The sequence below is a fragment of the Dendropsophus ebraccatus genome, chromosome 10 (genome assembly GCF_027789765.1).
Source record: "Dendropsophus ebraccatus isolate aDenEbr1 chromosome 10, aDenEbr1.pat, whole genome shotgun sequence".
NCBI lineage: Eukaryota > Metazoa > Chordata > Amphibia > Anura > Hylidae > Dendropsophus > Dendropsophus ebraccatus.
In genome coordinates, this window is record NC_091463.1 from 77,402,629 (window position 1) to 77,690,986 (window position 288,358).

General features: G+C 44.3%; 5 protein-coding genes and 1 long non-coding RNA gene across 12 annotated transcripts; 3 read left to right on the plus strand and 3 right to left on the minus strand.

Moving 5' to 3' along the window:
- Nucleotides 1-4,045: 4,045 nt before the first annotated feature.
- Nucleotides 4,046-59,124, minus strand: ITPKC (inositol-trisphosphate 3-kinase C). The gene is made up of 9 exons (XM_069943476.1): nt 58,972-59,124; nt 58,771-58,868; nt 30,133-31,920; nt 8,729-8,828; nt 8,163-8,376; nt 7,343-7,547; nt 7,085-7,186; nt 6,147-6,218; nt 4,046-5,342 (listed from the first exon to the last, which is right to left on the minus strand). Exons 3-9 carry the CDS (start codon nt 31,645-31,647, stop codon nt 5,145-5,147), a joined length of 2,406 nt encoding a protein of 801 aa, XP_069799577.1. The 5' UTR covers nt 31,648-31,920; nt 58,771-58,868; nt 58,972-59,124; the 3' UTR covers nt 4,046-5,144.
- Nucleotides 59,125-62,838: 3,714 nt separating this feature from the next.
- On the plus strand, nt 62,839-105,601 carry COQ8B (coenzyme Q8B). The gene is made up of 16 exons (XM_069943477.1): nt 62,839-63,097; nt 64,114-64,158; nt 65,308-65,491; nt 66,977-67,249; nt 75,533-75,599; nt 75,695-75,772; nt 82,128-82,247; nt 82,669-82,754; nt 82,833-82,973; nt 84,279-84,360; nt 86,034-86,127; nt 88,619-88,760; nt 92,305-92,412; nt 94,425-94,490; nt 95,003-95,089; nt 104,159-105,601. The coding sequence occupies exons 1-16, from the start codon at nt 62,964-62,966 to the stop codon at nt 104,447-104,449; spliced, it is 1,998 nt and encodes a 665-aa protein (XP_069799578.1). The 5' UTR covers nt 62,839-62,963; the 3' UTR covers nt 104,450-105,601.
- Nucleotides 105,602-117,706: 12,105 nt separating this feature from the next.
- On the plus strand, nt 117,707-172,456 carry NUMBL (NUMB like endocytic adaptor protein). Of its 4 annotated transcripts, XM_069943481.1 has the most exons (11): nt 117,707-117,772; nt 151,580-151,723; nt 159,772-159,807; nt 160,268-160,409; nt 161,621-161,695; nt 163,229-163,303; nt 163,599-163,739; nt 164,839-165,043; nt 165,133-165,432; nt 166,635-166,784; nt 167,306-169,488. In XM_069943481.1, exons 4-11 carry the CDS (start codon nt 160,284-160,286, stop codon nt 168,010-168,012), a joined length of 1,779 nt encoding a protein of 592 aa, XP_069799582.1. In that variant the 5' UTR covers nt 117,707-117,772; nt 151,580-151,723; nt 159,772-159,807; nt 160,268-160,283; the 3' UTR covers nt 168,013-169,488. The 4 variants fall into 4 exon arrangements, 3 of the variants coding, with proteins under 3 accessions (XP_069799582.1, XP_069799580.1, XP_069799581.1); XR_011358680.1 differs by lacking the exons at nt 117,707-117,772; nt 159,772-159,807 and adding an exon at nt 169,505-172,456 and having other exon boundaries at nt 151,642-151,723; nt 167,306-168,143; XM_069943479.1 differs by lacking the exons at nt 117,707-117,772; nt 159,772-159,807 and having other exon boundaries at nt 151,642-151,723.
- Nucleotides 172,457-174,537: 2,081 nt separating this feature from the next.
- Nucleotides 174,538-212,930, minus strand: PRX (periaxin). Its single transcript, XM_069943482.1, has 7 exons — nt 212,848-212,930; nt 190,616-190,671; nt 190,119-190,214; nt 187,796-187,909; nt 186,967-187,126; nt 185,035-185,228; nt 174,538-182,653 (listed from the first exon to the last, which is right to left on the minus strand). Exons 4-7 carry the CDS (start codon nt 187,820-187,822, stop codon nt 176,522-176,524), a joined length of 6,513 nt encoding a protein of 2,170 aa, XP_069799583.1. The 5' UTR covers nt 187,823-187,909; nt 190,119-190,214; nt 190,616-190,671; nt 212,848-212,930; the 3' UTR covers nt 174,538-176,521.
- Nucleotides 212,931-237,917: 24,987 nt separating this feature from the next.
- Nucleotides 237,918-244,947, minus strand: LOC138803053 (uncharacterized). Of its 4 annotated transcripts, none has more exons than XR_011364849.1 (5): nt 244,795-244,947; nt 243,058-243,122; nt 239,851-239,965; nt 239,436-239,538; nt 237,918-238,207 (listed from the first exon to the last, which is right to left on the minus strand). It is a non-coding gene; the product is annotated as an uncharacterized lncRNA (long non-coding RNA). The 4 variants fall into 4 exon arrangements; XR_011364850.1 differs by lacking the exon at nt 244,795-244,947 and adding an exon at nt 244,043-244,111; XR_011364851.1 differs by lacking the exon at nt 244,795-244,947 and adding an exon at nt 244,021-244,105.
- A 6,900-nt stretch (nt 244,948-251,847) lies between these two features.
- On the plus strand, nt 251,848-277,671 carry LOC138765756 (uncharacterized). The gene is made up of 6 exons (XM_069942803.1): nt 251,848-252,218; nt 258,396-258,535; nt 265,587-265,717; nt 269,733-269,859; nt 276,674-276,787; nt 277,521-277,671. The coding sequence occupies exons 1-6, from the start codon at nt 251,927-251,929 to the stop codon at nt 277,656-277,658; spliced, it is 942 nt and encodes a 313-aa protein (XP_069798904.1). The 5' UTR covers nt 251,848-251,926; the 3' UTR covers nt 277,659-277,671.
- The last annotated feature ends 10,687 nt before the right edge of the window (nt 277,672-288,358 follow it).

Genomic DNA, 288,358 nt, shown 5'->3' on the forward strand with positions numbered 1-288,358 from the left:
CGGAGCAGCAGATAACCATGGCAAACAAGCACAGGGAGTCTGTAATAGGCTTAATGCAGTACTTGGGAATACTTTAACTATTAAATAATGGAGAAATCCATGAAAAACATTGGCTAAATGGGCACTGTCATAAAATAAGACTTACATCTTGGAGAAAGTGTAAACTCTGATAAATAAGACACAGGAGGAGGCCTCCTTCTGCCCTGCCACATCGTCCCACTTGCCACCAGTCTTTTCCCGAGCACTGGGAGCAGGCCCTCCGCCCCCCAGTATCACGATACCCCTTCCCCTTGGTGATCCGGCTTCATTGATTCTGCTGGAGCTATATCACAGATGGGAGGGGGGTTTGGTCACACTGGGGGGCGGCGGGCCTGCTCTAAGTGCTCCGAGCCAATGCTCGGAGAAAGACGGACACCAAAAGCAGAAACCATGTGGCATTTCAAAAAAAAGAAAGGACTGTGCCACCTGCATCCCCGCGATGGCGCTGATCAATTGAGATGAAAAAAAAAAAAGATGTTATGTACCTGTGTAAAAGTGGCAAGTCCCTCTGAAACATCAGCCAAGAGTAAGTTTTTTTATTCTAGATGCAATAAATGGCTGGAAAGGTGGACGTAGCTTTTAAATGACATGAGACCTTTTGCCTAGATTTGTAACACTATAGTTTTTCCTAATGTTACAAGAATTTCCATTGTTGTCGCATGATGAGCCGTGAAGGAATGCTGTTAGCGGTCGATGCAGATAATTTGCACTAGAGCATCTCGTGTCTCAGAAATCACCTTGATACATGATTTACAGCACACTTTAAACCATTTAAGTGATCATCTCTGACAGATGAGAAGATGAGCTGATAGATCCATTCTCAGGAGCTGCTGTCAGACATAATTACAGCCCGTAGAGGTCCTGTCTGGCCAGGTGCAGTCATTGCTGAGCTCACCTCTCAGGTTGGGTCCTGTGTGACCAGTTTTAGCACCCCACAGGCCACACAGTTTAGTAATGACAGTAAATGATAGCACCATTCAGATAAATTAATGAGATCATTTTTTTTTTTTAAATCAACCGGTGTCAGAAATTTACATAGATTTGTAATATACTTGTATTTAAAAAAAATAAATTTAAATGGGCTATCCTGGTAACAAAAACAATATTCTAAATGATCCCCCTTCCCAATACCACCCTATGTCTGATATACATGTATAATCTATCTTCCACCCTTTCTCTGTTTTTTTCCCCTCATGTTTATCTCTGGATGTCTAAAATCATCTCTTCTGTGCCCACTCTGACAAAACACTGCTCCCTCTTCCCCCCTCCCTTTGTAGACAAACGACATGTGATCTCCTCTCTGGGGTCGGGTTAGCTGTTGACTTGGTAACCCAACACCCAGGAGACATCTGGACAGTTCCCTACATGGACAGAGGTGGTAGAAGAGAGTACTGTGTCAGACTGGAAAGAAGACACCACTTCCTGCAGGACATGGTACTGGAAGATTTGAGATTTTCAAGTAGAAGTAAATTACAAATCTATATAACTTTCCGACACCAGTTGATTTGGGGCATACGTTTGGGATAATCCCCTAAAGCATTAAAGGGGTTAGCCGGTGCTACAAAAACATGGCCACTTTTCCCCCCTCTCTTGTCTCCAGTTTGGGTGGGGTTTTGAAACTCAGTTCCATTGAAGTAAATGGAGCTTAATTGCAAACCGCACCTGAACTGGAGACAACAGCAGGGGGAAAAGTGGCCATGTTTGTAGCGCTGGATAACCCCTTTAAAGGGGTTATCCAGCGCTACAAAAACATGGCCACTTTTGCCCCACTCTTGTTTCCAGGTCAGGTGTGGTTTGAACGGAGTTTCAAACCCCACCCTATCTGGAGACAAGAGAGGGGGGAAAAGTGGCCATGTTTTTGTAGCGGTGGATAACTCCTTTAAGGCATGGGTGTCCAAACTGAGGCCCTCCAGCTGTTGCAATACTACATTTCCCATCATACCTGGATAGCCAAGACTTTGTGACATGCATATACATATTTTCTAGGGAGAGATCTAGGCTAGTGAGGTAACAGGGTGACTGCAGTCAGAGAGTCAACTGGATCAGAGTTGTTGAATTGTGGAATTATACAAATGTTGGCAATAAACGGCCCTTTGCATTTATTATACGCTCTGCTCACAGTTTCCAAGCACTAAGAGGACACGGTGTCAGGGGAAGCTATTTTGGATTGTACTTTTCACTTCCTGTTTAGCTTCCTATGTGCCGCCACATCTCTGGTTCTGCTCGGAGTTCCAGCTGCCTGTAAGAGAACATTCATCACAGGTGACATCATCAGTAAACCAGATCCACTTCCTTTTTAAAGATCTTGTTTATTATAAAAAACCACATTCCAAATATTGTACAGGAATAGTGTAAAAATAAGTCATTTGGCCTAAAAAGGAACAAAAAAAATTGTTTCTACTAGTCAAGCTGGGAGCTTTCACTGTGCATCAATGTTATTGCTTTGTAAGGATGCTATGGATATTGCGATTCCTCATTCTACATATGTAATACTAAGATATGTGGGAGGTTTATCAAACATGGTGTAAAGTGAAACTGGCTCAGTTGCCCCTAGCAACCTATCAGATTCCACCTTTCATTTTCCCAAGAGTCTGTGAGGAATGAAAGGTGGAATCTGATTGGTTGCTAGGGGCAACTGAGCCAGTTTCACTTTACACCATGTTTGATAAATTTCCCCCTATGAGTACAGTATAAGCTTGTAGTCACCAACAAGTTGGTGGGAAACTGCAAGAGGCAAAAGCCTGTATTGGACCATACATCAGGACCATAGACTGGCATCAGCTAGAATAACTTGTAGCTAAATAAAGTGGTCCATAGATGGGAATGTGTCTCCCTGACTGGCGCTGCCCACCCATCCGGCCATGCTAAAAGCTAACGGTTAGAGATGAGCGAACCAGGTTCGAGTCGATCCGAACCCGAACGTTCGGCATTTGATTAGCAGGGCTGCTGAAGTTGGATAAAGCTCTAAGGTTGTCTGGAAAACATGGATACAGCCAATGACTATATCCATGATTTCGACATGCCTTAGGGCTTTATCCAAGTTCAGCAGCCACCGCTAATCAAATACTGAAAGTTCGGGTTCGGATCAAATCCAGCATGCTCGAGGTTCGCTCATCTCTACTAACGGGATCTCCTATGTGCCATAACTGAGGTGTGAGGGACCCAGAGAAAACCCTTTACTCCTCTTACCCCATGTGATCAATAATAAAAAAACAGGAACAGATTCCATTAGCAAAACAGTAGAACAATTCCCAAATTTGCGGAAGATGTGCATCATATACAGCCCACTGCAATCCTTTACATTAGTAAAGACTAGACCAGAGTTCCCCAACCAGTGGATCTCCAGCTGGTATAAAACTACAACTCCCATCATACCCTGGTAGTTCAGTGTTTTGTTGAGGAAGTTTGGTGTAGACATAGAAACAAGACATGCCTACTCTCCAGGTGGCATCTATCACTATTACTATCTTCTGGGGAACCTTAAAGGGTTCATCCAGCGCTACATAAACATGGCCACTTTTCCCCCTCTTGTCTCCAGATTGGGTGGGGTTTGGAACTCAGCTCCATTAAAGTAAATGGAGCTTAATTGCAAACCACACCTGAACTGGAGACAAGAGAGGGGGAAAAGTGGCCATGTTTTTGTAGCCCTGGATAACCCCTTTACAGGAATGCCAGCAGCTGAATTGGAATAATCCAGTCTCAGGTATTGGAATACTCACTACCCATGCTAAATTGAGGACACGCAGGAAACGGCCTCCATCAGCTTCAATGGCAGGGTTGTCCTTTTCAGCACATCTCAGTTCAGTAGCTAATTTCAAAGGCAAAGCTGCTCTTCCTGGACACTGCACAAATTAGTGACTATGTAAGAATACTGGCACATGAAAGGATCTCCCCTCTATAATATATGGCAAACCTTTTTTATGAATACTAGATCCTTTTAAATAGATCCCAAAGTATACCTATATAAGCACCCAAAGGAACCACAAGTCAATTTTTTAATGTTTAAAAAAAAAAAAAAAAAAAAGTTATTTCCTACCACCTGCTGTAGGGAAGTGCAGCACAGCTCCACTCAGGTGAGTAAGGCCAGCTGCACTTCCCTGCCTTGCCAGGGGGTCCTCTGTAAAGGGGGAGTCATATTAAAAGGGTACTCCAGCAGGGGAAAAACATATTCTCAAATCAACTGGTGTCAGAAATTTATAGAAATTTGTAAATCACTTCTATTAAAAAATATCGAGTCTTCCATTACTTATCAGCTGCTGTATGTCCTACATATCAGTGGTGTCCGATATGGTGCTCTCTGGTGGCACCATATCAGACTAGAGAAAGAAAAAAAACAAACAGTTCCTTCGGGACATTCAGCAGCTGATATGTACTGGAAGTATTTAGATTTTTTAATAGAAACTTACAAAATCTGTAAAACTTTCTGACACCAGTTGATCTGAACATATTTTTTCTCCTGCTGGGGTACCCCTTTAAATAATACAAAAAAGTAAAGGTCCCTTTGTTCTTGGTAGTCCTAGAGTTTGAACCCCTACTCATCATCAAGTGATGGCTTATCCTATCTTTACGAGATAAGAATACCTCTAGTGGGTTGTCAGGAATGACGAAAAAAGGGTCTATTTTTTTTCTTCCAGAAACAGCATCCCCCCTTCCCTCCACAGGCCATGTCTGGTACTGCAACTCAGATCCATTCAAGTAAATCTTAAGACAACAAAGCGGAGAGTGCAACTACAACATGCGGTTATAGTGAATTTGGCCCATGTATACTATGACTGCCGACCTGTTTCAGAAACCATGATGCTCCCGCTAAAGTGAACGGTTTAAAAAAATAATAAAATATAGAATAAAATCAGTTTGTAAAGTAGTAATAAAATATACATATATATACAAATTATAAAAGAAAGGAGCTAAACACTTCTCCCAGCTTTATACTGTACAGTTTCCAGTGTTCTGTTTCTATGAGGCTACAAAAAGCATAAATAAAATTATAATACATCATAAAATACAATAGACTGAAGTAGATACAGCTGTTTAGAGATGAGGGATCCAACGTTTCTTTTTTTGCACTATGAGAGTCCAGATTGTGCCGTTCTCAAGTTTTAGTCCTACACCATGTCAGAGAAAATGTTTATGAGGTTGTCAAGCCCCCACAGGTAACCATCCTCCCGGTTTCCCTCCACCCAAGGCACCCGGTGATTTAGTGTCTGCTTGTTCGCCAGCCGAACGGTTTTTCCAAAGTCTATCATCCAAACCTTGGCCAGTTCCGAGGAGTCGTGGACAAAAAGCAAGGAGCTGCCAACCACCTGAGGGGAGACAATCAGGAGGATGAGTTAGGTCACGGGTCCTGTTCATTTTTAATGCCACACTAAGCTATGGAAATCAGAGCAAAACTAAGCTGTATACATGACTAGTGCTCCCATCTAGCCAGAATCCTGCTCCACACTGATGAGGGGCAACACCCCAAAACAGCTGTATGTGGATGGATACCTGGCCTTGGTTTTTCCCTTGTCATTACATTGACTTATTTGGCCACTTAATATGGTGGTTTTGGTGGTTTCCTTACAGGAGCCACCCCTTGGCTGGGTCCTTCCTGGAGGGATATCTGGCTAGTCCTGTGTTTTGAGACTCTTCAATGAGGCTCCACAGGCTCTTTTTTGCATAGTGTGTATGGAAGCTGCCCAGACTGTTCATTTAAAACTATAGGGGTATTGTAAACCAAGGTATATTGTATAACATCATTCTACTATGTATAATCTTATGATCTGATTTTGTCACATTGACACTAAAATTAAAAGTAACATGTCTACCCCTTCAAGAGTAGAAGTATCTAGTTGAACACATTCGTGGCTCTCCTGCTGTTGCCAAACTACAATTCCCATCACGCCTGGACAGCCAAAGCTAAAGCTTTGGCTATTCAGGCATGATGGGAATTGTAGTTTGGCAACAACTGGAGGTCTACAAGTTTGCTATGTTCTACTAGAGGGGTGTCAATGGCTAGTGGACCCAGTGCACACTTTGGAAGGAGTGCAGACCTTTGTTGTATATTAACTTTCATGTGTGTACAGTGTTAAGTCTGGATAATGTGTGCAGGATACATAGGTAGATACCTCGTGTTGCTTGAAAAACTCGGACTTTTCCAGTTCTATGCGGAGCTCTTTCAATCTTGTTAAGTAATTTCTCTGCAAATAAAAATTGAGAAGAAAAAGCATGAAGTATCTCTCCTGACCTCTACTGACAGTAATATTGGCCAAATCAGGCAGATAATCAGTCCGTGTAATGGAGCCTTCAGAAAGCTGCTTAGACACTGTGTTTAATAGGACCAGCAATTAGCTGACTAATGGGCAAGCACTCACTCATCGTCTGGTCACTTGATTCTGATAGGTTTAAAGGGGTTGTCCAGCGAAAATCTTTCTTTCAAATCAACTGATACCAGAAAGTTATATAGATTTGTAATTTACTTCTATTAAAAAATCTCCCATGCTGTATGTACTGCAGGAAATGTTGTTTTACTTCAGTCTGACAGTGCTCTCTGCTGCCATCTCTGGCCGAGACAGGAACTGTACAGAGCAGGAGAGGTTTTCTATGGGGATTCATATGAAACCGAGACAGAGTTCCTGTCCCAGCCAGAGATGTCAGCAGAGAGCACTGTGTTAGACTGAAAATAAACCAACATTTCCTGCATGACATATAGTAGCTAATAAGTATGGGAAGACTTGAGATTTTTTTAATACAAGTAAATTACAAATGTATATGACTTTCTGATATCAGTTGATTTAAATAAAAAAATAAAAAAACTTTTTGCGCTGGACAACCCCTTTAAAAATTATCGACTGTCAGCTTCACATCTTTCCTTACAATAGGGGATTTACAGCTGACAGCTGATTACAGCAAAGGGCCACATGACCATTGAGTCGGGTAATGCACTGTACATTTAGAAAATCTGCGCTAATTTACAGTGTGGCTTGGACCATATAGTATGCCATCGAAACATAAATCATGACAAAAACCTAAGGTCCACAGTGACAGTACATCTTGCTCCACTTACCAAAATGTTTTTATTGCCATCAACAAAGTCTTCCAGCGCTCTCATCACCTGCTCCCGGTGTTTGGTCTTCTTGAAGTTTGTGTCACATGTTCCGTCAGCTCTCTGGAATAAGAAATTAACACCTGACATCAATTTATTGGTACTATCAAGTGGAAAACAAACAGGCATGTATGTGTGTCTGTGTGTGTTTAAAAAGCAGTAATGCCTGCTCAAGATCAAGGCTTGTAAGCTGAAAGAGACATATTTGGTTTTGCTCACCTTAATGCCCTCTATTCTAAAGCCAAAGGTTGCGGTTGAACTAAGGGTCTCCCGCCATTGCATATATCTTGGCTTCAGGACTGCTCCTTGTCTGTGTTCCTCTTCAGTAGGTGCCTCGGGGTCCACGGCGACCATTTTATCATACATGTCCTTTCTGAGCTTGGGCTTCTCCCGAGCCTTGACCAGCTCCTCCTCTAGATATGTCCTGAGGAAGGAAAATGCAAGTTAGATGGTGACATGTGCAGTACAGCTCATCCCCATTTACTTCAATGGAGCCTAGCTTGCAATACCCTGAACTACCTGTGGATGAACGTGGCACTGTTTCTAGACAAAAGCAGCTATGTTTGTCTAAATCTAGACAACCCTTATAAGTACATGATCCATCTGCCTTCTTGTACTATAGCAAAGTTACTTATAAGTAACCCCGCATAATATTAAAGGGGTATTCTGAGTTAAGAAAACTTATCCTCTATTCACAGGATAAGGAGTGTGTTAGATCATGGGGGATCCAACCACTGGGACTTCACAATCTCAAGAACAGGCCCCAAGTCCTTTGGTTTGAATGGAGAAGTGACTCACGCATGTCCACCAGTGCTCCATTCATTGTCAATGAAGCTGCCAGAGATAGAGTACCCAACTTAGCGAACTTCGGCAGCTCCAAAGACAACACATGGAGCGACAACGGGCATGTCAAAACAAAGGAGTTCCCCATTCTCAAAATGATGGTGGATCCAACCAAACAATTCTCTCCACAACTGCACAATTTCTTCAGTAGTCGATGCTCAAGAATGTAATCCAAAGCGTTCTTTACATCACTCACCGAACACCCATTTTACAGTCCATGATGGAAGGAGAATCGAACTCCGATAGAAGGTCTTCCATCTGGTTGTAGGTCTCTCCTTCCTTTTCAACCACTCCGTAATATCCAGGGACAAAAGGCCGTAAGGAGTCTCGGTTCAACCACTCTAAACATTGCTGTTCACACTGACAAAACTTCTTTAGGATTTTCCCATATTCTCCAGCTTTGAAGTTGCCTTCAAGAAAAAATAACAGTGAATTACTACTCTTCACCATCCCCCAATGCAGTGATGGTTATTTCATAAATGTTACTACTGACTATGGACTATGTACAGATCCTATTTTACTGCCCACCAGGTGTGTTTGTATAGCTGCACCTAATCTACACTGCAACTTCTTTATAGTTTATAGAGGAAGAAAATCTGAGTAAAACAAACGCCTCTTGGAATCCCATGGTAAAATATTATAGAGAAGGAAGTCGAGAGGGATTGATGATCTATAGCGTACACTATCTAGGAGCTATTAGAAACCTGATTTAAAAAATGTCTTAAGGAAATGAATGTACCCCAAAATGCCACGTTCTCTTACCTGCGTGCCCAGCCAGCTGGACCCATGGATAGTGCTTCTTGAAGGACACCACAAAGGGTGACCAGTGGACCATGTTCTTCAGCTTCCTCCAGGATGTACTCTGCAAAAGAAGAACCGAGACGACAGTGAGATGCAAGCCCCGAGACATTCTTATAGGAACGGTCATAAGTAACCACAAGTTTATCTTGGAAAGAAGAAGCACTCAAGAGTATTTTGTGAATCCGTCACCACCCAGCAATCTGGTTACAGTTCCGGAAAGGTCAACCTGACACCTGTGGGAGATTCTGGTTCAGCAACAAATAAGAGAGTTGACAGAGAAAACATTTCTGACCTCTAAAATGTTACAGACTCCACAGTGACCTTAGTGCATTGATAAGGAGGAACGAGCTCACGACACGTAGCAGGACTAGACCTTGGGTGTTGGATGGTGTTGTGGCTGACAACCTAGAAGTCATCTAATGAGTTTGTGACCTGCGGCTCTGCAACGATTGGCAGGAGAGGAAATGGTTGCAAGTTGCTATTATACAGATCTGCAAATATATTACAGTCCTGGACGGACTCCAAGTTGAAGAGAAACAATAGTGTGTTTGGCCGGTCCTCGAGCTCTCGCTGGAGGTAGGATCATGCTGGGCCAGGCATCTGCGGTTTGTTGACACTTAAAGCAAAGCAGGTGGTAGCCATCCACTCCATATCCTAGGGTGAATGCAGCCATAAGGACAGCAGAGCCAAACATCCCCTCAAAAGAACAGAAAATGGGCACACATTGCTCCAGGAGGGATGGTGACAACTAAAAATCCAAGGGGGTAAATACATGATGCTGAAGATGCACTGCTGAAGAAGGTTCATCTATGAGGGTGCATTACTAATGAAGGTCCATCTAGGAGGATGCATTACTAATGAAGGTCCATCTATGACTGTGCATTACTAAAGAAGGTCCATCTATGAGGGTGCATTACTAAAGAAGGTTCATCGATAAAGGGGGCAATACAGAAGGTTGATCTATGGTGCACTACTGAAGATTTATCTATGAGGGTGCACTACTAAAGAGGGTTCCTCTATGAGGCCATGTTTACAAAACGTATATTTTCGCAAAAGTACTGCAGTTTTTGCAGATTGCAACAACGGCCGCGATTGATACGAAAATGTACGTTACCTTGTTGTCTATGGAATCCTGTCTGGAGCGTATACACATAGTATACGCTCTGTACGGGATCTCTAGTGGCGCCGCAAACAACTGACATGTCAGTTTTCTGCGGCAGCTATTCATTGAATAACGGCCACAAAGAACCTGTCAGTGCACACAGTGGACTGAGCGGCTACCGCCGCGTGCTCCATTGTGTGCAGTTGAGAGTTCTGATGCAGTAGTGCACGGATGCGCCCGCATCAGAACTCAGCGGCGCTAAAGAACATCCAGCCAGTACTGCAGTACCGGCCGGAATGATCTTTAATGAGAGCGGCCGTTCTGTAACCCGGCCGGGTCACGGAACAGCCGGTGTCATACAGCGTGTGAACATAGCCTGAGGGTGCACTATTGAAAAATGTTCATCTATGCAGATGCATTATAAAGATGGTTCATCTATGAGGGTGCACTACTGAGGAAGGTTCATCTATGAGGGTGCCTAACTGAGAAGGGTTCATCTATGAGGGTGCACTACTAAAGAAGGTTCATCTATGAGGGTGCACTACTGAGGAAGGTTCATCTATGAGAGTGCACTACTGAGGAAGGTTCATCTATGAGGGTGCACTACTAAAGAAGGTTCATCTATGAGGGTGCACTACTGAGGAAGGTTCATCTATGAGGGTGCACTACTAAAGAAGGTTCATCTATGAGGGTGCACTACTGAGGAAGGTTCATCTATGAGGGTGCACTACTAAAGAAGGTTCATCTATGAGGGTGCACTACTGAGGAAGGTTCATCTATGAGGGTGCACTACTGAAGAAGGTTCATATATGAGGGTGCACTACTAAAAAAGGTTCATCTATGAGGGTGCACTACTGAGGAAGGTTCATCTATGAGGGTGCACTACTGAGGAAGGTTCATCTATGAGGGTGCACTACTGAGGAAGGTTCATCTATGAGGGTGCACTACTGAGGAAGGTTCATCTATGAGGGTGCACTACTGAGGAAGGTTCATCTATATGGTGCATCACTCAAGAAATTTTATATACAAGCATACATTACTAAAGAGGTTCATATACAAGGATGCATTAGTGAAGATGATACAGAAGTGACTTGCAACTCCAAAGCCATTATATGGCAATGAAAGTAGACAGAACTACATATGACATACTGTAAAAGCTGGACATGTTCATGGGGTGTTAGGACCGAATTACAGGGACAAGCCCTTTAAATGGTTGATAGAGGATAACCCAAGGATGAGCTATAGAAATGGCTTACAAAGAGATTCCCGTGAGCAGTGAACCCATAAACTGACATATTACATTCCCCCCCGAAGACTAACTCTGACACCAACCAGGATAGCGTTACCTCATCACAAGACAGGTCCATCGGCAGGGCACCCACATAGGTCCAGAACACCAGTCAGGGAGCACACGTCACAACTGGACACAGTGAGTGTGTATATGTGTGACAGCTATACTGGAAGCGTGAATTCTCCAAGTGTTACACAGCATGGGGCAAAGTCCTAACTCCAGGATCGGGCCTGCTGGATGTGCGAGGGGCAGATCCCTGGACTCACATCAGACCCAATATACAAGTCATATAAGTCATGAATAGGTGTAAAAATACACAAAAACACAGTACAAAAAAACAACACAAACGTGTTCATATAAGTAATCGTAAATATGGATGTCAGCAGCAAAGCAGGACTGTTGTACAGATTCCTAGAGATCAGTCATGTGACCACACGTCGCCTCTCTACAATAATAGACAGCTCAAGTGAGTGACTGTGCAAAGTCCAACGCTCCTGACGTAGAGCGGCAGATCACAAACCAGGAACCCTCCCCGGAGAGGTAACGTAAAACACATGGGCCCTACTGCACAATCTGTCCCATTGAGCCTGTAATGGCTGATAACAGAGAACAATGGATAACATTCAACTGCACATCACAAGGGTTTCCTCCAGTTTTATCGGATTGCCTTAATCGCATTGTATTATATTGGCCTCTTTTATGTATTGTATGAACACTACACACCATGGTACACCTAAGATTCCATCAAAAGGAATAAGAATAGTGGAAACTGACTGACGGTACATAGCAAATATCTGGTGGAAAATGACTCCGACAGATGGCCACTCCACACATATGCTATCAAGGTGCATGATTGTTTTTCCAGCGTGGGCAGCGGCCATTGGAAAGATATTACCTCTCCGGAGATTAGAGACGACCCAAAATAAAGTACAACTTAGAGGAATTGTAAAAAATGCTGCCATATCCTCGGTTTTGAGGGTCCTCCCACACATAACGAAGAGTAGATTGGCTTAGGCCAGGGATGGGGAACCTTCAGTCCTCCAGCTGTGGCAAAACTACAATTCCCATCATGCCTGGACAGCCAAAGCTAAAGCTTTGGCTGTCCAGGTATGATGGGAATTGTAGTTTTGTAGGATCCCCATCCCTGTCTTGGGCTACGTTTACTTGCATTTTCATTACTTTAGAGAAGGTAATCAAAAACTTTAAAAAAAAGAAAAACCTGTCTGTTGCCCATAGCAACCAATGAGAGCTAAGCTTTCATTTACATTATACTCTTGAAAAATAAAGGCCAAGCTCTGATTGGCACGCTAAGTCACTGACCAAACAGCTGAGAAAGTCGCAACCAAAGAGGGGGGGTGGGGCAGGCATGGCAGCCCAGGGCACTTCAGTCCCTAGGCCACTCCCCTTTGACCCTTCAGACTGGCAAACAAAAGCATTTTTTTTACATTCTTGCAAGCATGGACAAGCTAGCTACGGGTATCATTACTGTCACTGCTACTAGTGCTATATAACCATGACAATGGTTACATAGACGTTTTCTAGCTGATAGTTTCCCTTTAATGTAGCCCCTGTAACTTTTCCTGTCCATGTGATGTCATACATAGGTTTTATTGTATGGTGTGTACAGCCAGAATCTGTCCCGAAATTCCGCTCACAACCCTCGCCCACGGACTCCACGCGGAATCCCGCCTGCTGTCTCTTTCAATGGAAGGCCTCCCATCCCATAGAAAGAGATAGCTGGTGGGATTTGGTACAGAGTCCGTGGACAGGAGTGTCAAGCGGAAATTTTGGCGCCAATTCCATAGTGTGAACAGGCTCTAATACGGTGTATAAAAAGTACAATAAAAAATTAATATAAAAAACACCACTGGGGCAACGTTAAAGTATCCAAAACAAAGAAAGTGCACAGGTCCCACCATGGGCTTGTGCGAGGAGGAGTAAGCACATCGCTCCAGGAATCTTGGAATTAATCTTGTGTATAATTCTGCGGACAATCGCATGAGGAGAGGCTCCAGCCAAGTCCATTGCTGACTTCCTGAGTGTATCCGGAGTCCAGAGGCCAACGGCGTGACAAATGGCTGCTTACAGAAGGGCTTCGGAGTCTAAGAATTGTACTTTTCCTGTCAGGATGACTTAATTTGTATAAAAGAAAAATATATAGCTATATGGCGGCTGAGTTTGGACGCGGCTGTTTACATGAACTGGGCTCGGTGAAGGGTGCAGCTGTTGGGATAGAAGCTTCATTTACACAAACAGTGGAAACCAGAAATTGTAAAATGTAAATTCCTAACAATCTGTCATGCAAATGTGGCGAGAGGCCTGTAAATTGGAGCCGGGAAACAGATTTCGACGATAAAAGCCTCACACGCTAAGTAGAGAAAGCGGCAACGAACATTGCGGGTGATCAAACAACCGCCACATGTGCACAGTGACCCTGTGAGGGCGAACCTGGCTGTGGTGACCCTACTGCGTCCTGACGCTATTCAGAAACTATGCGGAAATCTGAGACCTAAACAGTCACAAAACCAGAAATTCTTTTCAGCGCTGATACTAGTTTCCCGTAAGCAGGTACCTGCGTACATGAAACGACTCGTCTACCACCCTTGTTTTCACTGCTGGGGAAAAACCAGCAGTATTTCTATGTGTAAAGCCCAGGAATTCAAGTCTTTCCCCCATAGGATCCATAAGCCGTACTTTCCCACTGTATGAAAGAGAGTCTTCTGTTACCAGAAATCACACCGCCAGCTACTCCAGCATAATACAATGCAGTTATTTTCATCCCTCTGTGAACCAGGGGATTTTCCTTGCACGCCCAAATTATTTCATAAATCAAGTATTTATGAGACGCCTTGTTGGCAAATGGCGGCATTTTCCATAAGGGACATTTAAAAGGAGAAAATTGTAAGGATGACGTGGAGGAAGTGTATGCGGCAGTGTGTAGGACGAGCACAATGAAAAAATCACTCCGAAATTAAAGCGGTTGGATGGCGCACATAAATAAGTGAGCGAGGTCGTCTGAACCCACTTGGAGCCACTCAGCTTTCTTCAGTTTACATCTTTGCATTACTTCATATTGACAAAGGGGCAAGACTTTGGTAAAAGGGTAGGTGTATGCTGTCTATCTCAGGTAGCATAAACTAGTGACAGAGAAGCTGAACAGGCTGCTGTATCACTTACATTGTTCTGTGCCGCTGTTCCAGAGATCTCCTCCTGAATAACATAGACAATAAGTAGTCCTCTCCATTATGTGCATGTGCTCAGTAGTCCTCAATATTCATGAGAAGCAGAAAGCTCCTCCCACCAGCTGCTGAATGGCAGTTATCTATTTATGCTGTGTATAGGCAATCAGCAGCTGTAGGGCGGGGAGGGGTGTGGCAAGAATCCTATTCTCCTGCATATTAGAAGAATGGCTGAACAGAATGATGTAAGTAATACACTGATCTGTTCAGAATTTCTGTCACTAGTTTATGCTGCCATCATTTAAAGAGGAATAAACCTAGTGACAGATTCCCTTTAAGTGCCGTGGGATTTCAGATATCCATGGCAAGGTTGTTAAATTTTTGAGCACTCCACTCAATAGGTGACATAGTAATAAACAAAGCAAAAAGTGCATCCAACTCCTACATCATGTGACAATGTGATAAAGTTGGGATAAGGTAAAAAAAAAGATTGCGAATGAAAAATCTTCCCTTGACTAGTCGTGACCTTACACAACCTAAACCCACCCAGAGGGAACGTTTAGGGAACTATTAAAAGCGATCTGATTTTGTCAAAAACTGGATTCCTTCTTGGTTCAGACCTCCCCGCCATGACTCAACCACTTCAGCTCTATCTAAACACAGGGTTTTCTTTGTTCTGCACAGGTCAGCTCTCGGCTGTCACACAGTCACACAAGCATGAACATTGTTGGAGAGGAAAGATACACAAAAGTATGGTATAAAAAAAAATCCGCGAGTAAACAAGACTACAGAAATAGCCGGACCGCTGCGCCGTCCCCTGTTTGTTCTTTAGGAGAAGTATTTACCCAGAACTCAATACAAAGGAGAGCAGCTTCTGTGTGCGAGTCCAAGATACAGACAACGGTCAAAGGAGACCATAGATCAGCCAGGCCGCTATGTAACGGGAGCCGGGACTATTACACACTGGGACTTTTTATAGCATCTTTTTATGATTCTTTATCACGTGTTGGCAGGAAGTAGTCACAGACCTCATTTTCTATCCTAAAGATATAGAGATGATCGAACAGCACTGATGTTCAGGTTCGTACGAACTCGAACCATCGGTATGTGACTCTCGCTTCCTGTTCCGTGGGGAAGGTGGAGACAGCCCGAATCCCGCATGGAAAACAGTAATACAGCCTAGGTAATGGGTTGTATTCCTGTTTTCCAGGCGGGACTCGGGCAGTATCCACCTTCCCCACGGAACAGGAAGCGAGAGTCAAATACTAATGGTTCGAGTTCATACGAACCTGAACATCAGTGCTGTTCGATCATCTCTAATCCCTAGTCTTGATTGGTGGGGATCCCAGCAATCAGACCCCCCAACCCCACCATCAGTTATACCCTTCTCTATGGATGTAGGATAACTTGGGAACTTCAAAGGGAATCCTCCTGCTTCCTGGTGATGTCATCTTCAGGCCGTTGCTGGCACGGGCAGCGCGCGTCCACTTGCCGGTTTGCACCTGCGCCCTGAATCTGTGCGGTCTGCGCAGCATTAACACGCATGCGTCGTAGTGCAGAGGAGCCTGAAGCCAATGCCCTCAGTTGATACGCTCAGTGTGTCTGCACCGCACTACGGCGCATGCGCATTAATGCCGACAGGAGCGTGCAGACCGCACAGACCACAATGGGCACGCTTGCCCCGTGCCAGCAACGGCACATGCGCGCATGAAGATAAGGTCACCAGGAAGCAGGACACCGGGCCACGATGAATATGCATGCCAAACAGGGAGGAGGTAGTAGTGGTGAGGCGTGCCGAAGTGCTACCAATATAACGGGCCATATTGTGGGCAAACTACAGCACTGAGGGCAAAAAGAAAGGTAGGCCACGCAATGGGGCACACACATCTGCACTACACTGTCAGCACCTCGGGACCGACCCAGGTGCTGACAGATTCTCTTTAAGGCTTAATAAACAATCAGAAAAGCATCCCCTCCATCGACTTGATGTTTAGTGAAAATAACACGGAACATTCCTCAGTTCATTATATATGAAGAATTGAACACAAATCCATTAGTAATACTTTGCCTCGACTTGTAGCGCCAAGACTTTGGCCTCTATAGCCCTCGTGTCTGTGGTAATTTCATAGATTCTGGAGCGTCACATGGCCGGATGGGCGCGCTCACTGACTCATTAACCCGCTGGGCCGAACCCCACACTATTTATAGCTGATGGTTAATGGGTTTAATTGATGCGAAGACTAAACAAACAGGCTCCCGGCAGACTCATTTTCTCACACATAAAGGGAGTATTGTTTGGGCCTGGGGGTTTAGGTCTTTGTCTTGTTTTACTAGATTATCCTGATGGCATACACAGTTTACAAAATGCCCCATTGAGAAACCTATCTAGAATGTTTACTACGTGGCGGCCATACTACTATGTGGATATAGGTCCATACCTGAGGCAGACACCAAAGTAGTGGGGGATGGGGGTCAGAGAACATAAATGGTGACCACACTTGGGAAGGGAGGAAACATTACGGTTTCTGGATAATTTACCCTCTTGGTAACAGATTGGACAGCTTTGCCCCATATAGTCCCATTTGCAATGCCCCATACACCACAAGTACAACCATACACAATAACTATGCGCCATATTGCAGCATCTTTGGGTTGGAATTTTTAGGAAACATTTCTCCAGAAATGTTATTACGCCATGTTTTTGTAACCCTGGATAATCCCTTTAAGACTGGTCAGATTATTACATCTGCAGGTGTCCACAAATGCAGACAGACATTCTCAGGCGTCTAGGACCTTGGGACATTGGAACAATAGTCTGGAGCGGGTAATCTCTGACCTGTCTCAAGCAATTTCACAGTCATAATTGCAAAGTAAGAAAACCCTTTTTTTCCCCCCTTTGGATGCATGTTTACGGATTGTCCCCCCCCCCAAAAAAAAACACACAACAACAATAAATGTTTCAAACTCAGATCATGTGTCACAGAACGGAATCCCTAGCATGTATGCACAAACATCCCCACCAAATTGGGAAATTTTTGCAACAGCCGGTGGGCCACAGGTTGGGGAACCTCACCTTAAATTGTAGTAACTCCAGGATGCTCGAGTCCGATCGTTCCTTCAGCGAAGAAAAAACGATCGCAATTACGATCATAAGTAACAATTATCGTTCCATGGAAATGAGTGAACGTTTTCAGGTCTTTCGCAATAGCGGTCGTTTGAGATCGTTAATCGTTAACGATTATGCAAACGATAATCGTCCAGTGGAATAGGGCCCTAAGGGTGGAGTGCCGGTATACAGACTTTATTTACTACATGTATCCATGTTTTCCCGAACTCGCAAGGGCTACATCCAACTTCTTTAGTTGACGGTATTTAAATGGCGAATGATCGGACTGAGTTGCGCTTATCTCTAGTAGCTACATGGAAAAAAAAAAATCCTTTGCTTTGGAAAGAAGGACACCACCACACCCTAGTTTGCTCTGATGTCTCTTGGTACACTCCCTGATGGGCACCTTGCCACCTTGCAGTGTAACTTGAGCCAAATCTGTCTCACCAAAAAGCAGCCATACAGGAGAAGTTTCAACTTCATGTTGACATAACAAACCATAGGAAACAGCTGTTACAAAAAAAAAAGTAAGCATTCATTGGTAGGTTCTTCTGGCTCCTGGTATTGTGGCCAAACAAGGTAACCAATCTCCCCCCCCCCCCCCCCCCCCCCCCCAAGCACATGATGGCCTGTAATGTCTCTCCGGTCACTTGTCCAGTTTCCCCCATCTGGTCATCGAACAAAAACAAGTGGTTTGCTCAAGTAGCAAATAAACTAGAGATGATGATCTCATACACCAACAATGTCACCTTCATTCATGAACGTGTCAAAGATCTGGCACCGGAGAGGAAAGGAGCACATCCCGCCACAAAGAGCAGATCCACGTTATATAACAATGCTGCGTCTTATCTTACGGCATGCATGCTTCAGCAAATGTTGACAAACAGACGGACGTGTTTGCTGACTGATAGAAGGAAAAAGAGAAATCTGACGCCAGGGTTTCAATGACTGTTTGGATACAAATTCAATATTTGCAGGTTACGTCGATAAGAAAAGATGGTGACGGGTGAGACAAGTAGTCTATGGGTGAGACAAGTAGTCTAGGAGGGGTGATAGAGTCTTGTCCTGCATTATGAAGCTGGAGAAGCCATAGTTGAGCGGTATGACCTGATGTCCTAATCAATTTAATCTATACTTTCTAATGGTTTGACCATAGCAAGCGAAAGGTAAACCGTTAAGGCCTTGTCTACCAAGACAAAGTAACTCAGGGATAGCAAGAACGTAACCCTAAGGTGACCATGCCCAGACGTGCTGCACTAACACTGTACAAGCCAATTACCGTCTTGTATCTGTAAAATAATACATAGCCCGAGGAACACCTACCTCCACCCCACCCATGTGAACCCTTATACTTCGTTTTAGCCTGATTCCAACATTCCTAATGTGGAGGATTACCTCTCGATTCACGGAGGTGCACAGACTTGTTGGAAAGCTCAGTGTTTCTAGGCCTCCACCCATCTCCTGTTTCAGCTTCTTAGAATCCATTCATGGCCGTCCAAGTTCAGAGCTTGGTCAACTTTTGTCTACGAGTGCCTTCCATCCGTAGCTCTCAAAAAAAAGAGAGCCGATTCCATACATTGTCCCTGTGAGGCTGGCCCCGGAGCATAGACAAGCACCACGTCAAGTCTCAGCCTGCCTGCAATAGCGAGCCCACGAGTTGCACAATGGTCGGAGTGTCAGATTTTGTAATTTTTTTGCATTTAACGTGAGGCATAAATAATCTCTACTAATATAGCACTGCATGTAAATTCAGGGCACACAAACAATTCATGACGGATCCAATAACCTGCAGAGACAGGCGAATCAGCTCCTCCTCCCTTCTGAACATCACTTACATCTTATGACAGATTGTTTCCATTGCGGCCTGCTTGTGGTTAGAGGTTAGCGAGATGATCAGAGGCGTCAATGTAGCGTGATGTACACAGGATCCCAGTGCAACTCTGCAGAACTTGTCTATAGCACGAAGAAGTAACGCATCCACGATACAAGTGTGTGCAATGTATAAAAAGTGCCGCCTAATGCCCACATGTACTATACATACACGATAAGACGTGAATGAGCAGACATCTCCGCAAGGTCCCCAGGGTCCTGTGGTTACAGCACGTCTCGAGGAAACCTGTACTTTGCATGTTATGCTCCAATGAACTTAGTACAAGTAAAGCTCAGTTCATATCCCAGTTTTGCTCCTGGCAAATGTGCCCACAGGCCACCATGTACCCAGCGCATGCCAAAAGGCAGTCCTATACACTGGGCCGGGGTGCCTTGGCATGGCTTTTTTCCCCACAGTATCAGGAAGATTGTTTTTGGAGTCAATAAGAGAGCGGGTACACCAGAAATTTATAGGAGGGCAAGGAGGATGTAATAAAATAAATCCACAAACCCAGCGCCAATGTTATTCAGATGGTGCTTCCCGCTGCTGGCACCAGACACTTGGCACTAACGCTTTCCAATAAAAACTTGTTGGGCTTCTTTCTTAAAGGAGCTGGTAGGTTAAATCGATACTGTCATTTAAAAAATAAAAAATAAAAAGACATGTCAGATGTTTTTATCAGTCAGGGTTGCAGTGTCGAGACCTCCACCAATTTCTAGATATAGCCAGTGTAACTCCTCGACGCAGAAGATGGGCTCCAATATAAGTCTATAGAGCCCATATCCTACAATGAGGTGGATCACCTACAGCTGTATCTAGAGATTGGTGGAGGTCTCAGTACCAAGAACTTAAAAGTATGTTCACACTGAGTAAAATCGGTGGAATTGACATGGCAATTCTTTGTGCTGAGAGCGGTAGGAGCTGAGGCGCGCGAGCATTCCTGTGGACACACTGTGGGACTATGGGTGGTATTACACGAAACGATTATCGTTGGAAAAATCGTGATCGTTTAATAGGATCCGGACCTATTTTTATAGTTTGATCATTCGCACATTGTTCGCACATCGTTCGGTGGAATAAGAATTCACAGCTGAAACGTACGCAATAGCGACGACTAAACGACCACAAGAATGATCATAAATAACGATCATCGTTTTGTGTACTTGGGCGAACGATTTCGGGTCGTTTGCCTTAGCGGTAGTTTAAGATCGTTTATCGTTAGTCGTCGGAAAATTTCTTGGAGTAATGGTACCCTAAGGCAGGTGGGATTCCGCAGCAGAGGGTTCCGCTGCGGAATTCCACCGATTTTACTCAGTGTTAACATACCCTAACTGATCAAAACTTTTGATATGTCGGCATCATGTGCCAAGAGTGACACTTTAAAGGGGTTGTCTAACCTTAGAAACACATGGCTGCTTTCTTCCAGAAACAGCACCACTCTCGTCCTCAGTTTGGGTGTGGGGTTTTGCAGCTCATTTCCAGTGAAGTGAATGGAGCCAAATTGTAGTACCACACACCCAACCTGAGGACAGGGGTGGTGCTGTTTTTGCAAGAAAGTAGCTGTGTGTTTTCTTATCGTTGATAACCCCTTTAACATGAGGGAAAGAAAAGCCATTCATATATGCAATAGCTCGATTACATCTGGATACCATCTGCAATACCCAATCTAAGGGCATCCAACACCACCCAAAAACAAGGGTTCACACCTTGTACATCAGGGAAGCTTCTGACGTCTCAATCAGGAAAATCAGCCAATAGTGCTTTGCCGGCCAAGTATATATAAGTTTAGTGGTAACAGAAAGTATGGAATAGACTACGCTATTCCCACAGATAAGATCATGTAATACGGATACCACATTAGGCTACTGTTATCGGACGCCAACATATGGTCATAGGAGAACACATCTTCTCTAACACTTCAGTCTATAGTGATCACATGAATACATGCCAACCTGGAGCAGGCACTGGAGGTGGGTATATGGGTACATAATGCATCACTATACATACAGGCCACAGGACAACAAGGCCATACACAATCTACCACATAGGCCCAAAACACTACAAAAAAAAAAAACAACTCAAAATGGCTCTGCTACCTTACCAGGAGACGACCAACGCTGCCAGCTACGGGGATACCCACATCATACAGCACCCTGGGGCTCCCCAGCTGTCGTGAGGATACAACTGCCGGTCAGTCAGGGAATGCTGGGTGTTGTGGTGTCACACAGGTAGCAGGTATGACTCACTATAAGAAGACGTGAAGGAAGCGTTTAGCTGGTGAAGGCTGCAGGAGGGCGCAGGGAGTCTTCATTACCAGGACATACCCCGCTCTCACACCGGGCTCAGCTACAGCGTGCTCTCTAAAAACACAATCATCGCTGGCACAGGGGAGGGGTTGCTGCTGACGTTGGAAAGTTGCTCAGTAACTGCAACCCCCAGGAGAATTTTTCCATGACAGAGGAGAAAAATAGTGTGTAACCGGTTAACCCCTGACCTCCCGACTCAGGTAAATGACCTGTGGACCTGCAGGCACTGAGGAGAAAGGGGGTCAATGGACAAGCTGAATGCTCAGACTCCTTATATCCATATACTACACGGTGGTGCACCTGTCTCCTGATGGAAGGGGGTGCGCCAAATCCTTATTGTGTAAGGAGAATCTGATATAAGACTTATGGCGTGTTTACACAGAGATTTATCTGACAGATTTTTTAAGCCAAAGCCAGGAATGGATTTGTAAAGAGTATAGATCCCAATCTTTCCTTTATGACCTGTTCCCTGTTTATAGTCTGTTCCTGGCTTTGGCTTCAAAGATCTGTCAGATAAATCTCTCTGTGTAAACGCACCATTATCCAAGGAAAGAGGAGTCACACTTACCTACAGGCAACAGGAGCAACTAACCCCCGCCCCCCCCCCCCCCCAAAGTTTGAATTCTAAAATTTTTGTGAACAAAATCAGGTTCTCCAGCTGTCAGGGCATGATGGGAGTTATAGTTGTGCAACAGCTGGAGAACTGCATGTTGGGGAAAGATGCCAAAACCAGGGATGGGGAACCTTCGGCCCTCCTGCTATTGTAAAACTACAATTCCCATCATGCCTGGATAGTTTGAACTGTCTATTCCTGGATTAAACAATAGGCATGTTCTTATTTCAGCCACTTAGAGGGCCCTTTAAATCCTACAAGGTCTGACGCCAAAGTAACGCAGCAAAATTTCCCATCTGCAAAGTATAAAGCAATACCTGTAACCAGTCAGTGCTGGCCGATGCAGTCCACGTCCACAGGAGCGGGCAGATTAAGTCCTCGCAGGGAGACAGATAATGCTTTGCATAAGGCAGCTTAACATCTGCATCTCTGGGAGGCATCTAGGGACAAAGCTGGATTATACAGGAGGCAATGAGAGCTGCGTCTACAGGAGGATACACAACACCACCATCTCACCACCACAGATTACAGCTGTCCACATGAGGGAAACCACTACTCCCAGCTGACCAAGCATACTGGGGGTTGTAGTTCCACAACACCTGGAGCTGGAAAACACCATGGGAGAGATTTATCAAACATGGTGTAAAGTGAAACCGGCTCAGTTGCCCCTAGCAACCAATCAGATTCCACCTCTCATTTTCCAAAGAGTCTGTGAGGAATGAAAGGTGGAATCTGATTGGTTGCTAGGGGCAACTGAGCCAGTTTCACTTTACACCATGTTTGATAAATCTCCCCGCATAAGTCTACTTTACCTTTAAATCCTATGTTGAGCACTGAACAAGTTTAATCTACAACATTATCTCTCCTCTTCCCGACCCCTGGGCATAAAATCCAAAACCATTTTGGAGGCTTCAGAGCTGAAATCTCCCCAAACTCTTTGTGCATACTGCTTTGCATTCTGTAAACGATTCTCTATTCAGGCCGTATACAGGAAGCACAGCTAGGCCCATACTCAGCACTGATATAGGTTAGAATATACGTATATATTGTTCTGTACCTACAGCGTGGCCTTGAGCTGTAGTAAACCAAACACGGTCCACCAGCTAGTGACAACAGACGCAGGCGCCTCCGGCCACACGGCCATATACAATGGAATACGTTTGGCGGATGCCGTAAACATGACGCACATGGGGCCTTAGGCTGGGTCTAATGGCAAGCTTGTTGACAGTATCCAGTGGTGACCAGAAGTGTGGATGCAGCTCCGGATTATAAGATCCCCCCAAAATAAAAGGCAGCTTTTGATCTTTTTTTATTCTGACAATTTTTATAAAATGGGAGGGGCTTCGCATAAAGGGGTGTGGCCTCATGCACTAAAACTTCAAACCATGTACCCAAAATCTAACTGAGCTTCTAGCTGGTGCACTCGGCAGTCATGAGAGACGCAAATCTCTTAAAGTGGTTATCCAAGATTAGAAGAATATAGCAGCTTTCTTCTACAAACAGCGCCACCCTTATACACAGTATGCATGTGGTAGTGCAGGTGAATAGAGAGGAGATATAATATCACACACAATCTATTCCACTCATCTGAATTTTACAGAACTCACAAAGATTTCTAAATGGAACAAACCTGAAGAGTTTATCTGTGTATTAATGGAATATTCCCAGTATGAGAGTATAGGCCTGACAGATGAGGGTCCCCCTGATCCACTGACTAGGTGTAGAGGACCAGGACCACCGGCAGGTAGTGGGTTAATCCGGACCTGGTGAAGCAGCTGGATCAGTCGCCTCCCCTGAAGGTGCGGAGATCACACCCTGCTGTTTGTTCAGTGAGACAGGAATTTCTGACACAGAACTTAGGAATTCCTGCCAAGTCCATTCACCATACAGGAGAACGGTATACCCCTCCTGGTGTCAGATCTATATTCTGCTGCAACTCCAGCCTATGTAGCCGCCATGAGGCCGGTATCATATACATGTGCACCCCCAGCCGTCACCTCCTATCATCAGGAATATGGTCAGGCTGGGACATGCAGGCGTTACAGGAATGCACTATACTAGTGTGAACACGACCTTATATCAAACACAGGGAGGGGGAGATATACAAGTACATACCGTATGTGCATCCGACCTGCCTCTGCAAGCATTTACCTTTATTCACATCAATGATTATTACATAAATGATGGGACTGGGGTTTCATGCAATACCTAAAAACATGAAGAGCATTTCCAATGGTCATTCAGCTTTTCCTGGCTCCAGAACTGAGGAGACATTATATATAGAAGTTGTAGTACCAGGCAGGTTTAGAAAAGCAGGTGGCAGCTCCTGTAGGACACTTAAAGGGGAAGTCCTAAGATTAAAAGTACAGCCCCTAACTACGGGAGAGAGGATAAATAGCTGAATAGTGGGGGGTCTGACTATTGGGACCTCTACTGATCACAAGACAATTGCTGCGTGAATGGATTGGTGGCTGAGCATGTTCGTGCTGATCTATTCACTTGGGGGACATTTGGCCTCTGTACCCAAGATCAGTGGAGGGTTCTTGCTGTTAGAAGCCCACCAATAAGCTGAGTATCACCTATCCTGTAGATAGGTGGATCACTTTAATTTTGGCATAGCCCCTTTAATTAGGCTATAGTGGTTGTCACCCAGCTTTCCTAGAAGCCTGAGCGATATCCTGAACTTAAAGGAACTGTAGAACATCCACTTTGCAGAAACAGCGCCACTTCTCTCCACAGGTTGTGTCCGATACTGCACCTCATCCACATTTAAGTGAACTAGGGGCTTAGCTGCAATACCTGAAACATTCCAGAGAGAAAAGTGGCGCTATTTCCATCAAAATACGGGACTATTTTTTGCCTTATTCTAGACAATGCCTTTAGATTGTGGCATTCCACCTAAAATCAGTAACTATGTCGAAGACAAGTCTCCATGTACACAAGATGCCTTTAGTCTATCTTATTGAATTCAAGGACAGATCCAGACAAAACTATTCCACTATGACACATACACAGAGAAATAAAAAAAGATAATTTGCAGAAGGGACGTAATAGACAAAACAAATTGCAGTCACCTAATAACTGAGGGGAAGCGGGGCTGATTCTGGACTACAGGTCCATTCAAGTGAATGGTGGCTAGTGTTGTGGCCCCCTCTTTCTCACATATCTAATGCTGCGTTTACACGGAACGATTATCACTCGAATTTTCGCAATAACGATCGCATATGAGCGATAATTGTTCCGTGTAAACACAGCAAGCGATGAGCGAAAAATCGTTCATTTTGATCTTTCAACATGTTCTCTTATCGTCGTTCATCGTTCGCTAAAAATTCGCTGATCGCTTCGTGTAAAGTCTTTCAAAGATTCACCCTATGTAAAAGATGTGCTTAAGCGATCTTAAAAACGATCGCAATAACGATTTTTCTTACTAATCTTGTAACGATTTTTCTCCATCTAAACGCTGATCTTTATAAAAACCAAATCGTTGCTTCAAAATCGTTAATCGTTCGATTGGGCGAATGCTGCGTTTACACGTAACGATTATCGTGCGAATTTGCGCGATAACGGTCGAATTCAAACGATAATTGTACGTGTAAACGCAGCGAACGATCGAACGACGCACGATAAATCGTACATTTTGATCTTTCATCAGGTCATCAAATCGTCGTTCATCGTACGCAAAAAATTCGCAAATCGTTCCGTGTGAACAGTCGTTCGCCGATTTAACCAATGTGTGAGATAGGCTTAAATGATTGCAGTGCGAATTTTTGTACGATATATCGTACCATCTAAACGCTGATCGTTATAAAAAAAAAAATCGTAAATCCGACATCACTAATCGTACGATCGGACCAATAATCGTTACGTGTAAACGCAGCATAAAGTGATTATGTATCCTATCAATATGACGGTGGCAATCACCTGATCACCTCAGGTCAGACTCCCAAGACCCCCCTGAAGATGTCATGATCTGCCACCCTCTTTATCTATATAGAGTATGTAGGGGTTGTTTTGGTGGGACAGTATTTTTATGTATACTTTAAAATTACCATCGGGCCATATTGGGAGAACCGATCCCAGTCAATTCCCAGCAATCACGGGACGGGCCACTTGGAAATAACAGCACAGTAACAAAACAACACGACGAAACAACAAGCGGAAAAAAAAAGAAAAGAAAAGAAAAATACATGCGAGCAGAATGTGACAGGAAACAGGGGAAAGTGACAAGACGAGCGCACGTGTAGGTAGAAGTGACTGAGTAGTACGCCCGGCTCGGAGTTTACTGCTCAAAGTTCCCAAGACTTCTGGAAACTGTGGGCAAGTAACAAGTAGGTTCTATCAGAAATACTGTAGGAGAGTTTAGATTACAGGCCCATACCATTGTCTATAGGACCCCCTGATGATGCCGCAGGTGAAAGGGCTCGGGCATGTCGATACAGCTGTGGTCCCTGATCATAGACCTTACATATACAAACTTACCTACACTGATACATTGTTACAGACTCATTGGTGACAGCGTCAGTGAAAATGTGGAGTTCTGTAACACAATGGATGTATTGACTATTCATATACAAATGTCACCCAGATCAATGGGTGGAGAATTCCTTTAAATCCCTCTAATGTTCCTGAATCCTTGTGGGTGGAATTACTCCCGTGTAAGTAAGACGTGTCAGAGGATTAGGGTGCCATGACGGGATTAGCTGATTCACACTTGCTCACCCTGGGTCTTAAGAACAGGTTTTTCCAAGTAATTCTGAAAATAGCGTCCAAGGTGAGGGATGGGCACGTATCCGGGGGTTATTTATAGCAGCATGTAAATAACTGCAGAAGACAATATATCCCAGCCTCGGATATCTATTCTTATCAGACAAAAACACACTGTGCTCAGCCCAATGCTACCCACACCCAGCACATGTGAGGAGCATGCGGCCGATGCACGGGTCTGCTGACATCTGGGGACCTGCTGGACCAGCCGCTCTCCAGGTGTAATCACTATGGAGGACATGGAGCGGCGGCTCTCCAGGTGTAATCACTATGGAGGACATGGAGCGGCGGCTCTCCAGGTGTAATCACTATGGAGGACATGGAGCGGCGGCTCTCCAGGTGTAATCACTATGGAGGACATGGAGCGGCGGCTCTCCAGGTGTAATCACTATGGAGGACATGGAGCGGCGGCTCTCCAGGTGTAATCACTATGGAGGACATGGAGCGGCGGCTCTCCAGGTGTAATCACTATGGAGGACATGGAGCGGCCGCTCTCCAGGTGTAATCACTATGGCGGACATGGAGCGGCGGCTCTCCAGGTGTAATCACTATGGAGGACATGGAGCGGCGGCTCTCCAGGTGTAATCACTATGGAGGACATGGACCGGCCGCTCTCCAGGTGTAATCACTATGGAGGACATGGACCGGCCGCTCTCCAGGTGTAATCACTATGGTGGACATGGAGCGGCGGCTCTCCAGGTGTAATCACTATGGAGGACATGGAGCGGCCGCTCTCCAGGTGTAATCACTATGGCGGACATGGACCGGCGGCTCTCCAGGTGTAATCACTATGGCTGACATGGACCGGCGGCTCTCCAGGTGTAATCACTATGGCAGATGGTGTAATCACTATGGCAGACATGGAGCGGCGGCTCTGCAGGGTGTAATCACTATGGTGGACATGGACCGGCGGCTCTCCAGGTGTAATCACTATGGAGGACATGGACCGGCCGCTCTCCAGGTGTAATCACTATGGCAGACGGTGTAATCACTATGGCGGATATGGAGCGGCGTCTCCCCAGGTGTAATCACTATGGCGGACATGGAGCGGCGGCTCCCCAGGTGTAATCACCATGGCGAACATGGACCTGAAGCTTCACAGTGGGTTGTGCTTATATATTAGGGTCTGCAAGACACTACAGGGATTGTCCCAACAGGGTAACCCGTGTACCCTGTCCTATTGGGGTGTATGGATGTAAACAAGGGGGCTCCTATTAGCCACAACAGAAAACAAACGGCGGCCCGCAAGGGCCAGGATGTGAAGCTGATGGACACAATGTATACCACATCTGCCCCACGACTGCTGTTTAATAGAAGGGGGTCCAGTCATCTGCTTCAAGTTGGTCATACACTTCAGATAGACAAATCAAATCCACCACTTCAGCAGGACCAGCCGACCATTTAACATGTATTGGGATATCGGAGCCTTCTACTGATATGCTACTGACAGAAAGACAGACTGGCCATGTTGGTTTTCAATGTGCCCCATCCCTCTGTTCTTAGGGGACATATGCCACCACGGGCTTACTCCCCTCCTCCCATTTAATTTGGCCATATACATTAAATTAAAGGCAATATTGGTGAGTAACTAACATGCGCCAGCCCTCCTACAACATTAGGCACATTGAATTTTCTCAGGCCCAAACCTCTTGGTTCTCAGCGAGCAAAGTGTATAAACATTCTCCTTTCTCCCTATTCAGAACACATGTACGCTTAGCCTGCTAGTCAGGGCCTTCTCCCAACCCTCTGTAGTAATCAGTGCGGATCCACTTCAATCCAACTGTCTGCAGAGTAGAGTGGATTAGCACATGACTGCAGGGGTCAGACTACACACAAGGTTTGTTTGTAGTCTGTCACCATGGCAACACATGGCTCTGCATAGGAGATGCACTTGACTTGGGAAGTTCTGCTTCTTATTCTTAGAAGTCTTGGAGCAATAATAATAATAATAATAATTATAATAATAATAATGTACTTTAACAAGACGTAACCTCCTGTGACTGTGATGCACCCTGTGCACTGCGGAGGAAGTGGGAGGCAGGCTGCTTACACTGCAATGACCTAATTTATTATAACATGCTTACAGATAGTAACATACATGTGACTACTGCATATCATTGCAAAATTGGGGAACCTGTGGCCCTCCAGTTGTTGCAAAACTACAATTCCCAGTATATAGTTCTGCAACAGCCGGAGAGCTGCAGAATCCCTGTCCCTTACCTACAGTCTATCAAGGGAACACACCTGGGGATATTAGGTTGTCATCGGCGGGCTCAGACCACCAAAGAGGGGGTGATATTAAGGAAATATGCAGAAAAGCACTACAGTAGTGAACCCCACCAACACCATCTACCAAGAGGTCAGTCCAAAAATAGCAATTTGCACACAATGCCGATTTTCCTTAAAGGGGTTGTTGACTCAAATTTGTTTTCTTTCAAATCAACTGGTGCCAGAGATTTGTAGTTTACTTCTATTAATAAATATCAAGTCTTCCAGTACTTATCAGCTGCTGCATGTTCTGCATGAATTAGTGTATTCTCTCCAGTCTGACACAGTGCTCTCTGCTGCCCTCTCTGTCCATGTCAGGAACTGTCCAGAGCAGCAGAAAATCCCCATAGAAAACCTCTCCTGCTCTCCAGACTGGAAAGAATACACCACTTCCTGCAGGACATACAGCAGCTGATAGGTACTGAAAGACTTGATATTTTTAAATAGCAGTAAACTACAAATCTGTGGCACCAGTTGATTTGAAAGAAAAAAAAAAAATTTGGAGGACAACCCGTTTAAGAAATTGTGAAACTTCTGGTCCCAGAAAAATTATGGGCTACAGAGACCACCAAGTTTGTCTATTGGGGGGGAATAGAAAGTCATGTGATAGTCTGAAAGTCTGAAGTCATGCAATTATCATCACACAAAACTTTTCTCCCCATGGGGAAACTTTGAAAAAGTTTGACAGTTGCCATGGAAACTTTAGGGAACACCATTCCAATCACAGCAATGTCAGTTTTGTGAACTGGGGTTCTCCAGCTGCTGGGATACTACAACTCCCAGCATGCCTTGGCAGTTTCCCAGCGGCTGGAGAGCCACAGACAGCAGACCATTGCAATAAAGGTTGGCTACATCGCTGTACTTACAGATGCTCCTGGCTCATCAGGACTGCAGACCATTAACCCACTAGGCTCCAGATCACTGCTGATGAAGTCATCTTCAGACTCCTCAAAGGATGAAGCAGACGAGAGGCCGGAGGAGCTGGACAACTTGCGTAGGAAGAGGGAAGGCACAGGGGATCCTCCGCAGCCGCTATCCGCGCAGGGCGACTCTGCATCGCCCGAGAGGGGAACGTCAAGGCTGAAACCCGATTCATGGAACTGAGGGGACAGAGAAGGGGGGAGGCAGCGCTTGGGACTGACATCCCGGGTGACGATGAGTCGGGGGATTGCATAGGTGTGGTTATCGGAGTTCATAAGGAAAGGGGGTCCCCTTCGGTTCAACAGGGACTCTCTGGGGTGGTCACCGCTTTGCGTGGTTTTGGGGGCACAGTCTGTATCTGGCGGAGTGATGGTTAATTTAAGGCCACCAATTCCGGAGTCACTAGTCCACAGTTCCTCTATGGGACAATGGGGGTGATTGTTGGATCCCATTTTGGGATCGGTCCCTGAGATGGTTAGAGACCCCGATACTTCTTTACACCTCTCATATGTCTTAGACGTTTGTCCTCCGGCACAGCTGACCATAGTGCGGTGGGTCACCGGCAGATAAAGTCTCTTCTCGCCTCTCCAGTCACCACCAGTGTGCTCCAAAGTCTCCGAACCATCCACCTGCCCAGCACCCTCCACAGCGGGCTCCGAGCCCCCCAAAAACTTCCTGGGTGACCCCAAGATCTTTTTGCCCCCGTCTTCTTGCCAAACTCTTTCCTTCCCGGTGGTCAGACCCGGCTTGGCGGCATCGCACTTGGACATATCCCTTCTGAGCCGCCCACCCTGCCCATCCAGTCTCATGTCAGGAGCCGCAGCAGTCTGGGTACTCAGCACTGTACCGGCAGGTGATGGATGATCTTCCCCTCCTAATTCCGGGGATCCGTCCCCCACTCCAGTATCTTCTCTAGGTCTTGGATCTGCCAATGTATTCTGTGCTGTGCAGGACGGGGTCTGCTGCAAGGAACCTACATCTAATGAGCGCTGTATACTCTGCACTGTGCTATCACTACTATAGGGCTGCTGTATACTCTGCACTGTACTATCACTATTATAAGTCTGCTGTATACTCTGCACTGTGCTATCACTACTATAGGGCTGCTGTATACTCTGCACTGTGCTATCACTACTATAGGGCTGCTGTATACTCTGCACTGTGCTATCACTACTATAGGGCTGCTGTATACCCTGCACTATACTACAGTCAGCATCAGTCCTGCGATCACTGTGCCCTCTCTCCCGTATGAAGCTGCTCTCTGCTCCAGCCTGCCCTATACTCAGCGCTGCCCTCCTAGCAGGAGGCTGTCCTCTGCCCTTTTCCGTCTTCTGCTCCTCAGCCGGCCTTTTGTCTTCTCTTCTCCGCCTCCTCCGGACTCGGAGGCGCTTCTTCCACTCTCCGGCACTGGAGAAGCTTACAGCAGCCTTGGCTGCGCTATCAGAATAGTTTTGTCCCATTACAACCACCGTAATTCAGTGATTCCCTGCCCCTGTTGATAACGTCACCGTCTAACCGTCCAATCAGAGAACAGAGGGCGCTGTCCGGCACCAGGCAACGCATTCAGGGCAGCGTATCACTGCGCATCGAGAAGTTTAGTTTCTAAGTAAAAAAAAAAAAAAAGTATTCCTCCGCATTGCATTTAAAGATGTAGTCCGTGAGGATTCAGTGTGATGTCTCCATAATAAGTGTCACTTCCTTATTTCAGAGGAGTGTGACGTCAGTAGTCTTATCTGTGGAGATACAAACATAACACATATGTAAGGAGTGTGAACCAGGACATAGTAATGGAACAATTCATGACAGACACACAATGCTTCTATATTTATTATTATATATATATATATATATATATATATATATATATATATATATATATATATATATATATATATATATATATACATATACCCCGTGAGTTAAAAGGTCCACTGGGTGGTCCTAGATAGTGTTTGACATCCTGCACTGTACCAGTGTGTATGCAGATACAGCTGCCAATCACTAGACAGGACAACCCACCAGACTCTAATTGCTGCGTTTACACGGAACGATTATCGTTCGAATTTTTGCAATAACGATCGCATTTGAGCGATAATCGTTCTGTGTAAACACAGCAAACGATCAAGCGATGAGCGAAAACTCGTTCATTTTGATCTTTCAACATGTTCTCAAATCGTCGTTCATCGTTCGCTAAAAATTCGCAGATCGTTTCGTGTAAAAAGTCTTTTAAAGATTCACCCTATGTAAAAGATGGGCTTAAGCGATCTTAAAAACGATCGCATTAACGATTTTTCTAACGATTTATTCGTCTAAACGCTGATCGTTATAAAAACCAAATTGTTGCTTCAAAATCGTTAAACGATCGATTGGGCGAATTATCGCTCCGTGTAAACGTTGCATTATGGTGGTTTTACACGGAGCGATAATTCGCCCGATCGCACGATTAACGATTTTGAATGAACGATTTTTTTTAATAACGATCAGCGTTTAGACGGAACGATACATCGTACAGAAAAATCGTTTTGCGATCGTTTAAGCCTATCTCACACATAGGTGAAATCGCTGAAAGAATGTTTACAGTGAACGATCTGCGAATTTTTTGCGAACGACCAACGATGATTTGAGAACATGTTGAAAGATCAAAATGAATGATTTTTTTGCTCGTCGTTTGATCGTTCGCTGCGTTTACATGTACGATTATCGTTCGAATTCGACCGTTATCGTGCAAAAACGAACAATCGTTCCGTGTAAAAGGACCATAACTTAGAAATCCAAAAATTACAGTCCCCCCCACCCCACCCCCATTAAACTCTATATAAACCTGCTCAGCGCCTCGTGTTGTAGAACATAATGTCCACAGGGTTAATAGCAGGTTTGTCATGGCAGGTTCACTTTAAGGGGTAGAGTAACGGCTCTGTACAGTATAATAACTAAAACAGGTTCTACAAGTAGCCATACAATGTAATAGCTGCTTTAGATATGGACACAATTCTCCAGACTGTAGGACAAGTTCGACCAAGTTCAAGAGGCGCCTGTTGGTGTGTCAATAAATCATTAGTATGTAACCACCAAGAAAGTCAGGTTCCAGTAGATTTCCATGTTCTTTTGCTGCTGGAGGCAAATAGCCCCCAGACATGGCGTAGACTAGAGATGAGCGAACCCGAATGCTCGGCATAGGACTGCCGCTGGCTGAAGAAGTTGGACGCAGCCCTGAGGTACAGGCTGTTTTCCAGGACTCCCTAGGGCTGCACCCAACTTCTTCCACCACTGGTAATCATATGCAGAGCTCAGACGGACCGGAGCGGGCCTGAAGTTCTCTCATCTCTAACAAAGGGCATTGTTTGGGATAGACATAAACAATGTAAAGACGCAAAGGGCAAAAGGGTGTCTGATGAATGGGTGGGTGGGTATCTGATGGACCCTATTGACCTTTTACAACACAATGGGGGAGATTTATCAAACATGGTGTAAAGAGAAACTGGCTCAGTTGCCCCTAGCAACCAATCAGATTCCACCTTTCATTTTGAGTGGAATATGTGATGGAGACTAGTGCAAGTGTGAACTCTTTGATCATCAGGTTTTGGCAGGTGTGGCCAACTTTTAAGAACTAATGCTGCGTTTACACGGAACGATTATCGTTCGCATAAACGATCGCATATGATCGATAATCGTACCATGTAAACACAGCAAACGATCAAACGACAAGCGAGAAATCGTTCATTTTGATCTTTCAACATGTTCTTAAATCGCCCGTTCGCTGAAATTTCGCAGATCGCTTTGTGTAAACAGTCTTTCACCGATTTACCCTATGTAAAAGATGGGCTTAAGGGATCTTAAAAACGTTCGCAATAACGATTTTTCTTACGACTTTTTTCTAACGATTTAGTCGTCTAAACACTAATTGTTATAAAAAACAAATCGTTGCTTCAAAATCGTTAAACGATCGATTGGGCGAATTATCGCTCCGTGTAAACGCAGCATAAAGAACATATTACACCACCCAACTACCACTGTGAATGGGATAGGCCCTTTGCCTTAAAGGGGTAGTGCGGTGCTCGACATTTATTCACTAAATAACACACATTACAAAGTAACTTTGCAACTTTGTAATGTGTGTTATTTAAGTGAATGGCCCCCGTTCCCTGTGTTCCCCCCACCCCGGAAGTGTGGTGCATTATACTCATTGCATTACTGTCGACCCCGGCCGCCATCTTGGCACAATGACATAATCTTCAGGAGGCCGGCTGGACCGCTCCTGCCGTCCCTCAGGCTGGCCCCCCTCCCTCAGCTGCTTAGCCGCGATTGACTGAGCATAACTATGCGAAAATCTTTTTTTTTTTTTTTTTTTTTTAATTAACTTGTTTCAGAAAGTTATATAAATTTGTAATTTACTTCTATTTAAAAATCTCAAGTCTTCCAGTACTTCTCAGCTGCTGTATGTTCTGAAGGAACTTTTCATTTATACACAGTGCTCTCTGCTGCCACCTCTGTCCGACACAGGAACTGTCCAGAGCAGGAAAGGTTTTCTATAGGGATTTGCTACTACTCTGGGCACTTCCTGTCTGGAACAGAGATGGCAGCAGAGAGCACTGTGTCAGACTGAATAAAAAAAACATTTCCTGCAGCACTACAGCAGCTGATAAGTATGGGAAGACATGAGATTTCTAAATAGAAGTGAATTACAAATAAATATAATATATAAATATGTACAAATATATAACTTTCTGAAACAAGAAACTTTATACCAGGACGTCAGCTGATCCTTCCAGCTTAGGGTGCGTTTACACAGAGAGGTTTTTCTGACAGATTTTTGAAGCCAAAGCCAGGAATGGATTGCAAAAGAGGACAAATCTAATGGTGCGTTTACGCAGACAGATTTATCCGATAGATCTTTGAAGCCAAAACCAGGAACAGAATATAAACAGGGATCAGGTCATAAAGGAAAGACTGGGATCTATCCTTTTTTCCATTCCTGTCTTTGGCTTCCAAAATCTGTCAGATAAATCTTTCTGTGTAAACGCACCCTTAGTCATTCCTTTATGAGCTGTTCACTGGTTATAGTCTGTACCTGGCTTTGGCTTTACTAATCTGTCTGTGTAAACGCACCATAACCCAATCATCTCCCCTGCAGAAGCAATGGGATATTATGTGACGGTCATTCAGATAAATGGTCATCCATGTAATAACTGGATGGCCCAAACCAAAGAGGGCGCCGCTGATACAATATGGAAGTCATTCTTATTCACAAAAGTTTCAGCGAATTCATGCTAGAGTAGAAGAACTGGTTCTAGTCCTGACTCATTTCTAGCTCTTACACACCATATAATGGACACCCTGGGGTGGCAGGTCACCCATACATATAGCAACGTCATTGTGTTCTGGCAAGATTTCTACATCCAGGAAAAATTCCACTCAAATAAAACCAACCATATAATAATAAGGCGTGGCGGCCATTAATTGTCTACTATTTTTGGTTATGGATATATTGGAACTTTACCGGCCCGGTTTGGCAGACGTTTTGTGACGGCAAAGTGATCAGGAAGTGCAGCCATATTGATTGCCACATTGATCAGCTCACTTTGTCAGCCAGTCAGTCAGTGATTTTTCTGGGCCGCAAAACCTCCCGCTATTTTTTCTCCATGAACCATGGAAAATCATCCGTATTTGCCTCTGTAATTGCATCTGTTTCCATATCCGCATCCGTAAAATGTGAATAGTACTAATTTTCTCAGATTTGATTCAATTTTTTTTTTACAGGCGTCACGGATACTACATATGGATCCCATAGACTTCTATTGGTAATAGACTTCTATTGGTACCGCAATCACAATCCGCACTAGCACATGTCCTTTTTTCTTTTACGGAACGGATTATGGATCAAAATTAACACAGACTGTGAACGGCCCAATATAAATCAATGTGCTCTAAGCTGAACCGTGATTACAGATCCGCAATTATGGACAACTTTATGGGACGTGTGCATAAGGCCTTTAGGCTGGGTTCACACTGTATTTTTGCTGTCCGTTTAATGGATCAGTTTAATGGGGGGAAAAAAACAGATGTATTTGTGTGCATCCGATTCTCCACTAACTTCCATTATAAAAAAACTGAAAAAAATATTGATTAAAAAACATCTGTTTTTAAGCTTACACAAAAACGCTGTCAACCACATTTTTGTGTACGCTAAAAGAGAAAAAAAAAAAAACAGATGCGTTTTGATCTATTTTTTAGATAATGGAAGTTAATGGAAAAACAGATTAAAAAGGATACACACAAATGCAACCGTCTTTTCATTAAACGGACAGCAAAATTGCAGTGTGAACCCAGTCTTACAAAGTTTTACAAACATCCATTAGTGCCTTTCTGAAGCAACTGAGAAAGGCACTAATGGATGTTTGTGCCGAAACGCGTCGCTACTACAAGTAAACTTCTCTTTTTTGTACTTAGTTTGAAGTGGCTATATTTATATTGCAACTGCTATTGCGGTTTTACAGCGATAGTCCACTTCAGGTGTTTGTACTACCTGTGCTCCGCACTTTTGAGCGGAGAGCAGCAGAGAGTGGAGGCGCGTAAGGTTTATACTTTGGGCGGACAGTGGAATCTGCCTGTGCATAGACTGGACTCTATGGCACAGACGGAGATGCGAGCACAGGGGCAAGCTGCGGAATCCGAGGCGGGTAAACCGCTTGGTTTTCCGTAGTGTCCACATAATCTAAAAGTCAGTTCACACTGAGCAAGATCGCTCAGTGTGCTGCTGTAAGTGAATGGAGAGGGCGCGCGCTCGTCCGCTGCCGCCGCTCTCCGCTCGGAGAACTGATATGTTCATTCTTTGAGCGGAGTTCTCCCATTCACTCAAAGCAGGACACTGAGCGCGGCGGGATTCCGCAGCGGAGAGCTCCGCCGCGGAATTACTCCATGTTTCCTCAGGGTACAAACACACACACCGTATACGCAGCGTATTTACTGCTGCGATACACAGCAGATTAGATCTAAATAACTGAACACAGCATCAAATCTGCTGCAGATCTGCTGCGTATTTGCTGCGTATACGCCGTGTGTGTTTATACCCTTAGGGTGGAAATCCTTTGTACAAAAAGAAGGACAATGGCTTCCTGTTGGCAAAGCGAGAAGCACTAGGAGATAGTGTGCTGTTTGCCACAAGTGATAAGGTAAACCTCCGGGCTTAAAATATTCCATGATGGGAACACAGCTTCCTATTGTGCGGACAATAGCAGACTGGCGGAGTGCTCACAATAAAGCACAGACATGACTTCTCCACTTCATACAATGCACTGTGTACTAACTTGTCCCAGTGACACAATCCCAGCTGGGCAGCTATGGTGGCCGCACTGATGTGACTGATGTGTGATTCCGGCATGACTTTCATGCTTGTCAGCAGCTTATTTGTGACTCACACACATATGTGCGGCTGCCAGGAATAGGCCTGACTGGTGCATTGTATCACTGCTATCCCTGGGGCAGATACTAAAGTACCAGTCATGCCTGATACCTAAACACTGTACAACAGGATGTCCGAGCCCCATATGATGTGCTGGGGAACAGGACGCAATCACTACGCCATTAGCTTACTAAGTAGGATCTTGTTGTTGAAGTTGGATTCACACCTTTGTTGGCATTTCTGTTTTTTTTTCTTTTGTCATAGACAATGATCCGTCACACTAATAGTGCCCAGTGTTGCTGACTGTATAGGTGGTTTTACATAGTCAGTAGGGAAATATAAATCACACTACAAACATTGCTTTTCTCTCTGTAGTGATTTTTTTTGTTTTTGGGAGGGCGGGGGGGGGGGTTGTTGTTTTCCAAATGCAACAGGTTTTTGTGTGTGTTTTTACATATTAGTAGTATCTATGTGATTTAAAGGGGTGCTCCAGTGAAACTCTTTTTATTTCAAATCAACTGGTTTAGAAAGTTATTATAGATTTGTCATTTACTTCTATTTAAAAATCTCAAGTTTTCCAGTACTTATCAGCTGCTGTATGTCCTGCAAGAGAGTGGTGTATTCTTTTCAGTCTGACACAGTGCTCTCCGCTGCCACCACTGTACAAGACAGGAACTGTCCAGAGCAGGAAATGTTTCATATGTGGATGTGGATTACAGAGGTGGCAGCAGAGAGCACTGTGTCAAAATGGAAAGAATAAACCGATTCCTGCAAGACATACAGCAGCTGATAAGTACTGGAAGACTGGAGATTTTTAAATAGAAGTAAATTACAAATCTATATAATTTTCTTAAACCAATTGATTTGCTGCGGTGTGGCAGCGCACTGATTGGCTGAGCAGGATGTCGGGACGCTGGGAGCCACGGAATAAGCCGGATCGTGGACCAGGTAATCTATGCACCGGGCCAAAGGGGGTTAAGGGGGCTGCCACTTACACACTTGCAGCAAGCTGACAATTCCGCTGCGAGTATGTAATCCACAGTGAATTTCGTAAACCACAATGGATTTCGCTGTAAAATCGTAGCGAGAAATCCGTTGCGATTCTGTTACGTGTGAAGCCACCCTTAAAGAGGATCAAACAATCTATAAAACACATCCGGCAAAATGCCAAATGAATCGCTGGCACTGTACTAGATATTTCAACAAACGCATTACCATCTTACCACTCAATGTTGTCTCTGTGTGTCTTTATTTCCATGAAAATGTCCTTATATATAGCCGGTTAAAATGTCAAAGAGGCGGGGTCTAAAGTCTTCTGTACCTTTGGTGAATGCCGCCCTCTCGCAGCATGACAATTGAGAATCTCTATTGGTGCGAGTGCGTTGATTGTGAGAAGCACATGGCTGAGTGATTCACCACTTGATCTATCTCACTGCAGAAGACAGGCCCCATAGACTTATAATGGGACCAATGTGTTACAAGGGGCAAGCCAGGGAGTGAAGCACTCAGCCACATGCTTCTCCTGGCTATAACTAGAAATCGGTGATCGACTGATCAAAACTTTTTACCTGTCTGTGGGACACATCATGCTTTCACATAGCTATTCTGATCAATAACTGGAGATGTTATACAGGAAATTCCCTGAAAAACAAGCAAAGGGAACTCAGCGTGTCTATACAATGCCGTCTGCAAGAGCCTTAGGGCCCTAATCCACTGGACGATTATCGTTCAGATTATCGTTAAATCGTTCAAATCTAAACAGTAATCGTTCGTTTGAATAGCAGTTACCGACTAATGACCGAACGAGAAATAGTTGATCGTTCAATAAGACCTGGACCTATTTTTATCGTTGCTCGTTCGCAAAACGTTCGCATTGAATAAGACATCGTTCGCAGTAGTGACGAACGCAAATAGCGACGACAAGACGACCGCAAGAACGATCATAAGTAACGATGATCTTTCCATGTAAATGGGTGAACGATTTTAGGACTTTCGTAATAGCGGTCGTTTGGATCGTTTATCATTAACGATTACGCGAATGATAATCGTCCCATGGAATAGGGCCCTTATTGACCCAAAACTCCCCAGAATATAGAGAGAATGGTCAGGTTACTATCACACTGCTGACTGTATCAGTATGTGAAACATATAAACCACAAGCAGTGTATGAGATACCTTCTCAAAAACCCATGGAAAAACCTAAAGATTTGAATAGACGCTTGTACAATGCACATCCGAAAGCAGCGAGAACTCTCTGTTACACACACATGACTTCCTGATAACACGGAGTGAGCTCAGACGCTTACACAAACACACACATTTACATGAATTAAGACGGACTCTTACGTGTGTATGTGACAGGAAGGAAAGACGAGATTACCATAATACGCTGTGTACTCTGAAAAGGTTCATATATTACATAATAGTGTTTATTAGAGAAGTGAATGAGCCCCCTAGCAAGGATCATCAAGTTCCAGTACTATATGTCAAGTACCTTTAAAACATGGCGACGTCCCCTCTATATGTCAGAGGAGAAGGTTGTATGAGATTAGGAGACAGGCTGCAGTTTCAGAAACAGTGCCACATTTGTCTTGGGCTGTGTCTGGTATTGCAGCATGACCCTGTACATGTAAACAGCTAGGCGGGATACAACGTATGGAAAGGCGTGAAATTCATTGACACAGAACGGGAGGGGGAGCAGACACATTTTTCTCTGACCCAATGAAAGCACCTACAAATCCACTGCATGAGGGAAATTGTAGTTTTGCAACAGCTGAAGGGCCGCATGTTCCCCCATCCATGATGTAAATACCCTCTGACTGGCACTGTTTATAGAGGCACTCTACTTAGGGCCCTATTCCACCGGAAGATTATCATTCAGATTATCGTTAAATCGTTCGAATCTAAACGATAATCCTTCAGTTGAAATACAGTTAACGATTAACGACCGAACGAGAAATCGTTGATCGCTTTATAAGACCTGGACCTATTTTTATCGTTGCTCGTTCGCAAAACGATCGCATTGAATAAAGAGGTCGTTCGGTCGTTCGCAGTAGATACGAACACAATAGCGAAGAAAAAACAATCGCAAATATGATCATTAGTAACGATTATCGTTCCATGGAAATGAGTGAACGTTTTCAGGTCTTTCGCAATAGCAGTCATTTGAGATTGTTAATCGTTAACGATTATGCGAACGATAATCGTCCGGTGGAATAGGGCCCTTAGTGTTTATAGAGGCACTCTCTGTCTGGTTCTCTTAATGGAGGCATTTTCCGGCATATACTGTTTATAGAAACACTCTAACTGATACTGTTTATGGAAGCACTCTCCGGCGTATACTGTTTATGAAGGCATTCTCTAAGCGGTACTGTTTATGGAGGCACTCTACTTATTGGTTATAGAGGCTGTCTGGTACTTTTAATGGAGGCAGTCTTCGGCGTCTGTTTATGGAGGCATTCTCTAACTGGTAAAGTTTATGGAGGCACTCTTACTGGTCCTGTTTATGGAGGCACTCTGGTGCTATTTATAGAGCGACACTTTGGTGGGTACTGTATACAGAGACACTCTACTCTTTGGCCACTGCTGGCTGGTATAGTTTATAGAGGCACTCTGTCTGGTACCGCTATGGAAGAAGTGTCTTACTGGGGCTTTGTGGTCAGTACTGTTTAAGGAGGCACTCTCTGTCTGGCACTGTTATGGAAGCACTGTCCCGCTAGTACTGTAGAGTATAAGGAAAGATTCAGTGGTCAATGCTGTTTATAAAGAGACTCCGTGGTCAGTGCTGTTTATGGAGGCACGCTCTGTCTGGTACTGTTATGGAAGCACTGTCCCGCTAGTACTGTAGAGTATAAGGAAAGATTCAGTGGTCAATGCTGTTTATAAAGAGACTCCGTGGTCAGTGCTGTTTATGGAGGCACGCTCTGTCTGGTACTGTTATGGAAGCACTGTCCTGCTAGTACTGTATATGAAGAAACTCTATGGTCAGTGCTGTTTATGGAAAGACTCCGTGGTCAGTGCTGTTTATGGAGAGACTCCGTGGTCAGTGCTGTTTATGGAGAGACTCCGTGGTCAGTGCTGTTTATGGAGAGACTCCGTGGTCAGTGCTGTTTATGGAGAGACTCCGCAGTCAGTCCTAGTAGAGGAACCTTATGTGCACATTTTTTCCACAACAAACTTTGCATAACACATTTACCAAAAAGTAAGGCTTCCAAGTTGCCAGCTATGTTCTGCCATTGACTGTTTATACAATACAGCATATAAACAAGCTGCTAATAAGAGTCCACGAATGGAAATGTGTCTGCACCTTCTGAGGACGTGTGTTTAATAGGGAAAACATCTTTTTGGACTTCCTTTAAGCAGTCACTGAGAACAACAACAAGCTTCTTCCCAGAAATGGCTGATGTCAGAGAACAATAGAGTATACACATAGCAGTATATCAGTATAGCCTATTTTCCCTAAAATAGTGGACTCTCACATCTTGGAAGCCATGCGCTTGTCACTGAAATTGAATTAATTTCTAGTCTCGGTAATTTCATCTACGTGATTCTACCCTCAAGGGGATTAGTCATTTAAAGGGGCTGTAAACGCTGAGGGAAGCATTGACTGCATTGACTAGCTGTTCATTTACTGTGCTGCAATGAAACATGACACAGCGCCCATTAAAATCAATGGCCCATCTGTGTGATGTGTGGATAAAAGCAGACGGCTAGAGAGGAAACCACTCTCATCATCTCAGTAATTTATACTGTTCGGAAACGAGGATTTTCTGGGAAGACTAACTAAACATAGTCTAAGATGGTGTCGTTCGCCCCCAACCTGTGGCCCTCCTACAGCTGTCAGGGCATGCTGGGAGAACACAAGACAGCACACACATGCTCTTAGATGTCCAGGCATATCCTCTGTAGCAGGGGTAGGGAACCTTCGCTCTCCAGCTGTTGCAAAACTACAACTCCCATCATGCCTGGACAGCCAAAGCTAAAGCATGATGGGAGTTATAGTTTTGCAACAGCTGGAGAGCCAAGGTTCCCTTGCCCTGCTCTTTTCTATTTTTGCCCTACTAGTTACCCCGATGAAAACCTCCCTTTAAATGGTGCATGTAAGGACACCCAAGCACAAGCCTCCATACATGTGTCCTGATATATGATATATAGAGGTGTGAATGGGCGAAGCTGGCACACCTCCAGGGAGTCAATGTACTGATGGTAATCTGGTGCTGTACACCGAGTGCCTATACCTGGATATAGCTTGTCCTCTCTATAATTTTGGACTGGTTGTTACTATAGGGCGAGTTCACACGAGGCACACGTTTCTGCAACTCACAATCTGTTCTGCTTCTAGATCTGCCACTCTTACATATGTACAAGTTGTTAAGGTTACAAACCCACTTGGCGGGTCTGCAGCGAGTCTCCATGCTGCGTTTTTGCAGCGAGACTCGCTGCAGATCCCGGCCCTATGCTTTTAATGGCAGACAAACGCGAGTTTGTCTGCAGCCCACCCCATTAACCCCCCGGCCGCCGGAGCTGATACTTCACCTGATCCCGGCTCCGGCGGTTCCCGATGTCTTCAGCAAGCCGGAGCGGGGACCAGGTGAAGTATATGCTCCAGCCAGACGCCCGCAGCCCCGGCCGCCCGATCGCCCCTCCGCAGCCCCGGCCGCCCGATCGCCCCCCCCCCCCCGAAGCAACGATCGCACGCCCTACCGCAGCAACGATCGCACGCCCCCCCCCCCCCCCCCCCCCGCAGCACCGATCGCTTACACGCCCCCCTGCAGCCCCGGCCGCTCGATCGGGGGGGCGTGCGATCGGTGCTGCGGGGGGGCGATCGGGGCTGCGGGCGGCTGGCTGGAGCATATACTTCACCTGGTCCCCGCTCCGGCTTGCTGAAGACATCGGGAACCGCCGGAGCCGGGATCAGGTGAAGTATCAGCTCCGGCGGCCGGGGGGTTAATGGGGTGGGCTGCAGACAAACTCGCAGCAGGGATGTACATCCCTGCTGCGTGTTTGTCTGCCATTAAAAGCATAGGGCCGGGATCTGCAGCGAGTCTCGCTGCAAAAACGCAGCATGGAGACTCGCTGCAGACCCGCCAAGTGGTTTTGTACCCTAAAGGGGTTATCCAGTGCTACAAAAACATGGCCACTTTTCCCCCTCTCTTGTCTCCAGATAGGGTGGGGTTTGGAACTCACTTCCATTGAAGTTAATGGAGCTTAATTGCAAAATAAACCTGAACTAGATACAACAGAGGGGGAAAAGTGGCCATGTTTTTGTAGCGCTGGATAACAGCTTTAGGGTATGTTCACACAACGTGAACGACCGGCCGTTCCGTGACCCCGGCCGTACTGCTGTACCAGCCGGATGATCTTTATGGCCGTAGTGTTTTGATGCGGGCGCATCAGCACGTGCCTGCATCAGAACTCCCCACAGGAGCCGGAGCCGCTCGCTTCATTGTGTGAACTGACAGGGTGTCCTACGGCCACAATTCACAGAATTGTCAGTTCTGTGACGTGTCAGTTCTTTGCGGCGCCGCACGGGATCCTGGCGTACAATGTGTATATGCTCTGTCCGGGATCCCATAGAACAATAGGCTATGTTACCCTCCGCACAAAGTACGGCCGTTGTTGCCGATGGCAACCAATCAGATTCCCCCTCATTTTCCAAAGCGTCTGTGAGGAATGAAAGGTGGAATCTGATTGGTTGCTAAGGGCAACTGAGCCAGTTTCACTTTACACCATGTTTAGTGTGGCCAGTGCCACATTCATTGTCTATGAGGCTTCTGGATATTGTTGAGCTCAGAGTTTTTCAAAAGCCCCATAAAAATTATTGGAGGGCTGGTCATACAAGCAGGCTGCCCTCCATTCCTTCTGGGGTACAGTATACCTCCGTAAAGGTAAACATGCTGAGATTGGGATACCCCTTTAACCTCTTTACGAGATCCCCCATCTATAATACAAATGAATAATAGAGATCCCATCAAAACAATATGCCACTAATAAAAGCTACAGATCACTGCGCACAAAAAAGCCCTAATACAGCCCCATAGTTGGATAAATAAAAAAAAAGTTACAGGAATAGAGGATAAGCTAGCTATTTCTGATAACTTACAGGGCAACTCCAGCAAAAAAAAAAAATGTAATCAACTGGTACCAGAGTTTTGTAATTTCCTCCTATTTAAAAAAAATCTCCAGTCTTCCAGTACTTATCAGCTGCTGAATGTCTTGCAGGAAGTGGTGTGTTCTTTCCAGTGCTCTCTGCTGCCATCTCTGTCCATGTCAGGAACTGTCCAGAGCAGTAGCAAATCCCCATAGAAAACCTCTCCTGCTCTACTGGAAAGAATACACCACTTCCTGCCAGACATCCAGCAGCTGATAAGTACTGGAAGAATTTTTTAATAGAAGTAAATTACAAATCTCTGGCACTTTCTAGCACCAGCTGATTTGAAAGAATTTTTTTTACGCTGGAGTACCCCTTTAAAGGCAAGTCAAAATAGTGTAGTAATGCAATGTAGTTATGCCACACCCCCACATCACCGGTGTGGTTGACATTCAGGAGTCTGGGAAAGCTGGGTGACGACCCCAGAGGCTTTATTTATATTGTGTCCAGTCAGAGCCAGATGTGAGATCTGCTGAGCTCCAGGATAAGGGTCAGTCACAAGCCTGCGCTGCTTTTGGGTAGGATGAGTCAGGAGTCAGCATTAAGTGCGTAAGCCTAGAGTTTGTCATTAACCCTGTTGAGCAATCACCAACAATAAACCTTCCTATAAATGCAGCAAATAGGTAAAAGCAGAGGAAGCGGGAACGTTCTGATGACGGAGCAGGGAGGGGGGGGTTATAACAGGCTGATGCCCCTGTAATAACAGGTCATCATAAACAATGCAGTATGATGTGCCGCCCACTCACACAGGAAATCATGAAGAAAGGGGGTTATAAATAAGAAAAATCTGTGCAGGCGGCCATTACGTCCTATGTTGCCTGCACCTAGCTGTAGGCACGGCTTACTGCAACCCCGGCTCTACCTGAAACCAGACGCGGGGATTTACAGTGACACAAGGATGAGACATAGCAGCAGCGCCAGGCTGTATACTGATACTACTACCTGCTACTATACACATTCCAGTGATGTCATAGAAGAAAGAACCCAGTCTCGTCTTACAGGGATCAATACAGACTAGTGAGAGAAGAGGAAGTGTATGAGGAGATTATGGCTGCCGATCCTGTGGGATCGGTCAGGTGACATCCACATTTCCAAGAATCAGAAGAGTCATATAAGATTTCCTTTCTTAGATATAGGTTTATCCCAGGCAGGTTTACATTCACTTACTGTAGATTTACCAACCACATCTGCTGGAAGTTTGTTCCAAGCATCTACTACTCTTTTAGTAATGTAATATTTTCTCATGTTGAGTCCCCCAATTAATTTCATATTGTGTCCCCTTGTTCAGGTTCTTATTAAAAACACTCTACTCCTGAGCGTTATTAAGCCCTTTTCACCTATGTAAAAGTTATAGTCATGCCCCCCCCCACACACACACACACACGCACACTCTTCTCTTCTTTCCTACGGTCTATACAGATAAAGGGAACCTGTCACCCTGGGCAGCCCCCAAACCCACCCCACCCATGGACAGGGCACTGCATACATACAGGGCCGTCTTACCCATTGGGCATGGTAGGCGGCTGCCCGGGGGCCCTTGCGTCCTAGGGGGCCCCTGCCCGCTGTCACAGCAGGCAGGGGCCCCCTAGGACGCAGGGGTCCCTGGGCAGCCGCCTCCCATGCCCAATGGGTAAGACGGCCCTGCACGCCCCCCTTCCCCTTCACTTTCTTGCTTGCGGTCGCAAGAGGAAATCCGGCCCCGGCTGATGCGTCGCTCCCCGGGGGATTCTCCGGGAGCACACGCATCAGGAACCTCAGTGAGCTTCCGGATGTGTGCGCTCCCAGAGAATACCCCAGGGAGCGACGCATCAGCCGGGGGCAGAAGAGGAGAGGAAGCAGCGACGGGGGAGCGCTGGTAGGTGAGTTGGGTGTTTGTTTTTTTTATCTGCTGTGCAGGGGGGAGCCATCTATAAGGGGGGAATACGGGGGAGCCATCTATAGGGGGGATACAGGGGGGAGCCATCTATAGGGGGGGATACAGGGGGGAGCCATCTATACGAGGGGGGGGGATACAAGGGGAGCCATCTATAGGGGGCATACAGGGGGGGGGATACAAGGGGAGCCATCTATAGGGGGCATACAGGGGGGAGCCATCTATACGAGAGGGGGGGGGGATACAGGGGGGAGCCATCTATAAGGGGGGATACAGGGGGGAGCCACCTATAGGGGGGGATACAGGGGGGAGCCACCTATAGGGGGGGATACAGGGGGGAGCCATCTATACGAGTGGGGGGTACAGGGGGAGCCATCTATACGAGAGGGGGGGGATACAGGGGGGAGCCATCTATACGAGAGGGGGGATACAGGGGGGAGCCATCTATACGAGGGGGGGATACAGGGGGGAGCCATCTATTAGGGGGGAATACGGGGGAGCCATCTGTAAGGGGGGAATACGGGGGAGCCATCTATACGGGGGGGGGATACAGGGGGGAGCCATCTATACGGGGGGGGGGATACAGGGGGGAGCCATCTATGAGGGGGTAATACAGGGGGAGCCATCTATAGCGGGTAATACAGGGGGAGCCACCTATACGGGGGGGGGGATACAGAGGGGGGCCATCTATAAGGGGGGGGATACAGGGGGAAGCCATCTATAAGGGGGTAATACAGGGGGAGCTATCTATAAGGGGCCAATACAGATGTGCAGTGTGTAGAGAGATGAGGATGGTGACAGAGTGTGGAGCCTAATATGTCTGTCTGGCAGATTCTGTGGATTCGTGGCTCGGAGAAGTTCTCATAACGGCACAGGGCAAATGGAAAAGAAGATGAAAAGGGAAGAACTCTGATCAGAGAAGACGTCCCATGGGAGTCCCTTGATGTATCTGCACTGTAATGTATATGGTGTACAGAACCTGTGTAGAGCTGGGTACCTCTATATGACTGGATGAGGTGATAGTGATCTGTGTACAGTGGATTAGTCAGTAGCAGCGGTGGTGTTAGTCAGTATGCGGTGGTAATATTTGTTGCTTGTTATCTGGCATATATATAGAGAAAGGCAAAACAACATGTCTCTTATAGACAGAGGAGCAACAACATGACTATTATATTATATATGAACCATGTTGTTTCCCTGTATTCTGTATACAGGGAAACAACATGGTTCATATATAATATAATAGTCATGTTGTTGCCCCTCTGTATATATAAGACATGTTGTTTTGCCCTTCTCTCTATATATAAGCCATGTTGTTTCCCTGTATATTGTATTATACAGTATACATACAGGGAGACAACATGGTTCTCATATATAATAGTCATGTTGTTGCCCCTCTGTATATATGAGACATGCTGCACTGGTGTGACAATAAACCCTGCAGATTGCTGTTGGAAGTGCTGTCTCCATTGCGTTTTTTGGATACTTTGAAGCCAACCTGGTCTGGTTTGGTTAAGGCGGCACGCACGGTTATTTTTTGTTTTTGCGCTGCTGAAAGACTGTGTTGTGAATTAAAGTTTATGTTAACAATAATTTGTATTTTTTATTGTACGTAATTGTACTGGCTAGGGGCGGCGTTGCAAAGATGGGGGGTTTTGATGGCGGCGGCCGCGGGGGGTGGGGCCCAATTCGCACCTCTGCCCAGGGGCCCATAATGCTGTTAAGACGGCCCTGCATACATATCCGCACCTGCGTGTCCTGGTGCCAGTCCCGACACGGAGATCAGACTGCTGGCTCAACTGCTCGCTCGATATGCAAATGAGCTGAGATAAGTCCGATGGCCATAGGAAATCACTGGAGCAGGGATTTCCTATGGCCATCAGACTCATCTCCGCTTATTTGCATATTGAGCGAGCAGATAAGCTGGCGGTCAGATCTCCATGGCGGACTGGCAACATGACACGCAGAAGCGGGTATGTATGTGGTACTCTGTCCAGGGGTGGAGAGGGCATGGGTTGCTGCCCAGGGTGACAGGTTCCCCTTAAAGTGTCACTGTTGGTATTAAAAAAACAACAAAAAAACAACAACACTTTAGACAGAGAAACATCAAGAAGAAAGTGATCCAGCAGCATCCAGTGGCGCGAAAATCAGTGGAATTTATTCAAGCGACGTACACAAGAACATCTTTTCGACTCAGTGAGATCTTTATCAAGCCTTGGGTCGAAACGTTGCCCTTGTGCATGTTGCTTGAATAAATCCCACTGATTTTCATGCCACTGGATGCTGCTGGATCACTTTCTTCTTGATATGACACAATCTCCTTCAGGGATTGGAGTCCAACTGACGTGCATCCGATCTCTTCTATACAATAAGGCATTTCTACGGATTTTTCAGGTTCTGTTGGATCCTTTTTTCATGGTATGTCAGAGAAACATGTCAAAAGTTTTGATCGGTCTTGAGTGTTCCGACCTTGACCCATAACAATGTCAATCATCATGAGTCCGACTCATCATGTGACACAGAGCCGGGAGAGAACTGAGTGTAGTCTTTTCCCGTCTCGTTCTCACGATCAGTCATGGTCTGAGCACTCAGATCCAGACTGATCAAAACTTTTGACATGTCTAAAGTTTTTTATACCCCTAAATCCTTCTCCTCTGAAGTCTTTGCTAACACAGATCCCCTAATACAATACTCAGATATTAGGATTTCCCATGTGCATTATTTTACATATAACAGTTTTAGGACTTAAAAAAAAAAATAAAAAAAATTCTTGAGTGTTTTTTCACTTTTCTTTAGAATATTTAGCTCTCATTCTATGGGAAATAATTACCATCAATACAAATCAGTGTTATATATTACCCATAAGGGAAACTCTTTGCAGTAGCTATGATACTCTATGACAGTAAAGATTAACTATCAAGGAGGAACATTTAGAAGCACGGGCCAAAAATTTTCTAATCAATGGAACAGATTTCTAACTGTCGGAAACATGGGTTAAGTCACCACAGATTCACCAATACCAATAATGAAGCCGTAGTCATCACTCATAGTAAATGACTAATGATATGCGTCTTTCATATCGTCATATAGCACAAAACAGTATATTAAAAACAATTATATTTAAAAATATATAGTTATCAATATAGATGCAGAGAACATTGTGAGTTTGATCGGTGATGGCTTATAGTGCCCTCTAGTGGTACTGCAAGTAAACTACACCACAGGAGAGAATATACTGTATCTTTAAATGATTCCACACATAAAGGGGGTTGTCCAGCGAAAATCTTATTCTTTCAAATCAACTGGTTTCAGGAAGTTATATAGATCTGTAATTTACTTCTACTTAAAAATCTCAAGTCTATCCTATACTTATCAGCTGCTGTATGTCCTGAAGGAAATGGCGTATGCTGCCACCTCTGTCCAGAAACTGTCCAGAGCAGAAGCAAATCCCCATAGAAAACCTCTCCTGTTTTGAGTTGTCAAGGTCTAAAAGCTACACACCTCCAGGCTGATGCACGTTAAGTGGGCAGAGGGAGCCCAACTAGCCTCACAAATATACAGCAGAATGAGTGGTGAATGATGCATACAGCATATGTGTCCCTGCTCCATCACCCCTCCAGGTTGCTTGACGTTTAGGGTTCAGCTCCCAGTCTCCAAATCCCAAGTTGAGCTCAAACATCAGTCAACCTGAAAAAGGAGGGGTGAGGGATCAAGGAGGCAAGTGATGTTATGGCACCCGAGGGGCTCGGACACACCTCCTGGGCACCTTCAGCCATAAGCCAGGATAAAATGATTTTATAAGGAATTTGTTGCAATATTCTGCAAAATGTGTATGTATAATTACATTTCCCGGAATCAGTCCAGCACTTTCTATCTTTCTAACTCATTATATGAAAGTGACCCGACTGACTCCCTTTCAGGCTGTGTTCACACAGATTTTCAGCACGTACGTTGGCGTGTATCACACTCTAAAATATTTTTTAAAATCTATATTAGAAATGCAGGAAGCAGACGTTTTCATTATAAATAAGGCCAAGCGCCATCCAAACTGCAGTCCAAAGTATCTAAATACTCTGCAGAAATTCTAAGGGTGGTTTAGAATTTTCGCAGTGTATTGTGCAGCTTATTTCTTCACAGTAGAACAGGCCAGAGGTTGTGATTAGGAAGTAAAAAAAACGAAACCCCAAGAAGCAGGCCTGCACTGACAATCTGGTGGATTGGGCAAGTGCCTGGGGGGCCACCTAGATTGGCACTGTCTGGGCCGCAAGAAGGTACCACAAGTACCAGAAGAGGCTTCGATGGGCTAATCATAAGGCTGCATTCACACGTTCTGGGAAGTTGTCCGTGCGCACAGACAATTTTACAGCCCATTGCTTTCTATTGGGCTATTCAGACGTTCTGTGATTTCACGGATCCGTGATCCATTCCGTTTAAAAATAGGACATGTCATAACTCGGAAAGGAAGCACGGATCTGATTTCCCTGATAGAAATCAATGAGATCCGTGTTTTTCACGGATGTACACAGATGTGACATCCGTGTTCATCCGTGAAAAATACGGATGTGATGTAATCAATGTAATTTAAAATGCTGTAAAACAGATTCCTGAAAAAAACGGACACGGATGCAAAACAGACTGTTCTGCACGGATCACGGAGGTAGCTCCCAGACCACAATCCCGGACCGGGAAAATCACTGAACGTGTGAATGCAACCTAAGGGTACTATTACATGGAACGATAATCTGCCGAATAGGGCCGATTCAGCCGATTATCATTCCGTGTAATAAAGACAACGATCAGCCGATGATTGTTGTCATCGATTGTTCATATAGGTTCTGAACTATAATTGATGGGCGCCGACCGCGCACCGCTACGTGTGACGGCGAGTGACGTTATACATTACCTATCCAGGTTTCAGGGCTCCTCTTTCTCTGTGCTTCTCCCCGGGTCCCGCGCTTTCAGCTTCAGAGTGGCCTGTCAGCTGACAAGCCGCTAAGCCAATCACTGGCCGGGACCGCCGTGCCCAGTGATTGGCTGAGTGGCCTATCAGCTGAGACAGGCCACTCTGAAGCTGGAGCGCGCAGGACCCGGGGAGAAGCACAGAGAAAGAGGAGCCCTGAAACCTGGACAGGTAATGTATAACGTTTAAACAAGGGCTGCAAGGACATGGGTAACGATGTCCCTGAAGACCTTGTTAAATGATTATCGGGCCGTGTAATAGGCCCAGTAAACATTTATTATCGGGCCTTCATGGGCCCGTCTAATAGTACCCTAAGGGCGATCAGGAACAAACCAGGTTCAGGAAGAAGTAAATGAAGATCAGACTAGGCCTGAAAAGGAAGAACCTAGATCACTGCTCCACTCATTTTCTATGGACATCAGATTCATCTTGTCTGCGCCGGGATCGGGTCCAGGAGGGAGACTTCCAGGAAGCTCCACCGGGTGACTGTGCGGGCTTTGCCCTGGCAGCCGGGTTGACAAGTCCTCTTTAAAAGCACAACAGCTGTTTAATTATTTCCATGGCCATCGCAAACAACAGCCATTTGAATACATTGAGTTAACGTCCGCTGTTTGCATTGACTTTAATGCAACACTTTATTTTACGATAAAAACTGCCGTTGTTTTCAATACAAAGAACGGCCGCTCTTGTCCTAAAAAAAACATGTTGCGTGAACATAGCCTAAAAGTAAACACTGAATGAGAGCAAGCAGAGATCTTGAAAACTTTAAGGAATCTATACAGAAATCATATTTGAAATGATGCAATGAACGAATTACCTGTATAAGATGAAAACTGGAATGCCCCTTTAAGTAGTCAACCCTCCTATCCCAGAATGGGGATTATGATGGCCTGAGGGTGGGGGCTCCATCTTATTTTGGTTTTCTTTGTGTACATGGCTTTCTCACATATATGCAGGGGGTTAAGAAATCATTTCTTCCAATGGCTGCTGCCCAGAACTAACTAAATATTATATATATACAGTGGTACCTTGGTTTAAGAGTAACTTGGTTTAAGAGCGTTTTGCAAGAAGAGCTCACAGTTTTTCAAAATTGTGACTTGGTTTAAGAGCATTGCTTTGGTTTAAGAGCTCCTGGTATTTGGTGGGAGCGTGCAGCACAGTACTCTGACCCAGGATGTCTCTCTCACCTTCCAATTTATAGCAGATCCACTTCAGGCTGGGGCTTGCATCAGGGGACAGGACTGTGGATGTAATCTCTTTATAGCTTTAACCCCTTTCTCCCCGGACAGAGAGTGCTGCTATACTGTGTCAACATCTGCCCTACTCATTCCTTCATGCTCCCTGCAGTCTCTATCAGTCCTTGTGTTTCCCATCCTCTCCATTCCTGCTATAATGTGCTTGCACTCACACTCAGCTATACACACTGCTGCTATAAATGTGCTTGCACTCACACTCAGCTATACACACTGCTGCTATAATGTGCTTGCGCTCACACTCAGCTATACACACTGCTGCTATAATGATTATAAAATGATTTTTGGGGTGTGGAACCAATTGTCTACATTTCAATGATTTCTTATGGGAACATTGGCTTTGGTATAAGAGTGGATTTGGATTACAAGCACGGTCCCGGAACGAATTATGCTCGTAATCCAAGGCACCACTGTATATATATATACATATACACACACACACACAGTGTATATAACATTTCCTGCACCTTGATTCATTGCTTCTACACTTTGCTACAGGAATGCCTGAGTGGATTATGCAGAATTAAACCAAGAATGAACTCCATTGTGATTAGGTTTAGCCGAAATTTGGGACAGGACATAAAAAGAACAAAAATACTTGGCATTGCCTGCATAGCTAGCCATATAAAAAGAAACACATAACAACTATAACAAAGTGCTGCCCGGAACCAAAATATCATTTACACCGCAATATAGCGCATACAAGTACTCCCGGCTGTATGTTATGTCACCAGACTCTGCTATTAACCCTTGCATCACAACAATTCCACCGCAGGCCGCAGAGAATTACTCGACAGATTAAAAATCATTACATGTTACAGGAGCTATAAGAAAGCTCTATGCATTGTTATGTGCATGGGGCGATACCTACATGGATGCAGCCGCGGGTCCTTGCCCTGGCAGGGTGGCACGGTCTGTGATCAGACAGCTCTGGTATACCCAACTATCCCTCATAGTTACCAGAGCCAATAGGAAAGCAGCCAAGATAGAGGCCGAGCCCATAGCTATTAATACATTCAATTAAATACAGCCCCCTGGGCAATGTAATACTAGAATACCACAGGAATGGCAGAAAAAGGGAAAGCTTAGAGTCCTAAAGTTATATTACTGATTGCAAAGTTATGTTGTGTTTCTATATTAAAACGTTTAAGGAGTACTCCGCTGAAATGTATTTTCTTTCAAACCATATGGTGTCAGAAAGTTATATAGTCTTCCAGTACTTATCAGCTGCTGCATGTCCTGCAGGAAGTGGTGTATTATTTCCAGTCTGACACAGTGCTCTCTGCTGCCACCTCTGTCCGTGTCAGGAACTGTGATTTCTGGACAGTTCCTGTTATGGACAGAGGTGGCAGCAGAGACCACTGTGTGAGACTAGAAAGAATACACCCCTTCCTGCAGGACATACAGTAGCTGATAAGTACTAAAAGATTTGAGATTTTCAAATAGAGATAAATTACAAATCTAAGACCTAAGATTTTCAAATGGAAGTCATTTACAAATCTATACAACTTTCTGACACCAATTGAACAATAAAAAGATTTAACCAGAGTGCCCCTTTAAGTTTTGAACATTTTAAAACATCCCATCATTAAAGGGGTTATCCAATGAAATGATCTATAGGCCCTATTGAAGCATATAGACATTAAGGGAAGAAGCCAGTGATCAAGAAATCTCAGTCACCCTGTATAGAGATTCACTGTAAAGAGCAGCTCCCACCCTGGAGGACTCAGTACGACCATGTATTATATAGTTGCCTATTTATTTATATAGGTAACTTGTAATACCACATTGCTCCTGTAGTGGCCACTGCAGAGATGATGTGTAGTAACAATACCAGCTGATTTCAGCCACTAGATAACTTTCTGAGATTCAAATCTAGTGCGGTCTAGTTGTGTAAGTAGTTTCCTTTATCTGCCTGGAACTGATTTTAATTAGATATTTTCTTCTCCATTCAGGTCCAAAGCTAAATTTAGAATTCTGTTTCATGAGAGCAGTGCATTGTGGGAGTGCAGATGACAGGCTGGTTTCACACATAGGCTTGCGGTCAGTATTTGGTTGGTATTTTGGTCAGGATTTTTAGCCAAAACCAGACATAGGTCTAAAAAGATATAATTTTTTTCAATGAGATTTTCTCTGTGTCAGCAAAGGACAACCCCTATTTTTCCACTATCTGATATAGGTCATTAATATCAAATCGGTGGGAGTGTAGCTCCCTGCTGGCTAAAATGATTAGCCAGGTAAAGGGGTACACCGGGGAAAATATTGTTAATAAATATAATTAACAATATTAATTTGTAATTTAAAAATCTAAAATCTTTTAGTACTTATCAGCTGCTGTATGTCCTGCAGAAAGTGGTGTATTCTCTCCAGTTTGACACAGTTCTTTCTGCTGCCACCTCTGTCCATGTCAGAAATTGTCCAGAGCAGCAGCAATTCCCCATAGAAAACATTTCCTGCTCTTAACAGTTCCTGTCTCGGACAGAGATGGCAGCAGAGAGCACTGTGTCAAACTGAAAAGGAAAACATTTCCTGTAGGACATACAGCAACTGATAAGTACTGATAAGTACTGAAAGACTGAAGAATGTTAAATGGAAGTAAATTATAAATCTATATAACTTTCTGAAACCAGTTGAAAGAAAAAGATTTTAACTGGAGTACCCCTTTAAGCTCCATAGAGAATGAATGGAAAATTGGTCACACATGTGCAGCGCAGTCCATTTTCTCCCCGTTTTGGAGACTGGAAGGCGTCCCAGTGGTCAGACCCCCACCGATCAGCTAATTATCCCCTATTCTATGGATGGAATTATGGGATAACCCCTTTAATAAAAAATTATTTGACACAGACAACCATTTTTTCGAATGATTTACGATTATGAACCTATGGGTACTGGACAAAACGTACACAAGCTGTAATGCCTGTGTAGGGCAGTTAAACATTTACCAGAATTCTCCAGTATAACAGATCCCTGTGGTCGGCCTATTAACCCCTTTAAAGGTACTGTATTGCAGCATTGGATGACCGAAGCCTACTCATCCCGGTGAGGACCAATAGCGCCACAATCTCACCACCACATTGCCACATAAACCCATCATTATGTGTGGGCATGCAATAATCGGGATATACACCAAGATGTGGATATACAGGGAGTGAACACCAATAATCAGGCGGCTATTACAGTAAGGGACTGGTACAAGGAGAGAGCACTCTATACCCCGGTACAGTAAGAGAAACAGATCGCTGATCTCAGGGATACCATCCAAACTACAACACTGCCGGCTGCTAATGAAAGCGCTCAAAGCAGTGAAATCCTAGGTGCATTGCCACCTGGGAAACATGAATATGCAAAAGAAAAGCCCGTGGAGCCTCATCAAAGAGTATCGAAACATAGGACTAGCCAGATATCCCTCCGGGAAGGACCCAGCCGAGGGGCAGCTCCTGTAAGGAAACTACCACAACCACCATATTAAGTGGCCCTATAAGTCAATGTAATGACAAGGGAAGAACCAAGGCCAGGTAACCATCCACATACAGCTGTTTCGGGGTGTTGCCCCTCATCAGTGTGGAGCAGGATTCTGGCTAGGTGGGATCAATGCCTAGTAGAGCCATAAGAGAAACAGATCGCTGATCTCAGGGAGAGTAAGGGACTGGTACAGGGAGAGAGCACCCTATATTCTGGTACAGTAAGGGACTGGTACAGGGAGAGAGCACCCTATATCCAGGTACAGTAAGGGACTGGTACAGGGAGAGAGCACCCTATATCCTTGTACAGTAAGGGACTGGTACAGGGAGAGAGCACCCTACACCCCGGTACAGTAAGGGACTGGTACAGGGAGAGAGCACCCTATTTCCTTGTACAGTAAGGGACTGGTACAGGGAGAGAGGACCCTATAATAAGAGCCATGTATCCCATACAATATGATAATTCTGCCATTGCCACTTGCCAGGTTTCCAGTGCCTCTGGCCTAAACAATACACACATAATTGTTCCCAATGTCTTGTTTTCCTGACTATCAAACCTTCTGCCCTGAATACTTTCTCTTCCTGTGGATTGTGAACATTTGCCAGTTCAGTCACAATCACAATGAAGTTATAATTCCCCAGCCTTATCCAGCTGGAGAGGAAATGGCGCTTTAGTATATGCCCTATACTTGGGCTTGATATGAACCAGACCGCAAAACACGTGCGCGATAGACCTACGCGCTTTATACGACTACTATCCGTCACTTCTACCGGCTGCCATTGTCTATTCTTTTCCTTATTTGGGAGGTTACCTGCATTTCCATGGATTCTGCCGCCATGGTACCATTATGACTGTGAACCTGTAACTCCATCCAGTCTGCAGCCATCTTGTTATAGAGCGGGGGAGCAGAGCAGACTAATATATAGTTTTGTGTAAAAGATCACATTTCCCTTACTGATTATCAATCCTGCTGATCTTGGCTTAGTAGTCCAGTGCGCACTTACTGGCAGCATTTCCTTTTTAATTGTGCATACAGAGATATCTGTCCATAGCTGATAAGGACCGCCCACTGGACTCCTATGCCGAGACATAATTAATTTACAAGTTATACTGAATATTTTTACACAACGCTATATATAATACGGCTCAGCTCCTATGCTCTATAACGTGCTGTTTGTACATAGAGTGACATAATTCAATGTGACAGGTTCTCTCTGACCCCCCTGATGACTCATGATGAAATAGTATGTCAGCTGCCAGTCCATTTTAGACATGCCACTCTAATCTGTGCACATGTGGGATCAGCCGTAGGAGCAGGGTTGTAGTACACAGTCTAGCATCTGCTGCAACGTCTGGGATCAGAGATAACTCTGATCTCTGCAGTTTTACTCCCTAGATGCCGCAGTCAATAGAAACTATGGCATCTAGGTAGTTAGAAGGGTGGATGTTATTAGGCCTTGACAGAGGGACACATTATTAATACTATGATTTCTCTGAAACACCACAGTGTTTTAGAGTAAATCATGGTGTATTGTAGAGAGGGGGCCCATGCTTGTTTCATGTTCACCATGGTTTGCTTTACATGGGTTATCCAGTGAAAATCTTTTTCTTTTAAATCAACTGGTTTCAGAACGTTATATAGATTTGTAATTTACTTCTATTATAAAATCTCCAGTCTTCCCATACTTATCAGCTGCTGTATGTCCTGCAGGAAACGTTTTTTTTTTCCAGTCTGACACAGTGCTCTCTGCTGCCACCTCTGTCCATGTCAGGAACTGTCCAGAGCTGCAGCAAATCCCCATAGAAAACCTCTCCTGCTCTGTACAGTTCCTGACTTGGGCAGCAGAGAACACGGTGTCAGACTAAAAAGAAAACAACATACAGCAGCTAATAAGTATGGGAAGACTTAATATTTTTTAAATAGAAGTAAATTACAAATCTATATAACTTTCTGAAATCAGTTGAAAAAGCAGTAAAAGATTACATTCAGTCGGGGTCTCTCTGTACTGGTCTCATAGAGGAAGGGTTCTGATTAGGGGACATCCCTCTTTGGCATCTATATAGGAAATTTGGAAGGGTACAGTCTATAAAAGCAGCACGTGTCATGTCCAGCTTCTTCTCTAGTGTACTCCCTGTTAGTACGGACAATGAAATAACATGTTACATGTACACAGACAGATCACTAGTCAAGCTTGGACAATCTGAATGGCTTTATATTTTGAAGCATTGTATACTAGGTTTTTTAATTACAAAAAAAAAAAATGTGCCCTTTAACCGTCAACCTCTGCCCTCATAAACACAAACACTGACTGGGCGATAGGAGAAGCTTTATCATCAGATATTTTCACATTGTTCTGTGTCCTGTCCCTGCGCTGTCACTACATACTTGTCTGCACCAGGAAGAAGCTGTGTTTGCACCAGAATCACCAGGATTGGCATCACTATCACCGCTATGAAGGGAAACAAGGGGTCTCTGTTGTACTTACCTGATTGTGTCAGTGACCATCTAACTCCGCAGCTCACAAGAGGGCATTACTGGCCTTTCACACGGACTGCTAGCTCACACTTCCTTTTGCTCACAATACTGATGACACAAGAGGCAACAGAAGGGAAGTGTTAGCCAATAACAAGATCACAGTGATAGCTATATAGCCAGACATCATAATATATGTCACAACTGAACTTACCTCCACTGCCTGACAGTCCCGGAGTCCTGCAGAATAGGCGGAGAACACCTGACAGAGTGGAAGTCTGCCCGTCAGCCATAGGCGGTAGATAAGTAGCCGTGTCCCAGCCCTGATGATTGTTCACTTCCTGACAGGAGCTGAAGGTGGCCCAGATAAAAGTGTGAGGAGGTCACTGCGGCTGGAGAAGAAGCACTGTCATGGGGATAGGGACAATGGCTGTGGTCGGCATGGTCAGGCCATCTTTTGTGCCAATGCATCTGCAGTATCAGGCAGGGACAGCTGCACGTTTTTGCGGGGCAGAGCCTCAGTGGGCCCCTCATCCATCCACTATGTACCCATAATACACACACTATGCACAATTACTTGAGACACCAGTAACATACACAAACACATTATTGATTGACACAGACACTGACTGACTGTCACTGACTGACACAGAGCACTTATAGCGCAGTCTTTGCCCTCTTCCTCTCTTTCAGGTGATCAGGTCCTTCAACCTTTTCTCTCTCTCTGCAGGTCCTGCTTCGTCTCTGGTGTTTTGTATGTTTGGCCCACTTACCCTGCACTACAGTGAGCGGGCTGAACATTAGAACACCGGGCCCCTTTCCCTCTCTGGGCCTTTAGAGGCGCTGTGGGCCCTGGTACTTGCCTGGGTAAGCCCTGTGCTGACGCCGGCCCTGGTATCATCCTTCTGTAATGGCTAACTTCAATCCAAGCTTTTTAACTTTGCCAGGATATTGTGGCCTTTCACCTTATTGGCACCTTCTCCTTTATGTTGATGGGTTACCATAATAGCAGAGAGGGGAAGAGCATTATAGCCCATCTGTCAGTATTACATCGACAGACATAATATACTATAGAGGTATTGTAATGTGTTATGGTGGCCATACACGTTCAGTAACTGTCAGACAACCAAAAGCTATCTCACCTGACCTCCCCATACACTTAAATGGCCAACATGGCCAAACATTCATGTGTTTCTTATGGGGAAGCTGCTCCTATACTGCTCTGGTGCAGGTATATCACTCCCAGAAAGATAGAACCAGGCAGTAACATGCCCGGCCCTTACAGATATGAGGGATATTGTAGCGGGAGCCATACACTCTGTGAGCTGTAAGGAACCTAGCCCTACTGAGCCTTTACATCAGTCCTGTGGTTGTTGCTATATGCGGTAGGTGTCGGCTGTATGTTACCACTGACACCTGCCTCCAACTACCGGGTGTGGATTTCAGTCCGATTCCAGCAGTTTAACCCTCTACATGCTGCAATAAATATTGATCGCAGCATACAGAGGGTGACCTGACAGGTGCGAGACCTGTCAAGAGTCCGATTAACACCCCAGCAACACAAAAACAGGGTGCCGATTGGTTGCTATGGCTGCCAGAGGCCTTTATTAGACCTTTGTAGCAGCCATAGTGTCACTGCTGATTAAAGGGGAACTCTGGGTAGGGAAACTTTTTTTCTGCATACACACAGAAAGATTATGGCTTAAATCTAATGTAGGTAGTTTTACCATATAGTGTAACGCCCTAAGGCTGGGTTCACATTGCATTTTTGCAGTCTGTTTAATGTCTCCATTTTTTAATTGTTACTTTTAGGGTATAAACCCACACACCGTATACACAGCGTATTTACTGCTGCGATACGCAGCGAATACGCAGCAAAAACGCAACAAATACGCAGCAAAAACGCAGCAGATAAGATCTAAATAACTGAACTCAGCATTAAATCTTCACCATCAAACTGCTGCGTATTTGCTGCGTATTTGTTGCGTATTTGCTGCGTATACGGTGTGTGGGTTTGTACCCTAAAAGTTTAAAAAAAGGAGAAAAAAAACACTTTTTTTCTTTTTTTTAAATGGAAGTCAGTGGAAAACCAGATCAAAACAGATGCGTATAAATGTAATTGCACATTGTTCATTGTTTTGCTGGGATCAAAAGGATTAAACGATCATAGTAACGATCGTAACTAACGATTATCGTTCTGTGTAATATGGTGAACGATTTCAGGTTAACGATAAACAATCTCGTTTATCGTGAGAAGTTAATCGTTAAAAATCGCTCCGTGTAATAGGACTCTAACCTATATCAACGATCAGCCGATGATCGTTGTCATCAGATGATCGCTGTATTTATTACACGGAGCGATAATCGGCCAAATTGGGCCGATTATCGTTCTGTGTAATATTACCCTTAGTCTGATCAGAGCACCAAACTTACTGTTCAATGATATGTAGTAGCATGGCGCTGATCAGTGTAATGGTTACAAGTTGTAGGACCCTGTGGGGGAAAAAAAGTATTAAAAAACCCCTTCCTTGAAAAAAGTTTAACTTTTCAAATAAAAAAACACCGAAATATAGTTGGTATCACCGAATCGCCTGAATTACTAAAATAAACCAATTATTGATCCAGCACGGTAATCCCCATAAACACAAACATAATGCTAAACGCCAGAATTGCTGATTTTTTTTTTTTATATCATATATCAGATGATATAGAATATAAAAAAAAAAAAACACAATCTAGCCTAATCTGGTACCAATAAAAACTACAGATCACAGCACTAAGAATAAACCACCATACTTCTAAATAGACAAAACAATGACAAGGTTATAAAGGTCAGAATATTAGAAAGTTACAAAGTGAGGAGTTACACAGGATCTTCTATCCATGACACCACGTGACCTGCACATATATAACACAATTACAGCCAACTTCCCCTTTCATAACTACGTCACTGTGACTTTCACCTGTCAATCATTCCTCGCCCTGCGTCACGTGGACGCCTGCCGTCTCTCCCTTCCTAACCTTCAAGCGGTCTTCGGCTGACAGCCAATCACATCGCTTCTTTCATTCGTCACCAGGTAGCAGACAGATTAGACGCCCGCTGCGATTGGTCGGTGTTACGTGCGCCTTGATTGGCTGAGAGGAGAACGTGCCTTTCATTGTAATTCCCGGTGTGTGAAGCAGTGTCGGTGATAACGTGTAGCACGCAGTACGGTCCCGAATACGTCCCGGGATCCGAGTGGCTTTGGAACTGCCGAGGTTTTGTTTAGCACCGTTGTTGCCCTCATCAAAGATGGCGGCGGATGATGCAGAGTGAGTGCCTGCTGGGAGACAGAGGTGAGTATGTGATATATAGCTATAGATACGGTATATAATGTGCCCTGTGTGTGGTGCTGTGCTGGGAGCTGCAGTCTGGTGAGGAGATAGTGGCCATTACTGTATGTGTTATATAACTATGGGATGTGTTACCTAATGGAGGGCAGACCCCCTGTCATTGCTTTATAGGGAGGATTATGGGGGAGATTTATCAAAGGGGTGTAAAGTAGAACTGGCTCAGTTGCCCCTAGCAACCAATCAGATTCCACATTTCTTTCCTCACAGACTCTTTGGAAAATGAAAGGTGGAATCTGATTGGTTGCTAGGGGCAACTGAGCCAGTTTCACTTTACACCATCTTTGATCTCCCCCAGCAATGTCTCTATAGGATATTATACTCACATGTGTTATATAATAGCCATATATATGAAGCTAATGATTATATAATAGAAAGTTATGACACCGCCCTTATACTTCATCTAGTTCTTTAATTTTTTTGAAAGGGGTGAGGGGTGTTTCCCTATAGTATATGAGCGGTTGGGGTCTGACCTCATATATTTGAGTGTGAAGGGGGTCACATTGCTGGATTAGTGTTTATCACCTAAGTTTTCCTAGAGGAGGTAAGGGGGTACTCCAGCACCGCACCACCACTCCACCCATTCTCTATAGGAGAGTTACTAGAGGGGCAGTGTGCATGCTCAACCCACTTACAGCATAGTCACATCTGACTGTATATTTATCGCCTGTCCTGTTGATGGAGGGTAATAGTTTCCGGGTGGAATACCCCAGATTGTCCAGGGTTAAAAACTCTTTTAAATATGTCTAGGAGTGGTGTAAAAATATAATACCTACCCCCACTCCATGCTGACACCCCCCTAGTCCTCATTTCTTCATGGTTCCTAGTGATACCTTTTCCCAGCGTGAACTGTCTGCTCAACCAATAAGGTGGGACTCCATTGCACTCAGTGATAACACAACATCAGGTCACCAGGAGCATCAGCACAGCAACTGCGGGAGACAGGGCAGGTGAGTATTGCTGCTTGTTTTACACCATCTCCAGGGATATACATATTTCTTTTAAAGAAGGGGAACTATCAGCAGGTAAGATGAATCTAATCTGCTGATAGCCCCTTATAGTATGTGTGTTACCTTCGTCCTTGGCGCCGGTCTTTGCTCCGGTTAGGAGCACTGTGGTGTCATCAGCCCGGTCCTTCTAATGATAATCAATGGAGGCAGGCCAGATGACGCTGCAGTGCTCCTAACCGTGCACCGGAGTAAAGTTTACTCCAACTAACAGCGCAGGGCTGAGGAGGAAGGTTACATGCATACCTTCCTCCTCACCGTCCCAGGCGCTATAAGGGGCTATCAGCAGGTTAGATTCATCTGCTGATAGTTTCCCTTTAATCTCTGGTCAATGACTTAGCGCAAAGGCAAAGTTTAGCACTTACCTATAGCAACCAGACCAACCTGGCTTAGAACTTGCCTCCTACCTGTTCTTGCAATCCTGCTAAATCAAAATGACATCAGTATAGAACATGCCAATGCACTAGACTGGTTTCAGTAGAACCACAAGGCCCCATTTTAAACAAGGCTTCGGGGTTTCATTGGCAGTGTACATCAGGATACCTTCAAAAAGGGTATTTAGGTGTTACCTGCACCAGAACCATAGACTTTAATGTGTCAAAAAAGTCACAGACGTGTCAAAAGTTTTGATCTGCTGGGGTCTGGGTGTTCTGACCCCCATTGATCACTGCTAGATATAGCTGCACTTCTGTCTGTATCTAGTGATCAGTATGGACACTTAGTCCGTGATTGATCATAACTTTAGACATTTAAAAACCTTTTTTTTTTTCGATTGATAGACATTTCAGTTGACCAAACCTAGACTACTAGTGAGCACAATTGTTCTGTTTTATGATTGTGCACAACTTGTTAGTGGGATCCACAACCATGCTGATTTCAAATGAGGATAAAGTGTGATTAAACTAATAAAGTAATCTTTTTTTTTTTCTTTTTTTTTTTTTTCCCTCGTTTTAAACCAGATTTACCCAGAATAAGAACTTTTGTAAACTTGGAAAGGAATACAGGTGAGATTCTTTAAACATGTACTGAGTTGTCCTTAAATTGTCCCTCTAATGTTTTATGGGAATTGACTAACGTACAGCACTGTCCATGATAGTTGTTTTATATATATATATATATATATATTTATTATTATTTTTTTTTTTAAATCACCTGCATTTTGATTTTGGAGCCAGGTTTGTTTTCTGGGTTCCCTCTCTCCCCACAGCATATAACTATGGACCCCAGGCTCCAATGTCAAATGCAAAACCTGATCTAATTCTACATGGCTGGGTATCTTGCTGGAGACGGGAGTTATGGAAAAAGGGTGGGAAGCTCTGCCTTATAACACAGTTATATGCGGAGGGGAGAATGGGCGCTCAAGAAGCTATTCTTGGTACTGTGACTACTGTGGTGGGATAGGGCTTGCTTGTGTAGTGGAGAAGTTATGTTGGAGGCTGCTGTACCAATTGTGGTGGGGTAAATTATTTTACTACTTGAGAGGAGGGTTTTGGGTGGTTTCTGACTTCTGACCTGCCTGTATGTGTAAGATATTGTAAGAATATGAATCCTAAAAACTAATTGGAAGGCAGATATATACAATATATATACAAGGTATGTAGACAACTTTTACAGGATAGAATGTGCCTCTAATTCATGCTTGTAAAATCTATACTTAAACCCATTTAGTGCGCTTTGAGGTTTACAAGGTCTTGGTAAAGGCTATAGACTTCTTTCCATTGAAACTTGTATATTTACTTTTCCTTCTTTTTGTAATATAAAAAAAACTGTCTAAAAAGTTCTCATTATGGGGATAATCAAGGTTTTAACAGTTAATGACTGAGCCATGCTTTTGCTGTCCAGGCATGATGGGAATTGTAGTTTTCCAACAGCAGGATGCCCAAAGGTTCCCCATCCCTGAGATAGACCCCTGGGAGTAGGCTATGTTTCTGATTTGGTTGGGTAACTTTCATGTGGCTAGTGACTATGTTCTGGTCTTTCGATGTGTGTATGGGTATGACCCTAAAACATAGATGCAATTTCAGATGTGTGATATCAGCACACTGTACTAGTAACTTACACCTACTGCAGGGATAGGCTTCCAAGTTGGCAATAGCCTCTATAACCTATCATGCGTTTCCACAATGTATAATTCTGCTGATTTTGTATTTCAGACACAGTATGTGGAGTGAGGTGGTCCTGGTGTTACAGGGAGCATCCCGTGTGGCGCAGACGGTGGTGAAGATGGGATGTGAGGAACTACGAATGGTGACCAATACATCCACCTTAGGCAGCGGCATTAAATGTCTGCAGTCTACAGCTGAGCGTTGTGTGAGCACGGCATTCACCAACATACAAGTAAGTCAGCGGTGGAGCCATTCCCTATCATGTTATATATGTATAAAAATAGTGGGCACCGCTATAAATAAGGAGTGCTAAACCAATGCATATAAATAACACATAACTCCCCAAGAAGAAAAAAGCATATGCACAAAAAGGTAGCACATCACAAAAAATACTTTATTTATAACATTATAGAAATATCATAACAAAGACTATGCAGGAGTAAAGCAATAAGGGAGACAAACCCCAAACATTACCCTACATTAAAACCACTTAAAATGTCAACATAAGACCTGCCGGCGTACCAGCCAGATCTATAAAACCACACTGACCTCGGACCATATGAATAATATTGGGATATAGCAAAACTGTCCAAGTAAGTCCCTATAGCAAGTCACATCACACACACTGTGGTTTAGGTATTGGACAGAGAAATAAAAACGATCACCATATGTAGTCCTACAATATAGAAAACGGGTCAGATAGGCAAGACTCTTGCATTAAAACCACTATACAGAACTTACAGAAGAAACTTTCCTTCATCCTCAGCTCCCTATGGATAAAAGGAACATATCAGCAGGTTAGATTAGTCTTAACTAGCGGATAGTTTCCCAGTAAAGATGTTATAAAATCACCTTAGAAATGAATACAGTTTTTGGACTTCTCAGTGGGTGTCGGGCTCATAGTAAATTTTGCTATGGGCCCCCTATGAATTCTTTGTGTATATACTTATTGACTAGTAGCTTTGCAGCAGTCTGAAAATCAATACTAAAGTGTACTTGTCATGAGCATGCCATTGTTAAACAACATTACTGAGGCCTTACGTGTTTAGTACAGGCATTGCTTGCATATGCTTGACACTTCTGCCTTGCGTGCCTGTAAATCTTAAAGCAAAGAGGCATGAAATTCACTATAAATCCTGCGTGCAGCCCTGATCTTGTGATGAGTAGGTGACACTTTGCATGGTAATACCTGGATGACAATGTGACACTCTCTGCTTCTGTTTGCTAACATGGAGGTCACACCTGCCGCTCTCCAGAGAGGCCATTGCTAAGAAGATTAGGAGCGTGACTGTACAGAGGACTCCTGTCTTGTAGTGGAGACAATCTGTATTCTATGACTTAGCAGATCTTATTGCTGTCATGTCTTTGGGTAACTTTGTTTTTAAGGAGCATTTAAGTGTAAATCTGTCACTTATTTAAAGGTTGCACAAAACAATTCTTGCAGAAAAAGAAAAACAAATTCTTGAGTGTGTCCTGTTCCTCACGTATACCATTACATTACAGCAGGAACCGTGGCCCCTTAGCTATTGCAAAACTACAATTCCCATTATCCTTGGACAGCCAAAGCTTTAGCTCCAGGCAAGATAGGGATTGTAGTTTTAGAACACCTAGAGAGAGCCATTACAGAGCATTACATGATGTGCAGGTATCTTCCCATCTGCACAATTCATCCACTTAAAGAGCCAGCATTGTAACTGTTTTTGTTTTGTTTTTGTAGGTCAATAAGAAAGACTCCAGAGAGCGCCCGCCACCTGATGATTTCAGTGCTGATTCTTGGAGCGTGATGTCTGAGTTACCCCCGGCTGAAGAGGTGCCACCTCCCCGGACCAACCCTACAGAATTTCAGAAGAAGGGCCCAAGCGTGACTGGAATAGGGCAAGTCCGAACATACAGCACCATTAGAGGGTTAACAGCTGATGAGATTCAGAGAGCAAGGGAGGCTAAAGTACAAGGTGGAGCAGAGGATCATGGGAGACCCAAGAGACAGAAGGTGGGGGAATACTTTAAATAAATATCGAGTTGCCAAATGTCTGCATTTATCACATGTCTTCAAAAGCGTCAATTTTGCAATGTCTTATTTCTTCTTCCTGTGTACTAGAGTTGATCGAGTACTTAGATACTTGAGTGCTCCCTAGGGCTTTTATTACAGAGCGATAATCTGCAGAATCGGCCTGATTTGCCAGGTTATCGCTCCAGGTAATAGAGCCCTTACAGAATTCAAGCATTTTTTTATGTCTTGAGTAACAAGCCCCATTGAAAACAATGGGAGACTGGTGACAGGGCCCCCCTCTGCTGCCACCATTGTTTGTGTCGGGAACTGCAGGGCTGTCTAAGCCACACAACACGTCACAGCCAAAGTTGCTGTGTAGTGGCAGTCTTAAGCCAAGGGTATATACGACGGCACATAACAACTAAGTTGCACAACTAAAACAGTTGTGACTTCATTACAGTTGTGATTTTGGTTGTAAGAAGAAAAAAAATATAGCCAAATCGCAGTAAATTTTGTACAGTCAGCTAGCAGAGTCGTATGTGACCTGTGATGAGGAATCCATCATATTTGGAAATTAACTAACTCTCATATCACAGTCACACTATGTTGTGTAATAATGTGATCACATTGACAATCATTACATGCAATGTCTTGTGACCAGAGTCACCTTGTAGCCTCACCAAGTCACCAAGACAATGCTGTCTAATCTATGGCCGCCATGTTAGGCCCAATTCACACTGAGCAAGAACGTCGTGCTCGGTGTCCTGCAGTGTCTGAATGAGAGGGCTTGCGTGCCTCCGCTTCCTCCCCTCATCGCTCAAAGAATTGACACGTCAATTTTTCCCTCTCGCCCTATGACGGCACCCATGGAGAGGTCCACCTCCTGCTCCTCTGGACAGGAAACAGTTCACTGGATCCATAAAAGAAGAGACCGCCCCTTCATCGCCAGTTCTGTTTCCTGTCCTTTGGAGCAGGAGGCAGGAGGTGGTTCTCCCACCTCTCCAAAGGATCCATCATAGGAAGAGGGGAATGGGGCAACCGGCTTACCTACCTTACTGCCGACATCCCCGGTGGCGTAAGTCTTCTAACGAAGCAGCTGCCAAGACTGGCTCTCTCCCCAGCACCTGTCAGATGGACGACCTCCGGATCCTCCCTGGCTCTCCGGTCAGCGGCCACGCGTCCTCCGGTAAGCAGGCGGTCCTAGCACTTCCGGGTTGCGGGACGCGCGCGTCGACGTGGTGACGTCACGTGCGTCTGACGTCCGGGGACGCTCTGACTGCTTCCGGGGAGGGGTTCCGGCGGGGCCGTGCTCTTCCGGGCCACAGGCTTGGGGCCTGTCAGGTGAGCCTATCCTGGCACGATCCGGAGAGGGTGTGCTGGCGCGCGGCGGAGGGGAGGAGCCAGCCATTCCTTGGCGCCGGATTTAAAAAGGGGAGCCCAGCAGTCATCGAGGTGGCGTCCACGCTGAGCAGGTATTTCAGCAGGCTTCTGGCTGTGCACTCTGCATTTTCAGCACGTTCCCGGCTGCCAATCTCTGCATTCAGCACGCTCCGTGCAAACTCTGCAGACACATCAACTTCCAATGGAAGAGCGCGCAGATAATCCTGAGACCCCTTCTGAGACTCAACCGGTATGACAAGGGCTAACTTGGTACCCTCACAATATTTATGATGCTTTGAGATATTTACACATAGTATGTATATTTTTTCTTATAGATGAAGACATCCCGTACTAAGTCCAGGGAATGTCCTGTGTGTGACAGAAAGCTGAGTAGTCACAATAAAACATTATGCAGCTCCTGTCGTAATAGGTTCCTGGAGGAAGAAACACCATCCTTCATGAGGGACATTAAGGAGCTTATTAAAGGGGAAATTAAATCATCCCTTCCCTCACAGACCCTAGTCCCCGTGGAGACTGGAGAATCCTCCAGCTCTGAACCTAGGCCTGGTCCCAGCACGGTGGCAGATGAGGAGGATCCTATGTCCGAGACAGAGGATTTTGGTGAGGAGATTGGTACCGAGTCTCACCAGTCGGAACCTTTAGAGTCCAACATAGAAGAGGTTGATCCGTTAGTCAGTGCAGTAAGACGCACTATGGAACTAGAGGACAGTCCTGTGTCCAAGACTGTACAGGACAGAATGTTTCAGGGCCTTACCCCAAAGAAGAGAAAGGTATTCCCTATCCACCATACTATTAAAGACCTGATTAAAAGAGAGTGGAACAACCCAGACAGAAAGTTCTTCGTGCCCAGGGCAATGAAGCGCAGGTATCCCTTTAATGAAGAGGAGACAGCTGTTTGGGATAGAGCCCCTAAAGTGGATGCACCTTTAGCGAAGATAGCTAAGAAAGGGGTCCTGCCTTTTGATGACTCTGCTACCCTAAAGGACCCTATGGACAAAAGAGCAGAGGTCTACCTTAAAAAAGGTTGGGAGGCAGCTGCTGCTTCTTTTAAGCCTCTTGTGGCGGCCACATCTGTAGCCAGATCTATGGACATTTGGATTGAGGAACTAACCGCAAAGATTAGGGACGATGCCCCTAAGGAAGAATTATTGGCTGCCCTCCCCAATATTAGCCAGGGAGCCAAGTTTCTATCGGAAGCCTCAGCAGATACCTTAAAACTAAATGCCAAATTTGCTGCCTTATCCAACTCTGCAAGGCGTACAGTTTGGCTAAGGGACTGGAAAGGGGACATTACTTCAAAGGCAAAACTATGTGCCGTACCCTGTGAGGGGGAATTTCTCTTTGGTTCCACCCTTGATGCAGTCCTTGAGAAAGCTTCAGATAGAAAGAAGGGTTTTCCAGTGGTACCCCAGCCTCCCAAAAGTAATTATAGGGGCAGAGGTAGGGGTGGTCAGCGGGGAGGCCCTTCAGGTAGAAGGGAATGGAGGACCTCTAGAAGGGGTAGAGGGCTGTTGTTCAATGCTGCTGAGTCTGCCAAAAAACCCAATCCCCAATGACGCCAGGCCCCGGTGGGTGGTCGCCTTTCGCTATATAGCCAGGAGTGGGATAAAATATCATCCAGTAAGAATATTTTGAACACAATAAAGGATGGTTTAAAAATTTCGTTTGTGTCCCCTCCAGGCAGTAGATTTGTCACCACTCAATTCCGGGATCCAGAGCGTCAACAGGCCATGGAACTTGAGGTGCAGTCTCTCCTGGATAAACAGGTATTGGTCGCTGTACCAGCGGAAGAGAGGGGAGCAGGCTTCTACTCCACTCTCTTCCTGGTCAGGAAGCCAAATGGTACCTTTCGTACCATAATTAATTTAAAGCCCCTTAACAAGTTCCTTACCTATGAAAGATTCAGAATGGAAACTATATCTTCAGCCATTCTGAATCTTTCTAGAGATTGCTCCATGGCGACCCTTGACCTCAGGGATGCGTACTATCACATTCCAGTTCACCCAGAACACCAGAGATTCCTCAGGGTTGCGGTGTGGTTCAAGGGCTCCTTCCTCCACTTACAATACAGGGCCATGCCTTTCGGTATTTCACAGGCCCCCAGAATATTCACAAAAGTTATGGCAGAGGTGATGGCACATGTAAGGGAACAAGATATCATCATTGTTCCATACTTAGATGATTTTCTCCTGGTGGCTGATTCTCCGGAGATCTTACAATCTCAGATCACACAGGCGGAAGTCATTTTTAAGAAATTAGGATGGGAAATAAATGAGGAGAAATCAGTCAAGACCCCTTCTCACACCTGCCAATTCTTAGGAATTCTCCTAGATTCCCGTGTTCAGAAATGTTTCCTACCTGCTAGTAAAGTGACCCAGTTACTGACTAAAATAGAACACCTCATGTACAGTCAGAGCACTACAGTCAGAGAGGCCATGTCAGTTCTAGGTCTAATGACCTCTTGCATTCCCGCAGTCCCCTGGGCCCAGTATCATTCCAGAACACTGCAGACACAGATCCTCTCTCAGTGGGATAGATCTACAGACTCCTTAGACTCTCTATGTGTTCTCTCTCCACAGACAGTACGTTCCCTAAGTTGGTGGACCCAGAGAAAAAATCTGGAAAAGGGGGTTCCCTGGGTACGCTCAGACGAAGTCATCCTAACTACCGATGCCAGCCCTCGGGGCTGGGGAGCCTACACAACAGACATCATGCTCCAGGGGTTATGGAAGCCAGAGGAAGCTGCCTTGTCTCAGAACGTCAGAGAGCTGAGGGCAGTCTTCATGTCCCTATCCCAGGCCCTACCCCTTCTAAGAGACAGACATGACAACTCATCGGTAGTAGCGTACATAAATCACCAGGGGGGCACAAGATCCAGAGAGCTAATGAGAGTCGCACACTTCATCTTCAGACTGGTAGAACCTCATCTCTCCTCCCTCACAGCATTACATCTAAAGGGGTCAGAGAATGTAAAAGCAGACTACCTGAGCAGACACCAGTTAAACCAGGGGGAGTGGAGCTTGTCAGTAGAAGTGTTTCAGCAGATCTGTGCCAAATGGGGTCTTCCAGTAATAGATCTCTTCGCCTCCAAAGCGAACAAAAAGGTAGAGAGGTTCTTCTCCCTGAGCCCATCAGACAACCCGATAGGGATAGATGCGCTAGCCCATCCTTGGAATCAGGGACTCCTGTATGCCTTCCCCCCGTTCAGGATGATCCCCAGAGTTCTCAGGAAGGTCAGGCAGGACAAAGCTCTGGTCATCATGATAGCGCCATTCTGGCCCAGGAGGGTGTGGTTCTCTTGGTTGAGGGTCATGTCAGTTACAGATCCCTGGGTTCTACCAGAGACTCCGGATCTTCTCAGTCAGGGTCCAATTTACCATCCGGAAGTCAAGAATCTCCACCTGACAGCATGGCTATTGAGAGGCAGATCCTCATAGACAGGGGGCTTTCAGAGCAGGTCATCACCACCCTCCTGGCCAGTAAAAAGAGAGTCACATCAGAGATATATCTTAGAACTTGGAGAGCATTTTGTAGGTTTGTAAACAAACCCATTAATGTATTAGTTCCACCAGATATCCCAGTAGTACTAGATTTCCTACAGGAAGGTCTAAATAAGAGATTAAGGCCTAGTACTATTAGGGTCCAGATTTCAGCTCTTAGTTCCCTCTTTGACTTTAAACTGGCGGAACATCCCTGGGTTAGGAGGTTCATGAGGGCAACAGATAGAATCTTCCCTTCCATCAAGCCCAAGCTCCCACCGTGGGATTTGAATCTAGTTCTCTCCCAGCTAACAGAACCTCCCTTTGAACCCTTAGCAGATCTCTCCATCAAGATTCTCTCTCAGAAGTTAGCCTTCCTTCTAGCTATTACCTCGGCCAGGAGAGTAGGAGAAATATCAGCTTTCTCCATTCAGCAACCCTATATGTCTATTAGAGAGGATAGGGTGATACTATCTCCAGACCCAGCCTTCCTTCCCAAAGTAGTGTCTGATTTCCACAGATCCCAAGAAGTGGTACTCCCCTCATTCTGCCCCAAACCCTCTAATGAGGGGGAGTCTCGTTTTCACTGTCTAGATGTCAGGAGATGTCTTATTCATTATCTACAGAATACAGAACAGTGGAGGCTTTCCAATAATATTTTAATACTCTTTCAGGGAAAGAATAGAGGGAAGGCTGCATCTGCCCAGGTGATAGCTAAGTGGATTAAGAACACCATTTCCTCTGCCTATATAACCGCAGGTATCGAAGTACCATCAGGGTTCGGAGCTCACTCTACCCGTTCAGTAGCCACATCCTGGGCAGAGAGAGCCTCAGTGTCTATTGAGCAAATATGCAGGGCTGCTACGTGGAGCTCCCCCCATACCTTTTTTAAGCATTATAGGCTCCAGTTATCCTCTCAAGAAGACTTAATCTTTGGGAGAAGGGTATTGCAGGCAGTGGTCCCACCCTAGGCGTAATTCCTATTCTAGTCTCCATGGGTGCCGTCATAGGGCGAGAGGGAAAACATGAATTACTAACCGGTAATTGCTTTTCCTCGAAGCCCATGACGGCACCCGCCTAATACCCTCCCTAATATTGTATATATTGACCTTACACTAGTAGTAAGACTTTGTATTGAGATAGTCATATAAGAAGTATTATATGATATTAAACTAGTAGAAGTTTTAAAAAAAAAAAAAAAAAAAAAAAAAAAAAAAGAAATGAAAATATATTGATTTTCCAAAGAAGATTTAGATATGCTCCTGAGTTTCCTTGGTAACGAACTGGCGATGAAGGGGCGGTCTCTTCTTTTATGGATCCAGTGAACTGTTTCCTGTCCAGAGGAGCGGGAGGTGGACCTCTCCATGGGTGCCGTCATGGGCTTCGAGGAAAAGCAATTACCGGTTAGTAATTCATGTTTTCCTGAGTGTGAACTGGGCCTTATAGAGCAGGAAGAACTGAGAAGATTACATCCCTGCTCATTCTGTATTAAGGAGTCCAGTTGACAGTGTCGCTCAATGCCTGTATCCACAGCCATATAAAGCTATTTTTGTCTGCATGTTTCATGCCTTTGGAATTTTTAAAAGAAGCAATTATTGTCTCCAATGACTGGCTAAAGTATAATAAATGAAATGTGACGGGAATTGTCTGGTCTCATTCATTGAGGAACCAAGCAACAGCAACCGGCTCACCTGGATGGTGCACGACCAGAAGACTTTCCAATCTTTAATAGAAACCAACTTGAGAGGTCAGCACGTCATATACAAAGTCCTGTATTTTAGCATTTAAAATCCATTTAAAAAATCCAAAAACAATACACGGAGCACACAAGCTGGCGCCCTCACGTGGCCAGAAATGCGTCAGCTTGTGTACTGTGTGTATGGTTTTTGGATTTTAAATGCTAAAATAAAGGACTTTTACATGGAAGTGCTGACCTCTCTAGTCTGATTCTCCTTCATTGAGTGTATAACCTATAGGACTATATAGTCCTTTATTGCAAACAGCTCCCCCTTGTGTTCATAAGGTTCACAGCAGTTTTTAGAATTGCTCCGAAGCATCAAATAAACTCCCACGGGGCAAGACACCATGACATATCCTTACTACTTGGCTACCTAATCTATGTTAGTAAGTTTTGTTCTCTGTTACCATGGAAACAGACCATTTACAAAATTGCTTCCTTTATCATTTTAGATAAAAGACCAGTTCCACACAAGCATATTATAGATGCGTTTTGCAATCGTGTTGAGGCCTGACCACGGGTCTCATGACCCTACCTGACAGCTGTCATGCTGAAATTTGCGGCTGTAATACAGATGCAAAAATGTGTTCATATTACGCATGTAAAACCAGCCTGTTAATGCAATTTCTGTGGGAGACGTATGAGTCTAGGAAGCTATATGTGTCTGTGTACAAATAGGGAGAGCTCTATTAACAAGGGGCACAGAGAGAAGCCGCTGGGACCACCATGATGTCTCTGAGCCTTGTTCTCCTGAAATGTTGGCGCCCCATATGTAATGGACCCCTTCCAGATACTCGTAGGATGTGTTCTTTGCCGGTCTGGCTAGTGATACAGAAGAACATTAGGAGGAAGCAGCGCCTCACTGGGGATTCTTTAGAGCTCGTCACCTCGGAGGTCTTGGTCCGTCTTACCCCCACACATGGAGTAACATCAAAGGAGGATTTAGGCTGTGACCACTTCAGGAAACGGCAATCCGTAACAAAGCTTTATTCACAGATGCAATGGTTTGGCTGTAACCTGTCATGCTTACACAGTGGAGGTTACATCTGTAAGGATTCCTGTTTCCTGAGCATTGTCGCAGAAGAGTAATCGCATTGTCCTATATGGCTCATCCACATTTTTCTTGCCTAGGGATACTTGGGGATTGCAGATACACAGTATGCCCATTCTGTTATGAATCAATTGTGGATTTTCACAGTGAATTTTGCTCTTTTTGTTGTCGTAGGGGTGACCTCTCTGGGATCTACAAGCATTTTTTTGGGTTGCAAATTTAATTCAGATTTGTTGGATGTAAATAACAAATTGGTAATTAAGTGATCCAGTCACAGCTGTGGAATCCACACTGAAATTCTGCCACATAAAATTGGCAAATGTATGACTATATCCGCCAAAAACATTTACAGAAACATGTCCCAGACCAGGGTCGTCAAACTTGTTACTTCCAGCTGTTGCAAAACTACAAATCCCATCGTGCCTGGAGAGCCAAAGCTTTAGCTTTGACTCTCCAGGCATGATGGGAATTGTAGTTTTTCAGCAACTGGAGGGCTGCAAATTTGACGCCTGTGTTTTAAGTCCCTGTTATAGAACTATATTGGCAAAGGTGGGCAAATTGCTTTGTACTATACATACGCATAATAAAAGCTAACACCTTCTGTTTGTCCACAGCTCAGTGAAAGGGCTAGAGAGAGGAAGGTGCCCGCGTCTCGTATCAGCCGCATGGCAAATTTTGGGGGTAATTTATTTTATTTTATTTATTGCCATGCATATTTGTTTTAAGCTTCCATAACATTGACTAATAGTCTCATCCTAAACCTTACCGCTCATTAGGATTGGCTGTTAGTCTCGGCATTGGGGCACTGACGGAGGTAGCTAAACAGTCTCTGAACAGGGAAAAGAAGTCCGGAGGTGAGTGATGGGCATGGTCTGCCACTGTCATAACAGATAGATATCTATCACCATATCTATAAGTATCCAGTTTCTTTAATGCAATACAAAATTATTTTGCACACCCTTCCTACTAGTTTCCATCCTCTCCTTCCTAAAACTAATGCTATCGTTGACTCCGCCCCTCCATGAGGTCATAGGCCCCGCCCCCTCGCCCACCATTGGAACAGGCTGACCTAAAGGTCTAGGCCCCACCCAATCTAGGTTGGCCCATGCCGATGACGTCATAGAGGGGCTAATGGTGGCGCTGTGGGCGTGAAGCCCCACCCACTTAGCACAATCTGCAGTTGATAAAAGATGACTTTTTACTTAAACAAGCACCATGACGTATGATATAAAATAAGGTATGAAAAACGCTAAATTTACCCATTACACCTGTGTAAAGTCAGAATGCAAAAAGGGGGTGACAGTGTCACTTTAACGATCGTACAGGTTGTTACTCGCTTGCTCCTGCTGATTGCTCTGTGTAATAGGGGCTTAAAGGGGTTATCCAGCAGTATAAAAACATGGCCACTTTCTTCCAGAGACAGCCTCACTCTTTTCTCCAGCTTGGGCGGGGTTTATCTGCTCAGTTCCATTGAAGTTAATGGAGCTTAATTGCAAACCGCACCTGAACTGGACACAAGAGTTGTGTTGTTTCTGAAAGAAAGTGGCCATGTTTTTGTAGCACTGGATAACCCTTTTTTTTTTTTTTTTTTTGTAATCAAAGTTTATTATAAAGATTTTTCAGATATCATAACAGGAAAAGAAGAAAGATTTAGAAATAGCAATGTCATGGTCGGGGAACAGTCCCCAGGAGGCACATGGTAAAAACTAATAAAACACCATAACCATATACATGCACATCCAAAGTATGTCTACACACGAGAAATGCAAAACTGAGACAAGTGGCCGGCTTGTCAATATGTATGACCTGGAATGTCGCATCACCGACCATCATACTCATACCCCATAACCTCTCCGGTCTAAGTCGGCAAACTATGCATTCTGACATCTGGGAGAGAAATATGCATTTGCACGCGAGTAGAAAAAAGAACAAGAGGGGTTTACAGTAGGCGGAGACGGAAATAGAAAAAGAAGGGGGAAGCACAGAGAGACAGGGGGATCAGAAGAGGGGGAGAGGTGGCAAAGAGAATCCAATAGGTAGGGACGAGAGCACCATGCCATCTCTAGGGCAAGAAGGGGAGAAGGCCTCTGTGAAAGCGTTCATACCAATCTTTGTGCAAAAAGTGGGCTTGCCTTATACAGAGTCCAGGGAAGCCACTGTTTCTCAATCTTAGAGCCCCGGGCCTGGTCTTCCACCATCAGAGACTCCATTCTGAACAGAAAATCCATTTCATGTACCCACTCAGTAATAGAGGGTGGATCTGTGTCTTTCCAATGGCGGGGAATGACTGTACGTGCTGCTGTCAAAAAATGATGCAACAGTCCTTTCCTCGCGGCAGAGACCGGACCGGGTATCAAAGATAGCAAGGCCAAGCTTGGCGAGGGTGTGATGGCTTTGTCCATGACCTGTGTGTAAATTTCAAAGACTGCCTGTCAGAATGGACGCAAGACTGAGCAGTCCCACCAAATATGCAACATGGTGCCGACCTCCGTGCCGCAACGCCAGCATAAGTCAGACACCCCGGGGTAGCAGCGATGGAGTAGCTGAGGGCACCTGTACCACCTCGTCAGAATTTTAAAATTTTTCTCCTGCGCCAGACATGCCGTGGGCATCTTGTGGGTCAGGGTGAAGATCTTAAGCTGGTCTGCTGCCGTTAGGGAGACCTCCAGTTCTTTTTCCCAAGCAGCAATATAAGAAAGATCTCTATCAGCCTCTCTTAAGGAGTTAATGACACGCGGCTGCGCGATCGCTGCAGCGTGTCATTACCGGGGAGGTCCCGGCTGCTCACTGCAGCCGGCCCCCACCTCCTATGAAGCGCGCTCCGCTCCGGAGCACGCTTCATAGCGGGAGAAACACCCAGGGCGTACATTTACGCCCTAGGTCGTCTGGGGACAGACTTCCATGGCGTAACTATACGCCCTGGGTCGTCTAGGGGTTAAAGAGATGGGACGATAATTGGCGCATAGGGCCACATCCTTCCCAGGTTTGGGGATTACTACAATCGTGGCCATGAGGGACTGCGCCGGGAGGGGACAAGTTGGAAAGATGGCGTTAAGAACCTTAACCAGAAAAGGTGACAATTGTTGGGAGAATAATTTGTAAAAGTGTGCCGTGAAGCCGTCCGGCCCCGGACTTTTCCCACTAGGGGTATCTTTAATGACTGCTGCCAATTCCATTGGTGAGAATGGGCTGTCTAATTCAGTCGCCACATCCGCCCCAAGGGATGTAAGTTTAGTGGAGGAAATATAGGACTCCACTCTCTCCTGAAAGAGGGCCGGCGGCATATCTGCCAACGGGCCTCGTAAGTTATACAGGGAGTAGTAGTAATCTCTAAAAGACTCTACTATGTCCATTGGAGAGTGACAGGTACCTCTAGTAGGCGTGGTGATCGTGGGGACGTATGTATTTAAGGCTCTAGGGTGCAGGAATTTTGCTAACGCCGAGACGCATTTGTTAGAAAATTTGTAGAAAACCCGGCGCATCCGCTCACGAAAGCGCGCATATGTTTTATCTAAAAGGTGTTGAAGTTGGGTCCTAAGCTCAATTAATTCTGCTAATACTTGGGGGACCCGCGTTTGTTTTTGGGCAGTTTCTGCTACGTGGATTTTAGTCAGGAGTAGTTTTATTTTGGCGGCGTGGTCTTTTTTCAGTTAAGCCCCATGTTGTATCAGAACTCCTCTAATCACACATTTGAGTGCTTCCCACTGCAAGGGAAGGGGGGTATCATCAGATGTGTGATCGATGAGAAAATTATCAATGGCTTTCTTAATGTCTGCCTGACAAGCTACATCTTTTAATAGGTTGGGTTTGAGGCGCCAGGACCATTCGCGTGGGGCAGCATTGGGCAGAGGCAGGACCAGCGTAACAGAGGCATGATGCGCCCAGATCATCTGATCAATGGACGCCCGAGGGTGCCAGGCCAGCAAGTGGTGGTCTATGAGAAAGAAGTCAATTCGACTATGTGAGTCATGGACCGCAGAGTAAAAGGTGTAGTCCTTCACTCTAGGGTGCAGGATCCTCCACACGTCGACCAGTCTAGAGTCAAATAGTAGTTTTCTAAATGAGCGTGACTGAGACGCTGACAATGCTGACCTACCCGAGGAGGAATCCAGTTCCCTGTCGAGAACCAGATTGAAGTCGCCTGCCGTGACCAGAAGTCCCTCCGCAAAGTCTTGTAGCTCTCCCAGGAACTTCCCAGGGAGGGGAAAAAAAGGGGGGGGGGGGAAAAAGGGGGGGGGAGGGGAAAAAAAGGGGGGGGGGGAGGGGAAAAAAGGGGAAGGGGGGGGGGGAGGGAAAAAAAGGGGAGATTTATAAAACATGGTGTAAAGTGAAACTGACCCAGTTGCCCCTAGCAACCAGTCAGATTCCACCTTTCATTCCTCACAGACTCTTTGGAAAATGAAAGGTGGAATCTGATTGGTTGCTAGGGGCAACTGAGCCAGTTTCCCTTTACATCATGTTTGATAAATCTCCCCCATATATGTATACATGTGTGTAGATCTCCACCAGTTTACGCAATGGATAATGCAATGAATGTATATAAACTAGTCCTTCTGTCACTTAGAATTTAGGGACTACATCCTACTGCTATATACTACATACCCCAGTGGGTGCCAGCTGTGACACAGAAGTGTACCCCCAAAATATGGCCCGAAAAGTCAGATGTTCTGTTTGGAGCTAGATAGTCTATAAAATTCTGGATGTGCCATTATTACATTACATACAGAAGTATGGCGGGCCCTTAGAATTATTTTCCCTGGTGGGCCTGAGCAGTTTGAAGCTCTCCCCCCTGTCTTCATGGTTCTCTATGGAGAGGGGAGGGATGGAGGGAGATGAGGCACCAAAACAGGACAACAAAGAGTTAATTTACAGCTACATCACCGGGCTATCTCCTCTGAAGTCAGCACTGACCTCTCTGATCTCTAAACACCGGCTTTCACACAGTTCCCACTGTGTAACCCTTTGTTCTCTGCTGGCGACTAATCTCCCTCCTCCCCCTCCCTTCTCCATAGGTTACACAAGGCTCAATTGATGTAAACAAGACGCAATTTCCTGATAATGAGCAGTGAATTAGAGAGAGAAGGGAGGGACCCGGGGAAAATCTTTTTGAATGCAGATAATGGCATATTTGCCTAATAACCCCAATTACAAAGTTTTTAAAATCGTCTGTACTATTGATTTCTGCAAAAAAAAAAAAAAAAAAATGACCGTGACCCTTTAAGCATTCTGATAACAGCCAGAGATGACCTTTGAAGCCTCTGTAAGGTTAGTATGACAGTCTGATGGCATTTGTTTACTTAGTATGACACATACTACTTATATTTGTTTGATGTATGGTTGATTGTATTTGTATTGCCCAGTAAGAGGTGCGCTGTTTCCTGATTTACAAGGCTGAGGCACCATCCTGGCACACTAGAGTCTGTATGACATTACCTAGGGGAAAGAAAGAGGTCCTAATATGTGGCAGATTTGGTTCCTTTAATCTAACAAAAAATGTATAATCCCCTTGCTTCCTCCACACAGTGATACTTGTGTTTTTGAGATGGGCCACGACGGGGAGAATCCTGAAGGCCCAGTAGTGAACAGAGAAAGTGTATACAAGAAACTCCCTCGGTTTACTGAGGGATCAGGCTACATGCTGCCTATGAAGAGGGGAGAAAGGGTAGTCTCTGGAGAGAAGTGCATTTACATCTCAGTGAGAGCCCAGAAGTAGTCGGTAGTTATAGATTGGATTAGGTGTCGTCCCAGTGCTGGATTCACAGGTTACACTGCCTATTACTTTAAAGGGACTCTCCTCCAACCCACCCTCCTTAAACTGAAGTCATATGTAAGTAGGATAAAGGATGCTGATTCCAAATCTGTGATTTGTAGCTTTCTACTCCCTTGTATCTCACTGCTGTCATCCTACAGACTGGGCATGTTGATGCATAGAGAGGACTACTTAGCTCAAGAATATCATGGAGAGGACTTCGCAGACTGCTTCATTTGTGGCTTATAGCAAAGGAATGCAAAAACATAGAAAGATAAAAATTGCAGATATAGAATCAGTGTGGTCTCCTCTACTTATGTATAATCGGCTGATAACTTAAAGGAGAAGTTCGGCGATTTATAAAAACTGGAAGCCAGCAGGGGGAAATTGACTACAAGTACTAACTTGCCTCTCCCCGTGCCCACTGTGAGCGGTGGGGCCGGGCTCCAGAATCTCTCCCACTGACACGCCATGACCCTGGCTGATGAACTTGCCGACTGGGGCAAGACGCTGCTCCAGTCACTGATTGGCTGAGCAGCCAGTCCATCAGCCGAAGACAGATCACAGTTGTGTGAGATCATCACAACTCTGGCGGAAAATGCTCTCCAGCGGGGGCCGCAAGCCCGGTCCCACCGCTCACCACGGGCACTGGGAGTAGTAAATTTCTACTTGTAATCAATTTCCCCCTTGCCCCTGCTGGATTTTATGAATGGCCGACCTCCTCCTTTAAAGGGGTACTCCAGTGGGGGGGGGCACTTTTTTGCTAGGACCGGGGAGGAGGTGGGTGAGGGAAAAGACGGGCACTCACCTCCCCGGTCTCAGTGGCGGGTCCCGCTTCGCGGCGCTCCTGTCCCGCTTCCCGGCCGCTTCCGGGTGTCTGATGCGGGCCCGAGACGTGACGTCTCAGGTCTGCTCAGCCACTCAGTGAAGGAGGCGGGATCTGAGCGGATTTGAAACGGATCCCGTCTCCTTCACTGAGTGGACCTGAGACGTCACGTCTCGGGCCCGCGTCAGACACCCGGAAGCGGCCGGGAACCGGGCACCGGAGCAAAAAAGTGTCCCCCCCCCCCCCCCCCCGCTGGAGTACCCCTTTAAGTTTAGCGGATGTTTTGGAGGTGATAGAGTCCCTTTAATGTCTTCCATACTGCTGCTTTTGATTATGTTCTATATAGATACAGGGGAGGTTTCTTCTTCTGTGTGTACAATATGACCTAGAAGACATTAGACAATGGGTGTAAAAAGTGTCTCTCATGTACCCACCACCGCTTGTGCTGACCAATTATCTGAAACATTGACCTAACGGCAGGGATGGAAATGTGGACGCTGTGTCCTTATCTGTCGGCAAACGCCTGTGATGTACAAGTCTTTTGTATTGTGTTTGGTTTGTCTCTGTAACTGCAGATGGTTTATTGCTTCGCTTTAATATACTTAGATTTTTTGTTTTCTACATTTTATTGCAGATCTCACTGTCCTAGAAGCAAACTCTTTCATGAGTGATGCCAATGCAGAAAGAATCGTGGACACCTTGTGTAAAGTTCGGGGGGCTGCACTAAAGATCGGGCAGATGCTGAGTATCCAAGGTGATTATGGGAGGATTATTGGAGAACGTTCATGCTTGTCTTGTTATGGTGGGCAAAATAGAACTATAATGCTGGCTGCCTAGCTCCCCTTACATTTTGAGACAACGTTAATGGTATACACCGGCATACAACATACCCATGGTGAACCCATAGAATTTAACAGAAAAATGTAGCATGCCATTACTAGATTTGGTCTGTTTCTTGTATGTTATTTTTTGCCTTTTTGCTGAAATGTAGATGTATACTAGCATCACTGCCCCATAATGTCATGTGAATGAAGCTAGCAAACATCATTTCTCATTGCCATGCTTTTTTTTTTATTATTTATTTTCAATATACAACGGATTTTATTCCTGGATTATAAAGTTCTTTTATATGTTATAGTATTGTTTTCTCATTGGTATCTCTGTCCCTATTACAGATAACAGCTTCCTTAGTCCGCAGCTGCAGAAGATCTTTGAGCGGGTGAGACAGAGCGCCGACTTTATGCCTTCCTGGCAGATGACAGTGAGTATAGTTGTCTGTCTTGTCTGTCTGTGTCATCTAGTGATGGACAGTGAAATTATAACTTTATATTATCCATAGAAAGTGCTGGAGGAGGAGCTGGGCTCTGCTTGGAGGGACAGGTTGTCATATTTTGAAGACAAGCCTTTTGCAGCCGCCTCTATTGGCCAGGTACATCTCGCCAGGCTGCTGGACGGTCGTGAAGTAGCTATGAAGATCCAGGTCAGTTTTTTATTTTGCTTGCTTTTCTTTCCTGTATTTATTGAGGTACCCATATAATTAAGGTAGCTATTAGAGTTGAGATTTATTACCAAGCCTAGTGTGATTTTTATGGTGAATTCAGGAGAAGCAGCTGTTGGCCAGTAGCTACTAGAGTTGAGCAGTCTCTGGTTCATCCAAACCTCAGCATTTAGCATTTGATTAGCAATGTCTGCTGAAGTTGGATGCAGCCCTAGGCAGTCTGGGAAACAAATATGCAGTCTATGGCCTATGGCTGTATCCATGTTTTCTTGGGCAGCCACTGCTAATCAAATGCCGCACGCTCTGGTTCAGACGGACCCGAATTTGCTCAATGCTAGTAGCTATTATCCAACAGCTGCTTCTCCTGAATTCACCATAAAAATGCCCTAGGCTTGGTAATAAAGCTATATGTACCACTGAAAAATTCAACTCGTATGACTGCATTGACAAACCTATAAGAAACGTGTGCCTCTGAATGCATCGCAGGAAGAACAGTACTATTCTTGTGGTCCCTAGAGGGTTTAGGTGGGTTTGCCACTTTGGCATCATTGCACCTTGAGGCTATGTTCACACAACGTATCTTTTCGTAAAAGTACGGCCGCTGTTGAAATCTGCAACAACGGCCATACTTTTTGCGAAAAGATACGTTTGCCTATTCTTCTGTGGGATCCCGGCCGGAGTGTATACACATCGCATACGCTCCAGCCAGGATCTCTCGCTGCACCGTAGACAACTGACATGTCAGTTTTCTGGGGCCCGCTATTTAGTGAATAGCTGCTGCAGAAAACCATGTCAGTGTTCACTTTGGAGGGAACGGCTCTGGCCACTCGCTCCATAGTGTGCAGTTGGGAGTTCTGATGCGGGCACGCACATATGCGCCCGCATCAGAACTATGAGGCGCCGAAGATCATCCGGCCGGTACTGCAGTAGCGGCCGGGATGACTTATCAGAGACCGGCTGTTCCGTGTCCCGGCTGGGTCACGGAAAGGCCAGTCTCATGCGCTATGTGAACATAGCCTGATTGTATGGGAGCAGTGTATAACCATGATGTCATTACTGCAGGGGCATTAAAGACTGGAGGGACCACCAGAGATTTGGCACTGGAGTGCTGTGGGCTTTAAAGGCAAACTGTCACTAGGTTTTTGCTACGTTAAAGCTTTAGCTTTGGCTGTCCAGGCATGATGGGTGTTGTAGTTTTGCAACAGCTGGAGAGCCAAGGTTCCCTACCCCTGCTTTAAGGAAATGAGACTGACCATTTGCAATACATTGTTTTGTTTTTCCATCCAGTATCCAGGAATTGCCCAGAGTATTAAGAGTGATGTTGAAAATCTGCTATCAATCCTGAAACTGAGCGTAGTCCTGCCAGATGGTAAGAAACTGTCTATTTATTTCTGCTTTATACATGTTTTCCACAGAGGATTTTAAAGCATTTTTTTTTTTTTTTTGGGGTGTGGGGGGGAGTGAAATAGTTTGCTAAGAAACTTAAGTTGATAGGATTTTTCATTTTGTTTTCTGCTTATTTTGAACAGTTTTTTTTTTAAGAGGGTGCCATAAACTGGCAGCAGGAAATGTTCTGAAATAAAATGTTCATCTGTAAAATCCTCTGTTACTCCAACATTGATATTCCAATAGTTCCCTTTGGTCTCTGTTCAGTTATCCTCATATACATCCACAGGACTGCTTCATCACATCACTGGCCTCGGCAGCCACGTGTGGTTGCATCACCAGTCACTGGCTAAAGGCATCACGTGATGTCATTTCTGCAGGGGCATTAAAGACTGGAGGGACCACCGGAGATTTGGCACTGGAGTGCTGTGGGCTTTAAAGGGAAACTGTCACTAGGTTTTTGCTATGTTAAATGATGGCAGCATTAAATGGTGACAGAAATGCTGAACAGAACAATATTATATTTACACCATTCTCTTCAGCTGTTCTCCTAATATGCAGGAGAATGAGCTCTGAGCTGTACTACTCCCTCCACCCACCGGCTGCTGATTGACAGCTGTCTGACTATATGCAACCTGTATAGATAACTGCAAATCAGCAACTGGTGGGTGGAGTGTGCTGGTGCTTATGAATATCCTTGACTACTGAGCACAAGCACTTAATGGTGAAGACTACTTATCCTCCATGTTATTCAGGAGTATATCCCCGAAACAGCTGCACAGAACAATGTAAGTGATACATCATTCTGTTCAGCTTCTCTGTCACTAGTTTATGCTACCCTGTGATAGGACAGTATACACCTACTGACAGTCTCTTTAACTAGTGAATTATGTTTGTTTTTCTTTTGTTTTGTCTCTATCTACAAAATATTTGTTGCAAGTATATAGAAAACAATAAATGTCTATATAAGATACAGGTGCCAGCACTACCACCTCCATGCGGCTTGGTTCATGCGTAAGAAGATAGGAGTATTGCTCCAGACAAACTTGCAACTATCGTGGTGCTCACTATGCGAATTGCAGTATAGCGTTCAAATATTCTTTATGGAAGAAATGGTGCAGGGGCACTCACCAATCACGTGCTGTTATCTTTATTATGATGAATTTTCTTAGTGCATGATAAAATTAGTTCTATTTTATCATGCTCTAAGAAAATTCATGATTGGTGAGTGCCCTTGCACCATTTCTTCCATAAAGACGAGAAAACAGTAAAGCAGCTATGCTTACCTTCCACACTCCCCCTGCGTCGTCCTATGGGTCTCCAGGTTCCCGGGTGAACGATCCCTCCTCCACGAGACAGACTCGTTTTGGCGGTGACCGCTCATCCAGGCAATCACTGGCCACAGTGCTGTCCTGTCTTAGTCATTGATTGTCTGAGTGGCCTGTCACCCCTGAAAAGTCGAGGAAGGGTCCTTCAACAGGGAGAGCACAGAGAGGTAGGCATAGCTTCTTTATTGTTTTCTATATACTTGCAACGATACATATAACGTTTTGCCTAACCGGATAACCCCTTTAAGTTCAGTTCAGTTCCCTAATTGGTTATGTAACCATTTATTTCTTCTCAAAAAACAAACAAACAAAAAAATGTTCTTTACAGGTTTGTTTCCTGAAAACAGCGTTCAAGTCCTACAGAAAGAACTGGCGTGGGAATGTGATTATATACGGGAAGCCAAATGTGCCAAAAATTTCAGGTAGGCTTGTAGACGTTGTGGTGTTTTCACAGAGAATCTGTCAAGCAAATTGACCATCAGTTTTGCAGTTATTGGACTTCTGATGGCTTATAAACAGAATTTTTATAATCCATCAGAAGCCCATTGACTGCACCACAAGGATTCATTTGCTTGCCCTGTCATGTATATAATCTCTGCAGCTAATATTTAATCATGAAATTTAGATGTCAGAGTACTTAATACTCCAGAGGATAGGTTAGAATGCCCTCCACTAAAGCTTAGATATACCCTTTAAATATGTTTCATAGGAAATGCTACAAGCCACCATTTTTTATCATGAGTTAAAGGGCCTTTAAAGGGGTTGTCCAGCAAAAATCTTTCTTTCAAATCAACTGGTGTTGGAAAGTTATATAGACTTTTAAAATTTAGTTCTATTAAAAAAAATCTCAAGTCTTCCCATACTTATCAGCTGTTGTATGTCCTGCAGAAAATGTTTTATTTTCAGTCTGACACTGTGCTCTCTGCTGACATCTCTGGTTGAGACAGGAACTCTGTCTCGGTTTTCTATGAATCCCCATAGAAAACCTCTCCTGCTCTGGACAGTTCCTGTCTCTGCCAGAGATGTCAGCAGAGAGCACTGTGTCAGACTGAAAATAAAACAACATTTTTTTGCATATAGCAGCTAATAAGTATGGGAAGACTTGAGATTTTTTAATGGAAGTAAATTACAAATCTATATAACTTTCTGATATCAGTTGATTTGAAAGAAAAAGATTTTCGCTGGACAACCCCTTTAATCTCCAGGCATACACAGAAGAGGTGAATTAGATACCCCTGTTCAACCTTTCTGGAAGAGATAATAGGTAGGGAGGCAGATATGAACCAAGACCTTCAGGGAGGCAAGAAAATCAGATGAACCCAGCTCTTGTTCTTGCCACAAACAGGAGCAATGGTGTAGCCCATGGCATAACTGGAACAAGGTCTTGCCCTGGTGTCAGTAGCTAACAAGAAATACTGGTAGCTGGGAATCTGGGTTTACTCTACAGCAGTGCTTCTCAAACTGTGAGGCGCCCCCTAGTTGTTGGTGAGGCCCAGCTGGGGAGCCAGTTTTTAAAAAAAGTAACTATCATCTCCACAGTCCTTTTGCTGTTTGCAAAAATCTCCATTTTAGCAACATTATTAACTTATTTTGTACTTGCTTTATTAGTATAGAGAGCTTGGGAGATGAGTGAAAGGTAGCTGTAGCATTATTTCCAGCTTTTCAATGGACTTTCACCACAGATAGTGAGGCCCAGGCATCCTCTTGGTCAGTCTGGTGAGGCGCAAGCATTGCCTTCGTCTGTTGGGTGAGGCTCCAGTAGAAAAAGTTTGAGAAGCGCTGCTCTACAGTATCCCTGGAGCATTCAAGGATATTTTCCCCCGAATGGGTTAAATGATTCTTGACAAGATGCGGCTGGGATATTTGGATCACAGTATAGAAGCACTCAAACCATGTGACCATGCATGCCATGCGCTAGCCACAGCCCTAATTTACAGCATATTGTTAAACGTTTGGTTCATCTCTTAGATCCTTTTTTTTTACCTTCATACATTACTTCTCGGATGGCTCATATTAGACCAATATTTTGCACCAAAGCTGTGGTGCAGGTAGTTAATAAACCGGATACATGTTAACACTCCTCCCAACCTATTTCAGACACTTCTCAAAACTATTGAGGTGCAAGGAGTAAAATTTGTAAATCTGTCCTGAAGTGTATGGGCCCTATTATACGGAACGATAATCTACTGAATCGACCCTATCCGGACGATTATCGTTCCGTGTAATAAGCACAACGTTCAGCCGATGACAATGTTCATCGGCTGATCGTTGATATAGCCTTAGCTGATTGATTATGTCTTAGCTGACAGGCCGCTCAGCTAATCACTGGCCGGGAGCGATGTGGCCAGTGATTGGCTGAGCGGCCTGTCAGCTAAGACAGGTCGCTCTGAAGCTGCAGCGCGTGGGACCCCGGGAGAAGCGGACTGCAAGTGGGACCCTGGACCATGGATAGGTAATGTGTGCAGTTTAAGCATGGGGCTGCAAGGACATTGGTAACGATGTCCATTCAGCCCTTGTTAAACGATTATCGGGTCGTGTAATAGGCCCAGTAAGCGAGTGCCGATCTAGCAGATAGGTGCTCGTTTACCGTTATCATCGGGCCATGTAATGGTACCCTATGTGTCAAGCTTTTGGCACAAGATAACATTTCTGCTAGTTGTTGTTATTAGAGAGCAGTGCATTGTGGGAGCTGACTTGAAGTGTCTCAGAAGATCAGCGGAGAGTCAGGAGGCTGCCAGCAGCAGGTCCATCCTACTTTAGTATAAGATCTATGGGCACCTCTGGTCTAAAGATCTTTCACCATATACTGTATATGTTCAATACTGGATGTGAATGATGATTTTACATTGGAGAGTTATATCATGTCTTCTGTAGGCTGTCAGCTTTGTCTTATGTTTTCCATGTAACCTGCAGGAATCTCCTGAGCGATGATCCTTTCTTCAGGGTTCCTGAAGTAATTGATGATCTCACGACTAAGAGAGTGTTAACTATGGAGCTAGTGTCTGGCGTTCCCCTAGACCAATGTGCAGAGATGGACCAGGAAACCCGTAACCAGGTTAGCTATAGCGATGGTATTGATCTTAGAGGGATTCCTACAACATCAGATGCGTGAACTTGCAGTAAGTTTGGCTTCATGCATCTTTACCAATATTACGTGGCCACACATCTGACCAGAGTAATAGACTGGCACCGCCACTCCTCCTCCAAGCTTTGGGTAGACTTGGAAATGGCGATGGCCCCACTGTCCTTGCTTGCAGCGCCTTGGCGGCCAGATTCTGCACGCCTTGTAGGCACCCACCCCACTATCGCCCCGACGCTCCGAGTCTGTCACAAACACCTTTCCTCTGGCTTCCTGGCCCCGCACCCCTCTCCCCTGTTTCCGATTCTGGGTAACCCCTCCTTCCGCCCCGGGATGGAAGACGCTGGCTTCCGTACCTGGTCACGGGCTGGATGCTTTCGAGCCCAATTCTTTCTCAGGGGCTCGGCGTGGCCCACACTCTCTGACCTCAGTGCCCTGTCGGACCCCTCTCCTCTTGGGTTCTGGAGAGCTCTCCAACTCCATCATTTCCTCCTTACTCTCCCGATGCCCTCCTGCTTTGCCCGTTCACCTACTCAATTTGAATCCCTCTGTTTGGGATCCGGCCCTTGCCGACACTCTCTCTCCATTTTGTACGCCATGTTGGGCTCCCCCCCGGACCAGTCGCCACCCCCCTTTCTCACAGCGTGGGAGGAAGATCTGGACACACCCCTCACCGCCACGCAGGTGGACCGTATACTCTCATGTACGCACTCTTCCTCGATCTCCTCCCGCATCCAGGAGGCGGGCTATAAGCTCCTTTCCCGTTGGTACCGGGTCCCCACCCGCCTTCATCGAATTTTCCCTGAAGTGTCCCCGTTGTGCTGGAGGAATTGTGGAGAGGAGGGATCTCTTCTGCATACATTCTGGAGCTGCCCCAAAATAGTGCACTTCTGGAGAGAGGTGTGGCGTATAGCCTCCACCTTTACGGATTACCCTCTTCCTTTCTCTCCTGCCCTTTTCCTCTTACATGTGTCCAACATCCCTCAAAGGAGTTACCGTTCCTCAGTCCTCCGACACTTGGTCAACGCCGCCCGGGCTTGTATTCCGGCCTTGTGGCGCCAACAGGATCCACCTAGCCTGGCGATGTGGATCCGGAAAGTGGAAGACATCAAACACATGGAAGACCTGACGGCGCAAATCCACGACAAAAATGCCCGGTTCTTTAAAACATGGTACTATTGGGACCAGTTTACCGAGTCCGCCGAATACAGATTGTTGCTGACTCAGTGAGGAACCGCATGCCATCCCTGTTCGCTTCCCTACCGTCCTGTCTCCTTGCCCGCTTGCCTTACCCTCTCTCTTTCCCCCCCTTTTCCCCCCAATCTGTTGTTCGGTTGAGCGCTAGCTCACTCCCTACCACACAACTGAGGTTCGTTATATATTATTATGACACTTTACGGGAGCCATGGTTGGTTGCTCTTTGTTGATTGTTTCCTATATGTGCCTTCACGTCCTGCGAGACACTGATAGCGCTTTTTTGTTACATAAAATGTGAAAACTTTAATAAAATTCAGAATTTAAAAAAAAAAAAAAAAAAAAGTTTGGCTTCATGCAAACAAATTGATGCAGCAAGATGAATGCAGGGCTACATCCATCTTCTGCAGTCTGCAAACTTACTATTATTTTGCTTTTTTTTTTTTTTTTACACGTACATACCTAAACTGATCAAATAGCGGCCGGTCTCTGGGAACCATTTTATCTTGAGTGTAAAGGGGCTGCAGAGCTGATTTTGTGTTGTATTCCCTTAAAGGGGCTATCCATTGGACAAACATGGCCACTTTCTTCCAGAGATAACACTATTCCTGTCTCCAGTTCAGGTGTGGTTTGCAATTAAGCTCCATTCACTTCAATGGAACTGAGTTACAAAACTTGCTCCCAAACTGAAGAAGCCTGTGCATAGGAACTGCAGCACCGCTCTATACAATAGCACAGCCAGGTGACCAGGAGTGCCACTGTACAAGAGATAAACAGGGAAGGGGCCACATAGCTAGACCATTGCTGCAGTCCTTTCTCTCTAAGGGTTAGAGGGGATATCAGAAGTTTAGCACATGCTGACTATGTAGGGATACACAATGACTTTATTAGAATCCCATTAACTACTTAAGTTGGCTATATATTTTCAATAATGGTCAGCTAACAGTTATCTCTCCCAGCCCTCCTGACAAAGCAAAATGGGGAGGGGAAGGTGCAACTGCTTTGACTTAAAGTGTCCCTGTCATTAGACCTTTCTAAATCAACAGTAGATTCCAGCCAGTACAGAGAGTCACGGCTCAATGTGTCCATCAGTCACATGACCGCCTTCTCTCTATGAGCGCTTAGATGGCCTGGGATACACAGGACTTCCTGTTTTCTGACTATTCCCTGTTTTCTAAGAAAAAAAAGTCAGAAAACAGGAAGTGCTGTGTTTTCTATGAGAACTACAAAAATACAAATGACTGTAAATTGCAAACTTGCTTTATATCACATCTACTGCTGATTTAGATTTTGAAAGTTGTAAAGACAGTGACTCATTTAGGGCCTCTTACACAGGCCGATTATTGGCCAGGAGCATTGCTAGAACTATGTAAAAGTGACAGCAATCAGTCGAGGAGCAGAAATAACGCCCCCGATCTTCGGCTGATCACATCTTTTTGACTCTGGGTATAATGTATTGCTGTTGGCCTCTCATTTTCCTGTGTAAACATGGACAGCCCAGATATGCCTATATCTGTGCTGCCAGTTTTCAGATTACACAAGCAGTGCATACATACCTTCTGCGCTGCCGTGTGATCTGACATCCCCTTCTCCTATTCTGCTCTCTGGCCACTGCCTTCTCCACATTGATTAACAGCCAGAGGGGGCATGGGTGGCAGGTAGAGGGCCAATCATTGTATCCTTCGTGCGGCCATGGAACATAACAGCACAGATATGCATGTATCCCTGTTGTCATTTTCCAGATCACACAAACAGTGCATACATACCATCAGTGCTGCTGTGTGATCTGGAAAATGACAGCAGGGATACAGGGATATCTGTGCTGTTATGTTCCATGGCCGCACAAAGGATAAAATTATTGTTTACATGGTCACTTGATTTATTGCACTTTGTAAAGGCACTGCAGACAAGCACCGATCTTATTGTCACTTGTTTGCTTCCTTGCATGGCCCTGAGTCGGCTCTTGTCAGAGGACTCTTATCCATCTGGGGACAAACTCTACTAAATGACTTTAGTATGAGGTGTATGGGCAAAGACCCTCCCAGTTGTTGTATGTCTGTTGCTCAGAGAGCTCAGGTTACGTTCACCATACATGATATATACCATATTTCTTCATATGTACCATTGTATTTAATCTTGTTGTAGTTCTAAATGAGTACAAATACAATATGTTCGTTTCATTATACTGTTTCAGCTTTTCTACGTTACTATGCAGCACACTGAATTGTCTTACAATTATATGTTGGGTTACTCTTTTTTTTGTTTTTCTTCAGTCTTCGCTCATTGTTGATAAGTGCACCACTCATAGAATCAATTTCTTTTTCAGATATCGTACAATATCCTACGGCTCTGCCTGCAGGAGGTTTTCCAGTTCCGCTTCATGCAGACTGATCCAAACTGGTCCAACTTTTTTTATGATGCTGATTTAGACAAGGTGAGAATAGCCACACATATATTCTGTAGTGTTAAGATACTTATAGCGGAGTGATGGTGCATATGTGAAGTTAAAGGGGTTGTCCAGGCTTAGAAAAACAGGGCCGCTTTCTTCCAGAAACAGCATCACTCCTTTCCTCAATTGGGGTGTGTGTTTTTTGCAGCCCCGTTCCATTGAAGTGAATGGAGCGGAATTGTAATAACAAACACAACCTGAGTACAGGGGTGGTGCTGTTTTTGTCATAAAATAACCATGCTTTTCCTAATCCTAGATATTATAAAAAATTGTGTTCCAGACACACATATATTGAGCATAGCTCTATATGTTTTAAAGCCTTGCTGGTTACTGCAGCTAAGCTTCTCTTCCCTCAGTAAAAGCATGGTCACTTAACAGTGTATGGGGTCTGCTTCTGGCTCTGTTCTCTATATATGCTGCTGATTTTCACAAAGCTCTGGGTCTTAAAGAGGATGTACCACCACTTTAACCTGAACCTACGGATCGATCGGCGCCGGCACGAGGAAGCCGATGCCGCGGTCTGGTTTTCGGACTGCCGCCCGGTTCCCGAGCACAGCGCCGTTCGATCCAGCGGTACCAGCCGGTGCTGAAGCACTGGAGGTCGGCCGGCCTGCCCCCAGTGGGAGGGAATTCAGGTTAGAGGATGTACCGGGTGGCACATCCTCTTTAACCCCACCGATGGCCTAGTCGGAAGATGGATCAGAATAATTTTAGCCTTGAAAACCTCATGAAGTGGGAGCACTTAGTTTAGTTTTCAAACTTTTTGTTCAGTGCTTCTTGGCTCTTTGGATTATTCCTTATTATTATTTAATGTACATGTATGGAGCAGGCTCAGGAGTAGTGTTGCTCAGACTTTAGAAAAGTGGTGGAACCTGCTTTTTGAAAGTTAAAAAGAAATGTGAAAGTAAAAAAAAAATCTCAAGCCCTCCCATACTTATGAGCTTCTGTATGTCCTACAGGAAGTGTTTTATTTTCAGTCTGACACAGTGCTCTCTGCTGACATCTCTGGCCGAGAGGGAAGGGAGGGAATTCCCTCCCCTGTATGACGCGGCTCGCTTAGAATGAATGGAGCCGCGTCATACAGGGGGCGGCCCGCCTCCTGTGCTTCAGCAGCGGCCGGTACCGCTGGATTAAACGGCGCTGTGCACGGGAACTGGGCGGCGGTCTGAAAAACAGACCGCGGCACCGGCTTCCCTGTGCCGCTGCCGATTGATCCGTGGGTTCAGGTTAAAGAGGATGTACCGGGTGGTACATCCTCTTTAACCCCACCGATGGCCTAGCCGGAAGATGGATCAGAATAATTTTAGCCTTGAAAACCTCATGAAGTGGGAGCACTTAGTTTAGTTTTCATTGGTCCAATATATATTAAAAAAATAATAAATCAGCCTTTAAAGCGACTCTGTACCCACAATCTGCTCCCACCCCCAAAACGCTTATACCGTCAGATAGCTGCTTTTAATCTAAGATCTGTCCTGGGTTCCGTTTGGCAGGTGATGCAGCCCTGTGTCCAGTTGGCTTGGCCTAGAGTTGTCTGTGCTCTAGACCTGCAAACGCCTCTCCGTCCTTCCCCTCCCCACCCTCCTCATCATTAGGAATGCCCCAGGCAGGATTTCTCCTAATCATCACTTGTCTGAACACACATGTGCCTTAAGGATCCACCACATTTACAGTGTTCATACAGGTGATGAATAGGGGAAATCCTGCCCTGGAGCATTCCTAATGATGAGGAGGGACAGAGAGGCGGTGCAGGCCTAGGGCTCAGACACTGTAGGCCACACCATTTTGACACAGGGCTGCAAGTTTAAAAGTTGTTTTTATGACAATAACTGCATCACCTGCTGATCGGACCCAAGGACAGATCTTGGATTAAAAGCAGCTATCCGACGGTACAAGTGGTTGGGGGGGGGGACAGATTGTGGGTACAGAGTCACTTTAAATTTAAAACTTTTCCATGTGGAAATAACTGGAATTATCTCCTCTTCCTACATGTCTCTTAGGTGATGCTGTTGGACTTCGGAGCCAGTCGAGGGTTTGATGTGAAGTTCACTGATGATTATATAGAGGTGAGGTGAAATAGCTGATGGTACCTTCAACCTCTGGGCTCTTTAGTGGTGGTAAACCACACTATTGCTTGTTTCTTAGGAGGTTCCAAAGAGTTAGATCTAAAGAAACCTGCTAAAACCATCTATTTTTATTTAGATTTTGTCCATTTTCTATAAAACAGTTCATGTTTATCCTAACATAGAGCTAGCATACAGGTCTTTTGCTGTCTTCTAATACAGACATCTTATCTTGTCCCACTTCTCATAGCTGTATACCAGCAGTGACTTTATAGGCCGTATTTCATAGCCCTAGCCAATCTATAAGCGATCACTGTCATCTATGATCGGTGTCCAACAGCCCTTTCCTGCAATCGCCCATTGCCCTGTTACACAGGGAGATATGCGGCTGACGGACCATGATTATTCAGCTTATAAATGCCTATTGTGTATTAGGGCCCTTACACACTTGGCATCCCTGGGGAGAGTTATATTACTGCTTCATGTCTTAGTAACTGTCTCTTCTTTTCTGTAAGGTTGTGAAAGCAGCGGCAGAAGGCGACAGAGGCAGAGTTCTAGAAAAGTCCAGAGACCTGAAATTTCTGACAGGATTTGAAACAAAGGTAAATTGTTTAACACAGGAGGACCCCATGGGTAGCAAGGGCATCTGCATGAATGGGATTTGTTTCACATTCTAGCAAATAAAATAGGTCTTACTTTTCTATTATCTTTTCTTGCCATGATACTCTATTAGGCCATATTCTTATTTTCAAACTTTTTGTTCAGTGCTTCTTGGCTCTTTGGATTATTCCTTATTATTATTTAATGTACATGTATGGAGCAGGCTCAGGAGTAGTGTTGCTCAGACTTTAGAAAAGTGGTGGAACCTGCTTTTTGAAAGTTAAAAAAAAATGTGAAAGTAAAAAAAAAAAATCTCAAGCCCTCCCATACTTATGAGCTTCTGTATGTCCTACAGGAAGTGTTTTATTTTCAGTCTGACACAGTGCTCTCTGCTGACATCTCTGGCCGAGACAGGAACTGTCCAGAGCAGAAGAGTTTTTTTATGGGGATTCATAGAAAACCAAGACAAAGTTCCTGTCTCGGCTAGAGATGTCAGCAGAGAGCACTGTGTCAGACTGAAAATAAAACACTTCCTGTAGGGCATACTGAAGCTCATAAGTATGGGAAGGCTTGAGATTTTTTTAATAGAAGTAAATTAAGAATCTATATAACTTTCTGACACCAGTTGATTTGAACGAAAAATATTTTCGCTGGAGTACCCCTTTAACGGTGACAACCACCTGAAATGTCCAGGATCAGGGAGAATTCTCTTGTCAGCCATTCTCCACAGCATTTTGGTGAGACGTTGCAACATGATCATGGAGTGCTGAGCAGTTGACATTGTTGCTAAGGGCTCCAGAACCAGGTTATAATATGATTGTGGTTGCAGCGCAATACAGATATGTGACCATTTTTTGTATTTGGGACTGCACCATGGTTTACTCCCTCAGTAGTGCTACACCTACAAAGTATATCTGTGCCCAAAATGATATATCACACATTTGCTACCAAAAGTTGAAAAATATGAAAATCTTTATTAAATACTATCATAACAAAACAACATAAAAACAAGACTTGGGGAGGCAGGAGGCCATGTTACAAATGGGACAAATCCTGACAATATAAAGTGCTAGTGCATCATTGCAGGTTTACAAATTCATTCCTATTGCATAAATGCATGTCGTGACTCCCTGGCGAAGCACGAGCGAAATGTCGTTGGAGTGTGAGGTGGGGGCAACTATTCTGGGACAACAGGTTTATATAGCACTACACTAGCTATCTATATAAACAATATGGTCTTTGATTTGTTCAGCATACTGATAGCAGGGTATTTTGTTGCACTTGCACTTTATGACATGCATTTAAGCTGTAGGAATGAATTTGTAAACCTGCAATGATGCACTAGCCCTTTATATTGTCAGGATTTGCCCCAGTAACATGGCCTCCTGCCTCTCTTAGGGCTGAACTACATGGGGCGACTGGAGGAGCAAACGAGCGCTCGTTCGCTCCTCATTCTCCACTCTCTGCCGCCGTGAATACACGCACGTTAGATTGTCCGGGCAGCCCATAGCCTATAGCAGTGGTCTGCTACTGTCGCTCCTATTCCGCAGAGAGACGGCAGCAGATCGTTGCTGTATGAGTCGTTTGTCTTTCAACATGTTGAAAGACTAATGACTACAACAATCAGCCAACATCGCTTATTGTTGCCTTCTATTACACGGGACAATTATCGTCCGATCTGTGCAGTGGGGCCTTTAGTGTTGTTTTGTTGTGATAGTATGTAATAAAGATTTTCATATTTTTCTACTTTTGGCAGCCAATTTGTCATTTCTTTTGTGCGCAGATATTCATTGTAGGCGTAGCATTTCACAAGGGAATATCTTGCATTTGATTCGTTGTATAAATGGTCATGGTTCTCAGGTGTATGGCCATATTCCCATTTTGAATAACTCTGGCTGCTCCGGGCCGGGTCACGGAATGTCCGGTGTCAGAAAAGATCATCCCGGCCGGTACTGCAGTACTGGCCGGATGAACTGTACCGCGCTGAATTTGGATGCGGGCACAGCTGTGTGTGACCGCATCCGAATTCCCTGCTGCTCACAATGGAGCGCGCGGCCAGAGCCGCATGCTCCATTGTGTGAACTGACAGGGTTTCTTGAACTGTCAGTTTCTTGCGGCGCCGCTAGGGAGTCTGATTGGAGTTTATACTATGGGGGAGATTTTTGAAAGGATGAAAATATACACCTGGTGTAAATTGCCCACAGCAACCAATCACAGCTCCTCTTTTATCCTACCAGAGCTAAAAGCTGAGCTGTGATTGGTCGCTGTAGGCAGTTTACTCCAGGTGTATATTTACACCCTTTTTTATAAATCTCCCCCTATGTGTATACACTCTGGCTGGGATTCCCTCAGCTTGCAGCACTACGTAGTGTAAACATAGCCTATAAGTGTTTATTTACAGCTGTCGGAACAGCAGCAGCGGGAGATTGGAGCAGGTAAGTTGTTTTTTTTGTTTTTTTTTCCTGCAACCGGAGTCCTTTCTAAAGAAGGAAAAATATTGACCCCGGACAATTTGCTTTTAGTTCCTCAATTTTAGGAAACCCTTGGAAAAACTCTTATCTGACCACGTGTAGCAAGAGGAAACTTGGCCACTTTAAAGGGGTTAGTAGAAAAGGCCTGGCACTCACCAGATGATACTTGCTAATTTATTGAGGTGCAAAAAGCATCAGGTACAGAGGGGACGCGTTTCGGCCAAGCATGGCCTTGTACACTCTAAGCTGATGAAAGCCATGCTTGGCCGAAACACGTCCTCTCTGTCCCTGATGCTTTTTGCGCCTCAATAAATTAGAAAGTATCATCTGGTGAGTGCCGGGTCTTTTGTACTATTTTACTTGGATACCCACTGCCTCGAGCACCACCACTACAGAAGTGCCATCCTCAACACATCCTTCCACTTTAAAGGGGTTGTCTGGCTTACAAAACCATCTGCAGTTTGAAAATCAAAAAGGTTATCCCAAAAATTAAGTGTTGTGGATAAGGAGTAGCTAGCTGATCGGTAGGGGTTCAAACGCTGGGACTTTTACCAGTCATGAGATAGGAGGTCAATCGTTTCCTGAGGGTATAGAGCAGCAGCGTTCATCCTCAGCCTTTTCATTGTGGAAAGCAGCTAAAGAGCTTCTCATCCTTTGCACATGTGTCCGTGTTACACAGGCGGCACGTGGTTTGCTTCAGGGGAACTGAACACATACTGGTTCTCACACACATCAATTGGTTTGGCTTTAGATACTAGCAGATGTGTGGTCAGCAGCGTGTTATAGGCATAGAGTATTGTGGCCGCAGAGGTTATTGGTTTAAGATCCTTCACGAGACGTCTAATAGATGCCCTGGATTGGAGACACGGCTCATTTCGGTGATCATTTGGCTCCCACATCAGATGTTTTATATTCTACATGTTATGGATGGGTATTATATATTATTACATCACTCTCGGTGACCCTATACATCTAATCTGAAATGGTTTCTCCTTTTGTCTTTCTCCTGTAATATTGATGCTTGAATGGAGCAGAACCAATTGTTTTCACACCACTTTAGTCAGACATCACGATGACTCCGGGATTCCACAGGGGAAGCAATTTACCCGTAGGAACCTGTCTGCTGGCACTGGTTACACAAGAAGACGCCAGACTATGCTTTATACATCTTATACTGCCTGCAGTTTTCCTGATTAAACAGAAATGGATTAGCGCTGTAATTCAGGCCGCCGTACATTAATTTCAATGTTCTTGGTTGAAATTGACAGTGATATACAATGGTAGCTTTTAGCAGTAATGACAGCCCAGACAGATGCGCTCAGATTTTCTAGGTCTCCCTGTTCTCATTAGATCTCTCTTTTATACCTGTTGTGCTCCGCTCTAATAATTATCTGTCGGGCTGAAAGCTATAGTTACTGGAATCTAAAATGAGACAGTCACGTCCTGGTGAAATGATAAAGCTTTATTACCGCAGAGCTGATTTCAGGGCTATCTAAGGATGGCACTGTACTCAGATTCCCTTTAAGTAGATTTGCGCATTTCTGTCACTAGGTTTATGCCACCTTAAATAAGGGCTGCATAAACTAGTGACAGAAATGCTGAACAGATCAGTGTATTACTTACTTCATTCTGCTCAGCTGTTCTCCTAATATGCAGGAGAATGGAATTCATGCCACACCCCTCCCCCGGCTGCTGATTGACAGTTGCTGCCTCCACACAGCATGGATAGATAACTGCCAATCAGCAGCTGGTGGGTGGAGTTTTCTCATGAATATTAAGGACTACTGAGCACATGCACATAATGGAGAGGACTACTTATTGTCCATGTTATTCAGGAGGATATCTCTGGATCAGCTGCACAGAACAATGTAAGTGACACATCATTCTGTTCGGCTTCTCTGTCACTAGTTTATGCTACCCTGAGATAGGACAGCCTAAACCTCCTGATAGAGTCTCTTTAATGTATACATCTCTTCTAGAGACCACTCTCACTCGGCTAGTTCTACATTCCTGGTAAAGAGGACCTGTCACTTCTCCCGATCTGTCCGTTTTGTTCTTCATAAATGAACAGCTCTGAGCCATTTTTCCTTACAACTCTGTTGTGCTGAATCTTATTGCCTTAGTGTGGTTTGTCAGCTCTTGGGGCAAAGCAAGTATTGTGTCAGCTTGCCAGATTTAAAGTGATTGATCACACATACATTGTATGCCTCGGGGGGAATAGAGCCACACCATAACTATATACACTGAACAATACACTGTACTGTAACCGAACAAATCACAGTATACCAAGACTAATGTCATCAATAATACGACTACACAAGGGACAAGTAATAACTCACCATGGCCTCATATAACCACCACATAATATTGCATAATAATACCTGCTTATTAGTGAATTAAAATCCACTATGCAAGAAAACATGTTGCCCCCATTCAGTGACCATGTAGTGGGAAATACAAGCCCTACACTTCTGCAGACAGTAAAAGTGATTACAATAAGATACCAGTGCTATATAGACACACTACAGACCATATAAACGACTGTGTACAGTCCTTCCCAGAACGCTATGATGACTTATTTCCGTCAATGAAGAGTCTCTGTCAGTAGGTTTATGGTGTTGTATCTCAGGGTAGCATAAACTAGTGACAGATAAGCTGAGATGTATCACTTACAATGTTCTGTGCAGCTGATCCAGAGATATCCTCCTGAATAACCTGGACAATAAGTAGTCCTCTCCATTGTGTGTGAGCCCAGTAGTCTTCAATATTTATGAGAAGCAGAAAGCTCCGCCCTCAGCTGCTGATTGGCTGTTAACTATTCATGCTGTGTATAGGTAGTCAGCTGTCAATCAGCAGCTGGGAGGAGGGGTGTGGCAAAAATCCTATTCTCCTGCATATTAGGAGAACGGCTGAACAAAACTATGTAAGTAATACACTGATCTGTTCAGCATTTCTGTCTCTAGTTTATGCTGCCCTCATTTCAGGCAGCATAAACCTAGTGACAGATTCCCTTTAATGACTACCTCAGTGCAGCACATAGTAAAAGTGGGTAGGTAAGTGGGTTGGGTGAAACAGGTAGGTAGTCACCCGACTTTCATTGGATAGGTAGTTTTTGCTACTTTATATTTAGGTCCCCTGTTGGGTCGGTAGTTTCCATCCATAAGTAAACAGACGCAGAGCTATGTAGGTAATTTTCCCCAGTAGGTAGGTACCCTCAGTAGCAGTCAATTCCCCTTATTAGGCCAGTGACCCCAATAGCTAGGTAATTTCCCCTAGTAGGTGAGTGCCCCCAGTAAACGGGTAGTCCCTTTGCAACTCACTGCTCATAGTGATCTAATGGCCAGCAATCAAAATTAAAAGCCCACCCCAATCTACCTGAACCACCAGGGACCATCCTCTATGGCAATTAACCTTGGAGGGAGGAGGGCATGGCCCGCATGACTAGAAGTCTCCTAGTCTACTTAGTGAACCCATGTGTCCTATGCCAATTCCTGCTATGTGTGGCGCCACATAGAACACATCTGTACAGCAATTATGGGCCACTAGGGGTCTTATAGGTTCCCTTTAAAATATTGCGTGCCCATGGCCCATGTGATTCCATCCCCCTCACCTTTCCGAGTGTGTCTGGCAGCCCCCCATACACATTAGATTGTTGGCAGATCCACAGGAATTTAATGTGTTTGGGGCTCAAGTGTGTTTTACTGAATGTCTTTCTGCTGATTTATGGTATTTTAAAGAGCTGAGGTTGCTGATTTAAAGGGCCACGTACCCTGTAATATTTGTGTTCCTGGCAGTATGTATGGACAGGATCAGGATCTCCTTGTTCCGCTTATTTAGCCGATTGCACATGGATTTATCAGATATTCTGTGGTTATACATTTCATACATTTCATTGTGACCTTTTAAGAATCCAGCCCTTGGCTGTGTACATGTTCAGCTTGCTGGCGGATATAGCGCAGAGAACATCCTTTAAGATAATGTTCTGACTGCGGGATGTCCACTTGCCCGTGCTGAATGGTCAGATGTATTGTCATGGGTTGTGACAGCTTGTATGTGGGTTGTACATTCAGTCCCTGCTTTTACTGCCACAAAGATCCGCGTCTGCGCCGCTCGGTACACGCCGTCCACGCAGCAGAGTGTTCAGACACCGTACGGGACATTGCTGTGTTATGTTTTCTTTGTTATACGTTCCGAGCTCCAAAACATTCAAGGCAGTCTCATCCATTTGAGTTGTGGGGATTTGAAAAGCAGAAAAGCCTGGAACATCTCTTTAAAGTGATGACCTGGTACATTGCAGATTATAGCACAACAGATACCTCCTATAACCAGCGCTAATGGATTCATTGTCATCATGACAAACGGTGCGGATCATCATCAGCGCGTCGTTCCCATCCAATCTGTTCTGTTTATTCAGCCATGGAAATGTCAGCCTTCAGGTCTCTCATCCCCTCGGAGCATTGTCCGGCTTTATTCCTGTTTGGTTATACATACGTCTGCCCCCAAATTAATAAAATAAATAAATATAAAGGATAATGGGGAGTGTTGTGGATGTTGTCTAAGCAACATAGGTCTGATGTAGGATATCCATCCACCTAGATACCGAAGGTGACCCTATGTACACACATTATATGGCCCGACTCCTTTCAGGAAATGACCACCGATATCATTTGCAGAGACTTTACATGGGCAAACAATCTCTGGATCACATTTGGAGCGCTTTGCTGTCATCCCTTTTTGGCCGTAGAGCCCCCTTTACATGGGAAGATGTTCTCCTAATGTTCTGAATGCTCTTCATTTGATCACGAACCTGAACCCTCAGCATTTGATCACAGATACCTGAAGAAGTTGGATTGAGCCCAAGGGAGTCCTGGAAAACATGGATACGGCCATAGGCTGTATCCATGTTTTCCAGGCAGCCTTAGGGCTGCATCCAACTTCAGCCACCGGTGATCAAATGCTGAGGGTACGGGTTTGGCTTGAGGCTCGCTCATCTCTAGTGGTAAACAAAGTGATTAAACAGCTCCACGTATCTCTTATTATCTATGCTTCCACTTCTTGTCTATCTACAGGATAGGTGATAAGTGTCTGTCTGCTGAGGGTCCCATGTTCTTTGTAAGAATAGAACAATAGTTTAGTGGTTCTCTAGTGGACACAGGGCCTGGGAGTCTTAATTCTGTGGTCAGTGGGACCCCCAGGCCCCCTCTTCCTGTCCTGGTGGTAAGTGCAGTGTATTGTTCTTGGGAATCCCCTTACTCCTATCATTTTTAGTATGGTGCGTGTGTTTTACCTGATGATGTGGGATCCAACCAGCTAGCGTTAAACATTTCCAGCACGTAATGCTTTATAGAGGTCTGGATTTCCAGTCAGAGATGTGGGATGCGTTGAAGCCATACAGACTGTATCCATGGTTTTACCTATATTACAGGAAGCCGTTCAGGACTCTTCAGTCAGACCGATTCAGTGGTTTTACAGCTTAATCGCTTCCTTTATAGCAGCATTTTCCATTTTCTTTTTGGCAATGTCTGTGCCTCAGAATGCCTCACTATTCTGGCTGGAAAAAAAATATTGTTCCAAAGCAGACCCCACCTTACACATCGACCTTCATTCCGATAAGTGACTTATTTGGTTAGTGAAGGAATTGTGTAACTCTTATTGTACAACCTCTTTATCTGTATCCTATATGTACACTGTGCCTTCCTATCCATATGTATATTACAGAATTAAGGCCTAAAAGTAACTATACACCTTCAGTAGCTGTTAACCAAAAGCTTTTCCTTCCATCCTCCTCACACTCGGCTGACTTCTGTCCTGTATTACCGTGATGGATGAGCAGCTCTCTGAGGGATCAAGTTACATGCCACCATTACAAGTCCGCCCAAGGGTGATGAGTTAGATGGGAAGGGGAGGGAGTTCCGAGAGCAGACACAGAGAAACCGCTAACTATTTCTAGTCCTAGACTTTGTTCACAGCTTAGACTACTCACTACTGTTCTATGTCTTCTATGATTCTACTTATGGAGTGTTATACGGCGATAGAAAAAAAGAATCTCCAATTCTGTGTGTTTGCTTTGCATAGGAGACGTTATAAAGGTTAAGAGATTTTTTTTTAAGAAGCCTAACGGAAAGGATTCTGCTACAGTCCATTTACGGGCTTCTCTTTTTCGGATGCCCCAGTTCCTCTATAACAGTGTCATCAATACTTTGGCTTTCCATTCCTCCTTCATACCTGAACAAGCTTCTCCTCCAATGTGTTCCTATGTTAATGACTTTCAACAGATAATGATTCTGGTGAAGTCTTTATATGAGTAGTTCTCTAGGAAAGATGGCAACAACACGAATCAACGATGAGCCGTCGAAGCAACGTCAAGATTTACTGGTCCCAATGTGAGGTCTATTGGTGAATCCCAGTGTTCTATTTGGTTTCCACTTTGAAGTGTGTGTATGGTGGTTCAGAAAATCCAATAGCAAACTTTTTTTTAGTTAGGGAATAAACATGGGGCTACTACGGATTGGCTTGGCATTGTTTTGTAGTAGCGTTGGTTACTTCCTCTGATTTTGTGTGCTGTTTTAATAAAGATTTTCTTTGTTTGTCTGTCCTCAGGTCTTTGAAGAGGCTCATGTAGATGCTGTGATGATTCTGGGAGAAGCTTTTGCCTCCAAAGAGCCATTTAATTTTAGCACCCAAAACACAACCAAAAGGATCCATGACCTGATCCCGGTCATGCTAAAACACAGACTTACACCTCCCCCTGAGGAGACCTACTCGCTACACCGGAAAATGGCAGGCTCTTTTCTCATCTGTGCCAAGCTAAAGGCAGTCATTCCTTGTAAAGAGCTCTTTGATAGTACATATAGTCAATACTGGGCACAACGAGGGCAAGAGGGGCACTAGTCAACCACTGCTTAAGCCACTCCATCATTTTTACTTGAAGTGAATGACACTGTTATAGTTATTTTTGTTGTTGTTTTTTAATCCTTTTATTTCCCAAAGAATTATCGATACAGTCCCACCACTGTGTGAGTCAACGTCTTTTCACTGGTCCAGCCTTTATGGTTTTGTTCCAAGATGTTAGCTCTTGTGCCAAGTGTATTCTTTCCAGCTACCGTTGGTCTAAAGTGGAATTTGTAAATTTAATAGGAGAGATTAAAGGTCCCATCCTTTTCAGCCAACCGAAAGGGTCCAACCTGCTTAGGGAGGCGCTCAATGAGCATCGTCTCGTCTGTAAATCAAAGCTTTTTCTGATCCGTATCTTAGCCGTGCCGGAAGGCTTGAGACGCTCGGTCTAAACAGTTCTTTTTATACATTTTTTTTTTTTATTCTTTGGCTTCTAATTGGTTTATTTCTATTCAGTGTAATTTCATCACGCTTTCTCGATGAAAAAATCCCAACTTTGTGGATTGACTTTCATTGACTTGTCATTGGGATGTTTTAATTAATCGCTTAATCCGCTATTCAGCCTCCTTTTGAAGCTGCCTCCTTGTTCGGGAAGATAGGATTCCCTGTGAAAATTTCCCTGTTGACAAGAAGACCCGGGAACAATGGAAAATAGGTCACCCAGGTTCCAGGCACTGATAGGTCTCCAGAAAACCCGATCAGAGCTTATATATTTTTTTAGCCAGAATATACAATGAAGATTATTGAAGTAAATGGATTGCACAGTGCACCTCCCAGTCAGCGTTCTGTGCCAAACTAGCGTATTGCAGACCTCTCCACCCATGATTGTTGCTGCTGCTCACAGGCCCACTCTTACCTTGGCATGGTGTAGGCTTTTTCTAGTGTCTTCAAAGAACCACTAATCCTTCCCTGCTTTTATACATGAAGAGAATCTGTCAGCTGAATATACTGCTTGGAGCTACAGACAGGGGCTGATAGGGAGATGAGATAGAACAGATCCTTTTTTAAGCCGATGGCTGTTTAAGTTATAAAAGCTCAAGTTTCAAATAGACTGGGCTGAGCTGCAGCATGCATGCTTCTACTCTCCTCCACCCCTCCCTGCCCTGCATGACTAATGGACATAATTGGCTGAGCCCAGTACGTTGCCGAGTCAAGGCAAGAAAAGGAGGGAGGAGACCTGCATGCTGCAGATGAGCATAGCCTCTATGGCACTTGAGCTTGGAAAGAAAACACAATGGGGGGAGATTTATCCACAAAGTTCCTGGCATAAACCATTGAAAAGGCTGCACCTTTTCCATGGCACAAGCCCTGCTTACCTGATTTGTGGGCGGAGGGGTGCGGCAAGGCAGGGAGGAGGCGTGGCCTCCTTACACACCTTATTTATCATGGTTTACAGGTTTACACCTTCAAACAGGTGTATACCATAGCAGAAATCTCCACCTGCTCCCCCCCCCCCAAATGGTATACAAATCCCCAATATACACTTATTACGGGAAATGCCCATAAAGCGCTTTTTTTCCTGCACTTACTACTGCATCAAGGCTTCACTTCCTGGATAAAATGGTGATGTCACTTCCTGGATAATATGGTGATGTCATGACCCAACTCCCAGAGCTGTGCGGGCTGTGGCTGCTGGAGAAGATGATGGCAGAGGGATGCTCAGTGCTCTGTGTCCCTCTGCCATCATCCTCATCAGCAGCCACAGCCCGCAGTCGTGATGTGACATCACCATTTTATCCCGGAAGTGACATCACCATGTTATCCAGGAAGTGACATCACCCTGTTATCCAGGAAGTGAAGCCTTGATGCAGTAGTAAGTGCAGGGGAAAAAAGCACTTTATAAGCATTTCCCATAATAAGTGTATATTGATGATTTGTATAACTGGAGGGCAATATGATTCATCAATAAAAATTTTCGCTGGAGTTCTCCTTTAAGGTAGCCATGGTTCTTCAAGAAAACCCACAACCAGAAATTGGGTAAGATGGGGAGAGTAAGGAGACCGTGTTGTTAGAAAATAACTAATCCCCATTGGATTTGTGAAAGCCTCAATACTGTTACAACGCCACCTATCAGTCCTTTTTTTACAAAAAAAAATTTTTTTCGTTCTCCAGAGCCCTGTGAGTTGGGGAACTTTTGTTAACCCTGTAAGTTGAGCGACATCTCATCAGGTTGATTTTACTTGTATTTTAAGTTTTTGGCTGTAGCTGCCGCCATTTTGGTTGGTCCAACCATATAACATCTGCCTTACGTGGAAATATAATTGTCTTCACCAGAGAGGAAAGCCACATGTTATATGCTATGTGAATGTACACTTATTAAATAATTTATACAAATAGTTATTCATCTTCTTATTCTCTTTACACCGAGATAAAGACTATGGATGAGCAGTCACTAAGGCCCTATGCACACGTTCCGTAATTTACGGATCCGTATTTCCGTATCCGAGTTAGTGCACATTGAAGTCTATTGGGCTATTCACACGATCAGTAGCAGAAATGGATGAAAATCAATCCGTAAAAAAAAAAGAACATGTCCTAGTGCGGACCATGTGCGGACCCTGATTTTTTTGATTTTTTTACGGATCCTCTCATTGAAATCAATTGCGTACGGATTGTTTACGGATTGAACCATGTTTGGCATCCGTATTTCCGCAAAAAAATCCGGATGAAGTGCATTGAAAAGCAATGAGTAGTAAAAAAAATGGAATTACGGAAATACGGATGGAATACGGATGGAATACGGATGTCCAATCCGCAATTTCTCACGGGTTGTTTCAGGACCAGAAAAAAATACTGAACGTGTGCATAAGGCCTTAGACTTCACAAAACCTCATTGAGGCTGTGTTACCACAACGTCCTTTTTTTGGCAGATGATTCCCTAAGGACTAGTACAACGCCCAGTGAGTTTCTTGCACATGTCCTATTCTGATGCCTGGAAATCGCTGGACATCATACTGAAATCCCAGCAATCGTACTTCCCAGAATGCAGTTGCATTTGTCTAGATAAGGCTGAATGGACATCTTTCAAGAGGACCTGTCGCCCACGTATAATATGCAGAACCAGGAGGCTTACCTAAATGCCACTACCACCTCCTCTTCAAAAGTTTTTTTTTTTTTAAAGGGAATCTGCTGTCAGCTGTAGTTCACATTCCAGCCTGCTGACACTTAGATAGCTGTAAGGATGAGGAGACACATGGTACCTTTCATATATGTCTGTGCTTCCAGAACATAGAAAATGCTTTTAATATATAGTATGAAGAGTCAAAGAGACTACCAAACTCCTGAAGTGTGGCACCTCCTTACTCCCCCGGCTTTACTGGCCCTTTTGCCGAGAGTGAGCTTGCGTGATCAGTGGTTTCGGACCTAGATCAAGACTTCAGAGCGGCATTCCCCAGTAGAAGAGGATGGTGCCGATGAGTCCTGCACTTGCCAGTCTGATCTTTTCACCCAACGTGGTCTCAGAAATAACCTTGAACACTCAGGGCAGCAAGCTTATAGGACAGTGTAAGAAGCAGAAGGATAGCTCTGCCTGTAGAGATTACCATGTGCACACACACACCTCTTGGCAAAACCTAATGGAGAGCATCTCGGATAAAGTAGCAGTGGACAATCTGCTTGAAGCTTATGAGATTCAGTCTTAGGGCGCTATTAGACAGAGTGATAATTGGCCCAATTCAGCCGGTTATCGCTCCGTGTGCTGCAGCTTCAGAGTGACCTGTCGGCTCAGCCAATCAGCCAGTGATTGGCTGAGCGGCCTGTCAGCTCTGACGGGCTGCTCTAAGGCTGCAACACGCCGGATTGGGGAGGAAACATGCAGGAGGAGACTGGAAACGTGGATAGGTAATGTAAGACTGCACGGACATCGCTAATGATGTCTGTGCAGCCCTTGTATCGGGCCGTGTAAGGGGCCATTTACACAGACAGATTATCTGCCAAAGATTTCGAGCCAAAGCCAGATACAGACTATAAACAGAGAACAGGTCATAAAGGAAAGCCTGAGATTTCTCCTCTTTTCAAATCCATTACTGGCTTTGACTGCAAATCTTCGGCAGAGAATCTTTCTGTGTAAATGAACCCTAATAGGCCCAGTAAACGAGCACCGTTCTAGCATATTGGTGCTCATTTACATCATTGATCAAGCCGCCATCGGCACTCTTAGGGTAGTTTCACACGTACCGACTCGCAGCGTTACTAACTGTGCGAGTCGGCTAGGTCCTGGCCGCTTAACCCTTTCAGCTGCCGCCCGGCTCCCGCTCTGTATACGGGGTCCTGGCGTACTGCTCTCCCGCCCGGCCAATCAGTGGCTGCGACAGGGCAACACACTGATTGGCTGGGCGAGAGAGCAGTACGCCGGGACCCCGTGCAGCGAGGACAGGTAATGTATACAGAGCGGGAGCTGAAGGGGTTAAATGGCCGCAGAATTACATACACGTAGCGGTCGTTCAGACCGCTGTGTGGATGTAGTGAAAGTGATCTGCCAGGACCTAGCCGACTTGGGGCGTTATTAACGCTGAAAGTCGGTACGTGTGAAGCTACCCTTATTCTGCGTTTACACGGAGCGATAATTCGCCCAATTGAAAGATTAATTTCAAAATAACAATGTTTTTTTATAATGATCAGCATTTAGACGGAATGATATATCGTTTGGAAAAGTTGTTATTGTGATCGTTTTAAGATCGCTTAAGTCCATCTCACACATAGGGTGACTTGGTGAAAGACTGCGAATTTTTAGCAAACGACCAACAACGATTTGAGAACATGTTGAAAGATCAAAATAAACGATTTCTCTCTCGTCGCTTGAACGTTCACTGTGTTTACAAGAGCCGATTATCGCTCAAATCGTTATCGCGAAAATTCGAACGATAATCGTTCCGTGTAAACGCACCATAAGATAGAGGGTCACTCCTTACAGAAGCGACTTCACAAGTATCACACAGTTTCCATGAAGATGGATAGAAATCTTGTACCATAGATCTGATGAATGTTGGATTTCAGGTTACCAGCCATCTTGGGACGGGCAGCGGTAGGAATCCAGCTGTAGCAGAGCAGGGCCAGAGCCCTTTCCTATAGATTCAGACCCGGCTATAGAAGTTGTTAGAGTTCTGGCTTCGTGCCTAGTTGTTTCCTTTCGGTTCCAGAACATTTTCTCTTACCTCTGGCCCTATGGACGTCAATGTGTGTTTCTGAAATCTAAACCTTCATGTATTATTTAGGTTTTTCGTAGTAATACAAGACAAGCCGGAGTCTTTAAAGGCCTTCCCTGTGTACGTCTCCCAGCAGTGGAGCAGAATGATGGAGGTTCTCAGACGCCTCGCTCTCTGGCAGGATTTAATGCTACACACAAAACCCTGCAGGGTAGTGAAGTTCATTTGGCGAGGGTCAATGACCAAGGCACAATGGATTTACTGTAACCGGATTCCCAGAAGCTAACTTTATGAAAAGGTTTGAAAACCTATTTAATTGTAAGAAAGAAAAAGAACTGACTGAGCAAGAGGGGAGTTTGGGGTCAGCATTGACTCACTGAGAAGAATCTGTGCTCATTTACTGAGCATGCTGCAGCGCTCCGTAATGAGTCTCATATCGCCGCCTCCACCATCTTCTTATCACATGGCCCGCTGCATTCCAGCCCCAGGTTTTTTTTTGTTTCTTAAGATGCCCATGGACATCAGGGGACAGAAATCTCCAATTGTTCACTTAAATTTTCACTTGAAGGATTCCAGACTAAGGCCAGTTTAGCACAATAATACAGACACTTATTTGTGGTTGCAAATCCCAGCCAAACCACAGGTCTAGTGAACAGAGAGAACAGTGCCATGGGAATTGACATTGCCCTTGCCTATATCCAGTGGGAAATTAGGAAAAATTAGTGGTGGACCAAACCCCATGGAACGGCTGTAACCCCTTCCCTGCCTTTATGCCTATGTAGCTCTATCTTGTACTATTGTTGCTGTGTCATCTGTTTCATCCCAGCTCTGCTGCATCCTTACGTTTTACTACAGTAGCATAGTCATGTGACCTCTGATTAGCCCCCATCTTGACTTTTAGATTTCAAGATTGCATGATACATCAGCACATCATATTGATGGCAGATTGAGCTAGTACCATCTCTGCCAGCTGGTAACACTTCTTTATTAAAATCAAAAAGACTATGGGGGACATGTATCATCTGGCGTTCCGAGGGTTTTCGGCGGAAATTGACGATTTGTGCAATATTTTATTTGCAAATGGCCGATTTGCAAATAAAATATTCGCAAATCTGCACTTTCCGCCGGGGAGCGGGAAGGGGGTGTGAAGGACTTAGAGTCCGTGCGATTCACCATCCGTTCTGCAAAAAGATACGCCGAAAACCTACTCCAGTCCTTAGCTGGCGTAGGTTTTCGGCGGTGCGCACCAGAGCGCATGGGATTTATGTAGAGGCAGTCCGCCTATACATAAATCCCCGTAGCGCCAGAGATGCGGGGACATTTATAAGTCCGGCGTAAAAACCGCCGGACTTAATAAATGTCCCCCTATGAGCGTACAGTTGTCACCTTCATTATAACTGTAACAGGAGCCAAACAATTCCCCCCATAAATAGCTTGTGTGGAACTGCATGCTTTATCATACAGGAAGTTCTGCTGGCTGAGATGATAATTCAATAGAACCTACAGAAACACATGAAATTTCCAGGGGGTCACCATCAGATTACATGGGCCAACTAAAGGAAGGAAACAACTGAATGAGGCAATACTTGCTGAACTATATATATTGGGTGACTAGTGACATACACCTAAAGGGGTACTTCTATTTAAAAATCTCAAGCCTTCCAAGACTTACCAGCTGCTGTCCAGAGCATTACCAGTGCTCTGGACAGTTCCTGACATGGACAGAGGAGGCAGCAGAGAGCACTGTGTCAGACTAGAAAGAATACACCCCTTCCTGCAGGGCATACAGCAGCTCATAAGTACTTGAAGACTTGACATTTTTAAATACAAGTAATTTAGAAATCTGTATAACTTTGTGATTTGAGTACCCCTTTATCTGATGTGTCCACATATTTCGGGGACAGGGGGGCCTATCAAGAAAGTTTAAAAACCTGTGTACCAGAGCACCCTAAGCTATTTAGTGATCGTAACATTATAAACATGGGTTCATGAGTTCACTTATATAAAACAATAATGTGATCACAAACATCTTGTAAATCAATTGAATCATTCCTATTAGAACATTCTAGATCTGTTATTGATAAGGTTGTGTATAGATGATCTAGAGTAATAGTGTTGTAGTTCCTTTTAGACCTGTTTTGTCTGTAATGGTTGAAGCTCTGTGCGCTCAGCCCAGCGAGGTGAGTCATATGTAACACACCCTGACCAGAGGATCGCCTGTCCTTAACTTGCTCCCCGGCAGCTGCCTTCAGCGGAGTCTTGTAACTGGAATATCCTTTAACTCTTCGGAGGCTTCCAGGAAGCGGTGTGGGGGCGTCTTATGGGTAGATTGGATGGACATCAGAGGTGGAAAGGATTTCATGTCTGTCTGGAATGTGAAAACCTCACCCTGTGAATGACGTGCACTGGGATCTCGCTATAGGCTCTCGGCCCTGGCTGTTCTTTAGACTGGGTCCAGTTCTGTTCTGGTAGACAGTAAACATGGGGTATGACATCATATTCCCACTGCTCGGCTAGATTGCTGAAGACTGGAATAACATCCCAGCAACATCCTGCTCTCATTAAAGGGAACTTGTTCAGTCTTCCAGGCCAGATGTTCTCTGTATGACATATAGGGCAATGGAGTGTAGCTGGTCTGTAGTGGATGGGCAGTACCCAGTCTCTTTGGAGCTCCGCTACATATCTGTGTCTGCCTGTTATATGTTTGCAGTTGCATCTACAATGTGTTAGGTAATAAAATCACGTCTCAACGTCCTTGTTTCCACATTTTTAGTGGATATTGCTTTTTAAAGGGGTTTCCCAGTAATTATAAAGCTACTTTAATTTACACTTTATAGCTCAAAAATAACCTTTACATCAGACAGAAAGCTATTTTTATTGACTGCTCTGTTGAAAACATAGGATCACTATGCAGAGTGACTGAGCATGTGTGTCCACCAGCACTCAGCTTATCAGGTGGACATGCACTTTGCTATACACTTTGAACACCAGGTGTCGCTATACTACATAAGTAGTATAGAAAAGGCAAACACTTAGGGGGACATTTATGAAAGATACGCCAGAGGTGTACGCCAGGGAGAAGGCGCAGATATGCCCCTTCTCTCTGGCATACGCCTCCCATATGCCCCGCTCGCCTGATGGGTGGGCTGGGGGAGGCTTGGGGAGGGGCATGATAAGCTGGGGAGGAGGCGTGGCCTCCCCCCCTGCCTCATTTATCATGATTTACACCTGCTCACAGGCATAAATCATGATCCAAATCTGCACCTGCTGGAAGCAGGTGCAGATTTAGTACTCCAGGCACTCCGGCGTGTGCCTCTCAGCCTGGCAGAAGGGGGCCGGGCCTAATATAAAACCGGCGTACTTGTACACCGGTCTTTATAAATCCCCCCCCCCCCCCCCTTATTTTTAACATCTGAAATATATTTAACAGTGGGGCAAACATGTTAAAGAGAACCTGCCCTGGTGGTTTCTCCTAAACCGATCGGTCTTGTTTACCAATCAGGACCAACGGGGTGGGGGGAATAGTCACTGGCGAGCGCTGCCATGACTCGTGGTATAGAGATGGTAGGTTCCTTTTAGGAACTTTCAGATTGTTACACACAAGCTGCATCTACAATGTAAATAAGTCTGGGTTTGCAGATGGTCTTCATGGCGCGTATCTCCCTCTTATTCATGCAGATCTTTGTCTATACATCAGTACATATGGCTGTGCAGTTATCTGTCATATTATCACTCTTTCGGCAGTTTCTTAGTTACAGTTCTTTCTGGGAAAGCTGGGTGACGGTATACCAGCAGGGGAGGTGTGGGTGCATGGAAGAACATAGAACAAGAGATTATCACAGGAAAGCTGTGTGATAAATCCTATAGGACTGTTACATTGGTGGCTTTTCCTGCAACAGATATAATAATAGAGGATAACTGTGTATACATGAGGAGTCGCACTATAATATACCTTGTATATGGTATTGTCCACCATTTTAGTAGTTTTCACCCCTCTGTGAGCTTTAGCTCTAATTTCTAGTTGTCTCTGAGCTAGATTGTCCCTGATGGCTCCTATACCCTGCGCATACACAGACAAGGGGATCCTCCTCCCCCTATATCTCTATGGTACACCCTCAGAAGCATAATCAGTATAGAGGACATTATAGAGCAGTTCTGAGCAGTTATAGCTGCAAATCAAGCCCTGGGTGAGATCTAGCTTTTGGCAGCTAGCGTGTGTCTACTTTTGCAGCTTCCTTCTTTCCTTCTCAGTATAACTCTATGGGTATCCGGTCTTCTGATCATACATTGCGCTTACCTGTCTTCAAATGGATCTTAAAGGGGTTATCCAGCGCTACAAAAACATGACCACTTTTCCCCCTTCTCTTGTCTGCAGGTCAGTTGTGGTTTGCAGTTAAGCTCCATTTACTTCAATGGAACTGAGTTTGAAACCCCACCCAATCTGGAGACCAGAGAGGGGGAAAGGTGGCCATGTTTTTGTAGCGCTGGATAACCCCTTTAAGCTATTTTTCAGGAGCATAAAAGGAGCCTAATGAGTGAAGGAAGAGGCAATTTTCAGAGACAAGATATACTACAAAGTTATATTTGCTTATACTTACTGAAAAGTCCAATGACTTTTAAAGAGGTTGTCCAGGATAAAAGGCAATAGCGCCACTCCTGTCATCAGTTTGTGTGTAGTATTGCAGCTTAGTTTTTTAATTAAACTGGATGGAGCTGAGTTGTAATACCACACACAGGGTGGAGCTGTTTTCACAAGAAAACTACTTAAAATAAAACCTTAATAACCCTTTTTGTCTTTTTTAGCTATATCAGGAGAGACACCAATCATAACCAGTAATAATAATACACAGTGAATGGGGTTAAAGGGATTGTCTTCATAAAACAGTGCCACACCAGTCATCAGGTTGTGTGTAATACGGCAAGCTAACTATATTCACTACCCACTCACAGCCTATGGACAGGTGTATTGTTGTTTTTCTGCCATGTTTTTCCAATGCTGTACGGCCCCTTTAAGCAATGATATTATGTATTCACTACAGTTTGGTAGTTTGCAATAGTTTCTGTCTCATTAGAGATTTTCTTTTGCGCATTAATTTCCATATTAAAACCTCAAGCGTACAGACAATGCTGGAGCCAGCCACGTATTGTAATATTCATGCCTAATCCTGTGGTTCTCCTCTTGTCATTTTAATGTGGAAATAACTCCCTTATGTCCCTAGCAAAGACGGGAACAGAACTCATCAATTTCTGCCTAATGTCTCTTCCCTGGATTATGGAATCTTCTTCTCTATCATAGTTCGGCTGATATCACATTGCATATTGCAGTGCCTATCCATGGCCTGACTCTATAGAATCTACCAAAGACATCAGGATGCTGGCGAGTAAGAAGATAAAACGCAACCGACACGTTTTTGCCATTATTATAGGCAACCATATATTTAAAGGGGAACTCCACATTTGCACATCTGTGTATTATATTTTATTTGAAGCAGTGTAATGCTTCATTCTACCTGTGGCGGCGCTGTTGAGAAGTAGAAATGACTCCTTTGCTTTACAGATGGTTGCTGATCATCCCTTGTAGTCAGGTGACCGTTCTAGCTGCATCCTTGTGAATAAGACTGTAACATTTAGAAGACTTGAGCTGTACACCTAAGTGTCATCATCCTTTTGACATATTAATAGAATTATCCAGGATTTTAAAAGAATCCAGAATGTTTTCTAGCATAAACAGCGCCCCACCTGTCCTCAGGTTGTGTGTGGTATTACAACTCGATTAATTTTAATAAAACTGAGCTGAAGTGTCAGGACAAGAATGGTGTTGTTTCTGGAAGAATTCAGCTATATTATGTTTCTAATCCTAGATAACCCCTTTATTGCAGTGTTCTTCTGCTATTGCAAAGCTACAATTCTCATCATAGGGACATGTTGGGGATTATAGTTTTGCAATAGCTACAGATTAGGGAACTCTATGATGTGCATTCAGCCAAGAGTTTAAGAATTTGACCACCAGGTGGCGCTGCAGATCCCTTTTCTGACCTCTTGTCTATAGGGCAGGGATGCGTGCCTGTTACCTTAACTTTATTCCAGTGCATTTCCAGGGAGCTAAAAGACCATAAATCATCCGACCGCTGAGGGCGAGCTGTAGTGTACTTCCTGACTATTGAAGTTCATTTTCCTGTATATATGTATTTATAGAGAAAACAATATAACAGCCCCTTGAAGAGACACTCATCCATTTGCTGTGCAAGCTGTTGTTCCCTGTTATCTGCCATTATAGACTGAGGTGAAGCTGTCTAGAGAGAATTGCTTGCAGCAACCAATATATATATATATATATATATATATTGTACAGTTTTGCCACTTAGCCCCATTCACCCATAAATGATGGTGTACTGTATTAAGCTGAGCTGCAATACCGGACTTGGACACAAGGGTGGCGCTATGTGTAATATATATATATATATATATATATATATATATATATATATATATATATATAAAAAAATTTCCTAATCTTGGACAAACCAAATAAACACTTGTAATGTACATTCTGGGAATTTAGTGTATTTCCTAACCCCGGTAATTTCCTAGCCACATGACCTGTCCCTTAATGCCTTATACTTCGCTCATACTTTCCACTCATTCACAATTTTTGAAAGTTTGGGTGACATGATGTCATCCCATTTACTATTTCAGGTTTGTGGCTTTCGTATGGCGGCCGAGTGGGCAAATCATTGTCCTGCCCGAGTGGGCACAGTCATCACAAATCTGAAAATAGTTATTTGCTTCTGCATGTATACTGATACAGAACACACTTGTTGTTCTTGTTTGGAGATAGGTGACATATAGCAGTGATTTGTCACTATTTCCATAGTAGCAGGCTGATAACAGAGAACAATAGAATGCATCTTCTGATATCAGTCAATGAAGGTTATAAGTTGTTAATTAAAAAATTATAGAACTTTCCACTATGTTTATCATAGTCGGTAAGAGCTCTGCTTGCAGTCTTCGAATAGAAAACCTAATTATTTACATCCATTGTATGGAAATCTGTCCTGGTCATGTGATGTCTGATATAACCAGCCCTGAGCCTGCACATTTTGTGGCCCCCATTCTCAAGTTCATGGGGGGCCCCAGCCAGTCTCTTATGACTATGTCTAATACTGTAGTTAGGGCGTCGGTAATACCCTTTTATGGTGCGTTCACACCTACAGGATCTGCAGCAGATTTTCTGCAGCAGATTTCATTTAAATAACTGAACACAGCATCAAATCTGCTGCAGATCCTGTAGGTGTGAACGCACCCTTAATATGCAACTGCATCACAAGTATGGATTTACATTGTTGCAACTAAGAAGAAGCCTTTTTTACTTGAGTTTCGACTCCCCGGAACTATGTTACATTGTATCCTTATACATTTCATGATCACACCAGCGTGACATCACATGCTATATATAATATATATATATATATATATATACACTATGTGTGTGTGTGTATATAATATATATATATAATATATATATAATATATACCAGTGTGACGTCTCAGATGACAAATGGTTATGGCTATATATATATATATATATATATATATATATATATATATTAGCTGGATTAATCAGATTTTTTTATTATTAATTTTTATGATAATTATTTATCATATTATTTTTGTAAACATTTGTTTCCTCTTTCTATATTTTATAGTTAATTGCATCCGTTCACATTGTGTCTATTTATTAATTTTCTACAACTCCCTCCAGACTCCGACCACAACGACAAAGTGCAAATATTTATTTCTACCGACACACAATTTCCTGTCGGCTTCTAAATTTAGGGGGAAAGAACTCACCAGATTCCAGATACTTTGTAACAGAAGGAAGGAATTTGAGACCCTATAACAGGGGGGGAGGAGGTGGCCAGAAGGGACCTATTTGCATATTCATGCAGCATGGACCAATCAGGAGGCGGCTGGGAGGGGTTATGGTGATTGGATCCTATCTAAGGAGCATGCGTGGATTGATGGGTAACAAAGCAGAGAGCCACAGTCACTGCATTTGGGATTATCCGTTGGGAAGGACTGAACTGGGATTGTTCTCTGGCAGATCCTGTGCAGCAGCAGCAGCGGCAGGGAGGTGGATTGTGCTCACCTCTAAAGTGGGATCCTGGCTGTCTGTGGTGAGTACATTGCTGTGGTCTGCCTGCGGCATCAGGGGAGAACACACGCTGGCCCAATGAATGAGTCAGGGTGGCATTTAATCTGGATTTACAGCAAGGGAGAGTGGGCGGATGCTTAATTCTGCATCTTGGAACCTGAGGGCTATGGGCAATAAGAGGGTCTTGCAATACTGCAGGTGTACAGCATATGATGTGGCGGGTTATGCATGGAAATGTTATACATGTTACGGTTATTTTTTATCGTAACCCCTGCAGCGCTGCATACATGGCATTGTGCAGGCATGTCTATAGGATGACATTGTCTACGGACAATTCTACGGACACTTATAGTATATCCGCTGCCCATCTGGATGACGGATGTTGCATGACGACCAGTGTTTGCACTGATGGTACGAGGAATATTTGGCATATGTGATCCTTGGCGGTATGCAGCGAAGTCTACTGTACACAGTATGTGTGTGGCCTTATGAAAAAGACATTAACCACGCGTGTGCTGGTGGCCAGCATGTCTCCCGGAGAGGGGGAGGAGAGTGAGGTTGGCTCCTCCACAATTCATCCCAGCTGCCAAATTGTTTTGGTTCTGGGATTCATTGACATTTGATAGAGCAGGATGCTGCGGTCATGTGTGTCCTGCATGTATGTGTCCCTTTAAATGGAGTCTCCGCCATACAGTGCCCACTCTGAGAATAATGTATATAGTACTGATGTGCGGTCTGTTATCTAATGCATATAGGAGCTATGCCAGTGTGGAAAAGTACAGTCATACCCATGTGTGCACAAGGACAGTCCTCACCCATAGGAGCCCCTGCCAGGGGGCATCTACAAGACCCCTGTTGGTTTGTGCTTTATAATTGCAGCATGGTTCTCCTATGCAGTGCATATACAGTATATAGTCGGCACAACCCTACTGCCATGTGCTGTGTATAGTATGCCTGTGTGCCTCTACTAGTATAGCCGCCATGCACACTCTGGCACTGACATAGCCTTTGCCCATGTCTATTATGCGGATAGCAGGGTTATGGTACTGTGCGATAGATTTCAGCCAGACAGAACACGTGTGTTTCATACATCATCTGTCTGCACCGCAGGGTAAGAAGAGGCCTAGCCAACAAGTCCATCACATGTCCAGTGTGGGCGTCTCTGAAATAGCCATTATGTGTCTGTATGATGGCTTCCTGTGTGTGTACTGAGGGGTCACTGTGCATTTGGGAGATGGGCAGCCCTCCCCGGACACCTGTACCCAGCATCATGTTAAGTGACTTGTTTGCAGATTTTTATTTTTTTATATATATACTGAGTAATGGATATTGGTCAGCTGGCTATGAGGTCGGTACCGGACCTGTATATAACACCTGTAGGGTAATGTTACTAGATGATGCTGTATATTATTATATCTTGTATAGACATCTTTACCTAAGGCTTTGGCTGTCCTGGCATGATGGGAGTTGTAGTTTTGCAACAGTTGGAGTGCTGTAATTTTCCTATCCCTGATCTAGACCATACAGTACAGCTGTTCTGCATCTTTAGGAAGCTGACTATATTAGTGATCAAATATCTATTGACTGTCAGCTAGGGGGCGCCACTGATATCAGTAGCTTATTATAACATTGGAAGTACATACCATAGGGTTTAGTTGTTTTAATGACAAGTGTGCCACCACGAATGTATGCCAGTACGTGTCCTGACTCCTGACATTACTGCTATATTAAATACTTCTGCCTTCTACCCAACTGAACAACCTCAGTGCCATCTGCCTTCTCCCCTATTTTTTCCTTTTTGCTGAGGTTCCTCTGTTGTTCCTCCAAAATCTTAAAACGAAGGGCGTGTCAAAGGGGCGTGCCTGTGAAATCTGAATGGACAAGGTCAGCCTAGGGACAAACTGGTAACGCCCAGTTGTCAATTTATTAGTAGGCGGAATAAAGGTACAGCATAACACAGATCTAATATAGATGCTTCAGATTTGGAGTGATAGCAGGTCTGCCCAAGACTGTGAAGGTGCGTCAACACGTAAATATCAACCAATGATAAACCACCCTCATTTGAAGTGAAGTCGGCCATGTTTGAAACTTTAACTTAATAGGGTTAATTTATTTGTCCTCATCCGGTGTTACTGATCATGTGTGGGCAGTGTGTATGATCAGTACGGAACAAAATGTATATGGCTGCATTGGCTAAATATCTCTTCTCCATGTGATTGTTTGCTCATTGGTTATTGTACGTAGATCTTGTATGTGAAGCATAGGCATTACTGATACGGACAGCCTGGAACCCATCTGCCTATCCAATGTGACAAAGAAGTCCAGTCCCCATCTATTTCTCGACTGTAATATTTTTCTAGAAATGTGCTAGAATTTCTTATTGTTTCTCATCTAATGCGCACAATATCTCCCCTACCAGGCTACATTATCAGCCGCGCCATCTGCTTGAGACGGCAAATTAACCATGTATGACCAATTTTATTGTAGTTAATGAGTGAAGTTTTTCATGCCAGGAGCTCTGGATTAGTCTAGGACATCTATGCACTACCACACAGACAAGTCAGTGATTTCAAAGAACATCATGTAATGCCTCATTTCTCCTCCGGAGGCGCTGTAGAGAAACTGAATACGCGCTGCTGGATTGTCCTATCCCTGGGACAGTTCGTTTTTAGGGGATCTAACAAAAAACAATGTTGTAAGTGTACAACGCCTTTAAAGCGACTCCGTACCCACAATCTGTCCCCCCCAAACCACTTGTACCTTTGGATAGCTGCTTTTAATCCAAGATCTGTCCTGGGGTCCGTTCGGCAGGGGATGCAGTTATTCTCCTAAAAACAACTTTTAATCCGGCAGCGCTGTGTCTAACGGCCGGGGCTTACATTTGTATATGCATTAGGCTGGCACCACCTCTCCGTCCTTCCTCCTCACCCTCCTCATTATTAGGAATGATCCAGGAACATTTACTGCTGTTTGAGCTTTGCACAGGTGTATTAATGATCCAGCCCATCTGCCGGGCTGCCACAGGTGGGGAATAGGAAGCAATCTGCCTGGAGTATTCCTAATGATGAGGAGGGTGGGGAGGAAGGACAGAGAGGTTGTGCCAGCCTAATGCATATACAAATGTAAGCCCCGGCCGTTAGACACAGCGCTGCCGGATTAAAAGTTGTTTTTATCACTATAACTGCATCCCCTGCTGAACGGACCGCAGGACAGATCTTGGATTAAAAGCAGCTATCTGAAGGTACAAGTGGTTTGGGGGGGACAGATTGTGGGTACAGAGTCGCTTTAAGTGTACCAGATATGATGGAGCCAAGTGTTAGTCTGCTAGGTGGAAATTTTTGCACTGAAAGCCAGTGTGACCGGTTGCGATTGCCCAGAGTCATTCACCCCCATATGAGGTCAGTGAAGGTCCTGTGTGTGTCAGTCTCCATATTACAGCATGTTAGAATTCCCCTCTAAATAATAAATTTCTCCCATATACAATAAACAGGATATTGCAAGTCACCAAGGAGCTCCCTGATCTGTGTGAAAGCATTCATAACTATAATAATGTGCCTCCTATGGGACTTCTTATATCCTTATTTATTGGAATAGAGGTTACTTTGTTCTCTCCATAGCTGGATGGATTCTACCTTCAGGGGGGCTGCTGCCTGGAGTCATTTCTGTCACCATCTTGTGGGTTCTATTACTGGCACTTACAGCACTTGTGCCAGACTTGTAATTCCCAAGCTCTGAGGTTACTGCCCTATGGCCAGAGGCATAAGCAGAAGTTACTGGTTCACAATGCAAAATATGTATACAGGCCCCCACTTCCCATGCACCATCCATACTGGTGTGTCCTTGTGTGGCGGACGGATCTATAGGCTTCCTATGGCCCCACGGCCTGGATGCAACTGCTACCTCTGCATCCTGCAGAGCTATGACCTTAGCTATGGCTTACTTAGGTGGACTTCAAGAATGGGTGGAGGAATCTTGTATAGAAAGACTTTTCCTAAATAGATGATACTGCTACTGAGAAGTCAATGAGAAGAAGAGGAAAGATCTAATATATTAAGGTCCCAGCTATGTCTCTACTATAGAACGGGTTTTCAACTTGCGGCCCTCGAGCTGTTGCAAAACTGTCATGTCTGGACAACCAACGCTTTAGCTGTCCAGGCATGATGGGATTTGTAGTTTTTCAAAAGCTGGAGGGCCGCAGTTTGACACCTGTGCTATTGAAATAAATTTCCTTGCAAAAATATAGGCTTATTATCTAAAGTTTTCGCTGGAGTACACCTTTAAATATACTTTTCAATGAGATCAATGAGGCCTGCTTGCTGTCAGTGAATGGAATTATTCTTCTAGCAATCCAGAGGCTGAAAACTCATCCTGCTGAGAGAGGTGAGGGGGAGGCATGACAAGGGACGGCTCTTCTCCAACACAAGCTACTTTTGCCCTTTAGTGTTTTGTCTATGTGTGGAAGACCCAACTAGCATGATGTCCAGAGAAGAAGTTATGCTCAGCCAATCGCGGCTGAGCAGCTGATGACGTGGCAGAGGGGGGCCGACATGAGGGACGGCTGGAGCGGTTCGGCCGGCCTCCCAAAGATGTCGTCATTTTCCCAAGATGGCGACCGGGGGTTGACAGTAATGCGGTGAGTATATTGCACCACACTTCCAGGGTGGGGGGGGAACACAGGGAAGGGGGACATTCACTTACATAACACACATTACAAAGTTGTATAACTTTGTAATGTGTGTTATTTTGTGAATTAATATTTAGAGCCACACTACCCCTTTAAATAGCCTGTCATACAGTTCACCGCTTAACCGGTCTTGGACCTGCTCGGGACTGGTAACTGCTTGGCTGCTGTCGCTGAGTCTACCGACCGGCACACCTGCACTCTGGCTATTTAGGCTGAATCTGAAGCCTCCGAGTGCAGGTCTACGCTGCATTATATGTTCTGCTCGACAGGTTTTGTTCAGCAAACCCGAGTAGTACTACCAGACGTTCTATACAGGGTCCTATCGACCAAAACGTCAGCTGCTTTCCTTGCATAGCGACTTTCTCACCCACCAGTGTCTGCATGAAGTAGTGCTACACTCTCATATCGCTATTGCAAAGGAGCCATAACCGTTAACTACCCCTTTGGTATTTTAAACTCGCACTGCACTACAGATCACCTTCTATTTTAAATTACCTAATAAAAGTTATATTTTAAGCCACTGGGGAACTTGGTATATCATCTAGTTCTCTAGTATTGATTCCTGCTAGGTGCTTAATGTTGTGAATACCTGGCTATGTCCTATTGCACGCTGTTTAATAAACGCATGAACACTTTTGCATACTACTAAAGAGTGCTCCGGATGTTCTTTACTATATGACATTGGGTTGCTACTAGAGATGAGCGAACCTGGAGCATGCTCGAGTCCATCCGAACCCGAACTTTCGGCATTTGATTAGCGGTGGCTGCTGAAGTTGGATAAAGCCTCAAGGCTATGTGGAAATCATGGATATAGTCATTGGCTGGATCCATGTTTTCCAGACAACCTTAGAGCTTTATCCAAGTTCTGCAGCCCCAGCTAATCAAATACCCAACGTTCGGGGTTCTGATTGACTTGAACCTTAACCCGGTTCGCTCATCTCTAGTTGCTATCCTTCAAAGCAATGCACCTACAAACAAGAAAAGACCTGTTGTGCACCCCTATCTTTCTCATACGTATTAAAGACATTGATCAGTGGAGGAGCCGGCTGATCTTTGACTGATCATTGTCGTTCAACATTTTTAAATGTCATCGGCCGCTGACTGTGCCTCGCTATGTGTTATAGAAATGCATGGCTGATAACTGTGTAAAGAAAATACAGGTTATACTTACCTGTCCATGCTCCCCAAGTGTTCTGCTGTCTTTCCTCGCATTCCCTTCTTACCACAGCCGTCACTGAAGCTTCTAAGACCATCTTAGTTACACGCTGCTCAGTCAACCACTGCCTGGGCACTATCCCATTTTGGTCAGTGATTGACCAGCCTGTCACTTCAGAGACTGTTTCAGAAGCTACAGCAGCTGCTACAGTGAGCCAGGAAGAAGCCAGACACCGGGGGGAGCCTGGACAGGTAAGTATAACTCTATTATTTTCTATATAAAGCAAACAATGCCCTTGCAGCTTACAACGATCATCGGGCTGTGTAATACCAGCCTTAAAGTGTCGCTGTCACCATAAAAAAACGTTTGTCATGTCATAGAGATATGTCAAGTGTTTTGATCGGTCCAGGTCTGAGTGTTCAGACATGTACCAATTGTGAGAACAAGCCGGGAAAAGACCACTCTAAGCATGATCCTCTCCTGGCTCTGTGTAACATGATCACTTGGGCTCCTAACGTATGGACCCCCACTGATTTTGCTGACACACAGCGGGAGAGGACATGCTTAGGGTGCGTTTACACAGAAAGATTTATCTGACAGATTTTGGAAGCCAAAGCCAGGAATGGATTTGAAAAGAGGATAGATCCCAGTCTTTCCTTTATGACCTGATCCCTGTTTATAGTCTGTTCCTTTTTTTGGCTTCAAAAATCTGTCAGATAAATCTGTCTGTGTAAACGCACCATAAGTGTGGTCCTCTCCCTACTCATTCTCATGATCAGTACGGGCAGGGCCGGATTAAAGGGAGGGCACCAGGGGCACGTGCCCAGGGGCCTCCACCACTAGGGGGCCTCCACCAGCCCAAACCTGGAAGTGGTGTCTGGGAGCCAGTCCCATGCGCAAAAAGCATGTGGAAACCCTACCTGGACACAGCACTGGCCACACTGCATGCTGACCAGGTAGGGAGGTGTAGGGTTAATCCTGTGTAAGCATCTCCCTCCTGGCAGGCTCAGACTCCCCCCTGGTGGGTCTTTGAATGGATTCTTCCTGTCAAGCTTCCGGGTACCTGTCTCCTGCTGAGGTCCTCACTCCCCCCTTGCCCCCCCCCCTCACTGAGGAGAGGACAGCGTGGGACCTCAGCAAGGAAACCTGATCTCTCCAGCAGGGATGTGATATCATGAAGCCTGCTGGAGGATCTGTCACAGTGGCTTTCAGGCTGAAGCAACAGAGAAGAGCCAGAGGAGAGAAGACCTGTCATCTGCCCAGATCAGGTGAGTATGAGGCATTTGACATGTAGCCTGTGTGCAGCTATATATGCCATGATCCTTAGGGTATATTCATATGTACCATATCCGCTATAGATTCTACACAGCCTTTAAGTTCTTTCTGGTTGCTCCTTACTGCTTCAGGTAGTTTATATGGTTGGGAACTGAAGACGGGACCTAAACTTGCAAGTCCAGGTCTGCCTGCGATTCACAACTGCATAAGCTGCTGTGGTGGCTAACACAGTGGGCAAGAGCGCACAGAAAGTGTTAAAGTGCTGTGTTCTCGCATTGAATTAAGTGGGATCACACCGCAATGCTCACCCATCCCTCATCCTGTCTCTAGAGCCTGGCATCTTCCTCTGGACTGCAGCCTCTAGGGACCATCATATGCAGAACAGAGGAGGATGCTGAGCCATACGGGCAGGAGTGAGGAGGGGTAGGTGCTAAGTCCCCTACAGTAATTAGCCACCTGTATAGATTGCTGTATGGTTTATTTGTGGGGGAAGAAAATGGGGGGCCCCCAACAAAATTGTTGCCCAGGGCCTCCACCAACCTTAATCCGGCCCTGAGTACGGGTTTTAACGCTCACACCCGAACCAATCAAAACTTTTCACATGTCTCTATAACTTCAAAAGTTTTTTATGGTGACAGTGACACTTAAGCTAGGTTTGCACTACGTCTTTACATCGTTTCTCTGTATCTGTTTTAGTACGTTTAGTATTAGGGCCCTATTACATGGAGCGATAATCTGTCTAATCAGGACGATTTGGCAGATTATCGCTCTGTTGGTGTTTTGGTCCTGACCTAAGATCATCGGCTGCATGAAATAGCGATGTGCAGTCGACAGCTAATGAATCTGTTAAGAAGATAATAAAGTATATACCTACCTGTTCATGCTTCCTGGTACTTCTGCCCTTTCCCCAATGTCTTCCTGGCTTCTGCCCTCTGCCCGCAGCCACTTATGGAACTTCAGAGTAGTTCTTTCAAGTGACGGGCCGCTCAGCCAATCACTGGCCAAGACATCACAGTGCTGCAACCAATGATTGGCTGAGCGGCCTGTCACTTTAGAGACCTGCTTTGCAGTTCTCCTGGTGACTGCGGGCAGAAGCAAGGAAGACACTAGGGAGCATGGAGAAGTATGTATATATTTTATTACTTTACACTGAGGAAAGGGCTGCACAGACATCACTTACTATATATATATATATATATATATAATATATACACCTTGCTGCACGATTGTCTAGTCGTGAAATAGTCATGAAAAAAAAAAAAAAAAAAAAAAAAAAAAAAAAAATATATATATATATATATATATATATATATATATATATATATATATATCTCTCTAAGTAATGTCTTACTATACTCTTCAAAGTGGCGCCAAGGTGGACATCACATTAATATTTGTTGTCTATTACGTTACAGTATAAGCTTTCTGCTGCGTCCTTCAATGCTATTAAGGGACAGGAAGTCTGCCGTGTCTACTGCAGTGCCTACTATACCCATCCCGCCAAAAATGACAACCGCAGAAATATTACCTTCTGAATTGTAATTGCTTTTGCTGATTATAGTTTTATTTTTATTTTATTTTTTATTGTCCTTACTTGTAGGGCCAGATCAATGGTGACTTCTAAGGAAATAAACTTTTTTTTAAAGGTTTACTCCAGCGGGGGTGGGGGTGGGGGGGATTCAAATCAAGAAGTGCCAGAACGTTATATAGATTTGTAAATTATCTTTATTTAAAAATGTCCTTTCTTTCAGTACTTACTGTCTGACACAGTGCTCTCTGCTGCCACCTCTGTCCAGGACAGAAACTGTCCAGAGCAGTAGCAAATCCCCATAGAAAACCTCTGCTGCTATAGACAGTTCCTGTCACAGACAGAGGTGGCAGCAGAGAGCACTGTGTCGGCTTGCAAAGTAATACACCACTTCCTGCAGGACATACAGCAGCTGTTAAAGGTAACCTGTCACCCTGAAAATGCTATCTAAGCTATCAGCATCATGTTATAGAGCATGTTGCCCAAAGGGCTTCAAGGTGAGCCTTGAATCTTCATCCATTCTCTTCCACTCTTTGGCCTGCGTTATAACACGAGGCGCCACCTTTTGCCTGTTTTTTTCTCTCCTCCTATGTTATAGAGCAGGAGGAGCTGATCACATTGATGTATCTCTTTATAGGGGGAAAAAATCAGTATAACTAAAGGTTATATAAAGCTAAAGGGCCCATAGAGTGACACCTCCCACTGGACTCCTTAACACAGAATGAGCAGGGATTTCTATCAACAAGTTATACTGAATCTTTTCCCACAAAAATATATATATATATATATTAGTCTGTTCAGTTTCTACTGCTCTATAACATGATGCCCACAGATCAGATAACATTGTCTTGGTTCCCTTTAAGTAATTTACAAATCTCTATAACTTTATAGTACCAGTTGATTTGTGTAAAAAAAAATCACTGGAGTCCCCCTTTAAATATTGCTAGGAATAATGTAAGAATAACAAAAGCGTGGTACTTCCCTACCCCAATCCCCTGAAGCTCTCATTCCATAGACCTTTTAGTCCCCCACTTCTTGGGGCTGGATCTGCTTCTCAGTCACTAACCAAGGCAGGCAACCACATGCAAAAATGTTCATCTCCCTGAAGTACCCCTTTAAAGAGGAGCAATTTTTTTTACCCATTTGGTGGGTCGGCGTTCCGCATAGTCTTACATCATGTTGCTTGCTGTGGTATTGCCTATTAATGCAGGAGTACATGACACCAATATTTTTGCACTGCTCACACTACTAGGTAGGCACTGTATGGTGGCATTATGTTTGTAATAGAGTATTATTCAGGCAGTATGATGTAATTATTAGTCATCCAGCCACTAATATGTTAGAAGTCTCCAAGTTTCAGAGTTGCCCTGAATACGCATCTATCTTTACATTCTTATAATATATACATATATATACAGTGGTCTTCTACCAGTGGCTCTCCAGCTGTTGCAAAACTACAACTCCTAGCATGCCCAGACAGCCACAGGTTGGAGACCACTGACTTTCCCAGCTGTTTTGTACCATGCAGACCTGGCCAAAGAACTGAAGTTGAAGGATGGCGGCTGAGAGTTCCATATTGCTTATTTATGAGTCTGGACCTGAAAGCTTGGTCTATGTCTTACCAGACCCTGCTACATTATGCAAGATAATAAGCCTAGGACAGGAAGTTTATTCCCTAAAGAGGGATTGAAGTAAAAGTCGATCAGCAATGGATGCCTATGTGTTCTCCAAACATGAAATGACTTTGCACTGAAGGCCTTTCAGATTGGATATGGTATATATATATATATATATATATATATATATATATATATATATATATATATATATATCAGAGAAAAAAGTCCAGCACCAGGTCGGCATATACCATTAATGGTATATGCCGACCTGGTGCTGGACTTTTTTCTCTGGTATGCTGTGACCCTGGCTCCGGGTCTTACCGTGCACCGACGGCTATACCACAGCAGGTGAGCTGACCAACAAACAGACTTTTGCATATATATATATATATATATATATATATATATATATATATATATATATATAGAGAGAGAGAGAGAGACGGCACTGTGTAGGCTCCAAGGCTCAGGTGGGTGCACAAACTCAGGTAGCCAGATCCAGGCTTCTAAATTCAAAAATAGTCGAACGAGGCGGCACTCCAATGTAAAGTGAAAAAAAGTGATTTTATTCACCCATTAATGTGCAACGTTTCGATCTCTCAGCTGCTTAAAAAAATCTCAATGAGAGATCGAAACGTTGCACATTGATGGGTGAATAAAATCACTTTTTTTCACTTTAAATTGGAGTGCCGCCTCGTCCGACTATATATATACATGTCCAGGCATGATGGGAGTTGTAGTTTTGCAACCGCTCAAAGGCCTCAGGTTCCACATCCCTGCCAATGGTAAAGATTGGTTCAACGCACAACCTGACCATTGGTTATGTTCAGTTGGTTATGTTCCCACTATTTTGTAAATTCCAGCCAGGAGTATTGCTCTGAAGGATGTCTGGGCATGATGGGAGTTGTAGTTTTGCAAGAGCTGGAGAGCCACTGGTTTGGGATCGCTGATTTAGGAAGTGCAGAAGTAATAGTCACACCTGGGCCCTGGTGTCTGATGGTGCCCAAATAACCCTAGATGAACATGGCAGGATATACCAGGATCTTGGTAGGTTTCCTCTGGTTCTAACCATCAAGCTTTCTTTGTCCATATAAGAACACTTTGTAACTTTTCTGGAAGTCTATCTTTCCTTCCAGCATATTCGTCAAAATAGTTAGCGGTCCAAATAAAAATCCCAGTCTCTATAGCCATGATCCAACTAGACGACTTTGCAGAACATACTCTAAGCCAGTGTTCTCCAACCTGTGGCTCTCCAGTGGTTGTAAATTAACAATACCCATGATGCTCTAAAAGCTGTTGGCTGGAAGTGCATCATGGGAGTTGTAGTCTTGCAACAGCTGGAGAGCCACAACAGCAGTGCTAAGCTGTGAGAAGTAATCGGGATTAGATTTTCAGCCTCTGGAAGTTCCAGTTCACTGACGGTAAACAGAGATCTGGTATTAGAATGTTGCCGAACCCCCTTCATTGAAATCTATGGGAAGTTTTGAAAAACGCAGGCAAGGAGACAGTGGAAGCTGTAACTAAGTGAACCCAGGGTCACCAGACTTCCGTTCTTTTAATAGGTCAGTGTCCCAGAGCTAGGATATACGTCTTTCAAGAACTTATGGCCTATCCTGTGGATATGCTCTAAAGGGGAGATTTATCAAACATGGTGTAAAGTGAAACTGGCTCAGTTGCCCCTAGCAACCTATCAGATTCCACCTTTCATTCCTCACAGACTCTTTGGAAAATGAAAGGTGGAATCTGATTGGTTGCTAGGGGCAACTGAGCCAGTTTCACTTTACACCATGTTTGATAAATCTCACCCATTATGTTTAAAGTGGGTTTTCCAGCCCCAATGAAATATCTTACACACAGCTGACAATGTTATAGTATAACTAAAGGAGTTAATACTCACCTTATCACAACCCTCCTGCTCCCGTACCAGCGCTTCGCTGTTTCTCACCATAGACATGTTTACTGGTGTCTTACATGATGTGTTGGCACATGACTGCTGTTGCGGCGATATGTCACACACAGGGATTGTCACACACTGTAATGACACTATATCGCTAGAGCTGGATATACAGAGACCAGTGGAAGGGCATCGGTAAGGGGAGTATTACGCAAAGTCAGAAAGTCTGTCAACTGGGTAAAGTGTCTTTAAATGCATCCTAGTGGCATGTCAACCGGTCAGTTATCTGTCACCACGAGGAACCCTACCCAAAAGTAGCCTCTGAGATATGTTTATAGGATAGTGGGAGAATCACTTTTACAGTGGCAAGACCCAGTGGCTTTTCAGAGCACCCCTGTAATTTTACATATGTGTGGGAGTTTGCAGCAATCTGATATTTCTATCTGAGTGCATTATACTGTATATTTTTTTTGTTAGTGAGTGTTGCTCCCTATTAGAGATGAGTGCAACCTAAGCCCCTATTATACAGAGCAATTAATGTTTAACATTCATCATAATGATCGAAAATGAGCGATTATCTGTCCGTGTAATAACACCCAGGTATCAAACGACGAGCAGAAAATCGTTAAATTTTGTTTTTCAACATGTTTAAAAATTATCGTTGGTAGTTCCCCGATCGTTCGCATATCTGTAATAAGTCGTTCGCAGATAAAACATGTTGTGTGGGTTGTCCTCAGGATCGATTAGTGACCATATAATGGCCTTAAAATGATCGTTCATTATAGTAATCGGTGAACGTAATAACCTTAGAATCGTTCGCTACAAAATCGCTAGTTTTCATTAGCAATTGATCGTTATAGCGAATCTTTAAACGATAATCGCTACGTGTAATACAGGCTTTAGGGTCCTATTAGACAAAGCGAGTTTTAAGGACCAACGATAAACGATTGCAAGCGAGATTGTTTATTGTTAACCTGAAATCGTTCACCATATTACACAGAACGATAGTTGTTAGTTACGATCGTGCAATTACACTGAATGATTAGTGAACGAATGCGGAATTACAGCCAACGATTACCGATGATTTTAGGATCAGATCTAAATCAACGATCAACGCCACTCAAACAATTTTTCGATTATCGTTTAAATTATTGTTTAAATCTGAACTATATAACAATTTTCCGCACAAAAATCATCACGTGTGATAGGGTCCATAGACGTTGCAGGCCGGCAGTAGCCTAGCAGGTACCTGCTGTTCTGTGCAGCCATGCCACTTGATGTACAGACACAAACCAGGCCTGATTTATGTTCATATTGTTGCGCTAATCACATCAGTTACATGGAATGAGAGTGTGACTGAGGATATGCTCCAGGCAAGAGCCGGATTTATGCCTCTCCTAGAAGTCACTCCAAGCCGGTTAGAAGCCGCTACAGACGGCAGACATTGCAGATCCTTCAGGTTTAGCTTAGGGAATGAAGGGCTATTTGATTACTTGCTGTGCTGTAGTATATTACGTTCTGAAGGACTAAACACCACGACCTGAAGATTACTATGAAAATTATGTTTGTTTTGTTCCAGAAACAGCCCCACTCTTGTTCATTGCTCGTGTCTGGTACTTTACTTGAAGATCTCTTGTACATCATTACAATATCCATTAAGAATGTTAAAGGGATTATACAATATCAGAACTACGTGTCAGTATTATTTCAGAAACAGTGCCACATCCTTACAGAGGTTATGGATGGTATTGCACCTGAGCTCCAATGATGTGAATGAATGGAGCGGCACTACCACACAATACCTGTGGACAGGAATGCAGCTGATTTGGTGTCACAGAGATGATTCTTCTAATATACTGCATTGTTTGCTTCATAAGATGTGTCTGATAATAAGATGCACTAGGAAAATAGGAAAAAGCTGTTTGATGCCACACAACACCATTCATTACTAGGCGGTGGCGATGCATAACTGCAGCTCAGCTCCCATTTAAGTTAATAGGAGCTGAGCTATAGGTAGAGGTCGCCACCTCTATACAATGAATGGAGAAAAACTGAGTGGTGCAAAACCAAACATCTGATTGGCGCAGGTGCTTGTACCCCACCAATCAGTGACTAATGAGCGATCCTATGAATAGCTCAGAAGTCAATTTTGCCTTTAAAAAAAGTTTAAAGTGATACTTTCACCCATTTACTGCATATACTGATACCAAATTCATAAACTGCAATTTGGTATCGGTGGCCCTCTGTATCAGGTTGTTCTGGGAGCAATGGTGCCAGGGAGTTAACCCTCATCGAGATGTCGGAGGTTATATGGAAAGAATTAATTCTTCCCATTTACTCCCCTACAGTTCATTGGGGGTTAAAGGAGAAGTCAGTCGATATTTGAAAAGTTCGGGGCAGGGAGAAAAATAATAAGCTTAAAAAAAAACAGTTCACAAAAAATTATTATTGGCCCCCCCAGTAGGCCCTGGCATGTATACTCACCGCCGGTGATCGGTGGCCCGTGGCGCGACTTCGTTCCGGGCCTGCGGCGCCGTTCAAATCCGGCGCGCCTCAGCCTCTGCAGTGACTCCTCTTCTCTGTCCTGTGATTGAACGCCGGAAGTCACGTGCTTCCATAGAGACTGCATTGAAGCACGTTGGTTCCGGCGTATAATCACAGGAGACAGAAGAGGCAGGACACTGCTGCAGTCACTGATTGGTTGATGGGCTAATTTAGTGTCTGTCACTTGTCTTCTTCCATATCTGTGCACACAGCTCTCTCCCCTTGCTGGTTAGTAACACTTGCAAAAGTGCGTCTTATAAAGCGAAAAATATGATCACAATAAAAATTTGTTTTGAAAAAAAAAAAAAAGTCTCCGGGTGAAGGTCTCCTGGTCTCCTGTGCTGAGCGTATCTGTCAAACTGTTTAGGTTCGGCAACATTCTCCAAATCTGAACACTCTGCATAGGCCATAGGCTATATCCATGTTTTCCTCGCAGCCCTAGGTTTGCATCCAACTTCTGCAGCTGGGGGGAATCAAATGCTTAACGTTCAGGTCTTTTATTTATATATTGCAAACTTATTCCACAGCATTGTACATAGCTGGTCATAACCATCCGCGACACCTGTACATTTGGGAGGAAACCAGGGAATATCCATTGTACATTATAGAGAATACAATGATTTTTGGTCATGATTACCCAATTTCCCGACTTGTATTTATTGGCTCATGCTGTCATGTAGGCGACTTGTCTGATATGCTCCAGTAGGTCATCCCTTACATTATTTATGTGATGTGTATGTATATTATCTGAAATTTCTATTGTCAAGGAAAGCATTACAAGTCAACCCGTAACACAAGCCTATGTTCTATTGATCCAGAGTCATGGAAACCTGCGATGTTCAAGAAATCTATTCAGTAAAGGAGGAGGAGGAGGATGGAAAATGTAACCCTCCATTTCCAGTAACAGAATCCCTTGATTGATTGCCTTCCTTGTTATAAAGCCGTTCCGTCCTTACATGTTACTTACATGTGCGGCTCACGTCTGTTTTTTTCCAGTGGGGTCTGTGAATCACATAGTTAAGAATCTCGAAATGAAACTGGCGTATACTGGAATAATTTTACCTGTAAACTGATATTACCAACATTTATCGAAATTAGAGATGAGCGGAACTCGAGCAACTCGGGTCTGTCTGAACCAGAGCGTGCAGCAATTCATTAGTGGTGGCCAATGACCAATGGGGTCAACCACCGAGGCTTCATATGACGGATCATGGCTTCAGTTAGTGATAAAACCATGACACCAGTGTGAATCTAGTCTTATAGCTTCACTATTCTCGCTACCACCCTACTGCAGTGCAAAACAGCAATGTGAAGAAAGCTTAATAAGTAAGAGGACTAGAGATGTGCACAGCTCGAGCATGCTTGAGTCCGATCGTTCGGCATTTGAATATCGGTGGCTGAAGAAGTTGGATTCAGCCTTAGGGAGTCGATCGGATGCGAGCATGCTTGAGTTGCGCTCATCTCTAATAAGGACATAAACTTGACGTTCCATTTTTTTTTACAGTAAGAGTCAATTGCGTCCATGAGGTTCTCTTTTTCTTCCTGTGTAAATCGGTTAGAATAAAAGCCTGGAAACAGATGTTAGCCTTAGTCATTTTACTGTATGGCATGTATATTTTATACTTTACTAGTATTAAATGGCAACTCTGACAATGCCTTTGGAGACTATAGTTCCCTGAATATGGTGTCTTCTTATCTTTCCGAGAACATCTATTGTTTGCCAGTCTTTCCTGTTGTTTCCTATAGTCATGTTCTCGGTACCAAGGCTAAATTTCTACCTAGGTCTTGTAAATATCTTTGATAGATTTCTATAATACAAACTGTTTGCCATTAAGATGAACCACTTCTTCAGTGAGTGATATGATGGGTGTCTTTGGTCTCTTGCTCCTCTCCTTGTTTTTAACTTTTAACTTTATTGAATTTCCAAGATTTTCATCCGTAACGGAGAAGCCCAGCGATTTATAAAATCCGGCAGCCAGCAGGGGGGAAATTTATTACAAGTACTAACTTGTCCCGGTGTCTGCAGTGAGTGTTGGGACTGGCCTTGTGAGCCCTGCCGAGCTCCGGGATTTTCGGACATGTCGTAACCTGGCTGATGGACTGGCCGCTCAGCCAGGTTGTGACTGGGGCGGGACTCCGCTCCAGTCACTGATTGGCTGAGCGGCCAGTCCATCAACCAGGACAAGCCTTTTCCCCTGAGTCGGCCCTGCTGCTCACCGAGGGCACAGGGAGAGCTAAGTTCTTACTTCTAATCAATTTCCCGACTGACGGCTTTCATAAATCGACAGACCTCTTGTACCAGCTCATCCATATTTTTATCTTTTTTGTTGGAGTATATTTTAAAGGGAACCTGTCACTCCCTGTGCCGGGGCAGAGCCCGGCCAACCCCCCGCTAGAGACCCTTATACTTACCCTGGTGCACTTAGTCCTGCTTCTGGAGCCGCTTCCGACGCCGAGCCATCACCGTCGAAAGCCCGGCACGCGCGCATCAGAGATGAGTCCGATGCCCATAGACCGTCGGACTAATTTCTGACGACTGCGCGCCGGACTTCCGACGGTGATAGCTCGGTGGCAGGAGCAGGACTAAGTGCACCAAGGTAAGTATAAGGGTCTCTAGCGGGGGGTTGTCCGGGCTCTGCCCCGTCACAGGGGGTGACAGGTTCCCTTTAAATAAATTTTTTAAATAAAAAATAGAGTTTCCTTCAAAAGCTTTTATGTATTACATTCACATACCAGAAATGTGGATTCTGTAAGCCATAATCCACCTGGCTCTGCGATATCCAAAGGATCCCTGATTTTCACCTTTAAACCCCTGCAGGGAAATTTGGACTTTTCTGCATGACGACCCTCAGGCCATGTTCCCTAGAATATTCATAGGTTGGTGACCGTAGCATAGTCAGGACCGTAGCCAGGGGTTGTCACTAGAATAGAAATGAGGTTGAAACAGGCCAGAAGACAATATGTGAGTGTAGTCAGGAACATAGGCAAGGGTAAGAAGTCAGACAAGGGGTAACAGGCAAACAATCCAAGGTCAGGATCAGGAACAATACAATACAAAAGCAACATACTGTACAGGAGCCAGGAAAGGTATGTACAAACTGGGATATATAGAGTAAGTTTTATATAAGCAGCAAACCCTGACGTCATCCGGTGCAAACACCTTGTCAACTCATCACTGCCGGGGGTTGCTGTGGTGTGAACAGCATTGTCACAGTGGGAGGAGGCGTCTAGTTTCTTAGTAACTGAACAAAGCTGTCGGGGGGCATTGCAGCACTGGAAATAGGTGAGGTGAGTAACAACATTGCTTAGTTTACAACATAAAAAGCTTTCCAAGATGTCATTGTTCTCCTCCTTCCCATCTCTGACAGTGCACACCAATCCTCGGAGGAGATGGGCACCTTTGAGGGCCCATTCTAGTCACTAGGCCTGCAAACCTTGTACTTTATGTCCATGACCTTGGCTTCTGTTTTGAAACATCAAGTTCTCTAAAGTCCCACCTAGTGGAAAGATACTGTGGATTGTGGATTTATTGCAGATTGGAAATTGATTGTAGTTTGGCAACAGCGGGAGGGCCGAAGGCTCTCCATCCCTGGTTTAGAGGATAAGTGTTCCTTCTATGGTGAAATTCGAGGGATATCTGACTTCTACAAAATATAATAAAAATTTCTGAATTTTGCCTCTACGTGAGTCAATAAGCGAAGCAGTGGAATATGCTGCAGTATTATTCGCATTTCACCTGCTAAAATTATAGGGAACATTTTGAATACAACACATTATATAATCACCATATTTTCTGCCATACTTGCTCTGTTTTCATGAATAGCCCCTCCGGCTCTTCTGTTAGATGAATGCGTACGATTAGGCCGCTTGCTTTTTTTTTCTACGCATCACCGTCCTCTTCAGCTTCCTCACCAGACCAAGCCCATTCTCCTTGTCTCTCCATATGCTTTTATTGCTCATGTATTTTTCCGTCATTCATTCAGCCTCTCCTCCATTCATACATTTTGAGCACGCTCATTACCATATAATTGGGGGCTATGAATAATGAGTGGGTGAATGAATGAAACCATGAATTACCAATACATAAAGAATATTTTCATATCTCGTGCCCGCTGGTTTCTCAGCACAGTCTATGGAAAGCCCTGCAGCTTCAGTGTATGTTTCCCATGTATGTGGAGTATAATATGGAATACATAAAAGCTTGTCCTCAACTCAACTTATCGCATGGCGTAAAAGAATCAATATGGAAGTTCTGTAGCCTACAAGATGCTCCTTCTTACGCTGATCAGGCTGTATGGTTTTACGGTTCTCCTCCTGAAATGCAGGTGCTTGAAGGGCATACGGGGGGGAGGAGCTGTTCAAGAGTATTTTTCTCCTTTTTGTAAGTGCTGCGGATGCTGATTGACAGATTAATCCGTCGCTGCAGATACCGGAAATAATAAACCATTAATATGTCACTGTGCACTCATACAAAGTCTGGCCGAGCAAAGGTAATAATCTGGAAAAAAATAAATAAATGTACTGTTGCGAGCCTTCCCATCTGCTCTAAAAATTGGTTTCACTGGCCTGAAAATACAGCGGATCTGCTAAAAGAATAGGTGATCAGTAATCGCTGTCAGGACAATTGTTGGGTTTATAGTTGGTTTTTTTTACCTTTCGCATATACTTAACTATTATATAATATTACTATTATAGGAAACATTTTAGGCCATTGCATGGCCATTTTTTTTGCGCAAATGATCTGCTGAGGCTGGGTTCATACATGTTTATCTCGATCTAGCATCTAGTAAGGGTCCTATTACACCAAACTATTATCAACCGGCAGATTACCAAAATCATTTGGGGTAATAGGTCATGTTAAAAGGCAACGATCAGCCAACATGCACAATGTCAGCTGATCGTTGTTAGAGTTGATCGAACCTCGGGAAATCCTAGGTTCGATCGAACTCGAATATTCACGAACTTGCCGCATTTGATTTCGGAAGCCTTCCTGGTCCATGGGGAAGGAGGAGAGTGCCCGGATACTGCCTGGAATTCAGGATTCAGTCTGTTACCTAGGCTGAATCCTGGAATTCCAGACAGTACCTGGGCATTCTCCTCCTTTCCCATGGAGCGGGAAGGCTTCAGCAATCAAATGCAGCAGGTTCGTGAATGTTCGAGTTCGATCGAACCTAGGATTTCCTGAGGTTCTATTAACTGTAATTATTGTCTTAAAACATGTTTGATTAAAACATCAACAATAGCAACAGTCTGCTGGCCATCAATCCGTGTAGTGGCAGCAGACTGCCGCTATCTTCTATGGGCCACCCGGTCAATCTAAAGATCATCCAGGAAGCTGCTCCCTCCGCCTCCCCTTCCTTGCTCCTCCCAGCTCGAGAGGAGATTGGGGAACGAGTGAGGACCTGACAGTCCAGGGCCTATAGTAGGGCCCTTACCCTCCAGCATGGTTGATTTGGATCAAAAACATTGCATGCAGTGATTATCCGTCTGGTGACCTGTCCAGCACCATGTCAGCCTATGGAATACTTGAGGAGAAGCTGAATGCGATGCAGCCATCTTGTTGCATAGAATGAATGGACATATGTGGACCTGACATGAGGAAGGCGTACATCAAAGGACATGAATTGTAGCCTGCGTGCCCTATATATTGCATTGTCTGTAGATCCAGTGTAAAATTTCCACGTTTGTTTCCTGACAGATGTGTATGTTTATGAGATGGTTATGTTGTGTATGGCCAACTTAAAGAGGGGAACATGAAGCTTCAGGAGCCCAATGCGCAGTCTGTAATAGGGCTTCCATCTGTGCCAGTTATAACACTGGTTTACTTTTCTTGGGGACCTCTCGGACATCAGACCCAGATGCATCTGCCACTTCTCCTTTGGCTGCCCAGGCATGATGGAAATTGGAGTTTTGCAACAGCTGGAGGGCTGAAGGTTCCCCATCCCTGATTTAGAGGGTCGCCAGTTCACTGTATGGCAGGAGACACATGCAGTCAAGAATAAACAACAATGGTTTTCAAGTCTGGATGAGACTCCTTTAGACTTTAGTTGTTTTTGTGACCGGGTTGGGATATAATTGGGTAAACCAATGCTCAAGTATAGGATTACCACTTTCTCTTTTAAATCCAATGAGTGGTCAAAGGTACAGTACAAATAGCTGAGACTATACCGTTACGATCACTATTACTCTATTACTGTTACTCTCAGGAGGCGTCTTCCATGGTGAAGAATACTATACAACATGGAGCTTTTTCCAGATCTTCTGCGTCTTCCCCAGCAGGTCTATAATTGAGTTTAATTAAACATTTCCCATCTGAGAGATATTGCACTGCTTATTTTTCTTGCTGTTCACACCAAAGCATCAAAATAGCAATTTCCCTCGGGAGAATACAAAGGGCGAGGAGGAGTTGTAGGATAATTGTTGCATGAATCACTCCGAACAGAAGTTCATGATCAGGTTACAAGATCTTACAAATGTAAGGAGTTTCCTCGGTATCTTCCAGCTTTCATGGACAGGGTTTTGTTATAGTCTTTGTTGCTATGGATTTACAATATGGTAAATAATTGCTCAAAAGAGTCTTCTGCCCTGTGACTCCCGACTAGATGTCACATGTTTGTAGGGTTTGTAATGTAGGGTTGTAATAATGGAGCTAAGAGGTTTGCTTTGTTTGTGTCAGATAGTCCTAAGGCTACATCACAGCATATAACATGAGGTTGGAAAATACAGAGTCCCTTATATTACACACCTATAGGAACTCCGTATGTCACGGAATGGTATATTCATGCCTTTAACCAATTGCTCCAATGAAGTAGTTTTACAATATGGCAAACATTGGATAATGCCATGTTTTTTTACTCTTATGGCTTCCATATCACTCTATAAAAAGAAAAAACTTTCAGGTTGGTGGTGTTCAAGATGGCAAATCATCATTTATCGCCTGTGGTCGTGTAATTTGACATATGTTTAATTTATTACAATTACCAGGATTTATTTCATGAATAATTCTTGGTAGACCTTACCCCTTACCCCACTCTCTTCCCTGTGCCTCTCAAGCCTCTGTTTCCTAGATTCTTTTAGACGGCAGCCATCCTTGGCATGCGAAAGGTTAACAGACCTGTCTTCTTTCCTCTGAGGTCAGAATTCCATATATTTCCCTATTCCTCTTGCGGAAGGAAATCCTTTTGTTGATGTGAAAATAGAGACCCTCCCTGACGTCTCCCCTAGCAGTCTCGGGGGTCCGCACCCTTAAAGACGCTGAATGATGGTGATCGAGGAAGGAAGTTGGGGGCTTATTATTTCGGTAGGAAGTTACACTCCCTTTTGGTACATTTTTTTGTCTTCCACAGTGTCAGTCTGAATGGCTGAATGATGTCACACAAACAATGAATGATCTGTATGTGAAGTGGTGACATAATGGTTGATGGTTTCTTATTATATAATGACTTTTATAGTGTTTGTATAATTTTTTGTGTTTGTCACCAAGATGTTCAGTTCATGAACCGGAAATATAGGACCATGAAGTTTAGCAGCTAGTGTCTAAGTCAGACTTTTGCCGGGTGGGCCCCTCCTCCAGAATAGTAGAATTCTAATTCCTGTATTTCCACGTGGGAAAGGAAGCAAAGTCCTTACCAATATTGCCTTTGCAAGGATCCTGGCTCTTACCGTACCTGCTCAGACCAGGGTTGAAGTATTTTTATAAAAAAAAAAACCTTTTTGCTGGAATGGTATATTTTGCCCTTGAAAACAATTTCCCCAAAAACTACCCCACCCCCAACCACCCCTCAACCACCACCAGCACCACAATCACTGCGGCTACCACCACCTTCCCCACTACCACCACCACCACTGTCCAACATATGTTTCCATACCTGATTGCCTATTGCTGCACTGTAAATTTGTAGTTCAATTTCACGAGAATGAACAATACTCTACACATGATGGACAGGTTTATATAACTGCTGGAGGGCTTCTACACTTCAAGTTGACACCATGGACCAATTACATAAATTACATTATATATAGGCCATCTGCAATTTTTCATGCATTCCAGTTACGCTGTTGAGCATTGAGAGCTTTGAGTTTTCTCACCTTAGATCATGTATTTGTAATTTTTTCACCATGATGGAACTCCTGAAAACTTGTAACTCCTGGAGAACCACTAGGACGAGGTAAAGCATTGGATTATTCTTGGCCAGCGTTATAGTTAGGCTCAGATTTGTGATATACAGTGGTTGGGGTTTCCTGCCTGCTATGTCAGAATTTGCAAATAGCATGGAAGTTCATCAAAGTATGTTTTCGGGCATAACGGGCAGCTCCTAGATCCTCGGTCATCTACAGAAGGCTGGGTACAAGATTTTATCCAAACTGCATAAGGTTCCCTTTAGCTGTCCCTCTAAGGCATGCTCATAACTCAAAGACTCAGATAACTGCAGTTGTTAACTATTACCTATATGCTTTTGGGGAACCGCAATGGGTGCACTACAAGGTCCTCCATTATCCTAAAATCCTCATACATGGCATTTGATAAGTTTTCATTTATAGACAGAATATAGAGATGAAATGGATTCTTAATATGCCCATGTATTTTAAGATTATCATGACCAAAGCCTGGAAGAAAACTTGCCAATATCCCCGATTTATAGTATAAGAAGCCTAAAAATAGTGATGTACAATTACCTGATATGTCCTTCAGATTCAGAGCGGATGAATGCTGACTAAACTTTTCAATTCTTTCTTTCTACATCTCTAGGCTGGGATGTTTGATTGGACATGTATTCAGTGTCCAGCAGTTGTGTCTAGATGATTTTCTTAGGACTGTTCGATAAAAACCTGAACCCCCGGCCTCACTCCTGCCAACTGCTGGTGATCTGTTAACCTGGGGTGGGGGAGGAAAGTCTAGCAAACAGCTGTCCTGATTTTTTTTTGTGTCTGTGTTACTCCCCAGCTGCTTTCCATACCCTCTCCGCTGTCCCAATCCTTTGTCCCATCTCTCTCCAACACCTCCCTTGTCTATGCACAGCTGTTGCCAAGTATGACTTTTCTTGGCCTTAATTAAAACGAGGATACACAATGGAGGGGAAGGGGGGCATCAGTCACGCCTTCCCCGGCAACCACCCTGAGTCTTCTTTGAGGCCTAGTGTGTCCCTGGAAGGCCTATGGCTGCAGTAAATGAGCTTTTAGTTGTTGAAGGGGGGATGTTTTGGGGAGGAATTACTGTTGTCACAGCATCTGTGTCCTATTCAGACGCTCGTGCTGGAACTATTCAAGTGACATAAAAGGAAGGGAGATGGGTATTGTCTGTGGCACACGCTGCCTATGCCCCGTCATTCCCTGCTACCCCCCTGTGAGTGAAAGGTCATTTATATTAATTATTTGTGTGGTAGAATTAAGTGACTTGCACTGGCCATCTGTAAGACACCACTCGTCTTGTGCCTTAAACATTATTTACTTTCTTATGCTAAATTCTTGATGGGCTATACATCAAGAAGACAGTAGACAGTAATCTGTAACAGTAAAAACTGCAGGGTCTGCTGAAATGGAATACACTATAAAAATTCAGGATTATTGAATTTTCTGGTCCATTTAAGGTCAAGGTTTAGCTCAGCCAAGAACTAGAAATCCCAAAATGTTGTAGTAGTAAATCTATATTTGACTCCTCAGATTAGTGGGATTTAAATGAAAAAAAAAACAACAGAAGTTTATAAATAATTGTTTTTTGGAAAACAAAAAAATCACAAATATTTTACACCAACTTTTACTTAATATAACAAATTTTTAAGTCAAAACAGATTAGAAAATTGATATAAACCTGATCCCCCCTCTACAAACAGCTGATCTGGGGGCTCCAGGCAGCAAAGATTTCTCCCCCTTGGAGAGTTTCCGTTTCAGAATCCCACAAAACAACATGGGGTTGTCCAAACTGGACAACCCTTTTAAAGGTTGATTTATGTGAAGTCTGGTCACAGATATTTGACTCCTTTCCTATAATTCATTGGGAATAAACACCTGATATATTGCTTTAGCCAGCAACCATGGAACAGCATGTTGTCTTCAAGCCATGACGGCATTTGTTATTAGGCCCAGTAGGCCTGCATCTTTACAATGCAGAGTCTGCTCTTTTTTTTTGCAGCTTACATTTGCAATGCAGTTTTTTTTTAATAGCAAATAAAAATTAAGTAGTATCTGATTAATTGTTGGGGGGAGGAATTATGTAGGGTTAAATATTGGAGGGACCAATTCCGTAGGGTTAAATATTGGAGGGATCAATTCCGTAGGGTTATGTGTTGGATGGATGAATTTTGTAGGATTAACTGTTGAAGGGGTGAATTCTGTAGGGTTAAATGTTGGAGGGATCAACTCCGTTGGGTTACGTGTTGGAGGGATGAACTTGAACTATGTAGGGTTAAATGTTGGAGGGAGGAATTATGTAGGATTACATGTTAGAGGGATGAATTCTGTAGGGTTACATGTTGGAGGGACGAATTCAGCAGGGTTACGTGTTGGAGGGACAAATGCCGTAGGGTTGCGTGTTGAAGGGATGAATTTCGTAGGGTTACGGATTGGAGGGACATATTCCATAGGGTTAAGTGTTGGAGGGATGAATTCCATAGGGTTAAGTGTAGGAGGGATGGATTCCATTAGGTTACGTGTTTGAGGGACGAATTCAGTAGGGTTACACATTGGAGGCACGAATTCAGTAGGGTTACGTATTGGAGGGACGAATTTCGTAGGGTTACGTGTTGGAGGGATTAATTCCGTAGGGTTACATGTTTGAGGGATGAATTCAGTAGGGTTACGTGTTGGAGGGATGAATTCCGTAGGGTTATGTGTTGGAAGGATGAATTCAGTAGGGTTATGTGTTGGAAGGATGAATTCAGTAGGGTTACGTGTTGGAGGGATTAATTCCGTAGGGTTATGTGTTGGAGGGATGAATTCAGTAGGGTTATGTGTTGGAGGGATGAATTCTGTAGTGTTACATGTTGGAGGGATGAATTCTATAGGGTTAAATATTGGAGGGATGAATTCCGTAGGGTTACGTGATGGATGGATGAACTCCATAGGGTTACGTGTTGGATTAATTCTGTTTGGTATCAGTGAAAGCTACACATTTGCAATGAATTCCCAAAGTAAAAGATTTAGGGTAGGGAACCGTATTGTGTAAGATACTACATATATCTACATGCTTTCTGACTTCAGTAAGTAAGGCCCTAGTGATTCATATTTGTCCACTGTGGATATTCTTTTTTTTTTTTTTTGCCAGAAAGGGCTTTCAACAATAATCTAGCCACTGACTGTCCTGCCTCTCAGTCCTCCAGTGACTCCTACTGCAAGTGTTAAATTCTCCTGCAGCACCACCTCAGGAGAAATTAGGCATTACACTTTTTAATTCTTTCTTTATTTCTAGAATTTTTCAAAGGAAGTACAAAAACAACCTCTACTCCATGAGGGAACTGAGACAAGCAAGAAGGGCTCCAAGTAAACTGTCAACACTCCACAGGGTGAAAAAGGAAATTAAAAAAAAAAAAAAAAACATTACAAAGAGTATGTAAATATGTATATAGTCTAGAGAGTGAAGAAGGTTTATGGGTAACAAAGAGGGCAATGAAGAAAGGGGTGGAAGGATAACAAGTAAGATGAAGAATGAAAGAGGTAAGGGGTAATTTTATTAAGGTTGGAGGCCAGAGGGACTACTGCGCCACTACTTGATTTGTACTCTTCGAAATCCAGAAGTCCAATAATACCTGGTCTGAGAAAATTGATCGTGGCGTTTATGGCGATAATTTTCCTTAGATCTCCAACTTTCTGAATCCATCATTTCAGAATCGAATGTCTCCATAGCATGGGTATACAGGCTCTGGCTGCAATGACGGTGTCTCAGGATAGATGGATAATAAATTGTGTATGAGATGTCGCAGTGATGTAACAACAAAAAGGCTGCGAAGAGAAAAATTGCAAAGTCAGGGAACATGCATGAGAATCTGCAAAGCTCCCTCCAGGAAGGAATAACAGTATTTGTAGAATTGTACCCTACTCTCCACATCCTCTCGAAATCATAGGGGAAAACTGAGAGGACATTTATGGAGGCGAATGGGAACCTTATGTAGTCTGGATAAAATCTTGTACCCAGCCTCCTGTAGATGACTAAGGATCAAGGAGCTGCCCGTTATGCCCCAAAACATACTTTGATGAACTCCCATGCTATATGCAAATTCTGACATAGCGGGCAGGTACCTGGTCAACAGATATAGGCAAATGGGCTGTCCATGAGAACACAAAAGGGTCTTCTTTTTCTAGAAACAGCGCCACTCTTGTCTGTTTGCCGTGTTTGGTATTGCAGCTCTCATCCCTATTCAAGTGACTGAGCTGCAATAACAAATCATGTGGTGTCATTTCTAAAGTAGCAATCTAATCTCATATTTCAGATACTATAATATAATATACAGTATGTATACATACGTATGTGGGGTAATGGGAAAAAAAAAAAGCGACAACAGATTTTTTTATTTTTTTTTTTACTGATCCACCTACGCCTGCAAATGAACTGTTGATTGATGTGTCGGTTTTTCGCCCTGTCTGAATGTGACCATAGTTTTCTCCTCGTCATACAACTTCTGAAACCTTGTCATAACCCTGATAGCTTTAGGTTACAATTAAAGTAGAATTGTCAGAGCCCTATGCTATAGTCTACCCTTAGAGAGGTGCCCCAGCCTGGCCTTATTCACTCCGCGCAGATCTGAAGATGACGGATAATTCATCTTCCAGCCTCACTTGTCTCACCCCATGCTCCTAGCTCGGTCCGCAGTCTTCAGGGGTCCCCCCCCCCCCCACAATGCCCCCAATTACGGGATCCTCAGTCGTCAGCGATAACAGGAAAGCACTCACCTCTGCAACACTGTCTCCACCATTCTTAATCCCGTCAGAATCTGGTAACCTGGCAACTATTTCCAAGGAGACAGTGTTCCCAGGATATGTGGGAAGCAGGATCTCGCTGACAGCTGAGGCCTGGGATCAGTCATCAGTTCTCTATATAAGGAGGTGAGTATTTATGATCAGTGTCGTCCTATGTTGGGGTGACATATTGGATGGATATATTATGAACAGGTGACTTTTACAGCGTCCTATGTCAAAATCAATGAGTGCATCATGTCCTTAGTCAGTGCTGCAGAGGGCCCCTCGATGCAACCTCATTGATTCTGTTTATTACTGCCCCCTGCAGCTCTGTCTGTAACTAACCATTGGTGGGGACCTGTCATTGCTCATTCTTTGCAAATGCACTTATAGAGAAATCCAGAAACTATTCATAAATATATATATATATATATATATATATATATATATATATATATATATGATTTTCTGATACAGTATTCAGTTCTGTTTAATTTTTACAGGACACAGCGCCACACTTGTCCATAGGTTACATCTGGTATTGTAGTCTCATTATAAATACAATGCCAGAGGCATCACTATAAGCAGGGGGTTTGAATCTGAAGATATCTCACTGTACAAATAAAAACTTTGCTTGTTTATAGTATATTTAGTTTTTCTACCTTATGATCTGATGTAGAGAGATAGCCAGGTTACATACAGCAGTGATTTTCAACCTTTTTTGAGCCGCGGCACACTTTTTATACTTAAAAGATCCCGGGGCACACCACCAACCAAAATGGCACAAAATGACACTAAAACAGTACATATTATACATATAGTTCACGGAGTTCACTCTTGGGGGTTTTAAATCAGCTTCTTATCACCACAAGAGCTGCTTTTTAAGCCCTCAAGAGTGACATATGCCGGGCAGAGATCCTTTCAATAAATTATTCATTTTAAAAAAAGTGAAATAAAAAAGGATAACCCCCTCATATATACAATCCCATGTAACCTCATACATACAGTGCCATGTATTCCCATATATATATATATATATATATATATATATATATATATATAACAGTCCCATGAAAACTCATACATACAGTCCCACGTATATGAGCACATAATTATCAGCACCATATACTGTGGTGATGTGCACTGTATAGCCACAGTATATGGTGCTGATAATTATGTGGCTCATATAACTGCAGTATAAAGGGGTACAATGAGAAGTACTATGGCCATGAGGCCAGAGTACAAGTACCCCCTGCTTTGCCCTCATACAGTAATAATGCCACTTGCAGTATGCCCCATATAATAATAATGCCCCCTGCAGTATGCCCCCATATAATAATAATAATGCCCCCTGCAGTATGCCCCATATAATAATAATGCCCCCTGCAGTATGCCCCATATAATAATAATGCCCCCTGCAGTATGCCCCCATATAATAATAATAATGCCCCCTGCAGTATGCCCCATATAATAATAATGCCCCCTGCAGTATGCCCCATATAATAATAATGCCCCCTGCAGTATGCCCCATATAATAATAATGCCCCCTGCAGTATGCCCCATATAATAATAATGCCCCCTGCAGTATGCCCCCATATAATAATAATGCCCTCTGCAGTATGCCCCATATAATAATAATGCCCTCTGCAGTATGCCCCCATATATTAATAATGCCCCCTGCAGTATGCCCCATATATTAATAATGCCCTCTGCAGTATGCCCCCATATAATGCCCCCTGCAGTATGCCCCATATAATGCCCCCTGCAGTATGCCCCCATATAATGCCCCCTGCAGTATGCCCCCATATATTAATGCCCCCTGCAGTATGCCCCATATAATGCCCCCTGCAGTATGCCCCCATATAATGCCCCCTGCAGTATGCCCCATATAATGCCCCCTGCAGTATGCCCCCATATAATGCCCCCTGCAGTATGCCCCCATATAATGCCCCCTGCAGTATGCCCCCATATATTAATGCCCCCTGCAGTATGCCCCCATATATTAATGTCCCCTGCAGTATGCCCCCTGCAGTATGCCCCCTGCAGTATGCCCCCATATAATGCCCCCTGCAGTATGCCCCCATATAATGCCCCCTGCAGTATGAGAATATGCACCAATAGTTTTAAAAAAAACAAAACAACAAACCATCATACTCACCTAATCGGCGCTGTGTGTTCTCCCTCCTCTTCAGGCTCTGTCCTGTGAGCCGCGGCGACTGAACCTCCGGCAGGCGTGATGACGTCACATCATCACGCCTGCCGGAGAGGTCACGTCCCGGCCTCCCATAGGCTGCTGGCATGAAGTGCCGCGGCCTATGGGAGTCAATGTCAGAGCAGGACGCTGACAGGTCCTGCTCTGACATTGTGCGCGATTGAATGTTTCGCCCGCTCACTGTGTGAGCGGGCGGAACATCAATCCATCGGCATATCCCTAGAAGCTGCGCGGCCGCAGCTTCTAGGGATATTAAAGGGACAGTTTCTAATTTCCGACCGGGATCCCGCGGCACAGCTGGCGGGTTCTCACGGCACACCAGTGTGCCGCGGCACCCCGGTTGGGAAACGCTGACATACAGAACTAATGTAGAGTTAGCAAAGGAGTTATAGGGAGAATTTATATGGAGCAAAAGGAGGGGAGATAAAGGAAATAATGGAGCCAAAGGTGCACATGCATCAAAGATGATATTGAGAAACAGGCCCGTGCTCTTAATGTTTACAGGAGGTGTCCGCCCCACAAAGTTTATGTGTATGAGTTCAAGTTGGCACGAGAGTGAAAAACTATACTCACCTGCCCATGAGCTGCCCAGGGTCTCAGCTGGGAACACCATTGCAATGGACATGAAGGGGAATCAGGGCAGGTGAGTATAACTTTTTTTTTTTAATTACTTTTATGCCAGCCAGGTCCCTTTTAGACGCCCCCATGCTCTATGTAAACAATCACTGATCTCATAGATCCTTCTACAAGAGGAGTACTGCCATTCCCCCATAGATATACTCTCCATACTTCTTTAGATCTGGTGACCCCCTGTATATATAGATGGTTGTGACTCTATCATCAGGTCTGATTCTATCTCCAACCTTGAAATAGCTAGATTACAGCCTAGATTGCCCATATTATCATGAACTGTACTCAGGCCGGCTGTACAGTTTTACTTATCAGACCCTCTCCAGGCGCCGGTCACACTGGATGAGACAATTCTTCAGCCTGTCTATGGCATTACACCCTCTGCCAGACTTTAAATGTGGCATTAAAGCCTCTAAAGAGAAGCGATTTGGAGCCGTAGCTAATCCCAGCAGCACTGCGGTCATCATGCAGGCCTTTGTGGTGGGCTCTGGGGTTCCTAAGTGACTTGAGGTCTAGTGAAAGGTATCAGGATTAGCACATGTGCCATAGTTTGGGACTTCGCTGCCAGTGTTGATATGTAGTATAGATGTGCCAGCAGAATTGCTAAAGCGAAGAGGACGTCCGGTATATAAATAATACCCACTTATATACCCACTCGTGCAACATAAAGGATATAATAGTCACTTCATGGCTCAGAGAGCATCTAGACTTTATCAACTATTCATTATGCAATGGTGCTAACCACACGTATGAGTATGAGTGAGAGGTTGTCACTATTTTCCCTGTTATTGGGATGTTAAAAATTTTTAAAAAAAACAAAAGCAGAAAACATTGTGTATAATATTTGCAGTGGCCTAACGTATGGGAAAGGGCAGTCTACTGTGCTATACTATGCTATACAGTAAATCTATGTATAAGTGTGCATACAGAGATGTCAGTCATAGAGTAGCACCGCCCACTTGACTACTTAGCAAAGAATGAGCAGAAATTTACATGGATAAATGACAAGTTATCCTGGGTTGTTTCCCATAATACTATATATCAATCTGCTCAGCTCCTCCTGCTCTATAACATGATGATGGAAGATTAGACTGTATTTTTAATGTGACAGGTTCCCTTTAATGGAAAAGGAAGGGACATTTCCTCCCATTATTGAGCAGCCTTTGCTGCAGTCAACTATTATTGGCATATATTGAGTGGTTTTCCTATATTCTCTTTACACGCTTTCTCAATGAGCTGTCTCCTTCTGATGTCATGCACACTGTGTGCTAATCCAATGTCTCCCCCTCCAGTGATTGCACTGAAACACAGGGGCACTTTACTCCCAGTGCCTTGTCCTGTATACATGCGACACATCTTTAGTCTGTTTATACCAACTATTGCTTGGAGTACTTTGTCACATTTTAAGCCACAGGAGTTCCTGCTAAGCCACACCTCTTTGTCTCTATGAGTCACGCCCCCTTGTCAAATGAGTCATGAAGTTTTTAAAACCCATAATAAACATGCTGCAAAGTGTTTACAGTGGGTTGTGTTTGTCACATTTTATGAGGTCTATTCTCTGGTATATGATTTCTTGTAGTAGGGCGGGGCCATTAATTACCTATGGGGGATATCACCAAACTTTCCAGGCTTCTGATGGGTACAGCTGTTTGGTCATGCTACAGTAATGTGATGGGGAATGTATCATAATTTACCATCTAGGGTAAAGTGGATAGCGACCCCTATACGTGTGATAATGTCAGCCATTAGTTATTGCATAAGACATGGAGAACACTTAAAAGCGGTGACCCTGAGAGTTTTACTGGAGACCCATGATTTAGTGATCTTGGGCCAAAATAAAAATAACTTACAGAGGAAACCAGCATGGGGAACCGGCACACACCCACTTTTTTTTTTCTTTCTCAAGACTTTAAATAGATGGTAACAAAGCACATAGTATCAGCGGCCATCACAGTACTGGCACCAGAATGTGAGTTATCATAGACAATGTTATTAATGGTAAGAGCAATCAATCATTGTGGTTAGGTGTGTCTGTCTCTAGGTGGAAGAGGAAGAAAATCCCTATAAAACATGGAATAATCCAATATTACGGCTTGTTTCCAGTCGCCACCTTTATTCTTCACAGTGTTTAACGCTTTAACCTTGACGGAGTGCAGAGCAGTCTGTGGATGTAGCTGGAGCAGAGGAGGGCTGTGTTTTTTCCTGCTCTTAGAACAAATCACTATTAACCTCTCCTAACTGTGGTCGGGATCAGAGAAACCTGGGATCTCAGCCATGTAAGGGCCCTTTTACACAGAGTGATTATTGCTCTGTGTAATAGAGACAACGATCATCCGATTGTTGTGATGCGTGGCCAATGGCTGACCAAACACCTGATACCTTACCTCTCCCTGCTCCCAGTCTTCTGTGCTCCACAGCTTCCCGGTCCCGGCAGCAGCAGCGTCTGAGTGGCCTGTCAGCTGGCGGTCCGCTCAGACGCTACTGCTATTAGGAACGGGAAGCTGCGGAGCACAGGAGAGAAGACCGGGAGCGGGGAGAGGTAAGATTTCAGGTGTTTGGGCAAGGGCTGTATGGACATCGCTAACTATGTCCATGCAGCCCTTACTTCCCGTTTATTGGGCCGCTTAATGAGTCCTGTAAACGAGCACCAATTTAGAATCTGCGCTTGTTTACTAAAATGATCGGCCCCGTGTAATAGGACCCTAATTTTTTCATGACTCTGCGACCATAGTGTTATCGAAAGGACTGGTATTGGCATTGCAGTTAAGCTGTGAAACCAGACAAAGCCCATAGACTGGAATGTTGCTAAAAAAAAGACATTGTTTTCAACCCCTTTAACTTTATAGGGGAGCAGTTTGTGCTCTAGAGCTGTTCTTCCTACAGGATTTGGTGTCGGAAAACTATGGATTATACTAGAGCTGACAATTCTGGCAGATGCCACTGGACCTAAGGGAACCAATGGCTTACTGGATGGACAGTCGCCTGATCATACAACTTGTAGACACAGACCTCTTGCCTACCTTCCCCATCTTCTATCAGCCTTGTGGATGACCTTTCATTGTCAGCCCTTTGGGTCTACCTAATCTAGTGAGGGAGCGATGCCTACATGCACCCTGAGCATGCTATCAATGAGATGTCTCCTCGTAGAGTCTTCATTCATTCTAATGGCATGCAAGGGTTGTGCGAAAACAGCTAAGCAGGCAGTTTTATGTTACAAGAAAAATGTATTCTAATAGTGCAGAGAGAAATATTGGACTGGAAATACACAAATATTCAGTTTTGATTCCAGAGAAAGGTCATATGAATCCTGCTCAGGGCATTTATCTTGGAAAACGACAGGAGTTCTTGATTTTGAAACATATATTAAATGGCGTTCTTTTCTTTTTTTTTTCTTTGCAGGTCTTATTATATCATATCCTTTGTACGGTTATCTCTGGCAAACATCTCGCTGGCTGTTCTCTCTGCACTTTCGGGAGGGATCAGGAGGAGATATTTAACTATTGGATGCCCACATCGGACCACCCTGCCGCTCCCACCAGCACTGTAAGTAGAGACGGCCTTAAAGGGAATCTCTGCCTTTTAATACCATGTGCTTTTAAGGTCCAACATTCTGTGCAGATGACTGTCGTGTCTTACATTTCAAAGCGGTTAGAGGTCAGTGTTTCTTGTATGGAAGGCCAAATCCCTTATATTAAAAGGGATTATCCAAGTTGAAAAAATAAACACAGCCACTCTTTTGCAAAACAAGCGCCACTTCTGTCCTCAGGTGTTGTGTAGTATTGGTTTGAGTTATAACAGAGATGCTGGGGGGGAAAAACGTCCATGTTTTTGTTATCCTAAATGTCCCTTTTAATTTAAAGGGGTATTCCACACTATAGGGCTATGTTCACACTACGTATTAGACCGGCCATTCTGTGACCCCGGCCGGGTCACGGAACAGCCGGTCTCTGGCCGGATGATCTTTCGGCCGCAGAGCTCTGATGCGGGCGCATCAGCGCGCGCCCCCCTGAGAGCTTCCCATAGCCCACAGTGAAGCGAGCGTCCAGAGCCGCTTGCTTCACTCTGTGAACTGACAGGTCTTTCTGCGGCCGGAATTCACTGAATTCCGGTCGCAGAAAACTGACCTGTCAGTTTTTTACGGCGCCGCATAGATCCCGGGCGGAGCGTATACGATGTGTGTACGCTCCGGCCGGGATCCCATTGCACACAAGGCATTGTCCACACTGCAAAACTACGGCCGTAGTTCTGCGGCGAGAACTACGGCCGTAGTTTTACGTAGTGTGGACATAGCCTAACACTTATCCCTTTATCAACAGGATAGAATATAAATGATCACTGGAGGTCCAACTGCTGGGACCCCTGCGGTCTCCAATTGAAATAAGCTAGTGGGTCTCACATAGGCACCACTGCCCTAGTCATTGTCTATAGGACCTGCTGGAGATAGCTTAGAGGTCAGGGGGTTGCTCTCATTGTCTATGGGTGCTGTTGTAGTTAGCCATGTACAGTTCTCGACTATCTCTGTCAGCTTCCATAGACAATCAATGGAACATTCATGTACGTTCACAACCCACAGTTCCATTCTTTTGGGAGTCTCGGGTCCCTGTTCTTGAAGTGTCTGAAGGACCCAGCGGTCAGACCCCCAGCAGTCAGACACTTAAACTGTGCATAAGGGATAAGTAGGGATAGGGATAAAAGTCCTTTTAAATAATAATTCCAGCTTAGGGCCCGTTCACTCAATGGAATCGGCACCGAAATTCCGTGCATGAAGCCTCCCATTGAAAGAGATAGCAGGCAGGATTTGGCTCGGAGTCCCCGGGCGGGGGTTTAGAGTAGAATTTTGTCACTGATTCCGTAGTGTGAATGGGCCCTTGCAGTTACCACAACTAGAGAGAGCATACTAGATAACTGGTTTACTATTGGGTATTGAGTCAAGGTATACAAAGTATGTAGTTAACCCCGCCCATGAGGAGCTACCAGAGATATTCCATAAGTGACTAAGCTTCTGGTGCACCCAGTATGCCAGTCCTAAGTGTCTGCTACGGATTGTCCACACAACCCATCCAGTCTTTCCCTTATAGGTATGCCTGGCTCTGTACATCTCAGGTCAGTTCCTCGTACCCCGTGACATGTCTCACGCTGATGATCTCATGTGACATCATTATTACATGTTATCCTATATATATCCCTATAGAAGTATAAGAAGAGCAATGTATTTATTAGTTACTGTGGTTGTGCTAACTGCGTCCGTCATGACAACTTTAGTCGGTATTTCAGTTGCAGAATAGGCCTTAAAGGAAGCATTTCCGCTAGTCGTTGCTGGTTATGCCCTTGTTGTGCAGTACATGGCAGGGACAGCAGCTCTGTACAGAAGGGACAGTCTTCAACAGCTGAAGTGAACAGAATGAAGTGAATACCCAGCAGGGATGAAGGGACCCTCTGTAACTGGCCATTTTGTTCCCACCATGTATAGTCATGTATTTGTGCTGTTTGGGTATTTGTCTGTAACACTTTCTTTGTGGCTTCTATATAGCAGATGTGTAGGATATATTGTTTTATCCACGCCACAAGCGTATATGGCGTCAGGGCCGTACAATCGGTGATGCGTCTCATTAAAGGGGGCAGATGCCGGCTCTGCACAGAACTGTATGGACAATGTGTTTGGGGGTCCGAGCTTCGAGCAGGGGACTAATGGATTCTCTATCTATTTCTCCACAATGTCTTCTATAGAATTCTGTTCTACAAAGCCCGTACCCACAGAACGTCCCTTTTTTTTGCCAATCCACAGCTAATTAGCTGCCCGCTAGACAAAACCATCTCCTAAAAAAAAGGATCCGTCTGACTTGTCTGCCCTATTATTCCTGGCTCCCCTTTTTTTTCCTGAGCAGTGGGGGTCTGTCAGGACCCCACATACAAGGCCACACACATTACTACATCTACTGTCTCTTAAAGGGGCTTACCCGTGTATGTAAATAAAGCTTGATTGTCGTAAAATGTCACAAAATAGTTTCAATAGTTTACGTTTCAACTTTTCTTGCTGTCGGGGAGTGTAAAGAGTCTGGTGATTTAAACCCAGTACAGACCTAGCACTCCTGACATGGGGCTAGGTACTGATAGATCCGGTCTGAGCAATGCTCTGTGAGCTAAATGCACATTATTACAAATAATTTGCCCTCGCTAACAGTTTGAGCAGCTAAAATGTATCAGCCTCGAGTCCTCACATAGAAAACTGATATATGAAGTGCTCGTCCCTACTGTGGGTGCTGTTATGGGCAGTAGCATGAGGACAGCACCTTCTATAAGGTATGAATATTGACCGTATGGCCAAGTATGGTTTAGGTCAGTGCCTCTCAGATTGTGAGCCGCCCCACAAATCTTGACACATGGCGTGCCTCTGAATTCTTATGGTTCAGCAATACAAACCTACTGTCCCAGAAGTGGCAGAAGTCATCTATCACAGATCACTACTTCCAAGGAAGCCATTCTCCTACAAGAAATTACAGGTTGGCTTTTCTTTTTGCAGCATAAAAAAGCAGAAGTGTGTGGGTCAGGTTGTTTTCACACATAAGGCAAGAGGTGGTGCCTCGTATGAAACTGTAAAGGTGTATGCAGTAGAGCAGGTGAACAGATCTCCTTGGGATTTGTGCATATCACCCTGAGGTACAGGGTACAGGTGATATTGGGTATGGAACGTCCTGTAACGTGGCACAGCTGCCAGTGCTCGCTAGAGAACATGCGGGAAGCTCCCAACGCACAACAATGCCAATTGGCCATTACCAGCACTCCCCAAAAAAACAGTGGGAAGAGTCCAAGTGTAAAAATAAAGAAAATGCATTGTAAAATACATAAATAATTAAAAAATATATAATTTTACGATAAATTTTCTTTATTTTTACATCCTGGACTCCTCACATTGTTTTTGGGGGGGGCAGCACTGGCAATTGAAATTTTTTTCCTTGTACATTAATAACCCACAAAGGCCACAAGAATCAGGCTCATATCAGGCTTTGTTTAGGTGATATATATGAGGATTGGGTGTCATTGAGATGTACATCAGAGGTATGCTTGGAAAAAAATTCCCTTGACATATAGCTTAGAAAAAAAAAAAACACTGCAAAACGCAGTGTAAAAATAGATGAAGATGGCCATAAAGCGTCACTGTTTGTAGTAACTTTTGACATGTCGCATGTGAGACCCACAGCGATCCCAAGATACAGGTGAGGGGGGGGGAGTGCACAGCAGCACGCAGTTCTCCTTGGCTGTCAATCAGTTTTGACTCTTTCGTGTCATTACAGTCTAATGACTGTACCGTCTGATTCTTTGGCCAGCCAGGGAGTGGAGCGCACTGCTATGCAGTTTCCCCAGCTGTATCTTGACATCCGGGTGTGGAGCCCCGCTGCGATCAGTAGCTTTTAACATGTCTCATAACATTGCTTTTGGAGGGTGGATGGGGTCAGCAGAGATGAGCGAACCGGGTTCAGGTTCGAGTCGATCCGAACCCGAACGTTCGGCATTTGATTAGCTGGGGCTGCTGAACTTGGATAAAGCTCTAAGGTTGTCTGGAAAACATGAATACAGCCAATGACTATATCCATGATTTCCACATAGCCTTAGGGCTTTATCCAAGTTCAGCAGCCACCGCTAATCAAATGCCGAACGTTCGGGTTCGAATGGACTCCAGCATGCTCCAGGTTCTCTCATCTCTAGTCAGCAGCACCAATGGACCCTGGTAGGTAAAGGTGGAGGGATGCAAGCTGGAGAGCCTAGAATCCCTGGGAGGGCTAACATAGCTTGTAAAAAGAGGCACCACAGCGTCCAGTGATGATTTAACTTTAATCTTTATTGAAAGCCAAGCTTACAGAAAATACAATGTTTGAACCCTCAATGGGGTCTTTGTCAAGTAAACTTCAATGGAACTAAGTTTGAAACCCCACCCAATCTGGAGACAAGAGAGGGGGAAAACTAGCCATGTTTTTGTAGCACTGGATAACCCCTTTAAGTTGTTAGCCTTGTTTCCATGTTGCAGGTATAACCTTTTGGCTGCTATTCGTCCATGAGGACCACTTCTGACTAGACTTTATGAACAGTAGATGGGTATACCTAAGTCTCACTGGTCTCACAAGGATAGGCCTGTGGTATAACCTTTAGGAAGATGGCCTGGATAAAGTTCAGCTTTGCCAGAACTGTTTCCCTGCCATTGTATGTATCTGTGCACAATCCCACAATTTTTTTTCCCGAAATGGATCCCTGGGCCTCAGCCCCTCCCACAATGGGGTCACCTTAAGACACCTCTCCTTCGCCGCAGCCCGACAGCCTGTAGCGATCAGACAAGTCAGTGCTGCTAAATGTTTATACAGAAGACAAAAGTTTTGTAAATGTCTCCTGTATCCAGGGCAATGTCTTTCCCGTCAATGGCATGTGACTCCAAACTCCACAGGGTTATAACCTCGTCTCCACACAGTGCCGAGGATTGTACCAGCTTTTTCCTCTCCCTGCGCCTCCTTCCTCACCAGTCTTCTCAGATCCTCTCATTTAACCCTTTCAGTTGCAAAAGCATTAATAAAAATGGTGGCCCCCAGATTTTCTTTATACATGGAGTGAACGGCCATATTATAAATCTGCAGCATTCTTTATGGGAAATACAATACAATAAATTGGCTTTGTCAGAATTTATGGGGGAGATTTATCAAACCTTGTGCAAAGGACGGCGGAGCAGTCGCCCATAGCAACCAATCAGATTCCAGCTTTCATCTTTAAATGGAAGCTGGAACCTGGTTGCTATGGGCGACTGCTCCACTGTCCCTCTGCACAAGATTTGATGAATCCATAACGTGAGTAAATATACATGACTTTATTTGAGTCCATAACTTGGTGGGCGTCGGAAGTTGCAGTTGACTGCAAATTTTATTGTCCATACATGACATAGAAATCAATGGGTATTGATATCCGTGCCAACAAATACGTAGACACAGATCACACATGTCTATCACATCATAAGTCTTGTTAAATGGATTATCCAAGATTAGAAAAAGCATAACTGCTTTCTTGCAAAAACAGCGCCACCCCTGTCCTCAGGTTGAGGATGGTATTACAACTTCATTCACTTTAATGGAACTGAGTTGCAAAACTCACACCCAAATTGAGGACAGGATTGGTGCTGTTTTTGGAAAAAAGGCTGACATATTTTTCTAAGTCTGGACAACCCCTTTAAAGAGGAACTATGAGCAGGTTAGACGAATCTAACGCTGAGGAGAAAGGTATGTGTGTTACCTTCCTCCTCAGCACCGGTCCTGCGCTGTTAGTCAGGGTAAACTCAGTTACGGAGCACCGTTAGGAGCACTGCCATATCATCCAGCCTACCCCTTCTAAGGATAATCAATGGAGGGAGCTAGCCAGATGACACAGCAGTGCTCCGTAGCAGAGTTTACCCTGACTAACTGCGGGACAAGCGCCGAGGAGGTAGGTAAGACACATGCCTTCCTCCTCAGCGTCCCCGGCACTATAGGGGGATATCAACAGCTTAGATTCATCTAACCTGCTGATAGATCCCTTTAAATGACAGCAATGCTTTAAAGTCTCTAAGTCTGAGGGGGAGATTTTGGGTAGACTGAGCTGGAGGACACAATTTGCTTAGTTGCAAGAGCCCACATGGCTGAGGCTTGTAGTCCTCATGGTCATAGTCTATGTGTCACTGGTCACTGGGCTTCCACAGGGGTTCCTCAAACTTCAAAGGGGAGGGGGAGGGGATTGCACTAGGGATGGTGTTACTTGTAGTTCCCCATGGAACTCTCTGCATTAAGTGCTGCCTGAGGGTGTTTTGCTCAAGGTGCCCTTGATGGTTGTGTGCAGTGATGGACCAAGTGAGAATCCACCAAGGAGGTGAAGTCCACAAACAGAAAACGAAGAGACATTTAAATGCCTGGAGCATGGTACCCCTAGGGTTCCTGAAGCAGGCCGTCTTTACTAAAGCCATTATTGTTGCTAGTCCATTGTCCTTCTCCCTAGAGTAGGCAGTGAACTGCGGTAGAGCTCAGAGGAGGGCCATTACATCTATATGTCTGGCTGGTACTGAAATTTAGTGGGGTGAATACCCCTCACTTTTCTCACTGAAATCTTAGCAGCCAAGTGTGAACACGAGCTGGCTCAGGACGGTAAACAGGAGTTGTCATTGTCCTACGCTCTCCTTATTTCCTCTCATAAGGAGAGGCTGCACTGAACTCTCTCACCAAAGAGGCTAGCTTTAAAGGGGTTATGCAGTATAAGAAAATACAGCACCACCCCGGTCCTCAGGTTATAAGTGGTATTACAATTCAACTTCATTCACTTCTATGGAACTGAGCTGCAAGACTACATCCAAACTAAGGACCAAAGTGGTGCTGTTTCTGGAAGAAAGCCGCCATGTTTTGTAAGCTTGGGTAAACCCTTTCAAAAACTAAATGGCCTCTTTCTCCTAGTACAGGACCAGAGCAAGCCCATGGAAGGTTCCCAGCAGTGCCTACTGCTGATATTACAGTCTAAACAATAGCAAACAGTATAAAATAGTGCAAATGAGTAAAAAACAACATGAATGTCGAAATCATAAAATAAAAAATGGCACTTGCCAGACAACAGGGCAACTGCAGTTATTGGCGTACAAAGTACCAAAAAGGAGCTACGCTGTTCCTATGTATTCAGGGTTGCAAACGTTGTCAGGGGATCCCTCGCCCAGTGGCTGAGAGGACTTAAAATGGGGAGGGTGCTGCTATTTACTATACACTTTATTGCCATGGGGGCCATTGTGCATTTCCCTTAGAGGGGAAACATTATGTGGCATTGGCCCACCACCCCACCCTCCAAATATTATTCATTCACAAAAGTTTCAGCCAAGCTCCCACAATACTGTAGAACGCCTGAATTCCATTGATCTGTAATACTGAGCATTGGAGATTTCCAGTAACACACATTGCTGAGCTGTATACCAGGGGTCTTCACCCTCTAGAAACTGGGACCCCACTGTTTGGGACATCTTTCAGAGATTTTGTCCTTATTAAAGGGGTCATCTGGATTTTGAATAAAAAGATCTGTTCCCCCCCCCCCCCTCCTCCAGTACCCCTGCTTGTCTTCAGGCTCTATCTAGTATTAAGAGGGCTGAACTGCAATACCAGGTGCTGCCCATGGACAAAAGGGGGGCACTTTTTCTGGAAAAAAATAAATAAAATTAAATACAGACCCTCTTTTTTTTTTAATTCTGTGCATCCTTTTTAATTTATTGTAATGTCCTAGAGTGTAATATAACCCCCCCCCCCCCCCCCCCCCCAGCTATTGGCAGTTCTTACTTTTATCTGCCTCCCTGCGTCTGCCTGGGATTTTGCAGATATTAGTGCCCCCTTAGTTGGCTTTTCCAGGTTGTGGGCGAGAGGCGCTCATTTAACGGCTCAGTATTAAATCCGGTCCGCTGTTCTTTCCATGTTTGTCTCAGCAGATTAAGTGTAGCTGAGTGTATCTCTATCTGTGACACAGAACGCAGGCCACTAATCGCCGCTCCGGAGATCACCCTGCGCCCTGGGAGGGGTCTTGCTTTATTTATTTTGCTCTTTTTTTTTTTTTTTTTTTAGAGTGATCTCTCTCATTCTGGATCCAGCAATTTCCGGGTAAATGTCTCCCTCAACATATGTTTTCGATCTGGCCTAACATATGTGTGGAAGGGTGGGGAGAGCCTGGGATTCTGGGAATTATTAACACTTTGGAATGCTGGATGCTTGAGGCATGTTTATACCTTTGTGTAGCTGCATTGTTGTGAGACTGTTACTATTGGTGGAGTATAAACTTATAGTCTGATACATTGCGTCGCCTTCGTCTTCGCTATAAGGTGCACCAGGCGTAACATTATATTTGTAGTATCGGGAGGATACTGTGGGGCGTTGTGTTTATGGTGCTGACATGACCGAGGTCTCAGCCCCTTAGTGTAATAATTCTGCCCGCAGAGCACTGGGTCTGGGTACAGGTGGCAGGCTGTTCCCTTAGTAGAATGTTTTGTATAGAGGAAAGTAACAGAAAGTGAGGCGGTGTGACTTGTATACTTAACTTTTATGGTTGTTTTGCCTATTTTAGCCCGTCACCTCCTGAGATGAACAAGCTGCGGCAGAGTCTACGGAGGAAAAAGCCGACATATGTCCCAGAGGCCAGCCGACCGCACCAGTGGGGGGCAGATGAGGAGGCTGTGAGAAGAGGGAAATGCAGCTTTCCTGTCAGGGTAAGCTTCTAGTAATAAAGCCTCCATTATATATCTCACTTGTTATTACACATAAGTCTTCTGATATCTATCTGTCTATACTCTCATCTGTCTGTGTATATTTATTTATACTGTCTATTTATCTATTGTTATAATACATGAATCTTATTACATCTATCCATTCATCCATCCATTTAGGTATTCATTGCTATCTTTCATAGATAGATAGGTAGGTAGATAGGTAGGCAGAAAGATAGATAGATAGATAGATAGATAGATAGATAGGGTATAGATAGATAGGGTATAGATAGATAGGGTATAGATAGATAGGGTATAGATAGATAGGGTATAGATAGATAGGGTATAGATAGGATATAGATAGATAATAGATAGGTAGATAGATGCATGATAGATAAATGCATGATAGATAAATTGATAGATAGATAGATAGATGCATGATAGATAGATAGATAGATAGATAGATAAACACATAGATAGATGCATGATAGATAGATAGACAGACACATAGATAGATGCATGATAGATAGATAAATAAATAGACACATAGATAGATAGATGCATGATAGATAGATAGATAGATAGATAAATAAATAAATAGACACATAGATACATAGGAGATAGAGAGATAGATAGATAGATAGATAGATAGATGCATGATAGATAGATAGATAGATAGATAGATAGATAGATGCATGATAGATAGACACATAGACGCTTGAGAATGACGCACAAGGATTGCTGTGTTATGCTTGCACAATAAATTACTACCTTTTTACACCTGATACAAGTGGAGTGCCCTGGACTTTCCTGTGAATAGATAGACACATAGATAGATAGATAGATAGATAGATAGGAGATAGATAGATAATTAGTAATAGATGCCTAAATGGATTGATGGATGGATGGATGGATGAATAAATAAATTAATATAAATGATAGATAGATGTAATGCGATTTATGTACTATAACAATAGATAGATGTATACATATTATAGGTACAGATATAAATAGGTACATATCTATCTATCTATCTATCTATCTATCTATCTATCTATCTGTCTTCTAGCTCTCTCCTAGATACTGTTGATGTATTACAATGTAGTGGTCTATGCTGCCCCCTAGTGTTCATCATCTTTACTGCTTTACCACATGATAAGATCTTGTGTTTCTGCCCCCTGAATGATGGCATCTTTCCTGTGTTTTCCTCGCAGTACTTGGGGCATGTGGAGGTAGAGGAGTCACGAGGCATGCACGTATGCGAAGATGCTGTGAAGAAACTCAAACTGGTGAGCCTGTGAAATGACACTGGGAAGTGTGACGCCTCAATTTAAAATCTCATTACGGCGGCTTCAGATAACGTTGCTGAGGGGAAAGCCTCTTGGCTGGCATTGGGGTGGTCCAACAAGAGCAAAGGAAACTCTGGGTATTTTTACCCTTGTGTGTCTGAGGGAGCCAGTGACACATGTAGATGTATTTGCATAAGACATGTGGACTTGGTGACGGGTATTAGGAGGCAGGAAATCTGAGGCGTGTGCTGGCTGAAGATAAGATGAAAGGCGGCATGTACATTTTCTGCAGATTCCGGGGAGGAATTAGGAAAGAGACCAAAGTGATCATCAAAGAGACACTAACAGCCATTCTGTGCCCAGACATGGGGCGGTGAGAGGATGGAATACATTATGTTCAGTATGCCCATCCAGCACTCTCCGATATGTTCACAGTATCATGTGGATCGTTGCTATACGCTCCTTCTCATATCATAAAACTGATTCAATGTATGAATTCATAGTTCTAGATGTGACAACACTATATATCCTTAATTTCAGGCCCTTTACGCTCCATTGGGGTTTAAGCCAAACCAGGACCTCTCCAGAAGGAAAGATTGTAGATGGCTGGTTCAGGGGGAAATTTATATCATGTATATAAGAACTTTTAAAATCTTGAATTTAGAGGGATTATCCAGGATTAGAAAAAGGACAGCCACATTCTATCAAAAATAGCACCACCCCTGTCCTCAAGCTGTGTGTGGTTTTAAAATTCAGCTCCATTCACTTCAATAGAACTAAATTGTAAACTCACACCCAAACTGAGGACAAGAACATTGCTGATTGTGGCAGAAAACGGACATGTTTTCTAAGCCTGTGTAACCCCTTTAAATGAGATGTTTGTAAGAAATATGAACAGGCTTAAAGCGACTCCGTACCCACAATCTGACCCCCCCACACCACTTGTACCTTCGGATAGCTGCTTTTAATCCAAGATCTGTCCTGCGGTCCGTTCGGCAGGGGATGCAGTTATTGTTTTAAAAACTACTTTTAATCGTGCAGCCCTGTGTCTAACGGCCGGGGCTTACATTTGTATATGCATTAGGCTGGCACACCCTCTCTGTCCTTCCTCCCCACCCACCTCATGATTAGGAATATTCCAGGCAGATTGCTTCCTATTCCCCTTCTGTGTGTATAATGAACATGGGCTGGATCGTTAATACACCTGTGCAAAGCTCAAACAGCAGTAAATGTTCCTAGATCATTCCTAATGATGTGGAGGGTGAGGAGGAAGGAAGGGGAGGTGGTGCCAGCCTAATGCTAAACAAATGTAAGCCCCGGCCGTTAGACACAGCGCTGCCGGATTAAAAGTTGTTTTTAGCACAATAACTGCATCCCCTGCCGAACAGACCCCAGGACAGATCTTGGATTAAAAGCATCTGAAGGTACAAGCGGTTTTGAAGGGGGGGGGGGGGGGGTCAGATTGTGGGTACAGAGTCGCTTTAATCTTTTTTTCTTCTATTAATTGTAACAATTTTTACTTTTTTTTTTAAGCTTGGCAAGAAGTCGGTAAAAGCTATTTTATGGGTTTCTGCCGATGGACTACGGGTCGTGGATGATAAGACAAAGGTGAGGTTCATTTTGAGCAGTCATCTAAAAGCCATGATTATGATTGACATAATCCATAACATAAGGTGCCCATATAGTCTACATGGCAGAAAGTCACATTCTCTGGAATACCCCTTTAACCCCTATCATTCTTATGCCACACATTCCATATTACACAAAGTGATGTGTGGCCAATAATTGTCTTATGTGATAGGAAAGACATGTTTGAAAAGATGGCATTGCCCCTTTAACTGGTGACTTCCCAAGTGGCAATGCTTTATAACAGATAAGAACAGTTTGATCTTTCTGTTCTCAGGATCTCATTGTGGACCAAACCATTGAAAAGGTTTCATTCTGCGCACCAGATCGCAACTTTGACAAAGCCTTCTCTTACATATGTCGAGATGGAACGACCCGACGCTGGATATGTCATTGCTTTATGGCTCTAAAAGATTCTGTGAGTATTCAAGTAAATTGTAATATTTAAAGGGGTTAGCCAGCAAAAATCTTTTTTCTTTGAAATCAACTGGTTGCAGAAAGTTATATAGATTTGTAATTTACTTCTATTTAAAAATCTCAAGTCTTCCCATACTTATCAGCTGCTGTATGTCCTGCAGAAAATTGTGTTTTCTTTTAGTCTGACACAGTGCTCTCTGCTGTCACCTCTGTCCAGAGCAGAATAGGGTTTCTATGGGGATTTGCTACTGCTCTGGACAGAGGTGGCAGGATAGAGCACTGTGTCAGACTCAAAAAAAAAACAACTATTCCTACAGAACGTGCAGCAGCTGATAAGTATGGGATAACTTGAGATTTTTAAATAGATGTAAATTACAAATCTATATAACTTTCTGAAACCAGTTAATTTGAAAGAAAAAGATTTTAGCTGGATAAACCCTTTAATAAGTATTCCTATAAAATGGCGGGCCACCATGTTTGGTAAGGCTATGTTCACACTATGTAAAAGTACGGCTGTCATTGCCATCGGCAACAATGGCCGTACTTTTCACGTTGTGGAACACTGACTCTGCTTCTGTGGGATCCCAGCTGGTGCGTACACACATCGTATATGCTCCGGTCGGGATCCCGTGCGGCACCGCAAAGAACTGATATGTCAGTTTTCTGCAGCCGCAATTCAATAAATTGCGGCCGTAGGAAAGTCTGTCAGTTCACACAATGAAGCAAGCGGCTCTGGCCGCTTGCTTCATTGTGACCTGCGGGAGGTTCTGATGCGGGTGCGCGCTGATGCACCCGCATCAGAACACTATGGCCAGAAAGATCACTTAAGTATCGGCCGGGATGATCCGGGCAGAGTCCGGCTGGGTCACGGAACGGCCGGTCTAATACGTAGTGTGAACCTAGCCTAAATCTGTTTAATAAGTTTGCATTTGCAGTCAATTCTCCCACTCTAATCTGTGGTCTGGTGAATTTAGAAATCAGGAAAATTGCAATTCTCATTGCCCAAAATTTGGACAGACCAAGTGGTAGTACAGTCACAGAAAAGCATTGTGTATTTTATGCCATCTACACCATGGTCATTGCCTGTCAATTACCAACAGGGGGAGCGCCTGAGTCACGCTGTGGGCTGTGCGTTTGCCGCCTGTCTTGAGCGGAAGCAGAAGCGAGAAAAAGAGTGTGGAGTTACCGCATCCTTCGATGCCAGCCGTACCAGCTTCGCCCGCGAGGGATCTTTCCGTGTCACATCAGGATCACAGCAAACTGAGCGTGAAGATGCAATGAAGCAGGCCCAGGATAAAAAGAAAGGTAAACCTATGAAAAAAAACACAACTCACCAATAGAATATGCACAACACAAGGAGCTGAGTAGTCACTGGTGATATCTTTGTCTCCTAGCTGAAGCTGCTCCACCCCAGCCCCCGATTGCAGCCCCCATCCCGGCCATACCTGCCCCGCCAGAGAGTTCTTCTCCGCTACAAGGTCATTCAGGTCCGGCTGAGAAGGGGGAAACCGGCAGCCAACATGCAATTCCCCGCAGACACGCTCCCTTGGAGCAGCTTGTGAGACAGGGATCTTTCCGAGGGTTCCCTGCTTTAAGCCAGAAGAACTCACCCTTCAAGAGACAGCTGTCGCTGAGACTGAATGAGCTCCCATCCACTTTACAGCGCAAAACCAACTTCCAGGACAAGAGCCAAGGTGAGCTATACAAGAATCGAGGGTAATCTGGAGATCAGGGGGCCCAACGTGATTGAAAACTAGTCAAAAAGGCTTTGTCTCTATTCACACTACTCTATGTATACACTAGGAAAATCCTAAAATATACATTGAGTGTATGGTTACTCAGCGCCTCATCTGGCAGCAGCAGCGGATCATAACAAGTCCGTTTCACCAAAACAGACTTATACTTTAAGTGGTGTACTGTCCCTGGATAATCACTGCTTTTTTTACCTTGATTTTGCATAAATTATGACATTATCTATACTGTACTATGAACACCACACTAGTGCTGCCATGGTTACAGTGGGTTAGAGGGGCCCAGGCCTGGTGAACAGCCCAAGGCCTATGGTAAATTTAATCCACCCCTGGCTGGCAGTAAACTAAAGACAGAGAAGGGGCAAGAAGGACTGGCAGGTTTCATACTGCGGGTTTCTCTGTTTCCTAATGCGGGATCATTTATATTTGTAAAAGTACATTTGGGTAAGGAACATCTATGCTTAAAGTGACTGTACCACCAGGCCCAGGCTGAAGCACTGGAGGCGGGCCGACCCACTCTTAGTGGGAAGAAACCCCAGCCCTTCCATGACGTGACTCCATTAGAATCAATGGAACCCTATCATAGAGGGGCGGGGGTTTCCTCCCACTAAGGGGGGGTCGGCCCGCCTCCAGTGCTTCAGCCTGGGCCTGGTGGTACAGTCACTTTAAAGGCATAGTTCAATGAATAAGTATTAAAGGGATTGTTCAACTTTTTTTTTCTTTCAGAACAACTGGTACCAGAAAGTGCCTGAGATTTGTAATTTACTTCTATTAAAAAAAAGAAAATCTCAAATCTTCCAGTACTTATTAGCTGCTGTATGTGCTACAGGAAATGGTGAATTATTTTCAGTCTGTAGAGCAGTAGAGGTTTTCTATGGGGGTTTGCTACTGATCTGGACAGTTTCTTCAATGGCATCAGAGATCACTGTGTCAGACTGGAGAGAATACACCACTTCCTGTAGGACATACAGCAGCTGATAAGTACTGGAAGACTCAAGAGTTTTTAATAGATGTAAATTACAAATCTCTGGCTTTTTTCTAAACTACTTTCTAATTTGCTCACTTTTGCACTAGGAATCACTTGTAAAATCTGCTCCTTAGAAGTCATCAGCACATTGTGGTGATTGCCATTTGTCTTCTTTCAGTTCCAGAAGGGGATCCTGCAGGACCTCCCGATCCAGATGGAATTACCGACTTATGCAACCAGATCAATAACTCCTTCACTAACAAACCACCAGAGGACCCCTTTATCAACAGAAATGGAACAATGACCCCTCCTAATGTAGCCACACAAAGTGAGTACCTGGGATAAACACAATCTGCCATTTTCCTTTTGACATGTCATAGAGACGTGGCAGACATTCAGATCAGCTGGAATCTGGGTGCTGAGACCCCACTGATTGTTAGAAAGGATAGGGAGAAGAGCTGTGAGCTGTTTCTTCCTGCAAGAGTCAGCTCATAGACTTTCTATAGAATCCATTTCCTTCGGCTCTTCTCCACATTTGCTCTAGTGATCATTGAGTTTCGCAGCACCCAAACACAGATTAATCAAAACTTTTGATATATCTCAAAATTGTTGTTGCAAAACTACAATTTCCATCATTTCTGGACACCTGAAGCTTTGGCTGCCCAAGCATGATGGTAATTGTAGTTTTGCAACAGCTAAGGAGCAACATGTTTGCCACATGTGTCCTCGAGGTTTATGAGCCTCCTCTGCACATTGCACATACACAAATGGCTACAAAGAGATACTGTACATATACAACCTTACTGATACAATACTGACATATCTTTCATTTTGTTTATTTCTTTCCAGACATTCCGGGATGGACAGATCAAGCTATGACCACCCCAGCCCCTTCTAACTTCCAGATGGGCCATCGCCGAACCCCATCTGAGGCAGAACGATGGCTGGAAGAGGTAGCAAAAGCAGCCAAAGCCCAACAACAGCAGCAACAACAACAGCAACATGAGCCCATGCCGCAACCCATGGTGGCTGTGCCCATGGCAGTACCAGCTGGCGTGCAGGCATATCCTATCTCATATGATGCCACCCCTGCTCCGGTTGGCATGTTCATCGCCCCACATATGCAACCAGCCTATGTACCTGTAGGTGGTTATACCCCACCGATGGCCAACAGCATCTCATATCCTGCTCCAAGTGTGCCAGTGGTGGGTATTACTCCATCCCAGATGGTGGCTAATGTTTTTTGTTCTGCCACCCAAGTACCATCATCCAACTTGGCAAGTAAAACCAACCCATTCCCACAGAGCATACTGCACTCTACAACCACAAGTGTCCAGCACCCTGCCTCATCACAGCCTCTCCCATCAGGACCAAAGTCAAATGGCACTGCCAATGGTACATGGCCTCCAGACCCCAGCCAGCTGAGATTGGCCTCCACAGCACAGGAAGTGGACCAGTTTGAAGCTCAGTGGGCAGCACTTGAATCCAAGTCTCAGCAACGTATGGCCAACCCTTTCTCCAATGAACTTCAAAAAACTTTCCAGATAGAATTGTAGCCAAGATGTCACCAAGTCGAAATTAAACTTTGTTCAGAATCAGCTGCCAGGTCAGGAACGGCCAGTAGGACATGCCATACACCGCCATTCAACTAATCTGTGTCTACAAAGACTCCAGGCGCCAGTCAGGGGTGGGTATAACATGGAGATTATGTTATCAAAAAGACTACGTCCGTATTGATGGATAGGGTTCCCCTTTAACCTGTGTTATAGCCACCGAGGGCTGAGGACTGCCAGACCTGCTTATGGGATGTGAAATAATCCAGAAAGATCTTGGTTTATGGAAATAATGTATGACTGGAACTGGGATGTAGGAAACATGAGAGTTCTAGGAGTGTGTATAGGCAGAAGGGTTATGTAAGTGCAGAGGAGGTTCGAGGTAAGTGATAGCGAGTTGCTGAGGAGGGATGTACTGGACGTGGGGCGGATGTCACTCACATTATTCACTGTCCATGTGGTGCTATCTCTGTTGCTGTATCCAGGGTTTCAGATTCTCGTATTTATTTGTATATATTGTAGGTCTGTTCTAAATTATTCATCTATATGTGCATCCAAACCTCTGCCACCTGCTGGAGGGGCATGGAAGTGCTCATAAGAAATCGTAAACCTGGCCATAGATGCAGTCATCAAGGGTGGTATTCCACACATAGCCCGTGATGGCATATTGGTAGAAAATGGCGTGGCATGGGGCGGGGGGAGTTCAACCTCGAGGACTAGAGTGATTGCTGGAATGAAGGGCCGCAAGGCAAAGTAGCTCAGCGTCATTCACTTAAATGGCAGTGAGTTGCATTGGTCTGCACAGGGTCCAGATGACCCACAACAATGAGCGATGGGATATCCTAGCTTCCAATTGCTACTGCTGGCAAACCAATTGGACGAAATCCTTTTTGCACAATAATCTTAAGAGGATCAGAATGCAAATCAGTCCAATTCACCTACATACAGTAAATGGCGCCAGGTTATCAAATCATCTATGTAATAAAGTGGCGCAGGTTACATCATTGCAGTGGACTTGTGGGTGGCATCCCTTCTAGAGCTACATGGGCATCAGGATCTAAACTTTTCTCACTGAGCCTGTGGCTGGCTTTATAGCCTGTATCCCGTGCAGTGACCTCCATGTTGGATCTGACCACAGCAATGGCTGCCTCCACTGGGCATAGTCCATACATCTTTGGTTCGGGAAGGGACGCTTCATTGTTTCATCTCATTTTTTTGTGCCAAATTGTAATCCATGTCTTAGGTTTTGCTGTCATGTGACCAAACCATGAATCGCAGCATAGACCATTATACTTCCTGTGTAGAACCATTTATGTTTTGTTTGTTTTTTTTGTAGCTTTGTTTTATTTGTATTTTTTTATACATGTAACTTAAATGCCAAATGTATTCCATATTTAATATATATTTTCATAGTTCTGTTGCATTTTGTTAAAATTAACTTTCTGAAATGTTAATTGACCAAATAATCAGACACCCCCCCCCCCCGCCTTCCCAGGAGAAGACCCTGCAAGTTAAAGGACATGATGGTGTGATTTGGGCTTTTCCGGCCACTTCCACCCAGACGACTTATATATAGTGGACTTATCTAACATAGATCCGGTAATGAGCTGCTATACCACACACATCCAGTAGAAAAGGTATTTATTTACTATTACAGTACAACCACTTTAAGAGAACGGAACTACAAAAGCAAGCGCTGATCTGAACCTTAAAAAAGTTACAACATCGGTTACAAAGACCATCTCTTGTTATGGAGACCTGTCCTATCCTGTATCACCCAGACAAGCCACTAACATAAATGGACGCTAATACCTAGATTCTCCTGTGGTGGCGCTGCAGGGAAATTGAGCACTTACTACCAGGTTTTCCCACACAATATAGCTGATCAGTGGGTGTCCCAGCAGGGGGACACTTTTTGATTATCTTAATGTCAGGGGACCCTTCTCACTACACATAGCTAGTAGAAGAATAAAGGAGGGCAAATAACATTAATAGATCATCCATATTATTAAGGCACCCAAAAGTTCTCATCAGTCGGAGAATAAGTGCTCAGACCTCAACCAATTGTTAGAACTGTGTGTGCAGTCCAGATGGTCCTATAGACTATAGGTCCTTTTACACAGTCCGATATGGGGCCATCTAAGAAGCAAACGGGCGCCGATCAGCGAGATCAGTGCTAGTTTGTAATGCCTTCAGTAGGCACGATCGATCGTGCTGCCGGGCCACACAAATGATCACATTGTTGTTTGCATGGCCATTTAAATATATTGCTGTTGGATGCATATCCTCTGCAGGGAGATGTGCGGCCTATAGCGGTATCGATCGAAAAGATGCGATCGGCCAAGAATTGGGCGCTTTCCCGACCCTCAGCTAATCGCTGACATTTTTACATGGTCCGATTATCGAATAAAGTAGCGTTTCTGGCAACACTCATTGGAGACAATCGGCCTGTGTAAAAAAAACTTTTGACATGTCTCTACAACTTGTCAGTAATGATTTAAAGTGAATTTCTCCCTAGAAGCATCATGTAGTCTGTCTTTATAGCTGTCAGAAATATATTTTTCGAATACACAATGACAAATCCTCTACATAGACAATAAGATTTTTCCCAGCCTGCAGCACCCCCTAGAGGGCACTTTCTGCATACGTCTTCATTGAACACAATAAAGTTGCAGCTAGCAGACATGTTGTTTTATTTTTTTTTTATTTGTGCCTGTGCAGAGGATTTGGAGCTCTGTATCAATGAAGTGGAGCATGGACTTCTATAACTTCTATAAGAAATTGATTATAAAATTTTACATCTAGATAGTAACATGATGGGAATTCACTTTAAGCTGTATTTTCATCAGTAGGAGAAATGTTTCCATGTTTATGACATTCATTTCATGGTATCATGAATGGGGGGGGGGGGTCCATCGTGAGTATTTTGTCTAATCAGGTCATCACTAAGCATCTTCCTTTACATATAATCTTACATATATATATGCCAAATACACATAAAATCCCCAAAACGTGGGAGGGGGCTAAGGGAAGAGGAGTCATTCCATATATACCATATAGCTCAGAAGAACATTTTTATTGCTACACCGCCATCTGCTGGTCACAGACAGAAATAGCAGTCAGTGTCTGTATGTATATACTGTATAATCTGCTGTATATGTGTCTAAAGAATTGGTCAGTGTCCTGCCATTCCCTGAGATGACAGCTGTCTAAAATTGAGAGGGGAAAAATTCTAAAAGAATCATGATCGACAATGCCAAATTTCCTTTCATCTCCACTACACGACAAAAACATTGTCCCCTACCCAAAATGGAATAACTTCTGATTTCTGCCATATATCTATAGACTATAACCATAAATAATGTGTATATAAACACATCTCTATACATGTACATATTCAGGAGAATTGACTCAGGTGTCTGTGTAAAGTGTAAATTTACCTTCATGATAGATTATTATAATACGCAGATCACGTGTCTACGAGTGTATAAAATCCTCATATACGTTATATAACAGGCGCATACCTATAAGAGAGTGTATTTACATGCTGGATGTATTCAGGTATCATTAATGGAGACGAAGTCACCTCAGCCGATCAAATGACTAGATAAGTTTTCGCTATTTGCAGTCAGCCATTTTTATTACATATCAATAGAGTTCATATCCATGGGCCTTGATACCATTAGGTGTAGCCAAAGTCATGGACTAGTCCTTCTGTGATCATTTCTTCTTTTCAAGCACTGTCCTCATGCATTTTCGGAGACTATTATAGTCCTTACTGTTGGCGGGGGTGTAGCCATGGCTCCCCGGCTTGGTGCCTGACAAGGCCCGAGGATCAGTACTTAGTGTCAATGGCACATGGTAGCTGTGGCCTCTGCCGCAGATTATGTATTAAGACCCATGTTTTAAGGACATGCCAACAGGCCCTAACAAGTATCTTGTGAACACGACCACCAAACTCCCTGACTGTGTGCAGACAAAATGGAGTAGCCCATACTAACCAGTCAGGTCACTGGTTACATTTCACACTCGGCCCCCAATAATATTACACATTAGCACCCAGCTTTATAGTTTCCCCCAGTTCCTCGTCCGTGTTTCCACCACGATTTCAGGTGCAGGTTGTGCAGTCACTGTCATGGTGACTGGATGTTACTAGCGCATGCGGGGGCTTTGTTAGTCACTGCCGTACAAACACGATGGGCCCCAGGATGCTGGATGAGGCTCAGTAATAACACTGCCACTTGCAATCTTTCTTAGTCATTGTTTTTGTTTTTTTTTAATCTGATGGGTACACTTAATCTGATGAATACGCAAAAGATATTACAATTCTCACGTTTCACGGTTTTACAGCCTAAACGCCCAAACTGCAAATCCTGACTGTCCAGATTTTGTATCTAATCCTTCTGTATTTGTATGATAACATTTGTGAAAATGAAAATAAATCCAGTGACCTCCTAAAAAGTCTAAACCGTGTGCTGGAGTCTAATTTATGTGTGGTGTGATGTGCTACAGTGTAAAGCATGGCGGAGCAACAGGAAGTAGATTTCAGAGTACTTGCAGCCTCCAATGGACAAAGCAGCTAAGATGGAGTCTGTGATCATAGTTGTATTCAGATAAGATATAGTCTGTGATCATAGTTGTATTCAGATAAGATATAGTCTGTGATCATAGTTGTATCCAGCTAAGATGGAGTCTATGATCATAGTTGTATCCAGATAAGATGGAGTCTATGATTATAGTTGTATCCAGCTAAGATGGAGTCTATGATCATAGTTGTATCCAGATAAGATGGAGTCTATGATCATAGTTGTATCCAGATAAGATGGAGTCTATGATCATAGTTGTATCCAGATAAGATGGAGTCTATGATCATAGTTGTATCCAGATAAGATGGAGTCTATGATCATAGTTGTATCCAGCTAAGATGGAGTCTATGATCATAGTTGTATCCAGATAAGATGGAGTCTATGATCATAGTTGTATCCAGATAAGATGGAGTCTATGATCATAGTTGTATCCAGATAAGATGGAGTCTATGATCATAGTTGTATTCAGATAAGATATAGTCTGTGATCATAGTTGTATCCAGCTAAGATGGAGTCTATGATCATAGTTGTATCCAGATAAGATGGAGTCTATGATCATAGTTGTATCCAGCTAAGATGGAGTCTATGATCATAGTTGTATCCAGATAAGATGGAGTCTATGATCATAGTTGTATCCAGATAAGATGGAGTCTATGATCATAGTTGTATCCAGCTAAGATGGAGTCTATGATCATAGTTGTATCCAGATAAGATGGAGTCTATGATCATAGTTGTATCCAGCTAAGATGGAGTCTATGATCATAGTTGTATCCAGATAAGATGGAGTCTATGATCATAGTTGTATCCAGATAAGATGGAGTCTATGATCATAGTTGTATCCAGCTAAGATGGAGTCTATGATCATAGTTGTATCCAGATAAGATGGAGTCTATGATCATAGTTGTATCCAGATAAGATGGAGTCTATGATCATAGTTGTATCCAGATAAGATGGAGTCTATGATCATAGTTGTATTCAGATAAGATATAGTCTGTGATCATAGTTGTATCCAGCTAAGATGGAGTCTATGATCATAGTTGTATCCAGATAAGATGGAGTCTATGATCATAGTTGTATCCAGCTAAGATGGAGTCTATGATCATAGTTGTATCCAGATAAGATGGAGTCTATGATCATAGTTGTATCCAGATAAGATGGAGTCTATGATCATAGTTGTATCCAGCTAAGATGGAGTCTATGATCATAGTTGTATCCAGATAAGATGGAGTCTATGATCATAGTTGTATCCAGCTAAGATGGAGTCTATGATCATAGTTGTATCCAGATAAGATGGAGTCTATGATCATAGTTGTATCCAGATAAGATGGAGTCTATGATCATAGTTGTATCCAGCTAAGATGGAGTCTATGATCATAGTTGTGTCCTGCTAAGATGGAGTCTATGATTATAGTTGTATCCAGCTAAGATGAAGTCTATGATCATAGTTGTGTCCAGCTAAGGTGGAGTCTATGATCATAGTTGTTTCTTATTGGAGCTAACCAATGCTGATGAAACACCAAAGGACTTAGACTGGGTTCACACTTAGTATTTTTAGCCAAACCAGTAGTGAATCTGTCACAGAGCATAACTATAAGGGTGTGTTCATACTATGGAATATGCGTTGAATTTTGAGCGGATTCCATGTGAAAATGCATGCAGAATCTGCTCGAAATTCTGCCCATAAAAAAAATTTATATTTAATTTTTTTGTGTGTGTTGAATGGGCTTTCCGTTCATTGCGAAATTTCCGTCATTTTGTCACTGTAGCTATAATCACCTGTAATTGAGATTTTGTCACTAGACTCACTCATTACTCAAACCCCATTCTTTCCATGTGACCATACCCACCTTATCCGTCACTCAAAAAAAAAAAAGCAACAACAACTTTTGTTAGAAATCACAAAAAAAGTGGAAAAAAAAGGGAACAAATAGACACTGACACATTTCAGTTTTCATGGTTTTCGGTGAAATGTTTATTTAAACATTCTAATTAAAGATTGGATTACTACATCAAAACACCACTTAAAAAAGAAGAAATTGGTAAGCAGTAGAGGGGTTAGTTGGTACTTTACAAAACGATAGGTTTCACTTCAAATATAAAGTTTTTATTTTCTTTTAATAATTAACAATCATAGTAAATACAAAAAGGACATTATACATCTTGTAGTAGCCTCCAGAGCGGCGCTCTCCAATCTGAGGTCCTTCGTCTGTTGCAAAATTAGTAGTAGTTGTGCAGCAGCTGGAGGGCCACAGATTGGAGACCACTGTGCTGGAGATTCACAATTATCTTTACACAAATGTGTTGTTATTGATGGCGAACACAGATATCACATCAGTCTGCAGGGCAAGAAACTCTCTCACACGCTAGTATCATACTCTAACCTCCAAAGAAAAAAATCTCTATTTTCTACACACAGCCTCTGGTTCTCTATGTAACAGTAGGTTTGGCCTAGCTCGTGCTTCACCTAGAGAGCACCTAAGGTATACAAGCCCCCTAGGCCTTAAGGATACGGCACATTATTGTCTGCCATTTTGTTTTTGGCAGGAAGTGATGGCATTGGGTTTTAGAATGAAGAATGTAGAGGGCTTTTATCTACTGACAATGGTTTTGGTGTCATAGAGATATGGCAAAACTAAAACATACACAAAGTAGCAGCTGGGCCAATGTGACCCTGTGGGGCTTTATTTTATGTAAAGAAGATGGTATGGCATTAGTCTCTTTATTAGTCCACAGATCCTGAAATGTAGAGCAAAAGCCAAAACCATGAGGATTGACATGACGTCCATGGTCACCACAAGGGAAGAATCCCAAAAGGTAAGTTTTTCAAGTTATGTTTTTGAGACCAAAAACACTGGATGTTGGAAACTGGTTGCTGGTTGCATGGATGTTTTTGCTTACAGGGGTTCCTACATGACAATGATGGAGTCAACAGTTTTACAAACATTATAAGAAACAGAAGTTAATAGAATAACTGGCTCTGCACTTATTTCCGGGTAGAATTTAAGGAACGTGGTTTTCTTAACCATGACTGAGGTACAAGAACAGAGGTACTTACGGTCTATCGTCTCATCTGCTTTGTTCTCCTGCACAGAAATCTGAGCGTTGGTGGCACTAAGGTGACCATATGGTGGAGTGTGAACTCTATGTTGTTACCTGTTTACCGAAAGATTTCGCACGACAGTATCATTGGTGCAATTCCAAAATCTAGAAGGGGGCATGACATTGTCATGTTCTCTTTAACACCAAAGAACTATGGAGCATTATCCAAATATGTACTACTCTAATAAGATCTGTTTCTTGCTCATATATATAGTGAAATATGTGCAGTTTACATGAATAAAAACTATTGGGGGGGGGGGCTGTGGTTGAGACTGGACAAAGCTGGACTGGACTGTCAGAATTGGCAGGCACCAACTGTTTTGTTGCATCCATACATGTATACTATATAGTATAATATCTGGATACAGAGTACATATTCACCTCTTCTAGACACGACATCAATAAATGACCAGTCTTTGTCTAATTTTTTGGGTAGTGGCCATGTAAAATAAAACAAATTAAAGAGCCCCTGGATGTCAACTCCAATATTAAACCTCTCAAGTTAGGACATGGTAGCTACAACCCTTCTCACAGTTGTATTTATCCAAGAGTTCACATTGCATGGCATGAAGCAAACACAATATTTCGTTCACATTTCTACATTTCTTCTAAGAACCCTGGTAGGTCATGTGTTAAATAATAAACACATTGATTTAAAAGGATTAAAACACAGACACGTGTGGTAACCTTCACCAAGACAGTAATGGAGGACCACCACTGTAGTCACTGAGGTGCAGGAGAGATTAGAGTGGAGAGATTATTTTGGAACATGCAGCCTGCAACGTTTTAAGATAGTTGGCAAATCAAGTCCTTGACTAACACACGGGTTATATGGCCAGGGTCTTCTCTGTTACAGTCTCTGTTTTGATTTGTTTTGTAGTTGTAACTTTTATGAATCCCAAACTTGTTTCTTCCTCTTGGGTTCTTTCCTCTTCTTGATAGGTAGTGAAGCTCACCTGCGGTAGGCCGATTTTGAACCCTTCTTGAGAGCTTTCTTCTTGTGTCTCTTTACTTGATTCTGCTTCTGATCCCGAGTTTGAGTTCAGAGATAATTTGGGAAATTTATACTTTGTTGACTTGTCTTTACTGGTGTCACCCTCATTGTCTTTCTGTATCCCACTATTGTCTACCGTGTATTCCCCCTTAGATCTATTTGAGAGAAACCCCAGAGAAAGCCGACCCATCCCTGACTTTGAGTCACCCTCCATAGTTGCCATCTCGGTTCTTGCAGACGAGCTTATTATGTGATCTTCACCCTTTTCTTTTTTCTTAAAACCAGAGAAAGCGATTTTAGGAGACTTAAATTTTGAGGTCAAAGAGCTCTCTGTGCCTTCATCTTTGGATTCAGGCTCTTCTGTCTTGACCAATTTTAGATTCATTTCAGAGTCTATTTCTTTTTCTTTGTATGGTGATGAAAATTCAACCTTAGGAAACTTAAGTTTACCAACTTTTACAACCCCACCTTGAGTGGATACCTCGGTATCCCCATTCACGTGGCCAGAGGTTCCATTTATATTTACTTCCCCAGAATTCACCTTTGAGGAGGAAAACCCTAATCTGGGGAACTTGATCTTTGAAGACTTAGCTGTGACATCACTAGAGTCTACATCAGTTTCTTCTTCTCCATTCACATCAGACCCTTTACCTTTGCCTTTTGATCGACCAAAAGAAGGTTTCATTTTTATTTTTGGTAACTTAATCTTTAAGTCTGGACCTTCAAATTCTAGGCTTGTATCTGCATCAGATACTAGACCTGTGCTCTTGTCTTTGGTTTTGCTCAGAGAAAAAATATTCTTTTTTATCTTTTTCCCTTCTTGCTGATCTGACTCTGACTTTAATTTGGGTGGAGAGAGTTCCACATCACCAGATGCGGCTTTTGGTAAACCAACTGCTAATTTTGGTAATTTTACTTTGTACTTCTTTTCAGCATCATCTTCAGCCGTGTTATCTTTGTATTCCTGCTTGATTTTGCTGCTCTTCTTTGCAGAACCACCTCCTTCCAAGTCCAGTTTAGCTCCATCCACTTCATATTCCCCATGTGCTTTAATCTTAGGAGTAGACAGTTCCACATCTGGCATCTTGAACAGTGACTTCTTTCCCTCAGATTCCTCATCAAGAGACATCTCCATTTCATCATCTCCTTTTCGTCCTGTTAGACCAATTGTTGGCATCTTAATTTTGGGCATTTTTAGTCCCATATCTAATTCTAGCTCTTCCAGATTTGATGAAGTGATGCTTTTTACCTTGCTAACTGCATCGACATGAGTACTTTCTAAGGAAGCCCCGACTCTTTCGCCTTCACCACCTGAAAACCCGACATCTGGCAAAGTAACTTTTGGCATTTTAAACTTAAACTCTGTACTTTCCTCAGAAGGATGCAAAGGTTCAGTGCCGGCATCTGTAGTTCCTTTTGATATCCCAAATGATGGCATTTTTATCTTGAAAGTGCGGCCATTGTCAAACTCTTCATGATCTGAGACCTTCACATCACTTTTCACTGCCATTTTATGGTCACTTTCAAACTCTCTGTCCTCTCCTCCTTTCCCTTTGAGAGATCCTACTTGGAGCTTGGGCATTTTTATTTTGAAGCCCATGATGCCTGATTCAGAGCTGTCTTCTGTTTTAGATGCCCTGACATCCGCTTTAACAGTACCCTCCTCTACTCCTGTCATGGAGCCACCAAATTTAGGCAGCTTTATTTTTGGCATTTTGAGCTTTAGATCATGTTGTTCACCTTCAGAACCACTTGATTCTACTTTGAGTGACTTGGATAAATCACTCATTTTCAGGTCATCTTTGCTCAGGCTAATATCTAGTTCCAGCTCTGGAGCTCTTATTTTGGGAGTGGACATTTTTGGGAGTTCCACAGATGGCAAACTGAAGGTTCCTTCAGTGGTACTTGCTTCAGCCCTCAAACCTTGCACTTTATAATCACTTTCAATGAATGGTATATCGTCTTCATCTAGTTTTACTTTTGGAAGTGAAATATCTACATGTGGCATTTTTACTTTAGGCCCTTTAATTTTTCCTTCAGCTTCAATGCCTTTAGCTTTAACACCACCAATGTTTACCTTGGCTTCCAACTCCTCAAGTTTCGAAAGTTCAACTTTTGGCATCTTTATTTTGGCAGATGATTTTTCCATGCTAATATCAGCCTCATGCTCTAAACTTACTTTGGGCAAACCAATATCTAATTCGACATCTGGAACTGGAATACCCAAGGATGGGAGCTTGGGTATTTTTAACTCTCCTTCATATCTTTTAATGTCTGCATCAGAAACATCAACTTCTACTTTTGGTATAGATGGACAGATGTCTGGTTTAGCACACGGGACTGAAATCTGTAATTCTTGTGCAACTGAAGGTGCAGATATTTCCAGAGAAGGGATCTTTATTTTATCACTAAGGTTAAGGTCAGAATCTTTCGGCCCCACTGACTTTTTGGCTTCTGCCTTTGAAAGTGACACTTCAGCTGTTCGTTCACTCTTTAGTCCAAAAGAAGGTAACTCAATCTCGGGGATTTTAACATCAGGCATATGGAGATCCCCCTTTGAACCTTTTACAGTCAAATCCACTTCTGGTGCCTTGACTTTTGGAGATGACATTTTAAATGTGGGCATCTTTATAAATGATGTCATTCCTTCGCCACCTTCAGTCTCTAGAGACACTTTTGCTTCCTTTGCTACAGTCTTATCTTTCTTACTTTTATCTTCTGGAGAACTTACTTCAAGTTTTGTGCCAGAAACATCTATATCTTTCCTTGATATTCCAAATGAAGGCATTTTGATAGCTGGCATTTTCATTTTTAGCTCTCTGCCTCTTCCCTTGGCTTCAGGGCTTTTTTGGTCAAAATCAGCAGAAACTTCACCAGCTTTTGCTGATTTAGATGGGGACATTTTACCCTGAACTTTAGCCTCTTCATCACTGGCTTTGCTTTTTCCGAATTTTGGCATAGAAAATTTAGGAAGGTTTATCTTTACATCTGGAACATCAATAATAATCTCAGATGGTTTGTCCATAACTGGAGACGCATCTCCTTTGGGAAGTGCAATATCAACCTCTAACTTTGGAGCTGCAATATCAAAAGATGGAAGTTTAACTGATGGTAGTTTACTTTTTCCATCAGAAGATAAGTCCGCCTGACCAGCAGAAGCATCCACCTTCTTTTTGCTGGCTTTTGTTTCTACTTCAACTTCAGCATCATGCTTTGATTTGGGAAAAACTATTCCAAACTTTGGCATTTTCATTTTTGGTCCTTTGATTGCAACTTCGGTGCCTCCTTCAGCATCTGTTGTTTTTACATCTGCTTCACCTTTCTTAGTTTTGGATCCAGAAATACCAAGTTTACGAAATGAAAACTTTGGTGCTTTCCATTTGGTATCACCATCACCAGAAACAGTAGCTGCCAAATCTTCTTTACTAGACATATCAGCTTCAACTGTTGGAATGCCTGCAGCAATGTCCACATCCGGGATTTTTGGTGACGATATCTCAAGAGATGGAAGTTTCACTGTTGGCAACTTTATTTTTACTTCTTCATCTTCTATCACTGGCTTTTCCAGTTTTACTTTAGGAAGTTTCACTTCAGCCTTTTCCTTTATTTCACCAACACTGACCTCTGTGGATTTTCCAAGGCCAATCTCAACTTTTGGCAAACTCATCTTTACTCCTGTATCTTCTGTGTCCACCCCAGTCTTTATTTCTGTAGTAAGGTGTGGTGAACATATGTTACCAATTACCTTTGGCACATCAAGTTCAACAGCCATATCTTTGGCTACGTCACTTAGCTTAGGAAGATTTAACTTTGGCATCTGCAATTTAATGTCTTTGTCTTCAAAAGATTCCTCCATTACTTCAGTCTTCACCTTTGGGAAGTTTAAGTCAACATTAAGGCTCGGAGCATCTATCTCGAGAGACGGCATTTTAATGGAAGGAATGCCTATCCTGGCATCTGCAGTCTGGCCATCAAATGCTATGGAATCCAACTCTACTTTTGGAAGCTTAATCGCAGCTTTAGGCTTTTCAACTGAAATACCTAAATCACTTTTCAGTGATGTTAAACTGAGATCAAAGGTTTTAGTCTTGGGAACAGAAACATCCATGTCGAGGGCCACTTTTTTATCTTCTTTCAGTTTGTCTCCTTTTATTTTTGTATCACTAGCAGCCATGTGAATTCCAACTTTTGGAGGAGACATGTCAGGTTTTCCTAGTTTTGTTGTCATGTCAAGTTTGGGTAAGGAGACTTTGGGCAATTTAAACTTCAAGTCTGGACTCTCTATTTCTGGTGCTTTTTTGTCTACCTTCGATGTAGAGATGGTGCCCTCCAATCTACTTGTCTCACTGTCTTGGACTTTTGGTAAGGAAATGTCAACTGATGGCATCTTAATTGAAGGAAGTTTGAATATTCCCTCTACTTCTGTAGAAGAATCTGATCCATCTACCTCAGACTTCTCTTTTACTTGTAACCCTCCAAAACTTGGTAGTTTGAGTTTAGGACCTTTAATTTTAAGTTCTTCATCTTCACTTTTCCCAGCTGCCGCCTCTAACTCATCTTCCTGGACATCACTCTTTAAGCCCAATTTAGGAAGACCTATTTTGGGCATTTTAAGTGTAACACCTGGAATTTCAATAGTACTTTCTGCTTCGACTTTCTCAGATTTCACTTCTGTTTTTGTAATAGCACCAGCATAGGCATCTTTAACTTTCATGCCTACCTTAGGAGTACTTATTTTGGGCATCTTAAGACTCACATCTGGAACCTGAATAGATTCAACAGAAAGCTCTTCTGACTCCATAGATAGGTCTAAGTCCAACTTTGGAGCAGAGATGTCAATAGACGGAAACTTTAGGGAGCTTCTCTTTTGACTATCAGGACTATCTCCTTCAATTTTCCCTTTAGGAAGAGAAATTCCAATGTGTGGGGCTTTTAAAGAAGGCATTTGTACTTTACCCTCAGAATCTTTGCCCTTAACATCTTTTTTGACTTGCGGAGGGGTAACTTTCACAGCAGAATCTAGAGTTTTGGTGGACATGCTAAATTTTGGAAGCTTGATCTGTAGACCTCTGCTTGTAGAATCTGGTGTCTCCACTTCTACAGAACCTTCAACTTTTGGTAAACTTAAATCAACATCCAATTTAGGTGCTGCTATTTCCACTGAAGGTAATTTGATTTCAGTCTTTGGCCTTCCATCCACTTGAACTGTAAGGTCTTGTGTTTTTTCTAGCTGTGGTGTACAGATTCCTACTTTTGATATGGATGGGACACTTATTTTAGGTGCTTCTACCTCAGCACCACCTACCGGCATCTTAATTTCAACATCCGGGATCCTAATCGAAGTGCCTAGGCCAGTTGCTTTAATACTTTCATAAGTTTCTGATGTCTCGTTTTTCTTAATTGTCATTGGTATATCAAGTTCCACCTGTGGAGTCTTAAAAGACATCTCTTCTTTGGCTTCAATCCCAACCTGCGGTAAAGCAATTCCAATCTTTGGAGCTGCAATTTCAATGTCTGGCTTTGCCACTGTAACATCAACTTTTGGTTTCTTTATTTTAGGAACAGCAATACCAACTTGAGTTGTAGACTTCTCTTTCTCTTTGGCCTCATCTTGAACTTTCCCTGAAACATCTTTAGCCCCAGAAACATCCAGAGAAAGTCCCCCAGCAGCTGCATCTTTGACCCTAAGTCTTGGAAATTTTATCTTTAGTCTTTTCTGTTCTGTGGTGGTTACTTTGGTAGTAACCTCTGTGCTCTTAGTCCCAGCAGTGACTTCTGTTCCTCCCTTGCCTTTTAGGATTTTGGAAAACTTTGGGAAGGAGAATTCAACGTCTACTGGTGGAATGTCCAAGCTGGCAGCAGAAAGTTCTGAACCTTTCACGGCTTCAATGGAGGCTTCCGATTCCTTAACTTGACCTGGAAACTTCTTTTTTTTCTTCTTCACAGGTGTCAGGCTTTTAACAGTCTGAAAAAAATAAGATATCTTATTACTACATGAACTGTATGGGCCCTATTCCACTGGACGATTATCGTTCGCATAATCGTTAACGATTAACTATCTCAAACGACCGCTACTGCGAAAGACCTGAAAACGTTCACTCATTTCCATGGAACGATAATCGTTACTTATGATCGTATTTGCGATAGTTTTTTCTTTGCTATTTCTTCGCTATTGCGTTCGTATCTACTGCGAACGACCGAATGACGTCTTATTCAATGCAAACGATTTGCAAACGTTTTGTGAACAAGCAACGATAAAAATAGGTCCAGGTCTTATAAAGCGATCAACGATTTCTCGTTCGGTCGTTAATCGTTAACTGCATTTCAACCGAACGTTTATCGTTTAGATTCGAACGATTTAACGATAATCTGAACGATAATCGTCCGGTGGAATAGGGCCCTATGAAAGAAGGCTATTTTGGTAATTATATTAATATAAAATGCTTTTACTTCAGAACCAATGAATCATACTGTACATTTACTGTACGCAGGGCCATATTCACAGCTATTGCAGCCCTAGCCAATAACCCTAAATATACTCCAACTGTGTTATTGCAGGTAAACAGTACCTCACATCTCACCAAAAAAAGGATGCCAGCATATACTGTAGTGCGCAGCAGCAGTTCCTTTCTTTTCAAAGTGACAGGGACTAAAGCTGGGCAATTGGGTTGCTGAGGCCACCATACGATTTTTGATGAGATGCTGGCATAGACCTGGGACATACAGCAATGATGCAGTGGCTAGCTTGGGTAACAGCTGTGTATAGTGCAGGGCTGTGTGTGTAAGTACAATGCAGAACTATGTGTGTTTGTGTGTACACTGCAGAGCAGTCTGAATGTGTTGTGCAGATCTGTGTGTGTGTGTGTGTGTGTGTGTATGTTGCAGAGCAGTAAGAGTGTATTGTGCAGAGCTGTGTGTGTATATTGCAGAACAGTATGGGGGACACTTATGAAGCACTGAAAGTTGCTAAATTTTTGCATTTGGCCCCTCTACGCCAGTCACGCCGGAAGGGCGGAGAGGGGGCAGAACGTGGGGTGCAGCCTCTGCGTCCACGAAACTTCACTAGGTGTACACACTGGTGCACACAGGATTTATGTCGAGGCAGTGTGCCTCTACATAAATTCAGGGTGCATCGGCGCTGCGGGGACATCTTTAAGGCTGTCGCAAAATGAAGACAGACTTAATAAATGTCCCCCTATGAGTGTATTGTGCATACCTGTGTGTGTACAATGCAGAGCTGTATGAGTGTATTGTGCACACTTGTGTGTTTGTGTGTACAGTGCAGAGCAGTATGAGTGTTTTGTGCAGACCTGTGTGCGTAGATTGCAGAGCTGTATGAGTGTATTGTGCAGACCTGCGTGTTTGTGTGTGTGTGCATAATGCAGAGCAGTATGAGTTTATTGCGTAGACCTGTGTGTGTGTACTGTGCAGACATGTGTGCGTACAGTGCAGAGCTGTATGAGTGTATTGTTCAGAGCTGTGTGTTTGTGTATGTGAACAGTGCAGAGCAGTATGAGTGGTATTGTGCAGACCTGTGTGTGTGTGTACAGTGCAGAGTAGTATGAGTGTATTGTACAGATCTGTGTGTGTGTGTACAGTGCAGAGCAGTATGAGTGTATTGTGCAGAGCTGTGTGTGTTTCTATAGTGCAGAGCTGTGTTCACAATGTACTACTGTAGTAGTAAACAGGCAGCACAGGTGTTTTTCAAAGGTTCCCGACTCCTGAGGATAATTTTATACACAGCTCCCCTGACACCACAATGTAATGTTGGCTCCCCCCACCCATGTGACTGATCACAAGGGCATAACAGCATAATTCTTAAAGTGAATCTGTCAGCTGCAATTTACAATCCAAACTTCTGACACTATTAAGGCCCTATTCCACGGAACGATTATCGTCCGTATTCGGCCGAAATCGGCCGTTACGGCCAATGATCGTCCGTGGAATAGGAGGCAACGATCAGCTGGCATCGTTCATCGTTCATGAAGCAGACCTCCACCATATCCTATGGGCTCCTAAGCCCCCCTGCACCTCCCCCGGCCCTTCATGGACTTACCGCTCGCTGCTGCGTGGAATGGCGGCGGCAGCGAGCGAGGAACGAGGAGCAAACGAGCGCTGACAGCATTTTTCTCCATTATGGAAGCACAGATTGATATATGGAAGGTACCATGTGTCTTCTTGGCGTCACAGCTATTTAAGTTTTAGCAATTTGAAATGTATATTGCAGCTGACAGATTTACTTTACACAAGGTCCCCATTGTGCAGCAATCTAGGCTGCTACTGGCCTATACTGTGTCCCCTGTGTTAGGAGATATCAGTATACATATTTTTTTTACAAGTATGTACCATTTTTGGCATCTTAGCTTTTGGACCCTTGACTTCCACACTCCCGGAGCTTGGAGACACGGTAACATCACTAGACGGCACTGTCCTTTTCAGGCAGTAAGAGACTTTATATTGCTCTGCATACTGGAGGATCTTCAAGGCATCTTCATACTTAATGTTTTCAAAGTAAACTCTGGCACTGAGAATCTGGTCCCCTGTGAGAGCAAACAACAAAATTAGATTTATATAGTGAGTCTAAGACCCACCGTATCCCCTTCTCCCTTATTCACAATTTTCAATGTAACTTTGGGTTGTCACCACAATGGGAAGTTTATTACACTCTATGAGGGAGATTTATCATACATGGAGTAAAGTGAAACTGGCTCAGTTGCCCCTAGCAACCAATCAGATTCCACCTTACATTTTCCAAAGAGTCTGTGAGGAATGAAAGGTGGAATCTGATTGGTTGCTAGGGGCAACTGAGACAGTTTCACTTTACACCATGTTTGATAATTCTCCCCCTATATCCTATGTTTTTATGAATTACCATCTCCAATATCCTTATGTAGATGTGTATCCCATCCAGGGGGTGGCAGACAGGAAAGAAGGTCTCACTTGGTACTGGTTGAAACCACTGCTATCCATCTTGGACAGAAGGTGTTTGTGCTTGTTTCCCTTAAAGGGGTTATCCAGTGAAAATCTTTTTCTTTCAAATCAACTGGTTTCAGAAAGTTATTTAGACTTGTAATTTACTTCTACTTAAAAATCTAAAATCTTCCCATACTTATTAGCTGCTGTATGTCCTATTTTCTTTTCAGTCTGACACAGTGCTCTCTGCTGACATCTCTGTCCATGTCAGGAACTGTCCAGAGCAGGAGAGGTTTTCTATGGGGATTTGCTGCTGCTCTGGACAGTTCCTGACATGGACAGAGGTGGCAGCAGAGAGCACTGTGTCAGACTGGAAAGAATACACACCTTCCTGCATGACATACAGCAGCTGATAAGTACTGGAAGATTTGAGATTTTTAAATAGAAGTAAATTACAAATCTATATAACTTTTTGAAATTAGTTGATTTGAAAGAAGAAGATTTTCGCTGGACCACCACTTTAAACTGTAACTGTCATCTATCACACTGATTTATCAGAGGTCTCCCGACTCCCAGAGCTATGCGGGCTGTGGCTGCTGGGGAGGATGATGGCAGGGGGATGCTCAGTGTCCCTCCAGTGCTCTGTGTCCCTCAGTGTCCCTCTGCCATCATCCTCTCCAGCAGCCACAGCCCGCACAGCTCTGGGAGTCGGGTCGTGACATCACCATTTTATCCAGGAAGTGACATCACCATGTTATCCAGGAAGTGACATCAACATTTTATCCAGGAAGTGAAGCCTTGATGCAGTAGTAGTGCAGGGAAAAAAGCACTTTATAAGCATTTCCCATAATAAGTGTATATTGGTTATTTGTATAACTTTTGGGGGGTAATACAATACTTTAACAATAATTTTCGCCAGACTTCTCCTTTAATGGGGATCTCAGCACCTGGACCCCAACGTCTGACTTGTGTATGACGTATCAAGTTTTTTAAAGTGATACGTACCCAATATTCTCCTTCTAACCCTTTTTTACCCTATGGAGCAGGGATCTCTAAAGAGGGTCTTACGACCTATTTTTTTTTTTTTACCCCACCCCCACCCCCTCCCCTTGGACCCAATGGCGGGAGATAAAGAAAAAAAAAAAGAAAAAGAAACAACTTCTTAATATCTTTTCCTACATTCGAAGAACGCTGGTACTAACCGTCATTTCTCCAATATTGCTTCCATCCTTGTACACATTTATTCACAGTATTGTACCCCCGCTTTCCCCTTTGATGCCACAGCTCATGTCCCAACATAGTGCTGGCTTTACCACCTATTAAATGAGTAAACTTTATGCACCTTTGACCCTGACCAATATTTACCTTCAAGCAGGGACAAGGCTTTGGCGGCAGGGGAGTCCTTGAGGACATCGGAAACAAAGAGTCCATCCCTTCCTCCTCCAGAGATGCTTATACCAGACATTCCAGCCTGTGCCTCAGTTTCTACAATCACCTCCACCAACTCTGAAGATCTTAGCTTCTCCTGGAGAAACATGTCATGGCAAATTTATAAAATGTTAAAACCAAAGGTCAATCATAGTAACGTCTCCCAGGTCTCCTTCTGTGTAGCAATTAGCTGATAATCCTGTTTCTCTCGCATTGATGGTTTAGTTGCATATAATTTATAATCCCCGATGTAAAGGGAAAGGCCATGTTCACACGCTGTATGAGGCCGGCCGTTCCGTGACCAGGCCAGGTCTCTGAAAAGATCATCCAGTACCAGCCAGATGATCTTTAGTGCTAAAGAGTTCTGATGCGGGTGCATCCGTGCACGCCCGCATCAGAAATCTCCACTGCACACCATGGAGCGTGCGGCCAGAACCGCTCGCTCCATAGTGTGCACTGACAGGACATGTCAGTTTTCTACGGCGCCGGGAGAAATCGTACTATGTGTATATGCTCCGGACGGGGTTCCCTAGAGGCCAAGTAACGTATATTTTCATATAATCACGGCCATTGTTGCTATGTGCAACAACGGCCGTAGTTTTACGAAGATATACGTAGTGTGAACATAGCCTAAGGCCTTATTACCATAAATGGAAACAAAGACATAATGTAAAACCAAGCCTTCATATGTCATGAACTAGCTACATAGCTTCTTAACTGAGATGGGATATGTAAAGTAAAAAAAAAAAAAAAAAAAAAGTCCCACCTCTGTGATCTTCACACTAGTCTCCATCGTGGGTTCCTCTTGTTCGGCAGAGTTTCTTTGCCCTTTCAGTAGCAAAACTTTCTTCAACTCTGCGTGTAGTTTCTCCTTCTGTGCCTGAAAACAAGTGAACCTTATCAAAGACAGGAACTACTACTACCACCACCACCTCCATCAACTATAGATACGACCACACTGGTTCAGTGCACAATCCCCATTCTGATCCAATAGGGCTTGTGCACGGAACTGACCCAGCATGGTTCTATCCATAGTTACCTAAAGTTCTGGCGGCAGGAGCAACTGCACACCGATCAGGTGAGGAGACATTATGACAGGTACCCTTTAAGTGGTCAGTTCTTGGTTATAGGACCAAAGGGGTAATGTTTCTCCTTGAGGAGAGCATCATGTGAAGACTCCACTGGGGATTCTGGGAAAAAAGATATGTAAAGCAGCTCCTCCCTGGAGGTTACTATCCCTTTTAGTCAGTGTGGGTAATCTTTCCTTCTAGAGGGATTTCTGGCTTGGCTTAAACACCCAGTCATGTTGTTAGGCTTCTAATCGGAGGCAAACACTGACTTAAAGGGAAATCTACCTCCAAAAAGTGGCGTCATGACCTATGTACAGTGAACTGTGGACTTCAGGTTCAATCCAAACTTGCATTGAAATATGGGGGAAATGAGTAGTGGAACTTTGGCATCTTCCCAAATGAGCTGGACAGGAAACTCCAGCGAATTTTATTCACAGGAAAGGCCAATCCTAACACGTAAGCCATACTGGCACAGAGTAAGACAGGAAAGAAACGTTCAAGACGGACTGAGAAGAGAGGTGAGGGAGACATTGCTGCCTGAGGCGAACTCTGAAATAGGGTCCTCTGTCCCCCCAAACTAAGATAAAACGTCCTGATCCTATGTGCAACCTATGCATGTTAGAATCAGGGTCATTCCTGCTCAACACTGATTAGTATAAAACACCATCAAATTATGTTCTGCAGAAGCAAAGGTGTGTATCATGATGTTCTGCAGAAGCTGAGGTATGTATTATGATGTTCTACAACAGCTGAGGTGTGTATCATGATGTTCTGCAGCACCTGAAGTGTGTATTATGATGTTCTACAGCAGCTGAGGTGTGTATCATGATGTTTTGCAGCAGCTGAGGTGTGTAGCAAGATGTTCTGCAGCAGCTGTGGCATGTATTATGATGTTCTGCAGCAGCCAAGGTGAGTATTATGATGTTTTGCAGCAGCTGAGGTGTGCATTATGCTGTTCCGCAGCAGCTGAGGTGTATTATGAGGTTTTGCAGCAGCTGGGGTATGTATTATAATGTTCTACAGCAGCTGAGGTGTGTATTATAATGTTCTACAGCAGCTAAGGTGTGTATTATAATATTCAGTAGCAGCTGAGGTGTCCATTATGATGTTCTGTAGCAGCTGAGGTGTGCGTTATGATGTTCTGCATCAGCCAAGGTGAGTATTATGATGTTTTGCAGCAGCTGAGATGTGCATTTTGCTGTTCTGCAGCAGCTGAGGTGTATTATGAGGTTTTGCAGCAGCTGGGGTATGTATTATAATGTTTTGCAGCAGCTGAGGTGTGTATTATAATGTTCTGCAAGGTATATTATGAGTTTCAGCAGCAGCTGGGGTATGTATTATAATGTTCTGCAACAGATGAGGTGTATTATGAGGTTCTGCAGCAGCTGTGGTGTGTATTATGATGATCTGCAGTAGCTGAGATGTGAATTATGATGTAGGTACTCAACAAAAAGTCCCCACCTTCTGGGCACTTGCAGTGGTGATGGCCAGGGCATTAAAGGGGTTATCTAGAAAAATATAGCTACTTTCTTCCAGGAACAGCATAAATCTTGTCTTTAGTTTATGTGTGGTATTGCAGCTCAATTCCAATATAGAAAATGGCATTACATTATACCACAATCAACCTGAGGACAGGTATGGCGCTGTTTTTCCGAGGAGGTAGCTATACTTTTTTCAGTTGTTCAAGCTGTATGTGACTGATTCCCTTCATGTAACAATGAAAAAGCCCATTCTGAGTTTTCCTATGGGACGCTATGATTTCTGTGTAGTCCCTGGCAATGTCCTGGTCTGAGGGATATAAACCAGCTGAGCAGACGGCAGAATTTTTTCATGGCAGGAAATAACTAAGAATCAAGTTAAGTCGGATTTAATGAATCTGGTATCAGATCCAGCGCTCTGCGGCTCTTCATCTAGTTGGAGAGCACAGGATGTCGGGTGGAGGAGATGACCCTGCCGCATGTTACTGCTCAGCCTAACATCCTTTTCCCTTTCTTCTAATGAATGAGAGGAAATTCTCACCGCTCGATCTGCGTCTTTGATTTCCTCCGGGGACAGGTGGGGGCGGCTGGCAGGGGGAGACCTCTGCTTCAGGGGACTGAACTTCTCTTTTACTGGCTGAAGAGAAAGTGAACAATTAAATCAGACAAAACTTACAGGGAACATGTCATGCTGAATATACAGGCCAGTCTACAGCCATCGTGTTATAGAGCAAGAGAAGCTGAGCAGATTAATATATAGTTTTGTGCTGGTCATGTGGGCGGTCCTGCTCAGTGATTGACAGCTCTCTTTATAAGCGTACATAAAGATAGCTGTCAATTACTAAGTAGGACCGCCCACTTGACTTCTTAGCTTAGAATGAGCAGAGAATTACATGAATAAATGACAATATGCCCTGGAAGTTTTCCAAAAAAACTATATATCAATCTGCCCAGCTTTACCTGCTCTATAACATGCTGCCAAAAGACTGGACAGGTGCCCTTTAAAGAAGAAAATATCATACCAAACAAAATACTTACAGGGGGTTCAGATACTTTACTGGACACATGACTCTCCGTTCTTTCTTCCTCTGCACCTACAGAAAATACCAAATTGTTAAGGTCATTTATGTATAAATCCTGCAAAATTATGTCAATTTACTCTACTGCATTTTGTTGCCCTGGGTTTATGCCACATAGAAGATCTGCATCGGATACGGAATTTATAGAGAAAGTACATTTCCCATAATTAAAGGGGTTTTCCAGGCAAAGTGGGCTGATACGCCGTCCTCTGGGTGGCTCGTGAGTCTATTTTGCCTGGAGAACCGCTTTAAGAGATGGATGTTCATACTGTACATTGTAATGTTATATGAGCTATGATCTTGTCTTTTTGCATATTATTCACCGATTCCAGGAGGCAGCCGGACAAATTTTAAGTTACAGTTTTGGATGTGATCAGAGAAGAAGACATGCTATAAACAGACATAATATACTGTAAATGCAAAGTATCTTCTCATTTTGGAATAATTTATTTCTGGGATCAACCTGCCAGTGAATAAAAAATTAAGCGCCACTCTTGTTTCAGTTTGTGTATGGTACTGCAGCTCAGTTCCTGAAGACAGGGGTGGTGCTGTTTCTGGAAGAAAGCATCTATGTTTTTTCTAATCCTGGATAATCTCTTTAACCCTTTCCCGCACGAGGACGTAACTACGTCCTCGTGCGGGTGCCGGCGTTCAGAGCGGGGCCGCGCAGCGACCCCGCTCTGAACCGCCGTGGTCCCGGGTGCCTCATGTAGCCCAGGGCCACGGCGATCGGACCGTGCCCGCTAATAAGGTAATCAGATGCAGGCTGCATCCGATTACCGGATCCATCGCTTCCCTGGTGTCTAGTGGCGGAGATCGCTCCCCTGGGACGTTGTCCCGGAGAAGCGATCTCCGTGTGTGGTGTCGGCCGGGGTCTCCGCCAATATGGCACTGATCCCGGCTCGGCACTCGTTTGTTTTCGGCTGCAGCAGCCAAAGCAAACGAGTGCCTATCTCATCGATCTATGCTGTATAAGTATATACAGCATAGATCAATGAGTGATCAGTGCACTTATACTAGAAGTCCCCCAGGGGGGGCTTCTTCTAGTATAAGTGTAAAAGTAAAAAAAAAAAAGTGTTGTTAATAATGAAAAAAAAACTCCCCTAATAAAAGTCAGAATCACCCCGCTTTTCAAATGTTATAAATAAAAATAAATAAACAAATAAATAAACATGTTTGGTATCGCCGCGTGCATAATCGCCCAAACTATTAATTAATCACATTCCTGATCTCGCACGGTAAACAGCTTAAGCGCAAATAAATCACAAAGTGCAAAATTGCACATTTTTGGTTGCATCAAATCCAGAAAAATTGTAATAAAAAGCGATCAAAAAGTTGCATATGTGCGATTAAGGTACCGATAGAAAGAACACATCATGGCGCAAAAAATGACACCTCACACAGCCCCATAGACCAAAGGATAAAAGCTTTATCGGTCTGGGAATAGAGCGATTATAAGGAACGTATATTTGTTAACAATGGTTTGAATTTTTTACAGGCCATCAGATACAATAAAAGTTATACATGTTACATATCGTTGTAATCGTAACGACTTGAGGAACATACATAACATGTCAGTTTTTCCATAGGACACACAGCATAAAAACGAAACCCCCCCAAAGAAAAAGAATTGTGTTTTTTTTTTTTTCAATTTCACTGCGCATATAATTTTTTTCTGGTTTCGCAGCATATTTTATGCAAAAATTAAGTACAATTAGTGACGCAAAAAATAAGGGCTCATGTGGGTCTCTAGGTGGAAAAATGCAAGTGCTATGGCCTTTTAAGCACAAGGAGGAAAAAACGAAAATGCAAAAATGAAAATTAGCCTGGTCCTGAAGGGGTTAAATCACCATTGAAAGTGTCCAGAGGGCAGGTTCTTCTTGTTCTGTGTACTGTATTAGGAACTTGAAAAAGAGGATTAGAAAAACATATCTGCTTTTGCTGTATGCGGATGTTGTGGCAGCTGGTGGGTGAGGGTGTTTGCGGGTAACCTTGTCACGGTGGCCAGGAGTGGCAGTACCCACCCCCCGGACACATGAGCACCGGTCCTTTGGTAGAACAGTAGTGAGGTGTGAGGGAGCAGGTGCGCCAAGGAGGTGACAGAGTCTGACACAGTAGGTAACTGCTCACAGGTGTTTAGTGCAAAAGTAATACAACTCTTGAGGTAGACTGTAAGTAGGGGTGAAGAACAGAGAAAGACTTGGTAGCGAGGGTAGTGTAGGGGAACTTGTCTAAGTAGTACAGTACTCTGCGGGGATTGTGATGTAGATACTTGCAAGAAGAACTTCTCATGCTCATGTACTGTATATATATGAAATGGACATATATGATGCCTTCTGTCCCACCAGCTCAGGGACCACCACGTAGGGTAGTACAAGTCCTAGTCCTCTGTCTCTAGGTTTAGTTCCCACAGAAGATTCTCTGTCAGTAAGATACGTTGGCACTTAGCAGCAGTGGCGGAACTACCGCCGTAGCAACGGTAGCCATTGCTATGGGGCCCGCCGCATCATGGGGCCCGGGGCCCGATCCTGTAATAGACCGGACCCGGAGAGAGGGGGGATCTATACTACAGAGGGGGGATCTATACTACAGAGGGGGGCTATACTACAGAGGGGGGCTATACTACAGAGGGGGAGATATACTACAGAGGGGGAGATATACTACAGAGGGGGGATCTATACTACAGAGGGGGGATCTATACTACAGAGGGGGGCTATACTACAGAGGGGGGCTATACTACAGAGGGGGGATCTATACTACAGAGGGTATCTATACTACAGAGGGGGTATCTATACTACAGAGGGGGAGCTGTACTACAGAGGGGGGCTATACTACAGAGGGGGGCTATACTACAGGGGGAGCTATACTACAGGGGGAGCTATACTACAGGGGGGGCTATACTACAGGGGGGCTATACTACAGTGGGGGAGCTATACTACAGTGGGGGAGCTATACTACAGGGGGGGGCTATACTACGGGGGGGCTATACTACAGAGGGGGGCTATAGTACAGGGGGGAGATATACTACAGGGAAGGAGCTATACTACAGAGGGGGGCTATACTACACGGGGGGGGGGCTATACTACAGAGAGGGGCTATACTACAGGGGAGGCTTTATTACAAAGAGGGGCTATACTACAGGGGGGCTTTATTACAAAGATGGAACTATACAGCACAGAGGGTAATATACTACACAGAGGCTGCACAAAGGGGGGGCTAGACTTAGGACACTTAGATGGACACGGAGGACCTATAGATGGGCTGCTTTGAGTGGTATATAGTTAGTGCATATAGGCAAAAATGGGGCTGGCCTTACTATATGGTGACTCCACCGAGGGGCCTATTACTACATTGGAGCTGCACAGGGAGGCCTAACTACTATAAAGACTTGACAAAGCGCTAAGGCGCGAAACAGTTGTCTGCTACACGCTCCCGCACCCTTGCCACCGCTGCCTCCCTGTGATGTCTTGAATAAACGCACAAAGAGATCCCTTCATCCGGTGAGTGCTTGAACTTATTTTCTATTTTATACACCGTACTGCCCTTGTCTCTGTTCGAGCACCGCGGCTACTTACCAGTGCAGTTTATTAGCCCTTAATCCGACTCCAGCGCACAGCTACTGATTGAGCAGTATTCAGACAGTGCCGGCACCTGTATCTTCCTGAAGCAGCTAACTACTATAAAGATGCACAGAATGGGGCCAGACTACTATATAGGGGCACAGAGGGTCCTATTGGGGGCACAGAAGGGTCTAATTACTATATGGATACCGAACTAACCACTATATGAGGGCACGGATGGGGCAGTATAAATATAAAGGATAATGATGGTGCAGGAATGAGGAGCCTAAAATGTTTGTCTGGTAGATCCTACGGGGACGACTTGTGACTGAGAGAAGTCTTCATGATGGCCCAGGCCGGATGGAGAGGAAGAGTCAAAGAGAGCAGCTCTGATTGGAGAAGACGCCCCCTGTAAGTCATTGGCTGTAACTGCATCATAATCACTCTCGGTGTAGACCTAATACCTGCTGCTATATGGTCACTGTATGAGGTGATATTGGTCTTTGTACAGTGGATTTAATTCAGCAGCAGTGGCGGTATTAGTGTAAATTGGTACTGTTTGTATTATTTGTCTCGGGAAAAAAACTGTATAGTACCGTGTTATCCAGAAAAATCCATATGGTAGTAAATACTTTTGATCAAAGTATTTTAGGAATGATACCTTTATTGGCCAATAATGGTATCACTCCAAAAATACTTTGATCAAAAGTATTTACCACTACATATATTATTCATCTTAGTATACTGGATTTGGTCAGTATCAGTATGGGGGTAATGGTAGTTGTCGGGGTGTGGCGGTAATAGGTGGCCCTTGTATACTGGTATTATTACTAATATGGGTCTCGGTATACAGGATTTGGTCAGTGTGACGGTGATATGTATAGTAATGATATATGTTAGTAATCTTTGCTGGTGCTATAATACTCCTCCTGTCTTTCATAACCATGTAACATAAGTTTAGGGCTACACTTGACGACTGGTTGGGGGGGGGGGGGCAATCAAAAGCTTGCTATGGGGCCCAACCATTTCCAGTTACGCCCCTGCTTAGCAGCTTTGTCTTACTGAGGATCAGTCCCACTTCTTCTCTTCTAGAGGGTAACTGTCCTGACGTTGAAGATCCACGGCGTAGACAAGGGTGTCCCAACCCATGGATACCCCACTTCTTGGGCTTGGCGCTGCAAACTAACAATCTCAGTCTCTAGTGAAGAAAACAACTCCAACTTTCTCTTGACAGGAGCTAAACTCAACCCCCCTAAACAGGAAACCCCTGTGTTATATAAGATGGTGTGACAGTAAGAAGCAAGAAAAGAAAAAGAAAGGAAAGAGTGTCTTGCACCTGTGATTGGCTAAACACAAGATAACACAGTTGAGCTAAACCTTACACACTGCAGCTGTGCACAGGGAAGAGTGAGACACCTAGTGGCTGGAGCAGAAAATCACAGCTCCCACCTCTTGGTGTGGCATTTGACAGGGTTACTTTCTTAGTGACCCCTGTACTAGGACACTACACTTTGTTCTAAAAACAACGCCACACCTGCCTGTGAGTTGGATCTGTTACTGTAGCCCAGCTCTATTAGGTTATGTTCACACAGGTCTGATTTTTCCAATTAACTTCAATACAGAAATCAAAGGCATTGCTGATTTGGTGCCTTACTACTGCCATGGACCCCTCTGTCCTTACCCAGTAAAGACACAACACCTAGGTCGGATAGGGCAGGGCAGCCTGCTCAAAGGGGTTATCCAGGATTAGAAAAAAACACAGCTACTTTGCAAAAATAGCACCACTCCTGCCCTCAGGTTGTGAGAGAAGGTTGTGAGCTGGCATATAAGTTTGTATTGTACACTGTTATACTGTGATGGGCCATAGCTGAGAGACTGTGTGAGCTGTATTAGACGTCAGCCCTGTGAGCGGCCATAGCTGAGAGACTGTGTGAGCTGTATTAGACGTCCGCCTTGTGAGGGGCCATAGCTGAGAGACTGTGTGAGCTGCATTAGACGTCCGCCTTGTGAGGGGCCATAGCTGAGAGACTGTGTGAGCTGTATTAGACTTCAGCCTTGTGAGCGGCCATAGCTGAGAGACTGTGAGCTGTATTAGACTTCAACCTTGTGAGGGGCCATAGCTGAGAGACTGTGTGAGCTGTATTAGACTTCAGCCTTGTGAGGGGCCATAGCTGAGAGACTGTGTGAGCTGTATTAGACTTCAGCCTTGTGAGGGGCCATAGCTGAGAGACTGTGTGAGCTGTATTAGACTTCAGCCCGGTGAGCGGCCATAGCTGAGAGACTGTGTGAGCTGTATTAGACGTCCGCCTTGTGAGGGGCCATAGCTGAGAGACTGTGTGAGCTGTATTAGACTTCAGCCTTGTGAGGGGCCATAGCTGAGAGACTGTGTGAGCTGTATTAGACTTCAGCCTTGTGAGGGGCCATAGCTGAGAGACTGTGTGAGCTGTATTAGACTTCAGCCCGGTGAGCGGCCATAGCTGAGAGACTGTGTGAGCTGTATTAGACGTCCGCCTTGTGAGGGGCCATAGCTGAGAGACTGTGTGAGCTGCATTAGACGTCCGCCTTGTGAGGGGCCATAGCTGAGAGACTGTGTGAGCTGTATTAGACGTCAGCCCGGTGAGCGGCCATAGCTGAGAGACTGTGTGAGCTGTATTAGACTTCAGCCTTGTGAGGGGCCATAGCTGAGAGACTGTGTGAGCTGTATTAGACTTCAGCCTTGTGAGGGGCCATAGCTGAGAGACTGTGTGAGCTGTATTAGACTTCAGCCTTGTGAGGGGCCATAGCTGAGGTGAAATGGATTCAAGACTGAGTGGGTAACTGAGTGGCATGCATAAAGGGTGAGACTGGCCGCCTTGTGCCCTGGAAAGTGGCCTATTGTTCTAGTCCTGGGAACTCTGGTGGGAACGAGAAGAAGAGTATTAGCCCGAAGGGTACTAGGAGGAAAGGCCACTTGTTTAGAGACTAAGCGGCCTTCTGTGTAAAGTGAAATGTTTGAGTCCTCCCAGTGGCACTTTAGGTTAACCTAGTCTATGGGAAGATAACACTATGACCTAAGAACTATGTGAAGTCTGGTGGGGTACTGCTACTAAAGTAATAGTGTATTGTTGTTTCAACATTCTTTAAGGGGTATTCCCATCTAAACAGGGTATGCCCTATCCACAGTATCCATAGGACAGGGCATAGCTAAGAGATTGCAGTTGGCCCCGATCTCAAGAATGGGCATGTATCTGGTATGTGTAAAATATTGCCCAGTCCCCCAGTGGCTTACAAGGGAACAAACTAGATATGTTTTGCAACTTTAAAGTGTTATATGCCATCCAATGTGACCTTTAACCACTAAGTTTATTGTGCCCCTGTGAGCCACAGTTGTAAAGGTAAATAATGTCAACTGTTTAACCAGTTTACTCAACTCCAGTCCTTAAGGAAGCCAACAGGTCATGTTTTGTGGAGATCCCATACAGAGAAGTCTTGTGGTGAAGTCAGCCTGAGCAGGTTCTGAAATTTTTCTGGGGTGTAAATAATTGGAAGTATCTGAGGTCTGGGTTTATCTTAGGGTCTGGTTCGCATTCTGAATTCTCCTAATCATTTTGGATTAAATGCTGTAGTATGTTGCATATTAGCATCTATATTACCATGCAAACACTTGGATGTCCAATGGTTCTGCTGAACCTAACTCCTTACTATGGCAATTTAATGTTTGATCATCTAAACAGTGAGAGGTCTGGGGATTATTGGTGTGATGTTTCTCAACAGTATCAAGGAGCTAGGCTAGATCATAGCTAATCTACATTATATAATCAGCCAGTCTTCTCATGGAGGGCACCAAGAGAATGGGACTGCCTAAGGGTATGTTCACACTACGGAATTGGGCGGATTCCGCAGCTCGGGGCCAGCCACAGCCGCACGCATCTCTGCCCATGCCATAGAATCTATTCTATGGTCGGGCCGATTCCGCTGTCTGTCCACAGAATGGATCTGTTAGTTCTTTGGACGGACGGATTCCGCCCGACCATATAATGGAGTTTACAGCACAGGCGGAGATGCGCGCGGCCGTTAGCAGGGGCGAGCTGCAGAATCCGCGGCAGGTGTTATGCCCAGATTCCTTAGTGTAAACATACCATTGGAGGGTAGCTCTATGCAGCATCCCACGACACATAGGGGCCAAGCCAGTTTGTGCTAAGTATTTTTTCGTGTGGACATTGAAGTTGTTTTAGCTTGGCCGCACAGTTGTCAAAAATAAAAATTACAATTCCCATAATGCTTGGACATTGTAATTGTGATACACTGTTAGGGTATGTTCACTCTGAGGAATCAGATAAGAAATAGAAGTGGAATCCGCCTAATTTCCCACGTGTTCTGCTTGAAATTCTGCCCGTAAATTATTAACAAAGCAATGTCCCATAGCATTCAATGGTATTTCTGCTATCATGTACACACGGCGGATCTACTTTCTGCCTTAAGAATTGGCGTAAATATTTTGGGTGGATTCCGCTAGAGAAATCCCATAGAATCTCCACTTTCCACTTGAATTCCGCTTGCATTCTGCTCAAATTCTGTTAGAATTTTGCGCCTTTTCTGCCAGAGCTGAAGAAGAGGAACTTTCAAGCAGAAAACTTTTCCTCTTCCTAATCCTGTATAACCCCTTTAAAATCTCCCACATCTGCATATTGACTTCAGCCGCATAATGCCGCATTTAGACATACCAGTAGATGACTGGCCAGTGCTTCCACATTACTCTGTGATATCATAACTATCAGGTCAGGTAAGGTCGAGTGAATGGAATAGCATACACCACTGCCAACACCAATTCTACATCAGCAGTTGAAGTTATTAGTATGTAACAATGTCAGCTCCAATACATTTCTGAAATCCCCTCTAAATTTCACTGTGTGAAACAAAAGCTTGTAGAAGTCATTAATTTCAGCAACCACTACCAACACCACTAATACTACCACCACTACAACTACTACTACTAATACAACCATCACCACTACTTCTACCACCATTACTACCACCACCACTGCTACTACCACTACTGCTAATACTACCACCACCACTACTGCTACCACCACCACCACTACTACTACCACCATCACTACAACTACCACCACCATCACCACTACTATCACCACCACCACTACTATCACTACTACAACTACTACTACCCCCACCACTACTACCACTACTACTACTACCGCCCCCACTACGACTACTACCACCACCCTACTACCACCACTACTGCTGCTGCTACTACTACTACCAACACTACTGCTGCTACTGCTATAACTACTACCACCACTACTATTACTACTACTACCACCACCACTACTACTACCACTAGTAGAAAATCACCACCAACTGCAGTTCTGCTAAGTGTTACAGATACAGGGACTGCCACAACAGCCCCACAATGTAAGTGGCCTATCATACAGCTCCCTATGTCTCAGCTTCCTCAACCCTTTTGAATGTGGTATGTGGGGGTGACCAGCATATTGGGGTTAATGGCAGTCACACATAGTATTTATCTTGGAAATGCATGAGGCGGACCTTGGCTTATCTTGGATTTCATTATAACTCATTCTGTAAGGTCAAGATCGGCCTCATTCTTCAGGCTGGATAGACATGAAGTCCGCTATTTTAAGTAACAGGAGATGGATGTTTGTGGACATATGGGTGTAAGGGGCAGACACCTGTCACCCTCACTCTGGGGGCTCCCCGGGTGTAGTCTACAACAGTGTGCGATTATTGTAGACAACACAGGGAGGTCCATGACTAGGAACACAGTAATCTATATGTATATCATATAGAGAGCAATGGGCTCTGAATGTATGTGACCCTATAGATAGAGAATTTCTACAGGTAGTGATGGCCTATGACCTAATATACCATCTATCTACATTGCAGTATGTCATTTTTACCCCCACATGAAGAATAGTCTAGCTCTGCTATGTTAGCATGTCAATGATCACACATAGTCTCACAGTCCTTTAGTTCATAAACCATTGGAAACCATCAGTAAGCAGGTTACTAATGTTTTCCTGTGACTTTATTTTTTATTGTAAATTTGACCTGAATGCCCAGTGTGAATGCCCGTGGCAGTGTGTCCCTTCGCCCATGAATACCCTAAGATTACAAGATCCAAATATAGTGGATAACATATGGATAGCTAGTGGTGGGAAATAAATAAAAGACGAACACTGTCTATTCACCCTTTTAGAGCCTATAGACATCATAGAGGAGTGAATCTCACCCAGGACCCCCCTTTATAAGTCAGAATGGCCCACTATGCAAGGTTGTAGTATTAAGATGGCCATGACTTTGATATACTTGTATCACACAGGGTGGCTTATATACACTAGTATCTAAGTGCTCCAAATGTTTGCTGCCTATGGTGGGGACCAACATCCAAATACACACAGTGACACACATACACACACACAAATATATATATACACGCACATGTAGTGTCCCAGCACAGGTGTGCCACTAAGTTTCTTATGCACCTGGGCAAAGTAATCCACTCAGGTTCTCACAGTGGGATGAAGGTGAAGTATGTATTGTTTGTTTTTGCCACTAGGTGTCACTGTTGTATTCTTTGTGTATATTATATTGAGCACAGCTAAAGGAAGCAACGAGTTAATTGTTTTATGTCACATGGTTGTTTTCCTCCTGTCACAGGTGCAGGTCTGTTTACCTCATCTTTGTGTCCTATCATCTCTCTTCTCTTTTTTGCACCCACAGCCCCACCAATCCTACACTAGCTAAGGGAACCCTATAAAAAGGAGCTAGTTTCTGGTGAGAGGGTCTTTTCCAGTTGAGTCAGAGGTAGAGAGCAAGACACAGAGAGACGTTTCTTGCTGCGGTGAAGCCAGGGCCTGGCTCAGGCCAGGACCCTTGTCAGGGACCAAGAAACAGATTTCTTATGCTGTTAACCACCCCTAACATGCAGTGCTCGACCCCTCAGGAGAAAGGACGTCCTCCGAGGAGAACCTTGTTCACACCAGGGATACCATCTACACTACATATGGCAGTATACCTGGAGTTAGGTACTGCCCCTGTAGGATAAAGCTGCAGTTAAAGCCTACATATCCTACTGTAAAGCATGGCTATTCTGGTAAACCCTGGAAAGCCTGATCAACTCAGCGCAGGGACCTGGGACCTTGTACTACCCTAGCAGGATGGGTACCCCGACACTATAGGGCATAAGGCAGGTCAGATCACAGATCTCTTTTCTACTATCCTATCCTGGCAAAGTACACTGCTACCTTGGACAGGGCCCTCAAGACGCTCCTCTACTCCACTCTACACTTACCTACAAAGTCTATTACAACTACTTCAGAAGCTACAACTACGGCAGAGCTATCCCGTTTAAGCTACTGGGCTCTGGTCTATCCTTCTGCACCTACACACCAGGTTATACTTGGGCTATAAAAAATCTCGAAAGCAGTGCCTGTTTGTCTGGGGGTGGGTTCCAACACCACTCCTGGCCACCGTGACAAGTGCCTAAGTGACCCTACACCCACTTTGCTGCCACACTACCGCATAGCTACCGCAGCATACGGCACACAAACAAAGGCACCATTAACATAAACACAGATGGCTGAAGAAGTTGGATGTAGCTTTAAGGCTGTCTGGAAAACATTGTTACAGCCATAGGTCTATGTTTTCCCAAACTCCCAAGGGCTGCATCCAACTTCTTCAGCCACTGGTAATTAAATGCTGCACACTCAGGTGTGAGGTTCACTCATCTCTTGTTAGCAGGTATGATTGCATAGAGATCCAGTGATGGCTGTAGTTACTCCCAATGGAAAGCTGCTGCATGGCAATGAGGACGTCCCCTTCCAATATGTCCTATGTACCCATCACTGCAGGGGCAGGGGGAATTTTATCAGGAGTATGAACTTACCTCTCCCCATGCCCACAGTGTGCGTCAGGACCGGACTCAGAAGCCCCACGGAAGGCATTTTCCCCCCCGAGTTGTAAAGACGTCACAACTCAGAGGAAAAGGCTTGTCTTGGGTGATGGACAGGCCGCTCGGCCAATCAGTGACTGGAGTGGCATCCCGTCCCAATCACCGATTGGCTGGGCGGTCAGTCCATCAGCCAGGTTGTGACGTGTCATCGGTAGAAATCCCGGAGCAGGCACGGGGAGAAGTAAGTTCGTACTCCTGATAAAATTCCTCCCTGCAGGCTGCCAGATTTTAAAAATGGCCGGACTTCTTCTTTAAAGTAAGTAAAGAAACATCATTGTATATATCAGTAATTAACAGCACTTTACTCAATACTCTGTTCTTCTTTTTGACTAATGTCCATGCATAAATATCCTAGCATATAGAGAGTCCTTGATTCTACAATTGTGTGCCCGATCCTCCCGACTGGATTGTCCGAAGATAATGTATGATAATGATATGGGATATGAGATATTATAATGTATCTCCGTCCAGAGATAATTTATGTCTTCTCAGTGACATGGATTTTTACGTCAGTGTTTGTTGATAAATTTCACTGTAAGCTCGACCCATGTGTTGACTCGGAGAGAAGCGCTGGTGCCCATTCCAAAATCCCACGCCTGGCAGAGCACTGCCCACGCCGGCTGATTCTCATAAAGGTCAATGCTTCATAGACGAAATTCTCTGCCCCTCTAGGGACAATAGGGAGCCATACTAAGACTCCCTCAAAAGGCATTACAGACATACCAAAGAAAGGGTTTTACATAGCTGAACAATGGCTCCCTTTAATACAAGGCAAAGCGCCATACTTCTTAACCCTTCCCGCACTGGGTTAGTGCCTTGCAATAACACTGACTGTCACAAATCGGCCACAAATAATTTCCACCCTGATATCTAATCTACCTGAAATACAGTATAGGAGGCAAAACTGGGAATTCTGCCAACGTCCCGCGAGCTGATGATATTTAGAAGTACGATGATGGAATCCGTGAGGAAGAAATGCCATGTTAGATTGGGTATTACAGACAAAGATATAACCTGAGGTCTCAGGCCCCAGTGTAATATGTATTATGGCTTCTTATCTAGCACATGTCTTCTATAATACTGGTATACTGGTCCGAATGTGACTGCTACCATTGTCCCACTACAGGTATGCCCCTGCACATAAGGTTACTATCCTTACTACTTATATTGGAGTGTTATACAGTAGCCGGACAAATCAATAGATATAAGTGACACACTGACAGGACTCCAGGTTCCAGGTTTTTGTGGGCCCTTGGGTGACAGAGCCTCAGCGGGCCCCTCACCCATCCATCCATCCATCCATCCATCCACTATGCACAATCACTTAAGACACCAATAACATACACAAACACACATTACTGACACACACACTACTGACTGACACACACACACACACACACATTACTGTCTTGCACACACATTACTGACTGACACACACATTACTGACACACACACAAACACATTACTGACTGATATACACACACTTTACGGACTGATGCACACACACATTACTGACTGATACACAGACACACATTACTGACTGACCCACACACACATTACTGACTGACATACACACATTATTAAATGACGTACACACATTACTGACCCATAAACTACTGACACACACGTTACTGACACACACACACACACATTACTGACTGACACACAAACTTACTGACTGACACACACACACACAGCACTTACAGCTCAGTGTTCGACCTCTTCCTCTCTGGTGGGCCAATCTTCACACTGTAGTATTGAGGACCTGCGGGTCATGTGATCAGGTCCTTTATCCTTCTCTCTCTGCAGGAAGCTGGCATCCTGCTCCTTCTCTGTTTTCTGATGTTTAGCGCTCACCCTGCACTACAGTGAGCAGGCTGAACATCAGAACACTGGGCCCCTCTCCCTCTCTGGGCCCTGTGCTGACGCTGACCCTGCACACTGACACACACCAGCACCACTGCCGCAGCATCTATTGACTGCTACATGTCGCCTGTCTTCCAAAATGCATAGAAACCCTTTAGGCCTCATTGGCACAGAGTGGTAATGATACAGCAGGGGGCGCCACCACTACTTTTTCTGAGTTGGTGCAATGACATTTACATGGTGTACATGTAAAGTTTGTACAGTAGCAGAAAGCTCTTGCTTAGGTCTGGGGAGGGTTAATAATTTGGGCAGAGTCCATACCATGTGGTGTTTATAGGGAAGGAGGGGGGTGCTGTAACATCATGCCAGGAATCTACAATCCTACTTGATGGAAGATAAACGATGATCTATTTTTGGGATGGAGTGGATTCCCCTCTGCCTGCTGAACCTTGTAATGTCTGCATATCTTGTCTGGGTTATAACAGAGCCTTCCAGGTGTTGTACAGGTTATTTGCTGGGGATACCTACTAAGGAGACACTGTTCCTGTCTCCCATGTCTGTGTATACCCCCCACCCCATAGCCAGTCTCTCTTTATAATATTACTCACTTTTGGGTGGGCCGAGCCATAATCAAGGCCAGTCTAGCAGATTGGCCTTCATCAAAGGAGCCTTGTAGGCCGTGTTTTCACATATGCGTTTGGAATAAGTTCCGAATGTGGTAAAAACCATGGCACCATTTCTCCTCCAATAGCTGTACAATCTTTTTGGTACCTTTTTTTGTCCATAAACACCTCAAAAATACTGAAAAATTTTAACTTAAGACCTGACTTCCAACACGTGTAAAACGCTAAAAATAGCAAATATATATATATATATATATATATACACATCTTCATGCTATCACTTGCTGTTACAGTGCTTTTTTTAAACAAATTAAAGGGGTTATCCAGCGCTACAAAAACATGGCCACTTTTCCCCCTACTGTTGTCTCCAGTTCAGGTGCAGTTTGCAATTAAGCTCCATTTACTTCAATGGAACTAAGTTTCAAAACCCCATCCAAACTGGAGACAACAGTAGGGGGAAAGTGGCCATGTTTTTGTAGCGCTGGATAACCCCTTTAAATATAAAAAATAGAAATACAAATTCACACAACCCCATTGACTGGCAGTATATGGGTGACGTGACATGAGGCCTCACAGACTTCATTGAGACCTGCCATATATTAGCTCTCAAGCACTTCCACTCTAATGGGTGAAAGTAGGTGCCACATATCAGCTCAGTGATCTCTAAGTACACAGAGTGTAAGATCCATTTTCATCTCTTGCATGTCCCTCAGTCTCAATGGAGTTTGTGGTATCCCTCTAGTTTTGGATTGACCCTCCAGCTGTTCCAAAACTACAATTCCCATCACGCCTGGCAGGGGCAGATTAAATGTTCCCTGGGCCCTGAGCTGTCTGCCCCACCTGCCCCCCCCCCCCCCCCCCCCCCATAAAAAAATAAACTCACCACTTTTTGCAGGACATACAACAGCTGATAAGTACTGGAAAACGGAGGATTTTTAAATAGAAGTAATTTACAAATCTATATAATTTTCTCATACCCTTTAATAACAGGTGCAAAAGAAACTCTAAATTCCAACCTGTCAATCACCTGATTGCTGAAATGAGATAATAAATACTACTGAAGTACATAATGGGGATGGGGTAGTATATAGGGGAAACACCTTCCATGTGTAATGGGGTAAGGGGGGTCTTACAACTAAAGATCAGAGCTCAGCATAAATAGCAGCTGCTGTAAAACATCTTTGGAAACAAAACTGTCAATCACTTGAGATACTGACATATATACAAATAAACACACCAGTGACACAGAAATACAGATATAGTACATACATACATTGATACACACAGATACAGTACAGACATACACACACACACACACACACACACACACACTCACTCATACGCACAGATACAGTACACACATACATACATACATACACTGACAGACACACACATATATAGTAGATACACACAGATATATATATATATATATATATATATATATATGATACATACACACAAATGCACACAGCACTTACAGTTCTGTCTTCCCCATCTTCCTCTCTGCAGTCAGGCCCATGTTGCTCCACACTGTAACTGTGAGGACCTGCAGGTCATGTGACTCAGGCCCTTCATCACTCTCCCTCTCTGTTTGCAGGGCTATAGGCTGGAGGCTGAATTGTCACCCCCCCCCCCCTTCAGTTTCAGCTGAGCCCTGACTTAGGCAGATACTTCACTACTATCAGCTAACTCACCAGTACTAGTTTACCAGCTAATATACTCGTATATACATTACATAGTCATCATAGACTAAACTGGATGACAAGTCACCTGCAATAAGACCAAAATCAGGTGAGTGCAAAAACCCTGGAGTCTGCATCGATATAACCTGTGCATTAAAGCGGTTATCCAGAATTAGAAAAACATTGCTGCTTTCTTCCATAAACAGTGCCACGCCTGTCCTCAGGTTGTATGAGGTATTACAACTCTGTTCACTCCAGTGGTACTGAGCTGCAATACCACACACAAACTGAGCACAAGCGTGGCACTGTTTCTAGACAACCGCTTTAAATCTAAACATACCCATCTGTGTTATAGCTGTGCCCTTAGCCCCATTTTGGGATATTTGTGCTGGGATATCTCCCACGTGGCCTCCAGATGCAAAACATATATGGGAACTGACTGGAGCAAGGGAGACATTACACTCTTCTCCTGCATGGACGCCGGCAGCTTCTTCCATGGCCTAGATCCAGGTCCCAGCTGAAATCTTTTCTAGGCTGGACTATTACATAGCTAGGAGGTCTTGGCTTCCCATCACCTCTGTCTAGGAGAATAGAATTGACCCATATATGAGATGCAGGTTATGTTCTCAAGGACATGTATGGGGCAAGCCGAGTGGGGCGTCTTCCTTGACTAACCCCTTACTCATCTTGGTCTTCATCATGAAAACGCCCTTGTCAATCATATCCTTTAACTCTGACTATGAGCCAAACAAGAAATATTTAAAGAATCTTTGTATATTTTTGCATCACAAGGAAGGAAAAGCTCCTTCCTGTCATCTGTGGCCTCCACCAGTCTACAGACACAAGGGCGTCTTCTCTTGCCTCTAACGCATCATGCCTCAACATCCGGCTGCTGGCCATTGGCCTCCTATTCTATTTACATCCCAGATAAGCTCCTGGCGTCCTTCCGGCCTCGTCATGGCTCCACATCCGCGATAACACAATGACATAGTAATCACCCAAGAACGCAATGATTCACGAAACTCTAATGGACTGACGCCAATATAGATGAAATAGAAGCTATGCTTGGTATGTCCATGGAAATGTTTTCACCAGTAGGTATTAATTTCTCCGACCTTAGATTTAACTTTACCACCTATGGGCCACAAGGATTTTGGTTATACCTCAAAAGCAGAGCATTCTTGTCCGGACAATCCTGACTGTTCTCAAGGTTCGCTCCTTTCTAGGGATGGTCCGAACCCACCAAGGTTTGGGTTCGGCTGAACCAGAACGCTTGGCATCGGATTACCGCTGTCTGCCCGCTCCGTGCAGCGGGCGGATCCAGCGGGAGGACCGACTGGAAAACTGGGATACAGCCCATGGCTATGGCTGTATCCCAGTTTTCCAGGCGTTCCTCCTGCTGGATCCGCCCGCTGCACGGAGCGGGCAGACAGCGGTAACCATTGCAGACAGCGGTAACTCGGTTCGGACCATCCCTTCTCCTTTCTACTAGGTATAATTGGCTACTTTCTTTCCTAGCCCATAGCTTCCTCACAATGGGTAACAATGAAGAGTCAAAACACGGCTTAGCCTGTGAGTCCTGCTTCTCCCTTCCATCTATACAAAAAGCCTGAGTCCTGCCTCTCCCTTACATCTATAGAGAAAAGCTTGTGAGTCCTGCTTCTCCCTTCCATCTATAGAGAAAGCCTGTGAGTCCTGCTTCTCCCTTCCATCTATACAAAAAGCCTGTGAGTCCTGCTTCTCCCTTCAATCTATAGAGAAAGCCTGTGAGTCCTGCTTCTCCCTTCCATCTATAGAGAAAGCCTGTGAGTCCTGCTTCTCCCTTCCATCTATAGAGAAAAGCCTGTGAGTCCTGCTTCTCCCTTCCATCTATAGAGAAAAGCTTGTGAGTCCTGCTTCTCCCTTCCATCTATAGAGAAAGCCTGTGAGTCCTGCTTCTCCCTTCCATCTATAGAGAAAGCCTGTGAGTCCTGCTTCTCTCTTCCATCTATAGAGAAAGCCTGTGAGTCCTGCTTCTCTCTTCCATCTATAGAGAAAGCCTGTGAGTCCTGCTTCTCCCTTTCATCTATACAAAAAGCCTGAGTCCTGCCTCTCCCTTCCATCTATAGAGAAAAGCTTGTGAGTCCTGCTTCTCCCTTTCATCTATAGAGAAAAGCTTGTGAGTCCTGCTTCTCCCTTCCATCTATAGAGAAAACACTGTGAGTCCTGCTTCTCCTTTCCATCTATAGAGAAAGGACTCACAGACTTTCTCTATAAGTAGACAAAGGAAGCAGGACTCACAGGCTTTCTCTATGAGTGGGTGGGAGAGACAGGACTTTAAAGGGGTACTCCGGCCCGGGGGTATTTTTAAGCTATGGCCGGGGAGGGAGTGGTTATTGAAGGCGGAGGTCACTTACCTCCCCGATTCCAGCGCCGGGTCCCGGATCACGCCCCCCGGTACACCCGTCCCGCTGCCGCTTCCTGGTGTGAGCTGCCGCAGGAGACGTGACGTCTCAAGGCAGCTCAGCCATTTAGCGCCCGAGGCGGGACTCCGCTTATATACCCCAGTGTCTTCTCTGCCACCTGACAAAGCCACTATAAGAAACTTCCTTCTCTATCCTTTCTGTCATTGTTCTCAATGCTTGCCTCATCATTATAATATCCACCAGTTATAAAGACACATAGGAACAGAGTAAGCAAAGTACATTCACTGCTAACTATCCTCTGCCCCTCTATATAATCCAGCAGTCTGTGTCAGGGTATCTGCAGACTATCTCCTTACTGAAACCAGGATTTCCAGATGTACTACGAAATGTGGGATTTTTATTCCCGGACTAATCGGCCTATGACATTGTTCCATTTAGTCACCAATGAGATTCCTGCACCATTACTACTACTCGGTCACAGTCCATGCAACGATATTAGGTTACCTTGAGGGCAACCAATGGTTAACCTAAAGGGGTACTCCGGAGGGGAAAAAAGAATTGGTGTCAAAAAGATATACAGATTTATAAATGACGTCTGTTGAAAACACTCAAGTCTTCTAGTACTTATCAGCTGCTGTATGTCCTGCAGGAAGTGGTATATTCTTTCCAGTCTGACACAGTGCTCTCTGCTGCCACCTCTGTCCATTAGAGGAACTGTTCAGAGCAGGAAAGGTTTTCTATGGGGATTTGTTACTGCTCTGGACAGTTCCTGTCATGGACAGAGCACTGTGTCAGACTGGAAAGAATACACCACTTCCTGCAGGACATACAGCAGCTGATAAGTACTGTAAAACTGGAGATTTTAAATAGAAGTAATTTACATATCTGTAAACACTTGAAAACACTTTTTTTCCCCTTCAGAGTGCCCCTTTAATGGCCATAAACTATTTCTCATAACTGTAGAGCGGGTTTCCACATACTAATCCGATGAGTCCGTTGTTATTCCTGGTTCACACCATAAATATGCTACACATGTAGTTTGCTATATACATCGGTCGCGATACAAATGTGATACAAAAAGACGCAAAGAAGAATAACACTGTAAAAAGACAACATTCCGACAATAGACATGTGCATAGGCCAAAATAACCATCCCGGCTCTGGGAACGCAGATGTTTCTGTTCTACGCTTCAAGGTAAGGTCAGGTGGGGTAGAATGTGTTGATACAGCAACTGTTACAGAATACAAGGACATAGCATGAATTACTTGGGGTGGGAGAAGTGTGCTGAGAGTGCATGACAACTCCCATCATATCTGTGCCCTGCCCAGGACTAGCTGCAGCCAAATGCCAATGCCTACTGGATAGCAATAGGTATTATTACACCTGAGACCTGTCCTATATTATAATAAGCCTCATTCTATGCAGGAGTGTGACCCGAGCCCGATCACTGGACCAAAGGGAACCCCACAAATAGGATCCGCGCAGATGCTGTATGGGTACACCATCACAGACCACCTGTCATCTGTACATGTATAGTCAGCACATCTATAGGAATCAGCAACAAACTGCTGTTGATGGATACATTATTCTTATTATATTATATGTAACTATATATATATATATATATATATATATATATATATATTATCTTTAGGTGTGTGCGGTCACTGGGCTATAGGTATATTGTCTCAGTAAAGGACAAATCTTTTTCTTTCAAATCAACTGGTGTCAGAAAGTTATATAGATTTGTAATTTACTTCTATTTAAAAATCTCAATCCTTTCAGTATTTATCAGCTGCTGTATGTCCTGCAGGAAGTGGTGTATTCTTTCCAGTCTGACACAGTGCTCTCTGCTGCCACCTCTGTCCATGTCAGGAACTGTCCAGAGCAGAAAAGATTTGCTTCTGCTCTGAACAGTTTCTGACATGGACAGAGGTGGCAGCAGAGAGCACTGTGTCAGACTGGAAAGAATACACCACTTCCTGCAGGACATACAGCAGCTGATAAATACTGAAAGGATTGAGATTTTTAAATAGAAGTAAATTAAAAATTTATATAACTTTCTGACACCAGTTTATTTGACAGGGAAAGAAATGCCTGAGTACCCCAAGATTCCCTGGGACTGTTCTCTATTTACGTGAAGAGTGCAGTTATGTGACCAGTACCTGGTTGGGAATTCAGTTGGGCAGAGAAAAGTGTCAGTGACCCCTTATGGCTAAGGATAGGGAAACCAAACTTATGATATGTAACTATTTTAGCAATCTGCCAAGTATTCATTGATACTATTACCTTGTGGGATTAAGGGAAGATCCAACAGAACCCTGAAAGATCCCATCATAATGGTGCATTTACACAGGCAGATTTATCTGACAGATTTTGGAAGCCAAAGCCAGATATGGATTTGAAAAAAGGAAAAAGCTCAGTCTTTCCTTTATGACCCGTTCCCTGTTTATGGTCTGTTCCTGTCTTTGGCTTCAAAAATCTGTCAGATAAACCTGCCTGTGTAATTGCACCATAGGTCAGTTGGGTCCATCAGCATGCTAAAGATCCACCACAACATCATAGTGTTGCATTATAAACACAATCCATAACAGTAGTGTGAACACAGCCCCTCAGCCCTTACATGTCAATATACATCAGTTTTCACCTGTACCATCCAGTAATCACAGCTACTTGTCGACTGTTTCTAAATTACGTAACGATAAGTGAGTCATAAAGATGCACTGCAAAAAGTCTATATGTTAGGTTACACTCACACGGTCCGTAAAGTTGTCTGTATTTTCAGATCAACAATTACAGACAAATTGAGAGCCCATTGGTTTCTATTGTTCGGTTCACACTGCCCGTAGATTAAAGACCCTATTACACAGAATGATTATCAGTCGTATTCGGCCGATAATCATCCTGTGTAATAGAAGGCAATGATCAGCTGACATGAACAATGTCGGCTAATCGTTGCTGTCGTTTGTCATTCAACATGTTAAAAGACAAACGACAATGATAGTCTGCTGCCATCGCTCTGTGGAGACCGCAGACCGCCACCATCCTCAATGGGCTGCCCGGATGATCTAGCGATCACCCGAGCAGCCCCCCCACATCTCCCTGCGGCCTCCCCTGTACTCACCTGCTCCCTGCCACCGCATGTAATAGTGGCGGCAGCGATCGGGGAACAAGGAGCGCTTGTTTGCTTCTCACAGTTGCCCCGTGTGATTGGAGCTTTACAGATCCATAATCCATGTTTTATGAAGCCACAGAAATTACTGAGAAGCTCTGGTATGGAAAATAATTGTTGCCCAGATTGTCCCATAAAAGTCTACGGGAACACCAAAAGTGTTTGTGGATGAAACGTCTGTAACATCCGCAAATCTGTAAAAAATACAGATAAGTAATCAATTTAAACAATTCCCACTTATTTAACTATCACCTTCCCCTTCTTTACGGATTACAGATGCAATACGGATGAATTTTTTGGCGGATTGCGGATGATTGCAGATATCATACTGTATATGGTCCTGGATAAACTAGTGAACGTGTGAATGGAGCCTTACATGTATTAACTTAATAGCCAATGCCAGCTTAAATTGCATCTTCATTTTAAAGGGGAACTCCACCCTAAGTGATCCTCTGACATTTCTCTTGATGCAGCGAACCTCAAACTACACCTCCCGTACAAACACCAAAATCACACTCCGGACTACAGATACATAAACTGTATACACCGGCCCATTTCGTACTACTGGACCTAGATAACAACCTTCAGCTCAGATGAATGGCGTGGATCCACCATGTGATACTCTTTCACAACCTGGATACCTCGCCTGTTGATTCAGATTTCCCCATTGGTGACACCACAGTTATCTGCGACTCTGGAGGCCTCCAGACAGCTGCATGCGACAATAACTATCCATCATACATTCCTATAATCCCTATTGTTACCACACAATGACCGCCAGGGAGAGAGAAAGAGGCGCAGACAAAGCTGTCATTCAGCGCTGGTCTTATATAAGAGCTGATGTGATACAGTTTTTGTACACCGCTGCAGTATATGCTGGTGCTATGTCAATAATAGGCAATGCACTTACCAGCTTCTGCGTGTGTTGTGTCAGTGCCCCTGTCAGTGTGCGCCCCCAGCCTGCTCGCTCCTGGAAGGTCCAGTAAGTGTGTGAGCTGTCACTGGGACTCTGACACTCAATGCCAGGGGGAGAGGCTAGGGAGAAGGGGAGAGGGCTGATGCTTCCCAAAAAGTCTCTGTCCGGCCTGCTATTGGCTGCAGGAGGATGACATCACCCAACCACGTCCAAGTTCTGCCATACAGTAGACAATCTTACCAGAGTGCGATACTAAGCCTCAGGGCTGGCTGCATCTCACGTCCCTCACAGCAACTGCAAAGCACACCGCCTGTACAGCCCCTCACATCTCTCAGGGCATTGCAAGCTATGGTAGGAAACAAGGAGCAACTCTATTAGGATCCTATTACACGATTAACGACTAACGATAAACGATCGCAAACAAGATTGTTTATTGTTATGCTGCGTTTACACGTTTACATCGGCGAACGACTGTTCACACGGAACGATTTGCGAATTTTTTGCGTACGATGAACGACGATTTGATGACCTGATGAAAGGTCGTTCGATCGTTCGCTGCGTTTACGCGTACGATTATCGTTCGAATTCGACCGTTATCGCGCAAATTCGCACGATAATCATTACGTGTAAACGCAGCATTAACCTGAAATCGTTCCCCATATTACAGAGAACAATCGTTATTGCGATCGTTTCTAAGATCGTTTATTCCATCTGATCCCACCAAAACAATGAACAATGTGCAATTACACTGATCGATTAGTGAACAAATGCGGAACTTGAGCGATCGAATGTGGAATTACGGCGAACGATTAACGATAATTTTCGGTTCAGATCTAAATCAATGACATACAAAGATTTTCCAATCGTTGATTGCAATTAGACAGATTATCGTTTAAATTCGAACGATATATAACAATTTTTTTGCACGATAATGGTCCAGTGTAATAGGGCCCTTAGGGTGAATCCACATTGAGTGGATTTTTTAATAGAAAATTCTAAAATTTTCCCGATACATCTAGATGAGGCTTGCGTGAGATGGCAGCGAAAGTGATGCCACACATATGAGCTTCAATAGGCTTGGCAGTATTAGAATCATCCCTCCGCAGATTGGTAAAGGGTCGCCTTCTCCAATCAGCCATGTTTTCTGTAACCATTGCGGGAAGAACACAAGCTGGTGGTAGTTCCATGTTCATCCATGTGGAGGCGCTATCACCCAATTTGGGTATAAATCCATCCCTGCAGATCATATACACCCAAGCATGCTGAGATGGATGGGATCTTCCAGAAGACAATGGGGGAGATTTATCAAACATTAGCAACCAATCAGATTCCACCTTTCATTTTCCAAAGAGTCTGTGAGGAATGAAAGGTGGAATCTGATTGGTTGCTAGGGGCAACTGAGCCAGTTTCACTTTACACCATGTTTGATAAATCTCCCCCATTAATGGGACTAGTGTGAAGCGAATCTATCAAAATGTTCAGGTTCAAAACGTTCGGCAATGTCATCCAAACATTTGATTCCCACCTGCTGCAGAAGTTGGATGCCACCCTAGGGCTGCCAGGAAATCATTGATATGGCCTATGGCTTATGACTGTATCCATGTTTTCCAGGGCTCCCAAGGGCAGCAACTTCTGCAGCTGTGGGGAATCGAATGCCGAGCATTTGGGTTTGGATAACGTTGCCGAACCTGAACGTTTTGACAGATTGGCTAAAAACTACATGCAATATGCCTAGTTGCCAACATTTGAAACAATTTTCCAGGGACACGTTAGCATTGACAACAAGGGGTGTGGCTTATAGTAGGTGTGTTTTTTCGGTGGGTGTGGCCTATTGTGGGTGTGGTTTACAGGTGTGGCTTGTCACCAGTGTTTTGGGGTTTTTTTTCAGAATTTTCCAGTTAGAACTTTACAGTCAGAACAACACAAAAGGATAAGGGGTGTAGTAGTACAGGAACAGATGAGGGATGTAGGAGCTAGGAGTCATGGGACCCCACAGAAAACAACTGTATAGGGCCCCATGAAACCTTGAAAACTTTGTAGCTGGGGGTGACTGGAACAGACTGAGGGTGATTGGGGTGACTGGAGCAGATTGAGGGTGACTGGGGCAGACTGGGGGTGATTGGGGTGACTGGAGCAGATTGAGGGTGACTGGGGCAGACTGGGGGTGACTGGAGCAGATTGAGGGTGACTGGGGCAGACTGGGGGTGACTGGGGCAGACTGGAGCTTTATCTCCTTTACCATCATCCCCTCATGTGGCCCCTCATTATACCACCAGTATAATACGGTGTGGTGTGAGACTGCTGGTATACTGAGCAGCCCACATGAGGGGATGATGCTGAAGAAGAGAAAGCTATATACATTGGTGTGAGAGACTGGGAGACTGGTAAGAGCTGTGTATACAGAATATACGAGTCACAGTTCTGATCACTATTCTCCTGGCCTTTCACACCAGTGTATATAGTTTCACTTTCTCCACCATAATCCCCTCATGTGGGCTCCTAATCATTACCTGGCTCCCTGCAGAACACTGCCACCTTCATCCTTCTGGCTCTTCTGGGGCAGGAGTGGCGTCCCTGTTAGGCCCTGTAGCTGGGAGGAGAGAGCGGCATCTAGTGGCTGCAGGTGGAATATACAGCCTCCAGCCAATACTGACAGCTTTACTGTACTTTACTCATGGTTTGCATTGGGGGCCCTTACGGGGTCGGGGCTTGCCGGTACATACCCGGCCCTGTCAAATCCGGGACATTGGCAATTATGCAACATGTCACCTGACTGGAAATGTGCGATATTGGTTTGAAGAGCATGACCAAGACAACCTCCTCCTAACTCCTAATTGAGCCTTTATGAGGCCATCTTGATACACTGCAGTCAGCATTACTCCATATACCTGTGTCAATCTACCTTACTGTGTCACGTCCTGCCCATCTAGCAGCTGTATGTGCTGCACATGGCGGTTTCTCTGGATATTAACTGCTGCTGGTCATAATATTGTGATATCGGAAGACCTGCACGTGGTACATGAGGCAATATGGTTTGGCCAAATTATATACTAACTTCTGATGTTGGTTTTAAATGTAGCTGAATAAGCTTTCGTGTCAGCCATGGGTGCGATGTGCAGCCATTTCTGTCTTTTTGGCTTGTGCATATAATATTGTGATATGACTGTGTACAATACACTGCAATACCAAAATCATGACAGGAATGACAATTCACCTAACCCCCTAGATGCTATGGTTGCTGTGGACCGCAACATCTAGGTGGTGAAATGACCAGCGTTATAGGTACCTCCGATGCCAGTTACTGAGGGCATTTGTTGGCTGATGTATATGGAGTAGGCACCATAGTCTCCGAGCATCTAGCTATCACTAAGGAGTTAAACAATTGGGCTATTTTCATCCTCCTGCACCCACTATGCTCACAGGGCCCCTCTGGCATAGGTTGGATCCCATCCAATGTTTGGATTTTCACTATGAATTTGGCCCTAGTGTAATTTAAATAGGAAATGTAGAATGTCAACCCCACTGGAGACAGGAACTTATGTGAGTGTTGACAATCTCTGTACTGCGCCGCACAATTTGTTGGCACTATATCAGGAACGAAATTTATATAAATAAAGGAAAAGAGTGTTTCGGGATTAACTGTTATACCCTTGCACCACTGTGTATTGCTTTATATCAGGGGTAGGGAACCTTGGCTCTCCAGCTGTTGCAAAACTACAACTCCCATCATGCCTGGACAGCCAAAGCTTTAGCTTTGGCTGTCCAGGCATGATGGAAGTTGTAGTTTTGCAACAGCTGGAGAGCGAAAGGTTCCCTACCCCTGATATAGGCTCTCATACATATATGTATATTACACTGTATGGGCGAGACTGGCTGTAGCATCTATAGAGTGTCGGTCAGCGACTATGTGACTGTAGTAGATGAGTATGTGATGATTGGCAGGAAGCTGTAGAGTGTGTGTGCGGTGGGGGCCCTGAGCTGGGTCACTGTACAAACTCTGTGCTCTATCAAAGGGACACAGCCCCTTCCTGAGGCCTTATCTACACAGGGAATAAGGACTGATTTCCCTTCAGGATGTATACGCTCTGTAAATATATATATGTGTGTGTATGGTTCCCAGCACCAGAACTGAGAAGGGAGGGAACTAGAAGCACGTAGTATACCAAACTACAGCAACATTCAGGGAAGGGATTCAGTCAAAGATGGGCTTGTAGTTGCAGCCCGCCCCAATGTCTGAGCTCCCCCGTGTTAATAAGAGTTCTGGGCCGGGTCCTGGGCCTGATTACGACCATGTTCCCTCTGAACTCTGGTGAAAATATTTTACTTTAAAATATTGATCTCAAGTCTTCCAGTGCTTATCAGCTTCTGTATGTTCTACAGGAAGTGGTGTATTCTTTCCAGTCTCTCTGCTGCCACCTCTGTCTGTGACAGGAACTGTCCAGAGCAGTAGCAAATCCCCATAGAAAACCTCTCCTGCTCTGGACAGTTCTTGACATAGACAGAGGTGGCAGCAGAGAGCACTGTGTCAGACTGGAAAGAATACACCACTTCCTGCAGGACATACAGCAGCTGATAAGTACTGGAAGACTTGAGATTTTTAAATGGAAGTAAATTACAAATCTATATAACTTTCTGAAACCAGTTGATTTGAAAGAAAAAGATTTTCGCCGGACAACCCCTTTAACTTAAAGGGGTATTCCCCCCAAAAGCAAAAAAAAATGTAATGCCCCCTAACCTAGCTATTCTTACTCACCAAGTCTCCCCGAGTATTTTGAGCTGTCTCCCATCTTTCTAGCTGCTGCCGTTCCTGAGTTACAAGTTTTTCTAAAACATGGTCTATAATCAAGATAGGAAACTACATTTCCCATCATGCAATGCTTATGTCTGATGATGAAGTAGCAGAGCTGAGATGATGATGGCGGCGTAGCATAGCTGAGATGGTGATGGCGTAGCAGAACTGAGATGATGATGGCGGCATAGCAGAGCTGAGATGGTGAGATGGTGCAGCAGAGCTGAGATGTGATGGCATAGCAGAGATGAGATGGTGCAGCAGAGCTGAGATGGTGAGGGCATAGCAGAGCTGAGATACTGATGGCATAGCAGAGCTGAGATAGTGATGGCATAGCAGAGCTGAGATGGTGATGGCATAGCAGAGATGAGATGGTGAGATGGTGCAGCAGAGCTGAGATGGTGAGGGCATAGCAGAGCTGAGATACTGATGGCATAGCAGAGCTGAGATAGTGATGGCATAGCAGAGCTGAGATGGTGATGGCATAGCAGAGATGAGATGGTGAGATGGTGCAGCAGAGCTGAGATGGTGAGGGCATAGCAGAGCTGAGATAGTGATGGCATAGCAGAGCTGAGATGGTGATGGCATAGCAGAGCTGAGATGGTGATGGCATAGCAGAGCTGAGATGGTGATGGCATAGCAGAGCTGAGATGGTGTAGCAGAGCTGAGATGGTGATGGCATAGCAGAGCTGAGATGGTGATGGCATAGCATAGCTGAGATGGTGTAGCAGAGCTGAGATGGCATAGCAGAGCTGAGATGGTGATGGCATAGCAGAGCTGAGATGGTGATGGCATAGCAGAGCTGAGATGGTGATGGCATAGCAGAGCTGAGATGGTGATGGCATAGCAGAGCTGAGATTGTGATGGCAAAGCAGAGCTGAGATGGTAATGGCAAAGCAGAGCTGAGATGGTGATGGCATAGCAGAGCTGAGATGGTGATGGCATAGCAGAGCTGAGATGGTGATGGCATAGAAGAGCTGAGATGGCGATGGCATAGCAGAGCTGAGATGGTGTAGCAGAGCTGAGATGGTGTAGCAGAGCTGAGATGGTCATGGCATAGCAGAGCTGAGATGGTGAGGGCATAGCAGAGCTGAGATGGTCATGGCATAGCAGAGCTGAGATGGTGAGGGCATAGCAGAGCTGAGATGGTGAGGGCATAGCAGAGCTTAGATGGTGAGGGCATAGCAGAGCTGAGATGGTGAGGGCATAGCAGAGCTGAGATGGTCATGGCATAGCAGAGCTGAGATGGTGAGGGCATAGCAGAGCTGAGATGGTGAGGGCATAGCAGAGCTGAGATGGTGAGGGCATAGCAGAGCTGAGATGGTGAGGGCATAGCAGAGCTGAGATGGCGTAGCAGAGCTGAGATGGTGATGGCATAGCAGAGCTGAGATGGTGAGGGCATAGCAGAGGTGAGATGGTGAGGGCATAGCAGAGCTGAGATGGCGTAGCAGAGCTGAGATGGTGAGGGCATAGCAGAGGTGAGATGGTGAGGGCATAGCAGAGCTGAGATAGTAACATAGTAACATAGTAAATAAGGTTGAAAGAAGACAAGAGTCCATCAGGTTCAACCTAGGAAAATCCTACTGTGTTGATCCAGGAAGGCGAAAAACCCCTATGGGGCAGAAGACAAACGCCCCACCACAGGGAGAAACTCCCCCCCCCCCTCCCCCGACTGCAATGGCAACCAGAACAATCCCCGGATCAACGTATCACCAGAAATCTAATGCCCATAACTTGTAATATTATATTTTTCAAGAAAATCATCCAGGCCTCCCTTGAACTTATTTAATGAATCAGCCATGACAACATCATGTGGCAGAGAGTTCCACAGTCTTACCGCTCGTACAGTAAAGAACCCGCTGATGATGCCGTCGATGCTGATGATGAAATCTTCTTTCCTCTAGACGTAGAGGATGCCCCCTTGTCATTGTTACAGACCTTGGAGTAAAAAGACCACTACAAAAATCTCTGTACTGTCCATTCATATATTTGTACATTGTGATCAGATCGCCCCTAAGACGTCTTTTTTCTAGCGTAAATAACCCCAAGCGTGATAACCTGTCCTGGTACTGTAACCCACCCATTCCCTTAATGACTTTTGTTGCCCTCCTCTGCACCCGCTCTAGTTCAGCTGTGTCCTTCTTATATACCGGTGCCCAAAACTGTACACAGTATTCCATATGTGGTCTGACTAGTGATTTATAAAGAGGCAAAACTATGTTCTCATCCTTAGCATCTATACCTCTTTTGATGCACCCCATTATTTTATTAGCCTTGGCAGCTGCTGCCTGGCACTGATCACTAAAGTTGAGTTTACTGTCCACCAATACCCCCAGGTCCTTTTCGGAAGTAGTTTTACCCAGTGTTTTATTATTTAGCACATAACTGTACTTATTATTTCTATGGCCCAAATGCATAACCTTACATTTATCCACATTAAACTTCATTTGCCATTTCTCTGCCCAAGCCTCTAGCTTCTCCAAATCCCTCTGTAATATTATATTATCCTCCTCTGTACTGATTACTTTACCCAGTTTAGTATCATCTGCAAAAATGGAGATTCTACTCTGTAGCCCCTCTACAAGATCATTAATAAAAATATTAAAAAGAGATGGGGTTATTGAGAGACAGATCTAGGGGTTATGTAATTTTAATTTGGTTCACCTTGATTTTTAAGGAATATCATTAAAAGCTATATTTTATTTATTATTTATTTTGGGGGGGGGGGGGGGGGGGGGTTTGTTAATAGGGGTTTGTGCCCTGGGCCTTGGCCTGTGGGTTTAAGTGTTTGAGGTATGTTCACACATAGTATTTCCGTAAAGTTTAGAAAGGTCTTAAAGTGGTTATCCAACGAAAATCTTTTTTCTTTCAAATCAACTGGTTTTAGAAAGTTATATAGATTTGTAATTTACTTCTATTTAAAAATCTCCAGTCTTCCCATACTTATCAGCTCCGATTGTCTCAATAAAGGTGTACTACGCCAAAAAATCTTTTTCTGTCAAATCAACTAGTTATATAGCTTTGTAATTTATTTACTGTTTAAGAAATCTTATGTCTTCCAGTACTTATCAGCTGCTGTATGTCCTGCATGAAGTGGTGTATTCTTTTCAGTCTCACACAGTGCTCTCTGCAGCCACCTCTGTCCATGTCAGGAACTGTCCAGAGCAGGAGAGGTTTTCTATGGGGGATTTACTGAACAGTTCCTGACATGGACAGAGGTGGCAGCAGAGAGCACTGTGTCAGACTGAATAGCCAAGCCCTCGCCATTAATGACAGGCTGCAGCGATCACGCTGCAGACTGTCATTAACCCCTTAAACGCCGCAACACGATTGCAGCGTTTAAGTGTAAGTGACAGGAGCAGCTTCTGTCATTTACCGATCGGGACCCCCACAGTGTGACTACAGGAGTCCCGATCGCTTTTACGGACCGCTGGAAGACTCTTACCTTTCTCCATGCAGTCCTATTGGCGCTCTGCTGATTGCGCCTATGGCATAGCAATGGTCAGTGTATGCAATCTGATGATTGCATGTAATAGTCCCTCAGGGCAACTTAAAATGTGTAAAAAATTTTAAATGTTTTTAAAAATACCCCAAAGCCCCTCTCCCAATAAATGTTAAAATCACCCTCTATCCCATTATACAAATAAAACAAGAGATCATGGCGCAAAAAATGACACCCCATACAGCCCCGTAGGTGAAAAACTAAAACCGTGATAAGCGTCACAATAGGCCCCTTTTATTGATAATTAATTGCAAAAAAAGATTTCATTTAAAAAAATATAATATAACAGAATCTGTGTAAACCTGCATTTGGTTGTGTTCACACTGACCTATAGAATAATGGTATCACGTCGTTTCCTAAATAATATTTTGGGGATTCCATTATACATGTTGTGGTAGAATGAAAGATGCCATTACATTGTACACCTATTCCTGAATAAAAACACAAGCCCTCACATGTAGATAGAAAAATGAAAATTGGCGCGGTCTGCTGGGTCATTTGGGCTTGGTTCTCAAAGGGTTAAGTTGTCACCTTATCTGCCATATCTTGAGTCTTTACTATAGTAATATTACTGTGTATTATGAGTCTTCTTGTCAGTTCCTACTGTGAGGATATCCAAATGTGGAGCGTAGAGGAAGCGTGAAGTCTATCTAGCGGTCACCTGCAGAGAAGGCGCATGTTATCCTTTCCCTTCCTATAAGCTGTGTATAGATGGCTGCTGTCATACCCTATTGTTATCAGCTTGGGTAGGATGGAAGGTGAGACTGAGGGCTGACACATATGAATGGAAAGATGGCCACGGGTGATGCATGTTAGGCCAACCATAGCCAAGAAGGCGACTTGGATCCCTGCACGAATGAGCAGATGTTAGGACATAAAGCGCATGTACTGTGTATAGATAAGACTCCTGAAAAGTTGTGAATAAAAAGGTTGTTTAATGAAAACAGTGGCTGTCTATATGTCCTTTTCAGGTGGATGGACATCATAGAATGGATCTCCCACATGGCACCCCCATCTATAAGCGAAAACATGTATTGCCATTTTAAATCATTATCGCCTATGCATAAGATAACAAGCTTATTGGGGGGGGGGGGGGGGGGGTCCCACCCCCAGGACCTCCATTGATCCCAAGAACAGGGACGCAATCATTTCTGCAATAAGTGGAGCGCTCACTGCACCTGCTGGGCCATCCCAGATTGTGCTCCATTTATTCTCTATGGAGCCACCATTTTCGAGCGCTGTGGATAGGGGATAACTAACTGAGATGGAAATACCCCTTTAAAGGGGTACTCCAGCTTGGGGGGAACTTTTTTGCTGGGAACGAGGAGAAGGTGGCCGAGGGAAAAGACGTCCACTCACCTCCCCAGTTCCAGCGGCGGGTCCCGCATCGCGGTGCTCCGGTGCCCGCTTCCCAGCCGCTTCCGAGTGTCTGACGCGGGTCCGAGACGTGACGTCTCAGGTCCGCTCAGCCACTCAGTGACAGGGGCGGGATCGGAGCGGACTTGAATCGGATCCCGCCTCCTTCACTGAGTGGCTGAGCGGACCTGAGACGTCACGTCTCGGACCCGCATCAGACACCAGGAAGCGGCCGGGAACCGGCCACCGAAGCGCAGCCGCTGGAGTACCCCTTTAAGAGCAGCAGTGGAATTGGTCAATTTAAAGTGATATTGTCACCCCCTTTCTGTATAAGGACTTCTCTACCCATCATTAAAGCCTAAATTTTGCAGTTTTCATAACTAACTTTATAATAGATTTCTTGGAGCTTGGTCCAGTGAAAAATGCTTTTTATGGTTAATGGATTGTACCACCTGGGCAGGCTTCATGCCTGCCGCACCACTTGGCCCTGCCCACTTCGGCGACATATGTCCCACCCTCCATGATGTCATCACTGCCTGGGCCCCGCCCCCTTTGCGGCTATAGGAATGGGTCAACCTAGAGTTGGTGGGGATTAGACCTCTAGGCCCGCTCATTCCGGGCCTAGATGACTATGATGTCACTGAGGGCGGAGCCTTTGACACCAATGTGGGCCCGCCCAGGTGGCACAATCCATTAATGATAAAAAGCATTTTTCACTGGTATTAAAACTACAGAATTTAGGCTTTACAGCTCTGTAAAGAAGTCCTCATACAGAAACGGGGTGACATTATCACTTTAAGACTATTCTGGTGTTTGCACCTGACCACTGAGACTGATGACTGGCTGCCGTGTCCCAGGCACATTGTGCGGTGATGACACCAGGGGAACTTCTGCTGACGACTCTATGGCTCCCCCTAGTGGAGGACAAAGGTAGACAGAATTTTATCATTTCACTTTGTATATGCAAAAGAGTCAGAACTTTCTTAAATAACAAGAGCGTAAACTGCAATAAAGATCTACTATGAATAACTGATTGGTCCTATCACTTTGTTAGTCTGTCTTGTTTTGGAGGGTCATTGTGACGGACACATTAATCTATATTTACGTCTGTTATGCGGAAATTAGAACTAAAAAGACCAGAAAATGAAGACCTGATGCTATTTGCAGAGACGTTGATTTCATAGAAATAGATTGGTAAAAAGCTTGGGAGTGGTGACCCAGTGCCATCTCCTTGGGATGAATTCCTGAGATGAGACAAGGGCCTCCACCCATCCCTCAATGATCTGCTCCGTCAGTGACGCCAAATCTGAGCTAATTCTCCTGTCATTGAACATACACTTCCTGCTTTTATTCCTCGGCTCCCTCAGTGACACGGAAAGGACCCGCTCTAGAATTCGAGGAATATTAACTTCGATGAGTAGAAAGGTCACATTTTTTAGGCTTGACTTCCTCCTTATTGGGGTCCTCCACCCTTTTCCTTCCTAAACACAAAATCCCATCAGCAGTTTGTTATAGCCGGGCCCGCCATTACAAATACATGAGCACGAGGCGAAAGACTCACCAAATCCCATGTGATAAAGAGAACATGTCACATATCTACTGCACAGAGCATCGGATGTAAGATGACGACTATCTTTATGGGTCGGATACGTTACAAGCTGCCAGTGACAAAACTCTCAATGATCTCAAACTATAGCAAATTTAGCTCAAAGAGGGTCATCGCTTCCCTTTCCCCATACACATAGTAAATAGGCGTACGCACCATCCTGGTAAGGAGAACTCAGGCTGCCTAGAAGCGGAGCCTTAAGAAAGAATGGCGGCACTTGAGCGTGTAGGTTTTTTTTCAGTGTAACTTCTACAAGTGGCGCTAGATGAATTTTTGTTTTACTCGTGGGTTGAACAAAATAATAATAATATTTATTTGTATAGCGCCAACAGATTCCACAGCGCTTTGAACATTCCAGTAGCTGGTGAGTCAGGAAAGGTGTTTGTGTTCTTCTATACCTAGAATCTGTCCAGGCTAGGTACTGCTTGAGATAAGGGGGAGATTTATCAAACATGGTGTAACATTGGGGGGGCATTTTGGGTTTGGTCCTGTGACATTGGTGTTGCAGGGCCATTCCATGGCCTCCCTTCCCTGTCTGTGCACGCTTTGCGGGGTTGGCAGCCGCCAACCGACACAGTGTGGAGTTAGCGTAGGGACCCGTGTGAACCAGGAGACCTGCACGTGGTACATGAGGCAATATGGTTTGATCAAATTATATACCAACATCCTGGCGTTGGTTTTTAGAAATTAGCCTAGCAGCATTAGTATCAGCCATGGGTGTGATGTGCAGCAGCTCCTCTCTCTCTCCATGTCATAGTGTAAAGTGAAACTGGCTCAGTTGCCCCTAGCAACCAATCAGATTCCACCTTTTATTTTTCCAAAAGTCTGTGAGGAATGAAAGGTGGAATCTGATTGGTTGCTAGGGGCAACTGAGCCAGTTTCACTTTACACCATGTTGGATAAATCTCCTCCTAGGTGTCTATCAATTTGCATTATGGTCCAAGACTCTAAAAAAGTAATAAAGTAGCCATGGCTGTTGGCTAAACATTAGCTCTACGAATCCCCACATACACTTAATGGTTCGCCTCGGCTGAGTGTTCATGTGTTTCAGATAGAGGGGTACGCTGCTGCCAAACTGTGGTAGTGGCTTACCTCTCCAAGAACGGCTACAGAACGGATGGACTAACACATCTGGCATAACACAGGCAGATCACTGATTTAGAAAATAACAATGTAATGCCTCATTTTTCCTGAAGTGGCGCTGCAGGGGATTGAAGCACTTGCTGCCAGGTTCCCCCTTAGATTACTGTTGAGGGATCAACGGGACTACCTTTGATCAGCTTATATTTAGGAGATCCTTGTAAAAAAAAAAAAAGGAATATGGAAAGTGGAAAACTCCTTTGTATTGATTGATAGATATATTTGTGGGGAAAAAATCTGTATCACTTATTGATTAACATTTCTGATCTTTGCATGGTTAAAGGGAACCTGTCACCAAGACAATGCTATCTAATCTGTCACAATCATGTTATAGAGCAGAAAGAACTGAACAGATTGATATTTATATATATATATATATGTGTGGTAAGGAGTCCAGTGGGTGGTGTCACTCTCTGGACTGGACTCGTTAGCATGGAAACATCACAGATTTCTATCAATAAATTACAAGTTATACCAAATCTTTTCCTATAGGCTATGTTCACACTACGTAAAACTACGTCCGGGAACGGCCGGTCTGATACGTTGTATGAACATAGCCATAAAGACATATATCAAAACGTTCAGCTCCTTCTGCTCTATCACATGATGCCTATAGCTTAGGTAGCATTTTCATGGTAATGGGTTCCCTTTAAGGAGTCGAATCTGGACTCTGCACTCTTCTTTAGCTCCCATAAACAATGAAAGGTGCAGATTTGGGATTTTTTTTATAATTCTTTTTTTTATTATTTAATTTTAATTTACAAAGTATGCCCCCAGATGAAGTCACAAGCATTCATCCTGCCATGATCAGTGCTGATCACAGCATTCTGAGGGTTAACCAGCAAAGATCAAAGCCTCCTGTCATCACCACTGTTTAGGGTATAGGATTACATATGTATGTTACAGACGATGTCCCACTCCTGATCGCTCAAGCACGCCAGTCTGGCAAGTATGCTCACCCTAATGCGGTAACTGCCTGCTGTACATGGCAATCATACTTGTCATGCCATGCTCTACAGGGAACTGTAACCGCCCTGCAAGTGGCATAGGCACTGCTGTGCAGGAAGAGACTGTGCAGGGGGCGGCTGGTGGGGGATGTAGTGCCCGCTACCCCACCAATCATAGAGGAATGCCGTATTCTAGCACTATATCATAACTTTATGACATAGGGATACCTTTATGATGGCAGACAGAAATCATGACTATAGTGAAGAACTGAAAACTTAGCGGGGGGATCTTAAAAGTTGAACATTTTTCAATGTTTTGTCCACTTACCTCCATCAAAGGGGTGTGGCCTCTGTACAAAAGGGCGTGGTTTATGTATAGCCAGTTATAATGCAAAACAAGAGTCCGTGGAGCCTCAGTTACGAGTCTCAAAACACGGGATAGCCAGATATCTCTAGCCTGTTGCCAACGGGGTGCCTCCATGATGGGAAGAGCACCACACCACCCTGATAAATAACCCCTTAAGTCCCACTCGGTTGCGAGTATTGGAACATAAAGGGAAACACCAGGGTGGCCCCTTTTGTCAATGTCTAACTCAAGGTGCGAGAATTGCGATCATGACAAGGGCTTGCAAAGGCAGGCTTCCACCCACAGACAGCCGTTTCGGGGTTTTTGCCCCTCGTCAGTGTGGGGTAGGATTCTGGCTAGTTGGGGCAATGAAAGATCAACCAACAAAACACAGTAATCACTGAACTCAAGGAGAACAGCGAAAAAAATTCCAATGAAGTACTCAATCAAGAGTCTCCACTGATGCCCCCAAAAATTTAAATATGCAAAACAAGAGTCCGTGGAGCCTCAGTTACGAGTATCAAAACACGGGATAGCCAAATATCTCTAGCCTGTTGCCAACGGGGTGCCTCCATGATGGGGAGAGCACCACACCACCCTGATAAATAGCCCCTTAAGTCCCACTCGGTTGCGAGTATTGACATTGACAAAAGGGGCCACCCTGTTGTTTCCCTGTCTATGTTCCAATACTCGCAACCGAGTGGGACTTAAGGGGCTATTTATCAGGGTGGTGTGGTGCTCTCCCCATCATGGAGGCACCCCGTTGGCAACAGGCTAGAGATATCTGGCTATCCCGTGTTTTGAGACTCGTAACTGAGGCTCCACGGACTCTTGTTTTGCATATTTAAATTTTTGGGGGCATCAGTGGAGACTCTTGATTGAGTACTTCATTGGAATTTTTTTCGCTGTTCTCCTTGAGTTCAGTGATTACTGTGTTTTGTTAGCCAGTTATAATGTTGCATAAATCCATTCCACTCGATAGGTGGCATACAAACCACATGTCGTAAAAGTGCACTATTTGATGGATTTTGCACAATTGAAACTTAAAGGAATACTCCAGCAAAAAACTTTTTCCCAGTAATTGAAACACATTACAAAGTTATATAACTGTGTAATATGCTTCAATCACCTATCTGCCCCCTTCCCTATCTTTACCCCCCTCAACCCCCCAACAGGAAGTGAAGTAAATTCATGTTGATGACTCAGTTTGCTCAGCTCTGATTGGCTGAGCAAGATGTAAGGCATCTAACAGTTTTACAGAGTCAGACATCACAGGAGACAAAGTGCATCATGGGAAAGCCCAAACCAGGAAGCGAAGAAAAAATGAAGACACTAACTGGAGCTTCAGGGACCTGCAAACAGTGGGAAATTCAAACGGAGACAGACTCAGTAGGGATGGTAAGTGGGAAAACTATGTCTATGATTGATTGACTTTTTTTTTATCAGCGCTGGAGTACCCCCTTAAAATAGAAAGGGCAAGCTTGACAGAAACTTGTGAAAAAGTCTCAAAAGACCCTCCCCCTCCCAAAAAAAAAAAATTAAATGTATGAGAAAGTTGCAGAATGTTTCAGTATACAATGATATCTCTTTATTTACATATAAGCGGAAACCTCTGTGACCCCATCACTTTGGTGCAGTGAAGCATTATGGGCCATTTTCCATAAACTAACAACAGGATGTTTTCACATTTTCCACAATACATCCTAGTTTGGCTCATATTAACATTTTCCTTAACAGCCGGCAGTGTGATCATGGAAATGACAGAACTTTCTGCACTCTTCTTCACACTTATCTCATCATTAGTCTTAAAGGGATATTCCCATCATAACACTCACAGCATATCCGTAAGAGGCCACCTGTCTATTGATTTCAATGAGGAGAGAAAGCTCCTGTTATTGAGGAAACACATGAAACACATAAAAAGGAGCAGGTCTGCCAGAATGAGAGCCCCCTGCTGGGCTGCTCTAGTCTGGATCATAGAAAGGAGAGGGAGACCACTCGCCCTGACTCTGACCCCTGTATACCATTATATACATATGGACAGGGTGAGCCATGGTAAGACATCCAATCTAAAGGGGTTTACTGGAACTTTTTTTTATTGTTGGATTATCCTTATCCTTAGGATAAGCCATCAATACCGTATGTGATCCATGGAGGTCCAACACCAGGCACTTGGCGATCAACTGTTTGCTGCAGTGTCCACAATACAGAGTGTATGGGGCAAGAAGCAGACAGCGCCGTACATTGTGTAGTGACCACGCTGGGTTACTGCAACTCAGCTATCATTAATTTTAGTGGAAACTGAGCTGCAGTAACCTAGCATGGCCATCGGTAGCCAATAGCCTATCCTATCCTAAAGATAATCATCAATTTTTTTAAAAAGTAGTACAAATAAAGTAGTCCTCTGACCTGAGGAGTTATCTTATAGGGATATCACACAGGTTGAATATGAATATTTTGTATTGCAATGTGTGGTTAGTTAATAAGAACGCCTGTGTGACTTTAGTCCCTCTTATATGCGTTAATCTTTGGACTATGAACAAAAGGCGGACGTAGAGTAAGATGACTATCAACACACGGATTGTTCTTGACACAAGCCCAAAAGCTATAACAACACTTGTGTCTTTATGGAGAATGTTTCTCCTTCTGCTCTGAGTATTCACAGACTCCGCTGTAATCGTATCACAAATATGTAGTAGTAGTAGTGACATCATCCACCCCCGGGAGTCAGACGCCTGTTACCGGGCAATGCAGCATTCTCAGCATGGAAGCCGGGGTATATGTACAGTACAGGAAAGGGGGCCCCACAAAGCCGTACACCCAACCACTTCATACAAGGAATCATTTTATCACATAAATTCATGAGAATGGTATACATAAAACACTAATCACAAATCATCTTTTATATACTACAAGTAAGTAACTATGGGTAAAAAATCCACCAGTCCAATTCCTTTTGCACTTACACAATAAGGATTTTTATATATATATATATATATATATATATATATATATATATATATATATATATAAAAACAAATGTTAGGATGTAGACGGCACTGTGCGGCAATAGCTCAGGAGGGTGCACAGCCTCCACAAAGTCAGACCCTGACTCCACTTGATCCGAAAATAATAGAGATAAGGCGGCACTCCAAGACTTAGGGCGACATGTATCATCCGGCGTACGGATGATTTTCGGCGTAAAGTGCCGATTTTAGTATTTTTTTATTCGCAAATGGCCGATTTGCGAATAAAATATTCGCATATCGGCACTTTCCGCCGAGTACGCCGGGGGGCGTTACGGGGGGCGCGTTACGAGTCCGCGCGATTTATCATTTTTTCAGCGCAAATATACGCCGAAAACCTACTCCACCTTTCAGGTGGCGTAGGTTTTCAGCTATGCACACCGACGCGCACGGAATTTATGTAGAGGCGGACCGCCTCTACATAAATCTCCTTAGCGCCAGAGATGCGGGGACGCCGGACTTAATAAATGTCCCCCTTAGTGAATAAAGTAGTGAATTTATTCACCCATCATGTGCAATATATATATATATAATCTCTTGTGTGCCCTAAGCTATGTAATTGTGTGCCCTCATTATGTCAATAAATATACTAATCAAAAATGTATCAAAAATATTAAGACCAATATTAAAAGAAAAATTAATAGAGAAAAGTAATATTAAAATAAAATCAGAAAAAAGGTGTTTTTTTCCCATTAAAGGGAATCTATTAGGGCATCCTAACCTACTAATAGATCCTTAAAGTGGATCTTACAGTTGTATTTTTTTTATCAGTATACAAATGAGCTTGTTCGGCGCACCAGGAGGTATTACTTTACCCCTCAATGCAGAGTCACGGCAGCCACCAAGCCACTCTTACCATGCCCCTATTGAATACTAAGCCATCCCCCACTTGCAGCCTTCACTATAGATGGGCAGCCTCCATCTTTATCAGGGGCAGTAGTAGAAAAGCGGGCAGGCTGTATTGGTGCACAGAGGGCTAAAGTACCGCCCCCCAGGAGCACTGACCAGACTACTTTGCATAAAGTAAAACACATAGGGGGAGATTTATCAAACTGGTGTAAAGTAGAATTGTCTCAGTTGCCCCTAGCAACCAATCAGATTCCATCTTTCATTCCTCACATATTCTTTGAAAAATGAAAGGTGGAATCTGATTGGTTGCTAGGGGCAACTGAGCCAGTTTCACTTTACACCAGTTTGATAACTCTTCCCCAGTGTTAATAAAAACAGTGTAATGGAGCGTCATCTTAAAGGCACCATGTATCTCCCAGCAGGTTACAATTCCCTAACCTGATAAATTTCCTTTAAATAAAATCTATGAAAAATAGTTATGAGGTGAATTCTGGTATAACAACACTTTTTATATGGGTTAAAAAAAAAAAATGTAATCCTACCCTGGTGCCCTGGCCCCTGCTGCCCATCTCTTCTCCCTGCTTCCAAGCAGGACCCGGCAGCTCAATGGCCGAGACAGGTGACATGCAGTGACTGGCTGTGGGCAGAGCAAGGAGAGAAGACAGGCAGCAGGGACCAGAAGGTGCTGCAGCAGGAGCTGCAGGAGACTAGTCATCATTATCATAGAAAATTTTTGTTCTACCAGCATAGCCCTATATGTCCCAAGACATGTACTGTATAACTGTATATACACATATACATATATAGCTGATATCCTCACATTTGTAACGTGCTAGAATTGTATAACATTATGTAAAACTCTGCTTTTTTTATTTTATTTTCTTATCAATAGGTAAATGGCAGCTGTATAGATAGACTGTATAGATAGACATCACCTTAACAACTACTTAAAGTATATACATAAATCTTCCCAATAATGCCGCAAACTTATGTATAGTATATGAAACATCTTTCCGACCACTGGATATTGGTAAGAATGTTATAACCATCTATATACTGGGAGCTACGTGTATATACACTGTGATATACAGTACAGGAGGTACGCAGCTGTGGCAAAACTACATCTCCCATCATGCCTGGACAGTCAAAGATGTCCAGGCATGATGGGAGTTGTAGTTTTGCCACAGCTGGAGAGCCAAGGTTCCCTACCCCTGCTCTAGGATAAGAGCACAGCAGTCATTCCCACATCCCATCAGGACACATGGCTATATATATATATATATATATATATATATATATATATACACTGTCTGCTTACACACTATAGACAGGTGAGCACTTACCATAGGAGGAAGACGGAGACCAGGTAACCCCAAATATCTGATTAAAGCAGTCGCACATTTTCTCCTTTTAATTCCCCTATGTCGGATAGTTCCCCAGCAGCTGTATATCCCACCGCAGACTCGCCACCGGGTACAACGTAAGCCAGGGCACACACAGAGAATGGCATATAACCCCTGTAGATTAACACAGCGGCCCTGTCAGCATTTCAGAAAAGCTGCTCACAAACATCCACCATTGTCCAGCACGGGCTGGGTTTAACAAAGCAAAGGCCAAATCCCCTGTTTAATGCTTTGGGGTGAGGGAGAAGGGACAGGCATCGAGACAAAACTGCAGAGCTAGTCTATCCGCTGCCGATCACTTGTCAAATGTGGGGACAGGTCAGGGAAAGGGGCTGGCAGACATGTCTATGGGAACAGACACATAGCTTGGAAGCGTGCACACTCCTTAGCTTCAGATATTACACATGGGTGCAATAAGGTGATGTACCTATTGGTCCAAACAGGGCCGGCGTCAGCACAGGGCTTACCCGGGCAAGTACCAGGGCCCACAGCGCCTCTAGGGGCCCGGTGTTCTAATGTTCAGCCCACTCACTGTAGTGTAGGGTGAGTGGGCTGATCATCAGGAGACAGAGGAGGACCTTTACAGAGAGAAAAGGGTGAAGGACCTGATCACATGACCCGAAGTTCCTCAACCTTATAGTGTGGAGAGCAGCCTGACAGAGAGGAAGAGGGAGAAGTGATGTGTCAGACAGTCAGTGTGTCTGTCAGTCAGTCATTGTCGGTGTCAATGTGTGTTTGAGTAAGTTAGTGGTGTCTCAAGTCATTGAGACCAGAAGTTCCTCAACCTTATAGTGTGGAGAGCAGTCTGACAGAGAGGAAGAGAGAGAAGTGCTGTGTCAGGCAGTCAGTGTGTCTGTCAGTCAGTCAGTCAATGTGTGTTTGTGTATGTTAGGGGTGTCTCAAGTGATTGTGCTTAGTTTGTGGATGATGGGTGTATAGTGGATAAATGAAGGGCCCGTTGAGGCTCTGTTGCCTGAGGGCCCACAAAATCCTGGAGCCGACATTGGGTCAAAAATTTAGTGCAAAAAGTTGGGGCCCCACTAAATCCAAGTGATTTGTTCAGTCCCATTGTCACAGATGTGTATAACTCCAGCCCCTACCAGTGTAGTCTGCCTTTACAAACATCTGTGATAGAATGGGTTGTTCTATAGAGCTCACTGATAGCTGGGGGCTGTAATAGGAGCTATCGCTGCTCCCGAAACATCGCCCCCTCCTAGAGCTTTCACCATCAGCTGTGAGCGGTATTATTATAGAGAAGTGGACCCATTTAGGATTTACATCAACTCAGTGGAAACCATGTAAAGTTACAGAGCAGGGTGATCGAGGAGAGGCTAGTACTTAAAGGTCACCATTGCCCTGTTGGCTCCATAACTGCCAAACCTCATCTGACTTAAAATCAGCACAAAACCTGTGGTGCTTCATGGTATGGCTGAGCAGCTGCATGCAAGCCTTACATCTCCCAGCAAAATCCCAGTGTCAGATGGATGGGGTGTAAAGCCACCACCACATATTCTGTGGAGAGACGGATTTTTTATCTGGTGGACGTTACCTGCCTGACTGCATTGTGTCGGCTGTAAAAGTGGAGGAGGGATAATGCTATGGGCTTTTTAGAGGTCAGCCCAGGTCCCTTAGTTCCAGAGGGAAATCCTAATACAGTGGTGCCTTGGATTACAAGCATAATCCGTTCCGGGACCGCGCTTGTAATCCAAATCCACTCTTAAACCAAAGCAAATTTTTCCATAAGCAATCATAGAAATGCAGACAATTGTTTCACACCCTGGAAATAATGATTTATTATTTTGAATACCATGTAAACCAGATGAAACAAACCTTCAGAAACAGCAGAATATGTGATATTATAAGTTACTGTACAGTAATGGAGAGGGTGGGAAACACAAGGGCGGACAGAGACTGCAGGGAGCATGAAGGAATGAGCAGGGCAGATGTGGGCACATACATGCAGCGCTCTCTTTCCGGGGAGAGAGGGGTTACAGCTATGGAGAGATTACCCCCACAGTCCTGTCCCCTGATGTAAGCCCCAGCCTGAAGTGGATCTGCTATGATTTAGAAGGTGAGGGAGACTTCCTGGGTCAGAGTACAGGGCTGTAGACCCCGCTATGCAGACCATGCCCCACCCCCACTCCCCCTCCCACCCGGCACAGGGAGCTCTTACACCAAAGCAATGCTCTTAAACCAAGTCACAATTTAAAAAAAACTGTGAGCTCTTAAACCAAGTTACTCTTAAACCAAGGCACCACTGTACTTCAGTACTAAGAGATTCTCAACAAATGTCATTTTCAACAATTTGGGTTTGGCGCTATTCTGTCCCAGAATAACAGTGCACACAGCGAGCTCCATAAAGACATGGAGGAGATGTCTGGTGGGGAAGAACTGGACTCTGTCCATACAGTGTCCGGAGTTCAACCCCATCCAACACCTTTAGGATCAGAACTTGTGAGCCCTACCGTCTCATCCAACACCTTACCAATGTTCTTCAGGATGAATGGGCAAAAACTTCTCACAGACACCTCCAAAATCTTGTAAAAAGTCTTCCTAGAAGAGTGGAAGCCGTTGTACGTGCAAATGGCATCAACTCCTTAAAGTGTCAATGTTTTTTACATTTTTTTTTTTTTTGCAGAAATTAATAGTACAGGTAATTTTAAGAAACTTTGTAATTGGGTTTATTAGCTGAAAAATGTGTGGGGGTTTTATCATGAAAAAGCAGTTTGAAGCTCTCCTCCCCTGTCTTCATGGTTCTCTATGGAGGGGGGAGGTGTGGACAGAGAGGAGGCACTAAAACAGGACAACAAAGAGCTTACAGCTACATCACCGGGCTATCTCCTCTGAAGTCAGCACTGACCTCTCTGACCCCTGAATACCGGCTTTCACACAGCTCCCACTGTGTAATCCTTTGTTCTTTGCTGGCGACTAATCTCCCTCCTTCCCCCTCCATAGATTAAACAGGGCCCGACTGATGTAAAAGAGTAGAGATTTCCTGATAATGAGCAGTGGATGAGAGAGGAAGGGGGGGGGGTCCTGGGGAAAGTCTTTTTGAATGCAGATAATGACATATTTGCCTAATCAATCCAATTACAAAGTTTCTTAAAATCGCCTGTACTATTGATTTCTGCAAAAAAAAAAAAATAATTATAAAAAAAAAAGAATAATAAAATAATTATATATATATATATATATATATATATATATATATACACACACTACTGTAACAATTTAATAATGCTTGTGGATACAGAATGGGGTGTCCTAAAATCTCCAGTAGGTGTCCCAGTCCTAACCTCTTCCACTTCTTAGTAATATGGCTCACAGCTGATGGGGAAAGATCTAGAAGGGAAAAAATGTCAAACACTGACTTACATCAGTGGCTTCTATGGCAGACTGCACTGGTAGGGGATGGATTTATAATAAAACTGAACAGAGTTTAAAGGGGTTATGCAATATTACAAAAACATAGCTGCTTTCTTCCGAAAACAGCACCACCCCTGTCCTCAGGTTTTGTGTGGTATTACAACTCCGCTCCATTCAATTAATCTGAGCTGCAATACCGGACACAAACTGAGGATAGGGGGGGGCACTGTTTGTGTGAGAGTTCGTCTAATTCTGGAGAGCCCCCTATTATGTACCGAATGTAGACAACTAGTAGCAGGAGACCATATGGTTGATAACACAACAAAGCTGTGGAGACTTGTGTACTAGCTCCGCTCCGCATTCACCCTCTTTCGCAGTAAACCACAAGGATTAAGGCCTCTAATTATAACACAGGGGATTGTGGGCTACAACACCCAATGATGTTGGATCACAAGTTGGAAAAATAAAAAGTTTTTCTAATAGTGAAATAAATCCGACTTGGGGTTGCAGTGACCCACATGACGCCTTATTTGGTGTGAGTGGGGCTTGCGTGTCTCTCCCTGCTGTGGGGTTATCTATAGGGACTGACTGCTAGGAAGGTATTATAAATTCTGTCCCTGTCACAACAGCCTCACGCAACCGTAAACTAAGCGGTGGTCTGAGGCAGTGCCCCCTCTGTACATTGCTACCCCTCCTCCATAGTGCCCGCTACCCAGGCTGAAGCTATTCTTTCACCATGTACTGGAATGTGCTACACTGCTAGATCAGGCTCATCCACTGCAACCAACTTCTACACAAATGTTTATTTTTAGACTCATCGCAACGTACTGCAAGTTATTTCAGGACAGACTTTGCTGCTACCATAGGGTAACAGTATGGCACAATAATTTGGATTTCTGCTATTGTGATATGCATTGTAAAGAAATACAGTGGCTTGTCCACTGATATGTGTGACCCAGCCTTTCTAGGTGTAAGGCTAGGTTCACATTGCGTTTTTGCAAAAAAACAGATGGAAAAACCAATGCAAGTGTGTGCATCCCTTTTTTCCATTGACGTCCGTTGTAAAAAAAAAAAAGGTTCAAAATGCATCAGTTTTATTTAACGTACACAAAAATAAGGTCAAGTACGTTTTTGTGTACGTGAAAAAATGGATGCGTTTTGATCTGTTTTTTTTTTTTTTATTATTATTATTATTATTATGGAAGTCAATGGAAAAACGGATCAAAATGGAAGTGTGAACCCAGCCTTAACCTGCAGATATCTGCTCACTTAAAGGAGAAGTCTGGCAACAAATCCCCAATATACACTTATTACGGGAAATGCTTATAAAGTGCTTTTTCCCTGCACTTACTACTGCAACAAGGCTTCACTTCCTGGATAAAATGGTGATGTCACTTCCTGGATAAAATGGTGATGTCACTTCCTGGATAACATGGTGATGTCACTTCCTGGATAACATTGTGATGTCACTTCCTGGATAACATTGTGATGTCAAGACCCGACTCCCAGAGCTGTGCAGGCTGTGGCTGCTGGGGAGGATGATGGCAGGGGGAGGCTCAGTGTCCCTCCAGTGCCCTGTGTCCCTCAGTGTTGCTCTGCCATCATCCTCTCCAGCAGCCACAGCCTGCACAGCTCTGGGAGTCGGGGCGTGACATCACCATGTTATCCAGGAAGTGACATCACCATGTTATCCAGGAAGTGACATCACCATGTTATCCAGGAAGGGAAGCCTTGATGCAGTAGTAAGTGAGTTTATATCCTTTATCGGTTACTGAGCACTAAGGCATGTTAGTGCCAGTTTGGTGCTGTAACATATAATCCTCTGCATCCAACAACGCCAGAGGTGATCAAAGCTTTGATTCCTGAGCTACCTGATATAGATAAATCCTGGTACTGATGTAGACAACGCCATATGCAGACCAGTAACTGTACATAAGGCTGGGCTCACATAGAGTACTGACCCCCCGAGAGCCCTGCTCTGATCAAGTGCTGCAGCCCCCCCTGGTACTGTATATTCTTACATACAGTAAGAATATATAAATATATATCTCTCACTATAGCAGATTGTAGCAACCTCTTCAGCAAGTGGTAATTACTAACCCTAAGTGCTATTTATAAGAATACACTGCAGTATGGGGGGGGGGGGGGGGGGGTCTGCATAGAACTGTGCGCCAGGACTTGATCAGAAAGTTATACAGGTTTGTAATTTACTTCTATTTGAAAATTTCAAGTCTTCCAGTACTTATCAGCTGCTGTATGTTCTACAGGAAGTGGTGTATTCCTGCCAGTCTGACACAGTGCTCTCTGCTGCCACCTCTGTCCAGAGCAGTAGAAAATCCCAATAGAAAACCTCTACTGCTCTGGACAGTTCCTCACATGGACAGAGGTGGCAGCAGAGAGCACTGTGTCAGACTGGAAAGAATACACCACTTCCTGCAGGACATACAGCAGGTCATAACAATACAGTACTTTCTGAAACCAGCTGATTTAAAAGAATTTCCCTTTAAGACACAAATGCTGGTGTCTCCTCTTACTGCTGCCACTTAACAGAACTTATAAAGAAAAAAAACTACATTTTCTCTAAAGAAGGTATATTACAAACTAATAGAACATTATTAAAGCAATCTATTAGCAAAGGAAATTAAGAATTTACAATTAAAAAATAAAGTAAACAGTAACAAAATGTATATGAAAAAACATGATTGGTGTTTTTTTTAAGTTTTTTTTTTTTTATTAAACAAAGTCATATAAACATATCTGGTATCTCTATAATGGTAATAATCTACATGAGAATGACAACCACGCCCTATGGACACCGTGCTTTACCAACATAACCACAGTGTGAATGGGGATCAGTATGAGGAACGTCAAGAACAAAGTCCACTGAGGCCATTTCATAGGATCTGCTTATAATAAGACATATGCAGGAACAATGTATAGAGGGACACTGTATCTTGGGTTGTCGTCCTCCAGGATAGAGGCCGGAATCCACTTGATCCACATTTCTTCTCTGCATCTTTATCCCTAGAAAGAAAATAAGTAACATAAAGCTAAGAACATTTATGGCTCTGTGCACACTGGGGGTCATGATTTCTATTTACACATACACCACAATAGATATGATGGCTCCATTTTTTTCTTCCACTGTACCGGATTCGCTGCTGATTTAATGCTGTGAGTTTGCAGTGAAATTCACTGCAAATCCTGGTAGTGTGATTTTCAATGGGGTTACATACCCGCAGCGGAATTTTCATTCCACTGCAAATATGTAACCTGGCCCCTTTAACCCCCCCTCCCCCAGCCGCCCGCAGCATACATTACCTGCTAGGCGCCGCAGCTGCATGTGAGGCTCCCGGCTCCTGTCAGTACCACTCAGCCAATCAGTGACTGCGGCGGGGCCGTGCACTGATTGGCTAAGCGGGACCGATGGGAGCCTCACATGCAGGCGCTGCGCCGAGCAGGTAATGTACGCTGCGGGAGGCTGGGAGGGGGGGAGGTGTTAAAGGGGCCGGGTTACATACTCACAACAGAATGAAAATTCCGCTGCGGATTTGTAACCCCACTGAAAATCACACTACCAGGATTCACAGCGCATGTAAAGCCACCCTAAATAATGTAAACTCCAGCTTTGTGCTGGAACTGTCAAGCAACACCGTAACTTATAATGGAAGCTGCACTTATAATGGAGGCCATCAGGATCTGCACTGGTGTCTGTTGTTCGGACAGAACTGCTTGTGTGTGAACAGGAACGTCACTGTCAGATGTTGGTGTATGACCCATATCTGGCAATGTGATACCTTTACTGTGAGGATTTAGGGGCTCACAACCATTGGAAACCAGATTGTTTAGTGCCGTGGTAGGGAACCTTGGCTCCCATTATGCCTGGGCTGTCCAGCCATGATGGGAGTTGTAGTTTTGCAACACCTGGTCCACCTTACACTAGTGGAGAACACCCCTTTATCGCTAATGTCTAAGTGGGCCCTGTATCCCCTTCATCAGACCCTAAAACATAATCTGGAGCCCCATATATAGCTGCACTCATCAGCTACTGCAGAACAGCAGAGCGAACACACACTTACTGGCACTGCACCCTCTCCAGTATACACTGCATGTCACTAACTGGTAGTACCTGACATGCAGAGCAACCTGGCAGCCATTGCCAAGAATCAGTGTGTAACCCTAAAACCCCAATGGTTCAGGGGTCCTGCAGGATCCAGTTTAGGATAAAATACATACTAAGCTAAACAGTTACCATGCAGCAGGGCCACGTCATTCGCATCCTGCAGCAATAATCATCCAGAGAAGTCTCATAAATACTGACTGTTCATCACCTTTCCAGACGCCATCTTTTCTGCCTAAGAGGAAGAAAAAAAAATGTCAGACATAAGACCCTCACAGACAAATGGAGACAGTCATTCATAGATGATAATGGACAATAGGTTTGCTATTCCATGTAAACCTACACGGTGGTCAATGTCGGGGTCTTACTCCAGCCGTATCCAGCATCCTCTTGCCGGGCAGCATTGAGAAGACCCCAGTTCCTATCTGCACCCTCGTCACCTCCTTGCAAGTTCAACTTCTCACAAGATGGTAATTAAGATGCAAGTGACCCTTCAGCACAGCTAACACTATGGGGGTATGGGACATTCCTGGCACAAGTCACTCACCTATTGCTTCGAGGCAGCCCCGACCATACAGAGCTTGCATTGTGTCCTCTCCATTCCGCCTTTGCTGTACGGCAGCCTTTTCCTCTTAGGTCTCGGCCATGGAGATGACAGGACTCTAAATGAGAAAGTAAAGTGTGAGCTTATTGTAATTTACCACAATAAGCGTCAAGAAGTCAGCATGTTAGCGCTCATGACACAAATGATATATGCTCTGCTGCAAAAAGTTTATCCAACTTTGTCCCCCAACCCCAGGAAAATCCAACACCATTGGTTCTGCACTGGGTGAATATGATGGTCTTCACCCCCTAAGAAAAAATAAACCAGCCTAGATATGGAGTTTCCAATAGTCCAGATCTAGAAAACTGAGCAGCCATAACCAGCAAGTGGTCACAGTGTTGCTGCAAAAACATACGCAAGGCCTATAACATGAATACATAAACACACTGTGTGCGTCTGGGTGTCCAGATGTTATATTTACGGAGCTATAATATGCCGATGTTTACAGATCAGCGAGATCCCGGCTCTATATTTAGGCTGCAGGTAGCCATGTTATCGGGTGATATCAGGGAGGGGACAGGCTTCTCCTGGCTACAGGATATCCTGATCGCTGGGCTAAAGACATTGCTGACCGAGCCATATAAACACAGCCTGCTATATAGAAAAACATGACATGAATAGATGTGTAAGTGCATACAGACCTATGGTGGTGCTAGGTATGAAATACGTTGTGGCTGCAATAGTCCATATAACCAGTGTTATCCTACGGCCTGACACCCCTTATACCCATCTCAGTTGTCTGCAGCCACTGTTTGTAAAGTGATGTCATGTCCTAGCAATGTACCATAGCTTTTTATGTTCAGGTTGCCCCTTTAAAATCCGTCCTTTCAGCCCTAATTAGGAAATCAGTAAATTATTCAAAAATAAATTGTGGCATCAGAGTTCCCTCGAAGGCTGAAAACCCACTGTGATCATATCCAATAAACATGGTGTCAGAGAACCCTATGGTTAGCTACGATTAGGAAGGTGTTCAATCCTATATACGAACGTTCCCATTCACATCCAGCATGCATAATAATACTACAAGCAGAGCACAGTCTGCTATGAGAGTCTATACTATAGAAACTATCCCGATACCAATGGTGTAAACAAACAGCGGACAGGAGGGTAACAGGGGACAAATGACAAGGGGCCATCAAAAGCCGAGATCTCAGGAATTCAGTGTGGGCTTCATGAAGGGCACAGTGGGCAGCCGGGTACAAACGTGTAAGTGTGCAGAGAATTGTGCACAGCTAAGCAAGAATGATGCGACCGCTGTACAGCTGCAAGACCTACTGTACCAGCACTACGGACAATGATGTACCAGAGCCAGAGGAGTGAGGTCTACAGAGGGGGCCGCTATGTCACTCCTAATCCATGGATGAACGTCAGTAAGAGGTCAATATCCCTAGCATGGGGCCGTATGGCCTCCATGTGCTGCCTATAGGTCCTACAGGTATGGAACTGTTTTACACCTAAAGCAAAACTTCTACTGGTGAATAACTCCGCAGGTAAGGCCAGGTTCACACTGCATCTTTGCAATCGTTTTTTTGGAAAACGGATGAAAAAAATGGATGCGTTTGTGTGCATCCTTTTTGATCCGTTTTGACTTCCATTATAAAAAAAAAGGGATCTGTTTTTTTTTTTTTTCGGACACAAAAGTAGTGTCAACACTACTTTTGTGTCTGAGAAAAAAAAGGATCAGTTTTTTTTTTTTTATAATGGAAGTCAATGGAAATGCACACAAATGCATCCGTTTTTTGCAAAAAAACAGATGAAAAAAAACGGATTGCAAAAACGCAGTGTGAACCTAGCCTAAGAGAGGGTTTGTGTGGAATCAGAAAAAAAAACCTTCCTATATCTGTGAATCTAAGCCAAAAGGACCCATATACTTGAATGGAGACGTACTGTAAACATGTTCCCATCATATGACCCCAACATCATCTGGTTTATAGGAAATATATATATATATATATATATATATATATATATATATATATATATATATATATATATATATATAAATATATATATATTTATAGAAAAAGAGAAATGAAACCTATGGTAGTAATACACATGAAAGTGCTGCCACCTAGTGGTCATGATGTGGCATGGGTTTTGTTGCAGCACATAGTTCCTTCCTGCGTCATTATTGCCTGTGTGAACGATGTGGATTTTGTAGCTGTCTCCGCATCCATGCTTACGGAGTCCATGATATAGGTTTGGCCATGCTTTTCTGTCCCCAGTGACTTACAGATCTTCCTGACTGAGCTAACAGAATAGCACGAGAACCAGGATTGCATGGTAAAAGCACATGCAGCTGTGGATTACTCCGTACAATACGACTGCCATGAATACACGTCCCTAGTGTAAAAACAAAATCTGCTGAGTTATTATAAAAAAAAGGGCTGATCCCTATAAATAATCTAATAGTACATAGTAGAAAGCATTTGGTGTGTTCCATAGCCGCAGTAATGGATGACAAGAATGCTTCGGTGATAGATAAATACTGCAAGTGTAGGAGAAACCAGAGCAAACAATGAATATATTATAAGATGAATACTTTATGTAATAGGTAAACAGACCGCCACATTACCCGACCCTACGTGGATAGTAAGATCAAGGCTAATGTTCTCAAGGTTATCACAGAATATATACTTTATAAAGTTTTCATTAAAAAAGGGGAGTAAAACACAACAAAAATGATATTCTGTAATTCAGGATCTGGTGGGATCTGTGGAAACCCCCTTACTATACCGTCAAATCTAAGCTAAAAGGTCCCATATACTTGAATGGAGTCAGGTTGTGGCCTAAACGTGTTCCCATTGTGTGACCTAAATATCATCTGTATATTGTGTTACCTATAAAGGTTCTGCAGACAACAAGAGAAACCTACTGAAGGAAAGGAGAGTGCTGCCACCTAATGGTCATTGTGTGACATTGGTTCTTTGCCCCGAGAAGCCCCCCGCCTCGGTGCTGCCCCATCCTGCTCTTCCATGGATGCGGTGGTCCTGTCCATAATGTGGCTGAGCATGGAGGAGTACAGGACCATGCTGCCCCCTTGGCACAGAGGAGACAAAGGGACCAACATGGTCACGTATATGCTTGTCCATATTATAGACAGGACCATCGCATTCACAGAAGAACATGTGCCGCCACGTGTGGCCGTACCTCCAGGAGAGAGAGCGCCATCTTCACTCCACCAATAGCATCAGCCATCAGCTCCATAAACAGCGCTGGAAAGTAGAAGAAAACATCAAACACAACATAGTATCACACTGTATGTGACAGCTTGTATCTCTGCAGCTGGATATATGCTCCAATGTGCCGGAACTACATTGTAGATAGTCAGCTCACCGGCCAAGAAGCAGCACAGGAGATCAGAAGAGATTACTGAGTTATGGGCTCAAGTTGTAGCGCAGCCCCCTCAGGTCACCTCCCAGCCCCTTATCGTCAACCCACAGCCCCCACTCAGGCTACCCCACAGTCCCCACTCAGGTCACCTCCTAGCCCCTTATCGTCAACCCACAGCCCCCACTCAGGCTACCCCACAGCCCCCACTCAGGTCACCTCCCAGCCCCCACTCAGGCTACCCCACAGTCCCCCTCAGGTCACTTCCCAGCCCCTTATCGTCAACCTACAGCCCCCACTCAGGCTACCCCACAGTCCCCCTTTAGGTCACCTCCCAGCCCCTTATCGTCAACCCACAGCCCCCACTCAGGCTACCCCACAGTCCCCCTCAGGTCACCTCCCAGCCCCCACTCAGGCTACCCCACAGTCCCCCTCAGGTCACTTCCCAGCCCCTTATCGTCAACCTACAGCCCCCACTCAGGCTACCCCACAGTCCCCCTTCAGGTCACCTCCCAGCCCCTTATCGTCAACCCACAGTCCCCCTCAGGTCACCTCACAGACACCCCCCCCCCCCCCTCAGGTCACCTCTTTCCCCTGCTGTAAGGCCACTCTACAGACCCCCTCAGGTTACCCCACAGACCCCCTCAGGTCACTTCACTGCCCCTTCTACCTGTAAGGCCACTCTACAGCCCCCCTCAGGCGACTCTTCGGTTACCTCACATTCCCCCCCCCATGTTACCTCACAGCCCCCCTCAGATCACCCCACAGTCCCCCTCAGGTTACCTCACAGCTTCCTTCAGATTACCTCACAGTTTCCTTCAGGTTACCTCACAGCTCCATTCAGGTTACCTCACAGCTCCATTCAGGTTACCTCACAGCCCCTCAGATTACCCCACAGTCCCCCTCAGGTTACCTCACATTCCCCACAGGTTACCTCACATTCCCCCCAGGTTACCTCACAGCTCCCCGTAGGTTACCTCACAGCTCCCCTTAGGTTACCTCACATTCCCCCCAGGTTACCTCACAGCTCCCCTTAGGTTACCTCACATTCCCCCCAGGTTACCTCACAGCTCCCCTCAGGTTACCCCACAGCCCCCTCAGGTTACCTCACATCCACCCCTCAGATTACCTCACATCCCCCCCTCAGGTTACCTCACAGTCCCCCTCAGATTACCTCACAGCCCCTCAGGTTACCCCACAGTTCCTCTCACAGCTCCCCTCAGGTTACCTCACAGCCCCCTCAGGTTACCTCACAGCTCCCCTCAGATTACCTCACAGCTCCCCCTCAGTTTACCTCACAGCCCCCTCAGTTTACCTCACAGCTGCCCTCAGGTTACCTCACAGCCCCCTTCTTGGAGGACCACTCTACAGTAAATCCTATTGTGGCTGCCACCCTGTAAGTCACATCTCTATATACCCACACCCCATCACCAGCAGCCAGCCCTCCTGCCCTGTGACCCCCTATATAAGCAGGACCCGCTCACCTGTCCTCCCATCCCTGCTCCCTCACCTCACCCATGTCACTCCTAATAGAAGCCATCATCTCCCACTCATCACCTCAGTGCCGCCTCCCAGCCTTCCTCCTCCTCCTCCTCCTGCATCTTATGCCCCGAGGGCTGGCCGCCTCATAACACATCTTCCCGTCCTTGGCAGTCCGCTCATCGCATGAGAGGCACGCCCTCACCGCTGTGATTGACAGCAGTCTAAGCCAGTAAGGAGCTCGCCATGCCAGTGACGTCATCAGCATCTGTGCAGCTACACCTGTCACTGCCCATCACTCGGAGAACGCCCAATGCGTCAACAACTACTGCGCATGCTCGGCGTTCTTCTCTCCATCACTCGCCCAGCGCGCACGCGCGTGGGTTCTATAATTGTCGCGGATGATTCTAGAATGGACGTAGAATAGTCGGAGTTATAAATAGCAGCTCTGGTGAAGAAGGGAAAACGTGCGTGCAGTACACGGGGAGAGCACGTGCATGGGCCTATGGCGCTTTACTCTATGGCTGCTGAATGGGAAAGAGCTTTTGTCACATAACATGCACCAACATGCACTACCTACAGAGTCAGACCTGGCACATGAATGTCCGGGGAAGCCTGCATATGCCTATAACTATAAGCACCCCTAATCAGTGCTTATAGTTACACTTTAAGAGCTCATTAGGAGTGCTTCTAGTTAGGCAGAGCACTGACAGAGCGAGGAACCATTGGCTCCACGCTCTGCCAGTCACTATCTTGGGAGCTCTCTCTTCCCAGTCATGCAGCCAGGTGAGTACACAATTGCATCCGGTTTTATGCCCCCCCTCCCATAAAATGGATACGTTAATAGGACTGCAAAAATGCAGGGTGAACCCAGCCTTATGGGGGAGATGCAGGATTGGGAGGTCACCCAGCATCTCAGTATAATGGGGGTCACACAGTTTTTCTAGCATCTTCTACTTAGTATGATGGGGGTCAACCAGCTTTCTGGGTCTGTAATATGCTGGGGCCTGATTCTGGGGTGTATAATATGCTGGGGCCTGATTCTGGGGTGTATAATATGCTGGGGGCCTTACACAGGGTATATAATAAGCTGAGGGCCTGATATTGGGGCTTATAATATGCTGGGGGCATTATACTGGGGTCTATTATACATTGATAATATGCTGGGCGCCTTACACAGGGTATATAATATGCTGAGGGCCTGATACTGAGGTGTGTAATATGCTGGGGGGTCTGATACTGGGTTATGTAATATGCTGACGAACTTATATTGGGTTTTCTAATATGCTAGGGGCCTGATACGAGGGTCTGTAATATGCTGAGGACTCTTTACTGAGATTTATAGTATGCTGGGAACCTAACACTGGGGTCTGTAATATGCTGGGGCCTGATACTGGGGTGTATAATATGTTGGCCTGATATTGGTCTGTGTAATATGTTGGAGGCCTGATACTGGGGTCTATAATATGCTGGGGGCCTGAAACTGGGGTCTGTAATATGCTGGGGACCTGATGCCAGGGTCTGTAATATGCAGGGGGCCTGATACTGGGATGTGTAATATGCTGGGGGCGTTTTACTGGGATGTGTAATATGCTGGGGGCCTATATCCCCCATATCTTCATGTTTTTTTTTGTTTTTTTTTTAAGATTTACTAGAGACCTTATTCACCAAAGATTCTTCATATGATCTTACCCTGTTAACTAAGGTGTGCAAATAAGGACCTTTACCATTGAGAAACGTTTCATAAGCAGCGTACCTTTCTACCATCATTAGGGATTCCACCCAATAACATTCCCTCTTCTGGCTAGGTTCACACAACGTCAAAAAACGGCCGTTTTTATAATAAAAACCGGTCGTTTTTGCCGCTATTTAATTGACTGCAATGGCAATGCATTGAAGTCAATGGGAGGACCGACGTCCAATGCACACAATGCATTGAAAAACAGACGTTTTTACCGCAGGTTTTTAATATAAAAACTGATGTTTTTTGACGTGTGAACCTAGCCTCTCCCACATCTGTATTTAGACACATATTCCTTTACACTACACGTGTCAAACTCAGGCCCTTGAGCTGTTATAAAACTACACTCTTTTTTCCACTCGGAGGGGACTCTTAAAGGGAACCTGTCACCCCCCGTACCGGGGTGACAGGCTCCCGACCCCCCGTTAGAGACCCCTATACTTACCTCATCCCGCCGGGTCCCGCTTCTGGATCCGGTCGGGTCCCGGAGATCTCAGCCGCTGCAGCCCGGCGCGCGCGCTGAGAGATGAGTCCAACACCCATAGAGAATGACAGGAGAGTCCAGCGCTCCGTCATTCTCTATGAGTGTTGGACTCATCTGTCAGCGCGCGCGCCGGGCTGCAGCGGCTGAGATCTCCGGGACCCGACCGAATCCAGAAGCGGGAGCCGGCGGGATGAGGTAAGTATAGGGGTCTCTAACGGGGGGTCGGGAGCCTGTCACCCCGGCACGGGGGGTGACAGGTTCCCTTTAAAGGGAACCTGTCACCCCCCGTGCCGGGGTGACAGGCTCCCGACCCCCCGTTAGAGACCCCTATACTTACCTCATCCCACCGGGTCCCGCTTCTGGATTCGGTCGGGTCCCGGAGATCTCAGCCGCTGCAGCCCGGCGCGCGCGCTGACAGATGAGTCCAACGCTCATAGAGAATGACGGAGCGCTGGACTCTCCTGTCATTCTCTATGGGTGTTGGACTCATCTCTCAGCGCGCGCGCCGGGCTGCAGCGGCTGAGATCTCCGGGACCCGACCGAATCCAGAAGCGGGACCCGGTGGGATGAGGTAAGTATAGGGGTCTCTAACGGGGGGTCGGGAGCCTGTCACCCCGGTACGGGGGGGTGACAGGTTCCCTTTAAGTGATCAAAGAATTTGTGTGAAGACATGTGCCATATTTCATTATTCAGTGTGTGATTGAACACGCTCCTTCTTAAAAGAAGTAATTCTGTAAGCCCAAATTTCCTTTTAAACATTTCTAGTGAAGTTTTCTTTTTTTTTTTCTTTTTTTTCCCCAGAACTGTGCTGTGTAGGAGTGCAGTCTCTTGTTTAACAGAGAAGTCCGGCAGAGGCACAGGGAATTGTACTAACTTACCTCATCCTGTGCCCGTGGTGAGCAGCGGGACTGGCCTCAGGACACCCGCCGGGCTTCGGTATCTCCGGAGCTGACACATCACTACCTGGTTTATGTACCGGCCTCAGGACCCTCATTGGAAGGCATGTGTCCCCCGGGTTGTGATAATGTCACAACTCAGGGGGAAAAGGCCTGTTCCGGCTGACGGACTGCCCGCTCAGCCAAGCATTGAGTGGAGTGGTGTCCCGTCCCATTCACTGACTGGATGAACGGCCAGTCCATTAGCCAAATGATAGAGCTGGAGATCCTGGAGCCAGGCAGGGGTCCCGCAACTCACCACAGGCACAAGGAGAGGTAAGTTAATTGTAAGTACTTGTAATCAATTTTCCCCCTTCCCCTGCCGGCTGCCGGATTTTACAATCTGCCGGACCTTTTCTTTAATGACTTTACACCTCTCTGACCTCTAACCTGTGTGACACCACTGCACCTGTCAGTGCTTCTGTGTAGACCTCTGTATACTGCTGAGCATTTAAGCTCAATTTTAACAGGTCAGGCATAAGAACTTTAAAGAGATGAGGGGGGTCCCTGATTTATGTGCCAGTCGCAGCTGCACCCTCTATAGCTACTGATCCTTACTAAATGGTGGAGGAAAACATGATGTGGGTCCAGTAACTTACGATTTAGAGGGTTATGATGGTTTTCTCCACTAGGGGTCACCCTCAGCACAGTGAAGTCAGCTCACAATAAGGTCTCTTACTGGCGTCATAGTCCCCATTCATACACCATGTATTTGACGTTGGATTTGTGCGCAAATTCCATGATGAAATCTGCATTGGTTCCTATGACAATCTGCATCCCATACATGTCACTGGTTGGGTCTGCAATCCAGTACTCATACAATAGATTTTTGGTGCCTCTATAAGCAGCAGCATGCTATGTATTAGTCATGGATCCAAGGTTTGGCGCCATTGAGTGGAGTTGCCCAAACTGGAAATTCTGTCGGGGGGGGGGGGGGGGGGGGGGGGGGGTTGGGGTCTAGTAGTAAACTTGTACATTTTGATGTAGATTTTCTGCTGGGGATTTCAGTATTAATATACTAAGAGTTTTGTGATAGGTGATAGTGATGAATTTTTCATACAGAAAAACTCTGGACGCAGCATTTTTGCCCTACCAAAAACATCATGGTGTTTTTTGCATGTGTGAATGTTAGTGAGTACCGCTTAGTATGTATGTGACTATAACTTTGCTTCTGGGCAGCACCGTTTATTCCAAACTAATTATAGGTACCTGGGATTTGTAGTGCATCTCTGCAGGCTGTGCTAATAGAACATGAAAACATTAAAAAAAACATCCCCTCGCATAAACTATATACAAAAGAGGCCTGAATAAAGCTCCCGATATGTAGGAGGGGGTTGCAGGAGGATGGAACATGAAAATGCCCCTGTGACTTTCCTATTCTTACTCTATTGTGACTATTCAAATACGGAAAATCCATTTTTCATGGGAAGTTGGCAGCTACCCAAATCCTTCCACTTGGTTACAATGATGTCCCATGTTGCGGAGATCACATAGGAGGATCTTAAGAGCGGAGTGATACATGTATAGCAGGAATTAATGTGGCATGAGTCATATATATATTTGTGATGTATTTGCCTTGCAGGCCTCGTGTAGCCCCATAGCCTCCAAATGCTGCACCTATTAGGGTTATAGCTGTATCTATATGTAACAGATACATATACATACAGATGAACCTGCATGCAGTAGCACTCTTCACTTCCCCACTCTCAACCATCTTTGTCTAGTACCTGTGACGTGTACTTTATCATGTGATCATAGTACACATTTAAAGGGGTATTCCTGCTGGGACCCATTTTTCTGCAATGCCCAGGGAGGGCTGAGCTGAGACATGACATGGCAGGCTTGCTCAGCCATTCAGCGGCAGAGGCGGGACACCACTACACCACTGAATGGACTGAGCGGGCCGACATCATGTTTCAAGTCCAGTCTTAGGTCAGTAAGGAGCCAGACACCAGGGGGCCAGAGTGGTGGAATGCAGGCGGCGACACTGGAGCCAGGGAGGTAAGTGGTTGTGATTGTTTTTACCCACCCCCTCCCCGGGCACTGCAGATAAAGGGGTCCTGGCCGGAGAACCCCTTTACGATTGGAGTATGAAATGCCAGTGTTAGTAAACTCTCCCTATAAGTCTACAATGACATTGTGCCAAGGATAGCATATCCTGATGAGGTAAGTATGCAACTAGCAAAACATTTGCGTGTGGACTTACGTTTTAGGTTATGTACACACACACGGGTCACAGAATGTCTGGTCTCAGAAAACATCATCCCGCCACAGAGTTCTAATGCGGGCACATCCGTGTACACCCACATCAGAATTCCCCACTGCACACAATGGAGCGTGCAGCCGGAGTGCTTCATCAAGGGAACTGTGAAGTGTCACTCATCTTGTCAAAAGTACAGCTGTATAACTTGCGGCACACTAGTACCTTTCAAGTAAAACCAAGCTTATTTAAGATAACGAGACTCTGTGATTCTTCACCACACTAACACAGTATACACTACAGCCTTGGGACATTTCCCCTTTCTGTGGGTGGCAGTTCCGATAGTCCGGGAGGGTCACTACACCACTGTGGTCATCCGTGATTACACTAATCCAAGGGACGCCGTAGCAGCCCGGCAGGACACTGACCACAGGGGAAAAAGGTACATCCTGCTGGTCCGTAGAAGCGTTTACACTGCGAAACAGACTGTTACCACCTACTTGCTGGCGTCTGCCACGCTGTTTGCATCCTGTATGTCCTTTTTGATATGATGATAAAGAAATTCATCGGATGGTGAGTGCCACCTTATTCATTGCATCTACGTGATCGTATCAAAAGACTGTTGCTTTATGTGGTTGGCACCCCATCATAATTGCCCTCTGCCCGATGCCCGACACATTGGAAGGGGTTGTGCCGACCAGCCTTTCTACATATACTATCATCTGTCGGTGGTTTGTCAGGAGAGCCCCATATATCTTGTACCAACAGCCGAACCCACCATAAGTGACAGAAACGGTTGACAAAAGTGTGTGATGTATGGGGACCTTCACTCCTGTCCTATGTAAGGGTAGAATAAACTAGTTATAGAGAAGCTGAACAGAATGCTGTATCACTTACATTGTTCTGTGCAGCTGATCCAGAGATCTCCTCCTGAATAACATGGACAATAAGTAGTCCTTTTCATTATGTGCATGAGCCCAGTAGTCCTCAATATTCATGAGAAGCAGCTGATTGGCAGTTATCTATCCATGCTGTGTATAGGCAGTCAATTGCCAATCAGCAACTGTAGGGTGGGGGGAGGGGTGTGGTAAGAATGCTATTCTCCTGCATATTAGGAGAACAGCTGAACAAAATAATGTAAGTAATACACGGATCTGTTCAGCATTTATATCACTATTTTTTGCTGCGTTTATTTAAAGTGGCATAAACCTAGTGACAGATTCCCTTTAACATAATGTGTGTGACCGGTTTTAAAGGCAAGAAATTAGGGAATTGGCCCACTGGCATAGTGGATGAAATGAACACAAAGGCATTATAACCAAGCACCGTAATGATGAGGGGGCATTTTGATCTTTGCTATGGGCCCCTACTAGTTATAGGGCCATAATTCGATCCCATGTGCTGCTGTACAGGATCTATGTGTTGTGTATATCAGCTTCTATTGTTATTTTTATAAATACATTTCACTCTATTATTATACTAGTTACATTGCTATAGAGCTTTACACTGCAGAAATGCAATGGTGAAACCCTGCTATTTACAAAATCTATAAAATATACTAGGAGATCGATCCTTAGAAACGAATGCACTGTGGGTTCAGGGCTACGTGTCCACAGAGAGGTAGGCAGAGCTGTATATACAGTACGTCTCCTGCCTCCCAGATAATGATGGTAATTGGTCGGGTTGCTAGGTGGCAGTGCTGCTTTTGTAAGAATGTGAGAAAACAGCTTTTCTCCTCCGAGAGGCAAAGAGCGGCAGGGGGAGCGCAGAAAATGGAGGGAGGGGGAGAAAGCTGAATACAGTGTGAGCTTGGCTGCTCGCTCTTAATAATACCGGCTAAACCAGGGCGAATGAGGACGTTTTCGGGGTCACATAGGACCCCGCACAAAAAAACAAACACATTTATCAGACACGCCATGACATCCTCTGCTCAGCATCAAGTCGACGCAGGGATTGTTCACACCACGGTGGGATCTCCATTAAGAGACATGATCGAGGAAAAGGATCTGGAGACAGAGGTGGACTGGACAAGAACTGAGGGATCCCCCGTCCTCTGGGGAGAATTTCAAGGGACACAGCAGATGGAGGGGGAAGATGAGAATGAATGGTACCACAAGGGTCTGCACAGATGTCGGCCTGATGGTAAGTACCAATATCTCAGTATGTCTTCTTCATGCATGACCCACGATTGTCATCACATACATGTATATTCGAATTCCGCAGCTACTGCAGTTCCATTTTCATTGTGTGTTTTCACATAGAAACAAATATCAATATGTCGACATAGATCACATAAAGTATTCAGTAATCTGGGATTAGTAGCTGTGGCCCTGCAGGGCACCCTATAATCCCCTCCTCCCGTAACGTATATGCAGATATTCTGCTGTTTGGACTAAATCCACATGACAACCCATATGCGTGTGGATGGCTGTATCGCATGTTGCCAGCGTCACTGTGTATACACAATAATATAGTCTGTTCTGTAGGTCTCTATATCCTGCTGGGAGACATGGGGGGGCTCAGTATGGGCTCAGGGAATGAAGAAGCCGACCTTTTAGATCTTTTATGTTCATCAGATGTACTTTGATATTCTGCTGGTTTATGCTATTGGGGGGGGGGGGTGATTCCTATTTTAGGACTACTACATTAACATGAATGTCACTTACATGGGCTGTCTTCTGGGACCACAATGCATCAGCTCTGTGGCTTCATGTTCCCCAATGTGTCAGACTAGGGTCCACTCTGCCTCTATTGTAAAGTTTGTTGTTATTATTGACTACACAGGACATATATCATAAAGCCAAAAAGGTTGTGAATCACCACATTAGAAATAGACCCAAGTGATTATATCCAAGATCCGCTTCCAGTGGGGTTGCCTTCAGCTGGACCTTTGATGTTAAACCCCGGGCACTAATGTTCTGCCGTCAACACAAAGACATGTTTGTTTCCAGTGGAAAACTCCTGCATGCAGCCTTCAAAATATACCATTCAGCTATAGTCGAATCGGTGTCTACCATTGCCACCCATTTTATTGCTCCAATGCATCTAAATGATAAAATTAATAGAGATGACGACAACATGAGTTTGGTTGATGGGGATTTGAACATCGGTGGCTGAAGAAGATGGATGTAGCCACTAGTATTCTATTGCCAAACGGTCGGACTCGAGCATACTCAAGTTGTGCTCATCTCTAAAAATAAACCAACTTTGCAAATAATCCTAACTTATTTACAGCTCCATATAAACGTATGGGTCTCATTGACTACAGACTACAGTTGTAGTCTGTAACCATGGAGACACATAGGCTATTACACAATGTAAGGGTATGTTCACACTGAGCAAATGGGGTGGAATTCCACGGCAGAGACCTGCGCCGTGGAATCCCACCTGCTTCAGTGTCAGACGACATCTCTATGGGAGAACTCGCACACCTCTGCTCTCCTCCGCTCTCAGAATTGACATGTCAACTCTTTGAGCAGAGAGCAGAGGCAGGCAAGCCCTCCCATAGAGACGCCATCTGACACGGAAGTAGGTGGGATTCCACCCCGTTTGCTCAGTGTGAACATACCCTAATGGGAAGTTTTCAATCAGAACTATTTACAAGCTTGCTTTATTTAATATTTTAGGGTATATTCACACTGAGTAAATGTGGCGGAATTCTGCAGCGGAACTCTCCGCCACGGAATCCCGCCTGCCTTAGTGTGCCATAGCCTGTCTATGAGAGAGGTCGGCCGCCTCCGCTCCAGTCGCTCTTTGCGCAGCAATTCTGCCACATTTACTCAGTGTGAACATACCCTTAGCTCTGAGGTAATAATGTGTCTCCTTGAGACCGGCAACCTGGTTTAGGGAATCTTATAGGCCATGCAGTGCCCACTGGGAAAAAAGCAGGCACAGTATCTCTTCTAAAAAAAACAAGGGGAAGATTTATCGGGCAGTGTTACGGTAAGATTTTCCTTTGTTGCCTATACCAACCAATCACCCCTTAGCTTACATTTACCAGGGCTCATGAATATTTGAAAGCTGAGCTGTGATTGGTTGTTATAGGCAATACTGCACAATCCTACTGTAAAATTGCCTGATAAATCTACCCCAAGCTCTTTAGCGCCACCCAGGGCCATATGTACCACTAGGCATTCGTGGTCCGGTGCCTAGGGCAGCACCTTGCAGGGGGGCCAGGGGGGGCCAGCAGGAAACAACCTTTTTTTTGTTTTTATTAGTCTTGTACCTCCTGTTCAGATTTGCCAGTAAGCCTGGTGTCTTTTTTTTTTTTTGGGGGGGGGGGGGGGGGGGGGTGTTTGATGGTATGGTTCAGGTCTGGTATGGCGATGGAGATATTGAAGTCGATCCCTAACCTGGCATACTCACCGCACCTGGTATGGGATTTCACCAGAAGTATTGTAAGCAGAGTCTGTCAATGAACAAGAGGGTGGGGATTTACAGCACAGAGGTGTTGCAGCCTTACGTAAGACCCTAGGCCACGCCTCTCTGACACTTCAGTTGTTTCAAATGTATTTTACTGGTAATAAACGTGCTTTAAGGGAGATTTTGCAATATTAAAAGTTATCGCTTACCTAGTACCCCCCCCCCCAATCTGCTAGCTATCTCCTATTCTTTAAAATGTGCACTTTTTTGTAACTAAAACTACCAGCAAAAACTCCTTCTGCAGTAATACTCCATTCATTAATGGATACATAAAGACCAGTTTTATTCATGGAATTTTTTTCTCCTAAAATTCACACCGTTTTCCTCTTTAAAATGACCCTGCATGTGTAAATGTATGTAATATATACAGCATTGACAGTATCTCCCTCTAATCCTTACATTGATAGTGTACAGGTGATGTACAGCCAATGTATGATTAGATGTAATGTTCTATTCCCCCGCAGAAGTGTCTGCCACATGTCCCAGTGATAACCCTTGCCCCCTTATCAGATAGACTATACCATAGGGACTGATAAATGATTCCACTATTGGTTGTGAAGAGTTAAAGTTAGGGGGCGGGGCCATGTAAATGATCTCTTTTCCCAGGAGCAGTTAATCATGCAGTCAGAGCCGCTGGTGTAGAACATGGATCTCTCTAGGATCACTAAAATATTTATTACTACTTGCATCCAGCTCAGTGTCAGATATGGAGGGGTACATTTCATCCCGTAACATTACTGCCTATTATCCTGACAGAGTGGTTTCTGTAATAAATGTAATACGTAAAATGTTATTATTTGGTAATGGATGGGTATATAATGTATGCAGGGGGGTGATGTTCTGGTTTTACGCAGGTTGGCCCAATGGCTAAATGTCGGTGACTAATTGAAGCCATGGGGGTCAGAGTTGCCTAGGGATGGTGACTTTGCAGTGTCTGAATTCCCTGGGGATGGAAGCACTTTGCACGCTCTTCACTTTCACTCTGTTGGAGCACAATAACTTCTTGCCCGGCCCTCTAGGCTCTTACATGGAATTTTTATAGATCCGACCGGATGTCTGGGATATATTTTACAGCACACATTTATTTCATTTATTTTTCATCACTCTGTGTTCACTTGTCCATGTTGCTGGTCCAAATCATCATCTTTCAGGGCGCGGCGCCTTTTAAGAAGCCTCTCTTGGAGGTCTAGGAGAGGTGTGTGTGTGGCCATCAGGTTTGAGGCATCATGGCATAATCTTAAGGCACTCTGTTACGGAGGTGGATGCTGAAGTTACACTTATGGTGTGTTTACACAGACAGATTTATCTGACAAATTTTTGAAGCCAAAGCCAGGAATGGATTCAAAAAGAGGAAACATCTCAGTCTTTCCTTTATGACCTGTTCCCAGTTTATAGTCTGTTCCTGGCTTTGGTCTTAAAAATCTGTCAGATAAATCTTTCTGTGTAAACGCACTCTTACTTCTCACTCCGAAAAAGTCATAGATTCAGACATTAGTTTTATCGAGTACTTAGATTGCTTAAAGGGGTAGTTCACAAAAAAAAAAAATTCTTTCAAATCAACTGGTACCAGAAAGTGCCAGAGATATGTAATTTGCTTCTATTTATAAAAAAAAAACAAAAAAAAAAAACCTTCTAGTACTTACCACTTGCTGTATGTCCTGCAGGAAGTAGTGGATTATTTCCAGTCTGGATAGTAGGAGAGGTTTTCTATGGGGATTTGGTACTGCTCTGGAAAGTTCCTGACAGGGTGGTGGCAGCAGAGAGCACTGTGTCAGACTGGAGAGAATACACCACTTCCTGTAGGACATACAGCAGCTGATTTGAAATAAAACAATTTTTTGTAAACAACCCCTTTAATAAAGTGAAACCAGCAGCGCAATCTGCTCTCTCCCAATCCTCGTCTGATGAAGGTCCACTGGGATGAAACATAACATATTCCTATGGATTGCATACTCTGAATCTGTGACGTTTTGGCATGTGTTTGTTATTATGGGGTAATGCCATTACGGGGTAAACAATACAATTTGATAAAATGACATCTGACCTTCCATGTTTCCAGAACAGCGCACAGACATTAGATAACAGTGGTGCCTTGGATTGTGACCATAATTCTTTCCGGGACCGCGCTTGTGATCCAAATCCACTCTTAAACCAAAGCAAATTTTCCCATAAGAAATCATTGTAATGCAGACAATTGGTTCCACACCCAAAAAATAATGATTTTTTAAAATTCTGGACAACATGTAAAACTAATGAAACAAACATTTAGAAACAGCTGAATATGTGATATTATACGTTACTGTACAGTATAACAATCAGTATGTGGAGTATAATTTATAGTAAGTGCATAAGAATGAAAATACAGCAGCAGTTTGTAGATACAGGATGGAACTGCAGATCCCCATAATGCAGTAGCGTAGTACAACAGGCTAGAATAGAGAATCAGATCTGCTGCCAGAGGTCTGTTTGGTCGCATGACTGCAACTGCAGTGAGGAAGGAGTGTGTGTTCAGCCTGGACCAATCAGGAAGTGAGAATCAGAGCTGTGCAGGAGGACAGTGATAGAAACTTTTCTATACAGCAGTGTTGATGAAGGGGTGTAAGTGCAGGCACATTATAGCAGCAGTGTGTATAGCTGAGTGTGAGTGCAGGCACATTAAAGAAGCAGTGTGTATAGGTGTGAGTGCAGGCACATTATAGTAGCAATGTGTATAGCTGAGTGTGAGTGCAGGCACATTATAGACAGAGACTGCAGGGAGCCGGAAAGAATGAGCAGGGCATATGTGGGCACATACATGCAGCACTCTCTGTCCGGGGAGAAAGGGGTTACAGCTATGAAGAGATTACCTCCACAGTCCTGTCCCCTGATGTAAGCCCCAGCCTGAAGTGGATCTGCTATGATTTGGAAGGTAAGGGAGACTTCCTGTGTCAGAGTACAGTGCGGTAGACCCCGCTATGCAGACCATGCCCCACCTTCCAAATCATAGCAGATCCACTTAAGGCTGGTGCTTTCATCAGGGGACAGGACTATGGCGGTAGTCTCTTCATAGCTGTAACCCCTCTCTTCCCAGACAGACTGCATTATTTGCCCACATCTGCCCTGCTCATTCCTTCATGCTCCCTGCAGTCTCTGTCAGCCCTTGAGTTTCCCATCCTCTCCATTCCTGCTATAATGTGCCTACACTTACACTCAGCCACTCACACTGCTGTATAGAGTAGTTTTTGTCACTGTCCTCCTGCACAGCTCTGTGATTCTCACTTCCTGATTGGTCTATGCTGAACACACCCCCTTTCCCATTGCTGTCACAGACCTCTGACAGCAGCCCTGCTTCTCTATTCTAGCCTGTTGTACTACGCTACTGCATTATGGGGATCTGCAGTTCCATCCTGTACATACAAACTGGTTTATGCCCTTACTATACATTATACTCCACATGCTGATTGCTATACTGTACAGTCACTTATAATATGACATATTCAGCTGTTTCTCATTCTTTGTTTCATCTGTTCTACATGTTATTCAGAATAAAAAAATCATTATTTTTGGGGTGTGGAACCAATTGTCTGCATATTAGTGATTTCTTATGGGAAAATTTGCTTTAGTTTAAAAGTGTATCTGGATTACAAGCACAGTCCCAGAACGAATTATGCTCATAATCCAAGGCACCACTGTAGTTGCTCATCTTTATGGCCAGGTATAGCCTTTTCCCTCTGGTACCTCCAAGCCTCATGTTCTTTACCGGTGGCATATATACATGTAGGTTTATTGCTGCATGGTAAGGCTGGGTCTACATATAGTTGCCATCCATCATGCAGGTGACAGCTCTGCTCTATTTTATTAAAATATGTGGAACATTACCAATGCTAAAAATAATTCTGCTTTTTTCTCCGTTTGCAGACACCTGGGTGGCCTTCAGAGATGCAGAAGGAGAAGAACCACAGGCAGAAGATCAGGAGGGGCACGCAATACAGCACAACGGGCGATGGTGGTGCGAAGACAGCACAACGCTGTCTACAAGAGAGAACTCCATAGACAAAGTGAGCATGGAAAAGGGTCAGATGAAAGTCACACCTGCACAGGGAATTGGTGCTGTGAGGTGTATGACCACAGCATGTGATTTCCTTTATCATATGTGATAGAGAAAGAAGCACTACTGCATTGTATTCCTTATAAGTCTCATATACATAGATCTTTGCATTGGGATTCCTTGTTGCTAGGTGTATCAGGTGTAGAAGAACACGCACGATCATTAAAGTGTCACTGTTGTTTAAATTTTGTTTGCAGAAATCAATAGTACAGGCGATTTTAAGAAACTTTGTAATTGGGTTTATTAGCTAAGAAAAAATGCATTTTTATCATGAAAAGCAGTTTGAAGCTCTCCCCCCTGTCTTCATGGTTCTCTTATGGAGAGGGGAGGGGCGGAGCGAGATGAGGCACCAAACAGGACAACAAAGGGTTAATTTACAGCTACATTACCGAGCTATCTCCTCTGAAGTCAGCACTGACCTCTCTGACCTCTGAATACCAGCTTTCACACAGCTCCCACTGTGCAATCCTTTGTTCCATGCTCTCTGCTGGCGACTAATCTCCCTCCTCCCCCCTCCTCTCTCCATAGATTACACAGGGCTCTACTGATGTAAAAGAGTCGAGATTTCCTGATAATGAGCAGTGAATGAGAGGGAGGGGGGTGACCTAGGGAAAGTCTTTTTGAATGTAGATAATGGCATATTTGCCTAATAAACCCAATTACAATGTTTCTTAAAATCGCCTGGACTATTGATTCCTGCAAAAAAAAACAAAAAACGACAGTGACACTTTAAGTATTCCATCAACTTCCATGGCACATCTCATTACATCAGACATGTACAAACCATAGATGTAGACGGAAAGGGGTGTTAGGATTCCACTGGCATCTGCTCCAGTCATTGTCAGATTATAGTGCAGAATTGTTCATACTGACCATTTTTTTACATGAACAGACCAGCGCCGGTGCGGGGATGCTGGTGCTGCGGTCCTTTTCTTGAACCACCACCCAATTCCAGTGCACGGTGCCAGTCACTGGCTGGGCATGAAGCACTGGAGGTGGGCTCGCCGGCCCCCAGTGTGACAAAACCCCAGCTCTATTAGAATCAATGGAGACGCGTCAAAGAGGGGAGGAGGTTTTTGTCACATTCGCTTTAATGTATAGCCTGAAGAACAATATTGAAAATTAAAGCAATTTAGAAAAATGATTATTGTGCACTGTGCTGCACTATAATCATTTTTTACCTTGTTTTAATAACAATAGTAAGAATATTTATTTAGTGCCGACATATTCAGCAGCACTTTACAACTGTGACAGTACATCCAGTATGCAGACATTACAAAATGACACACAAAGTATTGAAACAGGAGGCGTGAGGGCCCTTTTCCATATACTACATTAGGTTAAAGTTGATAAATATGGTCAGTTTCAACTGAAACAATTACTCATCGGGTAATATGTGACAATGAGGAACAGCCCTAGTACAATGAGCGATTATCTGCCAATTCGCCCTGTGCTGTAGATCCAGCGATCAGCTGACCAACAAGCAATTGCTTGCTCGTTGGCTGATCGTTTACTTTAAACCTAATAAAAAATAATCTGCCATTGGCCGGACATCTTCCCGTGTAATAGCAGATGTGTGGCTGACAGCTGAATAAAGCAAAGGGCTGCACAAACAATCTAACAATGTTAGTGCAACCCTGGACGCCTGATCATCGAGCTGTGTAATAAGACGAAGAAAGTTGGAGAAAAGACCTTTGATTTGGAAAACATCCATAATTGATCTTTCAGGAAAGAATATTGCCAGAATATTCTCCGAAAGATTATTTGTTTTTTGCCTGGTGACCAATATGGACTAAAATGTACAGTATATGGCAATGTCTGCAAAATGATAGTTCATCAGATGATCATTTGCTCGACATTAGTTCAGCCATTAACCTACTTCTTTATAATGGTGTATATACACCTTCTATAACTGTTAGCCAAACATTCATTCTGCCATTAGTCTCTCTGTACTCAGCCAAGCTGAACGTTCGTGTGTTCTGAATGGAGAGAGAGGGCATAAGCCACTGCCAGACACCTCTACTGGAGGTTTATGTCCCAAAAAACAAAAGGACTGGGCTTTTGAAATCCAACATGCCCCATCCTTCTCTTTCCCAGCCTCAAGGGTCACAAAGTCTTGCTGAAAATGATGGATTCGGCTAACTTCTCACTAATGTGTACGAGGACCTTTAAAGGAGAAGTCCGGCAAAAGTTTTTATTAAAGTATTGTATTGCCCCCCAAAAGTTATACTAATCCCCAATATACACTTATTATGGGAAATGCTTATAAAGTGCTTTTTTCCCTGCACTTACTACTGCATCAAGGCTTCACTTCCTGGATAACATGGTGATGTCACTTCCTGGATAATGGTGATATCATGACCCAACTCCCAGAGCTGTGTGGGCTGTGGCTGCTGGAGAGGAGGATGGCAGCGGGACACAGGGCACTGGAGGGACACTGAGCATCCCTCTGCCATCATTCTCTCCAGCAGCCACAGCCCGCACAGCTCTGGGAGTCGGGGAGTGACATCACCATGTTATCCAGGAAGTGACATCACCATGTTATCCAGGAAGTGACATCACCATGTTATCCAGGAAGTGACATCACCATGTTACCCAGGAAGTCAAGCCTTGATGCAGTAGTAAGTGCAGGGAAAAAAGCACTTTATGTGCATTTCCAGTAATAAGTGTATATTGGTGATTTGTATAACTTTTGGGGGGCAATACAATACTTTAATAAAAATTTTCGCTGGACTTCGCCTTTAAGGGTTTAACCAGTGTTAGAGAAACACAAGTTTAGGTATGCCCTACAATTAAGCTCCATTCACTTCAGTGCTGAGAGCGCTCGTTTGCTCCTCTAAACGACCTGTGAAATAGGGCCATTACAAAAGCTACACCTAAACTGGAGACAAGAGTGGTGATGTCTCTGAAAGAAAGTGGCCATGTTTTTCTAACGCTGAATAATCCCTTTATAAGGTATGACCTTTACTGGTTGTTTGGATCTAGTCTTCTTTCAACCCCATACAGAAGCCCCTATGTTGTGGTACTCCACCATATATATTAAAAATGCAATGGTATTGTGAACTAAGCTTTAATGTTAGCGGCCCAGGAGCCCAATAAAAATTGGGGTGCATCCCATAATAATATAGTCATGTTCTCTTTTTTCCCTTCACTTCTCCTAAAAAAAATCTTTCGTATTTAATAGCAACATGCTTTACGGCCTGCTGCAGCACTGGCGAAGGTGTCAATGTGTGATAGTGATCACTGTGTGATATTGGAGAACTGCAGCATGAGAATGATAAGATTTTCTCCTGTAATGTAATCAGACTGTCGCCCTAGAGCAATACCGATATTTATCTCCAGTATTGAGCTGAACGCAATGCAGCCTGCCATAAGAAGCACTTGCAAGAAAGCATCAAGGAATCTGATCATAATCCAACTCATCTCATCAGTTTATCCCGGGCCGACATTATCTTGATAGGTTTATGCCCTTTGCAGAACATGAAGGGCAACTTAGTAACTGTACCCTGTGTTTTTTTCAATCCTGATATACGCTATGTAGCTGGATCATGGAGCAAGTCAATCTCATTGAATGAGCCGCAGATGATTTATTGCTCTGGTGTCCAACTTGCGGCCCTCCCAGTGGCGTAGCTACCATAGAGGCAGGGTAGGCAGCTGCTATGGGGCCCGTGCAGTAGGGGGGCCCAGGGGAGAAGGTAAGAGCGTGTGTCCTTTTGCTTAACCCCTTATGTACTGCAATGTGTAAGTGACCCAATGTTTAAGTACATGCTGCAACACAAAAAAAGGGTTAACAAGCAGAAGACAAAGAGATCTCTGCTTCACTGCACTGATAACCTCTGACCTCTGTTCTCCAGCTGCAAATGAGGAAAGGAAAATGTGTAGAGCTCCCTGCAGAGGTCAGGGGTTATCAGTGCACCAGCAGTAAAGCAAATATCTCTGTCTTCTGAACTTTGTGTCGCTTACACACTACAGTACCAGTACCATCACAGAGCATACACTGTATGTATATGGTGCTGTGTGTTGTGTGTAGGGGAGGGGGGCCCCTTAAATTTTTTTGCTATGGGGCCCCGTGAACCTAGCTACGCCCCTGGGCCCTCCAGCTGCTGAAAAACTACAGTTCCTATCATGCCTGGACAGCCAAAGCTAAAGAGTCAGTATAAAGTATGGTAATGTTCATGTATTCAGGGTATCATCAATGGGAAACAGCTGCAGACAGATAATACAGCTGACTTTTAGAACGCCATTGTAGAAGTCAATGGCACAGAGTTGGATGGGTAATAGGAGACTGGCTGTAATATAGTGACATACAGTAGATAAAGAATAAGCAGTTGTCAGGAGTGAAAAGTGCAATGTTGCTGACAGCGTGGCTTCCCGATTTCTTTCGCTGTTCAGAAGACTTCAAGGTTATGCATGGAGCCTAGAAATATTGCTGAACACTAGAAATGTGGATAACAAGGAGACTGGGAATGCAGCCCATAAGCAGGTGTATTTGTACTGGAATAATTTATGGAGTTATTGCACCGGAATTCTTAATACTTTCCTTGCAGCTCTATTGTGCTGACATGGCCTTGAGTTCTCCTATATGGCATGTAGTATGAGCCCTTAAAGGGGTTATCCACCTAAGAGATAAAAAATGAAATGCTAGCTGCTGTAAGGGTCCATTTATACAGAAAGATTATCTCACAGATTATCTGCCAAAGATTTGGAGCCAAAGCCAGAAACAGACTATAAACAGAGATCAGGTCATAAAGGAAAGCCTGAGATTTCTCCTCTTTTTAAATCCATTCCTGGCTATGGCTTTAAAGGGAACCAATCACGCCAAAAATCACCCTAATGATAAGGAAATGTACTGGCACATCACCCAGCACGCTTCCCTAACATCCCCCTGTACCCTCCGTGCCCCCCTCTATTTGACCATATTCTTACTTTTATGATGTCCCGCGCTGTATGTAAATGCCGGCAAGTAGTCACGGTGGGCGTATCTAGTCACGGTCCTGGGCGTATCTAGTCACGGTCCTGGGCGGTTGGAATCGCTGTTATCGAGCCCAGAGGGGCGTGATTTAAAGACCTGCATTCCGCCGACGTCTCCCGGGGCCTGCGTTCCACATTGGCGGCGTGCCGACGTCTTCAGGACGCTGCACATGCGCAGTTCGTCAGTATCTTCTCCCGCCGTACAGCGCCGTGCTAAAGATGTCGCCGCGCCGCAGACGTGGAACGCAGGCCCCGGGTGACGTCGGCGGAATGCAGGTCTTTTAATCACGCCCCTCTGGGCGTGATAACAGCGATTCCAACCGCCCAGAGCCATGACTTGATACGCCCAGGACCGTCACTAGATACGCCCACTGTGACTACTTGCCGGCTTTTACATACAGCGCGGGACATCATAAAAGTAAGAATACGGTCTATAGAGGAGGGCACAGGGGGATGTTTGGGAAGCGTGCTGGGTGATGTGCCAGCACGTTTCCTTATTATAAGGGTGATTTTCGGCGTGATTGGTTCCCTTTAAATCTTTGGCAGATAATCTGTCAGATAATCTTTCTCTGTAAATGGACCCTTACTCACCAAGTTCCCCTGAGTATTTTGAGCCATCTCCTGTCTTTCTTGCTGCTGCCGTTCCTGAGTTACAAGATGGCGCCGGCCAGGAAATTACATTTCCCATCATGCATTTCCCTGATTGGTCCATTTGCGTACTCGCCCCCTTAGCTTTCATTCCTGCCCACTGCTGTTATTACCATTGCACAGAAAACACAGGACTGTTTTTTTCACTGATTTTGCATCACATCACCCCAGTATGTATTCCATACTAGCTGATTATCTAGCAGAGCTGACGTGCACATGGTGTAGCTATGTGCTGCATAATAGGCATCTGTTTACTAGGGGGTAGTGTCGGTTTAGATCTCTGCTTGCTGACTGTGAATGAAAACACTCTAGTTTCATCCAGACTCTAAGAATAGCTATAACACTTACAATATACAGAGCAGATAGGTACATATGTCTGCATTCACTGACAGCAAGCAGAGATATTACAGATACAGCACAGGTGCATAGAGGTGATGCAGATGATATCTCCTGGGGGTCGGGTTACCAAGTCAATAGATAGCTAACCCTGCCCCCTAAGAGGAGAGCACATGTCCTGTGTATACAAAGGGAGGGGGGAAGAGGGAGATGAGCGTTGTCAGAGTGGACACAGAGGAGATTAATTTAGACATCAAGAGGGGGTAAATAGGAAAAAAACAAACAGGAAAAGGGTGCAAGATAGGTTATACATGTATATTAGACATAGGGTGGTATTGGTCGTTCAGAATATTATTTTTTGTTACCCAGATAACCCCCTTAAGACCTTAATGAAATAGCAGCCTGCTAAGCTGTCATGGTCCCATCATCGACTATGGCTTCTCTATTATTATTAGTGATAACAGAGGCTGTACATCTTGTAGTTAAAGGCGTTATTCAGCGCTACAAAAACAAGGCTATATTCTTCCAGAGACAGCACCACTCTTGTCTCCAGTTTGGGTGCAGGTTTTGTAACTCAGTTCCATTAAAGTAAATGGAGCTTAACTGCAAACCACACCTGAACTGGAGACAAGAGTGGTGCTGTCTCTGGAAGAAAGTGGCCATGTTTTTGTAGCGCTGGATAACCCCTTTAAGAGGCAAAGAGGTTGAAGATGTATGAGAGATAGGGGGAACTGCTATGCTGCAATGAGGGGGGCTTCGTCACAGCAATCTCTGTTATAGGAATATCGGTCCCATAAACGTCATGTGTATCCTGTGGCTTAAAGTACAATCTTGCTGGAAAGATCCCTTTAAATAGTAATAAATGTTCTTTTGTTCAATTGAATTTTTATTCATCACTAAATAATAACCTGTCCCGGATTTCCTTATGGATCCAACTGACTACATTTCCGATAGTTTTTATGACCACCTTACTTTATAAAGAAAAAATGTTATATAAGGTTTTATGTAATGTAATTGTATTCTCCTGCCTGTCCTTCATTCTTCAGAGCCGTCTGGAACACATATTCGAAAGCTGCTTTCCTCCAGTGTCGCATCCCCTGGTGGAAGACGACATTCAGCCGCTGGAATCATTATTACATGACGTTGAACCTGAAGGTCATAAACAGACATGGAGAAGGTAGGCGGCATATCTGGAGCAAAGGTCGTTGGGTATAAAGAGACAATGATTTGTTTCCAGGACACATTGGTGTTCACAAGATTATCCATGAAGGATACGGATGCTTAAGGGTTAATATCTCACATCTCTGGAGATCTAGTGCAATCTAAATAGGCCTGGAATTCTCTATGTGGGTCGAAGCTATTATTTTCTGATACAGAACTGCAAATCCCCTGCTTTCCTTTACATAATCATATAGTTACATGATAATATTGTGACCCCTAGAGGAAGCTCACTGTATACAGGTCTATACAGCGCCCAATGAACTTCCTCAGTGGAGAAGGAAAGAATTCTAGTTAAAAAAAAAGAACAAATTGACCTGGCATTAAATTAATTTGTTCTGCATTTCCCCAAATTTTTGGATTTCAGTGAATCTCAAAATTTAGGGATTTGGGTCTGTGACGTTGCCTAAAAGCATGACCACTAGAGATGAGTGCGGCTCAAGCATACCGTTGGCTGGCAAAGTTTGATGCAGCCCAACGGAATCCTGGAGAACATGGATACAGCCTATAGCTTGACTTACGCCCATCTCTAATGGCCACCAATTTAGTGAGCAGGAGAATGGTTAGGTTTAGAGACCTGAACCCTTCTCCCTGTAACTCTTAGGGTTAGAGATTTTGAGACTAGTAACCCTAATCCTAACTTAAGGTGCCCATAGACCTTAGTCTTAAGTCGGCTGAACTCTTTTTTTTTTGTTTTCCAAAAAGTTTCATTAAGTTTTTTGTTTTGTTCCGCAAACAATTGCAAATGAAAGAGCATCAAGTGTACAAAGTAGCCCACAATCGGCAATGTATGACCATACATCAAATAAAATAAATCCAACAGTTTAAAGTGGAAGCTATCATTGACAGCAGAAAAGGGTGTAACTAACATCACATCATTTTTAACTATAGTCCAATGTCAGAACAACCGGGCAGACCGAAACGTTGTCTGCTAAATTCAACTAAACAAAAACCCGGGGTTCCGGCGTCCGGTGGGACCGGGGCCGAGGAATCAATAAGAGAAAAACAGAAAAGAGAAAAAGAAGAGTCAGACAAGACATACCAGGAAAAACAGGAAAGGGATTAAGGGGAAGAGGGGGAGGAAAGGGGGGAAAAGGAGGTAGTGTAAGGCCCCCGCATCACCCAAGCCCGTACAACCGCAGGGGTGTCCAAGGCCAACAACCCTACGTAGAGGATGATATATAAGAAATTCAGGGCTGCCAGACCTTTAGAAATTTTTCTTCCCTATCGTGAAGAAGAGCATGCAGCCGGTCATTGACCATAATCCAGTTGAGTTTAACTCTCACCAATTCCGGGGGTACCGCCCCTTTTTTCCATGAGGTGGCAATCGCTATCTTGGCCGCCAGAAACAGAAATGAGGCAAACTGTTGTACGGCCTTGGACGCCCCCGGGACCCTCACATTCAGCAAGGCAACAGAAGGAGACATGCGCACATTGCACTGTGTCAACAAGAATAATACATTGAAAATTCATCTCCAAAACCGTTTTACCTTTGGGCAGTAACTCTTTTTTTTTGGTGGGTCCAAAGTGTACTTTTATCATTCATCGATGGAGAGATGGGTTAAGCATGCTGGACTTTTGCGGCCTGACCCTTTTGTTTTGAAAGGGTTAAGGGATAGAGCTGTTTTGCTGCGGTTCAACCCTCCCCATAGAGGAAATATGGAGGGGTAAGCCACAGCGCAAGTATGGGATGCTCCATGGTGGAAGTTCATGTGTATGGGGAGATCAGGAGAGAATGTTTGGCCCACAGTTCATTAAAGTGTATGGCCACCTTTAGGGTTAGGGTTTGTAGGGTTAGAGTCCCTGTCCCTTACTGTACTTAAACTAAGTTAGGATTACACTGGCTTGGCATTGAAGAACTTGGATACAGTTCTTCGTTTCAGGCCAATTAGGACACTTTTTATTCCAAATCTGAATTAAAGTGCACCTGGACAGGTATACTTTTATATTACAAAAAAAGAAAAGAAATAAAAGAATTAAGAAAAAGGAGTACCTGCCAGATTTTAGATTCAATTCAAAAAGAAGGTATTCAAGGTATTAGTTCCTCTCTGAATCTTAGCTTTTGTTTCTGCTGCACTTCTTCCTCTGCCCTCCACATATGCAACTATTTTAGAACCCATGCAGAAAGTAGACCCTCCTTTTCTGAAGGATCTTTAGTGGTGTGAAGAAGAGATGAGTGAACCTCGATGCAACCCTAAGGGTCCTATTACACGGGCTGATGTAGACCCAATCAATATTGTAAACGAGCGCCGATCCGGTAGATCAGAACTCGTTTACTGGGCCTATTACACAGATAACACTGGTCAACAGCCAAAAAGGTTCCGACATGAAAACAGTTAAACTTAACTAGTTCTGGGGTGCTGAGATCGAAAATTATGTTCAAATTTTGAAATTGGCTTTAATTTTCAAGATATAGACGTGCTTTCTATACTTCTCACAGCCTGTGATACAATACTAGAAAAAGTTTGCATCATCAGTATTGCATCATCAACTGGTATATTGCATCATAGAATGACCAATAGTTATGGTATAGGGCTAGGTTCACACAGCGTTTTTGCTATCCGTGTTTTTCATCAGTTTTTTGCGAAAAAACAGATGAAAAAAACAGATGCATTTGTGTGCATCCGTTTTGATCCGTTTTTCCATTGACTTCCATTATTAAAAAAAAAACTTTTGTGTTCGTTAAAAAAAACTGATCCGTTTCGATCCGTTTTTTTTTTTTTTTAAATGCATCCATTTTTTGTCAGTTTTTTAAAAAAAACGGATTGCAAAAACGCAGTGTGAACCTAGCCTTCATGGAAGCCATCAATGCTTGCAGATTACTGTTGGACAGTTATCAGAGACAATCCCATGTATGAATACAAAAGACATGTGTAAATGCACCGAGTAGCCATTGAATAAGGACCTACATTCCAGAGTTCAATAAACATAATTATTTGTAAAAATTCTTGGATCTGCCTGTAAATTGTAGTTGATTTCAGATAGAGCTAAGTTTCCTATGAATATATTTCAAAAGTTTATGAACAGTAAACTTGCTTCCTTATGATTGCAGAAGTAATAAATATGTCGGCTATTATACTGTATTCTATACAATTCACAAAACAGTAACATGAGAACTCTGCCATATCATAGAAACTAGAGACAATTCACATTTTTCCTTGTGATATTTAAATTCAGCACATAAAAATCATTAATAAATGGATAATTTTATTTCTGAACCAAACAACTTTTGAAAATTATAATCATTTAGCATGGACATTGTTAGCGATGTCCCTAGCCCAAACAGTAAATACTTCACCTGTTCACCTGTTCATGCTGCAGGTTTTCTCCCGCATTCTGTATGCGTCCCGCTGCAGAGTCAGAGCAGCCTGTCTGAGCTGACAGGCCGATTTTCAATCTCTGGCTGTGCCGATCCCGGCCAGTGATTGGCTGAGCTGCCTGTCAGCTCAGACAGGCAGCTCTGATGCTGCAGCAGGTAGTGCCGGGATGTATACAAAGTGCAGGAGAAGACCGGAAACGTGGACAGGTAAAGTATTAACTATTTGGGCACTCGTCAGCCATCGGCCGTGCAACACTATTACACGTAGCAATGCGCGTTGGGCAGCCAATGATTTTAGGTCTGGGCCTAAAGAAACAATCAGCCAATGATCATTTCAACGCCTGATTGTTGTCTGTATTACACAAAATCACGCTGATTCGGCTGATTATCGCTCTGAGTCATAAGGCCCTCGTGCTGCCTTGAAAATATGGATACAGGCATAGGCTTTATCCATGTTTTCCAAGACTCCCTAGGGCTGCATCCAACTTCTTCAGCAACCAGTAATCAAATGCTGCAGGTTTTGCTTATCTCTAGTGTGAACCAGAACCTTGATGGTGGGTCAATCTTGATTTTTTTGGTAACACCTTCTATGTGCAACCTCTACTTCTAACATGTCCTTCTTCTCTATTTTATAAATGATGTTTTGTGATTATAGATCCACCGACTATTTACAGAGCGCCTCATGTGAACACACAAGAGATCCTGATCTTCTTTATAAATGGGAAGGATCCCAGCTACACAGCACCTACCTCTCATCTCTCCATATCAACCCCAATGACAAGGTTAGATCGCTCTTACCATCTGTGACCTGTGATCTTGTTGATTGTATATGAAACCGTAGCGATTTTCCCTAAGGCTTCTATATTTACACGGCCATTGCTGACTCTGTAAGCAGTCTTACAAGATGGACGCAGTGCTATTCTTACTGATAAAACCACCGTGGAACTTGATGGACCTTATACCATAGTAAGGTAATGATATCTGTTGGGAGTCGGCGGTATGCATTGTGAGATGGATTTTTCAGTTCAATAAGTCGAAGCCACAAGTGAAGTGTGAACAAAGCTTTAGATAAAAAAAATCACTATAAGGCCGTGTTCACACAACGTAATACAGCGGACGTAGTTTATTATGGCCACTGTATTCAGCGACAAACTACAGCATGCTCATTGGTCATAGACTTGCTTATTATTTTCTTCGTCTGCAGTTCAACAACCCATAGGGGGACATTTATGAAGTCTACGGCAGGGGCATATGCCAGGGAGAAGGTGCGGATTCGCCCCTTCTTCCTTGCGTACACCTGCCTTTTCCCCTGCTCACCCATCGGGGTGACAAGGAAGGGAGGAGGTGTGGCCTTCTCCCGCGCCTCATTTATCATGATTTATGCCTGCTCACAGGTGTAAATCATGATCCAAATCTACACCTGCTAAAAACAGATGTAGCTTTTGGTACGCCTGACGTACACCTCTTAGTAAATTTGGCCACGGAAAATGCGGGGGCCTAATTTAAGTCTTGATAACCAAACCCCCCCTCCCCCCCATGTGTATACACTATGGCCACTGTTGCATTGTAATCAATGCAAACATATTAATTTAAATACCAACAGACGTTTTTTTCATTGAAAAGAACGGCAGTTGTTAATGAAATTAAAACGCTGTGTGAACATAGCCTTAAATTGTCACATACTTGTAAATCGAGTATGGAACTGCTCTGGGTAAAACTTACAGGCTGTGTTTTAAATGAGAATGTACGGGCAACTATCATAAAGTCAATAGAAGCCAATGGGGGACATGTATGAAAAGGCGTAAATGCCTTTTTTAGGCGCAGATGGAGCAGATTGGCGTAAAAATATTTGCAAATGGTATTTTTGCAAATATTTTTTTCGCATCTGCCCCATGTCCGCCACCGTCGCCAGTGGGGCGGAGAGGGGGAGTTACAGGGGGTGCGGCCTCTGCGTGCACCACATTTATCATTTTTCTGGTGGAAAAATTATACTGAAACCTACGCCAGCTCTGAGCTGGCATAGGTTTAAAAATTTTCACATGCTTGGGGGGTGCCCTCATTCTAAAACCATTTTTTATTTTATCGTTTCTATGTCTGCCTGTTTACAAGATATAGAGGTTTACTACTTGGTTGACTATCTGACTCTTTACCCTGAATAGTCAGGTGGGCGTGAACTTCAAAAAGGGGTTTAATTGCTGGACTCGGGGTGTGATTATGAGGCTGAAGGGGTGTGAGTCAGGCTCAGGGGTGTGAATATACAGCAGAGGGGTGTGGGTCAGGCTCAGGGGTGTGAATATACAGCAGAGGGGTGTGGGTCAGGCTCAGGGGTGTGAATATACAGCAGAGGGGTGTGAGTAAGGGGCTTGTGTCTATGAGACTATAGAAACATGAATAAGGCTTAGGGGGTATGAAAAGGAGGCAACATGGATATGAATCAAGTTGAGTGGGTGTGAATATGAGGCTGAGGGGGTGTGAATGACGTTCACATGCCTATTTGTAATTATGTTTACAGTTACTTTGAAAAGGTCAACCAGATAGTAAGCATGTAGCAGGAAAATGAAATAAACTTATTTGGGCACTTGAGGCTTCAAAATTAAACAAAAATTGACAGACATTTGAAGTCCAGAGCTGACACTTATGAAAGTCCTGCCGGAGGCATACACCAGGGATAAGGTGCAGATTCGTTCTTTCTCCCTGGCGTATGCCTGCTGTATCCCCTGCTCATCTTATGAGGGAATAAGGGGGCTCCTCCTTTGCCTCACAAGCTTAAATCATTATCCAAAGCTACACCTGCTAGAACCAGGTGTAGATTTGGTACGCCTCCACAGGTTTAGGCGCCCGGTCAGCCAGATTCATTAAGGGCCAGTTCACGCGGAGTAAAACTGCTGAATTCCAGCAGAATCCCGCCAGCCTCTGTGTCATACAGGCAGTCTTGGGAGGGATCGCACGCCTCCTCTGTCTGCTCGGAAGAATTGACATGAGCGCAGAGAGAGGAGGCATGCAAGCCCTCCCATAAACTGCCTGTATGACACGAAGGCTGGCGGAATTCTCTGTGCGAACTGGCCCTAAGAGGCGTGCGCCATGACTCCATCTGTGGAAAAGGGGGGGGGCCTAATTTAAGACTGGCGTCCGGTCTGTTTTTTTGGTCCAAAGTGTATGGACACCTTAAAGGTACGCTCACAAGTACCGGATCCGCTGCGGAATTCTCGCTGTGAATTCACAGCGAGACCCGCTGCGGATCCTGTACTGGTGCAGCACAGTCAACAAATGTCTGATTCCATTATACTAGTCACATGGTTCAAGATGCTCCATGTGTAGCACTCCTACCTGTAAGTAGCATAAAAGTAGCATAAAAACCATAAAGCTCAAGGTTATGATCTGCCAACTATTTGACTGGCCAGCAATCTAAGTACAGTGAGAGTACATGCACGAGCAGTCAAGCATACATGTGTATGGGAAGACGGGAAGAGTTAACTGGTTGAATAAGCATATCAAAGGTGTATGACCAACTTAACCTGCCTCTAACTTATGGTCAAGCTATTGAGTGATGTAAATGGTAGACATACATACTCCATAACTTGCTATAGTATGTATATAGTATACAGTACAGTATAGCACAGTACAGGAGCCCAAAGATATAAACAGTTTCAGAGCTCCCAGCATCATTATGAATGATGATACTGGAGGTTCCGAGTTTCCATCTGTAGCACATTGTCTATGTAATTACGGAACACATAAATACCCTTTTAAACACTGCAGTGTTGCAAAGGGCTTTGAGTCAATGGGGGTGGTCCCTGGTGGCTTTTCCTACGCGCCATCCTACATAGATATCTGTCAATGAAGGCCAATAGCTGGATAGAGGACATGTGTAATGAACACTGTTTTTACCCCTATCCTGATGAGTTACATTGTTCTAAAAAAAAAATTAAAAAAAAATTAAGATTAAGTCTTAAGTGCCCTGGGGGCGGGACTGTCTGCATTCCTCCCCTCTCCTAAAATAGCCATGCATTGGCCTCTCCATAATATCACAGCTAAGAGGTGGCTCTTTCTTCTAGCAGGCGCGACTATAGGAGGCAATGTGAAGGATGCAGCCTGGTATAGTGGCAGTAACATCACAGTCCACCTAAGAGCTAATTTGCATATTGAATAAAAAATAATTCTCCTGGACAACGACGCAGCCCATCAGGATACTACAGGTAGTGTTCATTATACATTACTGTCCTCTATTCAGCAGTAGGATGGTCACAACCGATGGCAGACTGGTGGTCAGAGCGCCACCTAATAAGTTACATATGTTACCAGCTAAAATACCCCTTTTACTGCTGAGGCCTTACCATTAGGATACTGGTCCATACACTTCTCAACCTCTCACAATTGTAGATGGTTTGGAGGACTTGAGGGAAGGAGGAAGGCCTGGTGCAGATTTGGTTAAAGGGGTTATCCAACAAAAATCTTTTTCTTTCAAATCAACTGGTTTCAGAAAGTTATATAGATTTGTAATTTACTTCTATTCAAAAATCTCAAGTCTTCCCACACTTATCAGCTGCTGTATGTCCTGCAGAAAATGTTATTTGCTCTTCAGTATGACACAGTGCTCTCTGCTGCCATCTCTGTCCCAGACAGGAACTGTCCAGAGTAGCAGCAAATCCCCATAGAAAACCTCTCCTGCTCTGGACAGTTCCTGACATGATCTGAGGTGAAAGCAGAGAGCACTGTGTCAGACTGAAAAGAAAACAACATTTCCTGCAGGACATACAGCAGCTGATAAGTATGGGAAGACTTGAAATTTTTAAATAGAAGTAAATTACAAATCTATATAACTTTCTGACACCAGTTGATTTGAAAGAAAAAGATTTTCGCTGGACAACCCCTTTAACTATAGCTGAGTCTATATTATTGATCATATATTAAAGGGGCTGTGTGGGAGTTTCTGCTATCTCATGTAGATACATCAGTCTGAAGATCTAGAATTCATTGTCAATGACTAAAGCAAGCTAGTTTATACATATGACATGTTACTCATACAACTGTATGGATATCTGTTCATAAAGTATAACTCCTCCAAGGCTTTACTCATCTGTTCTTACTCCGCTGAGTCAATGCTAAAGGTTATAGAGGCGTCTTACAATAACTCCCCCAAAAGACGTATCTGTTCATTTAGTCACTGTTTGATGACATACATGGAGATGAAGTTGTATAACTCCCCCAAAGATTTCCCCATCTGTTACACTATTCATACAATATTAGATGATATAGATGTAGTCTCTTATACCATCTGCAGCTTCTCTATAATACTCTTTCAATGGAAAGAAATATTTTCTATAAAGCCAAATCCCTTCAGTATATGGAGTTGGTGCGGATTCCCATTGGTTTATTAACACAGGTGTCTCAGCTGTTAGGGAGTGTGGGCATCGAAGAGAGGGCCCCGTCCTTGGGAGATATCAGAGCAGGCTTTGGGGCAGGCAGGGAAGTTTGATTAAACAGCCCCTTTAAGAGTTGCTGCTTAATCCAGTACCTGAGAGAATGTAATCTGTCTATACACCAGCTATTATCTTTCCATCTTCATCTTTCCATCTTCATCTTCATGTATGTTAGCGAACATACAGGGATGCCACTCCAGTCACTGATTGGCTGAGCGGGGGGACCATCAGCCCGGACAGGCATCTTCCCCCGAGTCATGATGTCACCACAACATGGGGGTCCCGAGACCAGTCCCAGCGCTCATCGCGGGCATGGGGAGAGGTGAGCAATACTTCATTTACTCTTACTCATTACTCTCTCACCTGCCCCTGCCACCTGTGAGAAGTCAGCTGAGGCCGGACTTCTCCTTTAAAGCGACTCTGTACTGGCATGTAGCTGCCCCCAAACCGCTGGTACTGCCTTTTAGAGGTCCTCACACTGCATCCGGTTTGGGAGACGGACGTTCTCCTGGTGCTGGTATTTCTCCCGGTGCCGACAGGGCAGGGAGTCAATGTGGTGTGGCCTAGAGCATCTGTGCCCTGCGGTGCCTCCCCTCACTTTCAGCACGCCCCTGGGCTGGATGGAGCTGGGGAGAGAGGCACCGCAGGCCTAGGGCACAGATGCTCTAGGCCACGCCAGATTGACTCCCGCCACTCCGCAGCAATAAAAGTAGTTTTTCTTCAAAATACCGGCACCGGTAGAAAGGCGAACCCCCGAACCAGACGCAGGGTGAGGACCTCTACAGCGCAGTACCGGCTACCCAATAGGCGCCTATCCCTATACTGGGTTGGTATCATAATTGTGATGTGATATTAAAGGTCAGGATGATAGTAGTCAAGTGTCGTCATATAATAGTAGTCCAGTGTTGTCGTATAATAGTAGTCAAATGTCGTCATGGTTATTGATAATGCTGTCCATAATATAAGTAACTCCACATCACCCAACACAATTCCCGTTCATCAGGGATATGGGAAACTTCTTAGAGAAAAGATACAATGTAACCTAACTGGGTTTCAGTAGACTTGTAATAAGTCTCATTGTCCATGGATAAAATACCTTTATTGATGGAAGCGATTCCTTAGATATAGTAGGAGGTTGTTTTCAGAAAGAAGTAGCACAGTAAACAATGTTAAATACGTCTGGATCTTCTGTGATGACCAAACGGGTTTTTGGTGATTGGTATACAGTAGTGCCTGACATATATATATATGTATATATATATATATATATATATATATATATACACACTCTCTCTCTCTGTGTATATATATATATATATATGTGTGTGTGTGTGTGATTACTCTAGATTTTGTTGATAACTGAACAATGCTGGTTGATTCCAAATGTGTTCAGGCCTCCATTTGGTAGCATGCTCTGAGGATGTGCAGAGGAGTGGAGCCTGTTATCGGACCTGTATTGAGCAGTGGCGGCTGTACCCGTCTGCTGTAGCGAGATGCCAACAGCCGAAGTAGTGTCAGGTGAGCCGTATCTGTAACTGTGCTGGTAAAGGACCTATTGGTACAGGGTTAGTTGGTTGTCTGGTAGATGCTTTCCAAGCTTTCGTCCCATATACAGCATCTATTGGGACGCCCAGGCTTTCGTCCCATATACAGCACCTATTGGGACGTTACATAGTGGTCAAATAGGGTGTAACAGGTACACATCTATAACCTTGACTAAAGGGAATTAATGATGTCAGTGATAGGCTTGGTTCACACTGCGTTTTTGCAATCCGTTTTTTTCATCCGTTTTTTGCAAAAAACAGATGAAAAAAATGGATGCATTTGTGTGCATCTGTTTTGATCCATTTTTCCATTGACTCCCATTGTAAAAAAAAAAACGGATCAAAACGGATCAGTTTTTTTTTTTACGGACACAACAAACTTAGCTGACACTACTTTAGTGTCCGTTAAAAAAAACAGATCCATTTTTATCCATTTTTTTTTACAATGGAAGTCAATGGAAAAACGGATCAAAACGGATGCACACAAATGCATCCGTTTTTTTCATCCGTTTTTTGCAAAAAACGGACGAAATAAAACAGATTGCAAAAACGCAGTGTGAACCTAGCCATACTCAGTAGTGACCTGGACTGGTATACTGATGTTAAGAGTTGTTTATTTTTCCCTTCCACAGGGTCCACCTCACAGAACCAAGTTTTCGGCATCTTCTCCACTCCCGAAACAGAGGCCACAGCCACACAAACTGAGCAATGGTTTAGCAAGAGACCCGGAGCTCAAACTTATGAAGGTCAGAAACCATGAAGGCTCATTTTGGTCAAAAAGTTGTGGCCAAGATCAATAGTTATCTCCTATTCACAGTATAGGGGATAGCTGGCTGATCTGTGGGGGTGCAGCCACTGTGACCACCACTGATCGTGAGAATGGCGGTCAATTGTCCCCTAAGTTAAGGGAGGGACAGCACAGTGATTCATTCATTATGCGGATGTTGAGATAGAAGGTTGATTTCCTTTTACTGTTTTACTGTCCAGAGCAGTAGAAATTGCACATAGAAACCCTCTCCTACTCTGGACAGTTCCTGTCTGGGACAGGGGTGGCAGCAGAGAGCCTTGTGTCAGACTGAAAATAAAACACCACTTTCTGCAGGACATAAAGCAGCTGATAAGTATGGGTTAACGTAAGATTTTTAAATAGAATTAAAATACAAATCTATATAACTTTCTGAAACCAGTTGATTTGAAAGAAAAAGATTTTCACTGGAGTACCCCTTTAAGTGACTTTAATGAAAGAGAAGGAAGAGGGCTGGGGTAGGCAAAATAGTAGGCACTATATGATAATTTGGTAAGACAAGATGGACATATTTTGCACTATTATTTGGCTCAGTATAGGCCAGGTATAGGACTATGTACAGTATGGAAAAAAAAGTAATAAGTGGACCTTCAACAAATTCCTTTAAATTCAATCTACAAACATTATATGGAGCACTTTGACTACTTTGCCTGTTATTTTTCTCTTCTCTCCAGGTGGCCTCTGTGTCCGTCCACGTCACTGGCTTCAGCCCATCCCATCACCTGCAGTCTCTTTTCCATCACTGGTCCCAACCCAGCGGGAAGACCAGGCTGAAGGTTGCCTATGAATTTAACCGCAGTCTCCTCGTGTAATAATTCTCTTGGACTCTCAATTCAAAGTTTTGGTAAAATTTGGTGGCAGAGTTGAGGATTTTTATGTCACAGAAAAGTATATTTTCTACAATAAAAGCTAGTGTTTAAAGAGTGATTTGCCTCTGTGGTTTTTGTTCATAGCAATATTTTACCTACTCATATATTAGTGAACTGCAAAAATAGCCTAATTTAGGTCTTATTCACATATAGCCGGCCATTTAGGTTTTACTTTTTAGTACTTTTTATTGTTTTATTACTGGTATTACTTTTGGTGAGGGCTGCTTCCCTGAAGAAAAGAAGAAAAACAAGGGCACCGGTGCCTCGTGTAATATCAGAGGGTTGGATATGAAAAAAACAAAAAAGTAATGTGCTTACCTTACAGCTCCTTGGGCTAGTTGGGTATCAAATATGCAAAACAAGAGTCTGTGGAGCCTCAGTTACGAGTCTCAAAACACGGGATAGCCAGATATCTCTAGCCTGTTGCCAACGGGGTGCCTCCATGATGGGGAGAGCACCACACCACCCTGATAAATAACCCCTTAAGTCCCACTCGGTTGCGAGTATTGGAACATAGACAGGGAAACAACAGGGTGGCCCCTTTTGTCAATGTCTAACTCAAGGTGCGAGTATTGCGATCATGACAAGGGCTTGCAAAGGCAGGCTTCCACCCACAGACAGCCGTTTCGGGGTTTTTGCCCCTCGTCAGTGTGGGGTAGGATTCTGGCTAGTTGGGGCAATGAAAAATCAACCAACAAAACACAGTAATCACTGAACTCAAGGAGAACAGCGAACAAAATTCCAATGAAGTACTCAATCAAGAGTCTCCACTGATGCCCCCAAAAATTTAAATATGCAAAACAAGAGTCCGTGGAGCCTCAGTTACGAGTCTCAAAACACGGGATAGCCAGATATCTCTAGCCTGTTGCCAACGGGGTGCCTCCATGATGGGGAGAGCACCACACCACCCTGATAAATAACCCCTTAAGTCCCACTCGGTTGCGAGTATTGGAACATAGACAGGGAAACAACAGGGTGGCCCCTTTTGTCAATGTCTAACTCAAGGTGCGAGTATTGCGATCATGACAAGGGCTTGCAAAGGCAGGCTTCCACCCACAGACAGCCGTTTCGGGGTTTTTGCCCCTCGTCAGTGTGGGGTAGGATTCTGGCTAGTTGGGGCAATGAAAAATCAACCAACAAAACACAGTAATCACTGAACTCAAGGAGAACAGCGAACAAAATTCCAATGAAGTACTCAATCAAGAGTCTCCACTGATGCCCCCCAAAATTTAAATATGCAAAACAAGAGTCCGTGGAGCCTCAGTTACGAGTCTCAAAACACGGGATAGCCAGATATCTCTAGCCTGTTGCCAACGGGGTGCCTCCATGATGGGGAGAGCACCACACCACCCTGATAAATAACCCCTTAAGTCCCACTCGGTTGCGAGTATTGGAACATAGACAGGGAAACAACAGGGTGGCCCCTTTTGTCAATGTCTAACTCAAGGTGCGAGTATTGCGATCATGACAAGGGCTTGCAAAGGCAGGCTTCCACCCACAGACAGCCGTTTCGGGGTTTTTGCCCCTCGTCAGTGTGGGGTAGGATTCTGGCTAGTTGGGGCAATGAAAAATCAACCAACAAAACACAGTAATCACTGAACTCAAGGAGAACAGCGAACAAAATTCCAATGAAGTACTCAATCAAGAGTCTCCACTGATGCCCCCAAAAATTTAAATATGCAAAACAAGAGTCCGTGGAGCCTCAGTTACGAGTCTCAAAACACGGGATAGCCAGATATCTCTAGCCTGTTGCCAACGGGGTGCCTCCATGATGGGGAGAGCACCACACCACCCTGATAAATAACCCCTTAAGTCCCACTCGGTTGCGAGTATTGGAACATAGACAGGGAAACAACAGGGTGGCCCCTTTTGTCAATGTCTAACTCAAGGTGCGAGTATTGCGATCATGACAAGGGCTTGCAAAGGCAGGCTTCCACCCACAGACAGCCGTTTCGGGGGTTTTTGCCCCTCATCAGTGTGGGGTAGGATTCTGGCTAGTTGGGGCAATGAAAAATCCGGGACTTAAGGGGTTATTTATCAGGGTGGTGTGGTGCTCTCCCCATCATGGAGGCACCCCGTTGGCAACAGGCTAGAGATATCTGGCTATCCCGTGTTTTGAGACTCGTAACTGAGGCTCCACGGACTCTTGTTTTGCATATTTAAATTTTTGGGGGCATCAGTGGAGACTCTTGATTGAGTACTTCATTGGAATTTTGTTCGCTGTTCTCCTTGAGTTCAGTGATTACTGTGTTTTGTTGGTTGATTTTTCATTGCCCCAACTAGCCAGAATCCTACCCCACACTGACGAGGGGCAAAAACCCCGAAACGGCTGTCTGTGGGTGGAAGCCTGCCTTTGCAAGCCCTTGTCATGATCGCAATACTCGCACCTTGAGTTAGACATTGACAAAAGGGGCCACCCTGTTGTTTCCCTGTCTATGTTCCAATACTCGCAACCGAGTGGGACTTAAGGGGTTATTTATCAGGGTGGTGTGGTGCTCTCCCCATCATGGAGGCACCCCGTTGGCAACAGGCTAGAGATATCTGGCTATCCCGTGTTTTGAGACTCGTAACTGAGGCTCCACGGACTCTTGTTTTGCATATTTAAATTTTTGGGGGCATCAGTGGAGACTCTTGATTGAGTACTTCATTGGAATTTTGTTCGCTGTTCTCCTTGAGTTCAGTGATTACTGTGTTTTGTTAGTTGGGTATCAACCCTAATGGGCTATAGGTCCTGAGTAGAATCCAAAAAAGAGAGTCGGTGGCCCAACACTCATCACAATGAAGTCACGCCAGTAGTACCCTTGAAGTCCTCAGAGCCTCATAGGCTGTGGCTTTTCAAGATGACCGACCCATTTGCCCTGTGTCCTTGGATGTTAGTCTTAGATTACTGGCAGAACATAGAGCGCAGGTGGTAGACAGACATGGAGATGCAAACTACATTCTATAGATAATGGGCAGCAAGTGCAGTGACTGGCACAGAGGGGTGGCATCAGTGTGGAGCCTGAACAAAAAAAAGAGCCTGGCTGCTGCATTCAGGATGAAGGTTTGGGACTCATTTAATCACTTGCACAGTACACTGCAATGCTACTTTATTGCAGTGTACTCTTATTTATGTAATCTACTATTACTGTCTGCCTATGGCAGACTGTAAGAGTAGATATAACATGACATTACAGAGGCCCTTAGGCAACCTGTCTGCTATGGCAACTCTTGAGCCAGCCTCATACATGTAAATAAAACCTTTAACATTGGTGGAATGTTTGACTTTGGTGTTGGAGCTAAAGACGCGATCATCCGATGATCGTTGTCACCGGCTGATCATTGCCTCTATTACATTAAATGGTAATCGTCCGATTTGGCCATATTCTTTGATTATTGCTCCATGTACTAGGGCCCTTAGGTGCAGGGGTCCTGCCATCTCCTTCTTGCCTATTACGAGGTTCATCAGTGAACAACAATAAAAGAAGCAGATGAGAATAGCAATGTGTGTGCTGTGTCCTGCTGACTGATATGTGTAGTCAGAGTGCTAGATGTATTATTGATGGTATATGTCCAATTTATTTTACATTTTAAAATATTTCTAGAATACCAGCCCTTTCTTCGGGGTGCCTTGCTTAGTCTGGCCTCTCCCCACTGACCTGTCTGGCACGGGTGACCCCACCAGGAGTATTACTCCCACCAGCTTAGCTCAGTGGATCACCAAGGCACGCAAGCTCCCTCACCACGTCAAGGTGAAGGCACCATGAGGGAGCCCCTCCACCCTAACCCGATTACCCATCCCAACCTCTAATTTACCTGTCCTTTGCTATAATGTGGACCACCCGCAGCGCCCTTTCAAGCCCATGCCTGCCCCAGCCCCCTAACATGGATCCTCCCAGTGCCCTACCCAGCCCAGAACTGCCCCAGTCCCCTAACGCAGACCCTCCTGGTGCCCTTCCCAGCCCTGGCCCGCCCCAGCCCATGCGGACCGTCACGGCAAACTTCTCCGGGCTTGCCCCAGCCCCCTAACGCGGACCCACCCGACGCCTGTCCCAGCCCTGCCCCAGCACCCTAACGCTGACCCTTCCGGCGCCCGTCCCAGCCCCTTAACGTGTACGATCCCGGAGCCCTTCCCAGGCCAGGCTCACCCCAGCCCCCTAACGAAGACCCTTCCGGCGCCCAGGCCTGCCCCAACCCCTTAACAAGGACCCTCCTGGCTAGTAACACTTACCTGTAGATGTTCTGGGATGATGTACCGGGGAGCTGTGCCGTCCATCAGGCGTCTGTGACAGGAGAAATGGGCAGAGAATTTGCCCCTCAGAAACCACAAGACGCCACAAGACTTGGTTACATCTCCAATAATGGTGGCAGTTGGTCGCCAGCCTCACCAGCCAGTTCAAATCATAACAGTCTGTGATTGGACGATGACTTTTTTTCTTAACTGAAATAGCTTTATTAACAACCAGTTGTGTTGAACATCCATACAATGTTCTGTGCAGCAGCCCCAGATAAGAAGCAGCACACCATCAATTATAACACATCCCATACATAGCACATCAGTATAACACATCTCTACACTATACATCATACCACATGTTATATAGATGGAAATATTAAAAAAAATTTCCAGGGACACTTTGGCTTTGACAATGAGGGGTGTGGCTTATTGTGGGTGTGGCTTGTGTGTGAGAGAGAGCTATGTCTCCGTGAGAGGTCCCTTCTCTTTTCCATAACCTGCCAGGTAAAAAACAATCAGCAGCAGCCCAGTAACATCATGACACAAAAATGTGGTTGGCCACATTTTTTTGCGTACTTTTAAAAAAACTGATGCTTTTTGATCCGTTTTTTGATCCATTTTTCTATAATGGAAGTCAATGGAAAAACAGATGCACACAAATGCATCCATTTTTTTTATCCGTTTTTCATATGTATATATTTTTTTGCATCTAACAAATTGCAAAAAGGGAGTGTGCACCCAGCCTTATTATACAATGTGGACGGGGCTGAGCAGCTGATGTGTGAGCACTAGAGATGAGCGGACCTCGAGCATGCTGGAGTCCATCTGAACCCGATCATTCGGCATTTGATTAGCGGTGGCTGCTGAACTTGGATAAAGCCCTAAGGCTATGTGGAAAACATGGATATAGTCATTGGCTGTATCCATGTTTTCCAGACAACCTTAGAGCTTTATCCAAGTTCAGCAGCCCCCGCTAATCAAATACAGAACGTTCGGGTCCGGATGGACTCGAGCACGCTCCAGGTTCGCTCATCTTTAGTGAGCACCCTACCGATCAGAGACTGAAGTATTCTGTGCACAGTTCATCAGTCTTTTTTTCCAGGAAAACCCCTTTAATACTTTTTTTTATTGCAGCACGTATGTGCAACTAACATACTGAGCATGTATTTACCCCCATAGGCTTATGAATAGGAAATAAACACCAACAATATACCATATACATATATATAGCATAACATATCATGCAGCCGAACTTCGGCTGGGTTCACACTACGTATATTTCAGTCAGTATTGTGGTCCTCATATTGCAACCAAAACCAGGAGTGGATTGAAAACACAGAAAGGATCTGTTCACACAATGTTGTAATTGAGTGGATGGCCACTATTTATTGGCAAAAATTTGCTGTTATTTTAAAACAACGGCTGGTATATTGAAATAATGTCAGTTATTTACCGTTATATGGCGGCCATCCACTCAATTTTAACATTGTGTGAACAGAGCCTTTCTGTGTTTTTAATCCACTCCTGGTTTTGGTTGCAATATGAGGACCACAATACTGACTGAAATATACGTAGTGTGAACCCAGCCTGATCAAACTGTATCCATGTGTTCCAGGACTCCCTAGAGCTGCATCCAAACTCTTCAACTTACTTGTCCCTTATCCACAGGATAGGGGACAAGAATGAGATTGAGGGGGGTCCGTCCTCCGTGCCCTCACTAGATTGGTGCCCCGACTCCTTTGTTATGATGGGTTAGCTGCGGGTTAGCTCATGATTTGCAGCTCCATTCATTCTCTGTGGAGTGCCGGAGAGAGCCAAGCACAGCACTCAACTCTTTTCGGTGACTTTATAGAGAATGAAAAGAGCTGCAAGTCACGCAACCCGCAGCTCCATACAGTCATGGCCAAAAGTTTTGAGAATGACACAAATATTATATTTTCACATGATCTGCTGCCCACTGGTTTTTATGTGTGTTTGTCAGATGTTTTTATCACATACAGAAATATAATTGCAATCATATTATGAGTAACAAAAGCTTATATTGGCAGAATGAGTTAATGCAGCAAGTCAATATTTGCAGTGTTGACCCTTCTTCTTCAGGACCTCTGCAATTCTCCCTGGCTGCTCTCAATCAACTTCTGGACCAAATCCTGACTGATAGCAGTCCATTCTTGCACAATCAATGCTTGCATTTTGTCAGAATTTGTTGGGGTTTTTTTTGTCCACCCGTCTCTTGATGATTGACCACAAGTTCTCAATGGGATTAAGATCTGGGGAGTTTCCAGGCCTTGGACCCAAAATCTCTATGTTTTGTTCCCTGAGCCATTTAGTTATCACCTTTGCTTTATGGCAAGGTGCTCCATCATGCTGGAAAAGGCATTGTTGATCGCCAAACTGCTTTTGGACGGTTGGGAGAAGTTGCTCTTGGAGGACATTCTGGTATCATTCTTTAATCATGGCTGTGTTTTTTTTTTTTTTCTTATTCAATGGTTTTTATTTAGAAAGAAAAAGTTTACACAAGTGGAAAATCCAAATATAAGACATAATGCAATGACAAGCAGGTGAGTACAGCCGAAGCCTGAATGTTAATGTACATCAATCGGAGCCAGCTATCAATTATCTGAACATATTAACTAATTTACTCAGACAAAATAACCTAACAATAAGGTCCAAGAAGAGGCAGTACGAACAAATGCTGCCGTAAGGGACCTGCTAAATGTGCAAAGCACATCTGCGCAAACTTAACCAGGAGAACCAAAATAGACGCACAAGTACAGAGTAATAAGAAAACGAAAGGAACAGAAAAGAGAAAGTAGGAGATTGCCAATGTGGTCCGTCCAAGCCCCAAAGAGAACCCAAAGCTCCCAAGAAACTCAAGTCAAGGGCGAGAAGAGCCACTGTATCTACAGTAATCAGGGGACTCTACAAATGTAGACCACGGCATCCACAGAACCGTAGTATTAAGAGAACTGGTAAGTAACTCTGCTCGCAGTTTCTCCATCCGATGGTTTACCATCACCTCAGTCAATCATTCCAGCACCGTGGGTGCCGCCGTGCATGGCTGTGTTTTTAGGCAGGACTGTGAGAGAGCCGATTCCCTTGGCTGAGAAGCAACCCCACACATGAATGGTTTCAGGATGCTTTACAGTTGGCATGAGACAAGACTGGTGGTAGCACTCACCTCGTCTTCTCCGAATAAGCTGTTTTCCAGATGTCCCAAACAATCGGAAAGGGGATTCATCAGAGAAAATGACTTTACCCCAGTCCTCAGCAGTCCACTCCCTGTACCTTTTGCAGAATATCAGTCTGTTCTTGATGTTTTTTTCTGGAGAGAAGTGGCTTCTTTGCTGCCCTCCTTGAGACCAGGCCTAGCTCCAAGAGTCTCCGCCTGACAGTGCGTGCAGATGCACTCACACCTGTCTGCTGCCATTCCTGAGCAAGCTCTGCACTGCTGGTAGCCCGATCCCACAGCTGGAACACTTTTAAGCGGTCCTAGCGCTTGCTGGTCTTTCTTGGGCACCCTGGAGCCTTTTTGGCAACAATGGAACCTCTCTCCTTGAAGTTCTTGATGATGCAATAGATTGTTGACTGAGGTGCAATCTTTCTAGCTGTGATACTCTTCCCTGTTAGGCCAATTTTGTGCAGTGCAATGATGACTGCACGTGTTTCTTTAGAGATAATCATGGTTAACAGAAGAGAAACAATGATACCAAGCACCAGCCTCCTTTTAAAGTGTCCAGTGGTGTCATTCTTACTTAATCATGACAGATTGATCTCCAGCCCTGTCCTCATCAACACCCACACCTTTTAATGGAGCAAACACTGAAACAATGTTAGCTGGTCTTTTAAAGTCAGCTGCAATGATGTTGAAATGTGTTTTGGGGGATAAAGTTCATTTTCTAGGCAAATATTGACTTTGCAAGTAATTGCTGTTAAGCTGATCACTCTTTATAACATTCTGGAGTATATGCAAATTGCCATTTTAAAAACTGAAGCAGTAGTCTTTGTAAAAATTAATATTTGTATCATTCTCAAAACTTTTGGCCATGATTGTACATGGAAAAAAAAGGAGCTGAGGTGCTGATCTAAAGATTCATGAAAAAGGAGACGGGGCAACGATCTAGAGATCCTATGGATAGGGGTCAAGTAAGGTTACATCTGAAAACCCCTTTAAAGGGGTTATCCAGCGCTACAAAAACATGGCCACTTTTCCCCCTCTCTTGTCTCCTGATTGGGTGGGGATTCAAACTCAGTTCCATTGAAGTAAATGGAGCTTAATTGCAAGCTATGCCTGAACTGGAGACAAGAAAGGGGGGGGAAGTGGCCATGTTTTTGTAGCGCTGGATAACCCCTTTAAACATGTTTAATGTAAACCAGACGGCAAGTGGGCCTCTATCTTACCAATGCCAGGGCTAAATTTTATTCCCAGTCCAGCCCTGACGCTAAGCCAGATAATTATGCAAAAAATGCCATCAAAGGCAGGAAGAATACAGCAGTAGGGATAGGACAGCATCAGATTTGCAGTGGAAGGGGATGGGGTGAGTAAGCAGTTTTTGTTGTTTTTACTACACACATTAAAGGGGAACTATCAGCAGGTAAGAGATCTAACCTGCTGATATGTCCCTATTGTGCACAGGACGCTGAGGATGAAGGTACGTCTCTTACCTTCAACTCATGCAGTTTTTAGTATAATCCTGTGTCCGGTAAGCCTGTTTGGAGCACTGCCCTGCCTCCCAGTGCCAATCCTGCTCCTCTGATAATCATTAGAAGGGGCAGGATGGTCCTTACCAGACACAGGATTAAATTAAAAACTGCACAGGAATGGTGCCGCAGATGAAGGAAAGAGACATACCTTCATCCTCAGCACAATAGGGAGCTATCAGTAGGTTAGATTGTCTAACCTGCTGATAGTTCTCCCTATAAATCAATATTTTTGCCTTGAAAATGTCTTTACTTTAAAAAAAAAAAGGTTCTTATTTAGGATTAGAAAGACATAGCTGCTTTAAAAAACAACAGTGTCACCCCTGTCCTTGGGTTATGTGTGGTATTACAACTCTCCTCCATGCACGTTAGCACAACTAAGCTGCCATACCACATCCATGCTGAGAACAAGAGTAGCGCTGTTTTTTTAAAGAAATCCTGGATAACCCCTTTAAGGGCCTGTTCACATCCCTATGTCAATTCCATAAGCGGAGAGGCTCGGAAAGCAAAGGCGCATGAGCCTTCCCATTCAAACACGTAGAAGAAGGAAGGATCCGAGTCTGCGCAGGAGGGTTCTGGACTGAATTTCGGCACCGATTCCGTAGTGTGAACGGGCCCTTAGCATCTACTTTCCTATATAGAAGTGTATAGTGAAAAAGCACTATCCTATGGGTAGCACATCCCATTGTCTGGCTATACGATATGGTGTACATCCTCTATCAGGAAATACGGCCAACAACGGAAGACAAATACGAGATCTGGTGAAGTCTCCATAATCCTAATCATAATTTGATCTCGCATATCACACACTTCTCCCGAAACACTAAAACCTATGTGTGAGTGATATTAGCGGATGTTTTATTAAGACATATAAGCTGACAGCTTAGATTTAGTGCTCCTTTAAGGCACAGTTGAAAATCTACACTGAACAGCACCTCGGGTTATTCCGTCTATACTTCCTGTTCAGCGCAGAGCTCACATTCATAAGAAATGAGCTCCTGTCACTGGATATAGCTTGTGTTTCACTCCGCTTCATGTGAAATAGCCCCCTCTATTGTAAAAATACATTGCAGCACATTCTAAAACCAAGGTTTCCCCTTCAAACCTTTAATTTTCACTAAATTTTGCATTTTAATTTTTCTTTTTTGTGTAATTGTCGGTGATTTTATTCATGGTATTACCCTAACAATCTGCTTGTTTACAGAAGGCACTGCAAGGGTTAAAAAAAGAGCTTTGTACGTTCTAGTGGAGGCGCCAGTATTCTCCGCATGCTGTGTGTAGTCTATGGCACGCCCTAGTGGCCGCTGCTGGAACTTCAGGAGCTTTTCTCGCAGACCTGTTCTGCAAACATTTGGTATGTCGAGGTTCAGCATTCATAGGGAATGAATTGGCCAAAAGAGGAACACACCCAAGTGTTTGGGAGCTGTCGAGCACAAGCCGTGCTCCTACTCACATATACATTACTCTCTAAAAAGACAAAACTCAATGTAATCGAATATTTTTCTAGGGTGGAATGTCCAGTTTATATTAAAAGAAATACAATCTTGGTGATTGTATAAAATAGACTTTGTGATATTGTATCCAGTGTTTTACATGTGGTGCTCAGGTGATCTGAGGTAAATATGCGTAAGACACGTGTGGTTGGCAGCCATAATAATTATAGACAACGTGCAGCCATCCGCCTACTATTGTATAGATGCCACCAAACAGCTCTGACCATTGAGGC

Excerpts from the sequence above, each read along its gene's own strand:
- ITPKC (XM_069943476.1), bottom strand. The coding sequence starts at position 31,647 with ATGGGACAAAACTATTCTGATAGCGCAGCCAAGGCTGCTGTAAGCTTC. Across the intron at positions 8,377-8,728 it reads CCAGCTGGCTGGGCACGCAG|GCAACTTCAAAGCTGGAGAA; the intron begins GTAAGAGAACGT and ends TTTTTCTTGAAG. Across the intron at positions 6,219-7,084 it reads ATGGCAATAAAAACATTTTG|AGAAATTACTTAACAAGATT; the intron begins GTAAGTGGAGCA and ends TTTTATTTGCAG.
- COQ8B (XM_069943477.1), top strand. The coding sequence starts at position 62,964 with ATGGTTCCTAGTGATACCTTTTCCCAGCGTGAACTGTCTGCTCAACCA. Across the intron at positions 82,974-84,278 it reads AAGTAGCTATGAAGATCCAG|TATCCAGGAATTGCCCAGAG; the intron begins GTCAGTTTTTTA and ends TTTTCCATCCAG. Across the intron at positions 84,361-86,033 it reads GAGCGTAGTCCTGCCAGATG|GTTTGTTTCCTGAAAACAGC; the intron begins GTAAGAAACTGT and ends TGTTCTTTACAG.
- NUMBL (XM_069943481.1), top strand. The coding sequence starts at position 160,284 with ATGAACAAGCTGCGGCAGAGTCTACGGAGGAAAAAGCCGACATATGTC. Across the intron at positions 163,304-163,598 it reads TCGTGGATGATAAGACAAAG|GATCTCATTGTGGACCAAAC; the intron begins GTGAGGTTCATT and ends TTCTGTTCTCAG. Across the intron at positions 165,044-165,132 it reads GGCCCAGGATAAAAAGAAAG|CTGAAGCTGCTCCACCCCAG; the intron begins GTAAACCTATGA and ends TTTGTCTCCTAG.
- PRX (XM_069943482.1), bottom strand. The coding sequence starts at position 187,822 with ATGGAGACTAGTGTGAAGATCACAGAG. Across the intron at positions 187,127-187,795 it reads CTAGTGTGAAGATCACAGAG|GAGAAGCTAAGATCTTCAGA; the intron begins GTGGGACTTTTT and ends ATGTTTCTCCAG. Across the intron at positions 182,654-185,034 it reads AAGCTAAGATGCCAAAAATG|ACTGTTAAAAGCCTGACACC; the intron begins GTACATACTTGT and ends TATTTTTTTCAG.
- LOC138765756 (XM_069942803.1), top strand. The coding sequence starts at position 251,927 with ATGAGGACGTTTTCGGGGTCACATAGGACCCCGCACAAAAAAACAAAC. Across the intron at positions 252,219-258,395 it reads GCACAGATGTCGGCCTGATG|ACACCTGGGTGGCCTTCAGA; the intron begins GTAAGTACCAAT and ends CTCCGTTTGCAG. Across the intron at positions 276,788-277,520 it reads CGGAGCTCAAACTTATGAAG|GTGGCCTCTGTGTCCGTCCA; the intron begins GTCAGAAACCAT and ends TCTTCTCTCCAG.